The following is a 288,358-nucleotide window of genomic DNA, read 5'->3' on the forward strand; positions in this document are numbered from 1 at the left end:
CCAGATGAAGGTCAAAGGGATGACCCTCTCAGCCATCAGAGAGAGGTTGGGCGTTCACAGTCTGTGATTTCAAGAATATTGAAACTTTACAAGGACACAGATTCATTTAAGTCCCTCAAAAATGGAGGACGTCCACATAAAATAAGTGCACGAGAGGACTGGATTATGTAAAGAGTCTCAATGGGGAATCGTTCAACACTGCAGCTGGAGTTGCTCACCAGTTCAGTGCTGAACAGAGCAAGGATCTGTCTCTGCACAAATCATGTCATTTAAGACTTTTTAGACTGGAAGCCCACTCTGCAGTGACCAAACATCTCATCAGCAGAAAGAATCAAAAGGCTAGACTCACCTATGCTGAGGAGCATGTTGTGTGGACAGAGGAGAACTGGTCCAGAGTGACTTCAGTGATGAGAGTATGTTCAATTTATTTGGGTCTGATGGGAACATTATGCTCGGGCGTAAAACTGGGGAAAGACTGAACGCAAAGTGTGTAAAGAAGTCAGTTAAATTTGGGGGAGAAAGTGTCATGGTTTGTTGGATGTTTTCTGCAGCAGGAGTTGGGCCTCTTGTACAGCTACATGGCAGGATGAATGCAAATGTTTATGGAACCTCCTTAACAACGTGCAATACTTTCACTGCAATTGTCTCCCCATCATTTTCATACAAGACAATGCCCCCATGTCACACTGAAAAACAGGTTAAGTGGTTCCTTGAAGCTAAGAATATTCTCAGCGACAAAGTAATGTCTAAGAAACCCACTACAGTTACTGAACTGTGGAAGAGACTGAAGAAGAATGGACCAAGATCAAACCAGAGCAGGGTGAGAAACTAGTGGTGTCATGTTGGCGCAGATGTGCTGAAGTCATTCAAAGCAACAGCCTCTACACTTCCTATTCACTTTTTAATCTTATAGCCCTAAGAAACAAAATAAAGGTTTATGTTGAAGTTCCTTGGTTATTTAAAAAAAAACATGCTAGTACAGCAGTGGTCTAGCCACCGCGGATATTCTATCAAATTCTGGACAAAAAAAATGGTATAAAAGTATTAATTCTTTGTTCTCTAATTTAGATCTCCAGTTTATTATCATAACATCAATTAGATAATGACAATTGAAATAGCACGGGGGGAAAAGAACCAAGGCAACAAGATAGTCACCATGAAGCCACAGCTGGATGAGCCTGTGGAAGAAAATTTCAAACCTGTCATACATTTGTCCATAACGTTTAAGTTAGTCCCTGTTTCCAGCATTCTGCCATGTAAGATGATGGACGTGAAGTGGGACAATGGCCCATTTTCAAAACTTGGTCTTAATTTTAATCTCAACTACACACCTGTAAAGTTTTGTGACGTTATCTTGGCGCAATTAAAGTGAAATTCTGGCGTAAAATCATCCCAGGGTCTTTTATGGCAAACACACTAATCAAATAAGCCATCGAGACCATTTTTTTTGTGTAACAACTATTAACGGAGAAATCCTGGAAAGTCGCTAACAGCCAAATGCGGCTAATACTGATTAGCTCGGGGCAGCACGGTGAACGCATTACAACGGCTTTTTTAACCACTAATACTGTTCGAAATAACACCAAACCTCTGCAGCAGCATGAGAAGAGTCCCTACACGTAAAACAAAGCACCAATGGGCTCCTTCCCTTTGGATTGCATTTGGTAATCGGAGGGTGTTTGAGTTACCAGAACGGAGGGTGTGTAACTTTTGTACTTTACAGTGAAGCTAGAAAATCAATGTACACAGTTAAATGAATGGCAAGCTATCAAAATGTACTATATCAGGGTTTATTTCTGATGGCAGAGATATAGGAAATGTCAGGAACTAAACAGTTAAAAAAAGTTAATCAGGAAGGTCAGGTCAGGAAATCGTCAAAATCTGAGTGAAAACCTATTTAAGGTGTTGTACTGCCCTTTGCCTACTACATGCGTAGATAGCCTCAACCCTACAATAACCCTGAATGGAAACAATGAATGTCCAAAAACTAGGACAAATCTTGAGAGGGAATAAGGCCAGCTATTTACTCAATAAATATGAATGTAACTTTGCATTTTATATAACATTAAGTTATTAATTTGCCTGAAGCAATATATGGTGCACAATGCCTCACAAATCAAAAGGAGGATTACATTCTTAAGCCGCAGCAAGGTTTGTTGTATATAATAGTGATGTTTGCATTATAAATATGCATGTATGTTAATGTATGTTAAATTATGTAAAACTAACAAAAAATGACAACGTAAATCCCACCAGCATCTTTCTGCCTCCCTTTAGGTCTTGTCTGCAATCCTTCTGCTGCAGCGATCTTTAACAATATGAGTCAACAAACAGAGATGGTTAGGGTTGCTTTCATCAAAATCTCTTATGGCCTCTTTTGCAAATACGAAATATAATAAGTTTATTATGTGCTGCACAACACTGACATATTCAGGATAGTAGTTAAGTTGGAGAGCAGCAGTAAACTCTCTGTTTCCACTAAAGCGTTGTGTCCAAGTCTCTTTTGTTGTTCCAAAGGAGGTCGAATAGGTCGCACCTTTAGGTCTCTTTAAGACCCCCTCTCGAAAAAGCCCAGTCTGCTCTTCCAATCTTCCTCATCTGTGCTCTCACAGTGTCTCTGCACCATCATTGCAGCGAGAGAATGTCTGTGACAGCACTGTAGCACCACTTTCTACCTGTTTACAGTATAGTATAGTTGTGACATCACAACCCTACAGCAGTTCTGACGGTTCGTTTAAAGACACTGTTTCTGAATACGAGCCGTGTGCATTTCTCTGTTGAATAAGTGTTTCGATAGTTTTCACAATATATATATAGCACCTCAACCTGCTTTATAATAAAAAAAAGACAGACATTTTTCTTTGACTATATGGGACCTTTAACTAATTTGCATTTTTTGGTTAAAGTCTAGTATTCTCAGAGCTCAATTTGTTCCTCAAAACAATGTTGAGCATTGATTGTTATTTTTATTAAACATTTATAGCCGATATGGTCTTTAAGTACAGTTTAGAGTGTATACTCAGCCATGAGCCTATGTTGAGTTTAGTTCACCTTATCATTTTTACATTTTTAAATCAGAGATGTACAAGGGAGCATATATTGACCAATGATAAAAATGAAAGATGTGGGGCAGTCGGTGGTGAGTAGTTAGAGCAGTTGCCCCATGTGAAATGGCTGAAGGTCCTCGAGGCAGCGGTCGCAGATTCGACTTCCGTACTTCAGCCCTTTGCTGCATGTCTCCCACTCTCTCGCTCTCACCCCATTTCCTGTCTGTTCTATGTAATAAAGGCTGGTGAAACTGCCAAAAATACCGTAATCTGAATTATTTTTTAAGAGGAAAGATTATTAAAGGTTAGTCGTAAGGGGCAACCACTGGGCCTTTCGCACATCAGGGATTTTGGTGAACTGAATATCAGCTGTATCAGCTTCTGTAGCTGTCCACGTATTGTCCGTTTTGCATCCTAAATTGCAGGCCTTGCATTCTTCTTCCAATAAAAACATGCAGATGATTAAATAAGAGCAACTCTGACTAGAATATATGATTATTTTTGCCCAACAACACGTTTTCTACGTTAATCACATTTGTTTTGTTTTATTCAGAAAAGTAATCCAAACTACAAATAAAAAAATACAAAACAAGCCAGGATGTTGAACGTTTTTTACTTCACCTCAGCCATTGTGGTTGCATTAAAATCAGCAAAAAAAACCAAAACAAAACAAAAAACAAGCAGTTATTTTAACACAAGTCCAAACAGTTACACCAGAGTGAAAAGCCGAATACGATCCTCCATATTAATGATATGTCTTCTGTCTGGCTCATCTTCTGCAACGCTTCACGACTGTATTGAGGGACCAGACATGTATTCCCAACTCATAGAAAATGAGACACACAACACCTGGGAATAAACAAGAAACAATGCATTGCATGTCATCAACAAATAAATATATACAATATATTCATATACTGCATCTGAACATCAAAACTTACAAAAAGCCTTTTCCGCAGCCCAGTGGTCCAAAGAAAAGTTCTGTTGGCAGGCAAACCTTTCTACACACTCCACTTAGACTGGGGCAAGACCAAGGGAAGGATGCAGCCTCATTCTCCACAACTGAAATGATGGGACACATGGAATATAATGTAATTTTGCTGTGAAATATATTATCTATAATCAATGGAAGCATAAAAATGTGCAGAGATATTATATCAAAACTTACCATTAAGCGCCACAACAACCAAGAGCACCAAAACGACCGCACGATAACAAGACATCCTTGCGTCTGATACTGTTGCTCCAAAATGTGGATTTGGCCCGGGTCTTGTTGTATTTTGGACACAGGGGAGGAGTGAAGATAATTTAAAGCAGCATACCGGTCACTGGGTTTTATATTATAGAATTATAAGAACCCTTAAAGAGAACATGCTTTTGTTAATCACATTTAAAAAACATACAGCACAGTGACGAACTCGTGACCAAGTGTTGTCATGGGACGAGAGACAAACATTCCCAAGAAGCTGCTTGTTTTCCAGCTGATTTAAAACCCATGCACATACTTAACTCTCATTGCTTTTTGAGATTGAGGACATAAGCTCAGTGGGCAGCTTTCTCCACGGTAAACATCAGAGAAGGCAGCTTCTCCTAAATTGTCATTAATGAACCTATTTCTGTAGAGAGCATTTCGTAAACAACATTAACATTTAAAAATCCAAGTTCAGCATGTGAAACTTTCCTCGAAAGAATTAATCAAGACTTTTTTTTTTAAACAAATGATTGTAGTAATGGATTTGAATTGTTATTTATATTGGCATTTAAAAATAAAACTCAAGGCCTTGGCACAGTCTTTCTACTTTACATTCTCAGGGGTCAGAAACACAATTACTCTTGTTTACATCATTACGCTGTGTGGTTGATTGTTTTGTTTTGTACCATACGATGTTTTCAGTGTTTCAATTAAGCTTTTGTTCCTCTGTTGCACAAATTACAACCATTTTGTTGTACAGGTGTTGGTGACCCAGAAAGCAGTGTAGACAGGTATCTGGGCATCTGGCAGGAGCAGCTGAGACAAACGGGTCTCAAGTGACAGGTCTAACAAAGCAGGAGTGAAACTAACACAGTGAGAGAAACACTTCAAAGAGGCGTCAGTTTAGTTCTCTATACAGGTATTATCTGTTTTAAAAATCGGGTTAGAGGGGGAGGTTTGACGGGCAGCAAATGTTTGCCCTCGTCTCTGAAGTTGAATTTGGTCTAGTTCCCATCAGTGTGGACGTGTTGACCAAATGAACTGAAATAGACACAGAGCTTTGAAAACTGCACCATTAGAGACATACTAGAGGATAGAAGGCCCAGTCCAACAGAGTACAGGCGCTGGATAAGAGACAAATCTACCATGGTTCAGGGAAAACAGACAGCCTTTCTTTGGAGACCGCAACTTATGACACTTAACGCTGTGTCAATTTCCTACCACTTTACTAAGTTCTGAAACAGTTTAGGTTTGTGTTTTTGACTGACTCACTCAGAGGCTTCCTTTCAGCTACCAGCGCCCTGGATGTTCAACCAAGCAAGGCCCCCATAACGCAAAGACCAGGCCCCCACCTCTGCTCAGTCAGGTCAAGTTTATTTATATAGCACGATTCAACAGCATGGCGATTCAAAATGCTTCACACAGAACATTAAAAACATTGCAGAGAAACACATAAAATGACATTTAAATCACATACAGTATATAATGACGTTCAAATTAAATAAATAAAAGATCAGAGCATTCCTGAAGAGGAATTTTCATCCGTCAGAATACATGTAATAAAAGATCAAGTTATATTACAATCAGTAATGTGGATTATTCCTGCTGCTAGCCAGTAAGTGGGGGACTTTAGAGTCCACAAACTTGAGGGCTGTGACCTTTAGTTAGGGGTTGGATGGGGCCTCCTTTGAGGGACTTAAAATACTATTGATTTTTAGTAACAGTCTCAGTGTTAAGATGCTGGAATATACAATATTTCAGGGAAGAAACACACCAAACTCAACAAATGGATCAGGAATCACAGATACCACCTAAAAGGCCACTTGTGGACATACATGGTTTTATCGAACTGAATCCAGTTTACCACCGTAAAGTAGATGAGCTCTATCTCAATCGAGCCGTATACTATATATCGTATATAGTAGTGTATACCGTTTACACTTTACAATAAACATCAGCCTCAGGTTTAGCTTTAGCTTTCCCTCCCTTTCCAGGACACAGTTCATCCAGTTGAACGTCACCTTAGAACTACCTGTCCCTAACTCGTTCACTTGTACTGTGGAAGAAAAACAAACAGTTGGCAAGACATGACTGTCTAATTATTTATAAAGTTGTCAACACGTCGTTCCAAAGTACAACTTTAAGTTGGTGGATACAAACCAATTTGATTAAATAAACAGAATTAGATAATAATAAAAGGATTTGCATTAGTTGAGAGGTCAACTTCGGAAACAGTTTCATCAGTGTTACATCATTGTTCTCCAAAGGGAAGTCATCACTGTTTTCCTCTCATCCTTTGACTATTATGACTCTTTTCTCAAGGGGCTGCTGTCCAAAGAGGTCTCACCTGACCTGTGGCAAAACAGCAGAGTCTAATTGCTGTCTAGAGGACTGGAAACACAGAGTGGACTAATGACCTCTAATGAGTGTGTTTATCCATTTATGGCTTGCATCATCATTGGGAAAAACAAATACACCTTTAAGGCTTTTGTGGCATATAAAATATTTTATTTGACCAGTAGAGGTCAGACACAAACATTTCAAATGGAGTTTCATGGGAGATTGTAACAATAAGAACAAATTAGAGTTAAAAAACCAATTCACTACAACAAAATAAGACATTTTGGATTTTGATATTCAGGACTGCAAAGTGATACAAAACAACAGCATGCTTTTTATGTTTACTATTAGAATGTAATGCAGCTGACCTTAAAAAGTGCGTAGTGTTGCATACAGTATGCACACAATTGGGATATACTACTTTTAACATAACATTGTGCCTGAAACTTGGCTTGCATACTGCAAAATCTGACCGGATGCAGCAGGACATCCTAGTAGTTCTTGCATACTGCATTTGGCATATGGGTATACTAAATAGTATGGGAGTATGGGTATTGTAACGCAGGGAGAATGATCACTTTTCTGCCCTGCTCAGTCTTGTTTTGGAGGTCTTGTTTCAGCTTGATGGACAGATAGGCAAGACACCAGTTTTGTTTCCTCATGATCTGAATCCTTTATGGCATCAAAGGATGAATTCAGGTTTATTGCCATGCATGGTGCGTTTGTGGGCATAGCAGATGTGCTACCCTTTGACTAAACTATTTGTTTTTTCATTAATCACCTACGTTGCAACTCAAAGCTTTCTGACTTCTCTCTCACATAGGGCATTGCGAAAATATGCTGCATTGATTTTGTGTTATGAGCACTTTGACATGTTTTGTAGAAAAAACAGCGTACTCGCTTGTATGGCTGCTGGGACGGCCCTCTTTGAGTCTGCACCTTGCACTTTTGTTTGCCTCTAGTTTTTCTGGAACCTTCTCCAGCTCTGGTCGGCTTTGGGTACTATTACTGCTACTTTAGGAAAACTTGGGGCACTGTCTGATAGGCTAGTTCAGTTGTTGCGTTTTGTTTCATTGTTGGATTAAACATGGACATTGTTATTTCAACTCTGGTTGCAGCGCAAATCGGGCCCCAAGTATTTGTAAAGTAAAAGTAAAACTCTTCTGGTGATCCCTAAAACTCAGTTTCTAGACTTAATAACAGCCTTGAGTTTCATAGGTATGGATTCCAAATTCCCAAAAATAAAAGTCTCGTAGGAAAACGGATAATCTAATAGTGCACAGGCAATTAATTAATTTTCTTTAAAATAAAACTGAAAGATTTTCGCAAAGGTCATCAAATACAGGGTCATAAAATGGCAACAATCATTGCCATATCAATGAAAGTATTCGTAATGTTGAGATTATGTTGATCATTTAGATTTAATATACTGTTTCCAAAACATACCAATGTTGTTAAATGTGTTTTACAGCTCCAGGTAGATACAAAACAGTGCAAAGGGAACTTGCTGATATGATACATACAAACTGAACTGCAACAGCTATTATAAGTTTTATATATATTAATAATTCATTTTATACCCATTTGAAAAGATGTCTAAATTAATATCCGTCATTTGATTTTTGTTTCAGCAAAAACTCCTGTTATTGATATTGTGAAAGAGTTCCAGAGAAGTTACACACTTTGGTTACCATGGTAACAATAAACACAGTGATGAAAATCATATCATCGGTTTACCTTGAGCAATATTAAAAGGGCACCCGAGCCTTAAGGGGCACACTGTGCATGCTGCGTGGAGGATCACACAGGTAACTGTAGTTTCTCTAAATGCGTTTCTTTACTTTTATAACCATCATTTGACAGATATGTCACTAACTGAACTGATTTATAGCTGAGAAAGATTTGCTTGCCCGGTGACTTAGACTCAAATGTTTCATAAAATCTTGAAGTCTGGTGTAAATTTTAGGAGATATTTCATATCATCTGATCAATAACACTATGTCAAATGCTTTTCCTGGCCATTTTAAAAATTGTATGTCATTGTATATTTGTCTGGTGTAAATTAATCTTTTTCTTTTCAGAATTGAAACATGGACAACAGGACAACACTAACAGTCACAATGACTGCTTATGCTGTTATGGAAAAATACAAACACGGGCTGTTTACTGTATTCCTCCTGCTGTATTTTATTACCATCACTTTGAATTCACTGCTCATTACTGTCATACACCAAAACAAAGAGTTGCATCACCCTATGAATGTGTTCACGTCTATGTTATGCGTTAATGAAATATATGTGAGCACTGCGTTGTTACCTTCAATTATGGTGCTGCTCCTAACAAAGAGCCATGAAATAAGTGTGAAGTGGTGTAAGGCTCAAGTCTACTTCCTACACACATACGGAACTGCCGAGTTTTGTATTTTAGCTGTTATGGGATACGACAGATATGTTGCCATATGTTTCCCACTGCATTATCACAGCATCATATCTAATTCAAAGACGTACAAGCTTGTTGCATTTACAGGTCTATATCCATTGATTGTGTTTGGATGTTTTTACTCACTAACCTTACAACTTAGTGTTTGTAGAAAAGTCATACCAAAATTATACTGCGTCAACATGGAACTGGTCAAAAATGCATGTTCAACTGCATCATACATAAGTATTGTAGGACTTGTAATGATTCTGTTTCTTGTTTTGCCTCAGGTACTGATAATTGTTTTCTCTTATGTACGCATTTTAAGAGTGTGTAGGAAATTATCAAGACAGTCCCAGAGAAATGCTCTTAAAACATGTATCCCACATTTATTATCTTTGCTAAACTATACCATTGGGGCCATGTTTGAAATTATCCAAACAAGATTTGACATGACTCATGTTTCTATGGAGGCACGGATCCTTTTGTCTTTATACTTTATCGTTATTTCACCAATTGCCAACCCAGTGCTGTATGGACTCGGTACTCAAAAAGTGAGGGCTCATATACTGAAACTGTTTGTTAGATACAAGATCCTGCCAAGAAATTCGGCAAAAGCTTGATTGCAGCTGAAATACAAACTAACCAATTTTACATTGTAGTGACATTTTTAATTATTACTGTTTCCGAAACTATAAGGAGGGAAGCATTCTTTCAATACATGAATATAATGAGTGGGGATTAAAAAAAAAAGCGCATTTTAAGCACTTGAGTGTATGATATACTGTATTATGAGATATTGTTGAATTTGATAACATGCATTGCTTTTGTGTTAACTCATATTTATGGTGGTAAACATTTTTTACTGTCAGAAATAAGTGTAAAAGATGTACAGTATATAATATTGCACTCAACAGGATTGCATTTATTTAACAACTCAACAATTATTATAGCCGTTATCAACCCTCCCTGCACTTTTCACTCCTAGAAAGTTTGAAATAATATTGTTGAAAGCTTTTCAGACCTTTAATAAGAGGCAGGAAATTGAAAAACAAGGTGAGGACTATCAGACCTGACACAGAAAGTTGGAATCAAAAATGTATAATTTGTCCTCTTCATTTCACAGGTCATGTCACATTTGACTTGCTTGTAATTTGTTGCGCTTCATTTGTGTGTAAATGTTAATTGTGCACTGTACCTGAAACAATTTATATACATATATACAGTATAAATATATATAGTTTTGTGAGTTTGTTTTATGATCATTAAAGCCAACACATGAATAAATACATGAATATGCATTTCAAGAACAAATGCTTGCAAAAGCTTGGTGTCAAAACTGTAAATCTGTAAATCTTTTACAGCAAAATACATGTTTTTCATTCATGCTGTATTCATATTTTAGTAATGTTGTACCCCATGACACATTGTATAGTTGCATCGTAAAGACTAATTTGCCTGGAAACACCTGTCATCATGCACTGTTAGCAGTGGCGGATTAAGGTAGTCAGGGGCCCCTAGGCTATGGTTTGTTTGGGCCCCCACAATATTAATCATACTTTATCAGAAAAAAACCCTGCTGGAACAGAAGAAGAGTCCGCACCCTTGGTCCCGTTGTTCTCTCAGTCGTTGTGCTTTTTCTTTTCCTTTCTTAAATTTTGCCTCTACTGTCTATTAACAGTGAGTGACGTATCATTTGACAACAAAACTGACCTCATGAACCCGGCCACATGATGGCAGCTGATTGGGTAAATGTGTCCCATATCTATCCAATCAGTGACCTATTTTTTTTATGTTTCTAAGGGCCCCATACCAATAGGAGGCAGGGTTTTTTTCCCCAGTGTAGTTAATTAAAAAAAAAATCTGCCCCTGCCTGTCAGTATCAGGCACAGCTAAGTGGTTGTTGCATGTTTTTCTCTGAACACGCAACAGTCTGCAGTAATCTTTGCAGCAGCTGTCTCAGACGACATGTTATACTAACAACCTGAAGAAGAAGCTCATGTACATTTCCTGACTATCTAACATTATTCACATATAAAATAATTAATGAAGCAATATGGAACTGTGCAAATCCCAAATATAATAGAGGAAAGGGGAAAAAGAAACAAAATCCACCAAATCCAATAAATCAAATATGACATGTGAGATTATATGTTGCGTTAAAAGGATCTACAGCACTGTAATTTGACTCGAGGAGGTTAAATTGTTTATTTTTCCCTGGAATTATACTGATTAGCTGTGTATTGACAAAACCTTTAGCAATGTAAAAAAATCACATTTGGCCTGAGCATGTAGAGTGGGTAAAAGTGAGACAGTGAGTTAGATGAAGATTGACTGTGGACGAGGGGTTGAGCCTTTTTGGGAGGTATTATACATGTATACATATATACAACACACACACACACACACACACACACACACACACAATTACAGTCACATAAGTAAGACAATTAAACAATTAAAATGTTCCACTGATAATCCAAATTAGGACTAACATGCATAATCTAGATATAGTAAAAGCCAGATAAAATGAACTAAAAGTCTACTAATTAATAAAAAATACGTACAAAATATATGCTTTAATTTATTAACCTGTGAAGGAGGCAGCTGTAATCTCTGTGATCAGGGTAGGCCACTCACACACTAAGCCAGTGGATTGAGGCATCATGCCAAAACCTAAATGAATGACACAGTACAGGACACTGCACTAAAATCATAAATTAATAAACTAGCGTTAGTTTTGATGTGTATTCCTAAACACAGTTTTTAATTTACAGATTGCCCTGTACTCTCTTATATAAGATAATACTGCTGTCATTGTTGATGGTCTGTGTTGCGTCTGCTTTTGAAACAAACTATGAAAAAAGCAACAGATTGGCTATCTGAAATCATACAACAGGAAGAGGAATACACACACGCAAACAGTAATCTGGCAAGGCTCATGGGAGTGTAGGTCTTTATATTGTGTCAGTGTACAATGTAATACCAGACCCAATAATAGTTCAACCGAGACTTGGTTTCAGCTAAGTTTATTAAGAGGGCTACACCGCTGATTTAACATACTTTAGTTTTCTTATAGTTTACACCTTAAAGTTCTTTTTCTCCTCATTGACCTTTTGACCTCTTGCACATAACACATATATGAGCAACAGCAAACATATGTATGGTGACACTGATTTTGTTTTAAATTCCAGCCCAGTCACCAGAAAACAATGTTAGCTTTGTACATTTCTGCAGACCACAGAAACATTGTTATGAAATGATTTCACCTCCCTTCAGCATGTTTATGAGACGCTCTAGGCTTTTATCTGACTCCAGTGTAAAACAATCGACATACATATCACGTTGAAGTTCAACGTATCTTGTATTTTCTTTCTTAGTTTGAGTTTTTTTTTTTTTGACTAGATCCTACTTTTGCTTCTGCTTTTGTTTAGTTGAAAATTTGAATATTTATACTGAAAGACAAACTGACCTGTTTTGTTTTATTTGCAGACTTTAGGATTTACTGTGAGTCTTTGTGTTACCCTCCAGCCCCCACCACAGCAACTTGCTGGTTTATCCAATGCGGAAGTGCCAAAAACCGCATGTTTAGGTCATATCTCAGTGGCAACACTGAGGCAGCAAGTGACAGCTAGCCTCTGGCCGTCACTTCACCTCGGAGGCTAGTTGTCAGGATTAGCACGCTAACTCTGTCATCTCGATCTGGAGTGGTCATTAGTGTGATGGTGTTACCATAAGTGACAAGATGGTTTGCTCTTCCATCAACTGTATCAACAGATGGTTTAAGAACACAACATGTTAGATATGTTATGCTAATTAAATTGCTCCACTTGCACTATGACTTGCAGTACAGCCTACTATCAATGCACATACTGTACACTAGATGCTAATCTGGAGCAGCGGGAGGATTCAGGCCATGAGGGTCGGTGTTTACCAGTCTGTGAGCATGGTACTTTGTTGAATATCAGTTTAAGTCATAGATCATAAATGCTGGCTGCCTGCACTTTACTCCCGTAGCCCGTGTGTTTTCCTCTATAGACCAACACGGGAGTGCCTGCACTCGACTCTGCTAGAGACTGACCATCCCATTCCCATTACAAAATTTTTTAAAAAATGACTCCCGTTCCCGGGAAAAAAATCTCAACATTGACTCCCACTGTTTATCTAGTAACGTGTTCTGTTAGCCTAACTCCCTGGTGGTGGTGGTAATGTTGATAATTCAGTATACATCAGCCAGATGGAAGTATCTCCCTACCCCTAAAGTCACATCAATGCCTTTTTTTGGTAAGAGGAAATGAGGAGGAGTCAAAGTCTGACAAGATGGCGGCACCCAGAGGCGAATATGATTGGATCAAGTTGAGAGAAAGGACCTTGACGGAAAGGCTATGGTCTAATCATTCTGGGTCAGTTTTGTCTCTTAATGATTATTCAGTTTATGTTAAGTTAGCATAGTCTGAGTTAAAGGGGAAGTTAAATTAAAATTAAAATTAAGAAATGCAACATGTTATTCCCATGGCCTAGGGATGTTCAATCAAAATTTGTGAACATGAGCTCCTCTCTCTCAAAACCAGAAGCCAGAGTATGTCATCAACTTTAAAGTGTGGAACTGCTACATTGACATTGGATGGGAAACATATTCAGATTGGTGTTAATCTGCCAGATTTATCTGCAGCTCTTCTGGTTACTTTACAACATGGCGAGCGTCTCTAAGATGACTGAAACTCTGAGACAGCAGATTGTCCAGATGAAGGTCAAAGGGATGACCCTCTCAGTCATCAGAGAGAGGTTGGGCATTCACAGTCTGTGGTTTCAAGAATATTGAAACTTTACAAGGACACAGATTCATTTAAGTCCCTTAATTGCAGGCCGTCCACGTAAAACAAGTGCACGAGAGGACTGGATTATAGAAAGTCTCTCAATGGGGAATCGGTTCAACACTGCAGCTGGAGTTGCTCACCAGTTCAGTGCTGAACAGAGCAAGGATCTGTCTCTGCAAACAGTATCTTGTCATTTAAGACTTTTTGGACTGGAAGCCCACTCTGCAGTTACCAAACCTCTCATCATCAGAAAGAATCAAAAGGCTAGACTTACCTTTGCTGAGGAGCATGTTGTGTGGACAGAAGAGAACTGGTCCAGAGTGCACTTTAGTGATGAGAGGACGTTCAGTTTATTTGGGTCTGATGGGAAACATTATGCTCGGTGTAAAACTGGGGAAAGACTGAACCTAAAGTGTGTAAAGAAGTCAGTTAAAATTGGAAGAGGAAGTGTCATGGTTTAGGGGAAGTTTTCTGCAGCAGGAGTTGGGCCTCTTGTACAGCTACATGGCAGGATGAATGCAAATGTTTATGTGAACCTCCTTCAGCAACACTCAATAACTGCACTGCAATTGTCTCCCAATCAGCTGCAATTTTAATGCAAGACAAAGTCCCGTGTCACACCATAAAACAACTTAAGCAGTTCCTTGAAGCTAAGAATATTGAAACAATGAAATGGCCAGCCCAGAGTCCAGATCTAAACCCCATAGAGAATCTCTGGAAATCCTCAGCAACAAAGTGATGGCTAAGAAACCCACTACAGTTACAGAACTGTGGAAGAGACTGAAGAAGAATGGACCAAGATCAAACCAGAGCAGTGTGATTTAATGTGATCTAATTTTGCTCACTATTGTTTTCACAAAATAAAAGTTTTTGGTTGAGATGCCTTGGTTTTTTAAAAAACAACAACAACATGCTAGTACAGCAGTGGTATAGCCACGGGGAATAGTCAACCAAATTCTGAACGATAAAAAATAACAATATTTCAGTATAAATCAAGTATTAATACTTTGTTCGTGTCTTTAACATGTCTATCACTATATGGAATTCTTTATCGCTATTTTGTGAATTAGCGATGGGATCCAAAGTGAAGGAGCTCAGTGGATAAACATCCTCATTAGCGGTCAGGGTTTTACATTACTCCTGGGAAGCAATTAGTAAATGCTTCACTTAGAGAGTGAGACCATACTGTACCTGACCTGTCAACAATACCTGTGAAATAGGCTTTGACCTTGACGCAACTATGATGAAAGTGTAAACACATTGTCAATAGTATTTACTGGTGATTGAAGAGAACTATATAAAAGCAGTGCAGTTCAATAACACAAAGGTGAAGCTTATTTCACCTCAGACTGAGCAACATCGGGCTGTAGGCTATATTTTGGATTCATCAGGTGCTTTTTCAACATGAACAATGTATCTGAAGTGACATCAGTTTATCTCTCTGATTACAATGGAATGGAGGGGATGAAGCCAGTGTATTTCTGCATGTTCTTGATTATATATATAACCATTGTTGCTGAAAATGCACTGTTAATCGCAGTGGTCTATTGGGAAAAATTGCTGCATGAGCCAATGTATTTTTTCCTGTGTAACTTGGCAGTGAATGGCCTGTATGGAAGCACTGCCTTAATACCAGCACTACTGAGCAACCTGCTGTCGCACTCATATGAGATCTCTCTACCATTTTGTCAGACGCAGATCTACGCTGTACACACATATGCCATCACTGAATTCACAATTCTGGCAGCTATGAGTTATGACCGGTACGTAGCCATTTGCTATCCGCTGGTTTATCATACAATCATGTCTCAGAGAGTTGTTAAACTTATTGTTTTAACATGGCTGTACCCCATGCTGGCATTTTCCATTGTTTTGATTTTCACTCTTCGTCTGCGGTTTTGTGAAAAAACCATAGAAAAGGTGTACTGTATGAATTATGCACTGGTGAAACTTGCCTGTACAGATACATCTATTGCTAACATTGTTGGCCTACTATCTGTAGTTCTATACACAGTTCCACAGATTATCATGATCTTTTATTCATATGTACACATCCTGAAGATATGTGTATCGTCATTCAGCAAATCTAAGCTCAAAGCCCTGCGGACTTGCACCCCTCACCTGCTCGCAGTAATTAACTACTCTATTGGGTGCTTTTTGGAAATAGCACAAAGTCGATTCAACATTTCTCACCTGCCTTACCAAACCAGTTTGTTTTTATCGCTGTACTTTTTGATATTCCCACCCATTCTTAATCCGGCAATCTACGGTTTGAGTATTCAAACCATAAGGAAACAATTGTTTAGGCTTTTCATCAGAAAAAGCAGGCAAGTAACAAATAATGTAGCCAATAATAAGGTGCATTCAAAGTGTGTCCAGCATGTTGTTGGTAGGATTGGAAACACATGACATACATAATCACCTGTAACTCCATGATGTTTAATCACATTTGCTCAATTCATTTAAACAAAACCAGATCAGCCAGCTCGGAGAAAAACATTTGAACTCCTGTCATGCCACGTGGGATTCCTGAAGCATTAGCAGGCTGAAGCGCAGTCTTTGTGCACATAATGTACTGAGTTTGTCTGTGATTATACAGGAATACAGGGATGATGGGAAGACATATGTTTCAGGATGCACTACATTTTATTTGCTGAAATAAATATACCACTTGAACTTTAAAACACACCTTTGTCTTTCAGGCTTTGTCCTGTCTGCTCTAATATGACCACTGTTTGTGAATTACTAATGTAATTAATTTGGTTATAGCAATCTAATGTTCTATGTGTTTTTTAAGTGCCACAATGAGCTGAGAACATGAATGAACTTTCAGTAAAAGTAGTCTTTTGTTGTAAAGGAAAGCTTGTAAATGTAATTTTATAGAGCATGTAGATAGTGTTCTGTTTTGTATAATTTGGTATAATTAATAAAGCACAAATATGAAAGTTGCTGCTTGAGAATTTTCTATCATCATTCACTTCTGCTGTTTCGCCTCATGTTGTTGTTTTATTGAAAATATAAATAAGCAGGATTTAAAAAACACATTTGATGAGGGTTTGTTGATGTGAACCAAACTTAAAATTGTGCATCACGTCAAACATGAAAACATTTACTTCAAGGAAAAGAGATACATTTTACTTGTTAATAACTACATGACTGATATAATAGGTTACTTACAGTTGAATTTATAATGTACTCACACAAATATGTATGCGCTTAATCCTGCTTATAAATTCAATAACATTAATATTACTGAATATCATTTGTGGGTTTTATCTGTGGGACCGCTGTTACTCTATTTCCAAAAAGTAGAATCTAAATCCACACTTTCATCTAACGCTAAAAGTCATCTGCGGTCAATTATATACTGTAACTTAAGAAAACATGCAAATAGACAAAACACAAGCAAATTAAGAAAACCTTTTTGATCAATTTGACAACACATGCAGTATTTAGAAAACACGCTGCAAATACCACAACACAACACATTGGGAAAAAGAAATGCAAATAGACTGCAAGACAACGGAAGTGTTTCCAGAGGACACTTATAAGGAACGCACTCATCCGCCTTTTCCCACCTGTATTTAGACCTTTAGACCTTATACGGTTCATAGTTAAGACCAGTCAAGCCCTACTGCCCACCACATACTATGTTTATACAAATATCTATAATAATCTATGATTGACTCCTGAATGGCTCTTAATTATGGATTTTTTTTGCAGGCCTTTATTTTGCCATAACTTTGCAAAAATGAATGGTTTGAAAACCCTTTCATGTTCAGTGTTTTCATGAGAAGCCTTATAATTGCCAAATTTTGTGCATTTATTCTGTTACAAAAGACCAAACATTTTATTGCACATATACACGTATACACTTAGCATAGCTAGCTAATGTAGCTACCAGGAGACGTTGATGTGTTATATTACACATATAACACATCATCACATCACAGCAACTACACGAGGCACTCACTCTCCTCATCGTTGTATTAGACAGACAGACAGACAGACAGAGAGCCGCGATGCTGGCCAATCAAAACAAAGTTCTGCCATGAGGTATGCAGCGAAAGGAAAAAAACCTCATTCGATGTGACCGGCTCTTCTGATTCACTACAAAGCTCTCAGAGCCACATCTTTTGCGCATGACACATCACTACTGAGCGGGCAAAAAGCTGCAAAATCTCCCAGTTTGCATTTTCATAGATAGAATAAAGCTTTTATAAATGTCACAATTGGTTTCAGACAGTTTTAATGCTTTACCTAAAATGTCTAACTCACTACAGTGAGAAGTGCATAAAACAGAGGAGCAGTCGCTCAGCTGTTAAATACCTTAACTTCCCCCTTAACTGCTGACATGGAGACAGCAAACCCACACCAGTGTAGCACCAAAGCACGGTGGAGTCATGGATTAATATGTTTGTTAAACTATCGTATGTGGTGGGCACTATGGCAGGCTAGGCTAAACCATGGTCTGGAGTGTACCTTACTGATGAAAAAAAATGTTGACATGTTATTTTTAGTTATATGTGAGAACTCTGTATTAACTGTTTGGTGTTTGAATGTGAGTATGTGTTGAGGAGTCGGCAGGAGAGTTGGCGACTGCTATGGGAAGAGCTGAGATAACTTACTATGTTTTCTAAATATATCTCCATGACAACCGTAACTGTTCAACTGCATGTTTAAATGACTTCCCTCAGAGCATGTTGAGACACTGACATTCATGTGTACAGTACGTGTCCTCTTCTTGTACAAGAATACATTTCACTTTAACTTGATTCGGGTTCCAAACTGGTACTTGTATGGCAACAGTTACCTTATGGCACTTCAGCAAGTTTACCACTGTTTTTGAGACCTTTCTGCATCTTAAAGGCCCCATATTGTGCTCATTTTCAGGTTCATACTTGTATTTTGTTGCAAATAAGTTATTTTAGATGCAGCACCCAACCCATCTCATATTGTCTGTCTGAATATACCTGTATTCACCCTCTGTCTGAGACACTCTGCCTGTACGCCTCTTTAAGTCCTGAAGAAGAAAAAAATCTGCTGTGATTGATCAGCGTTTCTGGGTCTTCTACACCTGCGCTGTCTGTATCTCTGCACCGTCATTGCAGCCGGGGAATAACTGTAATGGCAATGTAGCAGCTCTTTCTACCTAGTTGTGTTGTGTCATCACAACCATACAGAAGTCCTGGCCGCTCTCTCTTTTTCTTTCTCCCCAACCAGTCAAGACAGAGGTCCAGCCTCCGTAGAGCTGTTCGATGTTATTGCCTGTTTTTGGGTACAAGATAGCTGGATTGACTATGTAATTGTAATTGATAATTACTATTATTATATTAATAGTAATTATTATTATTATTAAAGATAGTGTGACTTGTTGCTGCTCGTAGGGGAATTGCTCAGTGGTCTAGACCTAATCTATATGTGAAGTCTCTTGAGATAACTTTTCTTTTGATTTGGCAATATAAATAAGATTGAATTGAATTATATTTGAAGGCACAGTTTAGAAGTGGATACACTGAAAGGTTTACTGGGTGTTTTAGGGAGTATGGATATTTGTGTAAGCTACATACTGTTTCCTGTGTTGGTCCTGTTCTGTTATTCTTTATGAATTACATAATTTACCATATCCTACAGAAAAAGAGTGCCTGAGGCTTCATATACACTGAGTGCATGTGCATTATATTTGCATATTATAACTATGCTCTGAGTCAGTCTTTGTCGGGCTCTCTGGTAGGAGTAGTGTCCTAAACTTCATCTAAAACGTGATTATGAGAAGAAAAACATTCAACAAGGGGTCTTACTTATGTGTGCCCATGCCATACTTTATTCAATAAAAAAGTAATGTAGCTACAATATGGCACACTTGTGCAATGTCAGTCAATTTTCAATGGCATGGTAATGTGTTTTAGTTATACAAAGCATGCTTGTACATTAAACACTTAATAAATACAGTAATCCGTCTTAACACTTAAAAAAATCAACTTTTTCAGGGGCAAGATCTTAAAAACACAATGTGGTGGAGGAAGGGGTCGACACCAGTATTCTCCAGACCAAACGCACTTAGAAATACAAAACTGTTTTACAAACAATTAGGTAGACAGCATGCATACAAAAATAAACAACTATTCTGATCATTCCTTTGTAATTTACAATACTAGCTCATTATTGCCAAGCATCATATTTTTGTGCTCCTGTTTTGAGGAATAGCTTGTTTTCTATATCTTCTCTCGTCTCTCTTGGAAAAGTACAATGTACATTCACAATCACTGAGGCACAGCACTTGATTTACAATTTGTATAAGTACCCCAAAACATTGTGTAGTCACATTTGTAGTAGTAATGTAATATTATATATATATATATATTTGATATATATATGCTTAACACCCTGTACACTCATAGATAACAAACATACCCTTTAATCATATACACATGCATAACAAAATGTTGTGTACATCCAAAATAGCTTTTAATTGCTCTGTCGGACCTTAATGAGTGGCTGTACACAACTCCAGCATAATGTTCAAAACGACTCAACAGAAGCGAGGGGAGGCGGTCATGCATGTGAGCGATGAGTTACAAAGCTCTCTGACAAGTCTTTGACACGGACACAAAGTGCTTATCTGCCTGTCAAAACCCTGTCATTTTATAAAGGCAAACATCTTTGCGCCTTCAGTAACAGCCCTCATCTTTAAAAGTGGAGAGGGTCACCAAGTCTTTGTGCTCCTGCTCGGTGAGCAAGGTTGAAGGAGCTGTAAAAGGAAAGGAAATGGAGTAGGGACTAAAGGAATTATTAATTTTTTTTTTTTGGTGCCTTCCATCTCCAGCAGGGCACAGGCAAAGAAAAAACCTTTGGGGTTTATCAACACACGGATCCTCACAGTCTACCCTAAAAAGCCCAATGACCGATTTGTGTCTTGAAGAGGCACATTCTGTAAGGAGGTGAAGGTATCAGTTAGTAATTAGCCAATAAAACACATGTATGGAGAAACTCAACTGCTCAAAACATAATACCTTTAGTGAGCTGTGGAGGATCCGAAGGCGATGAAGCTTGTCATTGAGAAGGGGGTCATTGGAGCGGCGGACAAATGAGCGCTTATACTCCAGGCGGCTGGCTGATCTGTGGTCAGCTGACGTGGACAGACTGGTCTGCTCCAGAGCCCGGTACAAATCTCCCAGAGAGTCTGCCTGAATCCTGCAGTCCCGTCCATGGACTGGCAAGAAGGACAAGCAGAGAAAGGTTTTATATTAAACTCATTATTCATAACTTTTTTTTCCTAAAACAGCAAAATACAAGTTAATAGCCTGCATACAGAGAATTCCTCAAAATGATCTCCGTTTGGGGCGGCCGGTGGAACAGTGGTTAGAGCAGCCGCCCCATGTAAAGAGGCTGAAGGTCCTCGAGGCAGCGGCCGCGGGTTCGTCTCCGACCTGCGGCCCTTTGCTGCATGTCTCCCCCCCTCTCTCACCCCATTTCCTGTCTGTCCTCTGATAAAGGCTTGAAAAACTGCCAAAAAAAATCTTTCCAAAAAAAATATGAATATAACTAAATAATTCTGTCAGTGAGTCGCCACCATATGAAACTGTTGCTGTAACTGCAGCCTCCCTCTGTCCACACGTTCACACACAAGTGGCTCGACGAGGGACTCAAAAATATAGCAATAGTTGACAGCAAGGTCAAGTGGATTATTTTTAATAACCAGGACATTTTTCTGGAAAGGAATGTTGTTTTTACTGTAAAAATACTCCATTAAAAGTAAAACTCCTGCATGGAAAATGTTAAGTAAAAGTATATACAGTAAGTATAATCAATCTGTTAAAACATTAGATCATTATTACTTATCCATTAATGTGTAAGCAGCATCTTGTTTTTGGAGTTATTTGAGGTGCAGCTAATATTTAACTACTTCATATAGGGCTGTCTGCCTATTTAAATGAATGTGCTAATTATTATCTGTGTCTGTTAAACTGTATTTCTGTCGTCTTGTTGCACTTCCTGCAGTTTGATTGTGTTGTTTTATTGTCCAGATGTGACATAAACATGCAAAGTCACATGACAGGGAGGGAAGCATGGTAAATACACAACTAGACAACAGAGAGTGTAACAAGATGACAAAGTACATTTTAAAGTTAAATATACACAGACCAGTGTTTTGCCAGGTGAGCAGTCCACACAGACTAACAGGTTGTCAAAATAGAACTGATATCCAGTTCAAAGTTGAACAGACATTGACAAATGTTTTGTCACATGTTTAGTCCACATAGATGCACAGGACATAATTCTTGCACAAATTGAACCCAATATTAAACATGATATTAAAGATATTTTTTAAAAGAACATTTTGTCTGTGTAAGCTCAATTGATGTCTGAAGTATTACAATTTGTCTTTTCTGTAACTGATTTTTGCACTATATGAAAGGAATCAGTGTCCTCTCCTGTTTCCTCAGATAATGTATATTTGGTCTCCTTCACAGGCTCATAGGATGCACATTTCTGCTCATTACGGTTTCTTCTATAGAGGAAAAACAGCTTGTACGTCATTCTACTAAACTACTGTATCCTCTTGTCTCCTGTTTACACACACTGCCCTCTGTTGGCATTATACCAGCACTGCACTAGTTCTCTGGATCTTTTGGTCGTCACTCTAATTTGTGTTTTGGAAGCACGGTGGTACGCTCTGAAGCTTTCGGGCTGTGCTTTGAAATGTATCATGCTTTAGTTGCTGATTTTTTTTCTCTTCTTGTCTTTACACAGCGCTAGAGAGAGTGAACGGCAGAGCAATAGATAAATGAGGACAAGAAGAAAGGACAAGAAGAAAGGACCCTCAGGCGCGCTTCTTTAGAATTCAACATTAACATGGGCTGAAACGATTCTTCCTTGCTTCACCATTCAAACACCGCTGAGAGGCACAATGACATCTCAATCGAGAGAGGGAGAGAGAGAGAGAGAGAGAGAGAGAGAGAGAGAGAGAGAGAGAGAGAAAGAGAGAGAGAAAGAGAGAGGGAGGAAGAGAAAGAGCGAGCATGAGTTTGTGTGAGAAAGAGGACTGCCAAGACAAATCACTATCAACTAAGATACTAAATTTCATCTCACTTATACGACTGCCCTGGAGGTCTTCGATGGACGGCAAATGGGCTGGCTTCAAATCCAATCCAATAAAGCAATAATAGCGAGTATTCAATCTCTGAGATTTGGCTCTGACTGCTTGTTAGCAGCTTTTTAAACAAATAAGTGCACTTGCTCAACACGCCACAGGAGAAAAGACTGATCTGCATGTAACAGAGAGGAGGAGAGGTCCGTAAATTGAAGTTATTTAACACTGTTGTTTATACAAAAGTGGATATTGTTAGACTTGTTTTTTCCACGAAAGACATACTGATCCTGAAATTGTCCATATTTAGAAATATATTTGTAGCAGTAGCTACCACTTAGAGTGGCAGAAGCAAGAAATTTCAATATTTCATTACTTCTCCCCTATACTCTGGCAAAGCGAGATTACTTCTTTAACGTTTCTGCTCACTTGCAAACTAGTGTTCACGCATCAATCGCAGAACTTGGTGTTAGACAGACAGTTCGGTACATGTTTTTCTTTTCCCCTGTAGTGCTATTTATCAATTGTTTTGGTTTGAGTTTCCCAGTGTTGTCTGTTTTCTCTTGAAAATAATGGAAATCTATGACAATCATCTTGTGGCGCTCAAAGAGCCAAAAAAACAAAAAATACATTTGAAAAAACTCAACAGCATTGACGCTTTCCAGAAATCATGATGTGGTATCTCATAATCCGCAGACTGGGTTGTGGGCAGTTTCATGTAGGAACTATTTACTTTCTAACTTTCTAACTACACCCACCAACTGTTCACTGCTCAGAAGTAAGCATACTCATGGACAAGAGGCTTGTGGTGTCCTCTTTGGTTGAGCTGTAGCGTTATCTAGCTCAAGTGAGCAGTATCTAACTATTGGTGTTAGAGAATATATAGAATTTAGAATATATAGAATTTTTATTTATGGGTGAACTGTCCCTTTAACTCAGTTTGGTGGGAAGCCACTAAGTTGTCCAGGACAGTTGTTTTATAATAAATATCAGCCAATTTGTAATCCTATTTATGTGTTTATTTTCCAATCAGAATTTCTATTTGTCAAAATATCTGAAATACTTCACTCTGAGTTACACCCACCAACAAACTAATGGTCATCATTATGTGTGTGATGCAGGTTTGCAACTAATAACTATTTTTGTAATTCATCTGTTTTTTTGCCATTTTGAAAAATGCCCATCACAATTTACCAAAGTGTCTTTTTTTTTTTGTAAGTTAATTTGATTATCAAAATAATTCTCAAATAAAGATTGAATATGGAGAATGAGCAGAACACCGCCATCTAGTGTCTCAAGATCGTAGTCGCAACAACAAAAAATAATTCCAGTACTCGGGTTGCCAGGTTGGTCCGACCCGGTCCAGTAGCCTACAGGAGACCTGAGCCTGTTTCAGCCTGTTTGAACCCATCGCCTCTGGCAAATCTCACCATAAAAACAAGTATTACAGAGGAGTTTGACTGACAGTTACCGTTAGCCGTTACGTTAGCCGTTAAAGATGAAAGTTAGCTTACCGATCAAAGAGAAAAGTAGCCTGACTAAATATATTTTTTTATGGAAAAGCAATACTTTCATTCTGCACCACCTTCTGCCCCGTGGACCTATTATTATTTTTTTAAATATAACTTTTTAATTTCTACCTTTTCAACCTTTAATGTCTAATGGATCAACTAATTGATGAGTGGACTAATTATTTCGTTTCTAGTATGATGCAATATACTGTATTCTCAAACATGGTTATAATCTAAAGGTCTGTGCTTGAGGTTCATGTGAAATCATGTAAAACAGATGCTGTTTGTCTGACCATTGCCTCTGGAACGGTCCAGCTGGTAGTGATGGGGTTCTCTCTGATCCGATGCGGCAGATGCAGCCAGGATAGCATGGAGCCCGCTGTCCCTGGGTAGCGTAAAACTGCGGGGCTTCCCCCCAGCATCTGAATCGATGCTGGACCTGAGGGGTAGAGGCAGGGCTCTGTACTGTTCTTGCAGCAGGCTGCGCTGTGCGGGCAGGGTGGACTGCCTGCGGTACTCCATCGCCAGTTGGTCTCTATCCTCAGATAGCAGGGTCTCTTCCATGGGAAATGTCTGGAGGTAGTGCATTCTGGCATTACTCTCCATCGGGTCTTGCCATGAGTTTCTGTGGCTGCTCGTCTTCTGCCCTGGGGAGATGCCATTATTGCTGCTGCTGATGCCGTCCGGAGGCTCAGAATGGAACTCGTCGTGGGAGGAGCGAGACTGGAACGTGTCAGAGGAGGAGAGGTGTCCACGTTTCGGTTCCAGGTAGGGACTCACCTAAACACAAACAGCAGGTCAAAAAAAGAGAAGCTTGCCACATATTAATCTCCTAAACTACAGGCTGATAAACCCACCGACGATGCTCTGGGATAGGTGTCATAAGGTGGTGGCGGGCTGTCCTGTTTTGGCATCGAGGGCATCTCCATGTCCTCATGATCACTCTCACTCCAGTAATCTGTCATGAACAAACAGACTGTGTCATGTCAAAACAAAGTAGTTACACTCTCACCTCCATCAGAATCTTCAGTAGCATTATGGCTTAGTTACGTTCGTAGCTGAAACAAGTATTACACATGTGCAATTTATGATAGGATTAGCTTCCGAACTGCTGTCTCAGGTCAGAAAAATCGCTCTGCCCATGAGTGCTCTTACAGCTGTAGCTGCAGTGTAGGTGTGATGTAAGTCGTCTGTTGAGGCTGAATATGGAGAATCTAAGATGTGAGAACTGCCTGTTAAGTCTTGAGGTGTTAAGGGTCTATTTTGGCAACTTGTCTTGGAAGGAAGAAACCCCTTTATATTAAAAACAAAAATGTCAAACTTGACCTCAACCACCCACCTTCTCTACGCAGGCTTCTCTAAATAGCATACAGGTTGGTTACATCACTTCCTGTCCATTTATGAAGTGCAAAAGAACACCAGGATATAAATATACAACAAGCACGCCTTCAGCCCCTGATATATTAGCATTTATATTCAGCACAAAGAAGAGATGCTTGAATAAGAAATGAAGTGGAACTGAAACAGGGGAGAGGTGTTAAAAAAATAAAATACATTTATTTAACTCTCGGTTCCTCGTGTTTGCAGCATGCATTAGATGGAGCGGAAGGAGCAGATACACCGGGAAACTGTGATATAGAATAAAACCATTGCCAAGGAAAGACTTGGCAAAAAATAATTATCCATGTGTTCATCATTACTTATTTATAACTCAATCAGGGTGTTTTATGGTGTTGACCAGCGACCTGTTACAGATGGAGAATGCTCTGCAGCACCGTGAAGGGAGTCTGTGACTAATCTCACCTTGGTCCTGGCGAATTTTCTCCTGCTCAGAGTAGCCTGCCACTGCCATACTGAGGCGACTCAGCCACCTGTGGGGGAGAATAACGCTCATGACGCACAGCAGCTTGACATCCAATAAAACAGCTTGTGCTTGTCTATGTGTGTGTGTGTGTGTGTGTGTGTGTGTGTGTGTGTGTGTGTGTGTGTGTGTGTGTGTGTGTGTGTGTGTGTGTGTGTGTGTGTGTGTGTGTCTCCCTGACAAAACTGAATTTTTCAAGGAGAGTGGGCAGTCTGCTAGGGGCCAGCAGGGGTATAAATGTGGTTTTCAGATGTGGGATTGGGGCAGTTTACAGCACGACTATCACAGCCTCATTAACTCACCGGGACATGTCGTCTACATTTTCCGCTGCAAAGTAGAAGGTCTTTATCTTCGGATGGCAAGCCTTGAAAGCGCTGAAAAGGAACCAAGGGTATATTTAATCGTATGTAAGCACAAGGATGGGAACGGATAACGCACATTAACATATAAAAAGAGAAAACTGCAGAGGTAAACAGGCACACAGTCACACACACACACACAGTAATTCAAACTGACACAATAACAGCAAGACTTTGCATCATACGATAAACTGCTCTGCTTATTTTCAGGAGCTGTACCTCAGTGTGGTTCAGTTTCATTAAGTGTGCGTGCAACACAATCCTGCACTCAGAAGCTGAGTGTCATGATTAGGATAGATATACGAAGGTAAGCTGTAATTATGGAAACACAACACCCTTAAAATGATTTTCAAAACCGCTGAATTTGCCTGCACTTAACCCATTTAGTCATCAATAAACCTAGTAAATGTGCTAACAGCTGTTCGTCACAAAGTATATTGTATAAAGTAGCACATTAATTACCTGAACTGTAGTGAACCGTCTACGTGGGATTTGCAAAAACATTCTTTGGTTTCTTTGAAATTGAATCTTTTGTGACACCACCTAAATTAATAATTCCAAAATGTTATTTCCAAATAACCAGAGAAGGAAGTGTTAAACTATGTCATCAAGTAGAAAGTCTGGAGCTGCTCCATAGACAATGAATGGGAGACTGGTTGTGTTCGTTTTATTTTTTTTATTACACAAAAATGAGTTTTTGCTGAAACAGAAAATGTCCCCATATACTCAAAACATTCCCCTGGCTACTCTCAGTGTCATTTATCATATCTATCACAACTCATTATCCGGAGCAGCTCCACACTTTATACTTGATGTCATCCCAAATTTGAATTTTAGCAGTCTAGTTTTTGGATTTGGGAGAGAGTTGTTCATGTTTACTTATATTTGTGGGCTGTCTTAGACCATAGGAATAATGTGTATGCATTTTGAAAATGGGTGTAGTTGCCCTTTAACCATACCAGATTTAATTACTGGTGATGTTTCTTTTTTCCTTCTTCAAAGGTTCTCGTGGAGGTTTTTTTTACCTCAATGGATCTTGAGTGGGTGTGTGTCAGGCGCAACGTTAGACCTGGGCATTCGGGGCTATAGCCCCGGATCTCTTGGAAATAGCCCCGGACCTCTGTACCATCATCAAAAAAAACATAATGATGATGAAAATAGCCCAATATAGTAGACTTGTATGCGGCTGCAGCCACAGATGCAACATTGTAGCAGGGAAAACCACAACAATTGAGCTGAGTGCCTCTGCAGTTGCAGATGATGAAAACAGGATTATGTTTTTAAGAGCGAATCTCTTATGCTGGAAGAAAATGAATTCAACGCATTTGCTTAAGCAAAGCAAGGATACACACAATGTGTTTCTGTGGCTAACACTGAATGTAATTACATAACAGGAAAGAAGTAAACTCAAAAGGACACCTTTAACTCAGGTCATTAGCTGGACCACATAAAAAAAAAGTCTGCATCACTCTTTTATCTGTAACCTCACTGCCCCCAAACTGTGATCTTCACCCTTCTGCTGCTATTTCATATTTTTATTTGTATTCTTAGATTTAAATAAATATCCTATACAAAAGTATAATGAGGCCATAAATGTGTGCATCTGCTGTCCTCCTGTCAGCATACTAAAATGATGCTGGCGCAATGTAAAGTGCATATTGGTTGTGAGTCAGGCGTCCTCTGTAAATTGTCCTTTTTGCATGGTCAGTCCCCTAAATTATTCAATATATATGCCAATGTTTTTTTCTGCCAAGAACCAATTTGCACCGGGTTACCTCTGCACCGATAATACACTTGTAGCATTGAATAATAATATGCAACATGAAGTCTATGCTGTCAGCTGAAATCTGTATCTAGTTTTGTCCAATTTTGAGGCCAAATGTAAAAGCAATGCACATCTAAAGAGGTGGATCCTTGGTGTGAAGATCAGTACTCACTACTTCCTTCTGCATTCAGTGGCCCGATCAATGTTGAACTCTGGGAGGCTGACAAAGCCCTCTGCCTTCTCATCCTGTGACGAGCAAAAGCAGAGTTAAATTAAAGTGCCACAGAATGAATTAAGGCTTAATGCTGCGGATCGCTCGTTATATTTACCTCCTCGTTCATATACCAGTACAGACATGTGTCTTTCAGGATGAACCAGTACTTCTTCCACTTCTGCGAAAAATAGGTTTTAGCATCCTTCTTTTTCCACAGCCAGCCCTCACAGTCCCCCTGACCCAAGTCTCTGCAGGAAATCCGCCGCTTGCTGATTGAAGACATGGGACTTACGGCTGCAGGTGCCAGCAGGGGAGCAGAGCAGACTAAAGGGGGGGAGGGGGGAGTTAGAAAGCACCCCAAGAAACACCTGTTCATGTTTGGGTTTGAGTACATGTGAGCACTCAGGTAAAACAAATACTCTTACCTTTACTCTTTTTCTTTGACCTTGACATCAGAGAGGATCGTTCAAACACCTGCAAAATGAACAAACATGACAACATGGAGAGGACCCCTGTGCTGCTACTGCAAGCACTTCTGCTTCTACCCCAGCTTACAATAATTTAAAAAAAAAAAGAATGTTCACAGATGTTAGGGACTGACATGGTAGAGGGAGGCGGAGTCAGAGCTGGACGTGGACAGGGAGACGTCCATCTGGAGGGCGGGGACGAGCGTGTAATGGGTGGGGCTGCCTCCTCGCTCCGTCTTCCTCCTGTTCTGACTCAGGCTGCGTCCCAGCAGGAAGTCTTCCCCAGGGTTTTTATCTTCGCTCGCAAAACGCAGCAGGGAATTCTCTGCAGGGCACACAACAGAGGCAAACTCAGTGCTACACACACACTTTATGAAATGAATTCATGAAAATAAATCTATCAATCACATACAATAAATACTGTATAGAATAACTATAATAATAATAATGATTATTATTATTATTATTAAAGAAGGACTGCTCACGGAGGAATGTGGTCTCGACCTACAGTATATGTAAAGTGTCTTGAGATAACTTTTGTTATGATTTGGCACTATAAATAAAATTTAATTGAATTGAATACTTAATGCGGTGGACAGCTCCACAGAATTCGTCTGAAATCATAAGATGCTGCTCCATTTTAAAAGTACATACTGTATAACCACATACCACTTGCTACAACAGTTAATGTCACAACACAAATCTTAATGTAATCTACTGCCAGCTGCCTTTAACAATCTGTCTGAGATCAGTGAATGCTGATGTTAGAAAAGACTACAGAGGAAGGCTGTATGACGCAGTAAGCCCTCACAACTTCAAAATACTGTCTCGTGTAGATAAATATAGCACCATCACTTTTTTGTTTTGTTTTTTTGGTAAAAAGCTCAAAGGAGCAACATATCACCACCATCCCCACAGGAAACAAATTCATCACTCAATTTTTTTTGTTGTTTTTTGAGACTGAAATAAAGCATTTCAGTCTCCTCCCACTGCATTTGCCACCTTGCTCGACAGTCAGCAACAAAATCTCAGGATATATCTCTACGGTTGCCAAAGCAACAGCATACTTTTTATATCCAAACTGAGAGAAATGGCAAAGCTGTGAGCGAGAAAGAGAGAGGGATGGGGAGGAAAAAAAAGGGAGCAGTGATAGATTGTGAACACATGGAGGAGATAGAGGCACGAACTGATATCCAGCATGTTATCAGCTTTGACAGGCCAGCTCATCCTTCTACTTTTTGGCTTGGAGATCTGAGAGGGTGAGGATATTATGAGATATCCACCCACTCACCTCAGCTCCTTCTCTGTCTCCCTCCTCTCTCTGCCTCTCTTTCTTTTTTCTCTCTCCCACAGCCTCCCACTCACCTCTCCTGCTCTCTCTCTTCAGCTTGGCCAGGTCTTCGTTGTCTCCCACCCAGTTGTATTCCACCGGCATTGAGATGGGCCTCAGCCTGCCTGGAGCAAGGAGGCGCAGTGAAACGTCAATATTACACAGCTGCCCACGCACGCATTAAACAGCCGCAGACGTCTCAAAAACAACACAAAAAGACGTCACATTTGCTGGGCTTCGAATTCTTATTCTCACGATTACAGCAGCGAGTGTTCAGACGAGGCTGAGGTCTTACCATAGGTGGGAGTGCTCCCCCTGCGGACCGATGACACGTCTTGGTTCTGGTCATACTCATAACAGTACAGTATAGCGTCTTCCTCCACCAAAGGAAATCGATGCCGACATTCCTGGTCCAGGTAGGAGTTTGGTGAATCAGATCCTTCGGCGACATGCACGTCCAATTGAGGATCGTCGCCAGACAGATTTCCTTTGTCATCTCTGTGGTAACGGAGAGGAGTAAGTCATTTTAACATCAGTGAAGATGTGGACTAATATATGAGACAAGAAGAAGCAATGCCAACGTCAGAATGTAAAAACAGCAATGTTTTTTGTATGAAGGATAAGGCTGGCAATATTCTATATAGTTGTTGTTGTCAACAAATCCAATGGAAAAACTAAAACCAACAGTATTTAAGTCCATCTATCAAAACTTTCTCACATGTCCATCTGCTGAGGGGCTGCAGCAATACCCTTAAATCAGACAATATTAAAACTATCAATTGATAAAATTGAATGGTTTCTCATTTCTTACGGGGATATAAGCTTCACGTGTAGTATGCAAGTATCTGTGGCTCTGTTTGTTAATAGATATACATTTTCAAATTCAATAATTCAAATTAAAGTAAAAACCCCACAGAGGTTCTCTCAGGACCCCCACTTGTGACTGACATTAGGCGTCCCTGAGCTTGAGATGTATTGACTCAAAATGAGGTACAGTGTGCCCTGTGATAGACTGGCGTCCTGTCCAGGGTGTACCAGCTGGGATCGGCTCCAGCCCCCACGCGACCCAGATAGGGACAAGCGGTTGAAGATGAATTAATGAATGAATGAGGGGTAATTAAAAGAACATGTCACACAGTAAATTGGTGTGACTCACTGATAAGAGTTTTTGGACAACAATGGAGCTCTATAGCACAGAGGAATAAACTATATGAGGCATAAAATGATCAATTTATTGTTTCTTTGGGTTTTTTGTTTTTTTTAATGGAATTGGCGAAATAATATAACCAGACCTAGAAGTTTTAGTTCACTTTATGGTTAGTGAAAAATATACATGACAACAGGATTAAGAGTCAAACGCCACACTAGCTTAGAGCTAGAGGCTAACATGCTCACGGTGACAGTTATGTTGGGAGTTTATCTGTTCAGCGTAATATGCTAAGCTTAATATCTTAATATCCTATATGAAACATTAAGGAGAGCTTTCAAAGGGTTTTATGTTATCAGTAATGCTTTTCCCTATAGGTCAAATGTCCAGTGTATGTTTCTCTGGCTCAGTTGTTGAAAACACCCACAGCCTTCCAGCAAACTGATGGTATTATATTACTTAAGACCTTTGACATTTAAATCTCCACAGTGGCTCAAAAGATTTTTATCATTCAAACTACATTTAAAACATCCTTCTTTATTTGTTCTTTTGCATTTTAACTGCAAGGATAGCCCTCCCCAATCACTTACAATGTTTATATCAAGAGACAAATGTGGACAATACGGGGTCCCACTTGCTCCACAGCACTACTGGTGGTCAAAAACTCCACAGGGTGCCTTTATGTGGTAAAGCAAGTACTGCTGGTGAGCTATGTGTTAAGTGTATAAGTGTGAGTTCACCTGGGGGTGTACGGTTCTGCTGGAGGAGGGGGGATGTAGAGATCCTGCAGGGCACAGCTACTCCTCCTGGATGGAGTACTTAAAGTGCTGGTAGGCGTGGCAACGCTGCTGCTGGGGCTCTGAGGGAAGATTGGCTGTGAGTGAGTGAATGCGTGTGCATGTGTGAGCATGTGCGAAAGAGAGAGAGACAGGCAGACAGAGAAAGAGAGAGAGAGAGAGAAGAACAGTTACAGGGACTGACATAAAAAATGTGGAGTTCGCAGCAGTCCAGTCAGTCAGTCAGGGACCATTTGCTCGGTTCAGACTTTGCTACTGAGCACCTCAACCGTGAAATGAGCAGTGTACTGTATGTTTCTGATGCTCCAGTTCTAACGAGTGCACACAAGAAGATGGGTCAATGTGCAGTCTAGTCGTCCCTCTCATTCAGGTCAAGGAAAACCTGGTCATAGCCTACATAGTCTGTTAAACTGTAGATAGGCTGTTCCTTGTTTATTCATGATGCCTTCACAACTAAATATGTACCTACGATGTTTTTAATTACATTCTTGCAATGGTGGAATAAGTATTCAGATCTTTTATTGAAGTAAAAGTAAAAACACAAAACTGTAGAAATAATCAGTTATGAGTAAAAGTCATGCATTGAAAATGTTACTTGGTAAAAGTACAAAAGTATGAGCATCAAAGTACACTTAGTAAAAATACTCATGCAAAATAATATATAATATATTTATTATATCTTGTAGTGGTAATCTGAGACTGCAACGTAACTAGTAACTAAATATGTCAGATAAATAATGTAGAAACAATACTTTAGTACTTAAGTAAATGTACTTAGCGACTTTACACCACTGCATTCTTGTCACATTTATCACATCATCAACTTAACATGAATAGTCAGAGAGATGCAATCCGATCAGAAGCTTCCTTTTGCAGTGATAAAACATGGACTTCAAAAAATCACTTGAGAGCTTATGAAATGAGTAAGAACTGACATTCTTTTACCAACAGAATACTAATTTCTCACTGCTACTATGCTAATATGTTGCGTAACTCACAGCTGACTAATATCAGAGATGTAGAACCGGGATATGTGCTCCATCATAAGACTATTATGTGTGTCAGAGCTCCTGCAGGGCTGCCACCGCACAGTGTTCCTCTTAATAACTTAACAGACCACCTTGACATTGTTAATTTAGTCACATCTCACAGTAGATAACATTAGTTTCAATGTCCTTTTTTTCTCTTTCTCTCCTTATAAATGTCAGCAGGAGAGAAAATTAGATTTAGGAGGAAAAGAAAAAGAATGAGGATGTGATGTGAAGGGGGAGGAGGCTGTGGAGGATTGCGCTTCAGGGCCTCGGGGAGAAGCAAACATTTTCTCTGGCCTAAGACTCAAAGAAAGGCTGGGCTACATGAATACACGTCCCTCTCATTTCCACCCATTTTGGCTCAGGCACACAATCCTAATAATGGGGTTGGTTTGGCCGAAGTAGGACAACAGATGCCACTGAGGGCTGAAATGTCAACTTGTGAATGGGTGATGCTAGAACTTCCAACCAATAAAGTGCAAACCCCATAGCAACAATATTTCTCTGAAAATTATACATTTTACCGAGCTAATGTTTGCTTTTGACATCTTCTGTCTGTCCTTTGTACTTTTTTTGGTCATTTCGAGGCTAATCCAGGCTTTTAATGTCTAGTGTCCGCAGTCTGTGCAGTCTTATTTGTACCAGACAGAAGCACAGAGATACACACATACAAGTAAATCTCTACACACAAACAGGCATGCACAAACATATCTGTGGAGGATGAAAGCAATCATCATACTTGCAGAGCCAACGGTTTCCATCTCATGTTCTTGAGCAGCGCAGGGGTGGATGTAAGCGTGCTCTGTGGGCGTTTCTTCAGTGTCAGGGTGACACCTGCAGGGTCCCCACGCAGCAAGTTCACCAAGTTCTTCAGCTGCCAGCCCACCTAGCACACAACAATAGCATGATGAGGGCTTCCTCGACACACAGGCATCCCCCTGATTCAGACTACAGAAATAATAAGCTGATATTTCAATATGAACAGTGAACATCCAGTCCAGTTGCTCTAAAGGTCCCATATTATGTTCATTTTCAGGTCCATACTTAGCAGCACTTTCTACCTTTTTTATATTATAGTTCTGATATCATAACCGTCCAGAAGTCCTGACAGCTTGTTTAAAGGCAGTTTCTGAATACAGGCCGTGTGCATTTCTCGGTGGATTTAGAGTTTTACACTATTTATATAGCACCTAAACCTGCTTTATAATAAAAAAAAGACTGTGTCTGTGTTTGAATGTATCCTTTCACACATGATTTGGCTTTTCTTTATGTGTAACCTACTTCTGTGCTGTTGTGGATGTTAATTTAATAATAGACATAGATCCTGATAGTTGGAAACTGCCGCACAGCCCCTGAGGTTTGTGTTGATGAAGATGTTAAATGCAAAGTTGGATGCCAAAGGGTATCTTGTACACCTCCCATAATATCAATCTGCAGGCACTGTCATGATGCGGTAAGCCCCAGTGCTGTGTTATGAACAGCTGCATGCCTTGTAAATAGTCTTTAACCCAGTTTCAATGACATTTGGCACAAAAAACATCCTGCCCAGAGAAACACAGTCTGTAGCTGAACCAAATATGCCAGGTCCAGTTTGGGGAGGAAATTTCCTCTCTTACTTGGCTGAATGCACTGACTTCCAATACATCTTGCGTTTTCCAAGCAGCCTGAGAAACCGTGCATTTTGCAGGCACTGACCTAGCAATCACTTTGTTCCCTTCCAAGTAATTTTTCACCTTGACAGCCACTATACACAAATTCTTCACACAGAAAGTGCATTAAAGAGACAGACAGGCTGGAATTGACACTTTTATACTCCAAAGCCTGCTTTATTCTATGATAAAAAAGATTGTTTTGCTGTGTCTGGCCAGAGAAAATGTTTATTTAAAGCAGTGAAAGCTATGATTTTTGTTTTTTTCCAACTATCTACTGCTTTGCCTCAGAAAATAAATGTTCTGCTTAAGGGTGTTTAAACATTAACTGTCATGCCATCGGCTTATTCTTTTTGTTTCTAGGAGATTCTCGTAACACTCTCCAGTATTAGAGTTTATTGTCCATTTTTATGTGTCTGAAGCCTTGTCCATTTATTGACCTGCTCCAGAAATTTAATCTATTCTTACTGCCTTGAGTTATTTATGTCTGACATGCTGGCTTTATCATTTTTATAGCCTTTCCATCTTGTGCACAATAGCACCAAATCATTTGCCATTTATTTATATTTTTCTACATGTTTTAGCACTTTCAATTCTGATCACAAGGCAGCTTTTGCCTCCGAGGATGTCTCCTTCATCACAGTCCTTTGGTAACGTCTCCTTCTCATGGAAAAGGATGCTAAAATCCAGTGAACTCTGTCCTGTGTCTTACTGCTAGATTTCTCCCAGATGTTTTATTTATAGATCCCTCAACTGTTTCAAGTATCTCTTCTTTTTATTTTATTTTATTTTTTAAACTTTGATATTTGTTCTACTGATTCTCATAACTGAAGATTTACAGTATGTCCCTTGCTTTACTGTTAAGATGTTATCAGCACTAGGTTTCTTCAGTTATTATGAGAAGAGATGGTGCAAGGAATCCTGGGCCACCACAGACACACGTAGTTACATGCTGCATCACCTTGTTCCTCCAAGATTTTCGTCGTCCTCATGGGATGTTCATGAACCCTCAAAATAAAATTGTTCTTAAAGGAATAAAGGATTTTGTGGGTGTTGTATAATCTAGCACCATTTTAAATCTCCTGTTTAGCAGCGATGTGCTGTTTCTTGGAAATAAGTAATTCAGCATGAAAAAAGTATAAAAAATTGACTAATCAAATTCGACTTAGACCAAAACAATTGACTAAGAGGGTGCTGTTAAGCTACTGCCCTCATCCAAAGCAGTACATAGCTAAGCTTCTGTGCCTGTACTCCTGTCTGCTTCTCTAAACTGGGGGTGTGTCAACCCCCATCTACTGTCGGTAACACACTGACTATGGATTAGTACCTCATACAACCCTACTTCAAAATATCCCAACTATCCCTATGGGCCACACTAAATTAAATGTATTAACGGTGCGCAAGCTGGTTACGGCAGTCATTATGAGTGACAGTGCAGTTTTGGATCAGCGGACACGTCAGCTGAGTTTTGGATTGCCATCAGCCACTTAAGCTGTCAAACTCAATCAGCTGCTGCTCACTTCAGCAACAGCCTCACCCGGACATCTTTCGTTTACCACCACCACCCAAGCATCCACCTGTGAACTACCATTTCCATACCATGTACTAATTATATACAGAAAATATGGCATAATAATCTTCACTTTGCCTGCTTTTCCGGCTAATACACAAAACATGAATAAACATGAATAAACATTAGATGATACAAGACAACTGATGTCAATCAAGCTTCAAATTTGAAACGCTGCTGTCGTTCAACTGGATAAAGCAAAATGCTTCATGAAATGTGCAGTCGTAGTTAATAACATAAATCATGACTCTTGCACTGTGCATGCATAACCTAGTGACTTGTCGGTAATGTGGACCTGTGCCTTTCTTGCTCTGACAGGTTGAATTATCTGGGATACAGTGTGTTTCTTTTGGTTCCCCTTGAAGAGAATGCACCGGCACGACACCTCCCTGCTCTCACTTTTATGGGCAGCCTTTTATACTACACGCTTCACAATGAGATGAAAGCGTTGTTACACCAAAAATCGACTATTTATTTGCAATTATTCTCTGTGAAAGTGGCTGCATTCAGTGGGTGAGTTGACTGACTGAAATGATCCTGACTTGAGCTGTGTAATTACCATACGTCTTGCTGTTGCACACACAAGTAGCAATTATTTTAGACAAAGGGTGCTATATTTAAATTGTGCACCAATGGAAGTTTTTGCTTTAATTTCCACTGAAGTTATACAATGCTGCGTAACAGGCAGGCAGTGTGTGCAGTTTTTTCTCCTAGCAAAAACCACTGCAAGGCCAATTATTTTGGCTGGTTAGTGCTGTGCTCAGGTTGAAGCTGGGCACAGCTGAGAATAATGTGAGTACACCTAAACCCTTGATCAGAAAGAAAAGGATAAACTAAATGTGCCCCGGTGGCCAAGAGATTCGCCATGAATGGCAACATCCTCCATCCAAGGGCTTCTGTTGCATGTCGTTCCCCATCCCTCTATCTTTTGCTTTGATCACACGGTTTGTAAGTCGTCTCTCTCTAACAGGTGAAAATGGTGGGTTTTGTCCACAGTTTGTGAAGGGCCCTAAGCAGGCACCATCTGATCGATTAAGCCGCTTTTGTGAGCACGAGTTCAACAATTTCAACTGACCATCCAACTGACCCTGTGACGGGAAAAGACACATATCCATCCACTCATCGTAAAATAATCACATCCTCAAAAACTACCTACAAGAGGCACTACAGCCAGTCACTTATACAATAACAGGTCCAGAAGAGCTGCAGTGGCTCATTGTGGATGTACTGCAACACAGATACACATACACATATACACAAACTGAGGCAGGTATTTCTACGTGTACTAAAGAAGCATATGAATTAAAGGGATAGTTCAGATTTTTTGAAGTAGGGATGTATAAGGTATTTATCCATAGTCTGTGTATTTCCTACAGTAGATGGAAGTTGGCATGATCCCAGTTGGGAGAAGCAGACGGGGGATCAGGCACAGAGGCTAAACAATTTACTGCTGTGGATGGGGGCAGTAGCCAAATATATTTCCTCCACCTAAAATAGGTCCAAAAATGATATGAGTTTAAGTGCACACTATAATCAGAATAGTTTCAACACTTTACCTTGTTGTCAGACAGCCTTGTAAAAGTATACTTTGGAGAAACTTAAACTTTTCTGAAAATGTCTGTGCTAATGGAGTCTGGTGGCTTTGATAAGAGCAAAGATAGCTGCTTCAGTTCCCCCTGCATAAAGTTAAACATGGCTTTCTGACAGCAAGGTTAAGCAGTGGGAGTATTCTAAATATAGTTTACACCTAAATGGATATTGATTTTTTTTAAGGTGGCTAAAATTAAAATTATCCATTCAAACAGACATGAATGAACAATCTGCAAATGCAAAATGCATATGAAAAATAATTTGTCAAAAAAAAAACACATAACATAAGTGGCCTTACCACTGTCTGATGATTGACCTGAATGACTTCATCGCCAGCATGGATTTTCTTACAGCGGTCAGCCAGAGACTGATGGACAGACAGAGAGGCAGCTTCATTTCACTGTCATGACAGAGCGTACTGTGATACAACCATAAGTGACGCACACCTCACTCTATTACAGTGAATGAGCAGTGAGGCCAAGATCTATCTAGGTGAATGCAAAGTGACTTGTACTTACTCCTTCTGTTGTCCCAGTGATTACATGCAAACCGTCATATGTTGATTTGATATACATGCCCTGTGGGAAGATAGCAGGAATATAAATGATTAGATGACAAAGCAAACTCTAACATGAGGCTCCTGTAACACAATGCATCTTGACTCAGCCACACAGTCGTGCAGAACAGACTGGGGTCATTGCATATTTGCAAATCTCAGCATGTGTTTTAATCTGCTCATAGTGCAAAATGAGTAGGAGTTTGGATTTATCTCAATTGTTTTTTTTAGGAGCAGTGAAAGACGTGAGTGTTTTTAATACTGAGCTCAGATTAGCTTAATCAGACATGTTTAAAATCACTCATGAAAGGTTCTTAATATCACATGGGTGTACTTTTCAAACATACACGGCGCACTCTGCATTAAAGTCATGTGGTGAGCCTCACGTGCTCCTTCAAGCAGATTGAATCAAACATGGAGGATTATTTGTCTGCAAATACGTTTGTCTGTTGCAGAACAGCTAAAAGTCAAAGTTTTCACTAAAAGGGGTCTAAAGGGCATTACAAAGACACACACACACACACACACACCCAAACACACAGATGTGCATGAGTACACATGTACATCCACACACAAACACACAGAAGCAGCATGCCAGTTTTCAAGATGAGTGTAAGAGGTTTATTTTTAGGCCACTTGGCCCACTGTTGTGTTCAGGTTTTACTGAACGGATGAGAGAACTTCCATGCCCCCTGCTAGCATTTGTGTGGGGGTGGGGCCTTTATTGTGGCCTCAAGCAGGGCGCTCGTGCCTGAGTGTAGGTCAATGCGAAGATCGAGTCCGAAGAAGTGTGGATGGTTATACAGTGGCGGCAAAACAGTGTCTTTTCTGCTACTAAACACAGTATCTAGAGTCCCCAAACTAAGTGCATAGACAATCATCCCCTGCATATATTCTGCCTATTTAAGCATTTTGTATTTTGTTGATTTCAACATGAACAACATGTTCTTTTATCAGCTGACTCATATGGCCTCAAGCTCAGCAAAGCCCAGTTTTAGGACCGCTACAGTGAGCTCCATTAGTTACTGGACAGCCCAGCAGCATACAGTCAGTATGTTTTTATTTCATTACTTCTTACTTCTTCTTCTTACTATTTTGAAATGTGAAATGACACCACGACTCCATGTTTAAAGTGCCAATTTCAAAATTCAAAAGCCACTTTTCTTTCCAGGCGATGGTTTCCGTGATCAGCAAGGTCTTTTTATGAACCCAATAAAAGGCTAATTTTACATCGAGCCGAGGGACAACAGCTGAAAATCAGCCTTTTGGCTAATTAGTGGGACATACACAGTCATGTTGATCAATGTGGATTGTCCCTGAGAATAAATTAATAAATAAATAAACAAATAAACCCCAGCAACATTTTTTCAATGTTGTTCGCAGCACAAATCTTTTTATTTACATTCCTGTCACCTACAATGCATTGGGGTTAAGACATCTTACATATCTGTATATTTTAGATATCTTAAAACATGGATAATAAAACCAAAACTATTCGCATGGCTTAATACCAGTAAAGGTAAATGAGCAAGTATATTTTTTATGATTTTGGCCAACTAGCCCTTAAAGTAAATAGCCTGTGTACTTGGTCCCTTCATGGTCCCACCAACAGAAGCAATTAAATAAACTGGGATATAACTGCAGGAAACAAATGAAATCAGGCAAGGTTAGTATTAGTGATTGAGCAACTGAATGAACTATTTTTGCAGTGAGTGAGAAACATGCTGCAAGAAAATTTGCACATGCCATATTTGAATCAGACTGAAGTCAATATGCTGTCATAAGTCATGCTGCTGCGATTTCTGTAATTAGTATTCACCATCATCCAGCACTATTAGTAATTTTGTACTTTACTTTTTTGGTAGCTTTTTCCTGTGTTCATTTCATCAAACCTGGAAAACAATTTAACATCTTGATATTTTACGTATATCAAACCATACGCAAGTGTAATCACAAGTATATTGAAAGCCTGTTTATGTGCAGGTGCCACACATGTAGTTTGGTACAGGCCATAGGAAGGTTATTACAATCAAATTTCTTTGAAGCAATCTTATTAATTGTGTGTCCTTTTCTTGATGTGGAAACTACCTAGTAAGAAATAGTCTTTATCAAGAGAAAAGACAAGGTATTAGTACCTGTTTACTAATATTATTGGCCCATTTATCACACCATTTTAACCTAACCTGCTCCAAAAATATGACAAATAATTGAATCATAATGATTGTTATTCATTGTGAATAAATTCATATCATTAAACAAAAAAGAAATAACTTTAAAGCTTATTTATTTCTTCTTTCTTTTCTCAATCAAGAAATGAAGTGTGTGTAGGTGGGCGTGGCTTCTCCTGCTCCTGAGCGGCTTCTGGCTCACCTGCTTCTCATCACCTCATCAACTGCTGCAGTATACAGTATATCAACCCTGGCTGTTCTCTGTCCTGTCTACAGTGGTAGCTACAATGTCAGGCCTTAGGAGTATTTTTGTTTTCATTTCATTTTTGTCTTTTTGCTTGTTTGTTTTCTTTGTTTGTTCCTGGGTTAGTCTCTTGAGCTCAGATGTATCCCTGTCTGCTGTTCTGGATCATAAGTCTCCTGTCTGCCTCCAGAACACTCTCCCTCTGCCATCCTCTCCATTCTGTAACCAAGTCTGCAATAAACCTTTTTTTTTAATTTACCTGTTTTCAGACTATTGAGCTTATTTATTTCTTAATTTATTCTCAAAACCAGACACAAGTAAACGTTATACAGACACTTATAATGTCAACATAGACAATGCTAAAAAACTTTTTTATATATTATATATAAACTGAAAATGTAAAATAAGGTCAAGCTGCAGGTTATAGAACAGTGAGTTGTGTCGACTCGAGTCGAAGTCACCAAGGCTGTTACAGCTCACTTATTGCACTACAGCCATTTCCTGTTATATCAATATTGCTGGGTAATAGTTTAGGTATTTCTTGCAATATCTAACTATTATTCAAGCACCCTGTAATTTATACAGAGCATACCGGGCATTAAAGTCTGACTGAGGGATAATCTTACCAGTCCTTCAGTGGATTTTATGTTGGCGAGTTGCACAACCTCCAAATGTGCAGCCTGGGACACCATGGGATCGGAGGACAGGGAGATAATGTGGTCGCACACTTCAGATAGAGTTTTACACTGGGGAGAACATATTAGGAATGAGTGAAACCTTAAAGTTTGTACATTATACATTCATTTACAGTGGATCCAGTGTAATAAAGTCAGCAACTCACCACATGCAGGATTTTGTTTTCTGTTTCGTACACAGAGCAGTCCTGGGGAACATTCAGAGAGCACTGTTACCTCAAGAGAATGTGTCAAAATTTAGTTATTATTGGCATTTCTGCTGTAGGTGGATATAAGCAAAAAACCGAGCAGCTTGGCACCTATAACCCCCCACACTCCCACACAGGCATGCACAAACACAAAACAAATGAATCATCATTGCGGAGGCATGTCTCTCTCTCTCTTTAACTCTGCCAGCCTTCCTCTCTCAGCCTTCAACTCTCCCTTTTTCACTCCCACCTTTAATTTTTCCCACTTACATTTTTCTCTTAACTACGTAAAAACGTTATCCTCAATAGAGATTGTCCTAAAACCTATTAAGCACCACTTCTCTCATTATTGACTGATCTTTCAGGTTTGTACAGGGCTTCTTGTGCTTGTCATCGTACACCAAAGGCATAAACTGATCCATTTAATCTGTGATAGGTTTACTAACATTTCATCTGATCTGCAGTATTACTAGTTTTGAAAATATCTGAACATGTATTGCAACTGCAGCTGAATTAGGTTGTGCTTTATATAACACCGTATCTGACAGGTGAGAACACACAGGCTTTTTCTTTTAGATCCAACTTAAATATGTATTTCTTATATGCATATATTTTTTTTTTTATAAAACTAGAACATTTGTGCATAAACATAATGGACCTCTCATTCTCATTTCAGTGATTAGCTGACCTAAAGTATTAAGTTTTTTAAATAAAGACATTTTAACAGTTGCAGAACTTTGTTGTACCTCATGTTTATGTTCTCTTCAGTTTATTTACCTGTTGTACGATTGTAGTGAGCTCAAGACACAGCTGGATCACGTTGTTTCTGGTCACAGAGTAATCTGCCACTGCAGCAAATGGAGACCTGAAAAAAAAGGAACACCTGGAATGAACCATTAGATCATTCTTTCTTTGAGACTACATCATTGGTAAATCTGCGGGAACATTTCCAAACATCACACATCAGCACGCACACACACACACACACACACACATGAACACGCATTAGGTCTCCTTTATTTCTATCCACATTTTTAAATGTTTTTAAAGGATGCAGAGTCGGATTGAGATCTTGATGGATCGATCTTAAATTCAAAAATCACTTTTATATTGATTTCCACATTTTCTTTTCTAACTTCAAAAGTATATAAAAAGTGTAATTTTATCAACAATGATGCATTCAAACATGAAAATGTAGCATTAGATATTGAATTAGAAATAGAATAGATGCTGTGGTTTGTTATGACTGCCTACGAGGGGAGAGTTACAGCACTTTACTTTGTTATTTCTGTTGAATGCTGTCTGCTTTGAACTTCTAAATTCATCAAACACACACACACACACACACACACACACACACACACACACACACACACACACACACACACACACACACACACACACACACACACACACACACACACACACACACACACACACACACACACACACACACACACACACACACACAAACACACACACAGAAACAGATGCAAACGCACATTGGCACAATCCCACAGAGAAGCAAAGGGATAAAGCAACATATAAATAGACTTGCTCAGTGCCTTTTTGGCCACCCTGTCAGAGTCTACTTATATAAGGCATTTACTCATCTTCTCTTGTCAGCTGATTGGTCATGGATACAACATTAAAAAAAACAATAAATAAGACGGTCTCAGTACTTTTTGAAGTCTGTTGTATGTAAAGTAGTCCATCATATCAAATCTAGTACAATCTACAGTTTTTTCTTGGAAGTGCAAGCATAAGTATCTAAGATCAATTTCAGGGCTTTCAATCAAAGAGCCAAATCTGAGATTAAATTAGCCAAAATGCTGCTACCGTAACACCCAACTTCAAAAACTAAAACACTGTGTACCAGTGTGTGTATGTGCATGTGTGTGTATCCAAGTGTTTACACATGCTTTTAACATGATTAAATGTATTATGGGTGCACCTTTTTGCAAATCTCACCTGTCCAGCCACGCCAGAAGGCTTTTGGCTGCAGCGATCAGGTCCACCACGGAGGTAAGAAAGTCGTTGGGCAGCTTGTGGGTGGCTCGGCCATCGTAATGGCCACTGCGCCGCCTGCCTGTGATGAAGTTCTGCAGGTTCTTGGCAGATGCGCTCAGCTTATGAGAAAGAGTCTTCAGATTCTCAGTCTCCAGCCCATAATTCTAGAGGAGAGAGGGAAGTAAACCCACTCAGTTTGACCAGTTTGTCAGTGTTTGTTTGGTGCGTTCCAAGAATTTCTCCATTGTGGAGATTGAAACCTAACGTTGCCAAGAAATTGCTCTGTGAATAAAAAGGCCACCAACAGAGGAGCCCACTGTGTCACTCTGCTGAAGATGCTGCTCTATGACAACCGCAAAGAGGAATGGAACCACTGACCCATCCACCCAGCCCTGCTCCCCTACCTGTCACGTTACATGTTGAGGAATAGCAGAACACTCATTATCCCGTACGACAAACTGCACGTGAAGGCCTGTGTGGGCGTCTGTCACGTCAGAGATTCTTGGGAGGGGAGAGCACAGCAGGAGGGCCACTAATCATTTTCAATACAGCAGTGCCTGAAAGACTTAAAACTAAATCCCAGTTACATAAGGAGCTTTGGGGCTGAAGCAAGGCCCCCTGTGCGGCGATGCAGGATGAGAGGACTTTAGATCCAGATTGCATCTGTGACCTCAGTCCACTAAATCGCCATCCAGTCTCTTGCGCTAACAAGTACCATCTTCATCTCTATTCCACCCGCTTTCCTTCATTCCTACTTCTCATACATCCTTTACCATCTTCTTCTTTTCTATATCCGTTCACCTTTAACACCATTACAGATGTGCATTTTCTTAGAGCTGCAAAGTGGTTATTAATGCTCCGTATTGACATCCATGTACACTTTCTGCAAACTCATGTTTTATTCGCTCTGGCAGGTATGTCTGGTCCATGGTTGTGTTATCAGACCTGAATATGGCACTGCCGCTCAACCTTGCAGACAATTTTTTCCAAAGGCCACTCGCAGTACGTCCTATGTAATTGCAAAACTTTCCTTCAGCCAGAAATATTTTTATGTGTATGCGCCAGGTGAGCACTTCTAATTGGATTGAATAGTCACCATTTCCTGTAGTCTAATACTTAATCCATGGACTGGTCCCCCTCCCTTTCAAACAATTATCTATTTTCCTAAAATGGCGAAGGCATGACCCGCCCTACTCTGTCTTTGACCTCTTACCCTGATATTCTTACCTCATATCTAAACCTAACCAGGCCAACCAATGAAGACAATGAGTACAAATCAATCAGAGGCAGAGTAAGGTGGGTCATAACTTTGCCATCCTAGGAGAAAAGGTTTTGCCTCTAACTGGTCAGATCCTGACTTTCTGTGATATTACATGATGAAGTCATTTTTGGCCCGCACACGCTTAAGTCAGGGTCCCTACAAGTTCCAGCTTCTCCAATTTGAGGATTTGCTGCTTTTCTCTGTCCTCTAACATTGTAAACAAACAATTTAAGTATCATTAAGGTCTGTGAAAATAAAATGTTCCCCTTTTTTCTGACATTTTATCCATCTATTCATCATTGCAAAATAATCTGCAGATAAATTGATAATGAAAGTAATTTTTAGTTGCAGCCCTTAATAGATGACACAGTATTTTTGAACTTTTGTGAGCTAGCAGATGCATAAATCAACTGACTTTGTAAAAGTGGCATTGTTTTGTAAAGGCTCTCGTGTGGAAGAAATAAATAATATTCTTTGACTAAATTGAGTGTGTCAGAAACTAGTGGAAGGGGAACAAAAGGGACCAAGTGGACACTCCGTCATTGTTGCTTTATGTCGTTGTGGTCCTGCTGACCTGGATCACAAGGTAACAGAGGTCTGAGGTTGGTGCAGTGGCGTGAAGTAAAGTGTTCTACAAATATTAGGCTTTGACGCCTTCGCCAGCACATTAGCTCGATCAGCAGAGCAGCAAATCGGTCTTTCGTGCTGATACACACAAAACTTGTGTTAAATCACTTCAAGAGGCTGTAATCCATGTCAGCACTAATGACAGCTGTAAGATTCGCCTGTAGACTTTGTTAACTGATTAACAGACTTCATGGACGATAACTTTATGCAAAATCTGTAGGATTCTTACATTATCCAAAATGTTAATTTTTCAGTACTTAAAAAAAACAACCTTATTTTCAAGCTTGACAAAATCACATTTTTTAGGTTAATCCAGGGAATTTTGAAGTATTTAAAAAGCTGAGGAGGCACCCAATGTGCTAGAGAAACTTCGTCCAACCGAAGTGGTCTGGCTGGGACTCTTTGAGGTGTCAGTACAGAGTAGTGGGAAGACAACGTGGGAAGCTTGGACTCACCAGAGCACAAAGTAAGTCCACAGCCTCCAATATGAGCTCCTGATGGCCGATCCTAGACACTCCCAAATCCTCCAGCTCCTGGTGGGTGATACGCAGCAGCTGGTCCCCCCCTACTTTCTCCCTCTCGAAGGTCTTGATGTACTGCTGCAGGCAGTCGTCCAGACCTGGGGGATTCACACAGGACGACAGGAAAATGTTGAACATGAACATTTTGTTTGTTGGCGGTATCAGACTTTCTTATGAAACCTCTATTTGCATTACGTGTTCCAATAGGGCTTATTAACACTTTTTTGCCAGAATATGTGCTGTAAATCTGTAAAGTGTGAGCACAGGTTGTATTTTGTTGTATTACGTGTGAAAACAGTCCACATCAAGAAAGAAATCTGACAGATTCCTCCTCCTCCTCAACAGTTCTTAGGTACAGTTACAGCATTAAACTAGAAAAAGCTTTCAACTAAAAAAAAAAAAAGGTGGCTTTGTGTATGTGCTAAGCTTGTGTTACTGTTCATCTTTCACTGCTGCAGCAGGTGTGAAGCCTTTCGGTGAAGAAATCGATGAAGTGCAGCAGCCTAAACCAAACTAATTCTGTGCCTCCTGTCTCCAAAGAGTTTCACCTCGTCAATGCAGGTTTAAGACTGTGACTAACATCACACTGTGCGTCAACAGAGTATGTGCAGGGTGTACATATACAAACAGGAACTCAAATGAAAGAATTCAAACTGAAAATACATCACAAAGTAAATTACCATAAAGTTAAATGAATCCTTCTCTCAGACAAAAGTCAACACAAATGCCTGTAGTCTGAACACAGGTGGCATTTATTTAAGAAGTGTTCTATTGGACTGTATTTTCTACAATGCTGTTACAAATAACTCAACATTAGTACATTTTACTCATAATTGAGGTTTCTTGGCTAGATTTTGGTTACAGTTATTATTCACTATCAAATTAATTGTTTGGTCTGTAAAATGTCAGAAATTAGTAAAAAAAAAAAAAAAAAAAAAAGTCCATAATAATTTCATACACCCCAAGGTATGTCTTCAAAGGACTGATTTTATCTGACCAATAGTCGAATAACCCAAAGGTATTTATCTTACTATCATAGAAGCCAAAGAACAACAATATTGATATTTGAGAGGCTGGGAGCTGCACATTTGTGGCACCTTTGCTAACATATTTTCCTAGTCATTTTCTGCTGACTGACCAATCGATAAATTGCCTCATAATTTCAGCTACAACTAATTTATAAACGTAGATATGTCATAGCTGAACGTCACAAGAAAGTGCTTAAATCCTAACTGACTGTCCTTTTACCACCGGACACAGAGAGAGTAGCCTCAGCCTGTTTCCGTCTCCTCAGTGAGAGAGGGACAAAACACACACACACACACACACAGTGACAACCCTTTGCTCATCTCGTCTTCTCATCGCTGCGGACCAATCATATAGGCTACATGTGTCTTAGTGCTGTGCCTTAACCTGATCAAGCATTCAGATCGTGTTCAGCTGGCAGCTAAACGAAGGAGAGGAAACATAGGGAGTTTCATGGTTTTGCATAAAATTTAAAGGCTTAACTAATCAGCCTCTTTACCAAGTTAATTGAGACTCATTATGTCAGTGAAGTATTCCCCATGTTGCCATAGAAACCATGAAGCAGGGTTTTGGCAGGGATTCTCCCTGACCGCAGGACAAAATGAAGAGAGGACATGATGCCTTCCAAAAACTGATGGCGGCATGAGACACCTAGCAAACATAGCTGTCTGCTGAGTTCATTAGCAACAGTTCAAAAAGGATATGGTATTATAAAGCATCATGTAGCACTATTTTGATAGGTATAGGTAAAGGTTATTGCTTTAATGAAATGGAAAAGCTTAGATTACAAAAAGGGAAATTAACATGGAGCCGGACAATATCGTCTTCATCTTCTATTTCCATAGGCTTAAAGGTAATTTCTTATCTCAACAAGGATATATATCACAATATAACATGTATTCTGGTAATTAAGTAATTAGTAAAGCCTATTTTTGTATACTAATGCATGAATTAAATACCTAACAAATGAAAAGTAGGCCTAATGAGTATTTTCTCATTTTATTGAGAACATAATGTTCAAGAATCAGAACGTAAAGCATCAGCCAAATGATGTAGATATTGCCGTAACGCAGTTTTGCCACTGGTTTGAGACATTGCGATAGCAACAATATAGAAAAATATATATGATAGACATTTTAATATAATTTTGACGCTGCGTCTTCTTTCTTTTCTTGCCTTCTTCCATAGGGACTTCATCTCAATATATCACAATATCTGCCTTCGTTTGCAAAATCATGGGTCATGTCATTCAGGTGATGTTAATCAATTAAACTGTGTTGTATGCAAAGTGGTACTATAAAGACAAAACTGCAATTTTCAAAGGATATTCCCTCAGAAATGTCAGATAACATTCAGTGAGAAGCATGAGCTAATGTACTTGTTATTGTCAGTTTAGACCACATGACTTTTTCATGATATCGATTCATAGAAATATGATAAATGATACTATTGAATTATTGCCCAGCCTGAGACTAACATGCTGTTTATGGATGCTGAAGTTTCAAACTGAAATGCCAAATGCAGTTTCTTCTGACTTTACCATCATGGTATAGAAACCCCCTTTAGATGGAGTATACTTCGCTGATTGCACTGAGTAATCTCCGCTACAGTACATCAATTTTCCTGTCCATGTGATATACGGGTCAGATTATGAGGCACGCTGAGGAGAAATTAAAAGCGCCGCACTGACACATCCTGATCTATATTCTAGATAATCCACTGGTAATGTGAGGTAAAAGAGATGGTTAGGCTTGTTAGCGTTGTTAAGATAGCGTTGTTAAAATAGATTTCTGTTAATCTGACTTGTCAGTGACTGTCAGTTGTTGTGTGCCAGAAAGACTGAAAGAGAACAAATACAAAGCTGATATACGACACAAAACATGAATTATGTTAATGCACACTACCGGGAAGAGTGAAGAGATTATACTAAGCCTGCATTAAGTCTGTGCCTCAAAACACACACAATTTATAAAAAACAATAGTCAAAATGTACATATCATATGTGTTTGCACAGCTACCACGCACTTGTTTAAGAACAAATGTTCAGTCAAAGCTGGAATTCTTCTCTCTTTTGTGACAAGTCTCTCCTTTAAAGCTGCTTTGTAGCAGCTGGGAATAGGTCGCCTTGCTCACACAAAACACTACTGAGAGCGGGATTGTGGGAAGGTCACAGGGTGCCCCTATTTGGCCTCCAGTGACATCACGGAGGGGTATGCTAATAATGGAACCTGTGAATGTCCTCAGGAGCTGAGAATGGATGTGAGACAAGAATGAAACCCCCCTCTCCCTCAGTGTCTCTCAGTGCCACTCTGTCCCTCACTTTAAATTACCATTACTGGGCTCTGGGCACAGAATCGTCTCTGCTCCACTTGTCAGATGTGGGACACTGAAGAGCCCTCTCTCATATCCAATCTCTGCTTCTCGCTCCCTACATTTCTCACTTGTGCTTTAGCTTATTTGCAGATCATTTTAGATCTCATTTGAACTGTTGTGGCCGTCCTGTCTTTGCCTTTCTATCACCCTCCTGTGTCTCCTGTGTCCATATAAATCCTCCATTAAACTACAAACTGAGGCAGCACACTCACAATAACACTGTTTTAAAGGCACCATCAGATTCAGGTATTTGTAACACACAACGCATACTAAGAGAGGTCTGATTCTTGCAATCATAATATGTCTGAGCCAGCAGAAAACGGCCTACAGGCTTAGAGTTATGACTAAGAGTGTGTGTGTGTGTGTGTGTGTGTGTGTGTGTGTGTGTGTGTGTGTGTGTGTGTGTGTGTGTGTGTGTGTTGAGGCAGTAAAGATGTACGTGTATGTTTCATCTGGAGCATCTCTAAATGGCTGTGGCCTGACACGTGAGCACGTGGCTCTGCAAAACAACACACATCACTGCAACAATCACTGTACAAACAAACAAATACGAGATTAACACCGCAGCTTACATCTTCAACATATTTGTTAATAACACACTGCCAATTACTTTGTATTGCAAACAGACAACAAAACAGCAAATCTAAAGTTACTGAGTGTGTCCTGACAGTGTCCTGATAAGCGTAAACGGCCCATTTTCCTCTGAGGAACCTCTTATCAATTGAACAACTGTATATGAAGCTTTGCAACTTAAACTTAAGGCCTCCATCATTTGGAGTTCAGTTTAGTCACCTTCTCTCTTGGACTCTGGATCTGAGTGCTTCATTACCACACTAGATCCTTTCTGTGCATGTGTATTTCAATCTTATTGTCTGGATGTTTCCCAAAAATAAATCTATGTTCAGATTAACACTAAAAATGTTCTTAATAAATGTCAGAATAAATGCCTAACTTGAGGTCAGGGCTATTATTGAATACTAATGGATGAGCGTCTTCGGTTTCACTGCACTGAGGTTTTAAAACTATTTACTTGGTAACTGTGACTTCTTAATGACTTCGGGCGTCTGTGGATCATCATTTGGCACACATAGAAGCTCTGATATTGTAGTTAAAACAGTAGTTATTTTACACAGTGCGCATCCAAACCCTGGTCGATAACTTGAAATACAGATTCTGACCCCAGATCCAGTGAGAATGGATAGAATTTGTGCGTAATTACTGGATCTCCGCTACGTTACCCAGCCTCCTGTGAGGCAGCCCCAAGATAACAATAGAGGACACAATAGAGGTTTTAAACCGTTTTGTGCTATTTGAATGTGTAAGGCTCCGGAGAGCATGCTGGTCTGAAAGGAAATGCCCGAAAATTAGATCGATCAAATGATTTAAGGCTGTTTTTTTAGGCTGTTTATTAAAAGCCTTTAGCAGCCGCATGCGTTGAGGCAGAAACCCGAGGCTCAGCAGGTGTTTTGTTCTCTTTTGGCATCTCCTGAATCTGTGTTGAAATGCGTTTTCCTCTCGCAGCGCAACACCGCGTTCATGGCAAAATCGCAGTTTGGTGATATCAGTTTGTGTTTGGCTCCTATCGCGCCTGCAGCCTTACCTTTCATCCAGTCAACCACTTGACTGGAGCTCCACTTGCTCACAGGCTCCATAACCAGTGCCATGGTAGAAGTTTGTCTTGTTCACGCTTGACAAAAGAAAAACACCCCCCAACAAACCCAATCCCGCCCTAATTTTTTTTTTTAATTAGGGTAAAATTAGAAATGAAAAACATAAAAGAAGAGAGATCTCTGAATTCTCCTCTGGTGGGTTTGGGTGTTTACAAACAAAACGAGGTAGGTCCAAAAGGTCCAAAATGTCGCTTTGACCAGGCTGAGTGCAGCCCAGCAGACTTATGCACATTCCTGTGCTGTTTGCTCGCTTGAAAGAGCTCTTTTACTTGTCATTCATGTCAGGCTCAGTGGCGGTAGTGCTGGTGGGTCGCTGCTGACCCCCCCTTCCAAAATACATCCCAGTACTATCCAGAGCAGAGGAGAACAACGCAGAGACTGTCACTTCTTACTGGCGTCTGGGAAGGTTTGGGTTCGCTCTGAGCATCCTCCCTCATACACAGACATGGAGTCACAGCCCTCACCGTGCGAAGTATGGTGTATGGAGGGTGATACGTGCCACAAAGCGGCAGGGGGAGTTTAAATGGGAATTAATGACATCCAGATCATGGCATAGCCTACTGGATTGTGATTAGTGAGTCGAGTGCATGGAAATCTTGGTTGAGTGGCAGCACTTGTTTGCACCGCAGCCCAGGCATGAACATGCAGAAATTGATAGGCTAACCATAAAAAGGCAGTGTTGACTGTTTTTAAAGGGGACATACTGGGACTTAAGTTGGTCTCACATTTTTTTGTTCATTAAGCCCCTGTGATGGTCAAGTTTAAAAAACTCTTAAAACTACACAAAAAAACCATCTTTAAACAGACAAAAACAGCTCATGGTCTACAGCTTTGAAATTATGTATTCATATCACAGCGTGCAGTTTATCCAAGTTCGTGAGTTAGAAAGAAAGAAAGCATGCCTTTATTAGAACCGCAAGGGGAAATTGACTTTTCACTCTTTTGTTGTTTTTAAACACACACACACACACACACACAAACACAGGCCTCAAACATAATATAATATCACATATGCATTAATGGAGAGATGTCAGAGCGAGAGCACTGCCCAGAGCCATTTTTGGGGGTTTGGTGCCTTGCTCAAGGGCCCTTCGGCAGTACCCAGGGGGGTGAAATGGCACATCCCCAGCCACCAATCTGCCCTCCTCTCTTGGTCCGTATAGGGACTTGAACCCGTGACCCTTCGGCTCCCAAGCCAAATCTCCCAAGTTTATAGACTTAGCCACTGGCGCCCCGTTAAAGCCCTTGTGCATAAGAAAGGGTATTGCGATAGTCAGACTTATGAAATCAAAGTTGTCCATAATATTGTGTCTTTTAGGCAACAGTGCTCATGATCCATAACTATCCCCCTCCGTAAAGGAGCCCCAACCAACGAGTAGAGTCTCTAAACTGGCTTCCCACACATGGGTACTGTGAATTGACCAAGCTGGAAGCATGGCAGCCATGAATTTGTTCCAGGTATGTGCTGGTGTTGGTGTATGTTACAAATATTATTTTTTTAATAGATTTTCTGTTTGGACACAAGTAATTGCACTAGTACAGTTTTGTTTTTTGCAATAGACATAAGCACTGATGGAACATTATATATAAAAAAGTCCATTCATTCTCAATAATGCATATATGCAGTGTGAATACAACATGAGCCACTAATTAATCTATTCAACAATGGCCAGGGTGTGAGCTACAGGGTTTAGCTCATATTCATAAGACATGAGCTCCCCTGAAAACAGGACTCTGATATAAATTAATATTATTATTAATAATAATATCTCATATTTTCTAACCCATGTGAGGTTTAATGTGGCCATTAATTATCAGATGTACACACACACACACACAAAGAAAGAAAATTGAGCTCCCCTAAAGCCATAGTAGAGTTCCCGTGATACCAGGCTGAGTTCCCACACTGACTGAATGGCTATCCTGACAATGATTCCTTCCCTTCTCCTCCAGTCCCCCGGGCACTGATCACCCCTCATAGCCTCCACTGTTTCCTCCTGCCGTCTTTGTCGCTGCTCCCTCCATCACACAAAGCGCAGTGTAGCGGTCACTAACGAGACAAGGAAGCTGACATGCGCCTCGCTTTTTTCACGTATTGGTAAACAGCCTCAGGGTCTAAACCTACTGCATGGACACTCATACAACAAATACTACATTTAAACTGAATCTCATGCCATAGGCCTATAGATAAAATTATAAATATCCTAAAGTGAGGAGTACATGCAGAGACCCCAAGTGCCAGCACTGACATTCAACATAATCAATAGGCCTTATCATAAAAAGTAGGCAACAGGGAACCTGAGTGGAGCTTAATAGTGGCTGGACGTTACCTGTAAATAGAAATGAAATAAAGATAAATTATGAAATTCAGCTCTTATAAGCATGAGCTTTATTTTATCTGTTTAACCTTTAAGAATCATATTTTGCAGTAGATGCCAGCTAAAAGGGCATTCCTGCATCACACTGGCCATGCACACAAACACTCACAGTATGCGGTTAGATTTGACACAGTATCATCCCTGTATAACAGCAGTGACTGACATTAAGATACAACGGTTTTCTCGTCAAGGGATGCAATACATATGCAAGGCATAACCTTAAAATACAATGCTAAACCATATTTACAATACCCTCTCCTCAATGTTGAAATTATTTTGACTATATATTTTTTAATTATCATACAGACAACCACCAAAATTATAAAGAAAATTAAAGGGGAACTTCACTGTTTTTACACATCAAAGACTGTTGACAGGTGTAAGGCAGTAGCCTACATGTGAAAAAGGTTCAAGCCTTTTTTGGCACAAGAAGGGGCTCAAGTCATGAATGTTGCCTCAAGTGATGTCTTTTGAGTCAGCGTCGCCTGGAGCTGAAGACTGCGAGTTTGAAAATGGAAAAGATCTGAGGGTGGAGTTATAAAGAAGTGTTTTCCAGACCTCTGATAGGCGGCTCCTTGTCTCTGCGTGAGGATAGTGACTCGAGAATACATCAGCCGCTAGCACAACACCTGGAGCTCCGACTGAACTGTCGGAGGTCGATTTGTTTTGGGTTATGTAATGAACAATGTGTGGAAAAAATGAGGTACCTCTGGTTCAGCTGCAACCATTTTGATCCTGAACTGTTCATTGTGAGTCTAACAATGTGTAATGAGTGCAATGCTAAACCCTTATAAGGTAATCTGTTATTTGGCACCCTCTGTTTTCACACATAATGAGTGTTTATCGTGCTTCAATTTGAAAAGCATTCAAAAAGTAACAAGTTCCATTATTAGGATGGTTATATCAAGTGGTACTAATGTGCAATTTTGAGGTACTTGTCATCTACATGAGTATCTCCATGCTTAGCCTAATACTTAAACTCCACTACATTTCAAAAGAAAAAAATTGTGCCCTTTCCACGCTACATTAATTTGTCTGTGCAGACTAAGATTTTACTCACAAAATGTATGATAAGCTCATAACATATGATTCCTTGTTATATCGATCGAAAGTCATTAAAAAAGAGCTCCCTGTTGTTACAGTAAGGCAGAAGGGGGTCCTCAGAGTAGCGCCATAGGGTCTGCCCAAAATATTGTTTGGTCACTTTTTGAACTTTTTTTTCTCTTCAAAACAGGAAAATATGCATGAACATGAATCCAACATATATTATATTAGCAAAGATAAATCTGCCTATTTGTGAAATTAAGAAACATTTAATTGAACACAACATTAATGAAAGGCTTACTGGCCTTTAGGGAAAGCAGCCACGACTTATTAAGTATTCACTGTACCTTCCACAACTAGGTCTATGTTTAATAAAAAACACTATGTTTAAATAAATTAATATGTATGTTATTATTATTTGAATAGCGTAGTATTGTTTGCATCATAAAAAGGTATGTGTATAGGCTACAGCATGTAGAAGGGGGTCCCCACTGTCTCTCCTTCAGCTAAGGGGTCAGTGGCCTAAAAAACGTGGAAGGCCGCTGCAGTAAGGCACCACTAATAATAAAACAATAGTAAGTGCAGTTACTACAAAAACATTTAAGGTTAAAACATGTCTTTAAAGTTTGTTTATCATCCCAACAAATTTGGCACACTGATGATGGATTATGGTTTACTATTTTGGCATTTAATCATTATTATCCAAATCAATCCTTACCTCCTTTCTTTCAGGCTAAACATTGTGCAGAAATCATGTTATTAGTGATTTCGTAGTTACTGCACTTGGGCTTTGTAGTGCAGTATAATGATATAACATTATGAGAGGATTCTTTGAATATGTTTTTTTTAAACTTTTGTTACTATCTTTTAATGTGTATTTGAATGCAAGGCTTTTACTTGTAATTGACTAAATCACAGCATTTCTACTTAAACGTAAGTAAAAGATCTGGGTACTTATTCTGCCACTGGTGAATTCCTCCTCTGCAACAGCTGCCTCGTGTTTGAACCACAGACTGTATATTATCCTGTATTTTATAGTCTATGATTTGCAATAGTATCAGCTGGATGCTACTCATGATTTTTGAGCAGACTGATGTTGTTCACACTTCCGGCCTGCAGGTGGCACGCTCCGCTTTGAGACGTTTTACTTTCTGCGCAATAGGAGAGAGAGAAGAAGAAACTTTGACTTCCTGAATCCAACTGAAACGCAGTAAGTTGTGTTTTATTCGGGGCCTGATTTAGAAAGTAGCATTGATGTATTTATGTAATCAAGATATTATTATTTTGCGATGTAATAAAAAAAAAAACAGGATACACAGGAAATAAGAAAACCTATAGTACTAGGTACTAAGTGGAGAAGGGGTAGGAATTAATAAGCTAATGCTTCTTTCTACTTTTTTCAAACATACAAAGGGTTTCTAATGACTAGTGCTTCAAGTGTAATTTATTTTTCATATGTTTGAAATAAAGCATTCATTCATTCATTTTATCGCAACACTCACTTGCTCTAGTCCTGGCTCGAGCTCCAGCCTGTTATCGTGCTGTCATTCACACGTTCGAAGTTAGTTAGCTAACGTTAAAGCAGGAAATGTTAAATCATTATAAAAGTCCCGTTGACATTATTTTACTCTATTGACGTGTGGAGAAGGCAGCGGCTTTGAGACAACCTCCATATCACGTGTGGAGAAGAAGTCAAGGCGGAAGAGAGAAGCTTAAAACACCAAAACATGCACAAACAGGCCTCTGCTAGCTAAAGCTGCTAACGTTACCATGGTTTCCACGTCCATCAGCCAGACTTCAGTTTTTAACACATGACAGATATGATGAAGGCATTTAGGAGTCAGAGGCTTACAACCGCTGACTTTTAACTAACTTTTGATTTGAACTTTCCATTACAGCATCTTTAGGTTAATATGAGAAAGAAGAATAACTAAATGTGTATTCTGGGGGGAATAAATCTACATAGGGCCTTTCAGACCTAAAGTTAGATTATTACAGTGGTTCCCAACACCTGCCACAATGGCAAATCAGGCCCTTCTTTCTATACTCCTACTTCCTTCACCCTCGCTCTGACCGCACCCTTCTTTCAACTCATCTTTCATTTGGACTCTTCTTCTTTTTTTCCTTTTTGTGCAATAATTTAATTTAACTGCTCATTTCTGTCATATACAGTCAAACATATTTGATCTTATCCATTTCCTCTACATTTGACTCATCTGATTTCATTTTCTGTGAATTTTATTTTACCTGTATTCATACATCTTCTTCATATATATTTAACTAACAGTTTATTGTTTACTGCTTATTGTTTTTTTTTATATATATATATATATTTATATTATGTATTTATCTAGCTAAAAGTTTATTGGTTATCTTATACTGTATTTTTTTATACATCCTTTGTGTTGTTGTAAGCTGCTGGAAATTCAATTTCCTTGCGGGAGTCATCCCAAAGGGATCAATAAGAGAAGTCTAAGTCTGATGACAACGGTCCGTGGCTGTATCCTCCACGTTTGCAGCGCTATGGCAGTGACAAAATCTGACCCCAGACATATAAGCACGAGCAAAAGACTCAGAACCTCCTCTGTGGTAGTTCTGCTGCAGTAGGTGTCTCCAGGACCACATTTTGCCATGATGACACACACACACACACACACACACACACACACACACACACACACCCTGGTAAATGGTATTGGGGGGTTTCACACTATCACATTATAAAATAATAATGCATCAAGTTTATAACAGCTGTTATAAACCGAAACAAACAGGTAGGAACTAGAAGGGCACTCAAAGTGTAAAATAATTTCTGTATCCGCCCCATGATTCAGATCTGCCTCTGTTCTTCCTCGGCCCACGCTACATCCTTCCACCTAGTTTCATGGAAATCGAGGCGGTAGGTTTTCTGTAATCCAGCTGACAAACAGACAAAGTAATCCCAAAACATAACCGCCTTGGCAGAGGTAACAAACCTACATCTTAGAGTAAGAAGTCACATGACTATAAATCTGTCAAAGGCAAAATTATGTTTATGTTGTGCCTTATTTCATTATTTATTTTTCCTGTATCTACCATAAAGGCTGTGACACTACACTGTGACATAACATTTGTCATTGCCACAATATGATTTAATTTGAATATCATTTTAATTGAATGGATATTTATGATACCTTGCATGCTATTTTCATTTTAGAGGGGTAACACTGTAACATAATGTAGTGTAGGCAACAACCGAAGAAACCTGAAAATCTGTTTTTTTTTTGAGAACTGATATATTGTCTTTGCCCATATTTGTTCTTCTGCACGTACAGACAGGTTACCGTCCTGAGACCATCCATGAAAATGAAAACATCACAAGTACAGTGTGTGCTTGTCACAGTAGTCGTTGGCTAACCCTCTCTGTGACACGATGGACGACAGTGAATTGGAGGAGATAGTCACGCCGTCACGCAGCTCTTCCCCCGGGGAAGCAGTGTCTGGTAGAGGACAGAGTATGTCTGTTGAAGATGACGAGCTCTACTACATCCCTGAGAGAAGACCTTCTCTGGACCTGGGGCCAAGTCCAATGGATACCAGCAACTGGTACTGAGATTTCTTTTACTTACAAGCCTTATGAAACCTCTCTCTCGCTGTAGTGTAGTAACTCTGGGAAATAGTTTTATGGAAAACAGTGCAAAAATAACAATTAGCCTTACCCTGTCAAACTGACAATTATATTATTATCTACAGGGTGTCCCAAAAATGTATACACACTTTAAGTAATTGTTAAGTAGGAGTCTGTTAAAATTTATTTATTTTTCTAAATGTAATAGAATTTATAAACTGACATCCGTGCTGGTCCAGACACTGCTGACAACGCAAAACAATTCCCTTTGTATTTGCATGTACTCACATTCAATGGCTTCTCTCAATTCAGCGACTGTTGCAGGTCTCATAGATCACAGGTCTTAAAAATAAATATTGCTGTATGTTAACGGTTACCTCACCATTTGTCACAGAAAGATAAGAAGCATGTGCCAAGTGTTCACCACAAAACTTACATATGTATTCAGAGACTTAGCAGAGTCAATACAAAGCCAAAAAAAAAAGAAAAAATCATAAAATATGTCCATGCAAGTCCATCAACCTAAATAAGTCCTTGTCCCCAGTTCAAATACCCTAGACTTAGACGGCCTCAGTGCTGCTTGAAAAAGAGTCATTCTGCCATACTCATTTTTCTCAGGCATTATGTGGACCAGGCATTTTCACCAGCTCTGAGCTACAAATCAATGACAAGTGAGGAGAACTCAAGCAACATGGAGGACGAAGATGCATCATCCACTAGGTACAAACAAGACAAAGTACCTAGAGTAAGAGAACTGTTACGACATCTTAGAGACATCGAATATAGTTTAAAACCCTTTTGTCATCCTGATTTTAGGGTCCAGCTGAACAGAGCAGATTCATATTCGAGCGGCTACTCCTTGGACAGTGACGATTGTGAAAAGATAATCCCCAAGTAAGATATGCATCCCTTGAACTTACACATGCTAGTGTGTGATTAGATACTAAACAGACTAAAATATGTTTAAATCTCTTCACTGTGGTGTCGCCAGGGTGAAAAGCAAAGACGATGATGCTGAGTCAGAGCCTTCTAACAGACCTGAGTTAATAAAAGACCCAAATGTGATCAGGCATCCTTCTCTGACAGTGGCATTCACTTTCAAGGTTAGTTTGCTTTTCCCTTTTGTCTTTATACGTTTATCAGAAGTTAAATATCTTCTAGATGCAAGCGACAGCATTGAATTTGATCCCTCCTTTGGAATTAGGCTATTTCTAAAACCCTCGACAAGCTGTCGGAGCGAGACTTCAAGACATTCAAGGCGATGCTGTGGACGCGTTACCCACAGTCTTTCAACACTCCTCCCCAAGGCATGGATATGGTGGATCTTGTGGACCGGTTGCTTGAGTGTTTCAACCTGGAGGTATCTTTGCAAATCACCAAAACCCTTCTTGAGGCAATTGGGCAAAAGAAGATGATTGATTATCTCCAGACTTTGTGCATCAGAAGTAAGTAGGCTGCAATATGTCTTAACATCTTATTACTGTTAAATCCCAATAAAAGAGACCACAAAGAAATTAGACAACCTTGCATAGTTACATGGACATTTTTCTTTTTTCAGATGAAGTACGTCACGATTTAAGCGAGACTCTGAAGAGGACATACACCCAAGTATGCGAGGATTCTGACATGCAGGGAGAAAAGAGGCCCTTTGACGATGTCTTTACTAATCTCTACATGACCTCGACGTGTGATAATGGCCCGAATATTGAACACGAGGTCATGACCATAGAAAAGCTGGACAGCAACCGGGATGAAGGGAAAGTGCTTTCTACTAAGGATATTTTGAGCGCTAAAAGGCTGGAGCGCTCAAACTTAAAGTTTATGCTGATCACAGGAGTGGCAGGGTCAGGGAAGACTATGGCAGCCAGAAGGATAATCCTCGATTGGATTGAAGAGCGGTCCCACCAACACGTGTCCTTCTTGTTTCCCGTGCCCTTCAGAGAACTCTTGAAGTACGAGGGTTCTGAGGTCTCCCTGTTTCAAATAGTACAAACACTCTACCCAGAAACCAAAAAACTGAGGGATGAGGATTATAGATGCGACGACTGCAAAATAATGTTCATCTTTGACGGTCTTGATGAGTACAAAGGGAAATTTGACTTTCACAACACTTCGCTTATTAGCGACCACAAAGATCCCGCCACCCTAAACGTCCTCCTGGTCAACCTCCTCAGAGGGAGGCTGCTCTACCGCGACCTTTTCGTGGTCTTTACTCGAACGCCAGTAAAGCGCTGCATTCCTTATGATACCCACTACGATGAGATAGATCTGCGTGGTTTCCGTGACCCTGAAAGGGAGGAGTACTTTAAGAGGAAATTTACAGACCCAGATCAAGCAGCTCGAGTCATCGCGTATATCAACTCCGCCAAAACCCTTCGTGTCATGTGCCACCTGCCTTTGTTTTGCTCACTGGTGGCTGACGAGTACCAGCGCATATTTAGGGAAAAGGGTTCACGGGCAGAGCTGCCTAGGAGCATCACCTACATGTACACAAAGCTGCTGTTTGTTCTCATACGACAGCGTCGTATAATTAGAGCTCCTGGTCGTAGCCCAGATAAAGAAAGAGAGTTCCTCATGAAACTTGGAAAGCTGGCCTTCAACATGCTGGAAGAAGGCCAGTTCAAGATCATCAAGCACAACTGGAAAGAGCTTGAAATCAGTGATGAGGAGGCAGTGATTAACAGTGGCCTGTGCACACAATACCTGATAAATCCACTCGTCCTTTATCAAGAGAAAGTCATAAGCTTTATCCACCCCACTATGCAGGAGTATCTGGCTGCCCTTTATGTGTTTCTCGCCTTTAGAAACCAGGGAAAGAACATTTTTGAGCCGCATCTGAAAGACAAGTTAAAGGGGATGTTCAAGGGGCAAAAGGCGATGGAGCTGTACAAGTGCGCTGTGGACAGGAGTCTGCTGTGCAACGACGGAAAACTGGACATTTTCCTGCGTTTTCTGCTCGGAATGGCTCTTAAGGCCAACCTGGAACTCCTCCAACCATTCTGCACATCTTCTGTAAAGTGGCCAGCTTTCGTTGAAGATGCTGCTGCCCTCATCAGGAAGAGGATCGGAGAAAATCAGTACCCTGGCAGGAATGTCAACTTGCAGCTCTGCCTGGAGGAGCTGGGTGTGCAAGCGTCAGAGGCAGCGTCCAGTTGATCCGACTCTTTTACACTGATCACCGCGCAGAACAACATTGATACTGAGTAACTGTCAAGGTTGCCAAGGCTAGGACTGTTTAAGACACGGGCCCACCCTGACAGGGAAACACGTTTCTCTCCTGTTCAACCAACGTTACCACTAATGGAGCTTTAAAAACATAATCCCGTCTGAAGTTACACCCATGTATCAAAGATGTTGAAACAGAATAATTTAAGGAAATGCGGATGACATGACTTTGTGGATTTAAAGAAGCTGAAAGATGAGGCCTTATTTTGGGAGTTATTTTTTCCTCTTTTCATACAATCAGATATTTTTGATGGACGTTAATTATTGCTTGTGTTGCCAGCTTGTGATTGATATGACTAAAATCCCTAATAGCTTTATTAATTGTGCTCTGAAAGCAATATCATGAGCAATATGATCATTATGGTATATCATTAGATATTAGATCATTACATAGATCCTTATGGGATAATATGATCACCCAGGGCCATAATTTCAAATGTGTAAAACATAATTATTTTGCATTTTTTAATGATCAATTATTATTGTTTGTAATCAATTTGAAGAGCTGTAGTCCTGTTATTGTTTGCAAAAGCACTTATACTCTAATCACCACCAACATCGACGTGTTGATCTCACTGTTATACAGGCTTTGAAAGTACTGACATATGTTTGTAATAAGTGGCACAATTTTCAATAAATCTCTAGGAACCAACGACAGAGTTCCATCAGACACTTGTTGTCAGACACACTTGACTTTGTGAGGGAACTGATTGATTCGACTTTGTCTCTTTATGGAGTATATTTTCAGATAACACCTTTAAGATGGTTTGTTAGTAAATAAAGACACCAGAATGATGCAAAAACAATCAAACAATATACAATTAACTGTTAGAATATTTAATATATATTCTGCTCTCAGTAGATGGTAACTTTGTGTGGTAGAGTCCTCTAAATTACAGAAATTCAGGGTGCATTCAGTTCCACATAAAACGTGCCTCTGGATGTTGTGTTTCCTTGGATAAAGAGGGTGATTCTGTTAGGAGAGGGTAATAATATACTCCAGGTCCACCGGAATACTTTCCCAGACAATTGGAAGGGGTAGCTTTTTGCGTTTTAACACTACTGCCCTCGCTATTGGGAAGAAATCGAATGCATACGTCCCATTGTGAAACCAAATGCACCCAGAATTCTGTACATTTCTTAATCCAACTTTCCCAACCCCAACAGTATAACACAGGATAATACATTCACAGATAAAGTTGACTTTTGTGAGATAAGAGTAAAACGGCTCACCCCATTCCATCTTTTACTTCAGTTACTGTAAATGTTTTCTCTTTTTTCCTAAATGACAATCACTTCTCCCTGCTGCTGCTAACATTATGTTCTTTTGGGTCATTCCAGCGGCGTTTGCCACGACACAGGTAAAGGTGGATTCGATGTCCTCTTTCGTGACGTTCTTCAGCAGCAAACTCCTCTGTAGGATAGCGCCCTCTTCCAGAGTCGATCTAAAACAAACACGGTCGTTACAGCTTGTTCACAGGTTGACTTCAGGGTGCTATATCAATCATTACTTTGTCCGGCCTTTTAAGAGCAAAACTTAATTTGAAGAAAATACACTCCAGCTTCACTGCTAACAAATTGTGTATTGATAATGGATTTTCTGTTGAGGTTATCTCCATTAAAGTTAAAAGTCATAATACTCACTCCTCTGACTCTACTATCCTGCCGCTGCTGAGCAGGTCTTCGGGGAAGGAGCCATTGACGAGCCAGTAGATGAGTGTCACATCTTCGCAGTTTGCAAAAGCTTCACAGTGAAGGAACAGCTGCTCACCTGTAAATCAGAATACATCCAGACTCACATAAAATAACTATAGCCTCAATAAATGACCACGACCCCTTAAAACAGCTTTGTAATAAAAGTGCCCAATAACAGATTCTGTAAATTGTAAATACCAAAAAAGAAAAACATGTTTTACCTGGATGAGCTTTTATTTTGATGTGATCTGGTCCAATGATCTTTGGCGATAGATACTCAGAAACTGAAGAACAAAACTTGGTTAGCACAAAAAACAGAATTGCATATGAATTCAACTTTGTCATACACAACATACACTGTACCTGGAAATCCATCTGCAAGGAGCAGACACAGAGATCCCAAAGCTGTTGCAGAGATAAAAACAAAACAAAAAAAACTTTCACAACCAATGCCAGAATACAGTGAAAAAGACTGATGCTGGTATCACTGTGTATCATTACCTTTGACAGCGGATGCCAGCTTCATATTGACTCCTCCAGTGAGGGCTCTTTGCTGTTGACTGCCGTTTAGGATTACTATATATACACAAACACAATCCACTTCCCTACGCCCACTCAAACACAATGCATGGACATACGGTACATGGGGATTTCCTCACAAACTTAACCCACGCATGTTTTTGGCAGTTTGTTGACACACACTGGTTACATAAATCGAGCATTCTGACTAATTCACCAGTCAGTCTTGTGATTCCAATTGTCTCAGTTTATGATATTCAGTGGAGCAAAACTTGGCTTCACGTGTTGGAAAAAGAAACCTCAGGGATGCAAAGATAGACATCTACACACAATCTAAACCAAGAAATATTTATTAACAGACTTTAATCAAAACATTTGACAACAAAATCATGATCATGTTAGCCTTGTTGTACACAGCTCCTCTACTGTGCGAGTTGGTAAAGAGGTCCAAGCAATAGAGAGCTGGCGTTATGAGGCGTGTACTGTGACCAGTACCTGCAAAAACCAGCCACCTTCCAGCAACTTTGGACGAGAAAATACCAAATACACTTATAAAGGGACCTCAGATTGAACAGATCACATAAAAATAAGACTGGCAACATCAGCACTCTCACTGAGTTAAAGGATCATTCTACAACGTTTGAACGGTCAATGGTTTTAGTCAAGTTACTAACCGGTAGCATAGCTTTGGTTTGTGCTTCCTCGGTCACTCCGATTTCAGAACAGTTAACCAAAATTGAAATCTAATTTTAAAATCTATATTTTCACACTTACGTCTAGAGGTATTTAACCATGGAGATAGTTTTGAATTTCATTGGCCTTACTGAGATTTAGGCTTCCACCACAATACACCCTGAGGTGAAAGAAATTATGTTAGTGGTGCTCCGCATTAAAAAAAATCAAAAATTAAAAACAGCAACATGTCACTCCAGAGCCTCTTGAATAATCCGCAGAGCAAACTGTCAACAAGTTTCACAGGGACTATTTCTTTGGTAGAAAGAAGTTCCAAAGAAAACATCTGGCACAGCAAAACCAAAACTATCAGTATGGCTAGAAGCAACTAAAGGTGCCATTTCTTTTTTTTTTTGTAATTTAGGTGAACTGGCCCTTTAAGTACAAATAGTTAATTGTGCCAGTGAAAACCGCAGATCTTGGTTGGTAGGCTGACATTCCTCCATTTCAGATCATACAAACTTAGTGGAGTGATATATTTTACGAGGGTTAAAGGTCAAACTAAACATGACTGTGTGGTATCGATGAGTCAGCAGGCTATTTGGAAATCCTGTAACCTCCACTTCCATCTGATCAACTACTGTATGAGGAATCCTCCGTTTATGTACGCATAGCATTTTTTTCCCATGATGGCAGCTCTCGTCACATGACGCCTGACTGGCTGTGCTTAGGAAACTCTCACTTATGTCACTTGAGTTCATGGAATCAATGTCAAACAGCTTTATGAGTGAATACGTTTGTGGCAAAATGACTCCAGAGGAAGTCTGTGGACTATGAAAGCAATTACTGATGTTGATGTCCATTCAGTCTTTATTACCCATGTGAGATAGCCATCAGACAAGAGGATAAAAAACACCATCGCGACCCTTTAACTAAGAATTAACACTTAAGACTTAAATTAGTAAAAAAGCACCTTGTAGTGATATTTAGAACCGTTTTACTGGGCCATAAGATGCACAAACCAATTATGAAGGTGTAACTCGGAGTGAAGCAAATTCTGGGTAATTGACAGAGATATCCAAATTCAGGTTACCAATAAAATTCAAATAAACTGTAAATACAGATATGTGCCTATAAATATATACAAAAAAGTATAGACACTTTTTATTGGTGTTTTAGTTCAATGTTAGGCCCTCAGTCTTTTGAGCCAGTGCATATCTTCTCCTTATGGCGTTTATGTCCATTTACTGACAGTTGAAGGTCACTCCAGACCAAGGATGTAGTTGATGCCTTGCACAAATCCAATAATAACCGGCTGCCAGGCCACCAAGTACCGAAGCCAGTCTAAAAGTTGTCCATACATGACATGTGGCCTCTCCCAGCTAAAAAAGAAAATGGGTTAAGGAAAAAATAACCTTCAACAGCAATCAAAAATGGAAACTATAAAGCCTTAATAACATTTTATGGCACATGGCCAGTGTGTGGTAGTACTGTGAACTTTTAGTTTCTGTAAAGGGCATTATTTATTATATATTTAACACAGTTTTCTGAAGTGTAGAATCTGAGCCACAAAAAGGAACAGGAACTTGTTTTACAACCTATAATTATTTCACACTGTATCTCATTCCAAATAGCCTGAAAAATCCACCTAAACTTTGCTGTGGAAACTCCCCCTCAGTTACAAGAAAGACATCTTTCTCCTGTAACTTGGCATGACTGGGTTTCCTGGACGTTGATTGGATGTCATCTGTGAAAATAACCCAATTTAGGTTAGGATCTATTACTTCCTGCTGTCCTCTACACGGTCCCAGTGTGCACATTACTATGGACGATCTCTAAGCCCAGGGCTCAAGTTCTCATGCACCATGTGAAAGAGCGGTTTTGAATTCATATATTACTTAAAGGGATACCAACTCCTTTTAAACCAGCTCTCTGTCATGGTAGTACGAGCAGTGTGTGAGAATGAACAATGTGTGGTTTCCCTCCATGGCAGCAATCAATGCGTCATCCGTCGGCCCCAATGCTCTGAGCTCTAAGCGCTGTTGCCACAGAAGGAAGCCAAACACTGTCCCATCTGTCACACTTTAATTCAATGCATTGTACACATTTCCTCCTGGACAACTTTAAGAACAAACTGCTTTCTTTGGTTTAACCCCTGTACACCAATTAATTCAGCAATCATTAGGATACTCAAAAACAAACAAAGTGAAATAACACAGTTTAAAAAGGATACGGGTTACTGAACATCCTCTTCAGATCCACCTTTTCTTTGCAGTACGGGCACATCTGCTTCTTTCCGACGATGCACCATCCTCTAATGCAGAACTCGTGGAACCTGGATGTGGAGTTAAGGCTCGGCACGGCAGGATGTGAGCATCAGTTCAAATATTGTCTCAAAATGTCAATACTTTGGAAATCATACTTTTGGCTGCTTATTGTTCAAATATGACAACTTGTTATATTTGTAGCCAGTGTGCATCGACAAGTTTGATTAACATTAATTTGTTCTTAAAAACCATTAGTTTAATACCTTACAGGGAAAGAAATGATTAGCTAAATTGGTTTGGTTCACAGGAACTGAACTAGCAGACAAGGCATTAATGATGCAGTGTTAAACTGCTCTGCTAGGCACTAAAGCATTTCAATACAGGCTGCACTGTGTATGTGACTGTATGTGACTAAGAAACTTGCTTTGAAAGTCAACTCATAATCACTAGAAGCCCTACAATTTTGGTTCATGGAGCTGATCCCAATGTCAATATTTCAGGGATCAAAAAAATACTGAAATCAGTATAAAATATATTGGCCAGTTTTGCTTTGGACAATATTACAGTGTTTGTGTTGATGATCCAAATATATTAATAATAAAATAATAATAATAAATAATTTAATAATAAAAAAATAATATTACTTTCTATCATCTTTTGCAATTGAATAATATTATGGAATTTAACAGCAACAGTAAATATAACATAAGACAATGTTATACTGTATATATAACAATATTATTTTGAACGGTAAACTTAAAATGGGAAGTTCAGTTATTATAAAGAATAACAAACTATCTAGACTAAAAAAAAAGATTTCACAAACTGTGATACAGCTGCCAAACTGCAGCCTGTAATATTGTAATGTCCTGAGAGTTTTTTCTCTTATTGCCAATAAAGTTATGTCAGTGCAAATATCAGCTTGCAGACATATAAAATGGCTGTATAATTATTACTCACAGCATGCAATGTTCTACACTAATCTGTGAACGTTTGCGTGCTATTTACAGTGGAAGATAACAACGGGGGAAGTAATGCAAGTTCAGAAGAACAGACGCCCATAACATCAACAATCTGACATAAAGGTCAGGTCAACTCTGCCAATTCCCTTTTGAGCAGAGAATTGATTTAACAATACAGACTAGACCTTTAACAACTTCTCTCCCACTGATAAAAAGATAGTAGCATTAAACTATGTCTATATCTCACAAGGAAGGATACACATGGTTGCAGGACAGTCTGTACGTGTTCTCAATAATCCCCTCTTCACTGACATCTACGAGGATGGGCTGGCCGCAAACGGCACAGATATTGTCAGAGAGGTGCTTGGTTGGCATGCCAGATGCACTGTAATACTGAAAAGTAAAAAAGAGAGAGAACAGTCAAAATGACATTTTAGCTCACAGTTGCTACTTCCACAGAAAGCCACAGTGGCTGCAGTCTGTCTACTTACACCAACAGTTGAAGCCATGAAGTCTGCACACATTTCTGCAAAGTCCCTTCCCAGGACCCCGTAGTACAGACCGTAGAACAGTAGTGAAACGCCAAAGTCCATTGCATCCTCCGGCTTTATCCTGGACAGAGAATGCACTGTATGAGAATGAAGGCTCAGGTGGTGTTCAACATCACCTTTAATTTAGAAGAGTATTTAATATTTCAAAAACTTTAGAGGTCTGTAGTAGGAATTGAAATGAAGGCCGAATTCAAAGACAGGTGCGGTCCGAGCCACCCACGGGAATTAAACTTCCAGTTTATAATGCCTGGTATATTGTATATGAACATAGAATTTAATTTAATAGATCAGCCCAATTGTCAAAAATACCCGATTCAGCTATTTGAGTCAGTATCGGCCTAGTGTACAGCAACGTTTACATGTTTACACACAGACACATCAACTGAGATTATAAATATAATCAGAAGTCCCTGTTTTGAATTAACAACTGTGAAACATTACACAAATGTAACATTTTAAATGTATTTGGTTTAAAAACTCAATATTGAAGCATAAGTGTAGTAAGTGAAGTTTGAACCAATTACAAAGGTATTGTGGTGCAGCCGCGCTAAACTCTTGTAACCACAATAGATGTTTGTTAACATAAGAGGTTCTTTGTCAAGAACATATTGACTTGGTAAATGGCTAAATAACCTCTAAAACAGCCCTTTGTTCATTCGGAGGCTTTAGTGAGAGGACTACCCTAGGACTTATGCTTGTTTTAAAAATCTGCAAAACGTAACTTCCACTTTCTGTGTGTCAGAAGAAGAAAATGTAAAAACTCATTTCTCTGTAAGGGAAGTGATAACTATGCAAGTGTGTGTGTCATTGCAATGACAATATCTTAAAGTGGCAGTGCATTGATAACATGTATTTATTTTATCACATGATATTTACTTCCCATACAATCAGAGTTTACCTTTATTTTTTTTTAATTATTTTTAGATGTGGTTCTTTACAATGATTTTAATGTTTTATGTAAAGCACTTTGAATGACCTTGCTGTTGAATTTAGCCATACAAATAAACTTGCCTTTCGTAAACACCATGGAGCAGGGAGTGTTATTTGCTCTTTTCTCCTGATAGTCATTCAGATTCTGTAATTCTGGTGGGCGCCTCAATGCATTAAAAACAGCTACAGAGCCAGATTATAAAAGATAGATATTAAAGAACCTATCAATTAGGGATTCTGATGACTGGTGGATGTTACAGGAGCAGTGATGATCAAAGGGGGTATTTAAAAAAGGCAAAACATCAACATCTAGTGGCAGTCGAGTGCTACATGTGGGACCAAGACCATCATACATCCTGGCAAGCTGGAAAAGAAGACTACTCTTGTCAACGACAGCCTGCAGTCTGAAGGATTTTATTTGCAATGGTGCAAGTCGTGTCCCCCGAAATGTTTGGCAATGGTTCATTCAGCACCACTGACATTATATGAAATGAACAATACATACCTGAATATTAGGTTTATACCAAAAAGTGTAAACATGACGACGCTGTATCCAACTATTCCTGTGGCATAGCTGATCTTGTAGAGGAGGAGGAACCACTTATACACCAACCTACAGCCGCCAACGAGAAGGAATACGTCATGGACAGTTCAATCCACATCATTTACAGGACTTGATTAGGTGTAAACGGTGGTTATACCTCGGTGTGGTGCAGGCCAGGGGCTTGCGAGTGGCACGGTAGGAGATGTACGCTGTGATGACAGAGAAGATAAACCACGTGGTCAGGAACCTCCACCAGTGAAGTTTGGTAGTGAAGTAGAGAGGAACTACCCACATCTGAAACAGAGTCACCAGCTGCAAGACAGTAGAGCGATGTTAAAAGATGCATGTATGCCAGGGAGAAAAAGTAAAAGAAAAAGTAACCACCATCAGAAAAAAGGGACGGGTAACATATCAGTCAGTATCACTCTGCTGAGGTGAATCACTGCCTGCAGGTACTGCTGCTAGAGGGAGGAGGGGCTGGTTTGTCTCAGATAGCAGCTAAGTTCACAAGATTTTTAAGTTATGAGGCTAACTAAAATAAACAGAATATATACAGACAGCTTCTGTTTTAGCTTGTCTCTACATAGTGGCCGGGGATGAGACTGATCAGTTTGAATGATCAATTTTCTCTTGTGAACCGGTGTAATGATAATAGGGGGTAAGAAAATATCAATACACTCGAGTATCGCGTTATGTTTTGTGATATTGTATAGATTCCCAAAAATACTTTCCATTTCAAACTAAGCCTCTGAGACCCACGGGGCCACCAGTGATCTCCGCGGCCATTAATATAATTAAGACGCTGTAGTGGGCTCCATTTAAAAGCTACATTGAAGCTAGTGGTACTATATAAAACTAGATAACTAAGAAATCCACTGGTACTAACCATGACATGCTTAATTGGCTGGAAGGTGGCTATACAACGCTCCAAAGTCAGACTCAATTTTGGCATGGGAAAAACTGGCATGGTTGATTGTGTCGTTTAAACCCCGACTGCCACACAGCAGTGTCACTTTCACTCCATTATATGCATATGGTGGTGTGCTCTTTATACTATGACAGTTTTCCTCAAATTAGATTTTAAAAATCCCAATACATCGCCATCCTTACATTATTGTAATAAACTGAGCCGTACCTCCTGCATCATGATACGAAACATATCGCCAGATTCCTGCCAAAACACAGCCTTGATTGATAAAGTATTGGCCTTTTACTCACAAAGATTTTGTTGCACTTATGGTAACAAGTGTAGTTAGAGGCACTCAGCATCGACGCATGAGATGCAAGGTGATAATAAATGACACCACTATGTTTAAACCGATCAAAGAGCCGGTAATGTAGGAGCTTATAAACATTAGAGTCTGTAATAATTTAGCCCAAGCAGGCCTGTTTAATACTAGGTTTTGATACTTATCCCTAAAATCAAACATTTTTATAAACGTGTCATATTTGAATGGTTTGGGATAAGAAGGAAAGTGTCATACTTATCTTTATATAAGGAAACAGGTATTGATACATGAAACAATATACGCTGACATGACAGGAAAAAAAAGAAAACGTTCTCTTATCCCCTCCTCCCCCATCAATGCAAACACACACAAACACCTAGCTCAATTGTATCTGTATCCAAAACACAGTAATTATGTGTCTTCACAAGATGGTATTTCCAAACTTCACACACAGAGCTTCAAACATTGTGCTTGTGTCTTACATTGTAGGACTTTGGATGTCTCTGTTTCCACTGCACGAGGACTAGCTGGGCGACGACAAGGGTGACTATGAGGATCAGCACCATCTCTGCGTGCATGGCCTCATGACCTTTGTGTTTGGCATGCATTTTTGCATGTTCCACCCTGTGGAAAAAGAAAACATGCTCAACTAATGTTACGTTGTTAGGAGCCACACGTTTTTTTTCTCCATAACAATGCAGAAAAGGTGTGCCCTTAAAGGTGTGCTGTATAGATGTGCCTAGGGGTGTCTCCTAATGGCAATGACTGAACTGTTTGAAACATGTGAACTTCAATACGCAGAAATCATGAACTGTTACTGCATTCCAAGACTGGCCTACCTCACGGTTCACAATATTTTTTGCCTTGTTTTTCATTTGTCAGTAGTGGGCGCAAAGAAATCCCTGTGCTATAAGTTCTCGATTAGGATGTTGGAGTTCTTAACCAAAAACTGTGTGTATTAATGAATTAAAATGCTTGCAAGTGTAACTCTCCATCCGAGTTTAAAAAAACACATTTTTTTGTTGTACAGATTAGTGGTCCTTTCATTCAGCGTAAGATATTTCAAAAATATTTTGTATGCAACTTTTAACCCTACTGCCTAAAAATCCTGGGCATTTTCAAAATTGTGGGGGCAAAAAAATAGCAATTAGTGCACAAAGTTGCTATTTTTCTTAATGTGAATTGAGCCCAGATGAAAGTGCATACAGTTATTACTAGCTTGTGCTTACATGAGTAGATAGACAGCACACTGCTTTTTATCAGTGAATTTATATGCAACAGCGCAGCTTGTTTGAATGTGCATTAAGAGAGGGAATCAGAAATAAAAGGAAATTACAATGACAGCTTAATGTAGGGTTAGGATATCTTCCTAAACTGGTTATATACAATATTTATATTATATAATATTTCTTATTACATTTTTTCCCCTCAATCACATTTCTTGGGGCATTTTTGCCCTTTTAATTTCTGACACTGCTTTCTTCCAAGTGCATTTTAGAGAGAAAATTATAGTACATATGTATGTAAAATATCAGCATTATCCGCGTGGCAAATATACAAACCTCCACTTCTCTTCTGGTGAAAGCTTGGACACATCAAACTAAAAAAAAGGAGGAGGACAAAATAATGACAATTACTGACACTATACCAAATAAGCAGCTGAACAAACTGGTATTAAAGGAGCAGAGTCAATGACCTGTATAAACCTCACTCGAACACAGAAACAAAACAAATATCAAAATTAAACAAGAGCGATCTTAGTACAGTCCCTCCCAAGTTGTTGGGCTCGTTTAGCTGCTTTACCATGACTGAAATGAACGACTGGCAGCAGGAACTGCAGCAATGAGCTTCATATCTGCCAAAAAGGCAAATGAATGAAGGATACCAGTGGCTACATTATAACAAGTATTCAGCTACAGTTTCTCAGCCGTGTCATACTGAAATCACACATCCTGCTCAGTACAATACATGTTTGAGTAATCATTTGCTGCTTTTTACATTTAACAAAGGAACATTATTAGGACTAGATACTAGTTTATGCATCCCACATGTAGGCATATATCAAATGCAAACGTCTCTGTGCATTTGTTTAAAGCACAACCACTTTACACAATAGGTGCAAAACAGACCATCAGGACACATTTCCATTCAAACCACATCCACTTAAATAATCAGTGAACCAGACACAAGGATCCAGTGTGTATTTTGTCAGCCTAGTGATGCCAGCCATGCAGCTATGTTGACTCTGTTGCACATTTAGTAACTACGCCAACACATGAGCAACTGTAATAGCTTCTAACGCTCGTTTCAGTTCACTCGGTGGTGTCTCTTGCACAGCGTGAGCTCCTGCTCTGGAATCAGATTGACATCTAACTTAGGTTTCGTTTGACCAAAAGATTGAAATCCAACAGGAAGTTGTTGGTGTGTTTCCTCTGGTTTGACACTGATACACCCCTTGGCCCTTTACACAGAAAATAATAACTCCCACTATTAATACTATTCATGTCATATTAGTATATTTAACTGCCACAACTTGTTAGTCATATACACAATGCTATAGATATCATTTCAATCAATGTTAATGATGTGGTTGCTTGCTTGCTTGTGTCTGTCCATATGTCTGTCAGCAGTGAGATCCCACAGGAAGTTGTTTGTTTGTTTGTTTCCTCTGGTCTGAAACTGACACCTCTTGGCCCTTTGCACAGAAAAGGCAAAAACGTGACCTTTAACCCTATCAGCCACATCAGCTTCATTTGTAAAGCTCGTTTTTGAACGTAGCAGTGAAAATACACGTGTGAAAAGCTATAATAAATGCTAACTTTATTTTTTGCCTTTAAAAAGCGTCTGACCGTCTGTTAACGCGACTTTAGTTTGGCAAGAAGGAAGCAACTGACGTTACAAGATTAGAACGTTAGCCGGCTCGCTAACTAGCTTAGCATAGCGATCCGAGAGTAACGGTAGTTAACGGTAGCTAACAGCTAGAACCGCCGTATAAATTCATCCCCGTCGGTTTCATCCGCCAGAATGACTCTCACCTGGTGCGGTTCATCGTGTTGCTCCAGTCCATGGTCGTGCTCTACACCATCAACCTCCACCTCAAACAGCCCGGCCATCTTCGGAGAGCTGCTTACCGTTCCGGGTCCATTAGCATTAGCAACACATCTAATAGCGTCACATCCGGGCTTGTTTGGCTCTTTCCCCCTTTCAAACTAAAACTCGGAAATAAAGTAGGTCAAATAATGTAGGTCAGATAAAGTGTCTGAAGTCGAGTCATAGATTGCAAGTTGCGCTCACTAGTGTTGGATAGTGAACAGATTCCTCCAAGACAGTATGCTTTTTATATTTAGAAAGAGCTATTTACATAGATTAATGTTTGAAACTTGATTGGGGGGCGAAGAGGAAATAACCAGTCAATTAAAATTAGAGCCTCAACAGCAATATGAAAGAGCAATATGCTACCCATTATCATATCTACTGTGTTTAAACGTGTAGTTTTATGTCATTTTCATTTTCTATTTTTACCTTTCTTCAATGGTGCAACCTGTTTCAACGGTTGTCAGTGCTACTGAAATTGATGGTTGTATCACCCGGTTGTACTTCTGCTTTTAAACCTTCATGGACACATGATGTAGAGTCTTCCCATTATGTTTATATTGCAGAGTATTAATATAATCTAAGCATGTATTAGCAGTTATCATGTAAGGAATAAAGTGCATACCATTCTGTGAGTCACAGTTTAAAACTGTGTGACATTTGTATGAGGTTGTTGGAGATTTGTATATTGCAACAAACAGCATGTATGAAGCAACCGTGTGCTGAAATAAGGCAGCATAATTACATGCTATAAAAAAAAACTTGTTTGAAAAATATCCCGCCACATTCGCCCGGAAACGACAACTGGGAAAATGACTGAAGGTGGGCTGTGATTGGTTTAAAAGTCAGTTGAGGTCTTCTCTGATTGGCTGCGCCGCTGACACAATTCAGTGTATATGGCTTGTGGCTGGTTGGCGCCCTCAGTTTGAGATTCAACTGTGCCGGCCGATTGTCCTAACAGAGTAATAACTTCCTATAACAACTCTGTTACAGGGTCATTTTATTTGTTTGGAAGCTGTGAAGAAAACATCATCGACTGTGGTCTGAGGAAAGCAGCAGCTTTGTCAACAACATGCATGTCATTAAGAGAGGTACAGTAACTGACTTTAACTTCCTTGCTGTCAAATACTGTCGGATAACGTTATGTTTCGGTTCGGGGGAAGTGAAAGTCGACTATTTAAATGTATCTAAAGTGTGATATAAATGCTGATACTCCAGAGAAGTACCGAAGCGTAGTGTTCAGCACAGTTTCAGTCATTATTAAAGTGTGTTTTTGTGTCTTTGTGTGGTGTTTCCGTCGAGACGCCAAACAAAGACTTGGGTTATGAAAGGACAGTTTATTGTTCTTTGTGTGCAGGTTTGTTGCCTGTTTTGTCTTCTTTTATGTAATAATAACGACACAGCTGAAACTTTAAATTGATTATCACGCTTGTTAACCGAATTTTGCTCTCTGGCCTTTGATGTTTTAACCCTTTTTTCAAGTTAATGCGTTGTCAGACGTCCCTCTATAGTGAATGTGTAAGAAGAGGGTTGTTTAAAACACATTAATAACTATAATAAATAGCTTGTTGATTATGGTTATATTTTCCATCTGTGTTAGTGGCGCGCAGTTGCCAGGTTTTGTTATCATAATAACTGGTTAAACAGGTGTTCAGCGCGGGTTTTATCTGAGTTAATAAATTAGAGAATCTCCAATTAACAGTCAATGCACTTCTATTTAAATTTAAATTCAAACTGTAGTTTGAAGACTAATTATGTTCAATTCAATTTTATTTATTGTGCCAAATCATGACAAAAGTTATCTCAAGACACTTCAAACATAGGTCTAGACTACACTCTACTTATTTATGATTTACAGAGACCCAACCATTCCTCCATGAGCAGCAGCAAGTTGCAATATCTACAGTATAACAATTATAATATCTATATACAGTATTTATCAAGCAATCTTGTGCACACAGATTAAACGTAATGTGTTGTTTTTTTGTATTTTAGATGGACGCCAGGAGGGAGTTACTTTTGATAAAATCACATCTCGCATCCAGAAGCTTTGCTACGGACTCAACACCGACTTTGTGGACCCTGTAAGTTCAAACCACCATGAAGTTACTTATCAACATTAAAAAAAAGAAATGTCAAGTAATGGAAATGTGTGACACCGTTGACTCTGACGTAATCCTTTATCCCTGTGCCCGCAGGCTCAGATCACAATGAAGGTGATCCAGGGTCTGTACAGTGGAGTCACTACCGTGGAGCTGGACACTCTGGCAGCAGAAACCGCCGCCACCCTCACCACCAAACATCCTGACTATGCGCTGCTGGCTGCACGCATCGCTGTGTCTAACCTTCACAAAGAGACCAAGAAAGTTTTCAGTAGTGAGTCAAAATTTTAAGTTAGCCTGATTTATTGCAAGATGTGTGATTTTTGTGTATGTAACAAATGTGTTTATGAATATAACTTCACTTAAATAAATAACTCTATTAATGTACTATTCATTCATTTACTTCCGGTAAATGATGATGGTGTTGATGCTGGTGGAGTCTTTACAGTAAACACTGACATGAATGATTGTTAAAGTGTTTAACTTGTCAGCACTGATATCACACTTTCCTTCCTCTTTGCTCGTGCAGATGTGATGGAAGACCTGTACAACTACGTGAACCCGTTAAATAAACGTCACTCTCCGATGATCTCCAAGGAGACGCTTGACATTGTACTTGAAAACAAGGCAGTAAGTGACATTTGATTGTGTATTTTGTCCATGTTTTTGCATTGTGAAGTCACTGTAGTTATTTTTAGCGTTTCTTCTTTTAACATTATATCCTCTATCCTTTGTAGCGCCTCAACTCAGCCATAATTTATGACAGAGACTTCTCTTACAACTTCTTTGGCTTCAAGGTAATTTTTCATTTAATTTAACATTTAACGTCTCAAGCAGATACTTGAATTTTGAATCTGATCTGTCCCCTTTTTTTTTAATAGACTCTTGAGCGGTCATATTTGTTGAAGATTAATGGCAAAGGTGAGAATTGGTTTTCCTGTAGCTTCATGTGAAGTGTGTTTATGGGTGCAGAGACTTTCAAGAAAGTTGTTGTTTGGATATTTGTAATCGCTTAATAATTGCTAATTAATGTCTCCCTGTAGTTGCTGAGAGGCCCCAGCACATGCTAATGAGAGTGGCAGTCGGGATTCATAAAGGAGACATTGATGCAGCCATTGAGACCTACAACCTGTTGTCAGAGAAGTGGTTCACCCATGCTTCACCCACTCTCTTCAACGCTGGCACCAACAGGCCACAGCTGTCTAGGTAATGACTCTGAGCAAAGCTGACCGAATCTCTGACGCTTTCTGCTGACCTTTCCCCAGCCCCCCTAATCTAACTTTGTATTTTTGCAGTTGTTTCTTGCTATCCATGAAGGACGACAGCATCGATGGCATTTATGACACACTGAAGCAGTGTGCCCTCATCTCTAAATCAGCCGGAGGTATTGGATTGGCAGTGAGCTGTATCAGAGCGACGGGCAGCTATATTGCTGGGGTGAGATAAATGCACACCACAGGGATTCAAATCGAGCAGATATAGAGGAGCTTTCATTTTTTGTCATTTTTATTATTACTTACAGCGGTTCTTGTTTTTCAGACTAATGGCAATTCCAATGGGCTGGTTCCAATGCTTCGAGTCTACAACAACACAGCACGCTATGTTGACCAGGGAGGCAACAAGGTAAAGATTTCCAATACGCACTGTAATGGAGTGAGACAATGTTTCTCTAGAGACACCTCTGGTAGTAAGTTTAATCACCGTACTGTCTGTGTTCTCTTGTTCAGAGACCCGGAGCCTTCGCTGTGTACCTGGAGCCGTGGCATTTCGATGTGTTTGACTTCTTAGAGTTGAAGAAGAACACAGGTAAAGAGGAGCAGAGGGCCAGAGACCTGTTCTTCGCCATGTGGATCCCAGATCTGTTTATGAAACGAGTGGAAAGCAATCAGGTGAAGATCGCCCTGACTCATATCTTTTGTAAAAAAGGCGATTCCATGTATTGTTTTTTTTTTTGTCATAAAGCAGATTTAGGTGATGTCTGAATACTGTGAAAGTATCAAAACACTCAATCCACAGAGAAATGCATACAGTCCGTATTCAGAAACTGTCTTTAAACGACCTCTGTATGGTTGTTATGTCACAACTTTACTATATACAGTATAAGCTACATTAATGTTCTGTAACCTACTGTATGTTTTATGATCAGTTTGATCGTTTTAGTCTCCTTCTAAATATTGAACATCACAGGGGTAAAGTCTTATTGTACCTCTCCTGCTCTTGTAGGATTGGTCTCTATTGTGTCCCAGTGAATGTCCTGGTTTAGAGGAGTGCTGGGGAGAGGAGTTTGAGGAGCTCTACACTCGGTAAGACCTGCACACCAAACTCTGTCCTTAACAAATGGCTTGTTTCTCAGTGTTAACCTGTCCCAATGTATCTGGTTTGTCCTCAGTTATGAGAAGGAGGGCAGGGCTAAGCGTGTAGTGAAGGCTCAGCAGGTGTGGCACGCCATCATTGAGTCTCAGACAGAAACCGGTACACCGTACATGCTCTACAAGGACGCCTGCAACAGAAAGAGCAACCAGCAGAATCTGGGCACCATCAAATCCAGCAATCTGTGCACCGAGATCGTAGAGTACACAAGCAAAGATGAGGTGAGGGGCAGGAGGTGTTAATGTCTCTATAATAGTCAAACTAGCCATTACATTATTTTTTCAATGCTCATTTGGTTTCTTTGTTCTTCTCTGACTCAGGTTGCAGTGTGTAACCTGGCATCTATTGCGCTCAACATGTATGTCACCCCAGAAAAGACCTTTGACTTCAAAAAGCTTGCATCTGTCACCAAAGTCATTGTCAAGAACCTGAACAAGATCATTGACATCAACTACTACCCAGTGATTGAGGTATGCTTTCATGTCGAATGTTCTCTGTCAGCCATGCAGCCAGGTCTAATGTGCTCTGTGTTAACAAATGGCTCCTCTGTCCTGCTTTACAGGCTGAAAGGTCTAATATGCGTCACAGGCCGATTGGAATTGGTGTGCAGGGTTTGGCTGATGCCTTCATCCTTATGCGTTATCCATTTGAAAGCCCAGAGGCCCAGTTGCTCAACATTCAGATCTTTGAGACCATCTACTACGCTGCCCTGGAGGCCAGCTGCGAGCTGGCGTCAACGTTAGGCCCTTACGAAACCTACGACGGCTCTCCCGTCAGCAAGGGAGTGAGTAGTTCTTACAATGTCTCAAATCCATCCTGGGATAAAGTTTAGCAGTTTGGGCTCGGATACTGACTAATTTTGTTTTCCAGATCCTTCAGTATGACATGTGGGATAAAACCCCAACAGATCTGTGTGACTGGAAAGCATTGAAGGCGAAAATTGCCAAGTAAGTCTAAGTGAATGTCTTACTTGTTGGTATTTCTCATCTTATTTTTAACTGTCTATGTTGAGGTTGTAGCTCACCCCTGCTTGCCCCTGTGTGTCCTTAGGCATGGTGTGAGGAACAGTCTGCTCTTGGCCCCCATGCCCACAGCTTCCACGGCCCAGATCCTGGGCAACAATGAGTCCATTGAGGCTTACACCAGCAACATCTACACCCGCAGAGTGCTCTCGGGAGAGTTTCAGGTCAGCGCTGAATGCATTTGTGGTTCGCATCTCAAAAGTTGTGTGTCCACAGACCAGTGGTTCCTCATCACATTTTACCCTCAGTCTCGCGCACCCCACCTCTCATGCCTCTGCCACACACTTTGAGAACCACTGCCACAGAGGGAGAGGTTGCTCAGTGTCTTTTCTGCCTCTCCTTTAGATTGTGAACCCTCACCTGCTGAAGGACCTCACAGAGAGAGGACTGTGGAGTGACGAAATGAAGAACCAGCTGATTGCTCAGAACGGGTCCATCCAGGTAAAGAGTCACAACTTTAACTGGTTAGATTATTTTGTATCGTTGCTCTAAATGTTACCATATGAAATGACTTTTGTTGATCAAAAATGTCTGACTTGTCTGCAGGATATTAAAGAGATCCCTGACGACCTGAAGCAGCTGTATAAAACTGTGTGGGAAATCTCCCAGAAGACCGTGATCAAGATGGCGGCAGATCGCGGTGCCTACATTGACCAGAGCCAGTCCCTAAACATTCATATTGCTGAGCCAAACTATGGCAAACTGACCAGCATGCACTTCTATGGTTGGAAGTTGGTGAGTCAAGGATCAAGGAATACAGGCTTGATACATGCTGCTTCATAGAGCCAAGAACCAACATCTTAATGGCTGTCTCTTTTCTTTCCAGGGCCTGAAAACCGGCATGTACTACCTGCGGACGAAGCCTGCTGCCAACCCCATTCAGTTCACCCTCAACAAGGAGAAATTAAAGGAAGCCCAATCAACCAAGAGTGACGAGGAGGAGACCAAAGAGCGCAACATCGCTGCCATGGTGTGTTCCTTAACCAACAAAGACGAGTGCCTGATGTGCGGTTCCTAAACGAAGGCGCGGTTCTCACTTCCCCTTATCCACCAGCTTCCCCATTAAAGATGTATTTTTGGGAACTATCAGTTCTTCTTATTTGTATATGACGTTATAACAAAGATCAACAAATGTCGCCGTCTTCAGTTCACAAATCTTTGCTGTGTTTATTTAATATTTTCTGCATTCTCATCATGAATTGTGTTGTATGCATGTTTGTATAGAAAGAATAGGGTACTATGAATTTATATTTTGTGTTGTTTTTTTTATTATCAATACAGTTTTATATTATGTGTCTTATTAATGAACTTCATGTTTTTTATTTGAGATGGTTAGTAAATAAGGTTGTAAAGAAGTATCAATGTTTTTCAATAGCGCATGTTTCAGAACAATACAATATCTATAACAGAAGGTACTGAAAGTACCAACCCAGGACTGCACAGATGATAAATAAACTATGTTGGTATGTTTTCAGGGACATTTCCGTAGCAGCAGTGTGTGCAGGTTGTTATATTATCCCATCTTGTGTGTGATGGACTTTTTTTCCTCTTTGTCATGTTACCGAAAGATATCGTTATCGAGTACTGTTGTGGTTGTTTTTTTATACTAGCACTGTATTAAAGTTTGAAATTCTGGCATGTAATGACCTGAGTCATGAATTAAACTTGTTATACAATGGTCATTTATAAGTGTCATTATTTATTACCCTATTGTCAAGAATATGTGAAGCTTTCATTAAACACAAGCATATATACTGTATATATACTTAATGTTGTAAATATTTAGACAGGCATCTATTGTGGCAAAGCCTAAATTAACTATATAAAATGGGTAAGTATTCAGCATGCTGTTCTTAATATGTTTTGTTTATGAGGAAATGAGAGGCTGCGATGCTCAAACAATTATGATTGGCTGGTGATATGACATGCCTGTGCACGTAAGTGATGAATTGAATTTCCTGGTGATAAATGGTGTAAGGTTAAATGTTTGTGTTTAATTCTCTGTGGTAAAGCGGGCAAATCAGGACAGCAGAACAGCTGCACACCACCAAAAGTGAAAATGGTGATGGCGTCCATCACGCAACACTGCAACATGCAAAGGTGTTTTTCCATAGAAAGAGTCTGGATGGGCTATGTCTTGGGACAGGTGAAGCTGCAGGTGATGAATTAATGAACTGGTGTGTTCATGCATGCAACCTCATGGGAGCAGTACGTGTTAAGCAAGCTGAGACCTGCACTGTGACACTGTAGCAGGGTGTTGGTCTGCCGCCTACTGAAAAGACAGTCAATAAAATTCAGAGACAAATAAATAAATGTGATTTCAAATGTTTTAATTGTTTTACAGAGAAACTATTGTGCAAAACCTTAACTGAACACAAGGCAACTTTCTTCTGATATTTGACTAAGTGAAACCAGAAGAACTAACCTTTCTATTGAACAGTGAAGTGACGGACACCCAGCACAAAGCAGAAGTACAACTAGTGACACACTTGCCTTAAAGGGGTCGTTCAGTCTTTTTTACTCTACTTTTAATTACTTATACACAATTAGTGTATGACCTACAGTAGATGGGGGATGGTGCACCCTCAGTTTAGAGAAGTAAGCAGGACAGAAGCTAAGCAACTTACCGCTGTGGACGGGGGGCAGCAGCTAAACATATTTTAGCTTTATATAACTTTAAAACACCAAAATATACGCAATAGTACGTTGACTAGCAACTTCCGTCTCTTGCGAGTTAAAATTACTGTTTTTGTCAATGGAGGATGGTTGTTTTGACAAGACCATAGAACAGCTTCAGTTCCCCCCAAGTAGTGATGTGACGCTTGTGAACCAAACAGTTCTTTTGAACGAAATGCTTCTTTTGAACAGCTCATTTGTATGAACGAACGCAGCAGAGTCATACTTGAGAACTGTTCTTTGTATGGTTTTGCTCGCCTAAGTGCTTCATGGTATTTCTGCCCCTCCTGTGGCTGTGAGTGACAATAGCAGCAGGCCGCAAGGTGCAAAGACAGGCGTTACAATGAAAACACACCAAACACACTTTTATTGTCACTTATCTAATATGCATGACAGGCAGGTGTGCATGCACAATGCCTGATTGATTTACAGTTGATCAAAAATGTGTGACACCGTTGGCTCTGACGTGAAAAGCTTATCCCTGTGCCCCAGTCTCAGATCACAATGAATGTGATCCAGGGTCTGTACAGTGGAGTCACCACCATTGATTGATAGTAACCCCTGCAACGATGAGCCATGCAAAAGAGGAAGAGGAAAGGACCAGCGACATGAGAGCCGGCTCACAGCAAAGAGCCATAATTCCCGTCACTACCCTGTGTGAACTTAAACAGGGCTGTCTGACAGTAAGGTAAAGCCATGTTAACATTCTGAATCTGCCTTTTTTTAGGCTGAATGCGTTTAGCTGCTGCCCCCATCCACAGCAGTACATTGCTTAGCTTCTGTGCCTGTCATCCTGCCTGCTTCTTCAAACTGGGGATGTGCTGACCGCTTCCATTGTATGTAATACACCCAAGGTATATTTTGTGTAAGTACCGCATGTTGAATTTAAGGTGTACACTGACTTTTTAGTTAAATCCATTTACCATTTTAACATGTGATACAAGCATTGCCAACAACACAATCTCTGTCTCAGCATGTAGCTATGAGAAAATCTGATTTGTAATAGATCTACATCTGAATGATTTGAATTCTAATGCCTAAACCTACTTTGAATGAACTTTTAAGAACAAAGCTGAGGTTCTTGCTTGTTCCAAGGCTTTCTGTATAAGTAGAACATACAATTGTAATTTTACACAAAGGCTGTGAGCCGAATTAGCCAGAAAGCTACGGGTCTTTGCAAACTGATCGTCTACACTACATAAAACATTTCTGTCACTGAGTTTTTGGGAAATACCCTTGAGAAGAAGCTAGATGAGAGGATTGATATCACTCTTGTGTCTGTAGATTAAATTTAAAGCTAAATCTAGCAGCTAATTAGCTTAGCTCAGCACAATTGGAATGAGAGCGTACCTATGTTCCCCTCTTTTTATGTGACCATGGAACATCGGACCCTTTTTTAAAGAAAGGGTACGATGTTCTCCGTGTTTTACAGAAAAGGTCCCCGGTCTGTTATTTTTTTACACAATCATTGCTGAATTTCACAGCAAATAGGTCCATGTAGACCATAACACTACTCCCTAACCCTGACCCTAACCGTAATCTCTAGCCCTAACAAAATGATAAATTAAATCAGCAAAGGCATAGGCTTAGGCGAACGGGAGCATAGGACACGTTTCAGGATGACCCCACTGGAATCAGCTTAACTGGCTCTGTCCAGCAACAACACAATCCACCTAATAGCACCTCTAAAATTCAATAATAAGCACATTACATATTGTGTGTTAAAACTGTACAAAAGCCAAAGTATAAAAATTTAAGTTTGCGGATTTATGAGCAGTTATATTTCAACATGTGGAACTTTTTCACTCTAAGGCTCAAAAGCCAAATCCTGAAAAAGTCAGGGGGTCATTTAAATGCGACATCTGTAAGGTTAGGGTATCACTAGCGTCCCAATTGATCCCTCCCCTTCTTCGGAGCCAAAGCCTGTGTCCTGAGAGCTGCTGCTACCTGTTGGAGAGGGAATCAATTTCGTGGCTCCAGGTGTTTTTGCGTTGCTCTCCCCGACACTGAACTTCTCTGCTACATTGCGCTCAAACTTTCTACCCTTCACCCACTTTGCCTCCACTTTTTTTTCTTGCAGCTCTATATCTTTGAACTTGTTAATTACCCTTTGTGTGTCCATCTTTTCCCCGTCGTCTGTTTGTAGCTCACCCACCTTCCCCCCTGTGAGTATCTCTCCTTCCCTTCTCTTTTCTGTCTCATCCCGCGTGGCCTCTACTTTTAGCTTTTCTTCTACATGATTAAAACTGGTCCCTTCCACCACCTCCTCTTTTATTTTGTTATTTGCATTTTCATTTTTGTCTGCTTCCACTTGCTCCTTTTTTTCAATGTCCTTCTTATCTCCTATCGCTGTTTTAGCTCTGCCTTCCTCCATTTTTACCACCTCACAGTCTGTTTCCTGCTTCGACCCCTCTGCTCCACATTCTCCCACCTGATTCTGTTTTGCACCTGACTCCTGTTTTGTATCTGATTTGACCTTTTCTTTATCCACCCCTTCCTCTCCATGGTGCACTGTCACTTTAAGTGGTGCATCTGCGTCAACTTTGCTGTTAAAACCTATGAAATTGTTCTTTGCACCAATTATGTATTTCCCCAGAAAGGAGGAGCCATCCTTGGCCACTGTGTCGCTTTTAGTGTGTCCATCATCCATAAGAAGCTCCTGGACCACTTTTATATCACTGTGCATCCTGCAGACCGTTTTAGTCAGCTCAGTGATCCGATTACCGATATCTGAGGGAAGAGAATACGCCAATCACAGCACAGCATGCATTCAGAGCATTAATAAAGCAGCAAACAGCTACTTCAATAAAGATGTAAAGTCAAGCTATAGTGGAGTGATGATGAGCAGAGTAGTTGGGATTTCTCTGTTCTTTGTTTTGACGTTAGTGCATGTGAGGGCCCTGCGTCTTCGTATCAGGCGCCAAGGGCCGTGACAAAACATCAGTAAAAGACGAGGAACAGGCAATCGCAGCCCTATATTTTAGTGTTTTAGGTAGAACTCCTTTAATTTCTACAGGCCCGGGGTTTGAAACACACGCTTTTTCATAGGAAAACAAACATCTTAATACTCTAGAAAGTGGAAACTGCAACTATTTTCTTTAGTTTAGTTTAGTTTTAGCAAAACTTCTTTTGCAGAACCATATCATGTCTAAATTAGTTTTTTTTTAATCCAACCATGTGAAAAATCAAAGTTGTCTTAGGTCAAGTCTCTTTCTTAAAATTAGGTTATTAAAAAAATATGGAGCCAAAAGTGAAAATTTTATTTAAGAAATATTTATTTCATGTAGATTTTTATCAGAAGTCTTATTTGATAACAGCATTTTCCAAAATTAAATTCCTGGCACTTTTATTTTAGTGTCACGTTTCATAATGGCACTTTTTAGTCAATCACATGCCCTGTGCCGTGTGTCTTTTAAGCACACAAGCTTAACAACCGCTACCAAAATGTAGCTGAAATTAAAAAAATCTATAATAACATAAAAATGATAGCCATCATGACAATAAGTTTGGTTCATTTACATATTTTACACATTTTATTCATGTTTATTTCATAATGCCTTTTTATTTATTACTGACTGTATCGCATATATAAATATTACTCCAGATTACTTGCAAAGCATAACATTAGTATCATTTATAATTTTAGAATGAATCTAATATTTCCCTCTCCATGTTGATGTGATTCTCTAAGGAGAACTGTACTGAGGCGTAGCCGTTATTGGTGGAGGGTGAGGGTTAATACTGTGCATTTTTTGTGCATGTTGTTTGTTACCCATGTTAAAAAATTAAACAGTTGACAATTGTTTGTTTTAGATTTGTATCTGATAGCCAGTAGTGAAGAAAGACTAGAAATATGGAACAGAAAAGGGAGGTGACATGCAACAGCCAAGATATTTGAACGCATAACAGTCTGACTGTTAAACCCTGACAGATTTGTGTCGAACTCATCCTTACCTTTCCTCTTGGTCTCCTCAAACTCCCTCCGCGCTGACTCAATGTAGCGTTGCACCAGCGCTCTGATCACCTGCTGCCTGTAAGGTAACTGGCTTTCTTCAGATCCCTTACCATCGGTCTTAAAACACAAAGTTAACATTCAGTGCACAGTCAATATGTGGAAGATTATTTCTTACAAAACACTAATCACACTAAACACCCTCTTACCATAGAGGCTAGAGGAGGAAATTTGTTCTCAGAATTACAAGTGCAGCAGCAGCAGAGTCGTCTAAAGATACCCCTGGAACAGAATTTAAAATGAATAAATAAAGATGGAGTAACCTTAACCTTAACCTGTGCTAAGGGTGTTCTAGAGCTCACCTTAAGATGTAAAAGACAGCTTTGGGTGAGGGGATGATGTTGAAGGGGACAGGCATGGTGAGGCCCTCTCTGAAGTAACTGAGGTACAACTTGGACCGGGCAAATTTCCACTCAACATCTGCATCGTCCTGAAATAAACACATTGAGACATCAGTGCCAGTCTGGTTCCTGCTTTTAAATGCAGTTGTGACTTCAACAAATGTGTCTTTACCTCAATTTTCTGAAAGGAGTTGGTGATCATAGCAATAAGCATGTTGAGCAGGACGATGACAATGACGAGCGTGAAGATGCCGTACAGAATCCTTCCTACAAACTCTGCCAACACAAACTGCGGCATGTCCACGTAGTCCTGGTTGGCCACGCCAAACATGGTCCAGAATAAGAAGTGGAACGTCTCATTAAACCTGCAGCAGTGCACGATAAGACAGTTTTCATACCTTTTTGAAACTAGCAAATTTGGACGTATATACTGTTTATTCTTACTTTCAGCAGCCTGGGGAGAAAAAGTGCACTATGGAGGACTAAACATGACTTAAGTCTGACTAAATACATGTATAAATAAATAAATGCAGGAATAAATTAATAAATACAGAAATAAATACATGCTGAAATAAATGAATGATTAAATAAAATAAATTAATGCATGTATAAATGTTTGAATAAATAAATAAAAGAAACAATACAGGCTTAAGTAAATGAAAAAAGAAATGAATAAATGTATAAATAAAAGAATAAATACATTCTTTACATTTATTTCTACATTTTTTGTTCACCTACCTTAATTTAATTCTGTATCTCTGTGTCCATATGTTAACGAGGTAGGCAGTCCCATTTATTCATGCATTTATTCTTTTATTTCAACATTTATTAATTCTTTATTTCTGTTCAGTTATTTTTAATTCCTGTATTCATTTATACATGTATTTATGCATTTACTTATTGAGACTTATGTCATGTTTAGTCCTCCACAGTGTACTAACAGAAACTCTGGCTTTGTCAGATGAAATGTTCTTCTATAGTTAAAATGTTTGTGGGCGATCCTCACAGATTTCACACTTGTGAAAAGTGTGGAGATCTTGCTGGGAATCCAGGGAGTAAACCGGCAACATTGGGATTAAAGGACAACCGTCTCCTGAGCCACAGCTGCCAAACAAGGGTAAAGTTAAATTCATTTTTCTATGTGGGGAAAAGTCATACTAAAACTCTAGGGCAGAAAAAAAGAAAAGGTATATTTTTAAATTATTTTAAACTTCGTTGGACTTTGTTATTTCTATATCCGTTAACGTTGCATGATTTAACTCTGTGACTCTTGTCTTTTCACATTGGGAGTTTGCTCTGTTTAGCCTTTTGCCTGAACTTGAAGCAGCCATATTTAGCACGCTTTATTAATCTGTGAATGTTGAGGCATAAATAAATAAGTAAGAGACAACATGAATAGGGTGCTGAAAAACGGAAGAAGAGAAAACAGAGAGATGGCGTCTGTGCATCCCTTGCTGGTAAGTCCTTGTTTAATCATGTTGCTAACGTAGCTCGTAGCTAGCGTCAGCAATCTAGGCTAGGTTACCTAGCAATTGGATTTGATGTATAGCTCTAAGCCAAAAAATGCTTCCTGACCATTCTGGGCCCCCAAACGCTTAACAGCGGCCCTGAATGTGTTCACCTGTGGCTCAGGAGGTAGAGTTGTCATCCACTAATCAGAAGGTCGGTGGTTTGATCCCTGGCCCCTGTCAAAGTGTCCGTGGCCACGATACTGAACCACAGAACGTGTGAGCAGGTTGCATGGTGTGACGGAAATTACAATTTACATGTCTTGGTCTTTAAAACACAAGACAAACACATTCTTTCTCATGGATAAAGCATTGAGGCTGCTTTTTGCCTATTCTGGGAAATTAATGACTAATGCATTGACACTAAAACCCCTGTAATATGACATGCTGCAAGTACACACAAGAGAGAGATTATTGTCTTACAACTACAACGAGACATACAGATAACTTTCAGAGAACACAAGAGAACTTTGTTGGGCCTATACATTCTGTTCTGTAACATAAAGTATAAGCAACCGTTATTGTTTGCATGCATGGTGTTTGGAGAAATCTTGTGATGACAAGTCTGAAAGAATGCCTTGTTTTTATCTGAAGACATCATCCAGCTGAGCGCTCGCCTTGTAACCTTATGTGTGTTTTGGTTCCCCCTTAAAAGGAGCCACTCTTTCTGATTCCCAGCCTTGTGCATGACAGAGAGAGTGGACTCTACTGCAGGAAATACTTGACAATAAACCACAGAGAAAAAAGCTGCTCCTGTTTGTTTGATCTTTGACCAGATTCTTTTCCACACTAATGGTAACCTCTGCTACCAGTGTTCATTTTACCTTCACAACAACTGTGCTGAAACAACAGTATCTAGAAAGTGGAAGATGCCATATTCTTACCTGCCAAGATGTGGAGAGATGACATAAGGAACATAGACATTGTTGATGCCACAGAGGAAGGCTGTTCCAATGATCATCAGTATAAACATAAATCTTTGAAAAAAAACACACAAAAAACATTGTCGCTTGCTCTAAATTTCTTTCGATGCATAAATCAATAATGGAGGAGGCCAAATGAAATGTGTTATTACCTCATCATATCGTCAATCATCTTCCCGATGGATATCTGCAGTGTTCCCAGAGACTCGTGGGCTGGCAGGATGTATGCCAACCGTGTGAAGCTCAACATACTGGTCACTGCAAACAGCACCTCTGCGATCAGCTGGGGGTCTTCCTGATGCCAGTCGTCGCGCACTGAAGGACAGTTTCACACAACCAAACCGACCCTGTTCAGTTCAACTATCGAGACCCCAGCGGCTATTTTTGTATAAATCATTTTCTCACCGGTCTGAGTGAAGTAGACACACTCCTCTGTGCCGTTATGATCGTGGCAGAGGAAGTGACCCTTGAGCATGATGAGCACACGTAAGGCAAAGGATGCCAGGTACATGCTGAGCACCATCACGTCCAAGCAGTTCCACCAGTCTAGGAAGTAACTCCGCAGCCCCTCGATCCACACTTCCTTACACTCATACCAGAAGAATCCTACATGAGACAGCGTAGCACAAACCCTGAGGCTTCTATTTGTGCCTTAAAGAAGGGAGTTAGAAAAGAGAAAGGGAAACCTACCGACCACCCACACCATGTGGAAGGAATTGTGCAGGATGTTCTGTTGCCGGGAAGCAAATTTGTCTCGATACATCTCCATTGTTATTGATTCTCCAAGTAACGTGATGAGAAACCACAGGTAGGAGGCTGAGTGGATGAGAAACTTGATCACGGGAATCTTCAGCAGCTTTCCTACCTGGTTAAAACACAAAAGACTTGTCAGGGCACACATTTCATTCATCCTTTGTCCTTAAAATGTGATGTAACCTTTGACTTGGGTGCAATCCAGTAGACGAGGCAGAGAAGGGGCATGGTGAGAAAAATCCCCACAGAGACAAAGAGCTTCCAGGCCGTCCTGCTGCCTCTCCAGCCTGCCAGGTTCCCACACCAGATGGATGACAGCACCTGCTGGCAGATTGGGTGGGCCACAAACTGCACAAACACACACAGAAGGAGACACTTTGTGGATCGTGCTCTTCTTTCACTCGTCTTAGAATCGGCAGGTAGCGTCTGCATCCAGCTACCTGCTTCTGGTTGTAGTTGACAGCGAGCCGCAGACGTGACAGGTTGGGGATACCCTCCTCGAAGGCCTGCTGCTCTAAGGAGTCCTGGCTCTCATCTCCGCAGCTGTTCAGAATGGTGGTCACCTCGCTCTGGTTGCGACACATGCCTAGCAACTCGACAGCAAACTCCTGGCAAAGCTCCTCCAGGCCAAGGTACTGAGGCTGCAGGAAGAGAGGCGCCAAAACAGACTCAAGCAACAAAATGGACAAGCAACGCGAACAATAAGCGCAAGAACCTCACCAGACCTTGAACTCTGGCTCTTTTTGTGAGAGATTGCGGAGCTCTCTGCTGAGACTGAAAGCTCGGAGCATGGCATCATCAGACGTGACGGACAGGTAGGCGCGGCTGGCGATGCCGCGGTAGGTGTTGATACGAGACAAGGAGAACTTCAGCAGGTCATACTGACGGCCGTTACGACACTCCAGGCAGGCACAGGATATCTTATGTGGCCATGGGATGATGTGACCTTTCTGGGTGAGCATGGTGACGATATCATACAGGTCCTTCTGGCAGGCTAAGGTCAGAGGAGTCACACCAGGTGCAAACTGGGAGTTGTCAATAGAGCGGTCAAAGATGGCCTGAGAGAAGGAGCGCACGTCCATCTTGTTGCCTTTCTCCTGGTCCAGGCGGTCCAGCAGGCGCTTCACCACTCTGGGTTGATTAGTGTCCACAGCGACGAGCAGGGCCTCGTGAATCTGCCGAAAGTCAAACTTGACCCCCTGCAGGAGGGTGTCCATGCAGGTCTCGTTGCCCAGGCGGATGGACAAGTTGAGGGCCTCTCTCCACTGGCGATCTTCTGATTCATCCAGCTGGCGGATGATGCCGTCACCGGTCTTCAGCAGCCCACACAGCAGCTCTATTTTTCCCTCCTGAATGGCACCGATGAGCTCCGGAGGGAACCGCATCTTTCTGTTCATGATCTCGCGCCATTGCTCTGGCTGAGGGACAGGACAGACAGGAGGGGACAAAAAGCAGGGTTAATGTCGATTTACACATTTTTATGAAATTAATGTCAGATATTTTTGTGTGTGTGTGTGTGTGTGTGTCGTGGGGGGGTAACTTTATATTTGGCCTCATGAAATTAAGGCATGGATAAAATGTTGAGATTTTGTGAAGAAAAAAAGAATTAAATTACAACACGTGCAAATGAGAGCATAAGTAGAGACACGTTTTAATCAAAGAAAACAATTATCTAATAGAATATTGAACAGTGTTATTTAAATCCAGCTGTTTGGAAGATACCTGGAGCACAGATTTTTGCCTCAATATAACTTTTGAATTTTTTTTTTAAAACACTGATCTACTGAATGACGAACAAAATAAATTCTTCTTACCGTGAGGTTTTCCATTCCTGGTGAAAAAACAGCCCAATTTGAAGCAGCGATTCTAAAGTGAAAACACAATCACATTCTCTGGAGACATAAATTCTGCTTTCCAGCTATTTTGAGCTTCAGAGATGAGAGTGAAAGTTATCAGTAGATTGCACAAGCAGCTCCAATAAGAGAAGAACTGAGCACTTTGGTGTCCTGCGATCATGTGCTACCGGCTGACTACTTGGAATCAGCGCTCACAAACCCAATAACACTCTTCCTTCCCCCATGGGGCAAGGCCAATTAAAACGTAGCCAGTTCAAAGTGTTTCATGCTTGGCCGGGCCCAAACCAAACTGTTTCTATGTTCAAACAGGAGCCAAAGCTATAGTCTCCTCATTGGAAACGGTGCCACGGTACAATTAAGGTAGCTGTTACTGAAGAGGCAGCAGCTGTCACTGTTTCTCCCAGAGGAGCTGGAGGGAGTTCACAGCAGAGGGAAAAACAAGGAGCCACAAACGCCTACTTATATACTTTTTATTTTTGCCTTGAAACCTCTGTACAGTTTTCTTTCACCTTGTTTGGATCTTTTCAATATCTTACAGTTCTCCTGGCTTGGATTAATTTTCTTTCTATATGTTTTTGAGAAGCTTCTCTGATTATGTTTATTGGCTCTTTATCACTTTATCATCAGTCAGATTGTGCTGTATACAGTGGTGGAATGTAACAAAGTACACATTTGAGTTTTTCCACACAAAACTAGTTGATGAATTGGCATAAAATTAATTTAATTTGATAATCTCTTTAAATTTTTCAAGCAAAAATATTTTATGGTTTCCTTTTAATTATTAATATATATATTCTTTTTTAAATAATTGTGTACTAGAGGTTGGAAACAAGGTTTGTGAAGGTTTCCCCCAGGCTCTGGTTTGTGATGGCTCCTCTTACTGTTTTCTGCATTTTTTACAAACCTTCAATACATTTACGGAAAATATAATCAGCAGATTGATCCATAATTTAAAAATGCATTAGTCAATTTTACTACATTTTCAATGCAAGAAACCAGTACTGTAGTCATTTAATGGTGTTGCATTATTACTTTCGAGTAAAGGATCTGAATACTTCCCTCCATCACAGACTGTATGTGTGCGGATTGGTTTGGTGCCAAACCCCTATCCACACCACTCTGTTTATATCTTTACCATAATCTGTGCAATCATCCTCTGTAAGCAGGTTCTTTGAAAATACAAATGTGTGAAATGTATGTCAAATTGTTAGTGATTTACGACTCAACTAAGGAATAATATGTTGCATTCAAGGGATGGTTAAATACATTTTCCACGGAGCAAGTCTGGAACAAATATACATATTTAGTCAACCACAGCAAAAGATGATCATGTGAATCAAGAGTTAATCCAATTACCAGTGCAGTGTTGTGTTTATCAGACATGATACTCATCTGTAATCTTCTGTGGCACAAAGAAGCCTGATTGGCTACTGACTCTTGTGAGCATAATTTTGCACAGCAGAGGAAGTAAAATGGCCGATGTAGACTTTAAGTTCTTTGTCGTGGCTGTAGTTCAAAATATAAAACATAACTGATGCCAATCACAACTCCTAAATCTATATCTATTTTCTGTCAAAATCCTGGCTTTTATTGATTCATAATCACTGCAATGAAATGTTCTGGTTTTACACACATTGAGGAGATGGTGATGGTCTTAACTGTCATTTGTCTGGGCCCGACCGTGAATGATTTTGACGGTTAAGAGTATTTAAGAGTGACAAATTAAGGTTCCTGAAATGGATTCAAAGATAACTTTGGCTCAAACAAGAATCCTGAGAAAGAAAAACTCATCTCATGTTTCTGTTTCATTACCAACACGGAAATTGTATTTTTCTCCAAAAGGGGGCATCATAAGAACAACTCTCCATAAAGTGTGTTAAGTAAAAACAAAGCATAATAATGTGTAATAAAACAGTCTTTTCTTAAAGCAAGAGAAAGTCGCATAATTCAACATCATGATGCTCTTCAGTCCATGAGCGGGTTAATCACTACATACTGGCATCGTCTACTGTTGGCCCCAGAGTCCAGAGGCATGTCAACGCATGTGACATAGTGACATCTATGCAAAGCAAACACAAAATCATGTTTTCAAAAGAAATATTTACTACACTTTCAAGGAACTACTTCAATAAAGTACAACATAAACAGTTTAATTTAAAAACTCTGGTAATTGACATTTCTAGCAATATTTTACCACAGTATACTTTTCTGGAGTGAGGTTCACATATCGAAGCTCTATGTGGTGTGTGTTCATCGGTCATTTCTCTCCTCTTTCTCAGAACCCTCCGGCTCCCAGCTCCAAAAATTAAAATGAACCAAGTGGAGGAAAATGTGACTGAGAACAAAAACATTCCTCTTGTTGCAACACATTAGGAGGTGTTTGCGTTATATGAATGATGTAAAATTAAAAAGGTACTTTAAAACTATACACAAAGAGAAATATTGCTTGTCAATCGAACCATATGAAGCGACGTGAATTTTGGTTGAGTGGAAATTAGATATCATTTTCCTTGATATTCCGTTCTGTTTTATAGTTCTCGCTTTACGGTACAAACTAAACTTTTCCAACGCATTCCAAGTAAGTTCCTGAGAAATATCACTTTAAAAAGTTAAATGGCAGATAATGACTTTTCTTTGAAGATGACATCTAATCCTTTTTGAGAAAAGCGATCATGATTGGAAATCATGTATGTCAACGTTTGAAAAGACTTTGAAAAAGGTCAACATACAAAGTTCCTGATGGTGTAAACTCAACCAATTATTTAACAAGCGTTTATCAACAACGCTATTGACAATCGAGAACATCCATGAGAGTGAAAACAATGATTTCTAATAACACCAATTAATACCACTCTTAAAACCAAACAAACTTAATCAAAAAGTCAAAAATTCAAACGAAAGTCAATGATGTCAAACATTATTCAGTTAAAACAGTCAGTTAAAGCATCAACAAAACAAAAAAAAGAGGAGAAAGTCCTCGATATTCACATATTACTCCTCAAAGTTAAATACAAACTAAAATCCCATAATGTACAGAGAAACTCATGTTTCACTTTGTGTGTGAACAAAAAAAAGTAGTGTTCACATTGTGGTAAACAGTGCAGGTGAGTTCAGTAGGTTTTAGAGTTACTCCTTCCTCGATTCTGCGTCCTCCTTCATCTTCTGCTCCTGCATGCGACTTCGAGTGGAGCCTACATAAAACAAACCCTCAACGTTAGAAGAGCACAAGACAGATAATTGGCAGAAACGATACTTTTGGGCAAATTAAAAAAAAAAAAGCAAAAATAAAACTAATACATAAAGCAGTTTTCACTTACTCATCTCTGCGAGCTTCTGTATCAGCGTAGAGTCTCCTCCAGATTTGCTGCAACATTAAATATATAAAGTGAGCCTATTTGAAATATGTGTATGTATACCATGTCACCTGGGTAGAGCATGCAGGAGGCAGGACATGACACAGCTTACACTTCTTATTGTTCCTTGACTTTGTCTGAAACTTTTGGCATTAATGATGGAAGTTCAACAACAGAATCAACTGAATATTGTTGTCTCTCCATTTACACATTTTCATCTTTGTGTAAATCACCCTTCTTCCCCGTCAGAGGTATGTCTTGTCTCGCTGTTGGCGCTGTATGATAATAGGACATTTGCGTTCTCACATTCAGCCCCGCTGGATAATATCTAGATAATTTCAGGTTTGCCGTGCATATGTGGAAGGAGCTTAACTTTGACGTTCAGTAAATAAATCACGGTGAGAGTATAACTATGGAAAATATAACTCCACTTGTAACCAACCTGCCATCGGCTTCATCTTGCCCGTCCACATCGAACCGTAACCTCTTCAGAGGCTTTGGAGTGGAGCCTAGATCAAGAGTCCTCTTGAAGGAGCGATCGCTGCTGTTGACCATCTGGTTGATCTTCTGGAACCTGTTGAACGGCTGCAGGTGAAAACATAAGAGAAAAAACAGAGTGAGTGAGGGGGGAAAAACCTACTGTAATTGCAGATTATCTTTTAACATGCAACGAAGCAAACCGAAGAGGCTCGTACCCCGAAAGATTCGCCGATCGATACCAGCATTCTGTAAAGGCAAAAAACGCCAAATGAGAAAAAGAATCATCTGCTTATACATTTACGTTTATTCAAACAATCAATTACGCGGCCCAAAGGAGAACAACAATCTGCTATGAACACACAGAACTCACCTGGAGCGAGGAGTCATGATACCGGGGGACATACGTGGGCTTTTCAGAGGGGAGATGTACACGTTGTTGCTCCCAGGCACACGTAGAGGTGAATTAGGGAACTTGTAAGGACTGCGTGGAATTTGTGGGATTGGAGAGAGGGTGGGTGGCTACAGAAACAAAAACAGAAACAATGAGAAGATATTGCAGCCATGCACATTGTTCTGATTGTGCATGTACTAAAGTCAAACTGTAGATGCCACGTGGCGAGGTGTCTCACCCTGGTAGACGCATACTGTAGGATGTTAGTTTTCAGCTTCTGCATGAACACTTGGTTGTAGAAGACAATGATGGAGTCATAGTGGCCCTCAGTGATCAACACGTGCTTGAAGGTCTGAAGCATACAGTGTGGCACAAATAAATGGTAAGTTCACAATAATTCAAATGAAGGTGATGACAGCAAAGAAAAGGGGGATAGTATTTAAAGGCCTCACCTCCTGGCTGGTGTTGGGCATGTTCTTGTACGCTGTGACAATCGTCTTGAAGCGCAGATCAACACTCTTCACTTTGCATATCGCATACATGGCTGACATCATCAACTGAAGAGGAGGGGGAAGAAAGAAAACCAACAAAGACTGGGTGAATTACTGACAGAAAGAAAGACAAAGAGTGGAAGACATACAGTAAGTGAAAGAACGAAAGAAAATGATAAAGAAAGAAAAGAAAGAAAGGTGAAAGCCTGAAACACAGAAAGAGAAAGGGAGAAAGAACAAAAGAAAGAAAGTGATTGAGAGAAAGAACAAAAGACAGACAGAAAGACTTAAACAAAAGAAAAAGAAAGATAGAAAATGAAAGAAAAAGAGAAAAAAGAGTGAAAGAAAGAGAAAAAAAGACAAGAAAGAAAGAAAGAGTAGAAGATTGAGAAAGGAAGAAAGAAAGAAAAACTGACAAAACAAAAGAAAAGAGAGAAAGAATGTGAAAGAAAGAGTGAAAGAAAGAAAGAAAGAAAGAAAGAAAGAAAGACAGAAGATAGAAAGAGAGAGTGAAATATAGGACGAGTGAAGGAAAAAGAGTGAAATAAACAGAGAGAAAGAAAGAAAGAAAGACAGAGAAAAATAGAGTGAAATTAAGAAAAAAAGAGAAATAAAGAAAGGGTGAAAGAAGAAAAGAAAAAGAAAGGGTGAAAGAAAGAGTGTAGTGTAGCTGACCTGGTCGAGGTGGCGCTCTCTCATCAGCTCGTGCTCGTGCTGCAGCGTGTGCTGGAACAGGGTCCATATGATCGGTTCCAGCTCAGGGTGAGAGGACAGCAGGTAGGAGCAGAGGATCTTCAGCCTGGTGTAGGCCAGGCGGTACACTACAGAGAGAGGACACCACACACATCAGATACTGAACAAAACAAGAAACATTAATTATGCTTTTAGACTTTCTCCAAGCTTATGCAGATGTAGTGAATCATGTCAATATTTATCAACACATTTCCCCGCTGGAGAGGTGTATCTTGTCTTATTTCAGTCATTTACAGTTTACTGTGAAGTCAAAGTAAATCCATCATAGAAAAAATACACATCTGTTTTTAGACATAAGTAATCCAGAGAAACCTAATGTTTTGTCTGTAAAAAAATAAATTAAAATAAACTAAACCAAAAGAAAATAAACCATGTGAATGACACGTTACATTTTTTATAGAAGAGGCTGAGAGAGTTGGACTTCGGGAGACGTGGAGTCTGGCCCGCAGGTTGGGTCGGAGGGTGAGAGGATGCTTGAGAGCTGGGCGTGGCTGGAGAGTCTGGAGGCAAGACACGAAGGCCCGGACGCATGGGGGACAGGTATCTGTAAGGACAATGGAGAAACCCATTGGGCCCTGTCACAATCAATGTTTAAGTTAACAAAAACCTGTACATTTCCATTAAAAAGGTACACCCCAAATCACAGATAATGTAAGGGTTTAGACGAACAGGCTCAACGCTACACAAAGGAAGGCTCATGGAATTAAACAGGTATATGACTCAGTGGTTTCACAACAGCCACAACGTTTCAGGGTCTAAGGTCTCTCAGCTGCTGCATACCAGCAACTGAAAGAGAGACAAATAGATTGCGGGATATTGGACTCACAGGTCAGCTGCGGTGTGGTTGTGCTGCAGTGGTTGGCTGAAACTGGCCGGGGTCTCCACCTGCTCTGCTGCTCCGCCCTCGTACTCCTGTATCAGCAGCTCATACAGAGGGGAGTCCTGAGGAGACAAACGTGATCATTTTCATTTAAAAAAGGAGCTGTACTGAAAAAAGTGCTCCACAGTACGTGACATACTGGCGTTTTTTCAGCGGTTGCATGCACTAAACATTAGTGGCCGGACTGCCTATCAAAACAAACTCGAATTACAACACACACAGAAGGAAAGTGACTTCATTCTCTGCTCAGGACACCATTACTCCACTGTATCTTTACATAGCAAATATGTGTTTGCTGCTGGATTAATGTTCTGAATGTCAAATACAGCTCCTTTTGCAAACTCAATGCACTTAAATCACATTGAGAATTACACACACAGCGTCCGGGAATTCAATTCAAAAAATAAAATCTAGACATAAAAGGGGGAAACCCTCAAAAAGTTTAGTTTTTACTATGAACTGCATTTTGTCTGATAAATAATCCAGACACTGTCACTACACTTGCTGCTGTCTGTTCATTAGATAATGTAACCTCTGCTTTCTTATTGACATGAAGAAACCACAGTAGAAAGAAGAATCAGGGATGTTATGATGGAACTTGCTTTGCGTTGCACTGCATTGAACCTTATAGTTGGAGAAATGTAGAATATGCGACGATATCTTAAATATGTGGGTTTGCATGTGGAGTGGAGAAATGTCTCTCCTCTCATGTGTGTATGTTGGTGCCATAACAGAGAGGGTTGTGCTGCATGTGAAGCACTTTTGAGGTTTGCTGGTATCCATGATTATGTGCACATGTGCCAGAAGCTTCTCTGATCAGATGTAAATGGATGGTAAATGGACTTGTACTTATATAGCGCCTTTCTAGTCTTCTGTCTACTCATGGCGCTTTCACAGTGTTTGTCACATTCATCCATTCACACAGACATTCACACTGATGGCAGTGGACAGCTACATACCATCTAATTTAATGTAACCATTCACACCACATTTACACATGCGCAGCACAGGGAGCACTTTGGGGTTCAGTGTCTTGCCCAAGGACACTTCGACATGTGAACCGGGGGAGGTGGGGATTGAACCACCAATCTCTCGAATGGAGGACGACACACTCTTCCCCTGAGCCATTATTATTAAACTATATATTCAAGGAAAATCACCTGAGGCCTCAAGTTATTTCTTTATGCATCATCTGGAAGGATCATCAATAGTACAAGTTTTCTTCATCACTTATTAAATTTGGAGAAAACTGAATAAGTTGCTCAAAAGAGAATACAATCACAAATTAAATGTATTAATTACAACGAGTGTAAGTTATCTTAATAACTTTGTGTTTAGTTTTCCCCAGAGCATAAATTGCAGCATTACCGAAGTATCAGGGCGATCAGGAAAACATCGCTGATTACATTTCACACACATTATTTTCTTTGCAAAAACCCAACTGACAAATTACAACTATGGGCCAACGATACATCTGTTCTTCATTTGTTGTTAACACAAGGACACTCCCTACAGTATCCCGTCTGATTTCAGTGATAGCCACAGAAATCCCCTGTATCTGATATCAAACAACTCAAGGCTTTCATACCGCTGGTGTATGGGAATATCAGTATGTACACACCAAGACAAATCAGCCATGAGATCATACAGGGAAGTGGGTGTGGTTTACTACTCAGTGATTTACACAGTGACAGCAGGTACAGACTTGCCATTAGCACATTCTTCCTGTCACACAAGCCCCACCCGCCTGACGCCACTGACATATTTCAAAAGTACATTTGATATTTGATTGCAACAGCATTCAGTGACGTGTTATGGAGGCCAACACTGCAATATTTTCTATATTCAAGATATAGTAAAAGTCCTGTTCATTGTTAACTCTCAATTCATGTTTGATATGTCTGAAGCTATGGGAGGTTGATCTATACACACCCATAGCTGTCAAGAAGAAACCAGCCCACACAAAATTGTTATTATTCAAATTTCAAAAGTGCAAAAACAAAGCAGCGATGGGAGGACTTTGGTCCCAATGGAGGCTCCTCCCTCGACAGACCAGAGAGTTCTTTCTTTGTATTGGAGCCTGACTTGTAACCTGCTACAAGGTTTCTGATTTACGGTCAGGCAGGAGCAGAGTAAATCCTCTGGGGCGTACAAATAACAATCACCATGCACCCCCTCAGGGCTGCTGCAGGAACAGACAGGAAACAAGAGAAGGGAAGAACTACTCGACTGTTCACGGAGTTGAGGAGAGGCACATGACTCTTCTTTCAAAGGGATAAACATTTCAACTGTGAAAGACAACTGGAAAAGACTGAAAGATTCACTTAAATGAGGATGTGCAGGACCACTTTCACCTACAGACAAAAGGACTTTGGATACTAATACAGGTATTCTGTGGAGCTGCTGTATATTTTCCAGTATTTCATAATAAAACTACAAAGACGGACCATTCTTCAGTATTTCAGGACTGTTTTTCCTACTAAAGTGACATATACATTTTCTCTGGATATCCCTTGGATTAACAAACTGGATTTTGGATTTGTATGTCTACACGACTGAGGAGAACCTTTTTACTATACTGTAAATGTCATCAACCTGCTTTTAAAAATGTATAACAGCGCTATACAAACTTTTAACACCAGTGCACTGAGCGCCACTCAAAATTACATGCATTGCAACAAGAGTGACGACTTTAAGTACCCTCTGTATAGCTCGGTTTTCAGCGTGGTGTTCATAATCGGACTTCTCTTCAACATGGTGGCTGTTTATATTTTTAGCTGTACACTGAAGATGCGGAATGAGACCACGACGTACATGATAAACCTTGTAGTTTCAGACTCTCTCTTTGTCCTGAGCCTGCCTTTTCGGATTTTTTACTTCATTAAGCGCAACTGGCTATTTGGAAGTGTGCTCTGCAAGATCTCTGTGGCCCTGTTCTACACCAACATGTACGGCAGCATCCTCTTCCTCACCTGCATCAGCGTTGACCGTTTCCTGGCAATTGTCCACCCATTCAGGTCCCAAGCAATTCGTACTAAGAGGAATGCCAAACTGGCCTGCTGTACAGTGTGGGTCATGGTTCTTGCTGGAAGTATACCCACTGGGGTCCTTTTGGACACCACTTCAGACAGTAATGATTCCACCACAAACTTCTGCTTTGAAAACTACTCCAAAAAGCAGTGGAAGGATGAGCTGTCCAAGGTGGTGGTGTTTATTGAGACCGTGGGCTTCATCATCCCATTGATGCTCAACGTCTTCTGTTCCATCATGGTCCTGTGGACGCTGAAGAAACCCCAAACCATCAGTCGTGGAGGAAGCCTTAACAAGGCCAAAATCTTGAGGATGATCATTGTGCATCTGCTCATCTTCTGCTTCTGTTTCATTCCCTACAATGTCAATCTCATTTTCTACTCCCTGGTGCGCTCTAATAGGATAAAGGGATGCAACGCAGAGTTTGTGGTCAGAACCATCTACCCCATTGCTCTGTGCATAGCAGTGACCAACTGCTGTTTTGACCCGGTCATTTACTACTTCACCTCAGAGACCATCCAGACCTCCATCAAACGCAAGTCCACAGTATGGCACAACGGTGCCAAGCTATTGGACAGACTACACATGGACAGCACACAAAGCAGTCCAAATACAACACCGAAAAGCCTGACCCTGAGGAATCAGAGGACCAAAGTGTTTGACAATGAGTCTACAGTCTAATGATCACTTTGTTATGGGACATGATTAATGATTCAGTGGCTGCTGATAAAACTTGATTTTAATCGGCGGACGTAGGCGGAAGCAGAGTGGCGTTGTAGATCGTAACAACACAAACACAGTGGTTACTAAGGAGTCGCTCTCCCATCTACTGGACACCACAGAGACTTTAGACTGGGACACTGATCCCTATTCAGCCAATAAAAGGAGTGTAAAAGTTCAAGGACACATTTGAAAATATTAAAGTGTGTTGCAGCATAACAACTGCAGTAATGACTGAATAGGACTTAATAATGTGTATTAGTGGCAATGACAGGTGTTTAAGCCATAGTTATGTACATGGTGCTGCAAATAAGTATCCGCTTTTGCACATAAGACATTGTAAGTGTAGTCTTATTAAATCGGAGCAGATTCTCCTTTATGAAAATTCCGCGTTGGCAATGCTTAACCAGTATTATAACTGTTTTTTTATGTACTGCACTGTGCAGTTTTGGACTCATTATGTCTTTTAAGCACTTTATAGAGCAGTATGTTCTATAACAGCTGCTACCTATTATACTGAATGCAAATAAAAGAGTTATTAAATTAAAATGGTTTGAGTTTGAAATTCACTACTCGTTTTCCAGATGGGGGTGTTGTAAAATAATTCAGATTAGCAGAGTATCAGTTTTTTATATACAACTCTCTTTGGGTGCTACCAAATCATTTGTCTAGACTGATTAGTCATATGTACTAAATACACAGACACAGGTTCTGTGGTTGGCCAGTGCCATGAAAGCATAATGGGTTGATAGGTTTTAAAAAGTAGATTGCAGGTGTGGTCAATATTTGACAGATGCATTGCACCAGCCAACACTGCACTAACATTGCTAAAGGCCATGCTGTGACAAGACATTTTGCAAGTTACTGAAGATTGATAATATCTATAAAGATATCCAACCCAGACTGACTACATGTCTGTTTCCTATAGAGAAACAGTGAGGATGAAACCTCAGCTCACAGTGTAAATGGAATACGCTTCAGCTTGAATATTTTCTTCATTCCTGTAAAAGCTACGTGCTGCAAGACCGAGCTACCGCATTCCTGTTTAGAGACTTTGCCTGAGGGTCTGCACTGACAAGGGAAGACTCATCACCACCGCAGCACTGGATTGTGAAACCTAAGCAGACGAGCGACAACATGCCTCTTGAAGGAGTAGTGCGGATACAAAATAGGGCGCAGTGGTGGTTGCTGCAATCCAGAGACAGATCTGGTGAATAATCCAGAATGTGAACTTAAAATTGCCATCCTAGAGACAAAACAATAATAAAAGTCTTACTTCACAACATATGATACAAATAGGCTTACAATCAAGAAGCAGCTAGACTTTCTCCCCAAGATATATATATATACATACATACATACATACATACATACACACACACACACACACACACTAGTATTTATATAGCACCTCAAACTGCTTTATAATAAAAAAAGATATGGAAATTTGTTATGGACTGAAATCTCCACTGGGTCGCTGTTCCCTCACAGCGCCAGGCCCAAAGCTGACAAAAAATAAACTGCTGTATGATTACAGCGCCTTCTGTGTAGTTAATGATTAACTCCAATTACAAGTGTGGGTTTTTAACAAGCAGCAGTAAACATGACTCCCACCATGAAGGTGATGAAACAAGCTGTGCTGAATTGTAAGGCTGCTCACAGAAATTCAGTTGAATGAGAAAACGAGTTGGTTAAAACCAGATAATGAATCTATCCTCAAGCCAACCTCAGTGATCAGTTCTTTTCTCATGAAATATTTTGACTAAATGAGCTAGAAAACAAACAGACAGTTAGAACAAATGACAGATGTCTGCATAGGTGAGAAGAGAGGGGGAGCCCCTGACCTGTGTGTGAGTGTAGGCGTGAGCAGCTCAGTGCCATATGCACCGTTACAGCATCCTAACAAATGACCCTGCTGCTGAACACCAGCTGTCTGGAAGAATAACTTCATCACGCCATCACTGCATTGATGAGATCCTGATACTGGTGAGTGTTTTCTGTTTCAATATTCTTCTTGGCTGTACTAATTGTGCTTGAGTTTTGCATGCACAGCATATAAAATAGATTCAGACATGCCATTTTTTTATAAAATGAAGACAGCGATTAACTGTATCAACTTATTAAGGTTTGGCAGAAGCGACAAAGATAAGGAAATATATCTTGTCTGTGATATTTGAAAATGTTGTGGGCTTTTACAGTTGAGAAACTAAATAAAAAGGCGTACAAATGAATGTAATGCGATTAGATAAAAAGTCACAAAACTGCTACATGCCTTTCAGGTTTTAAAGATCACATTAACATCAATTCAACAGTTAAGATACTCATCAGTCTTAAGTCAAAAAAGATTGCTTTAGCTGATAAATCATTTTAATGCTTTTTTCCATGCTGAATAATGTTGTCATCACACCTCTAGTAAACAAGATTTAAAGTGGTGTTTTTGCATCATTCTTTGCGGAGAAACCTTTTTCTTTTTACAGATCTGTAAAAAGACTAATCAATTTGTTGACAAAATCGTCAGTCAACTAAGAATGTATTTTATCGAGGACAGCCCTAAGCAACGAAGTCTTAAATTTAATTAGCAAACAGATCAGGGTTTAAAAAGGCTTAATGCCATGTCATAAAAAAGTCGTATTCAATAATGTAACTGAAAATTCTTATAAAAGTTAATTGAGAAACTACCTAAAGTTATAAAGTATAGTGAACACCAATGTGCTTGTAGTCAACATAATTTCACAATTGTATTTTTGAAAGAATGTTCTTAAAGTATCATAATTATATAATTATTTAAATTAGTGGGTGTTTTTTTGTAATTCCTCAGTCAGCGGTATTAAGGGTGCAAAATTAAATTTTTTGTCCACCAAATTTTACCAGCCACTCAATAGATTACCACTATTTTTTTGACTGGTAAGTAAAGCAAATCTACCAGACATTTTCCATTTTGTCTGTATTTGTCTAGTGGATGGTGCTAATTTTGCACCAGCTCAAGGGTCATTATGTGACAGGGGTGTGTGGAGTTGTTTAACAGTCTGAATTCCTGGTAAATTGGTCACAAAAACAGAAAATTATGTAAAATGGCAGAAGAAAAAGGTCCCAAAAATCACGATACCAACCACAGGAAAGATGCATTTGTGAAGAGAGCTTATAATCAGACTGTGCTTGACTGGATATTTTGCTTACTACGACACTACAAACTACAGCATAAAAAGGACCATAAAGTAAAAAGCAACACCTCTGACAATCACATCGAAAGATTAACTTCATGAGCTTCACTAAACGTGAATTTACTGCTGCAGTTTAACATTGTGAGGTGATTCTTTTTTCCCCCACACTGCATGTAATGAAGCCAAATGTTTACTTCTTTTATGAGCGCAGGATGTTGCAGTTAAAACTTTATTGACAGAATGGCTGTCATCTTGCATATCAAATATCAATTCAGCTATGTCAGCTGTAGCAGTGTATTCATGTCTCCTCAGCAAATTTATATTCCATAAAACAGCAGACATTTTGAGTTCATTAAGTTTTTACTTGCACAGGTTTAACTACAGGAGAAGCAACTGAACCTGTTCCTTCCTTCCATCTTATGTTCACTTCAAACGACCCAATTTCCTCCAGATATGAAAGCAACACTGTGATTTAAAGGGTTGGAGAAGTAAAGCATCGTGGGATATGGACCTGTGGAATAGGACTGATATGCCAGCTGAGTCATTCTCACCTCTGTCTAACTGCACTGTGGACACTAGCTACCGTTTCACCTTCTACCAAGTATCCTATGGTGCCATCTTCTTGCTGGGGTTGACCACCAACAGCCTGGCTCTGCGCAGACTGTGTCTATCTCCCTGCACCATGAACAGCACGGCCATTTACATGCTCAGCCTGTCAGCTGCCGACTTGTTTTTTGTAATCTCTCTGCCCCTGAGAATCTACTACTACCACCAAAAGGCCAGAGCCTTGTCCTCCATGACCGGAGACCCCTCCAGTTGGACTCCTGGTGAGACATACTGCCACCTCACTTTCACCCTTAAATACATCAGCCTGTATGGGGGCATCTTCTTCCTGGTGTGCATTGCTGTGGACCGTTACTTTGCTGTAGTGCACCCGCTGGCCTCAGCGCTCCGCAGGCTGCGTGTTGCACAGCTGGTAAGTGGGGGGATCTGGTGCCTGGTGCTGGCGCTCAGTGTGAGTCTGCCTCTCCTGCGATCTGCAGCCGCTCGCCAACGCCAGCCCTGTCTGCTGGACCCGTCCTCGCAACGCCACCGTACCATCATCCTGGTAGCTCTGGGATTAGTCCTAGGCTCATTTCTGCTGCCCGCTGTGCTACTTCTCTGCAGCTACTGCAGAGTGCTAAGTGTGCTTCGCCAGCCAAGACACCGTTCTCGCAGCCAGCGCCGCAGCCGTCAGCACACTCTCACAGTTATTTACTGGGTTCTAGGCATCTTCTTACTGTGCTTCGTTCCCTATCACATCAACCTCCTAGGATACACACTCACACACGTGGGGCTGCTGCCCCACTGTGGCCTGGCCAAGGTGACCATGGCTGTGCACCCTGTGGTGTTGTCACTAGCAAGCTGCAATTGCTGCCTCAACCCACTCATCTACTATTTCTCCAGCAGCCTCGTACACAGGGAGGCGCATGGTGGTGGAGGCAGTGGCAGCCAGTGACACACATCATTTCTTTATCATTATTTATTTTAAGGCATTTTTTAAACTACAGTTACAGCTGCTCGGTAGTCTTATTTTCAAATCTCCATTCAGTTGTTACATTAGATCTACAGAAACATAGCTTTGTCCGGTCCGTGATTCTGTTATTACAGAAACTATAGAGCCCTACCTTAATGCTGTCTGTTGGTTAATATCAAAAAAGAATTGCCACAGGGCCTAACGACTTTTCTCTTATCTTAAGAGCACTAGCCTACTTTATTGAACAAATTCAGGACTTTGTCTATTGGTATACAGTACCCAGTTACTCAAACTGTGTGCACTAATTTAAAAGTAAAACGGAAGAATACTCTGAATGTGTAAATATGTAATTTATTTTTGGCAGGAGTTGCAATGTTGAACTGGTTTTACGTGTGTTTGCTTTAGCACCATGCTAAGAAGCAGCTTATTTTGTTGAGTATGCTCTGTAGTAAAACTTAAATGTGTTTGTGAAACATTGATATGCAATGACATCTTTCATAACTAGTGAATGTTGGATTTGTATGGAACCTGCCTTATTTTACGAAAGTGCTGATCAAAGGTTATGGAATATATGTTGATCTTATGTCATTTATTTTATTCTTGAACTGTAATAAAAAAACGACATTAAAAAACAACTTTTTTCTCAAGGTCCAATAAATGCTGTATACTGTATGATGAATATATTAACATATAACACAATTGTCTGTGCCTCTTCATGTTGTGAATGCATGAGTCTCATAAACATGCTGTGAAATTATTGCTAACAATTTGAAATAGTGATGGGAGATAAAACTGACCGTCCTCCATGCAATCCTCTCCATGATGAGGTTCTCGCAGGTCTCCAGATGTTTGACGATGTCTTTGCTCAGAGTGGGCTCGGCCTTGATGAAACTCTCAATGACTTTGTAGAAATCGAAGGCAGCCAGGTTGACCACATCGAGTATCCAGGGGAAACACACGTCCGTTTCAACTGGGTCAGCACCACCGCCGCCACCACCACCACAACGGTTGTAACCTCCAGACTTAAAACTGCTCTCTTATAACAAGGAGCAAATATATAATTACAACCTATAGCACATCTACAAGAAGTGTAAACGTTAGCCTGTATTATTGATAACCTTAAGATACAACACAGTTATTTCAGAGTTAATGTGACTGCATCCGTTATTAACTTATGAGAAAATTATGGCACAAACCTCCATACGTTGCCATGACCACCTCCAAAGCGCAGGCCAGCAGTGATGTGTGGAATGTGGAGTCATTGAGGAGTTTACTGGAATGGAAATCACATGACTTAGATAAAGGCAAATAATTCTTCACATACAATTAAAACAACAAAAAGCATAGTGAACACACATCACCACTGACTAGCTTTATAATTGTGATATTATAAAAACTGAAAGACATACCTGAAATTTTGTACAGACAGTCGCTTCTCTTCCTACAAGATGGGAGGAAAACAGTTATTACAGACATATATGCAGGGTTAAACATTAATGTGGAAAAGGCCTATACAAATGAACTTATGTAAAATAGGTTTGATCATATATACACACATACATACAGTATGTGCAGTAGATTTTTCATTTGTGGCTTTCTGAGAATTTTTTGCGGGTAAACCTAGAGACTGCTTCAGCTTAATGAGCCTGAGCTTCTTCATTTGATTAAAACAGTCAAAAAATAAATCAAATCCAACAAGTCAAGTACCGATTTCAGCATTGACTCCATGACCTTGTAATACAGTCTGACACCGAGTTTAAATCTCTGAAAGACAAAAGAAATCAAGTCAGACATGAAATAATTTAAGTACAGCCATTGTTGCGCACCGTGTTCTTTAGTGTTTAGAGTTCATACCTGCCAACCGAGTACCACACAGCGTGGGCCGACTGCCTGACCGAACCTTTGGCTGAATGCCTGTCCAAGTGTCTCCAAACGCTTCAGCACATCCTGCGTCGGGTCCACAGTGCAATTCTGATCACAGGAAAAAGGAAATGCGTGAAATTAAAGTAGTAGGATCCGGTTTTGTGGGACATTTTAATCAGGGGCAACACTTCTAGAGACCCACTTTAAAATATGAAGCCAGGTTAGTAGATGGCTGATCCCCACTGGAGGTGAGATCCCCCCTCAACTGCTGAATGGAGGTCATGGCAGCTCTGATGAAACAAAACAAAAATCAGACAGTGCTAAAGGATAGACATAAACTCAATTGACAATTCCCACAATGAAATATGCCCAATTATCTACATAGAGTACAATACATCTTAGAGCCATTTCAAATGTTTGGTTTTCCATTTGTGGATACATATATACACATTCAATTCCTATTAACTATGTTTAATTTTATATTTGGCAAACAATCATTACAACTCCTGGTTTATCTTTAGGGTAAAGACACCAACTGGGATAATTAGGCTACACAAATAAAAAGCTTAAAGAAAGGCCAGTAAGTAGTAGTAAGTTAGTTTGTTAGTAATTGGTTTGGATAAAAAAAAACAGCAGAAAAGGTCAGATTTAGACAACTATGATCATTCACTTCATCAGCTTCTAAATGCACCAGTTGACAGCTGAGCAGGCAACACTGTATATTGACTGTCAGCCGCAAAGGTTTGAAACTGCAGAAATATATATAAACGGTTCTGCTGAAAGCAAACACGAGTACCTAGTCCTTCACCTCTGTTATGATTGGAAATAAGAAAAAAAAAATAAAAGAACAGGTAACTTCTCACCTGATTGGAGTTTGGGGAGGAATGAGTATGGTTTCTTCATCTGGCAGGTTCTTCTTTGGCGTTTTCTCCATCTGGGATCTGAAAACAGGAGCAGAATATTAAACACTTTTCTATACATTGTTAACAGATTAACCAGACCAACATCAAAACACTGAATAGTAAAAAAGGGGGTGAAAGTACATCTCGACTTTAGGCGCAAGAACTGTCTCATCTCCATCAAAAAACAGCCGTCCATCGATGTCTCTGCTCTTGAGGTAGTGCTCTTCATATTGTTGGTTGAGCTCATTCGCCTGTGGTGAAAATTAAAGGTTGAGGTTACTTATGGTAAGATGCCTTCGCTCATACTACTGATCATGCAAGGTTGTTACAGACTGAGCAATGCATCACATACAGACATTGAAGAGTTCCCCATTAAATCTGATATTTTACCGTGATCCAAAAGGGCTAAATTGTGCTAGAAAAGCACTATATTGAGTCTTTCACAGTTTTAAATTATTGCTGCACTATACATAAACAGTTTTTACAGCGCTTTATCTGAGGAGCAGAAAATCGTCACAACCTTGACCTGCTGTATAAGAACAATTTCACTGTTGTAGGAAGACTACTCCTTATAACGCTGGCTATCTTGAGCTCTAACATTGCATTATATTTTATTTGCTTAATGCATGTTTTAGATGTCAAATCCCAATCTAGATCTGCAATCACAAAGATCAAACAACGGAATCAGATACTAGAAATCCCTGCTGAAATGTCATGTAAAATCACAACAATAATATGGCTTTAACCAGAGTTGGTCACATAGATGAAACTCTTGCCTTTTATACTCTTGTTGTCACTGTGAACATCAGCCAACTCATACAAAGCACTGGAGTCTATCTTGAGAAGAACTCAAGCTCAAAAAGATGAACATCTCTGAAAAGGGCAAGGCTCCAACTTGTCTGCAGACACATCTGTGCTGTTAAATTAATATTTTTTCAAAATCTCACTCAGAACCAGGGTCAGATTAATAAGATGAGAAGATTCTTTACACAAGACACTTAAAATAATATGCGCCACCTGCCCGTTACTGGGGTAATGTAGCAGTAAAATAAATATGTCTAGTATCCTTTTTCGGAGGAGTGTGGTGGCGTCAGCAAACAGTAGCATCCTGTCTGTTTTGTTTTCATACCTGGCTCTGCAATATACTACCCTGAGACACTTCAAAGGATTCCCTGCTTAAGTACACATTTTCCTGAAACCATGCATGTGAAACCAAACATGTATGAGCAGTAAAGAGTACAACCAACAGCTGTCAGACACTCTTTCAGTCGCAAACAGGAGGTGATAACTAGTGGAAACAATAAGTAAAGAGCTGACAGTGAAAACAAACAGTAGACCATGTGTCTCTCCCCTCCCTACCTGAGGAAAATCTGGAGATCTTGAAAGATCCAATGAGTCAAGGAAGGTCGAGAAACTGGTCTGGTATACATTCTTCACCTGCAAATATAGTTGGCATAAAAGGGGCAAATGAGACAAAATAGAAACAGAGCATAGGGCGAATAAATGTGTTGGTAAGAACCACACAAAGGGGGGGTGCTCAGACCTCTTCTGCATTGCATTCATTCTCTTTGCACAAGGTTTTGAGAAGCTGCAAATCCATCTCTGGCTCTGGAGGTCGGGATTTGGCTTTGCTCTGGTTGCGGCGGGATGTTCGTGTCGGAGGGCTCTGAACTTTGCTGATAGCCGATTCTGAGAGAAAAAACATTCCAGGGCTTAGAAAATCTCTGGATACTGTGCGTCATGAAAGGGTTTACTGTTTATGGCCCATAGAAAATAATTTTTTCCATTTATCATTGCTGGAAAACATGACAGATAAGCTACTAAATGATAAGATAATCCTTTATTCCCTACAGTGGGTCAATTTATAGTGTTACAGCAGCAAAAGAGAATACTGTTGTGCAAATAACAAAAGCATCAATAATAAATGCAAAATACTATACTATGCATACGCTTTTAAGGAAACAACTTGAATAAATGTGCAGTCATGTTTACATGTCAAAATGTTTCTTCCAGTCTTTTTTTTTTTTTAAATAAATTATTTACGTTACACTTTTCTGACTTTAAGAAGGCAGAAAAGATTATGACAGATGTTGATGTAAATGACACTGGAGCTTACTGTAAAGAGGCTGCAAAAGGTCTGGAGGGCAGCGCTTGATGAATAACTCCAGCGTACAAAGCAGTAACTGGAATGATATGACCAGGTCATCCTCCATCTGCAAGGCCCTTCCTGCAAACAGCAGAGATGCAGCACGTGAGGAGCAGCATCACAATACTTTTGCTTTGGTCTAGGAACAACAGAACTGTAACTGTGAGGCGAAACAGTTTCCAATTCATATGGGCTCTACAGCTAAGCACGAAAGAGGAAGGAAGGATGAAAAGAAGAAGATGGGTCAACATCAGAACTATTCCATCAAGTGTGTGAACAGCTTGATCCTACTCGTTCTTGTTGTTGTAAATGTGTTAAAAGGGTTAACCTGCCTTTGGCCAAAAGAAACATCGTCCAGCAGCTCCGTATGGTCTCCCTTTCCCTTGGAAAAGAGACACTGAACCATTAATCATGAACCTGCATAACATAGTTCATTACAAGCATATTCAATTAACAAACACAACACCTGGTCTTGTCATCAACGTCAAAGATGTTGGGTTGAAATTAGAAGTGAAATGGAGATAATTTTTCACATGACTATAGATATTGATTCCATGTCACTGATTCTAGGTCTTCCAAGTGACCATCTAAAAACAGCAGTCAACAAAAGATTGTATAATTGTAGGAAAAATATTCTCTTGCAGTAGGTCAGTGACAAGATTCCCTCTGTCTGTGGTTGGCGTAAAACAATTTTTGAACAGATCCCTCTAGAATATCTCAGTAACATCATACATTACAGCATAGATCAGTTCTCGGAGCGTGGCGCCCATTTCTGAACTATATCAGACTGGACCTTTTCTCCTCTCTGTTGATAGGACTTGAACGTCCTTCGGGTACTATAAGACTGAACCACCATCTCTTGTATTATGCCACATGTTCGTCTCTCATGTACTAGCTGCTGTGCACCTTTTGTGTTTGTGTTGTTGTGTGTCAAGTTTTTGTAGACACTGTTTTGTTGAATGGAAACAAAAACTGCAATAAAAACAATAAAGAAAAAACTCCCAAAAAAACAAACACAAGACCACAAAGATTACGTTAGTGTGACAAGTACATGTCATAATGTACATATGGTAAAGAAGTATTCAACTTACTGGTCATCAGAAACCAAAGCAAAGATGTTCTTGCATGTTCTGAAACAAAACAGATATTATCATCATTTACAATTACACCCTAAATAGTTCGACATGAATCGAGCACATGTACCGCATTCACGACTCACTTCTCAAACCGCTGGTAGAGAGCCAGCGTCACATCATACTTCTTCTCCAGTCGCGTCAGTGCTGAATTCACCTTGGTGCTTATGGTATCCAGGTTCACATCCAACTTCCTCACCAGATCAACAAATTGTTTAACACTACAAAAAAAATAAAAAAATAAGTTAATTTCCGTAAAAGATCAAATTAATATTTCTTCAAACTGAACATGAAATTAAGGAAAACATTCGTAAAAAACAAACCCAGGGTTCAGATTTACTACAAATCTGAAAAAAATGTTGGATTCTAAAAATCCTCAGCACTGCATCTTAGTTTGGTCACAGCTTTTATTTGGACCATAGTGCAAAAGAGTAACCGTGTGTGATCCTTTTACAGAATGTCTATTCAAATGACTGTTTTGACATGCATTTATGTGTATGAGTATGTGCCAATAACACGCATCATGCATCGCAAGTACTTACTTCAGATTGACGGCTTTCAGAACCTGAGTTAAGGTGAAACAGGCGACATCCATGTCTGTCCCTGATACAAACAGACAAGCCCCCCACACTCTTTTCTGACTTTCCTAAAATGAAATAAAAAAACATCAATGTTTATTACTTATATATAATAATGTGCAGTCAATTTTTACATTAAAATACTCATGGTAAATAACATGAGACTTGTGACAGTGTACATGAGACATATGTTATTATGTGCAGTGCATCTTCATCTGCTCTCCTTACATCAGGGGTGGAAAGGTAAATATTTGGAGAACTGTGATAGAGTAGCACACGTCAGTTACTGTTATTGTATTTAGCTTCTGTTTGAAAGGCAAACACTTTACAGTGCTCATTTTATTAATGTCTGTGTATTATCCTACAATGATGGTGAAATTAATCTCTCAGTGCAGTATTTTCCTTTGACACATGCTCTATTTTATGCACTTTTATATTGTAGGTATTTACTGTACATAATTTGAGTTTCTGTATTGTGTGCTTTTCTCTCTGTTTTTTATGGCATCTCAGGTTTTCTCCAAACTAAGTTTTGCTGTAGTTGTGTGTAAATAAAGTATCTATCTATTTATGTATCTATCTGTACATACAGTGATTTCATCCATGGACTCTTGAACAGTTTTCCACAGCGTCCAGGCACGGTCACACACCAGGTCAGTCACATGAAGGCTTTTACACAGGGTCACAAACTCAGCATCCTTGTCTCTGTGTCTGGAGGATCATGGATGGAGGGGCCATAAATCAACATCATGGGCATCAAAACATGCTTGCACAGATGACAACAACTCCCCTGACTTAAAACCAAAGTCAGGTGTGTATGTGTATGTGTATGTTGTACCAGCGTCATATGTCATTTTACATCTGTGAGAGTTATAATAGGTGTGTGGTGTTGAGAGACATTCAAACTCACTGGTATTAGCTCTAAATACAGGCCTGACTTGGTTTGAAGAAGCTAACGTTAGCTAGCAAGAGTCAAACACAACATTAAGGCTAAACACATTTTACACAGTAACCAGCTCATTTCTGCGGATACACTGCTGAGACCAAAATGAGGCAAAAAGAAAATAAGGTGTCTTACTTTTTAACAGATAAGTCTGGACTCTCCTTCTTGTCTACAGAGACACTTTCAGCACTCTTCAGCTCTTTGCTCTGCGTCGTCACAGAGGCGCGTTTCTTAGGTGGCATCTCGGTGTCTGGTTACCAAGGCAACTATAATAATAATAATAATAAAAAAAAACAGAACTATGTCCTGAAGGCAACAAATTAGTTTTACTGGTTTAAAGCCCACCGCAGAAGACCCGTGGCAACAATACAACAAAACCGAAGTGAACTTCCTGAAACCGTGGTGAGGCGGGGGTTCGTTTTGTTCACCGGCGTCGCAGGTTTCAAACGCCCCCCACAGCCGGTGGTCACAACCCCGAGCATTTAACCGGCTCGCTCGCTTTTTTATGATCGTTTTTCTCTGGTTCAACCCAGCACTAACATTATACAACCGGTTTATATCTGTCTGTTTATCTGAATTTCACTGTGATGTACACCCGACCGCTCTGTCGCGTTCACCGGGTTACAGGACAAACCGCAAACGAACTCACCCAAACTCACGAGATGAAAACGCGGGAAAATATCTACGTAACATCCGCTCATTAGCATTTATCCCGCCACCCAGAGGAGTCACAAAGAGTGCAACACGGCCACTGCACAGTGACCCACTGTAGATAGAAAGTGGGCGACTCATCATTTCAGATGAATAATACAATTACATAGTTATTACAATTTTATGTTAATTCTATAGTCCCCGTGGTCCCATTTCACTCTGTTTACCATGTGCACGTTTCTTTTCCCTTTAAATGTTATTGCGCACTGGAGTTTAGCTGTTTCACTCTTCAAAATAATCAATTTCAGCATTTTAATGCAATGGAATAAATGATCTTTTCCCTCTTTCATATAAGAGAGACAGCCCTTTGTGAAGTTTTAGCATGAGACTAAATGTTCCTACCGTGCGCCCTATGGGGCCCTAATCTTTGGGTTACCAGTGCCCTCTTGTGGTAATAATCACACATTTCAAATGACTGGCATGACACATTATCACACATGATATGCTTTATATCAGGGGTGGGCAATTCTGCACCTGGAGAGCCACTGTCCTGCATGTTTTAGGTTTCTCTCTGCTCCAACACACCTGATTCTAATGATTTGCTCGTTATCAAGCAGCTGATGCTTGTCACAGTTTGATTATTGTTAGACTCAGGTGTGTTAGGGTATGGAGAAACCTAAAACATGCAGGACAGTGGCTCTCCAGGACTGGAATTGCCTTCCCCTGCTCTATATCATGTTTAAAAATAGTGATACTGCTTAAGAGATGCTTTGAGAGAAAGAGCAATGTCCCTCATTATAAATACACACAAATTAAAAGAAAGGCTTTCTAAAATGCAGACATTACATATCTGACAGGTTTCTATTATCAAAAGGACACACAGAGAGCATGCGTCAATATCAAAGAATGCAACTAGTATGCTTAACATTTATCTGGGACAATCTATTATTCTATCTATTCGTGCGAGTTCTGTGTTCAAGACATGTTGTTTTTTTAATTTCTTCATATTTATATTTCCTTTATGGCAAGTTAAATATCATTGGGGTCTACAGTAGAAACTATATTTGTAAAATAATTGTTCAATGACATTTATAAATTAAGCAGTAGCCTATGGGCAACATGCCAAGAAATAACATTTAAACAAGTGATTTGGATTTCTTCTCAAAACAGGCCCTCAGAAAGTTGTGAGAAACGTAAGCACGATCGATACAATGAAAATAATCTCGTCATCAAGGGAATAATACATATGAGCTGAAATTCTCTCTGCAATAAATAGCAGAGGGAAAATCAACAATGGAAAATGTAGATACCCACTGACTTTTTATTTGTTTCTTAAAGATAATAAAGGATAGTTAGTCACATTTAAAAGCCTGTCTGCAGTACTAGAATGTAGTTGTGAATGTAATATGAATGTATTCTGAGCAACAATGTGAAATGATTGCTACATTTTCTGCAGACCCTTGGCGGTCAGATGGACACATGGACTGTACTTAATCGTTAATTTGGCAAGTTCTTTTAAAATGTATTTATGTATTCAAGCCTTCATTTTAAGAAGTAAGATGGACTTAAAGTATTCCTTGTCTCAGTGCAGCATTTATTTTATCAGACAGATGAGTTGTGGTACCTTCAGTGATTACTGAAGGTAATTACAATCACACAATGAAATCTGGTCCCAGCTGCTGTTCAACACTTACAGTGAGAATTCATTGCATTATTTCTGCTAAAATAAATAGGATCAGGTGTTACCCTGCTAGATCATCATCCTCCAAATGTCCTGTAAAGTCCTATCATGCCTTTTAAGATGAAGATGATCCAAACTGTAAAGCTGTAACCATATATTCTACACAATATATATATATAAAAAAAGTTAAAAATACAATTTAAACATACATAACAGTATAAATAACGCAATAATCCACGCTGCCCTGCAGGACAAAGTCTGTTCAGACACAGCCACCAGGACCACGCTGGGGCAAACAACATACATGACAAATGAAAAAATCTGTAAAAATGTAGTTTGCGATCACTGTGCATTCAACACTGTCCTCCGTTTTATCACGCCTGGCTTCCATTCTCCCACGTCATCGCAGTAAAGTCCATGTCTGTGAGTGTGACAGTGAACGGACCCTCCACCCTCTCAGCCTCCATGTCCTCCACTGCTCTCGCTGTACTGTTCAAGTTGTTTACCCTCCAGGAGTTCAGAGGTCGAATCGATTTCTGGAAACGCTACAAAAGGAGAAGAAAGAGACAAACATTAACACAGGCCATTCCATCTACCGATGATGTATGTTTATGCAGGTACAGCTCTGCAGTTAGTGCGATCGGACCTCACAGTGACAGAATGACCATGTGATGATACTGACTTCTTTCAGCGTTCCAGTTTCCTTGCTTATGGCCACAATGGCCCAGATGAGGATCTGTAGACAGCAGGTCGCACCCATGCACACTCCTAGAGCTTTACCCCACCGTGGATACACATAGGACCCGTAATGGAGTGATGTGTTGTACATCTCAATAAAGATGTAGGTCAGGATGAACTACACAGGGAAAGGCATATAGTGAGCAGAGGAATGTGTCATCAAGAACGAGAAAAAAAGCCACGGCAACAGAAGGGTGACTGTGAAACCAACAGAGAAATGCTACAGGCAGGACTCAGATTGAATGTCAGTTTCTCCTCTTGAATTATTCACAACTGCTGTTGTGAAGATTTCAGCAGAGTTGGCTACATTTCAAAGAAGTGATGTTATTTTAGTCCTCGGTAGAACCTTTCCAGCAGTTGGTAATTGATACTTTTGTTCTCCCTCAGTTTACAATAAACTCTTCAGTCATTTAATGGGATATTTTTAACTCGCTGGGAGAGCACAGTGTCTCGGCCCTCATTAAATTACCCTGTGGCTGTAAGTACATTACATTAAAATGTGACATCAAATGGGTATTTCGGTATCAAGTAGCCTTGCTGTAAATGATGATTCTGCTTCGGGTGACAAGGCCGGCAGAAATAATAGAGGGAGTGATGTAACATGGATTGTGCAACTGACGCAAACCTCAAGGCAAGAATATGAGCTTTAGCTCTGCACTGAAATAACATTTCAGCGGGTCGTGAAGGTCTCAGCCTAGTCATAATATGACCTTGAGAAAGATATCAGGATAACACAAGAAGTCAGCTGCATTTGTGGAAGTTTAATAGATTCTGAAAAGCATGTCATCCTGATTTTGGATGACCAATGCTGATGTCAGATTGTACCCGCGTCTGCTAACGACACATATTAATACTGATGTGTTACTCACCAACAGAAGAAACGGAGTGCAGAAAACCCAGCATGCTTTGAAGTAAAGCAGCACTTTGGTGCACCAGGGTGGGCAATGTTGGATCATATCGATAATGTCCTGACAAAACTGGTTCACTCCTAAAAGAAAAGTTCATTAAGAGACACATGTTAGGAACCCTGGAACAACCAAGATATTATCGGCAATACCTATTATAGCATAACCGACCACTGTGTTCAGTGTATTAAAAAAAAAAAAGGGGGGGGGGGTGATATGAAGAAGTTAAACTACTGGGTTTAGGTGCAGTTGTAAAATGAGGCATATGAAGCATTCACAACACAGCAAGTCAAGTTTCTCATCTTTTACGAATTTCTAAACCTCATGTGTCCTTTGAGACTGAAACTCATATGGAGGAATGATGTGGAGTTAGAGGAGTTTGATGTGATGGTTGGGGGTGTGTGGTGGGCTACCATAGAAGAAGGAGATGCCAATGCACATGAAGAGGGTGATGATGATGAGGCCGAAACTAGTCGCAAAGGAATCAATGAGAGTGAACCAGTAAATCCCTCCCTATGAAGAAACAGACAAGCGGGGAAATGTGAGTCTGATGACAGAGGAGACACGTTAGCAGCCACATGTATCTCTCACTGCAGTTAGGCACACTCACATTAGTCACTAACAGGAGACCCATGAGGTAGAAGAAAAAACACAGAGCACCCAAGAACAAGGACTTGTGCAGCGCGTTTGCTCTGAGGTGTGGAAACTCATCCAGCACGGCCGTAGTGATGCCCTCCATGTTGCCAAACTGTGAAGCGGAAGAGCAGAAGGTATCATAACAGAGGCCGATTCATACGTTTTTCTTTCCGCACATATCCCTGTGTGGCGGGTGGCCTTACCAGCGTATCAACTCCCAGCATAAACAGCATGAGGAAGAACATGATGGACCAGAACACAGAGCCTGGCAGCAAAGCAAGGGCCTCTGGGTAAGCGACGAAGGCCAACCCAGGACCTGGAGGCATATATAGTATTAATATAAGTAATTAAGTTACATTCTAGCCAACTGCTTTGTAATAGACATCACTTTACAAAAAGGAATTGTTCCAGTTACAAACCAGATAGTGAGATAGTAAATATTTTTTTTACAGACACAAAAATACACAAAAATTCAAATTGTCATGAATTACCTAATGAATTTTTTTTTTTATTTAAAGTTGGACATAGCTAAGATTCAGATTATGTCCATAATGTTTTATTCAGTAAGTCTAGAAAAAAGAAGATCCACAGGATGACTGAATAAAAAGAGCCCAAAAACTAAGTACCTGTATCTGCCACCTCTCCGACAGGCACTCCCTTCTTCCACGCCATGTGACCCAGGATTGAGAAAATAGCAAATCCTGCAAAGAAGCTGGTACCGCAGTTTCCCCCGACGATAACCAAAGTGTCCCTGAAATTAAAAGAACCACAATGAAGAGACTGAACTCGCCATGACCGTAACAACAACAGAGCAAGTGGGACGGCAGAGCACAAACTCACCTGATGACATTGTTGTCAAACTTATTGTAAGAGGCCATAGACAGCAGCCCTCCGACTCCAATACCTAAGGAGTAGAAGACCTGTGAGGCTGCGTCGTTCCACACCTGCAATGCACCAGACAGAATTATGCCTTACACAATAGAAACATTTAAGGGTTATTTTTGACAAAAAGAAATCCAATGTTTTTACCTTAGAGGACAAAAATGTCTGCATTAAAAACAGCCATACAAGGATATATTGATATTATCAGGGGTTAAAGCAAGAAATGATTTGTGAGCCTGAAAAGTTGTCCAGGAGGAAATGTGTACAACATATTTAATTAAGTAATATACGAGTTTAAAACTGCTCTATAACTGAAATCTGGCATGGTCCCTGAGAACTAACTATTTTCCACTTTCACTGAGTTAAATCTTTTAACCAACTCCAGTCCTGGTCATTATTACCAACCAAATATGAATTCATTTTCAGAATTCTAGCCCTTAAATGCCAGTTTGTTAACATAATTTAACAGTTGGGTTTTTTTTTAAAGAAAAAAGACAAAAAACACTAAATGCCAGGGTTTCTTTTACAGCTGGGATATGCTAATGCTTAGCAACAACATTGCATTGATACAATGCGTCTAAAACTGCAGTGCTCTGTAATACAGCAACAATAACCCCAGTGAGTGTAAACCTGGAAAATAGCAATAATAGATTGAAAGCCTGTTATGTAAGCAGAATGAATGCTTTTATGTTGTAAAGGCAGTGGGATCGCAAATTATGGTTTAAATAAGTTTCAGCAGGGACATTTTTGTCCTTACCTGTCTGAGTGTCTGTATTTTGGCTACACAGTTTATTACAGGAGCTGAGGTTGGAATTCCAACATTCAGGGTAAAAAAATACCCTGGCCAAAATGTATGACACAGGCATTGACACAGCCAAAATAATAATAATAAAAAAAGACTCCTCAGCCTCCTACGTGCCTGTCTACCATCAGAAGTACCTGTGCATTAGCTAATCGGCTCCAGTCTGGTGTGAGGTAGAAAGCAATGCCCTGGAGAGAGCCCTCCAGTGTGGCACCTCTGATGATCAAAACAATGAGCACAAGGTATGGGAAGGTAGCCGTTACATAAACCACCTGAAAACACAGAGAGCACAGACACATTACACACAATATGGCAGCAAAGGGCAGGATTGTGTGTGTGTGTGTGTGTGTGTGTGTGTGTGTGTGTGTGTGTGTGTGTGTGTGTGTGTGTGTGTGTGTGTGTGTGTGTGTGTGTGTGTGTGTGTGTGTGTGTGTGAGCTGAAAATAACGACATTGTGATGATTCACCTTTCCAGAGCTGCGGATGCCCTTGAGTATACACAGGAAGATGATGATCCAGGCAGCCAGGAGGCACAGGGCCAGGGGCCACCGGACAGGGCCCGGATCGTGGAGGCCCTCACTGTGTACTACACCGAGCACACGCTCACTACAGGGCACACAAGCACACACGTAAAGCAGCACGCCTCTTACCATACCTATTGCCACACTTATTACACATTAACTGATGCACAATAAACAAGGCACGGGTATATTTATGACCGTGAAAGCATCTGTCAGAAGAAAAATACTTTAATTATTCTGTTGAGTAAGAAATATTTGTCTTGTATTTCTTGTTTTACATGGCTAAAAATCATAGCAGCTTCGGAAAATGGGGTGCATTACACATATGATCATAATACTTAGTAACACAAATGTTTGAAACTGCTTTATCCATGTCGCATGAAAGGTTAAAAAGTCTTGTGATGGAGCTCTCTGTTGCTGTTGTCACATGTGGTAACGCCTGCATAACATCTTGTCATTTAAAGGTAATGTAGTGATATCTCCAGTGTCTTGGTTTGGATAGACAGCTTTACTGCGGTTTATCATTTTGTTCTCTATAGCAAAAGACAAAGTTGTAACAATCAACATACATATATTTATGAACTTTCATGTGTTACACGTTGTTTTACAGACTTTGATAAAGTATGAGGGGAGAATAGAGATAGACAGGAGATCAGGTATTTATGTCATTATAATCATTATAAGCATTCAAGCGTATGTTATCTGTTCTGACGGTCCTGTGAGTCGCACCCAATTCATAACAGATGCTCTACCCACAAGGCTGTGGTTTCTCTTCTCTTGGTGCTGCTATACTTCTTCTCAATTCAATGAATTGAATTCATCCCCTGCGGGTACAGCTGGAGGCCGTTTAGTTGTATGTAATGCCAGCACCCTAACTCTCATGATATTTACAGAAAACACTTTTTGAAATTCTTCAAATGCTCTTGACTTCACCACACCACAGACTGTGTGGGTTGCAGCTGCCGCAGTAGTGGGCCAATCACATGTTGCATCAACTAGAAGAGCACTCGTCGTGGTTGACTGCGAGCAAAACCATACGAATGTTTTTTTTTTCTAGATTTGAGCAGGAAAAGGATCAAATGCGGGTAGTTTTGATACTCCTTGGTACTGGGTTATTTTGGCCAATACTTTATTGAGTACCATTACACTGTCCTGTCAATGAGGCAATTAAATTAATAGAGAAACGGCCTTTCTGAATGCCTGCCATGCTTTTTTAAAGTAGGTTGTAATGAAGGTGTCAACACACTGACCTAGATATTGTATGTTGCCGCAGTCTGAGCCCTTTGGTTGGTTTACTGTACAGTATGCTGTATATCAATAAAACCTTTGTTTTCCTGCATTACGGTAATATTCACGTCATTTGGATGATGCATGTAATGTTCATTTTGCACTAGAGTTCTTAATAAAATGAGAAAATACTGGGTACTTTTCATTTATCAAGTATTTAATTCATGCCCTGCGATAGACTGGCATACTGTCCAGAGTGTACATTTTACAGTCTAATGAAGTCTACGGGAGGAGATCATTTGTATAATTTGTTACAAAACAGCCTGTTAAATTTTTTTTTTTTTTTTTTTTTACAAATAATTAAGACAAACTTACTTCCAGAATATTTCTGTGGGGCTGAGGCCTTTATCGGTGGAGCTATTGCCAGTGCCATTTCCGCAAAGACCTGCATTGGCTACAGCGTCACAGGACCAGGGCAGAGGGCTCTGGAACGAGCTGCCCAGGTAATAAAACGTCCATGCTATAATGACGTTATAGTACAGACACACCAGAACGGACACACAGAGCATCCCAATGCCAATACCTACAAGAGGAAAACAACAGATATACACTTTTCACTTTCGGCAACATTGCGAGATAGAGCATTTTTGCTGCATTCATGTGGTGTCGGAATCATCCGAACATTAGTTTCATACTGAAAATTAACACTGCATTAACATCCTGTGATAGCGTATGCTTCGCCGGAGATCTGCACTCTCTGAGTGCCCTTCTAGTTTCCTTCTTAAATACTTGCAGGAGCTCCATCTCAAATATCTTATAATTCAGACTGCCGACCTGCTGCTGGACCTTCCAGTTGAAAATAAAAACGACTCTTCTGCTCTATTTTTGGACCTAAAAGAGCTTCAGCAGGTTTTTTCATCAGATGGTTATATAAAGCAACTGAACTGCAGAGCTGTAAGGAATTTTTGAGAATAAGTGAGACGTGGCAAACTGATGTCATTTTCCTTGACTATAGCGTTAGTCTGGACTAACTGGTAAGACAGGCATTTTGATGTCAACTTGAGATCATGCTTACGCATATCAGTAAAGTGTGGTTCAAACTGGAGAGTCAAGATTCCTAGGGAATTAATATATAACTGTGATCTGATATTTCTATGGTATTTAACATTTTCTAATAATAACATTAGTTGACCACCTTGACATAATGTCTCTAAAATGTTGGTGTCACTGACTTACAGTGTTTGTAGGTTTGTAAATAGTAGGATAAAGAGCGTGATACAGACGATCATTACCTTTAAGCAGAGGGCAGCATTTCCACACAGTGATGGGGCCAGCTGCTCCGTACTGGCCTAAACTCAGCTCCATGAGGAAAAGTGGAACACCCGTAACAAAGAGCATAATGAAGTACGGGATGAGGAACACACCTGTGAAGAATAGAAAGAGGCCAGTTTAAGGAAGGACATCCGCTGCAGTGACTTATTTTGTGAATGCTACATGACGACAGCCTGTAGAGGCAGGTTAACTTATACAATCTCTGTCTGGGTGACAGCTTCACAGACCAGTGTTATTCCGCTTTACTGTTAGTCAAGCTCCAACTTGTTTGATTTCAGATGGAGATGCGTTGCGCATTACCCTGGGTTAGGACAGGCAGACCTTGCGTCTGGTGTGTAATCAAGGAAAATTGATAGGATTAGTAAACGTTTTATGCTCTAGCTCCTAGTACATAACGCTGCCATGGAGAGCTGAGAGTGTCGAAAAATAAGCCAGCATGAGTAGGCGGAGAGTGCAGGGCAAAGAGGGCCTCTTGCCCAAATGAGTGTAACAAATTGTTATAGACATACGGTATACCCAGGCATTTAAAGCATTTGAGACTTCAGAGGGCAGAGAACATGCCGGGGGACTGCTCACCTCCTCCGTTGCGGTAACAAAGGTAAGGGAACCGCCACACATTCCCCAGTCCCACGCAGTATCCGATACAGGAGAGCAAGAACTCGTACTTCCCACCCCACTGCTCCCTTGGGATAATCGGAGCAGAAGTGGGTGCAGGACTCGAGGCTCGGGAGTCAAACTGTGGCTCCGGTGCAGGCGAAGCTGTCGAGCTGTGGCCATTTTGAGTGACAGTATGCCCGTTCAAGTGTACTGGATTCTAGACAAAATCAAATCACATTTTAAAGGGTCAGAGGAGAAATACAGTAATAAAGATATCAATGAAAATCTGGAATTTACCATTTCCGTTTGCGATTTCATGACAAGGTCGTTGTTTATATGTGGATTATATACGTAGAATAGTGCAAGAACGATTTGTCAATTATTCAATTAGACAAGCAGTGCAAAATAAATCAATGACAATTCAAATAATTCATTATTTTCAAAATATATTACCATGTAAAAACACCAAATATCATGTCAGATAATCATGCCCTTATGTTAACAGGTGTTACAAACATACACTGGACTTTTTCTTCCTCTTCCTCCCTGCTGCAGACCATCCATCTCTAAACAAGAGAGGAACCATGTTCACTCGCAGCGAGGAAGTCTGATTAAGATAACAACAGGGCTTCTGCTTTTCGTGCTGTCAATGTTATTGTCATGTGTTTATAGATGAAAAATCTAAATCGATTATTCCAGTGACACAAATGTAACAATAGTTCCATGAAAATGATGTTCAAGTGTTTAGTCATGCAGAATGAAATGTCTTTCTGGGATTTCTTGTTTCCCCAAGTTTTACATGCACAAAGAGAATACTTGTTAACATGCAAATGCTTACAGACATCAAAGTAGGACCCAGGAGGTTGAGGTGCTGCACTATGTAGTCGTATTGACAAGACGATTTAACAGTGGAACGTGTTAAACCAATTGCGGTGCCTAGATTAAACGAAGAGGCGGGAATAAGTCATCAAAGAACAGCCTTAAAGCTTTACATCATATGGTAAAAGAGCATTTGTAAAAGAAGCATTACGTCTCTACTAATCTATATTCATTATCAACTCCCCATTATTTTTCTTGATTTGTCAAATTGATCAATAAAATATACTTATAATTGAACTGGAAAAGATCCCCATAGAGATTAAAAACCTCTGGGCAGATGTCCCTGGCAGCACCACAGCCAGGACATACAAGCTTATAAATAAAACACATAACACACGAAATTACTGATTTCACACAATTGAGATGCTGGAACTAGGTAGACCTAATGATTGGTATTAATGCTTGAAAAATGAACAATTAATCGATTATATAAACTGTTGGTGATTACTTTCATCTAATCGATCACTGCAGCTTTAAAAACCTGAATAAATAATTACATTTCGCCTGCTGAGAACTTCATGTAACTGCTAAAAAAAGGACCAACGTGAATTACATAAACAGGGCTATAATATTATATAATTTCTTTATTTTCAGATATGATTTTTTTAAAAGGGGTAGGCATTATCAAGAGCTTCAGCCTACAGTCCTATTGTTGTTGAAAGTCAGTCTGAATTAAACTCCAACAACAAACATAGACAGTGCTAAATGAGAAATGAGAAAACCCTGACTATTGTAGAACAGAAATGAAAATAGAGCTTTTGAAATCTGGTTCATGACACAAAGGTAGGCCCTCACCTCAGCGGAAATGTCATAGTGTGCCCTAACTGCCACGATAATGTTAAACAGTCCAACTAATAAGTGTTTGTTGTGTAAAAACTTGAGAAAACTCTTGGCAAACACATCTGTTGAGTAAGTACACAGGCTTTATCTCTCCTGTCTACAGTGGGACGGTATTTCTCTGCAGACGAGCCTGAGAGGTGAGAGCAATGTGGACGGACAGGTTGGACCGCTTCATTGTACTGTATGTTGTGTAGTAGCGACCAGTTCACCTCTGGGAGCCCCGGAAGATCCCGATAAAACACCGGTAAAGGGGTTCCCACGTTGCTTTGGAGCCTAGCACGAGTGTTAACCCCACACAGAGTGATATGTTCGGTGCGGACCTGCTGCTGGTTAAGAGTCCGAATAACGAACCTCCGCTCCTACCTGCGCTGCGGATGCACTTGCTTCAGCGGGGCTCCCGGGTGCTGCTTTGCCGCTTTCGTCCTGCATTTCCCCCGCTGGCACAGGTGGTGCTTCATTCACTGTTTTTCTTTGTCGCTCTTCAATCCATTTTTTACACACGGGAGAGTCCTCTTAGAAGTGCGCCATGTTGCTGTAGTTTCAGCGGCAGTTGAAGAAGTAGTGCGGTCGGTCGGCGTTAACCGAGTGTGACACGGCAGGAGACATCAGCGATGACGACAGGGAAACAGGCCGGGGGGCGGTGAGGTGAGGCGGGCAGACACCGCCCCCTCACCTGCGCTGCTCTGTGTGGAGGGCAGGGTCGGTTCAAAGATGTTACCCCTCCCCACTTATACTAATGTTTTAAAAATGTACCGTAATAGCTACACTGGATATGTGTTGAAGATATCTGTAATTAAATTATTGGAAGTCAAAAAGAAAATGTCAGATATCCACAACGTCATTCTTTCTAGTATAAATGACGTCATGTTTGCCATTCATGTGTATTGGGCTTTAAATTTAGATATCCACAATAACATTTTAGATATCTGTAGAGCTGAATATTCTGGGGATCTGTTATGCTGTTCTTACTATGATAAACTGCCATTTCAGGTTTCTACAATCCAATTGTTACTTGTAATAATTTCATTTTCAGATAAAATTAAAAAGTATTCCAAATATCCATAATGTAATTTGGACTATCCCAAATACATTCTGACTAGTAAAAATGTCATTACAGATATGTACAACTGCAATTTGCCAACTAGGAATTACATTATCAGATATCCAGAATGTTCATTCTAGATATCTAAAATGTAATTGTGGATATCTAGAATGTAAAGCCCAATACACACGAATGGCAAAAGTGAAGTCATTATTACTGGTAAGAATGAGTGCTGGATATCTGAAATAACAATTGTAGATAGGGATAACGCCATTGTGGATATCTTTAACTATCGCTCTGACTAGTGTAAGAATTTCATTTTGACTGGGAGAAATGTCTAAAATGTGATTACAGATAGGAGTGTGATTCGGTTAAAAGTTAAAAACTTTTGCCATAGCAACTTGATAATTGGCCACACACAAAATGTTTTGAATTCCAAACAAATGTAGCCAAATTATTAATTTTATTGTCAAAAAAATATTAAAGGTCCTATATTATGTAGGTTCATACTAATTAGCCCAGATTTCTTTTTTTTTTAAAATAATTTTGCTCTTCTACATTCAGTATGAGAATATAAACATTTAATATAAACGCCAAATACACCAACTGCACAGTTAATAGCTCTCAACACCAAATGAACATATAGCATTGGCCATATAGAAGAGAAAACAAGTCTCATCTACCAATAACAGAGAGAAATTCCTCCTTGGTGTGCCAAATTTAAAGAGTTGACATATTATATGACTCAATCAAGGCTATACTGTGACTATATGCATTGTTCAGTTTTGATGGTGTGATGTTGAGTGGCTCTTTTTTTTCTTAGTTGCAACTCATGCACTCTTTAATCCACATAAGCTCATGATGCTCCTCTAAATCCATCCAATCTGTTGGGTGTCTATACTTAACAGCTCTACTCAACAAATCTGGGTCAATAGATGGTATGGTGAAGCTACACAGTCGCTGCTTACGCAGAGCAAAATTACCAGAACTGGAACTTTTAAAGAATCACATAGTTGAAGATGAAGATTTAGCCCACTTCTGTCAGACTCAGGTTTAGATAACATCCTCACTGTGGATGGGTGAGATAAATCCTAACTGGACATGAGCTTAAAGAAGTGAGAATATCTGAGGACTTCATCGAGAAAATGGAAATCCAAAACCAACTGAAGGGCGACTGGAGCCGGTACTTTTGCAATTGGCCACCAGTGGAGTTCGATAACAGTTCAAACAATCAGCTCTCCTGCAGTGAGTTAAAAAGCAACTCTGTACGGCTGGAGAGCAATTCGGATCCATACTGCAGCATCTGGGCGGACGCTGAGCGAGCGAGAGTCAAGAGTTGTAACAATCGGTCATTTGCCATGGACGCTAGAATAAGACTAGATAATTTGAAGTCAGGGTGTAATTCACCCTTGCCTTGCTGTGCCACAGATGGGATGTTGTACAACTTTAACTTTCAAAAAGACCCCTGGGACAGTGATGAGTCACAGGAGGAAGAGTCTGCTCTGGACTTGGTAGAGCTCCTCGATGTGGAGGACGATGAGCAGGATGCAGAGAGCTGGTAGGTGCCATTAAACATTTAGGAATCCCCTTTCAGCGGAAGTTTAGGCAACAAAAAAGTATTTCTTACTTTCACAAGGGTGGGACAATGTTGAATGAAAAAAATGATCATGTTACCATACACTTTAAAGGTCCCATATTGTTAAAAGTGAGATCTTTTATTATAAAGAAAGTCGAGGTGCTGTATAGATATTGTGAAAGTATCAAACTGCTCAGTCCACATGCACACAGCTGTATTCAGAAACTGTGACTTTAAACGAGCCATCAGGACTTCTGTACAGTTGTGCTGTCATAACTATAGGTACTATATATAAGCAGATAGTGCTGCTACAGTGCCGTTACAGTATTTTCCCTGCTGCAATGATGGTACAGAGACACATATACAGAAGACCCAGAAACACTGACCAATCAGAGTAAACTGGGCCTTTTCAGGAAAGGGTCTTTAAGAGACAGGCGTTAAAATGGAGCGTTTCAGACAGAGGGAGAATATATATTCAGACAGACAGTATGGGTTAAATAATGTGTGAAAGCATTAAAGCATGTAAACATGTTCTAGTAGAAACCCAAAATACAAGTATTAACCTGAAAATGAGCACAATGCAGCACCTTTCAAGGCATTTAAAGGTGCTATAATGAAGTGGATGCTATTCAGAGGGGCTAACTGCACAGTCTCACTGGTATTTTACATTACAACTTTTCTGAACATAGAGCAGGAGTGAGACATGTTCATAATGTTTGAAGTATTCCTCACAGGTTATACAAGTCCCCCAAAAAGCAGGTGTTTGTGGAGAGAAGTGAGTCCGCTCTCAGATGGTGTCGACAAACCCTGGATAACCCCAGTCCTGAGATGGAGGCGGCATGTCGTTCACTAATTAATAAGCTGGATCAAAGTAAGCAAGCGGCACTGCTTTACTTAGTGTCCTGAAAATACTTTTGATGAGAAAAAAGATTATTTCAATGGTGATCAATTCACGGGTGTTTACCTTGTGCCCACTCTCTGCAGGATCAAGCTGTCATTACAGAGGTCCTACCATTTTCCATTATAATGTGGACTCCTCTACGAACAAACCCTCTGTCAGCAAAACACACAACATCTCTGACCGTTCAGGTAATATAATAATAATTATTAATATTATAAGAATAATAATAGTGAGCGCTGTAGGTTCCTCTCAACTTCATGTAGAAATATTTCATTTTTAAGGTCTAATTCATTTCAGAAGATCACCTTGAAAAAACACTTTGATATCAGGTATCATAGTAGGCATGTGTTATTAATTATTGATTATTGATAGGCTATATATTAATCTGTACAGATAATAGTGAGCTGAGCTTCTCCCAAGACTCCATATCCACCAGCTACAGACTTCAGGACATCACTGATGTCCACATTATGGCTCGTTTACAGGAAGCCAGTGAGTACAGCGGAGTGTTCTTGATGACCTTGTGCACACTGTTCAATGAAGATCGGATTGTAATAACCTCAGTCAATATTTTTCAGGTTTAAGACAGGACTATATTTCCATGCCTGCCAGGAGAAGCCCTGAGTCATCAGTGATGTTTCCTTCTTATTTCAAAACCACTGTTGAAAAAAATGATGACCTCACTCCAGGAAATAGAACTGTGGCTTCATCTTTCTCTTGTTGGCAGCCTGGTCTGAGATCCTCCTCTCGCCGGTCACCAACGTCAGTTGCTAAGCAGGGTTGCCAAAGTCCAAAACTGGCCAGACTTCACCAGCAAGTCACCCAGTTCAAGCTGCTGAAACTTGCTCAGAATCAAGGTACATACTGTAGCTTCACTTAAATTTATGGTCTGACAGATTCAGACATGAATTACAAATATTATGATTATATGAGAAAGAGTGAACCTTCTGTCCTTCAGTAGAAATAAAAATACTTAATCACACGATATTGGATAAAAAACACCTGCAATTAGTGAATATTAGACATATAAATGTCACTGCTATTGATAAAGTTCACTAAGAACTAAAATTCAACCTTAGATTCCCTAGCAGAACATTAACAGTACTTGCAGTTGAAATAGTGTATGTGTGTGTGTGAACTAGATATGACCCTGATATGTTTTGCAGCAACATCCCCAGGCAGGACCAGGTCACCTCTGCAGACCAGCCTCCGCTCCCTCCAGGCCGTTAGGAACAGCCGAAGTTTTGACACCGACGACTGCCAACCTGCTGATCAAAACACTTACACGGCATCAGGTCTAGAAAAGTAGAAACGATAGACTGCATTACTTTACCTTATATGTCACATCTGTCTAAGCAGTCCAATTTGGTGCTAATTGTTTTCCCAGGTGCATCATCTGTCAAAAAGGGGCCAAGCTGCTGGTCTCCAGCACACATGAACCCCAACGGCTCGTCGCACTCAGCGAGAGACTCCTTAGACCGGACATCAGCCGCCAAGAGACTGCTGAGGTCTCAGTCTCTCAGTCCCTGCAGGATCCCTCACCCTGCAAAGGGATACCTTTCTGTACATGGACGTGTGTTTGCTTCACCTGACAGGTCGGCCACAGCAGCTTGGGGCAGAAATGTGCCATCTACTCAAAGGTGAAAGGTGTCACCAGTGAATCCCTGATAGTAATAGAGTGATGAGATAAAACATTAAGAAATTGAATGTCATATATTGTGTGTTAATATATGTGCATGATTACCAGCATAATCATATAAAAAGCTTTAATTGTGAAGGAATTAATGTATTTTAGAATCCTTTATAGCAAGGTCTGTTACTCTGTTGCCATCAGAGGGGCTGGGATTTGAGTCATCTCCCTCTGAAACAGACTGTAGAAAAAAAGAGACGCCAGAATGTGTAGCTGGCAGTGCTGAGAGACAGCTGGCAGAAGCATCCCGGAGGGCTCGATTTGATATTATCAAGACATCCTGTGTGGTGAAGCCAGACAGAGTTGTGTTGCTTGAATAAAAACCAAAGTAAAAAAGATTAATGTATAACGTTAACGTCATAAGAATGTAAACATGTCAGGGGATCTTTGCCTGTTGTGCAGACAAATCCACCCATTTTTGAAATAAGTGCAGTAATCCATTTTCTACTGTACCACCAGTGGTTTTGCAAGTATGCTGCCTTGCCTTCAACATATTGTGATTGGATGAAGAAGTATTGGCACAATGTGAGTTTGTCAGTGCGGGTCATAAAAGCGGAAGTGCAGTAGAACTTTGCTTTTGTTCGTCTGATTGCAGAATAAGCTGTGCAGCGTAGTCGCAACAGGAAGTGTGCAGTTTATCATCATGTAAAAGAAACAAAAGACCGCACGTTACCGAGAAATAGATAGAGCAGTGTTGTTGGGCAGTTTTTTCTTAAAACATACTCAGCATCGTTAACTGCTTTGATTGTAACATGATGTAGACCGTGCATCGCGGTTTCAACTGTTTTTCAAGCTCTTTTAAAAAAAATCTAAACAGGAACACTTGATTCTTCATTTTTTTTGAAGCTTTTAGATGTTTCTATACAGCAAAGGTCTAGTAGATGTTGTAACTTCTCTCAGGGAAGGAACATTTTTCTAATTGTGCTCCAGCATGTCACCTGAAGTCAAATGCTGCAATGTTCAACCTGTCAGTGATTCATAGCGAATCCATCAAGTCAGTTTTTGTTCACCTCTCTTTGATCTCGTCCGCTTTTTGTGGTTGAATGAGATCCATTGACATGCGGCACAAATGACATGTTTACCGAATAAGGTCATTGTGCAGGTGTTTATTATGAATTGGGTAAATAAAAGAGAATAGGTTATACTAGTTCAGATGATGAGACACAAACCAACATAATGTAGTGTATATCTGTCCAGAATGCTTTTGGAACACAGAAATGTAATAGTCTTTATACTGGCAGTACAGGAGTATCCTCTACTGTTTCTGAACATGTTTTTATCGAGTTTTCATTATGATTTCACCCAGTGACTGCAGCTGAGGTGGTCTGACTGGATTCTAGAAGATATTCTCCATGTGACATATAATCGAGGAAAACACCACACAGAAGAAATATCCCCAAACTGTCATTGATTATGCTGATTATAGCCTACACTTCGAAAAAAATGTTTTCTATTAGTTTGTAAGACAGTGATGAAATAATCAGCACAGGAAAAGCTCAGGTGTATCGAATAACTATTAACTGTCCAGGTCAGAAAATTAATCAGTAACTACATTATGACAGATTAATTGAAAAAAGAAAAATTACAAATAATAAAAATAAGCCGCTTGATCAGTACTCTCTGACCAGCCTGCATTAAACCAGAGCTTGAAATGCAGTCATTAATGACATTACTTACACCTGTGCTTTTCCTGTGATGCTGTCAGAAAGTCTGCCATGATTTTCAACCACTGTCCATCAGTGCAATTCAGCATCACAATCTTTCATTTGTCGGGATGTTATGAGCCATGTGATTTGTTATCTTTGTTACCAACACAACAAGCATCTGTTATGATTAGTTTTTATAAAAAAAACTGGGCTCGTGGTGTGCTTCTTATTTTGATTAAAGATGTCAATGTGGAAACTGAACCGTGTGGACCTGATCGACTCTGAACCAAATTACTTTAGACAAGAGACATTTAGTACAGACTAAGCTCAATGAGTGTTCCTGTTATGAATGCCTTGTGTACATTTCAATAAAGACAATGTTTTGTGATCTCTAACTGCAGCTTGATGTCAGTAATATATTGTGGGATGTATTTTTTTTTATAAAGAAAGAGCTGCCCTTTCATCTTCAGTATGTTTATTCTGTTTTAATCAGGAAGTGGGATGGAAAACGCAGAGTTGCTGAACTATTCGTGAGCACAGGATATGAAAGAGTTAAAACGGTACAAAACACCTAAACCCACTTCCATGTCAGGATGAATCATGGTGCATAATATTCATTCAACATATAAAACCTAAAATGAAATGTACAATGTGCTGTGTCCCTTTACCGTGGCTACAACAGAGCCAACAGCAGAGGAGGAAGCTAGAAACATTAAACCATCATTTACAAAATAAGTATGTACAATATAATTGCCTCATTTAGTCCATTTTACATCTGTGGATTAGAAACAATGATTTCTTAACGGAGGAAAGAAAAGAAAGTTTAACTAGATGTCAGAGTCCATGTCGCTGTCTCCCCCTATAGATCTGAACTCTTCGCTCTCATCTTCACTGAGCTGGACCTGGGAGAGCACAGCTGGGCCTCTCCTCCGTGCTTCATCTTCTTCATCTTCCTCCTCCTCTTCGCTGATGCCGTACTCTTCTCCATTTCCCACGTTAATGGGCTGCATCTGACTCCGGCTCTCTGTCTCCTCATAGCTGCCGTAACTGAAAGACAGAAACAGGACGCCGTTAGGGGGAGGGAGATTCGTCCATCTGGCTGAAGTTTGTCTCCGAGGTGAAATGAGGGCCAGAGGCTAGCTGTCATTCAAGAGGCCGTGCCCCTAATTATTCATAAACTTTAACCAATAAAATAAAAACTATCCTGGTACAAAACAATTCACCCCCCTCAGTGTTGTCATGGAGATATGACCTAAATATACAGACAAGGATGTTTTTTGTACCAGGCCTTAAACAGGTTTAATCATGCTTTGAAAATGGCCTGTTTAACAGGGGGGTCAATGAGAAATTGCTCTATTATGACGAACCTGCCCCTAGTAGACACTCGGCGAACTGCCATTTTTGGCACTTGCGTATTGGATCAACCAGGGAGTCGCTGTGGTTGGGGCTGGATTTTAAATTATAATTCTTAAAAACACTTGAGAGATATTCTTAAAAAGAAACCCCTTTTATTTGACTGCAATAGTTTGAATTGAAATTAATATCTGGTATCTGGTCTCCAAAAGGTAATTTTATTAACTTTTCTATTAACTTTGGTTAACGGTTCATGCTCTTAATGTCATATTGAAGCTGTATCAAGTTGCTTTGCGGTGTACCTTTATTGTGAGGCTGTTCTTTGTCAAAGGGGATTTTATGGATCGGTCACAGGTAGTGCAATGTATTCGTCGATGTTGCTGCTTTTTCTGACTGAAATCTTACAAATTCCTACTTGATGTGCACACCACTACAAGTCATTTGATGCAGGTATAAATATATATTACCTGGATAAGAACATTTGAAGAGTTTAAGTTACAGATTGAGGCCTTCACCAATAACACAAAGAAGCAAATATTGTTTTTATCGTCTTCAGTAGATGAAAAAATAAATCTAGTGCCTACTTTCCCGAAGAAAAAAAATCTCCAATGGGTTATAAATTGCTTGTAATTTTTTTTCATCACGCCAGATGTCCTTTTTTTTATGTTTTAGAGAATCATTTAAGCATCTGCATTCTTGCGTACTGGGCCAGTTGTACCTGACATTGCTGTCTTCCATCTGAGGCACATCATGCCCGTCCCCTTCATATGACATCATGCTCTCGTCCTGCTCCATGCCCATGCGAGCCGTGTCTTGAGCTCTCCGTGGAGGTGCAGGTCGGACATCCAACTCTCTGTCAGAGTCGCTGCCGCTCTCCGACAGCTGTATGGCTGGAGGGGCCGCACGAGAATTCAGAAACAATGTTACATACAACACAAAGGCTGCACGAGATACTCATGAAGGACTTATACGTCATTGTCAGTTATCTAGAACATATAGACAGAACATCAAATATATACATTTTATAATGTTTTCACTTATGCCATTAAGCACAATACTGCTGCCATCTTATATTCCACAGTCATGCTTCTTTTTGGTTATTTTCTTTTATAAATTGCTTTATTCTTTAGTATAGCTGTGACCATGTTCTGCTGCCTCCCTGGCACTGCAGGTGGACTTACAGGAGAAAGGGTTGTCGCCTTCCTCTTCGCTTGCATCGTCCTCTACGTCGGACATGAGCAGATCCTGGTACAGCACGCTGGCTTGGGCTGGGCGGTTAGGTAGTCCGTCCTCTTCCTCCTCCTCTTCCTCTTCTTCCTGGTCATGGAGACGTCTGCGAGGCGGCAGCAACATGTCCTCTTCATCGTCTTCATCCTCTAGATCTCCGTCTGCGTCCTCCGCCTTAAAAGACAGGAGAGATAAATTAAGGATAAATAAATAATTCAATCATTCAAAAGTAAGCAAGCTGAAGTGTGACAGTGTATACAAGTCAATAAAAATTACAAATCAAGAACACAAAACAATGAAATAATAGCACAATTAAATTGGTCAGTTTTTTGGGGAACTTTACCTCTAACAAAATTGATGGTGTGGACAGAAATAGATTGTATAATTTAATTAATTTGAATTAATTTAAGTTGTATAAAAATGACTCCATTTGAACACAACCAGGCCATCCAAATACAATAATGAAAATAGGAGAACGCAATGTATATAATGTATGTTTATACTTAAAGTTTGTTAAATGAGAATTTTATTACGCCACGATAATGGCACGAGCTGAAACTAAACTCTATTATTATGTACAGCAGCGGCGACCTCGTCACCAGCTATCAATAAATCTGTCTTTCTTACAGGAGCGGGAGTTTTGGGTTTGCCATCATCTTCCTCCTCAAAGCCTTCAATGTCCACATCTGACTCTTCCTCCCCGGGTCTCCTGCCATGGCGACCCTGAGGGGCAGGATGATAAAAGTCTGATGTTTTGCCAAAAGACGGAGCCAAGAAGCAAATATAACTACACTTATTTTATGCTGTTATGTTATCTGTAATGTTCTGGACCCTGTTTCAGAAAGATGGTTTTAGTGAAAACGCTGGGCTTGTTAACCCAGAGATTAAGTGACTATGGTAACCGAGTTTCTCTCCGTCTCCTCCCTCTTACAGAGGCCGACACGCTGTTTCATTTCCTCGTTGATTCAGTCTGAATCGTAGCGCATTCATTCACAGCGGTCGACTGAATGTCAGAATCAAAACCTGGTTGTATATTAATTTGTTACTCAGATATATATAATGTTATCGTTTTTATGAGGCCGGTTTTTGCTCTCACATTCAAATATTACACAGCATGAAGTCACCAGGTCAGTTCTTATCTTCAAGTTTTTTTTATGAAACAGTTATATTTAAATGTCTATTGCACTTAAGCTCAGTTTAAAATGTAAAAATTAGCATGAAGCTGCAATGAATAATTATCTCTATCACTCATAATGTGATTGGAGAAAATATGTGATTACATGTATATTATATTCCTGAGTGAGCATGGTCGTGGTGCAGAATGTAGTTTTGAAAGTGAGTTACATATAGTCTCACGTGTTTTAACAGCATTTCAGTGACTCTGTTTGAATTGACTACATTTGTTGAAGTAGCTGAAATAAAGCCCCTGAATCCACACACTGTATTTTAAGTACAAATCACTAAACATAATTACTGTATCGGAATGTGAGATTACAAACATGTCTGTCTTTGTTCTATATATATCTTTTTATCTTTAGTTACTGGCCCCTGTGTTTTGACTCCGTCAGATTAAAGGTGAACAAATATATTCAAAATAAAATTTAGGCAACAGCCTAATTCACTATCATTTGATGTTTCTTTGATTTCTTTTTATATCTGAAATTTTTTTTTATCATCATCAATGGGGATTTTATTATTGCACCGTTTTCATTGTCTCCTGTTTTTAATAACTGTTGATTTGTTTCTTGTGTAAAGCACTTTAAGATACATATTATGTTATGAAAGGTGCTATATCAATAAAGATAAGAGTCAGATTCCACCACATTATCATACATTAGGGAAATGTCAGTTTAGTAAATGATGAATAAATGACAACACTGGATAAAACTATCATAATAATTTGACATCTTTATCTTTCCTTTAAAGATAAATGTGCTCAGTATACATGCATTGATATCTTAATGCCCACTGGATTAAAATGAAAGCTCTGCTTTTTATTTACCTGTTTCCACGTGAACCTTAGTATCAGAGCTCCATTAATGATGCCTTTGTATGTTCAGGTTCAAGAGTTTTCCATCTCAGGGGCAACTCAAAGTTCAGGCTCAAAGTTTATTAAACCTGCTTTCTGAAACGGGGCCCTGGTGTGACAGACGACTTTAATATGAGTAGGTGCAACAAATTTTGTAATCAAGTGGGATGCTATGAGGATAGTTTGAGGAGAGGTGGCATGTGGTTAAGAGCCTTATTTCTGTCTCTCTCCATACCTGCCCCCCTCTCTTCCCTGGAGCAACCATTAGAGGTCCCTCAGAGAAAAGGCTGCTGGTTTCTCTGGGCAGACTCCCTGAAGCCCCGCTGTCAAACAGATCAGCAGGCTGGCCGACACCACACAGAACGGCGCACACACAAATGGAGAGACGGGACAAGAGGCGGGAGCGAAGGAGAAAAACAGGGTGGGAGAAAGGAGACACTACGGTGAAGAAACTAGACTGTAGAGTGAAAACATGAATGTCTGGAAAGCAGAGTTAGTGCAGAGAACGAGTGAAGAAAAACAAGGGCTAGGAGAACTACAAGGAGTGGTGAGGAGACTGCTGCATGTATAGACTACCTGAAGTGGCATGTCATAAACAGCTGGATGCCTAAAGTCTATTGTCCATGTAGCGAGACACCCAGGAAACCACCATTTATAAATAAAACCCGGCTGCTCTCCTACCTGCGGTGTGTACGGCCCAGGTGTCATTGGGTCCAAACACTCCAAGTCTGCTGCATCTAGAGCGGCCTCTTTCGCAGTTGAGATGTCCTTCTCCAACTGGGTCAAGTGCTCATCATACTAGAGGCACAAAAACAAGTAATTATTACAACACAGGTTCCTATTTTCCCTGCTCATAAAAAATATATCATCACAGTTTAGATTTACAGCATAAACTCCTTTTCTGTGTTGTATAATTCTACATTCTGCCAATATGGAATTGGTTTTCTTAATCTATTTTCAACAATAGTGAGGTGTGTGAAAAACAGGAGGAATAACTATCCATTAGATGAAGAAGAAACTGGAAAAACTACTGGCCCTATTTTCTTGAAACTTGGTGGAAGAGTGGGCTGCGGAAGAACCCATTAAATTTGCGAAAAATTCAAGTCAAAACGTGAGATGAGTATGCCGTGGCGGTTACTACATAAATATTCATTAACATGACCAAGACTCAACATACCTCTGCCAAAGTTTGCTTGCACACATTGACAATATCCAAGGCTGTCTTGGTGTAAGGACTGTCTGGGCCTGTGAAAGACACACAGAGAGAACAAAAAACATTTTTACTTAACTACAGAACTTTCCTCTAAGGGCGCACTCACACACTGTCCATTCGTATCGTGCCCCGTGCTTGAGGGCGATTGTCCGCCCCTCCCTCCTCCCCCAAGGCCCAGGCCTGTTTGTACTCACATTAGTTGAAATGATCCGGGGCTTCGTTAATGCGTATTGCTTATACGTCATCACCCCTCTGGGATTTAGTTTTGTCCGACTGTTTTTGAACATTTCATCCATTCAGATCTGCAGTAAACACTCCACCTCCGCATCAGAGTACCGCAAACTGTTAACTATTGCCAATCTTTTAAAATGTCTGTCGCGAGGAACAGACGCATATAAACAGAGATCAGGACTTCTGTCGTTGCTCACGCTCATGCTCGTACACGTGTATGCTTTACTAAAGCCCACCTCTCTCAACTGGGCTGCGGCCGGCAAGCGTGCCGTGTCTGGGCGTGGTACAATTGTACTCACACTGGTCAAGCGAACTAGACTTTAGCTGTGAAGCGTGCTTGGGCACAGTACGAATGGACAGTGTGAGTGCATCCTAAGTTAGTCATGCAGTTTTTAAGGGGCACTCACAATTGAGATGATGATCCGTGCCGTGCTTCAGCGTGATTATCCCCCCTCCCTCCACCCCTGCAGCCCAGGCCCGCTTACATTCACATTACTTGAAATGATCCGAGCCTCGGCTCCATTGCTTCTTGCTTATAGACGTCTTCCCTCTTCTGAGTGTTTTTGTTTTCAAACTGCTTTTGAATATTTTTTTCTGACCAAAAAACCTTCGGCGGCATCTTTTGTAATGTCCGGGGAACATTTGTATATAAATAGTCTCAGGACTGCCGTCAGTGCTCGTACACGTGCACATGTTCGTGCTCGTACATGTGCAATCATGCTATACAGAAGCCCACCTCACTCAACCGGGCCTGGGCACGGAACAGTTGTACTCACACTGGTCAAACAAACTAGATTTTACGAGTCATACGACTTGGGCATGGGCCGAATGACAGTGCACCATAAGAGAGACTGACCTAAGAGGTCACGATAACAGCAGTGTTAACATATTTACCGTTGTACTTGATACTGTTGGCGTGGATGAGACTGATATCTGAAAGGAACACATCTCGGTTCTGGTATTTGTGTTTGGAGATGTACTGTTGAAATAAAATACACACAAAGAAAAGCACTTTGTGTTACATTTACTTGTATTGCTGATATTAAAAATATGAAATGAGCATATTTGTTTGAAGGTTGACACCTTGTATGACTCTCACCTTGCGGATGCTCTCCAGATCCATGGGGCTTACAATCACCTTATAATAATCGGGCACAAACTTTTTGTTGACAGGATGGTGAAACGGCCATGACTGTAGTGAAAGGAGGAGTTAAGAGATCATTAATTTATTCTGCGTGTGAACTGATCAGTGCTCTGAAATCGATTAAGGTAAGAAGCAGGGGCCACTCACATCGGGAACCACCATCATTTTCTGGGTCACGATGTTGTCCAGGATAAAGGAGAAGGCCACCTGATCATCATCATCCAGCAAGGGGTTGATGGCTTTCTCCAGCCTCACCAGCCTGTCCTCCTTCTGCACGCACGCACACACACACGCACGCACACACACACACATACACACACACGGTAAATGTGAAAACTCACAAAAAAGGCCGGAGAGATGTGGAAAAACATTTACATTTAAATTAACACTCACCTCTTTCAGTTTAGCATCGCACAGGTCCAGCATGGACTGTGCTACTTGTGTTATTGGATGTTTTGCACCTGGTGGAACAAAAAAGACCCACCTTAACATTTAGATGTGGGTTGAAATTGAAAAAACTGAAACCAGAGAACTTGAGTCAAGAGAGGTGCTTAAACACGTTACTCATAACTTTACCATTGTAGGTGGCGCTGTTTTTGACGATAACTTCCACAGCTTCACGGAACTCCTCCCTTGATGGGTACATCCGCTTCCGTACGTTCTCCCTCAGCGTCTGCAGGTCCATGGGCCGCGTGATGATCTTATAGTAGTCCTTCACAACCTTGGCATTCACTGGTGTGTGGAATGGATACGTCTAGAAGAGACAAGCAAAGTAAAAATGAGACAGGAGTACAGTAAAGGAGCCGAGTGGAAAAAAATGAAATGTTTCTGAATGAGTGTGCGCCTGCAGATCTTACATTGGGGTGATCCCGCATGTCATTGATGATGCTCTCTAGCACAGAAGACAAGGTCACCATGGGGTCTGTGCGTCTGCGGTGGATAGCCTTGTGTGGTTTCTGTGAATGTTATGAAACAAAAAAATAAATAAAACAGCTAAAAGGGACTCAGTTCAAAATGTGTTAGAACAAGCAGTAAAACATTGCTTACGTTGAGGTAGTCACAGTGCACAGCGTTGCCTACGCGCCTCTTCTTCTTTGGTGGGAGCTGTTGCTTGGGGAACTTGAGCACTAAAGACTTTCGCCGCACCTCATCAGCACTGTAGTAGAAAAAAGTGTTAGGAACTGTGAGGGTGTAGAGGCCACAGACCATTCATTTATTAACACTATATCAGAATGACTCTTATGGTCCATGGACCAAAATTTAGAAAAGACCACGGTAGTTTATAACTGGAACATAATCCATTACCTCTCGATGAGCTGTTTGCCCAGCACGATCTTGGTGCCCTCCACTTTGATCAGTTCCTCATTGTCGTTGTGGATGACAGTCTTTTCCAGCTCCTCCTCCTGCTCTTCTGTCATGGCAACAGGGTTAGAAGGCGGTGCGTTGGTCTGATAGTACAGCGGGCAGAACTTGTTTGTCCTCATGTGTCCGATGGCTCCACATGCACCGCACTTTAACTAGGAAAAAGAGGCAAACATTAAGGAAGAGGAAAAACAATCTGCTTGTACTATATGATAGTACAACTGAAAGAACAATACTATAAATTGACGTGACATCTACACCAATGGAAAGCCATTGGTTTGCATTTAGCTGGGTTGCAAAAGAGAGTATAGCAATATATAGTATATAGTAGTGAATGGGCAATCTTACTTTTACCTTGAGGTCTGGTCTCTCTTTGACCTTCTTGGCCTTCTTCTCTGGAGGTCCCTTGATTTTGTCTTTCTCTTGGTTTCTCTTCAGTCTCCTCAGCTGCTCCTGAATACGCCGGCGCTCCTTCCTCATCTCTTCTCTGTGCTGCTCATCGAAGAGGGCAAACTTTCGTCTGCAACCACAAAGTTACACAGTTATGGCTGCTTTGCATTCACTGGTTCAGTTGTGATGATGGCATGGGCCTAGTTGATTGGCATTTCTACAATATAGGCTTGCAGTTTTTTTTAATTATGACATAATTATAACACCAAGCTATATAGATGTGAATATTATTAGCCTGAATAGCCTTAGTCTGATGGGTTATGCCTGTGAAAGCTCACAGTTTGATTAGTGAGACTCACATGAATTCATCATCCTTGGTGGTTCTGATCCTGGTGTAGGCGTCGATGACGGAAGCTTTGCGTACTGTCTCGCAGCGAACATATTCCTTGCCGTCCTCGTCCCTGAATGTGCGATAGATCTTGAGTCGCCGTCCTGTCGCCGAAGAGTTTAGGCTGGTGACGGAGGATGTGTCATCGTCCTTGTGGGAACTGGTGGATAAGGAGCTGGCTATAGAGTGAAGGGTAAAGTATAGCTTACAATAAGAAACATTTTTCAACCGTACGCAGCTAATTGAGGAGTGTCTTCAGCACGCTGTAAAGATCTCTGCCTTTCAGAAACACAGAACTCACACAAGCCTTTGCGCCGCTCTTTGCGTCCCTTGTTGTCGCGATCGCTCTCCTCGCCCATCAGCATCCTCTGCAGCTCCTTCCTCTCCTGCTCCTCCCTCTCGCGAGAAAGCTGGGAGCTGGTCTTCTTGTTCTGCAGCATGTTCTCTATGTTCTTCCCCATCTCCTCAAAGTCACTGTCCTCCGCTGAGCTGCTGTCTGTGTCCGTGGAGAGCACCTCTGTCGACTCTAACACTCTGTGATGGGGGGAGCAACAAGAAAAAGCACTCAAGGTGTGCTCAGAGAGAATCCTGAATAACACATATGACCCTGAATAAGAGTCTCACTTGTTCTGCAGGTCGAAGATCCTCTGGCACTCTTCCTTGTAGCGCTCCTGGTGCTCAGCGACAGAGAAACGAGAGCCTCTGGCAAACTTGCTCATGGGTCCCTCGCCAGACCGCGCCTGCTCTGTGGACATGGTTCTCACCACGTCAATCACCTCCCAACGTGAGAGCTTCTTGATCTAACACACATACAAACATGCAATCACTTAAAGCAGCCTGAAAGATGAGGTGATAAAAAAACTGTTGGAATAATTGTACATAAAGTAATCTCATATTTACTCCAATTATCTTTACATATAATCTAACCTTACTTGGTATGTGTGAACAGCTAATTTGTGTAGAGTTGTTTTACAGGTAGAAGAAATCAGATAAGCATGACTGCTGATGGGTCACCAAAGAGGTATGTATCTGTGCAAAAACAGACACTGCTCAACTGATTAAAGGCAGAACATTTTTTAAGGACGAGCAACATGTGCCCCCTCTCCCTTAGAGTTGTAAACTCATAAAGATAATGAATTGTTTATATGTGACGAGTTGCAGTTGTGTGTCCCCTCACCTTTAGAGCTATAACTCACATTGTAACTAGGAACCACCGAAAGGAAATAAAAAGAAAGGGCTCGGCAGAGTGTGCTTCAGAGCGGTAGGAGATTGTAACTGAACGCATCTCTGTCCGTTCTCCTTGCAAGTAAAACATATAACTCTTGTCTTTCTCTCTTTTGTTATGTTTTGGATGTTTTAGGTTGCTTGAACCTGACAAAAACCCACCCCAAAAGTAAAGCCATATGCCTTTCTTCCATTTTTCACTGGACAGGATGCATAACGATTCCCTCTTGAAATATTATACCTCAGATTAAATCTCAGTCCAGAAAAAAAGTCCTTTGTCTAACTAAACTGAAATATAATATACATCAAATAAGCTGTCGAGACCGTTTTTTTTGTTGATCACCTATTAACAGAGGAATCCCGGAGAGTCGCTACCAGCCAGACATGGATAACACTGAGTAGCTCGGGGCGGAGTGCTGAACCATCCAAAAACTGCTTTTTTTAACCACTATTTAACACTACTCGAGAATTTTACCAAGCCTCTGCAGTAGCATGATAAGAGTTCCTACACATAAAACAAAGCACCATCAATCTAGTTAGCGGCAGGCTTCATCCATATTGAGAGGCAGCTCATACAAGTCTATTACCAAATGCACTGGAGTTCAGTTCAATACTTTCCTCCTTGAACCTCCTGGTTCAAAGCTCCACCCCAAGCTAATCAGTGTTAGCCATGTCTGGCTGCTTGCGGCAGAATTACTCTGTAAATAGGTGATCAACGAAAAAAAAACTGTCTCGATGGCTCATTTTATTTATATTCATGCCGAAAAAGACCATGGTATGCTTATACGGCGGAATTACACTTTGACGAATCTAAACTAAAACTTATCAATCCTGACCTCCAAGTCGAGTTTTTGCAGGTGTTCCAGTTAGAGTGAATAAAAGACGAGAGAGGTCTCTTTAACCACAAGGCTGTACTACACCAGATAAGACCATGTGCTTGCATATCACAGTGGTCTTACCTCTTCTTCAGGAACACCGAACTTGCGCAGTAACTGCTTGGCATTCTTCAGTGAGAGTCTCCTCAGGTCAGCATCTGTTCCTGTCACTGTCTTCTTGGCAGGCTGGGGCTCTTTGTCATCCTGAAGAAAAAAATGCAGGATCAAAGTTTTCACCCTCCATATTTACACAATGCAGAACTTGTGGTTGCAGATGTTTTTGCTTTAGACAGTCAGACCTTCTGTTGAGTGGGCTTGTTGGGCACTTTGACGTAGGAGAAACCCTCTCCGCAGCCAGTGGGATCAGCCACGCCTGTCACTTCCAACAGGCATTTCCCCTTCATGGCAGAGATGAAGGCTCTTGTTGTGTTCCAAGGAGCTGTCCGCACCTAAGATGTGTTACACAGGATTAGTATGGTTTGATCTGAAAAGTATCTTATCTCAAATCAAACGCAGACCTAACTTCATTACGAGAAGCACATACCTCATCGTCAATCTTCATTTGAAAGTCCTCTTCGTTCTCCTCCTCCGGAGCGAAGAAGGATTTCTCACCGTATCCGGCATCCTAAAAGAAGCAAACAAACTTGTAGTAAAGCTGTGCAACAACACCGTTGACTATCTGAAGTTATTTAGAGGGAAATACTGTTACCTTGAGTCTTTGCTCAGCCACCAGCATGCTATAGTAAGCACAGCACTGCTCTGGAGATACCATGGCCCTGATCTCCTCCTCTGTAGGCAATCTGAAGTCGGGCTTCAGCACCCACCAGTTAGAGTCCATTCCTGGCATGAGGAAAAGCTAATGTTAGATATTTTCTCGTATCTGTAACCTTACTCTTGAACACAGAACGCAGTATTGTGAGCAAAATGAATGTCCTTGAGTTTCCATTATAGGTACATGTATGTTAGACTTGTCAAACATGGTAGAAAAATCATGACTTGCTGATGTAAATACTAAGCATTTGTATCCTGTTTCCTTATGCTGTCCTTAAACTACAACTTATCTTTATAGTAAAATCCATAGAAGTTGTTAAAAGCTTTTTCCCTTCTCCCTGCTTTCCTGTCTGTCAATTCAAGGCACACACAGTGCTGAGCTCATGCACAGTATATCTTTATAACCTCAATAGTGCCCTGGTCCAACAAATAATCATCGTCACTAAATGGTGGGCGTGCAGAGTTAGTGAATGATCGTGGTCTACCTGTACGTTTGAAGTCAGCGCAGAGTTTGAGTCGTTTCCTGATGCTGCTCTCTGAGTGTGAGGGAAAAGCTTTCTTTATATCCTCCATGCGGATTCTCCGTGGCCGGTCCTTGCTCTTCCAGAACAAGCGGTAAATGAACACCTGCAGAATACAGATGTGACAGTTGAGCATTTGCAACAACATCGGCTAAAGTTTGAGCTGAGAGTTCAGGCAAATAAACATACCTGCAGGAAGTCTCTGATGTGAGTATTGGCTCGTTTGGAGTTGGGCCCTGGAACCTCAAATAAGGGGCAATGCTGACCAACTACAACTATGTCCACAATCTCTCTAATGTAGTAGCCGTGTCGTGTTCGTAGAACCAAGAAATCGGTCTCTGGCATCTTGTGCAAGTAGATTGGAGCACGGAAGAGGTTGTTTTCAAATGCCTAAAAGAAAAAGACACCATCTCACTGTTTGCCATGATGATAGACCAGTGATGCTTCAGACATTTACCTCATCTGAATACTGAATATTAGACTGTGACGGTGCTGACCTGGAGCAGCTGTCCAGGATGAAGAGAACCCAGGAACGGGGATGTGTGGCAGTAGACCGTCTCTCCATATTTACAGTCGGGTGCTCCAGGATCCTTTCCAGGTTTCTGAAGAATAAAGTTACAACGCCATGATGTATTTTAGCATCTCTATCCAACAAAGTGGAAAACATTAAGTTGAAAGTGATTATCTGACAGAATTAAATACAGAACTATTAAGAAAACTGAAACAAATATGACAATCACAATTGCACATCTATTTGTATACAAGCCTGCATGTCTTGGCTGACAAAATGCAAAGTCACGAGTGGAAAACTAAGACTAAACTCACCCTTTTGTAGTAGTTTTTGATCTTAGTGGCCAAGCCAACTTGCATGATGAGAGGGGGGTATTCTTCGCTGTACTCTGCCAGGATCAGATCTCCATCTTTACCTGTCAGGTCCTGTGGGGTTCGCATGAAGAACATGTCTCCTCCTCCTGACGCCTGGCGCTCCTGCTCTCGCATCTATACAAAAGAATATTAACACATAAACCCAGTTAACCACACTACAAAGGCTATCTGAATGTTCATAGAGTAATAGTGCTTGTTCTTGTGCAGATCTCTACCTTGGCCTTCTTCTTAATGTGTTTGAGCAGCGGCTGGACAGGATGGGGACCTGGCTGAGCCAGAGCTCCAAATGAGTACTTCTTGAGAGTCGGCCGATGAAACTGGCGCAGCTTCATGGGCCCCATGTGCGTTGGGAAGAAGGGCTGCCTCAGCTCCAATGCTGGGATGGAGTGCTGTTAAAGATGCAACATTTACTCCATCAAATTATAAGACTTCTACACTTCTTCTGATTAAGCTTATTTCACAGGTTAGGGCTCTGTGCATGTACTCCTTGGCAGGTTTCCATCATGCTATTTACAGTAAAAATTACACTTCAAAGCATCTCCATGTTGATCATGTCCTGTCAGCTTTAGCTTTATTTTTGTGGGCTGTTGCTTACCTGAATGATGTTGCCACCGAACGTCCCCCTCAGACCCTGCTGTTTAGGATAGTAGAACTCATCATTGGAGAGGTTCCAAGGGTCCTTCACTTCAGGCTGGGACATGTTCTGAGTTGAGAGAAACAATATTTCCCACTGAAAGTAACGTCTTCAAACCTTTTCTATAATTAACTGAATTGTTAGAATACAAGTCTCTTCTGCCCCTTCATTAAAAAGCTTTGTTCTCTCTCATTAAATTCCATATTTTATCATTTTATATTTCAAAGCCTCACATCATCGCTGAAGAAGCAGACCTGACCTGATCTGACATTTCATATAATCAAACACATTCCTTCGGGCTGCCCTGAAGAGGCAGAATACCTGCTGTGGCTCGTCTTTTATCACCCCAGTCTTCCCCAACAGGATGCGGCTCTTCTTGATCGCTGTTTCCTTCTTATTCTCTTTTGACGGGGAGTGGGACGTCATCTCCTCCTTTTCATTAGGGATTTCTAAAAGAGACAACAGTTTGTTGAAATACGCAGACTGTCTGCCTCAGTGTAGTGACAACATTGTATTTTTAGGCCCCAACCACCAAATAATGCAGATGCTGGTACTCTTAGCACATAGTCTAAGACAACTGGCAAAGGTCATACTGTACATTTTAGGTCAAATTTCAATTAAAAATGTCATTTTTGAAATAAGCAAAACCATGATGAATATGTAGCCTAACAAGACGGGAATTGTGAATTTACCTAGGATGATGTTTTCATCGTTGGGATCCAGCGTAAGAACGGGGGGCATGAGCATGCGATCCATCTCCTGGTCATCCCAGATTATGTTATCTTCCCAGCGTCCATACACCAACTCCTCGCTGTCAATGGGGAAAATGGAGAACCAGGGCGAGTCTTCTTCCAGAGAGGCTGCGGAGGAAGAAATACAAAAGGATGACATTACAGAAAATGAGTGGTTAGCCTAAGATAAAGGTCTGGTGAATCTATGACTTTTATTGTGACCTAGGAATAAAAACTCACCATGATTATCGTGACTGTTTTTTTCCCGCTTAGAGCCAGAGATTGAAGAAACTTTGGGCATGGGTGGAGGCGTAGGTGGCACCAACAAGGAATTACTTCTCGTCAGACCTTTAAAATTAAATGCGATTATTCTTTTACACACGTGAAATATTACAACCTCTTGTGTTTTGCAGCTATAGTGTCATTGAAGTTTTATAAACACCACCGAACAAAAAAATGCAAGAGTCACCTCGGTATTTTTCCCCTGGTGTCTTACCCTGTTGTGCGTTGTAAGCATTGGCATTGCGGGTCATGCTAGAGGGCAGCCACCCTGCCAGGCTGGCTCGCTGAGTCTTTGTGCCCTTGTGTTTTACGTCCTCCCCATTCCAAATAATATCGTCCTCCCATTTCAGTTGAGTGACCATCAGGAAGAGCTCATTCTCAAGGTCAGATCTGTCTTTATCTTCATCATGATTAGCATCATCATTGTCTGCGTCCTCCTGCCTCAGAAACTAGAGATATATTACAAACAATGTCAATAACACAATCAGTATAATTCACGTGTTATTTCTACAGCTATCCATGGCTGCATACCTCATGTGCAGTCTCTGTTATTTCTTTAGGTATGTCCTGCTGCTGAGGCTCACTGCTCTCCTCTTCTTTTAGCTTGAAGCCGTAATGGAAGTTGCTTCCATCCTCAGAGACGCCTAGCATGTCGTACCAGAGCTGGGCGGGACCGTATCTCCATTCTGCTACTTTAGGTCGAGACTCTGCCTCCTTGTCCCCATCACCACAAGTTTGTGAGAACTTCGATTCTACTGGAGCCATCATGGTGATCTAGATGGCACAGAAAAAATAGTGCTGGATACAGTGACTTTTTGGCAGACATCTACCAGCTGGGCCCACGATATGCATGTAACAGTGGAAGATTTACCTCATCATCAGACAAACACTGCTCTGGGGGTGGAGGGAGTGCGTACTCGTAAAGCCATCCTGACTTCTTCTCCTGGCTTTGCTCTGTGGGCTCTCCCTCTGGAGGAGGTGTCCCGGGCTGATGGTCTCTGTGTTTTCGCTTCTTCTTCCTGCGGGCACTCCTCCAAACTGATGGCATGTTCTTCCCAGGACCAAACAGCCGTAAGAACCTAAGCACCTGGTAGAACATCAGAGAGACAGTGGGTTTCAGTGCACTGCTTGATTTTAAAATGATGATGACAAAATAAACCTTTAGCATGTGCAGTCAAATAAAACAATATAAAGATGATTTACCCTTCCAGGCCTAAACTCTGGGAAGAGCTCTGTGACACCCGGCAGTGCTTTGGCAGCATCTTTTTGCATAATACCAGCAAGAGGGAGGGTGAGCATATCCGGGGGGCCTCCAGCCCCCAAGCCCTGGCAGGGACGGTCAGTTTCTGACTCAGAGTCTGAGGAGCTGCTGAAGTCCACCTTATCAGCCGTAGAGGATGGCGCAATGATGGAGGGCAGGATGATGCCATCACCCTCTTCGCCAACTGTGAAGAGAGACAGTGACAGATCACAGCAGCAGCAGGGACAATCAAACATCATCTTCAAATAATCGTGATCTAATATACTGGAACTTAAGCTTAATGGCTATTGAGTTTACTATTTGATCAAGTGTAGTATATGTTCTTCAAAGGTAATCTAAAACTGTTAGCATCCCCACTGATTAACTACCCAGGGCAAATTCACTTTGTTACAGTCTCCAGAGTTGTAGCTTTAACCTCTGTGAAAGAGGACAAGCCAAACACAGCCGTTATGATTAAATGTCCTCACCATTTGCACTTGGAGAGGAGGGTTCCTCTTTCTTTGCAGCTGTAGGAAGACTCGGTGGTGGCGGAGGAGGCATAAGCTTAGAATCAATATCCTCGCAGTCAGCATCATAGTCATCCTCATCATCTAAGATTGAGGAATTTGTAAATGTTGAAAAGTGTTTACAATAAAATAATTGTAAATAAATGTATATAAAAGTAAAGAGTCCAGGAATATTTTGTTATCCTTGGCAGGGAGGGAGGAGTATACTGTATATGTATATATATATTATTTTGACTGTGCAAAAATTTTAAATTTGTAAAATTCAACAAACAACAAAAATGTAAGCAAATACTCAATACTAAGTTGATCACCTGTTGTTCTGCTGGGCTGCAAAGACCCCATGGCCTGACGGTATTTCTTCGTCTCATCGTCAGCAACCTCACTGATGTCAGAATAATCAACTGCATCTTCTGTGCTTTTCACCCAACCTGGATGCAAAGGCATGTTGAAAAGGTTACATTTGTTCAAAGTTCCTTTTTTATAGTTAAGAGAGATAAAATACTTTATTGTCCATCTATATTATGTGAGGTACAGTACATAGAGGAACCGGATTTCGTTTCCCTGGTCCCCTTGAACTAATGAACATGAAGTTACTATAAAGTGAGTTAAACTAACCTTCTGCATCCACACTACCAGAGTCTCTGCTATCCTCTTGATCACCGTCCTCATTGGCTGTGATCTCTGTAATGAGTGACCCAAGACCCAGAGTACCCAAACCAGCCAAATGCTTTTTGGACTCCTGGGTAAGAAGAAACAGCAGAGATGCTATGGATGATGATACTACTTAAAAACATATTCTTTAACTTTGGAGCAGAAAATAATCCTTTAAACACCCACATTGTCCAGAACACTGTCATCCTCTAGCTGTCCATCTTCATTGATGTTTCCAAAGAGGAAGCCAGTTAGAGAGAAAGGGCGATCTTGGTCCTCATCACTGTCTGAGTCCGACATACTGAATAGATAACAATTACAATGAGTTGCAACATGAGTGAGAGACATCACTGTGATCTTTGAGCGATGCATTCATACTGAAGATCATCAAGGACTAGCCTACATGCCAAAGGTATTCTTGGCTGTCTGTGTATCAATAACAATACATATATTTATTTTTGTTATTATTATCATTATTATGATGGCAGTTTTTCAGGCCTTTATCATATAGGACAGACAGGAAATGGGGTAAGGGAGAGAAGAGGGGAGACATGCAGCAAAGGGCTGCCGGTCGGAGTCGAACCACTGTTCCACCTGCCCCATTATATACATTTTTACAATTTAAGTTTCAAGAAAACATCATAGCAGGCTTAGTGTAGTTTCCACACTAGTCATCCGATGGAGGGTCATCCACAATAACTGACATTTATTACAAGAAACAAATGTATCTTTGACAGATTTTGACATGTTTTTGTAAACATTTTATTTAACCCTGTGAATGTTCTCATTTGTCCAGGTCATCGATGTCCCCAAAGCAATTTCAGTCAAAACCTTTATTTTACCAGGCAAGAATGGCTTAAGAGCAAATAACCTATTTTTGAGGCCAAAACATGTAACCTATGTGTTCATTTTTATTTTTTTTATTTTTATCTCAAATTAACCTTCAATCCTGACATTTGCATGAGGGACACACTCCCCCCAAATACAGAGAGACGGTGTGACATGTTGAGACATTTGTCAAGCAGAAATACTGCACTATTTTTCCAAGTTGTCCATGAGTTCTGTCTGCACCATGTATTTTATAATTTGTTATATTTTATTCATGGTACAGTAACTCTTTCCAGGGCATGTGTGTTATTATTAATTTTGAAATCTTTATTTCAGATGAAGAACAAGAAGACATCAGCAAAAATATGCGAAAATTTTACATATCAAAAATATAGCTAAACAATCTATAGAGAACAATAAATTAAGAATAAACCGTAGGCTATGTCTCCTAAATATGCAGTTGTGCTGTCAGCTGCACAAACATAAGCTTGAGTTTCTGTGGGTGTGTGCCAATCACACTCTTGTTTTAAAGATGGTGGGATGAAACTGATCTCAATGCAATACCAAAGGGACTGCTTCACTCATAATTTTGAGTTTCAAATTTGTAACAGAAAACCCTGATGTTATCTGCGCTGCAGTAAAGTGTTAAGGCAATGAAGCATTGTCTGTTTTCTTATCTCGATAGCACTGCGATGAAAACAAAACATCGCCAGAGTCATAGATGGACTTACCTTTCGTGGCCTAACTTCAGACGAGGTGAACTTGTGTTTCAGCCAGCTTTTTATCTGTTGAACACCAGCAGCTAACCTGCTAGTTTCAGCCAAACGTCGCAGTAAAGGGACTTAGCCGCGTTAGCTCACGTTTATGTTCGCTACACAAAACAACTCCAGTCCGTGTAGATACTCTCTACATGTGCTTGTATCAGCATTGTGAGGTTAAAAGAAAACAAAACCCCACAAAAACGCATTTAATGCAGTCTTTACACAGCCAGGTTTGGTACAACTTATGTTTTTATTTGTGACTCGGGCACTGCCGCCAGCTCCGGGAGCTAAGCTAGTTAGCCGGCGGAAAGTCCATGTGACCCGGATGGACAGAGTGAGACGTTCAGGCACCTCCCCGCAAGGTGGTAAACGGTGGCATTTACCACAAAGAAGCGGAATCTTCATTATCAGGAAGTTTTTGGCATTATGTGTTAGTATCCGATTAGTATGCATAACATAGCGCCGCTGCCTTTCAAAGGAAATAATACATTGTGCTGCATCGAATCATAAAGTATTGCTCCTAATCACCCCTAAAATACGTTTAAAGTTACATTTCCCTGCTATCATTGATACGGTTGATGCCTCAGCCCTTCCTTTTATAAAACCAGACAATCCTTTGTTAGTCCCACAGTGGGGACATTTTCAGTGCTACAGCAGCAAAAGAGCATAGTGCAAATAACAAAAGCATCAATAACAGATGCAAAATGTAATAATAGCCTTTGTAAACAGTAAAGAAAACAATTAAAATAGCTTAAAGAAAAAGAGGCAAGTGACAGTAAAACACAAAAAAAGATAAATAAACAGTGTCTCAAAAGTGTGTGTGTGTGTGTGTGTGTTCAACAGGAGCAGTGTCGATTGTAAATTGTGACTGCTGCTTTTATGTTTTGTAGCTAGCGATCAACAAAAGTTATCTCAGAACACTTTACAAACTAGGTAAAGACCACACTCTATGACTTATTTATGATAAAAATAGACCCAACAATTCCCCAGAAGAGTACGGTGGCAAGGAAAACCTTCCCTATTACAGGCAGGAACGTCAGACAGACCCAGCTCTGTGGAGGACAGACATCTGTCTGCACCGGTTGGGGAGGAAGAAAAGGAGAGAGAAAGAGAGAAAAGACGGACAGATGGACAGAGAGAGACAAAGACAAACACAAAGACAGAGACAGACACACTTCCAGTAACTATAATAATATCTATAGTAGTTCGAACATGACTTATATGTTATGGCAGCTAATACAGCAGAATAGTAGAAATAAGCACAGCTAAGGTTATAGATTATAATAGTAGCAGGAAGCGTCATGCAGGACCAAGGCAGCAGGCACCACCACGATCAGCAGCTTATGCTGAATTATTCTCGTCTCACTTCTGTTTGCAGGGGCTGAGGGCTCGTATTTTGGAGCCTGGGGAATGCCAGCGTTTGATACAATTTAGACATTGTTACATAATTCTAAATACATGTGCCTATGATAGCGCATTTCAACTGTCAAATCAATCATTACTCTCCAGTTAATTATAGGTTAAGATTTTGCTGTATTTATTCCAAATTAACATGATATACATTCATTCATTCATCTTCAACCGCTCGTCCCTGTCAGGGCACACCCTGGACAGGACGCCAGTACAATATAAATGAAATTACCAATTATTCCCAAGAATTGTACTTTTATTATCGTGCAAAGTAGCTGTCAACTTGTGAGGATCAGATATTAAATATATTATGGTTTGTTTATCTCATCTCATCTTCAACCGCTTATCCGGGGTCGGGTCGCGGGGGCAGCAGCTTTAGCAGGGGACCCCAAACTTCCCTTTCCCGGGCCACATTAACCAGCTCTAACTGGGGGATCCTGAGGCGTTCCCAGGCCAGTGTGGAGATATGATTTCTCCACCTAGTCCTGTGTCTTCCCCGAGGCCTCCTCCCAGCTGGACGTGCCTGGAACACCTCGCTAGGAAGGCGCCCAGGGGGCATCCTTACTAGATGCCTGAACCACTTATATTGTATAAGTTAGAAATCTCAAACACTTGATCCCACCTCTTTAATTGACCCCTCTAGACTAGAATGTGACCATTTAATTAATAGTATTAATTGATAGTAACTGTGAAACCCGACATTGGTGTATATTGTGTGTTTTAAAGTTGTTACCAGACTGTTACAAACCATGCACAGTATAAATCCCCAAATCTGACTTTTATCAGACTGGCACTCTTCAAGCAAGCATCCTAACATTCACATCACAGGATGTATTAGAAATACCAGTAATGTAAAGTAAAGTAGTAAGTTGTGGTAAAACAACAGGTTAATGCACACCCTGTAATTTTACCTCATAGGTGATGTCATCAGTTCAGTCGGGTCTTGGGGACATTGTAGCTGTGATTAAAAAAATGATCGGACTTAGTCGATGGCAAAATGTGGTTGAAAAGTTAGAGTTGATTGTTGTCTATACTGCAGATAATATTTCATATATGAGTACTATTATCAACAGAGACACCACATATCTAAATGGCCAAGAAAAAAAAACACATACAGAAACAGTTTAGCCAGTTTTAATAGTTTTTAAAACACTTGGTTTGGAAAAAAGTACAAAAGTGATCCTGGACGCCACAGTATGAAACCAGCCCAATAATGCAAGGTGATAGGTGTGTTCCTTTAAAAAGCATCTTTTACAGACATGTTAATTTCAACTGGCCTCACCATACACATACTGTACTCACTAAAACAGATACAAGCAATAGTTTAAATACAATTGTCTGACCCCAGTAATACATTTACAAGTGATTTTTAAAAAACTAATTAAAAGGGAGGGAAAAAAGAAGTCCGACCACAATGCCAACCGGTGTCTGGCAGTTAAACCATGCAGTATACAATCGTTCCACTAAAGAGAAACAGCAAAGCACTACAGCTGTCACACAGTGAGAAAGAGGTGTCTCCCTGGCAGACAGCCTTTTAGAGTGTTCATTGGTTGTTTTATGAATTGTTACTGAGCGGGTTCTCTACTGTTGAGCAGCAGCTCAGTGGTCACCCTTCCCATGTTTGCATACATTGTAAAGTTGCACAGGATCTCCATTAAGGAGAACCTGTCTTCCACAATCGTGTAAATTTAGAAAAATATAACTAATTGCTATTGAAGAAAACCCCAAAATGTGGGATATTCTCTGAGTATGTTGTGAGGAAATAAAAAAAGCTAAGAAATACAGTTGAATAAATAAATTGCATGACATCCATAAAAATTTCGTGGATACACTGAGTTGACAGAATGCTATCCACATATGCACACCATGCTTTTTGTTTTGGCCCGGCAGTGTTAAAAACGAGGGCTCCATCCTTCACATCCAAAGTCACATCCCATGAACCAGTGGAAAAGTCGCCATAAAATATCTAAAATATGCTGACATTTAGAGAAAGGTTTCTTTGATTCAACGATGCATGTCCATGTACGACATGGTCTCTGGCATTACTAATTGAGAAGTAAACGATGCTGATGGCAATGAGGAAACACAGGAGGGATACTTTCACAGTGTTACAAGAATGAAGCCGCTCTGTGTTGTTACCCGTTGGCCGGCCTATTGTTAGGGCAACAGCAGTGAGCTTCCTGTCCGGTCAAACTTTTTTCCTTTAGAGAGGGCAGCCACTTGTTTCATCAATTCCCTGTTCTTGCCCTGTGGAAACAAAGGATAAACGGTGTTAGAAATTAGATGCATAGTTCTGAACTTTTTAACAACTTCGTGGAGGCATTTGTGAAATCACAATGCACATTTATAATGTGAATTCATCTGAAATCTTGACGGATTTTAGTGGCAGCAAACACACAAGCGGGCTTTAGGATATTGTGGTTTCATAGCATTTACTTTTACTTACATACAACACTACAAACTAAAGGGGTTTGCCCAATACCTTTGATGAAAAACACCTTTGATGCATTAAACACAGGAAACACGTCAGCCACACTAACAAAACAGCAACCATGATTAAAAAAACAAAAACCCACAAAACACATATCAGAGTTTGACAGGAAATGGCTCAAATGACACATTGTATCCATAACAACCGACTGCAAACATATGCAACATGTGAATCATCCCTGGCACAAGAAACGCATGACATCCAGAGAGGGGTGGGAATCTTAGGTTGACTTACAACTCGATTCCGATTCTTGGGGTCACATTTCAATTCAGAATTGATTTTCGACTCAAAATGATTCTCGGTTCATAACAATTCAAAATTGATTTTTGAATAAGCACATGCTTCAGGATCTACTCCAGTCCTCTGTGAGCTAGTAAAGGCAGTGGCAAAGGTAAATCTATGACCAAATGTAATTTATGCATGCACATTTTTTTTTAGTATATCTCTTCAAAATGTTAGTATTATTCACTTTCTCAGTGACTGCAAAAACAATAATAATACAAAAAAACAGATATTGGTTTGGGAAAGCAGCCTTCAGAATACTTTTGCAGTCATAATAGTAATACATTTTATTTCCATATTTATTTGGTATTTGGGCCTGGTTGTGAAACACTTTATTCTGAAAACTGATAACAAATACATTTTCAAAAAATATATACGATTAGTTGTATTTCACGTGGTGTGTTCATGTAAAGTTAATTAGTAATAAAGTTACTTCCTCCCCTCTCTTCAGGGAATAGTTTTATACTGCAAAGTGAGAAAGAATGACAGTAAAGTGTTAACTAGTCAAGGACACTATGGTATGACCAATTCGTTCGTTCAATTTCTGGGGGGATTTGTAAAACTATATATTTTTGGAATCCTTACACACCGAAGAATCAGAAAATCTTTGACAATTTTCAGAAGTCATTACTGCAGTACATTTGGGTCCTGAAATTGGTGTATTATTACACTAAAAACGCCATAGGCTAATTTGCTATACCCTTCATGTCAGCACCTCTGAGCGATTTCAATGCATGTACAATAAATGTCAGAGCACTACAAATATCGGGGCGGCTGGTTTGACCACGGAGAAGTGAAAGATGGCTCACTTGACCGCAGTGGGCGTACATAGTCAATGACAAAAAGGGCTGGCTCAAGCACTTTGGCAACACTATGAACGGCCACTGAATTTCTTGCTGCTACAATTGGCATTTTATAGAGACAAAACCAAGAGCTAGCGTTAGCAGTGGTCGACTAGCCAGTGGCTTGCTGCAACAGTGTTCTACGAAAGCGGCTGATTTTGAACCTAAGAGGTTTATCCTTTCTAACACTTTTACTGATTACAGATTAGTTGGCAAAATTACAGAGAATGCGGTGTTACAGCCCAACATTGTCCTGTCAAGTGCACAAGAGTTACTCTTGAATTTCAATATACCTCTTTTTGATCAACCCAGAGCTAATTCTAGTGCTGGGCTGGTGCTGGTTCACCGTTGGTTCAACTTGCGAACCCTCTCAGAACCTGTTATGTTTTCCACAGGTTAGAGAGCCCCCAGAGAGCAACGTCATTACAACACTGTATACGTCTGAGGATTCACCAGAAAGGCTAACACTCACTTCAAGCATAACAACTACAACACATTTGTACTGCTTGTCTCGGATACAGTGGGTGGAGATTGCGTTCGAGAAGAAAGGTCATTATCTAACATGTTTTGGTTCTTATTAATACTTAGGGGCGACTGTGGCTCAGTGAAGGAGTGGGTCGTCCTCCATTTGAGAGATCGGCGGTTCAATCCCCACCTCCCCCGGTCCACATGTCAAAGTGTCCTTGGGCAAGACACTGAACCCTGAATTGCTCCCGTGTTGCGCATGGGTGTGTCAATGTGGTGTGAATGGTTAGATTAGATGGTATGTAGCTGTCCACTGCCTTCAGCGTGAATGTTTGTGTGAATGGGTGAGTGTGACAAACATTGTGAAAGCGCCTTGAGTAGTCAGAAGATTAGAAAGGGGCTATATAAGTACAAGTCCATTTACCATTAATGGTGCATGCTTTAGTCATAATGATATTATTACACCTCCTTGGAAACTGCACATCAAAACATTTGGACTCTGTAAACCTCTTCAAACCCCTGACCTCTTTGGATAGTATTAAGTATATATGAAGCATATATTATATAATCAACACACCAAAGAACGACACTAGTTAGCTTGAGGATATTTTACTAGAAGAAAAAACAAAATAAGGGGTTATAGCATTTCTGTGACGTGTTGTGTGTGCATTTGTAGTTTAATACCTGCTGTTGCTCCATAGACTCTTTGTGCGATTTCTCCATTTGGTTCATCTTAACTCTCATGTTGGATTCCTGGTACTGAAAGTCTGCTTTGAGCTCTGTGAGCTAGAGGAGAAATTAGTAATCAACAAATGCAGCCAACAGTTATGCCACTATGACTCATTAGCGCCGGAGGTCAGGCGAGGCTGATAACCTACCTTTCGGTCCTTCTCGAGAATGGTTTGATCCCTTTGCTGCAGAAGTCTCTTCAGTGACATCACTTCCTCTTTCAGCTGGCTGATGAGAATAAAGTTGTCTGTTCCTCCAGAATCCATTGACTGGGTGATGGAACTACTGATGGGAGAAAGGAAAGAGCATGAGGCCAGTACTGAGGTGGGTCGAAGAAAAGGCGTAGGCAGGATTCCTTCAAAAAGGAATGACCATTTTCATATAACCAAAAATGTAAGTAAAGCACCTATGCTTTCCTAAATAATTACAACACTTATTATACCTGTCCCCGTTGGATGGCTTCATCTCCAGTTTTGGTTTCTTCTTTGGAGTCTCCTTCTGGATTGAAGACGATTTATGGCTGCAAAGGAAATCAAAATGTCAATGTACAATTTGGGCCCAAAACATAATGAATACATGATAATCATTAAAGTTTAGCAAAAATGAAAGAGAAACGTTGTACCTCTTATTCCACAGTCCCTGCTCCTGCTCAGGACTCAAGCTCCCACTCAGTCTGTGAAGGATAAGTTAGCTGTCAGGGGGCTATATCCAAGTTTCTACTTTTCAACAGACCTAAATTGCTTCACGATTCTGTGTTAAAAATCAGCAGTGACACAACAGAGGACATACTTGTGATGAGAGCTGCTGTGTCTGTGTTGGTGGTGGTGGTGATGGTGAGTTCTGGAGTGGTGGTCTTTTTCGTTCATGGATGAGGAGTTGGAGGAGCCGAAGCCCTTCCTCTGCTCCTTGGTCTTTTGCAGGACACGGCGGTAGGACAGAGTACAGAGCCAGCACAGCAGTTTCCCATCCACCTGTAAGACATGGAGGAGTAGTTCATAAGACTTGCAATTACATGTTAATTGCCGAATTAGTCTGCATGTGTGTATGGTTTGTACCTTTCTCCTGCCCTCCTCCTTTCGGTCAAAAGCACATTGTTGTTTGCACTGCTCACAGGTCTGTGGAGGTCCATATTTCTTCTCTGAGTTAGTACAACGCTGGCACTTTGTCCCGATAAAAGCCGCAATGATGTTACAGTACTGGCAGGGTTTGGGCTGAGAAAAGGGTAAAAGGAAAATGTTACAAGTGTATTTATACACAATGAACGGTAAACAAATGTAGTGGAGACTGGTTAAACGTGTCACTCACCGTCCCAAACTGTTTGACGTTCTGAGCGCACTTCTTGCAGATTGTATTGGTTTTACTGTAAAAAATTAACATGGGTTTGCATTAAAAACAAATTACATTTATTGCATAGACATTCGCTATTATCAAAAGCATTAATTAATGCTGAAATGCATCACTAGGGCCCATATCTCACCTTTCCTGCTGAAACTCAGATCTGCAGAATGTGCACTTCACTATTGGATGTGCGATGCGACACTCCTACGGAAACAAAGCAAAGATATTTACATGAGTGTAACTGTGCTATTACAAGGAACACCGCATAAACAAGACGGCCTCATAACTAACTGTATGTGGCAAAACAACTTGAGCTTTGTTACGCAACATATCCGGGTAAACTGACACTCCTGAGGATTTGGATGTACATAAGGAGTTATTACGACCAAAACTGCTTTTGTTCTGTCAACCCAAACACAAAAAAACAAACACAATTAACCAGAGCAATTGTTATATAACTTTAGGTGGCATTCTTTCATATAAAAAAAAATAGAGAGCTAACTGTATTGGCAATTTTACATCGGTGAACCCTGTGCAAAGAGAAGTAAAAGGTGGTACAGAAGAAATGGTCTGTTCCTCAGCGTTACACGAGGCTCTCCAAGAGCAACAAGTTGGAAAGTGTGGACACCGATGGCAATTCTAAGAAGTATAATTCATTTGAATACCTCCTGAATTAATGTTTAGCATGTAAATATGTGGCATAAATGCGGTGTGACTCTTTAATAAACAGGATCTAAACAAGATTACAGTCAGTGTGTTGGCGCTCCCAAGGTTTAACACATAAAAGATGTTACATAATCTGAGCCTGCCTGACTTGTCTTAACACCATCACACCGGGGCGGCAGTAACAAACATCCACAGTAACGTAACGCTCGGGGTTGTTGTTGTTGTTGTTGTTATGTCTTGTTTGCAGTCTCGATCACATTCAGATACCTTGCACAGCTGCTGGCCCTGCGACAGCTCCTCGAAGGGGTACCGCTGGTTACACTTCGTACAGGCGTACAGAGCCGACGTTGCCATTCTCGCCCCAACTAATGTCACCGAGCTAGATGAGGTTAGCAGAGTCCAGCTGCAAACTTAACGGATTAACGGCACGATTTCCTTTCCTGACGCTTGCTAACTGAGGACTAAGAGCACGCAAACCGTGTTGGCAGCCAGTGTTATCTCGCGGCAGCTAGCTCGGCTCGGCTCGGTAGCGCAGGGCAACACAGAAATAGCGTCACGTTAGCTGGAGAACAATTAACTCCAAATATGTGCGGTCTTTCTCTGCTCATACGAACATAATAACTTTAGATAGATAGTTAGTTATGCCGCCATATAAGCAACCCGTTAGTATAAATCCGTCTTTTTGTATTAAGTTTCCGTCGTTCTCGCCAAGAAATGTATTTTCCTGTTTTCCTCTTCTTTTTGTATCAACGCCGTCGTCGTCGTCATGTAACCGGAAATGATCGCCTGGCTCCCAGACGAAGAAAGGAAACATATCGCGACACTACATCCGTCCGCGGGATTTCACATTTTGAAATGCGCAGAGCCAATCACGTGTCTGGATTTACTCAACACAGTTCCGTCACCATGTGTAATCATCATTTATACAATCATCATATATACAGTCTATGGTTTCATGTGATACTGAAATGATCCCCCAACTACCCCAATGGTTTGAAAGAGCTGATGGAAGGCTGTAGTAATCTACAGGAGGTTATTAAACTTAGATGCAATCCAATGTATTAGTTACAAATGTACCAATAAACATATTAGAAGATGCTGTTATAGCAAAAGGAAAAGAACCCCTCATGGAAAGACTTACTGGAGCTCCCTCTTCACTGATACAAACTGGAGTAGAGCTTGGCTTGTCCCATTAAAATTTCAATTTCTGACAAAATTAGAGAATTACAACTCAAGCTACTTCATAACATCTATCCTACTAATGAATACATATCTACATTTTCTGACATTGATGACAGCTGTTCCTTCTGTAAAAAGTATCATCCATTTATTGTATAACTCTGCATTTTGTAACACCTATTTGGAAAGATTTGGAACATTTTCTTTTTGCTAAAACAACAGTTAGGTATCACTTTGATGGGGAAATTATTATTTTTGGCTCTTTTGCTCACAATAATTAACTTAACATAATTCATTTCTCTATATTACTCGTTAAATTCCATTTACATAAAGTCAAAATGTCCAAGGCAAACCCTTCATTTCCATTATTTTTAATTGAATTAAAAATGTATTTTGAATCTCTGTCACATGTTGAATACAATAGCTGAAAAATGTTTATCAGCTATTGTATTTTATTCAAATTACATTCAGTGAACTTGTCTGCCATTATAACTTGCCCTGGTTGTGCCTTTGTCATGTTTTGGAATGTCTTTCGCTTTGTTTTTTTGTTCCTTTTTGAATTGTTCATACTATTTGATGATAAATAAAGTTGTTGTTTTAAAAAAAAAAAAAAGAAGAAAGCATCCCCCAATTCCCCAATATTTTTTTCCTTAAATTAAAATATACGTAAAGTAAAATTGGGAGGAGGCCTCGGGGAAGACCCAGGACTAGGTGGAGAGATTATATCTCCACACTGGCCTGGGAACGCCTCGGGGTCCCCCAGTTAGAGCTGGTTAATGTTTTCCGGAAAGGGAAGTTTGGGGTCCCCTGCTAAAGCTGCTGCCCCCGCGACCTGACCCCGGATAAGCAGATGAAGATGAGATGAGATGAGATGAGATAAAGTAAAATTTAGTTTAATTAATTTTTTTCTCTTTCTATTGAAAGTATAATTCTGTTCTGAATGTATTACTAAAAGCACTTCCTTTGCCATCATCATGTAATTTTTATATCAAGGTTTTAATCAAAATCACGACTACAATTAGCACTGGACACTGTTTTTCCACCCTGTTTCCTTTTTTAAGTTTATATTATATCATTATACATCATTTTAAATGGAAACCATTGCTTTTCTTCCAACTCTCAATTTTCAACAAAAGTTTCTGAATGAAATGGCTAATGTTAGAATGAAACTCATCCAAATCAGTGGTTTAGTTAACCACGCTGCAGGAGCGTCAATCAATGTTCCGGGGCCCTAGATTGTCAGGAGCTCCAGAAAATCACAAGCCAAGACACATTTATATCTAAAATGAAAATAAAATATGGCCACAAAGTAAAATAACATTAATAAAAGGACTGAGTGAATGAGGCTGGACCAACTAGATATCATGTACTGTATATGATGCCGGGCTACTCGAGTCCAGACTCTCTGCTGACTCGATGCAGCAGCTACATTACATCTTTCTGTTATTTAAAAAGAAAAGACCTGTTTAACCCGTTGATTTGATATCAGAAGCTGCAGTGGTAACCCCGCTCACTTGACCTCAGCTCCCATGATGGATGGTACTACTGACCTGATCACTTTCACCTCCTGTGTCTTTCCTGTCTCCTGAATCTGTTAACTTATGTAAACCTTATGTTTACGGTCTACACTTTCTCATGATGCTTTTCTCCCTTGTTTATGTTTCCTCTCTTATTCCTTTGTGTGACTCCTTGGAACCAGTTTCTCCTTAATTAACAAAACTCAACCACAAATAGAAATAGAAATAGGTTTCCTGGATCACAATGAAACCTTTAAGGGGTCGATGGATGAAATCGTGTTTCCTCCAAAAAAACGTTTTAATAACATAATAAAAAAGGTTGACTACATAGTATCAGCACTTTTAATGAATGAATGAAACATTTTAATATATTTTGACATCTGTTGTGGCCCGCAATACAACAATTTCTGAAAGCAAGTTTGAAGCGATGAAGTGCACACAGCACGGCAGCCTCACTGCAGTTGTGTGGGGAAATGGTCCTACTTTAATAGCTGTACGTTTTTAAAAGCAGAGTAATGAAATTTAAATGGCAATATAAATTCATTTTTAGTGACGGGCATAAAAAAATAAAGTGAAGGGAATAATAAGCCTTAAAGCCAAACTTATGACTAGTCATCTAAAATTTAGGAAAGGGCGTGAAAGAGCTTGAAAATGACCATGCTAATGTTTTCAGAGCCCTGGCAGTTTAATATAACCCTCCAGCACAGTTACATCTTAAATGTCAGACCGAATTTATGATAAAAGGCACTCTTCTTTTTATATGTTATGGGATCACAAGAGACAATGAAAGCAAATGTCATTGGAGTTCTCCTAGTACTTAAACACTAATAGGTCAAACGTAGAAATCAACTGGCGAGTGTTCACACCGCACTAATGTAACAAACCAAACTGACTCCTTGACGTTGAGTCGGGTTTATTGCAAGTATTCTCATATGCAGTGGAGAGGCTAACTAACACTGTATTTACGGTTTCACTTTGAGAATTAAAAAAACTGCGCCAACTTGTCATTCTCCCAATCAATCGTTCAGAGCAAGGCACAGACAACTAAGAAAAAAACAAACACCCAACGCAAAATTCTTAGTTGTTACACATTCTGCTGCCTATAAAATACACTACCTACTAGCTTTAAAAAAATATGTAAGACATGTTCACAAATTAACATTTTAGTAAGTAAATGACTAATGACTGGGACAAATGCACTTTTGCATAGTCTGTGCAGCGTATTAATATTGCATGGGAACATCTCTAATCAATGCATGACATGAGACAAAAATGTGTTTGTGAGCCATAAATACAAATCTGGACTAAATGATAATAAATAACTAGTTAGAAAAATGAAACTTACAAAACTGAAATCACGCAATGAGAGGAATGCCATTCATGACACATTATGTAATCATAAAAAAAACATGGATGTTTGGTCACAACAATCTAAAAGCATTGCCTTGTGAAGACAATCTGCCAACTTCTTTTAATGCACTCTGTCTATTAGAAGAAGCTTACATTACAGCTCTTTCGCTACATATTTTTATATTTAACAACTCCGGAGCCCTTTAGTCATTTTAGTACTAAAGCTCAAAATCAGTTTTTGCAGTCACAATTGCTTCAGCTCTATTGCTTTCAAATCAATTTCTAAACATCTGCACTGTAAAGGAATGAAGTGTGTTCTAATTTACCAGAGTAATATTTTAGTGTACTTTAAAAAATGATTAACACTGATTGTAGCTAGGTTGATATGCTAAACAGTCCCCTCCATCCTGGAGGAGGAATAGGATATGGCTGTAGTAAAGCAGTCTGAGACAGACACTCTCCTGTTGCGAGAAGACTCTTCATGACCCTGTGAGAGGTACAAATACATGAGACTTTTGGTGGAAGTGCATTAACGCAGTGTTTCACCCAAAAGTCCAGTTTGGCACACAGTTCCTTCATTGTGCCAGGTGTTGCCTACTGATTACTACTGCACGGCACCTTCTCACAGGTAGGATTCAGCTTCTGCGACCGTCGTGTCGGGTCAAAGTTGTGTCAAACAAAGGTCTGCACTGGAGTGATGGAGCGCGTGGGGGAGCCTGCGCGTTCAGAAGAGGAGGCGGAACGATTGGTCACCTCTCGCTGTAACTCGTCCACTCTCTTCTGCAGCTCGGCGCGCTTCGCCAGCAGCTCCTTGTAGCGCTGATGAACAGGTTCCTGGATAAAAAAAAAAAAAAGTAAAGCTCAAGTTCAGCCTATAAATGGAGAATGTATGGCATGCAAACATTTTCCTTTGTAATCCCTAAGTGCAAGTCTTAAACATGAGACGGGTTTCCCCACATACCTGAGGTCTCATGCGAGGGTTCCAGCGGATGTAGTAGCCAACCCAAAGCTCCAGGTGGCGTAAGCTGACTACAGGGAACAGCACATGGTTGGAGTAGTTCACATACAGAGGATTGGTAAACTCCTCCAGCTGGCTGTTTATATAAGACCACAACGATACCGTCCTCTTGGGAATCTCCTGTAAAATAAAAAGGTGTGGTTGTCATGACACTGGATGCGCCACAAACCTCTACTTTAAAACGCTCATCATTTTTTGCAACAGCACCGTCAGAGGAACAAAATGTTCTTACCTCCTTCAACCTCTGCTGTTCACTGTTGCACAAGAATGTCCCAAACAGGCAGCTGTACAGGTGGTCCAGGATGGTTACCAGGAAGTATTCGTTAAACTCAAAGGCTGCAGGGAACTTAAAATAAGAACAGCCTCATGAGTGTTCTTGAAAGACTATGTTGTTCTGAACGCATTTTCCACAGATCAGCACCACTCACTGCTTACCTGGCGAGTCAACTGCCAGACACAGTCAATGAACTGAATAAAAACGGGTGAGCGGTCTGCGTCTGTGTGGTTCTTGTCGCCATGGCCGACACGCTTAAAGAAGAAGAAGAAAGGACAGTGAGTGGAGCAACTTGAAAAGGCCACCGCACCGCACGTTGTTTCTGAACCATCAAGTGTGAAATGTATTTACCAGCTGGAAGCGGTGACCAAAGCTCAGCCACTCTTTCTCAAGCAGCACCTCAAAGCCGCGAATTGTGCGGTAGTAACCGTCCAGCATGAGCATGGCCAAGGAGGTGAGCTGGCCTGTGCGGTCCCAACCGTCGCTGCAGTGCACCACCACTGAGGTTTTCCCAGACTCCACCTTGTCTGCAATCCGCAATGCTCCTGCCAAGATCAACTACAAAACATACGCATGCAGACATACGTACACACATACACAAACAAATTGGTGAAGAGCCCGAAATTAACTCATCTTCCCTTTTTTTTGGTTTTTACCTCATTCTCCTGGTTCACATTCACAGCTGTGCTTCAGTATGCTCACCTTGATGTGCTCGAGCCAATGAGTGGACTCCAGATTGGAGAGCCAGTGGGAGTCCTCAATGTTGGGGTAAACCACATCCTTCAGCTTGCGGAGTGATTCTCTCATCACATGGATATTGTGAATGTCCAAGAACACCAGCTCAGCATTTTGATATGCATCCTCACTTTCGAAACCACCTCCTTTCATCTGAAGAAACAAAAACAAAACACACACAAGTGGAAGACAAGGTGGGTGGTGAGATGGTTCATCCATTTAGCAAGGAGAGCTTCCGTTTCTTTAAATACTATATTAAGATAATTTTACTTTAAAAGGTCCCGTATTATGCTCCCTTTTAGGTTTGTTTATATCCTTTAAAGTTAAAAAACCCACATTATTTTCCTTTAAGTCCCCTCAAGTCTACTCTCTGGTCAGTGGTCCTGGGTCTTCTGCAGCTGCTCTCTTGGCGTTTATGTGACACAACTGTAACGGCACTGTAGCGGCAATTTCTACCTATACATAGTACAGTTGTGCCATCACAACCGTACAGAAGTCCTGATGGCTCGTTTAAAGGCACAGTTTCTGAATACAAGCTGTGCGCATTTCTCTGTGTTTTTTTTTCTTTCACAGTATTTAAACAGCACCTTGACTCGTTTTATAATCCAAAAGACAAGGAAATCTCACTTTTTACAATATGGCACCTTAAAAAAAAGCTCATAAACCTTATTTGCAGCAGCATTGACACTGGGCCTGGCATCAAATATGAAGAGTTTATGAGACTGAGCATTAGCATCCATGATCGCCTGGAGGTATTTCTCATCCTCTTTGCTGCGCTTGCCGTTTACTCCAACCATGGGTTGACTGCAGCGCGTCACTGTAGCCTGGCTCTCTGGATGGATCCATGACAACACCTACACACGGAGTATGAGAGAATAAGACCACAGACAGTCATACGAACCAGCTGCACAGGAGAGGATAGTAAGACTGGTCACTCACTGGTATCCTTCCCTTGGCTCGGAAGGCAGCCACTCTCTTCAGCTCTTCGTCTGGTATGTTGACGGGCACCGCCAGAGTTGACGGGTAGGTGTCACAAACCTCGTAGTGATCGTTTACTTTTGTTATCCTCCAGCTTTCATTGGGTATACCCTTTAAAAAACATGCAAGCAGCCAATGTAATAAGCTTTTTGTAACATTAAGTTAAGCAGTCGGTGTTTTTTTTTTTAAATACCTGTCTTTTGTATTCAGAGACAGCGTCATACACCTTCCACCCGTTTTCAGGGAAGACTTGCCCATATTCAAAGGCAAAGATTTGCTGGGAAGAGTGGGAGAAATTAGTTCATCAATTGGCAGTGGACAGTGCAGAGCTACGGCGTCAGGAACACTGTGGCTGAGAATCACTCACCATCCCGTTAGAAACAGGAAACGCAAATTTCACCAGCACTTCGAAAATGGACTTCCTGAGTGTGTCCTCCATTTGTTTGTGTGCAAATCGTAGATTACGCATATCCTGCAGAAAGGCAGAGCAGCAGGTCACGGTCAAACTCGGGGATCAACACATGGATGTAAATATGATTTCAAGCAAGTAAAGCAACGGTAACAGTACGCTATTGTGGAAATAGAGCTTGTCTGTTGGCTCACTCTTTGTAAATGACTGTGATCTCTGATACTATTGTTTACACAACAGAGATGAGACAAAGTTCATCCTCTTCCTTCGGCTATGGACTGTATAACTGCCAACTACTGTGCTGTCTGTAGGTTCTTGCATTTGTTACCTGTCAATATCTGAATCGGCATATAAAAGCAGTTATTCTAGAACCGTCTCCACAGCACAACTCACCTTGCAAACCAGCCCGTAGGACACATCGCCACGGCTCGATGCACTTCCTATCTTTTCCACGCGACTCACCACCCCAAGGGGCAGGTCCAGCACAAACGCCGGCTCCTATAGAAACCAACAACACATTAACAAAAAACATAATGATTCTTCGAAAATAGTTATAGTGCTTTTTAAAAATTCCCAAAGCATACCCTGTCCATGCATTTGAAGAAAAGTCTGTAGTTGGTAACGGTCACTGTTCCCCTCAGGGCTCCAATGAAAGGACAGAAGTAGGTGACATCTAGGGCTACAGAATTACACAATTAAAATAAACCAAGTACAACAAAAATATTACATATTGTTTTAATGTGGAAAAGAGCTAATTTCCCATTAATGCATGCAAGCAAAGAGATAACGTACCCATATCTTGCACAGTTTCATTTGGAACTAACTGTGGTTCTTCTTTGTCTGAATCTCTAAGCACCTGCTGGGGAAATCAAATACAAAGCTGAAAGTGGAGCAGTCGCTCAACCTGAACCTGTGAAACTTGCTTACGTCATTATTATAAGTATCATTATTATAAGTATCATTATTATTATTATTATTTAAAGAGCTGTGTAGTATTTGATTCACAAGATGACATACCTTGGAAGCAGTTTTGGGCTTAACCTGAACAGAAAAGAGGAGAGTCAGGCTTCAGTCATTATCATTCATTAATGAAGAAGCGGGATGTCTGTGAACTATGTGCAGGCTACTAACCCTGATCTCTGGGGAGAGTTCTGCAGAGGTGGCCACAGAGTCAGAGGACATCGCAGAGGTTGGCTTGGCCTGGGCAGACCGGTCAGAGCGAGAGGTGGAAGTACTGGTGAGAGATAACATGACAAATCAGCACAGCCATTTCTTATTGCATTGTGCCGAAAATATTTGATTAAATCATTTTTAAAGAGTAGCTAGTACAACATTAAAGGTCCTATATTGTAGATATCGTTTTTCATTATAAAGCAGGTATAGGTATAAATACAGTAAACGTAGAGACACCGAGAGTGCAGATGTAAGTTAGAAGAAGCCCGGAAACGTTCACCAATCAGAGCAGAGTGATTTTTCAAAAGGGGGGCTTCAATGTGTTATACACAAAATACAGGAAAAAAAAACAGAGGGCTGGGATCGCCTGAGCTCTCACAGACTGTTCCCCGATATGTAAAATATCAGTGTTTCTCTGATCAGGACGCTATTACTCCATTTTATCGTTACATAACAAATATTTGTATGTGGCTATATTAATGCTCTGAATGTTAGAGTGCAGCTCCGTTCAAGAGCCAGGTGCTAAATAGGAGCAGACAGAGGATGAATACAGGCAGTCTATGTTCAGACAGAGACCAAATGTATAAGTATTAGAAAATAATGGGTTTTTTTTAAACATTAAAGCATGTAAAGATGTTCTAAAATAGTATGAAACTGAAAATGTGTATAATATGGGACCTTTAAGAAGTAACTAGAAGGCATCAACTTGGACTCTAGGAAAGTGAACATTATTTTCCAGGGATGTAACAATACACTGAACTACACAAATCAATTCATGATACAATTTTCAATTGTTTTAAACAAAATGTCAACGAAGACAAATAAAGAGTAAAAAGATCCCTTTATTTAAATCTACAAAATGGATTTTCTCTTAAGGGCTGCCACTAAGGACTTTATTTATATTGATTAATCTATCAACTTTAATCCAAACTATACATTTTCCTCCAAAAGAATCATATTGATTGTTTAATTTAGGCTTTGTTCATAATTTGACACACTTTATTTCACTGTATAACACAACAAAAGCAAAATGAAGACAAATGTTAACAAATTAAAATGTAAAACAGCAAGTTCAAACTGGCAACAACCACATGATAAAAAAAGACAGACTAAAATAAACAAGACCCATATTTTGAAATCATTTTGAAATCATTTTTAGCCCAAACGCTTAATGTTTGATTTATATCTTTATATAATATTATAACATAACTCTGGTGTTTCAGCTGTTGGTCAGAATATGCAGTGTGCAGATCTATATTTCCATATGACGGTGAGTGAATGTGTCTTCGACCCTTGGGATTAAAAGGAATAATAGCCCATAATAACAACGATGGTGCCTTCACTGACTGTCAACATCACAGAAGTTCGTTAACCACTTAACATCATTTTGTGCCTCAACAGTCCCGTCGCAAGAGTTACCAAAAGTGCATTAGGATTAGACATGTTCACTTAGGTCTCACGTTATAACACATAACATATAAAGCCGTGTGTAACTTGAAAAACTTTGAGCTAGCCAAAGCGATGGTGCTGTGGTGAGTTTAGCTACCTGGACAATGAATCAACACTTGGCTGTCGGGAGGAGGAGCGCTTGGAGCCCAGACTGTCGATGCTCCCGCTCTTCTCCATGTTCTCCTGCTCCAAATGTCGGGGTAAGTGGCGGTGTGGAGCCCGAGGACGCGATGGAGACCCGTCTTTCCACCGGAGAATGTCGTTAAAGCCCCTCAGAGAGTTCAGTAAATCCGCACCAACAAAAGGAAGCTGCCATGTTTTCCCAGCAGCCTCCCAGATCCCAATCCGTCACAAGGAAGCGGCTGCCGTAGACGGCGCCCCCTGCTGTGACAACACGGACCCGCCGCTGCCTTCACGGCTCTTTGAGATGCACTGTACCCTTGGGTCTGCTGTAACACACATTTGGTGGATTATATTGCAAAATTAATATTAATTATATAATATTTTCTGGGCTCCCTCTCATTTTCGAATATGTGAATTGATTTGTTTTTGCTTAAATCATATTTGTGGGTTTCTTTTGTCTGCTTCCAAGTGGTACAATAATTTTGCTTTGTTATTTTTGTTTTAATTGTATGTACATATTCAAAATCAATCAAACTATTTGGAGGGAAACATCATACTTACACCGTAAATTGCTTTGTACTTTTTTACACATCCCCCACTTCTTGTGACCCATAAACGCCACATCACATTGTTTCTGTTATATTCATCTACTTTCAGCCGCAGGAATAATAATAAAAAAAGACTTCAGCTGCAGCAATATAGCTTAATGTTGCTTCAGTGGGCACTTAAACTGTTTATCTTATTGCATTCAGATATTTCGGTCAAATGTGGGCATTGAAACATTTCAATGTCAACCGAGATAATTTCAATAAAGAACAGAATTTAAGTGAATAATTATAAATCATATTCATGTTGGAACACCGTCATCCTGTTTACACCATCAGGTTACGCTGTTAAGTGCATGAGCACAATGGCTACATGTCTATCTACTGTTTAGGGGTAGATGAAGTAAATACATTATTCATAAAGGCAATGTTTTGAACTTGTTCACTATCTTCTGAAAACTTAAAAATGCATATTGTTGAATCGAACAATATATTATTTGTAATCAGGGGCAATAAGGATTTTAATGATTGTGATTATAGGTTGCAGTAAACTCAAACTGGATTTCGTACATCACTAAATCATCAATCTTTTACAGTAATTAAAAAAAAATGAACAGGAAGGGCATGTACATATCCTACCGACACAAAGCACAAAAATACAAATTGATTTTAGCATTTGAATGTTCCTTCTCTATCCGCAACAGTCTGTATTTTGAGGTTTGCTTCAAGACTAAAAGCAGACAACCTCAAACCAAAACTCACGCCTCAGTTGACGTTAAAGAAAATAGAAATTATGCTAGTAACTTTGTGGATATGTAGAATTATTTGCATTCTATAAAAACACTCAAAAGTATGATTCTGAAGTTTCTGATTAATATCCTGATCAGTTTCAAGACCTTTCATTTTCAAAAACTAAAAATAATAAATTCACTCCCCAAATCAGTTATTAAGCTATGAAGATATTCTTTACAATGACATCCATTTCCCACAAATAAGTTCCTATTAGCCATTTTAAACACAGTCTTTAAATCTTTGTTTATTGAAATTATTATTAAAAAAACAAAACATAGAAAGACTCACACGTTGAATCACCAGCTCATTTATATACAACATTTTACGTGCTGAGTGTACAAGTACTAATGCATTTGAATACAAAATGTATGTGAATGCCTTCTATCATTCTTGGAACAGAGGGGAAAAGGAGGGCAGAAACCAAAGAGATGAGATTTAAAAAAAAAAAAGGAAAACAACTGAACAGACACCAAGTCTTTTACTTTACATATTTCTCCATAAATTTCTTGTGGAACTCGGAGCGTAGCGTGTCATTGATGAAGCGTTTCTCTTTCCGTGCCTCGTCGACTCCTTTGGCGCAATTCTTGAACACAACGTCATCGTCCCATCTGGAGAGATATTAAACAGACTGTAATTTTCTTCAAATACAGCGCTCATATTGTGTGTACATGTGTGTGTTTATGAGCTACCTTCTCTTGACTCTGAATGTATTCTGAGTCTGGGTCATCTGCTGCTGTTGCTGCTGCTGCCCTGCCAAATTGATCAGTGGATTGCCACTCAAGATATTCTCCATGCGAATCCTCTCCTCCTCTGCCTTTTGCTCCCGCTCCTAAGATGAGAAGAGAAACATAGTCATTAATACAAAGTAGGTGCATTATCTCATGTCGAATGTAATCCACAGGGTTCCTACACGTTTTACGTTCCATAATTCCAGACTTTTCCAGACTCAAATTTACAGAGTTCTCAGAGGATTTGTTGGTCAATATTAAACACGTGTTAGATGCTTTATGTCAATAAATGGTTTTAAAATCATAGTATGTTAAATTTGACTATGTATGCCATTATGTTGCAAAGTAATTATAAGACATTTTTATCTGCCTATTGTAGCTCATATAAGTAAATCAACTCCAAACTGAGACAAGTTCAATGCACAGCATTTGCAACCCCTACAAACTGCAACAGTAGGGCTGTAAAATTAACAGGGGAACTACAAAGAAAACACAAGTCGTTGCTTAGTTGGCTAATAGATGGATTATCTTTTTTTTCTTTAAATGTAGACGACATGTATGGTAAATTTTCAGTAAATAAGAATCGCAGTCGCACGGCGAACGGTAACCATGGTAATCTGACACCATTCTACAGCCAGCTTGGTCAGTTTCATATCATCTACAGGTTGGCTATGTTGTGTTAGTAAGCTTGTTTTGTATATATTCATATATTTTATTTTATAAAGTGAGAGATAATAGTCTGGAAACAACACAAACGTTTTACGTACCATTTTTCCTTTTTCCATACTTATTCAGATCTGGAAATTACTCATTAAATTCCATACTTTTCCGTACTGCGTAGGAACCCTGAATTCATGCTGTCATACAAGTTCAAACGCGTCAGTCTGAAATGATACTTTACTTTGCGTTCTTGCTCTTCAGCCCGCTCCTTCTTGATCTTCTCCAGTTCTGCCAGAAGAGCTGCAGTGTCGTCTTCCTCACTGTCCTCGTCAGAGTCTTCGTCCTCATCATCCTATGAACAACCAAGCATCATAGGTGAGGGAGCAGAACGAGTGCTAATCACCATTAAGTGTCCAGTAAGTCTGTGCAGTGCAAACGCTTACGTCGGTGAGAGGGTCGTCAGCATCAAGGTTAGCAGCTGGGATCTGATCCAGTCTGGGCCTCTTTGAAGACGAGGATGATGAAGATGATGATGTAGTGTGCTCTGGAGAATAAGCGGTTTAAATATTTGTTTTACTTAGGTATGCAATTAAAATACAATGAGGGACAGAAATATACACTAAAATACATTTTTTATAAAAAAAAAAAGTCTAATATCTGCAGAAAGAACAACCTCTAGGTCCCCTTTCTCTGGTCTTTTCACGTGCAGCTACACGCTCCCTCTCCTCCAGCTCCCTGCGGAAGTCACGGGCACGCACCTCCTCTGGGGCATCCTGGGTAGGTTGCCTGAGGATGGGAGAACATTTGGTAAATATATATATTTATATATCATGTTTTTCTCTCAGCATGAATCCATCTTCAGGATGAGCAGAAAGAAGTATGAACAATTTATAAAGTATCATACTTGACCCAAAACTCAGTTCCATGTGTGATATACGGACCTGTATTTAATCTTGGTGTGACCCGGAAGATCTCGGCTGGAATACTGCTTGGACAGGGCACTCAAATCTCCTCCACCTTCTCCTTTACCCCTCCCTCCTCTCGCCGGCTCAAATGTCGGTCTTGCAGCTGTAGTCATCTTTGCTGGCTCTGCTGTAGCATCACATGAAAGGAGAACAAAAATGAGCTGAAAACCAAATGATGTTCAGAACAGACCTGAGAACACGTAACACAGAGCGGTGAACTAAAAACTGGAAGCTCCTGACACAAATATCATGCCAAATTGTCAAAAACGAGACAACAGTGAGTGTGGAAACTGTCAACTACCTAAAAATCAACCATGCACTAATTATCTACCAAGTGTACAGTCTCTTATACACTACAGATTGTATTGAGGTTTGTTAATGTTGTGTAAAGCATCAACATTCATGATTCTATCACAACCGTTGAGAGACACTAAAGACACTAAGAGATGATTATTATTATTACTCTAAAAGAAATATGCCAGACAATTTTGACAGTGCCTGTGTTTCTGATTTGTACTCCATGGTCCAGATACTGCACTTTATCTGTAAATCATTTTGCAGATTGTAAATCGTTGTTCTCTTTTAACTTATTGTTTTAACTTATTAGAAACTGTGACTTTATCATGTAATGCTGCTATGACGTGTGCTGCGGCCAGGTCGCCCTTGTGAAAGAGATCCTGATCCCAATGGGTTTATACTGGATGAATAAAGGTTAGATAAAAATAAAAGTTCTGCAATATGGCATGTTGGTCATTAATTTCCCCTTTGTGGGAATGTCTTGTCATATTAAGCGTATGTGCTCCTTCAAACATTAAATGAGAGCACATCCAATAAGCAGCTAAGCAACATATCACACGTCAATATGCGTTTCGGCGGATCAGATCATAAAGTAAACATCTAGGTTATTGTCTTTGTGAGACATATAGCCTCTATTCTTGGGTAAATAAACGGTTGCAGAACACAGGCTAGCCAGTTAGCCACTACAGCTAATAAGTTGCCAGCATGCTAGTCAACGCCGTTAAGGAAGAAAACAATCACATTTAAAACTGCGTACAGTCAAACACGAGTTATTTCAGAAAGCTAGTTTCACTTAAATACATCTTAAATTAAATTGCGGGCCTTTTATAGATACATTTAATAACACTTACGGAGCTGCTACCACACCACAGGAAAAAGACCCGAGACAACCTCTGACGTCACTTCCCTTCCCTTACAAGAAGATGCATTCAAATACACTCGGAATTTATTAAACCCTCATAAATCTACGTACCAAATGTATCTCGTTTATTAAAGTCGAATTAATACTTAAAAATGCATTGCTGTGATCAGGAAATAGAATTATTACAAATCAAACAATATACAGTTTCTACATTTAATCATATACTCTTTTTTTGTAAGTACAACAAAATCTGCAATGTCGTAGTGAGAAAGGAAGGGGGCAGATTGTCTCTATGATGCATCAAAACTCAACTTGCCGTTTATTTGAAGTGATTTGGATGCCTTGAAAGTCAGATATCATTTTTGACTGCATCTTTATTTGTATGTATTCATTTTTATCCATTTAATTTTCAATAGAAATCCTCCACACCAGACTGTTCAGCAAACAAACAGAATCAGAAATACTTTTATAATCCCAGGGGTCAATTATTGTCGTTGCAAAGTCCAGCTATACAAACAACATATTTAACAACAACAATATTATACAGACAACAAACAGACAAACAAAAGAAACATTATCACAATAAACATGTTCAAGATACAAATTTCATAAATAATCACAGCTCAGCTTTAGAATTATACTTTATATTATTTGTTGACCAGAAATTATCCAATCAAAAGCGCCTGCACTACATTCTCTGGAGGCTTGAGAATAAATCTAAGGAGTTCCTTCTTAAATAATTCCAGTGGAAGTGGATGACGGCTCGTTTGTAATGTTGTATATTCTGAGCACATTATGTGCATTGCAACCCTAATTGCCAGATTTCCAAGACTGTGGTTACATTTCTACGTACTGTGCAGGCTATACTGTAAAGTACAGATGAAGTATGAGTAACACAGTGAGGTGGAGAAAGGCCAAAACAGACGTAATAGGCACAGATTGTGGAATCCTTTTTTAAGTTTTGACAGGCCACTCCAAACATCTTAAGATCAAGTCTCAAAATATTGAATCCTTATGGCCAGTTTTCAAAACTAAAAAAAAAGTTGAATTCACACTGTCGTACTTGCACAAATGGTTTTAAAAAATAGATAGCAACATTTCGGTACAAGACCTCCATCAGGCAATGTTTTCCAAACTAGCCATTACTGAGTGCAAACAGCTAAACCAAAATAATAACAAGGTTGTGCCATAAACTTCAACATCAACTTTGTTATCCCCTGAGGGAAGATTCCTGATGAAACCTATAGTTAAACATGAGATGCATAAATCAGAACATTCCAAGTACATTCCCAAAGAAAAAAGACTAAGCACACACACTAATGTTTACATTTATATTCTGCTGTGTAGTCACATACTTGTAAACTTGCTCAGATTTCGTAGTATAGAAATACTTTTTGTTTTATGGTTTACAGAAAGTTTTAATTCCCTCTCTTTACTTTGTCCCCTTTTCATAAATGTAATGCATTTTAATGATACATGCAGTTAAGTTCATAATGTACCGTCCTGTTTCTTTACGCCTTTTTCATTGAGCACGTCACATGCAGTGTCCCCTTTCCCATGTCATGCCATGTCAGATCTGTATGTACAGTATGTCACACCTGTACATCACTTTGACGATCTCTGTCTGTAGTTTGTTTTGATTACCTGCTGTAGTGCATGCTGTCACTAGGTATTCTGAGAGGTAAACCAACAGAGGGGGTTCTGCTGGATTCCTCAGATACTGTCTGAAAGGTCCTGTTTTATGTTGTCATTTGCAAATGAAAACAAAACCCCAAGTGGAGACACAAACAAACTATCTACAGTGTGACTGTAATATCCTGCCAACTGTACTGTGACCTGTTTGTAAGACACACACAAATGATTAAAAGGAAAATAAGAATTTTCTCACTTACCTCTGTATTAAGCCATGCAGATCATTTGGGCTGCGGGTTTAGATAAATCGGTCTAACACAAATGTTTGAGGTTAAGTTAGTCCGTGTGCCAAATTAGGTTTCATGTGAAAAATGTAATATATTTGCATGGCTGCTATTGAAAGGCTCTGGTAAGACAGCTGACTGTGTCTGGGACCCTACACGCGAGCTTAATTTCACATATCTTCATCCTGTCTTATGATTGTTCTTGTCTTTTTACTGTTTTGTGAATAACATATCTGACTAACTGACTCAATTCAAAGTAGGTCATCTCTTGATTGCTAGCGTTCCCCCAACTGGAACCATATATATATTTCTTTCAGGCTGAGAAGAAAACAACACTCAAAAGTTTCTTAGGAAAAAAAGTTTCTAGGAATGGTTTATTTCTGGCCACATTTATAATGTACATAATATAAAAGGATAGATTCAGTAAAGAAGCAGGAAGAATAATGTATGAAAAAGCTAGTTTTTCATTTGTTTTCAGGAGAGAGTGATTGTGAAAACTCTGCAATGTAACATTTCACACTTGTGGAGAAACTACACCTCCCTGCCACATATGATTGTAATAATATGCAACCCACCCACCCACTTGATCAACCTGTACAGCAGCATCCAGGCGTGGCACTTCAACTGGAATCTGAAATGACAGGGGGGTGGGCACTCAGGTTTAAATGTTTCTGCCTGTATACCTGTGAGAGACAGACACCAAGAGGAGGCTCGACACCACTCTGCTCTGACAGCGCAGACCTGAACAGGTGAGAGCACAATATAGTGTGAGAATGGAGAATTCACACTGCTTCTGATTTCATATTCACTAGCTATGCGGGGTAACGGGTCATTACAAAGTCAGGATTGCTTTCATTTTCTATACGCATAATGGATTAGACTTGGTTAATTCGTGCAGGCTACGAGCTTGAAGCATTAGGCGCAGGTCAAAATGTGAAGAGGAGCTCAAAGAGAATACAGACGTGATGCACAGTGTGACAGGACATCTCGCTTTAAACACAGGGCGATATAGCTCTTGAGCGAAAGAGCAAATAGTGACTCTAATGTGGAAGAAAACTACCTCATAACTCTGTCAGGATGACATTTTTCAAAAGGTTTCATCTTAACATAAAATGATGTGAGCATTGAGCACTGATTCTGATGTTTACCTGTGCTCCAATTTCACATTCAGCAGTGCAGATGTTCTGAATGGCTAGTACTGTAACAAATAACATACCTCAACGTCATTTTTACATCCTGAGTGAGTGGTTTTCTCTGCAGAATGCAGTATAACGGGTTGTGTATGAGTTGCCGGGTCATTAAACAGTCTGACGTCTGTGGTGAGAAAAAGACAGGCAGGGAGCAGATACAGTATATCAGTTTTATGAACAGTTATTCATGTTTAATGTGAATGGAAACTTAAAAAAAAAATAACCTGGAATAAACATGAACTTTTTCATCTTTAAATAATGTCATCATCAGGCTGAACGTCTGAGAAAATATCAGCATCATGTCAAAGGGTAAGTCACACCTGAGTCCTTTTTTTAAGATTAAAAAATGGTAAGTATGCTTATTACCAGCACTGACAAAGAGTGTGTGTTTGTGTGTTACAGATAACAAACACAAGGTGTTCCAAACCACCAGAGTGCGGAGGTCGCTGAAGAATGACGGCTGCTGGATCAACAAAGCAGAACAGGACATGGACGAGCGAGACATATCGAGGTATACAGCAAAGTGTTAAGTGTTACAAATTTGAATCTGATGCTACTAGGTTTAGCTTTTTCTAGTTGTCCTACGTCACAAGCGCTGACTTTTTGAGAGAGAAAACAAGGTTGTCTTCTGTGTTGCAGGACAGACCCCGCTGTGGAGACCAGACCCTCTCCGGTCAGACAGAACTCATACGTCTTGTCCACGGCTAGGAAATTTGAGTGAGTACCGTAGAAATGTTTGAGAACAGAGCTGAAGACTCTGCTGTACTGAACACAATTACAATAATATAAGCAGTAAAACCACTTGTTTTATAACTGTCAAGTCATCCAAACAAATACAGTACCAAGGTTTGGACAGCAGATGTTGCCATTCAGACAATAGCAAATGCTTCTGAACAGTAAATCATTATCAACACAGGTGCCGCTTCATTTCCCTCATCACCCATAAATGTACATTATCTGATAATGTAAAAGTTCAATTCCATTTCTCAGTTAATTAACAAGCTTCTTATGATAATAATCCTATTTTGGGGTTGAAAAATACTGTAAGGCAATAAAGAAATATTTCTATTGTGTTGCTGGGACACATTTAGATGCAAATAATGTGGTGGCAGTTGTGCAGGTCAAACTGAAATTCTCCTTTGACTCTGTTGTGTCAGTGAATAAAAAATGGATAAAGGCTCCAGGCACAAATCACCATCTGTGATATTAACATACATAAACATTAACTTAGCCTTGGGCCGCTCTGCTGCATCCATAAAGACCTGCAGTGCGCGGCAGGCTAACGTGTGCTTCAGAGAGCAGCATTGATCGGTATACAATTCTTACCTGAGTATTTCCCCTCAAGGCACACATGAACAAACAGTTGCATCAGCACCTGCATGTTTGCCATTCAATAAATGGTCCTTTTGGCTTTATAATGAACATTATAGAAATACAAATCCCCCAATTGGAGCTGGACAAATATTTTACCAGCCCTGCATATTTAGTGATCATGCGTGTTAAATATTAATCTCAACTGTGTTGCTGAGCATAAAAAGTCAGATCACAGTATTCAATAATTATAATAATAGTCATATACTAAAATGAACTGTGAAGATGATCTGAAACATTGATTATATGGTAATCATAACCACTAATACATACAGTCGTGTTCTGCGCCTGTGTATTAATGTCAGCTGTAACTATTGCATGGATATTCCATCACCTGACTGGAATACACACGCACACACACGCGCACACACACACACACACACACACACACACACACACACACACACACACACACACACACACACACACACACACACACACACACACACACACACACACACACACACACACACACACACACACACACACACACACACACACACACACACACACACACACACACACACACACACACACACACACACACACACACACACACTTTTAAAGCTTATGGACACATTTGTAACACAAAAATATTTCAAAAATACATTTATTTAGTTTTTTTCTCCCTGAGAACATACTGTAGTGTCCATTCTTCAGTGTGAACTTCTGTAATTTCTTCTTTATTCAATTAATGCTGTGTTTTACACAGTTACCGCCACTGAAAAACACATACCGGCCACTAATCTGGACCATAACACATCTTGCCAGACCTCGATATCAAACTAGAAGTGAAATCAGTAGATCTCCGCCGAGGGTTCTCCCTCTCCCCCCACCAAAACAAAGAAGAGTTGACTCTCACTCAATTTTAAGCCCATGCTCATGACTGTTTTCTCAGTCACAAGCCAAACATTCTGACCATACAGCTTCTATCCCCCACTGGTTATAGTGTCATTTGTGTTATGGTAAAATAGCATGGCCTGAATTTGAACTTGGATCGCTGCGGTAAGGACTCAGCCTGTATATAGGAGGCAAACACTCTGCCAGGCCAGCTATCAGGGCGCCGTGCCTGCCCAGCTATGTAGTTCAAACACTTGTTGGTCACTTTCGGCCCGTAATGGCCAGCAGAGTGAGGAGTCAGTGGTCAATGATGTTAAGAATAAATCCATATAACAGGGTTTTCAAACTTTGTGATGCCCCATAACCACAATAGGTGCTTGAGCATACAGTCATAAATGTGTACAAGAAATATTAAAATATATACAAAAGGATGATAGGAGGACAGACAGACAGCTGAACACACGATCTCCTTTAAGGGGTACGCCAGGAGGAGATAACATTTTCACAATGTACTGGTTCCTCTTTTTAGGGAGAGTCTCAAACAACACTTGACAATGTGGCTGCATCTTTATATCTAAACACTTTAAGAACAATAAGGTGAAACTGTTCTTGTGCTTTAATGTTAGCTGAATACACACTGAACTTCTCACTCTACATACTACTCACTACTTGATGGCCATTAATCACAAGACCAAATGACAGAGCCTGAGTTTGCTATACAGCAGGAGTTCTTTTAGCAGCGTTTGCTTCTGCCCTGTTTTATTTGAATGATTTTTAGATGCCTGAAAGTATCCATTATTTTACAAGAAATAAAAGCAATAATTATTAAAATCTTAGAGAAATATCATTTTGTGTATTAGAAATACATCTTTTCTTTCTTATTCCATTATAAACCTTTCGACTCCTACCTCCCGCTGTTGTGCAGCATTCAAACATTTTTATTCAATTACAAAATCTGAACACAATGTTGACAAGTATCACCACACGCCTTTCTTCTGGAGAGCTGACAAACAGAGTGCTCTGCAGGGAGGCTGGTGCACAATACTCCTGCTGGAGTGTAAACCCACTGAGTATTTAAAAAGACAGAACTCGTCAGAACAAATTGTTGAGTTATACAGTCACTCTCTTTCTTAGTCTTGGGGGATTAGGAGTTAGGAGGAGGCTCCAGCAGCTATGAGGTCTCCTACAGTGTGCACCCCCTGTGCTGATGTGGCCAAAGAGGATTCAGTTGCTGGGTCGATGCCGTGGGATGACATTAAATGACCCTCGCTGACGGCAAAGTGGTTCAGCGGGTAGATGCCGCATTTCCTAAAGCCGTCCTTCACAATCCTGACACCCTCCTCCTCCTTCACCACCTGATACATCCCTTTAAAAACGCCTGAGAACTCCTTCTTGCTGACCGCAAAGTGAGTATCAGTGGCACAACCATCACCTATTAACGCCGAGAAACGCTGCTTGAGGAGAACAAAGAGACCTGCGTCGAGTGGCTGCAGGATGTGAGAGCAATGAGGCGGGAGGCACAGGAGGATGACCTCCTCTTTGCGAGCCGCTTCAACCACGTCAAGGTTCACGGGAGACTTGTGGCCGTCGAAAATCAGTAGCAGCGGACGCTCCTTCGGTGCGTGCGGGAGAAAGTGTTTGAGGAACCATTTCTTGAAAAGGTCAGAGTTGATACACCCAGAGTCTGACCATCCATAGAGGGCATTTGGAGGCCCGTGAGTCTTGTAACATACTCCCCCAGGGTAAGCCTTTGAATAGATAAGAAATGGGGGAATGTCCTCTCCAGCTGCGCTAAAGCACGCCAGGATGGAGATGTGGTCCCTCGAGCCCGGCGTTGGCTTGTAGCCCAGACTGGCAGATTTAGGGAGGATCACCCTCTTCCTACCCAGCTGAAAGCCCGTCTCATTGCAGTTGAAGATTTGATAAGGCTTGTCTCTGAGCTCATGGGCGTCCGTGACAGTGCTCAGTAAATGAAAAAACTGATCCACTGCTTCCTTTCTTACACTTACCGTCCTCCCGCGGACAACATTGTCTGCAGGCTGAATTGTGATATTCTTTTCTTGCCGTTTTCTGAAATTGAGCCACCAGGTCTGGCCGAGCTTAGAAAAAGCCACCCTCCGATGCTGCCGCTTGTAAATGGATGACGCAAAGGAGACCAGCTGTTGTTTCGTCAGTGGGAATCCATGCTTGGACATGTACAAAGAGAACTCCACCAACAGCTCCTCGTCCGCAGATGTTATAAGCTGAGCTGGCCCGCTGCGACTCCCTGGTGTCACCCGTCCACTCACTCTGTCCCCCAGTGAAGATTTAGGGACTCCAAACTCTTTGGCTGCCTGTCTCACCGTACACCTTCCAGACTTTACCTCAATCAGCGCATGTTCCATGGCCTCCTCCGTCCATTTCTTCTTCTTCTTCCGCCCGATTTTGTCAAGATGATTTCTCGACGGCATTTTTTTTCTAGGATGGCACAGGAGATGCAGGCACATTAGTGACACATTAAACAAATATGATACACACACACACACAAGTGTGTTATGGAAGGACAAAACGCAATATATAGAATATTTATTCCATATCACCTAACTGAACTAAAGCCTGTTCAGAGACACCTTCAGTGCTTTTAATGCTCCCTTGCCTACACTTTAAGTGAAACTTAATGTGGGATACTGTTCCTCAGCAGTTCTCTATAGTAAGTGCAGCATCACTTACAGTTCACCCTCTTTTTGATAAACTTCTGTTTTTGTCCATACAGAATACACAAACCAGCTCTAGATAAAACACAAGTTAAACCAGTTTTACATCCTGTTTATTTGGGAAAACGGAAAAAGAAACCTGCTCTCTCCAGACCAAATAAGTCAAGGTGTAGATGTAAAATAATTAAATGCTGACTAGTCAAATTTTAATTTGATAACATTAGTGGATGAAGACGTTTTAGGATCATGAGCCAAATCTGTTTTCATGAATAGTTTCAAATCTTACACAGGGCCTAAAACAACATTTATGCTCTCCAACTGTTATCTCCTGCAGGGATATAAGTGGTAAAGGAACACCAGCAGACAAATGTGGTCTGAATCCGATATGAACACGTCTCCCTCGTGTGTTTGGAAGCCGGCTTATTTATCTAAACGTTACGTATTAAATGTGCCACAGCCAAAGCACCTTTAATGTGAAGAGAAAATGTTTAATATACCAACTGACTTACTCTTTTTTATTGGGGACAGAAGACGATTCGCCCTGTCAGTTGTGTCGTCGCGTACCGTAACGTTAATGTTTGGAAACTAGCATAATTAGCTATAACGTTACAATAGTGTGAAGCGTGGTGGTTTCAGAGACAGAATGGCACTTAAAAATACAAAGCAAGTGGCAATGTTTAGTCTACAGTCGTCGCTATATGCCTGACGGTTCCGGAAAGTTTAAATTAGACCGGCGTGTTTTACCAGGACTCCACATTCTCCTGCCGAGCATGAAACTGTTAGCATCACAAGCCAGGAGGAAGCGAGGCTAATGAAAAGAGGCTGGGGCACCAAAACAAGAGTGAGCTTTGGGGTATTACACATACGCAGTAGCTTCTGGTCTGGTCCGGGAGGCTCAATAGCTGGCGCACCATCATATAAAAATTAAAAGGCTAATGTTTATTAAGAGTTGTGACCTTGTCAGTAACCACACTTGACTTGTCTAGCACTGATTTTCCCTCCAACAGCGCAGCTTCAGTTCCATTGCGCATGTGTCATACCCCAAAGCACAGACATTTGTTTTGTGTGTCCTTGCCTTCTGCCATTAGCATTGAGAGAAAGCCGGAAAAAAGCCAGAAGTTACGTGATGGTGTTTACAAAAATAAAAGCATTGAATGTCCTGTTACAAGAATAAGTCTCCAACTTTTTTTTTTTTTTTTTTCACTCAGCCATCCATCTTAACAGTGTGATTTAATTTTTATTTGAAAGAACAAAAATTTACGAATGTTTCCAGTGGATTAGGTCTCCAACTTTTCAGATATTCAGATTAAATCGGTAAATTGCATCACATTTCAGCTCTGTGAAACCATAGATGAAAAACAGACTAAAATAAGGCAAACGTTTTCACTAAAGTATCATTCTATTTTTTATATATCACTCCAATATGGTTGTTATTTTTTCTTTTGGTTGACTTTGGATATTTTCAGTGTAACACCATTTTACCCAATTAGATATGGCCTAGAGCCATGATATCAAAGTATTTGTGTACTTTTGCACGACAGATTAAGATAAATATTCATCTTTTCACAGTTGTAAACATAAACATTCCAAATGTGTCCCAGTTTATTTCATGTACAGTGTATGTGGACGACACCAAGTGACAGGAAGTTTACAAGGACCTAAGTTGTTGCCTAGCAATGGAATTCCATTGAAAAGGTCTATTGCCATTGCCGAGGACATGTCTATGACACTTAATTTAAATGATTAGTTGCTGTCACTTAACACTGAATGAAAAGGTTCACATGCTGTATTTGCAATTAAGATGGAAAGATGTACAGATGGACTGAGGCCTTGCAATCTATCAACACTTGCATCATCATCAAGATGTTTTGCTCCTGCAAACATAATTGACCCAATCCAATTGTGTGTGCCGCCCTCATCTATTACCAGCAATGTCAATAGATGAGAGACATAAGCTGGAATCAAATTGACTCATGCGAGGAACTGGATCAAATTCCTTGATCAAGAAAGCAGCTCCACCCCGTCAATTCAGTGCAACGTGTTTGGTGACATTTACATCATTAATAAACATTGTGTTGACATTTAAGGCTCTATTTGTCGGTTTTGCTCCATCAATCTTTGTAGCTGCAGCTCATAAGCTGGTGTCCGTGTGATTTGTTGTACTCCTCTTCCAGGTCAGCCTTTTTGTGTGTAGGTTAATAACCTATATTCATATTCTGAAACTGCCATTACTCCTACACCTCATCATCCCTTGCTAATAAGGTTTTATATGTTGACATTATATTTAGTCAAAGAAAAGTGTAAAATATTTTACATCTACTTATCCCTATCCACAAATTACTTTTAACCATTTTCAGTATGAAGAATGTGAATTTGATGGCATTTTTGAGCTAAAGTAGTTTAAAGCTGAGAAAAACCTTCATCGCTTGTGAAGCATTAATCAGCAAGGTATCGCTTGTCACTGTTTTGTTGTCTTCAAAGTTTTGAATCGCACCAAGGTTCTTTTGAAGATCTGTTTCTTATTCTTACCCTGTAGATCAGTCATTTCTCCACTGAGCTCTCCTCTCCAGAAGACACAGTTCTTTTCATCTAAAGGGTATGTATGAACAGTTTCCAGGTTTGCATTATTAATCTCAGTGAAGTCTGGAAATTTAAACCAAAAACACTGAATGTTAGTGCCAGATGAATATATTTTGAAGTTTATTTTCTTCCTGCTCTATGTTTTAGCGACTCAGCTAATCAGGTAGATGGAGAAGTTATTCCTCCCCGAAAAGATGCTCAGCCTGAGGGGTCAATAGTGGAGACCACAGACGATGCAAAGTTAGTACATGAGAGCATTTCTCCCCTGACTGAGACTACTGCTGAGTATAGGGATTTTTGTCCATATGTCTTTTTTGCATAGTTGGGAATAAGTAACTCCCTCTGTTACAGGCCCGAAGCACCCACAGATGAACTTATCCAAAATAGTGATGCACAACCAGAAAAAACAGTTAACACGTCTGCAGAAAACAAGGAAGAATATGCTCCAGTTTACCGGTCACATTCGGTAAACAATGACGGGGCTGCTGAGGTCTCTGCGGAGGCTCGTGTTGAAGAACCTATCCAAAATGGTGAAGCACAACCAGCAAAGTCAGTTGACACCACGTCTGCAGAAAACAAGGAAGAACATGCTCCAGTTTACCGGTCACATTCGGTAAACAATGACGGGGCTGCGGAGGTCTCTGCGGAGGCTCTTGTTGAAGAACCTATCCAAAATGGTGAAGCAAAACCAGCAAAGTCAGTTGACACCACATCTGCAGAAAACAAGGAAGAATATGCTCCAGTTTACCGGTCACATTCGGTAAACAATGACGGGGCTGCGGAGGTCTCTGCAGAGGTTCGTGTTGAAGAACATATTGAAAATGGTAAAGAACAACCAGTTTCTTCAGCAAATGAAAATCCAGATCCTCTCTCTCTCCTGTGGGGTGATCTGATTGCTCCAGTTGCCAACACGTCTGCAGAAAACAAGGAAGAACATGCTCCAGTTTACCGGCCACATTCGGTAAACAATGACGGGGCTGCGGAGGTCTCTGCGGAGGCTCGTGTTGAAGAACCTATCCAAAATGGTGAAGCACAACCAGCAAAGTCAGTTGACACCACACCTGCAGAAAACAAGGAAGAACATGCTCCAGGTTACCGGTCACATTCGGTAAACAATGACGGGGCTGCTGAGGTCTCTTCAGAGGTTCGTATTGAAGAAAAAATCGAAAATGGTGAAGCACGACCAGTTCCTTCAGCAATCGACAATACAGATCCTCTCTCTCTCCTGTGGGGCGATCTGATTGCTCCAGTTGCCAACATAACTGCGGAAAACAAGGGAGAACATGCTGATACAACAGTTGACCAGTCAAGCTCAGAACACAAGGAGGCCAAGGTCTCAGCAGATAGTCACGTGGAGGACCCTGTCGTAGAAACCTCTGCTGTGGCTGGCTCAGAGAAGAGTAAAGACACCGCGGACGTCCCTACCAAGCCTGCAGTCAAACCGAAACCTCTAGAGGAACCTTCAACCAAAACAGAGCCAGCAAATGCGACTCATTTGGAGGATGCAGGAGTGGAACCTGCTCAACCTGCAGAGGGTAGTTGTGAGAAATGTCCTCCAGAACAGGCTGCACAAGAAGCTATAGCTGAGGTTGCGGCAAAGTTGTCGCCTGACAAACCTGACGTGGTTGATGCAATGCCACAAGAGGCTGTTCTCCAAGTCAGTGTGGAACCAGTCCCTGACTTAGTAACAGAAGCTGTATCTGAATTGCCCACTCTACCTGCTGCTGAAACGGCAACAAAGGGAAGTTGTGAGAAAGGTCCTGCAGAACTGAGTGCTGGGGAAACAATTGAAGCTGCACATGAGGCTGCTGTGGAGTCATCCCCTGAGACCCCTGCCGTGACTGGTGCAGCAGAAGAAGAGGCCGCTGTCCAGGTCAGTATTGAAGCAGTCCCCGACATAGTAACAGATACGGTGTCAAGATTGCCTACTCAACCTGCCGCTGAAATTGCACTCCAATCTCTGGAGTGTGAAGTTGATCCTGCTGCCTCAGCAGAGCCAGGCAACTGTGACAACACTGTTGTCGAGCAAAGTGTTGCATCAGATCATGTGGAGGAGCTGAACATCGAGGATGCTCTTGAACCTGTAACAGTTCCAGATGCTGTTCAGGATAAGTTCTCTGACAGGCCAATTGAACTGTCAGAAGCGTTAGATGTGCGGCCACCGACAGCTGAAGCTTCCCCTGAGGCTCCAAAAGATCCAGAACCATCCCACACAGAGGAGACCAAGGCCAACCAACACTCAGATAATACCAACATGTGAGTAGGCTCTTATAAAAAGGAACCACCTCACGTGTGTTGTTTTTCATGATATTCACGTTAATAATGCAATAAAATGCATCTTATAGTTTGCTAATGACTATTTTTTTTGTAGGTCTGACATGTCTCAAAAGTCCAAGGAGGAGCAGCAGTCCACTCAAACGCAGACCAGGTAGTCTCACAGTTTAAAATTTCGAGCATTATTAAAGTTATGCAAAGTAACAACAAAGTGTAAGTCCTGTGCAGATTTTTCTGCACTTACATACATCATATAAACCATCGAGACAGTTTTTTTCATGTATAAACTATTAACTGAGAAATTCCGGAGAGCTGCCAACAGCCGGGCGTGGCTAACACTGATTTGCTCTGGGCATTACGGTGAAGACATTAAAACGTCTTTTTTAATCACTAATACTGCTCAAACATCAAACCTCTACAGTAGCATAAGTATCAAATAAAATCTAGCACCAATGGGCTCCTTCCTTTTGGATTGCATTTGGTATTCGACTTGAATGGACTTTACTATGAGAGGAGCTGGTACCGTGGCCAGTTGGCCACTCTTTTAATAAACTCCAGGTTCACTATCTACATTGTTGTTGCTGTGTTTTATGTGCAGGGACTCTTATCATGCTACTGCAGAGGTTCGGTGTTATTTTGAACAGTATTAGTGGTTAAAAAAGCCACTTTGATACCTCTACCGTATTCCCGAGCTAATCAGTGTTCAGCCACGTCCGGCTGTTAGCGACTCTACCGGATTTCTCCGTTAATAGTTGTTACACCATTTTGCTCATTTGATGTAAGTGCCGAAAAAGACCATGGGAGGATTTTGCACCGGAACTACACTTTAAACACACTGCTATCGTATAGATGCAAAGTTCACAAACAAAGGTTAACATTGGTGATAATTTTTTCTCTCTGCAGGAAGACCAAAATTTGCTCCTTCTGTGACGGAATAATTGAAGGAAATATCAAGATCCACCTCAGTGACCCTTTGATAACCTGCCACCCTGACTGTCTTAAGGTTTGTTCCGTCATTCAGGAAACATACAGTATATTGAATGACAGGCTCTTGTCCTTGCGTAGTGCTAATACTGAGTATGTTTTTTGCAGTGCGGTGTGTGTGCTACAGCCCTGGGAGATTTGCTGACCGCCATGTTCTTGCATAACCAAGGGGTCCAATGTAGTGGCTGCTTTGAAAAAGTTCTCAAGATCTGAAGGCCAACTGGTACAAATATGTCGTCAGAGAAGACTCATACTGTGATCGATGTGATAAATGTGATCAATGTAATGCAAAGGGTTGGCAGCATATTATTTTTGGTTGTAACTGCCAAACAGTAGATGCTTATGTGACATAAAACTGATATTTTTATTGCGACATACTGTATATGGTAATAAAATCACAAATAAATGCTTCAGATTTAAAAGGTTTAATCAGCTTTAATCAAAAAACCCCAGCTCAGTAAGTAGCAGGGCTACACATAAAACATGAGTCACATGGAGGCACATTATTAAAGCATCGCCTCAGTAACATAAAAACAGCTTATTTTAAGCAGTAACCCAAAAAGCATCCAGAAAAATGGATGCATGTCTTTGTTTCCCTCCTACACAGGGGCATTTAAACAAAGCAGAAATGCATAATGAGTGAATGCAAAGTACATGTATTGTAAGTGAAAGCACAAATGGGAGATGGAAGGGTACATCTGCCTATGCAACTTTGGTACATTCAGTCTCCTTTTCTTTAGTTCACACAATATTGCTGCAGATGGTGATAATGAGGCAGTGGTGAAATCAAATTCAGAACCAATGTATGCATCAATAGACACCGAACTGAGCGAGTGCAGTTATGTTTTGCGAGGCGAGCTGTCATTGCTCTTAATTATTCATGAAATGTCCTACGTGACAATCTGTCAACAGCATCAGCACCAATGAAGCTCAGCGAAAAGAAAAAAATGTGAGAAGCAACTTGTAAGAGGAAAATGAACAACAAAGCCAAGAGAATCATCTGAGAGGAGGATTTGAGGTGGAGGTTGGAGCTGGGTGTGAATTATGGTCATCTCTCTGTCTGTTGTTCATACAGTGATGAGAAACATTTGTCTGTTATTGGACAAAGAAAAACTAACTAGCAGGTGATCCAGGTTTGGAAGATTGCTGATGAATGGAAATCTAGTGTTGACTGTCCATCACAGCCAGAGGACAGGCTTGACCGGGATGGAGGTGTTGTAATTAGCGGACCCCTTTCCTGCCCAGGAACCGCAACACTGCGTAGTTGTAGGTGGTGGCAGCCAGATACAGAAACTGCAAAGGGAGAGATGGAGGTGGGAAGAATATAAAGAAACAAAGATGAAAAAATTAATTTAGATTTGAACAGAACTTGTGTTAACAGCATGGGCAAGCACACTGCGAAGGTTTAAAATCATCCCAAATTACAAAAAAAAACAAACAAACGTATTTTCTTATTTTCCTCGATTGGTATGTAGCCATGCGGGTAGTTTTTTTTTTTTTTAGGGTTTGAGGAATGAATTTAATAATAGTCTGCCAGTCAAATACCAATCCCTGAACCAAGCGGCTTCCTCTCTGACATTAGATAAGCCTATGGGGGCAATGCCAGCAGAGATCCTGGCCAAGACTTACTCTTCCGAGCGACGTTGATTGTTTACGCTCCTATTAGCAACTTGAGATGCGACAATGGCGTTGGAATATTCAATAACAGGAAGCAGATGGAAAGCTACATCGTTGTCAGGCAATAGCCAATGGGTTATATGACGGCTGATGTGTTCCACCTCTTTTGCTCTTCACATGAACCGTTCACCTACATGCAGCCAAAGCCCGCTCAGACGTTGTTGGTCAATACTACCAGACTGCCTCCGTTCAAATCCTATCCCGTTGCCTACAGATTCTGCTTTCACATGCAGAATCTGTTTCCAGAGATAAGTCCCATTCCAAACACAGTGACTGGAATTTTGTTTGTGGCGTGCACACAGACTTTGACAGGTGCACCTGTCACTCTGGGTAATCCACATATTCCGCTTTGAGCATCCTTTTTCTGAACTTTTGCTTTCGTAGTTAGTAGTTCCATTGAAAACTGTTCATAGTGAGGTCTGGGAAGAGATGATTGCATTTTTCAATGCTTTGAGCGCCTCAAAATAATTTTCTCCAACTTCCATTGTATTGGGTGGCAGCAATAATCTAAAAGACAAATATCTTAAAACCTAACTACGTACAGCTAAATGTTTCTTTTGGGAATTTTGGTGAACTGACGTCTATATGTGATTCAAGTGGGACTTTTAACAAAAGCAATCTTAAAGAACCAGGGGGTTGAAGGGGGCTAACTACATTTATAATTAGGAGGGTCTCCTTTTTAAAGCTATAGGGAAGATATCAGTATCATATGAAACAAGATGACATGAGGGTTATTTCTGGCATGGCATCAAGCTATATGAATAAAAATGTTTCTATGGGTATCCACAAGTTTCCCCTTCACAGACATGTCCACTTTACGCTCATCCCATGCATTTTGCCACAAAACCATGCAGTCTTTTGCATGCAGTATAAATGTGTTATTGTCACCTCTTCTAAAATGGTGTATTTGAATATTTCTGCATACTCAGGTCCCTAAACAGTGTTGTAAATGCATAAATTGGGTATGTCTGGATTCTGGAAAGCAGACTCTCTTGTGGATTCTGTCAGTTAAAACGTGAGCTCACTGTATAAATTGACCTCTAGCATAATCACAGCCTCATGAAACTGTACAACCACAAATTAGAGACCTGGGGCATTCAGAATATGCATGGCTAATATTGGCTTATATTGACACTGAGCAATTTCCAAAAGTGCTTGGTAGTGTGTTTGGTAATCACCAAAAAAATACAATTCTTGAAGAGATTGTCAAATGTTATTACTAAATCACAGCATTCAGTGTTTTATGTTGCTATGTCTTAATATGGTATATGCTAAAGTGGTGAAACATTGCTGCAACAACTTAAGAGAGAAAGACACACACACTGCTCCTTTAAATTCATGCAAATTGCCAAAAACAATTGCTCACCAGTGCTAAGAGAGTGACTCCAGCTCCAGCAAATGCAGCTATGTACAGGTCATAGGTAACGTAGAACTGTAAGACATATCAAACACACGGGTTAGTTCAGTATATACTCAGAAAACTGAACCAATGCCTTATATGTTTGTTTCATTCCATCATGTGAAAATGTTGGCTTTCACGGCCATCCATTAATAATTTGATTTTAGTAAATCTAACATTGACTTAACGTAAGGAAGATGACATGAAATACTGAACTGTGTGAAACAGAATATTGGATTCAGCTACTCACTTCGCTGGTTTTGCAAATAGATGCCAAGGTCATTCCACAAGCCTTTCCTGGCATTGCATTCCAAGGGAGCAGACCTTTAATAAAGACGTGACGTTAGAATCTCTTACCGTTGCTGAGTCACCATGAGTTATGACTGTATTTAAGTTCCTCCTTGCGTACGGCTCATTGGGGAGACAGTGGGGAAGAAATCAACATAAAGGTGCAGTTTTCTTACTATTCGTAACATATTCAATTATTTGCATCCACTCCCCGATGGTTAATTCATTGCTTCCACAGAGACATTAACATTCTCATCAGGTGGCCAGTCATTATAAAAACAACGCACCATACTGCCTGGCATCCATGCAAATCCAGCCGTGCTGATTAATGCTTGGGGTTGTTTCAGCCAGGATGTTGATGTCGTGGCAGGTCTGCTCCATGTTGAACAAGAAGAAGACTGGGATAGCGGTGAAGGCAAACACCGCCAGCCAGATGAAAGCCAAGATGTACGTCACTATGATAAACTGTTGAAATAAAAAGTGTAGCGAGTCAGGTCACAGAGAAGTGGCATACAGGTAGCTCAGGTTTCAAGGTATGATGAATGTGGTGTCATTAAATTCATGATTCTGTATAGAAATATTTTCATTGAGCGGAAGAGCTAAAATAAACAAGCATTCAGCATCTTAACGGTGAGCTGACATCATATTTCCCCTCCCTCTATACTTCCCCCCCGTCCCTCCTCCATGCTCTCACCGTCAGGCTGAGGCAGCGGCCACATTGGGTGCTCCTGAATTCACCGAAGGTCTGCTTGACAGCGCTCGTGGTGTAGAAACCCTCAGCCAGCAGCAGGATACCATAGAGGAAGAAAAATGATGCCAGGCCATAGATCACGAACTGGAAGTATTTGATACTGGGATAGTCACAGAGAGAAGTCAGATCAAACTGGAAAATTAAACCATTCTCAAAAGGTCAAAGGTCACAATTTTAGAGAAATAAGTGTCACTCACAAAGAGGCCATGACCGCAAAGTCTTGAGCATTGCGGGCGAAGTAAGTCTCAACGAGGACTTCGGTCTGGGACAGCGCTTCGTGCCCACAGCCACAAAATAATGCCATGCCGGCATAGCACAGCAGAGTGGCCACCAGTGACGGGTAGGGCACTGCCCCAATGCACCGGATACAGCAATCATAACAACCTGAGGGGGCATAATATATCAGCACACAGGCGGCACACACCGCACATATAACCACACAACACATCTACGCCACGGTGGGGAACTCTTTTACCCGGTTGGGGGAGCTATGAAAAAGGCCTTGCTCTGTCTGCAAATCCATGAGCATACACCAAAGCCCCACCAACAGGCAAGAAAGCAACAGAAAAAAAAATTAGTGACAAACAAGAGTTCAAGCAGCGGTTCCCAATAAAAGCGTCCAAACAAAAGCAGCCACCACTGACTTCACGAAAATCTCATGCACTTCTTCAAGTGTAAGCTGCGCTGTTGAAGCAGGTAGCAAACATCCCCAGTGTTAATAAATGCAATGGCAGAAATGGGATAGAGGAAAGCACCTAAGGCTTTGCAAAGCCAAGGCTGCCTGACCGGAAACATTTGCTGCTTCTGATCCTTTACTCCACAACCAGAGCGATCCCAGTGCCAACCTGTGATGTACAGTGCTGCCTAAGCTATTGCCACAGTAAAAGAAGTCTCTGCGCTGACTTCATCTGTATGTGAAAAGCTCCTCCGCTGGTACGGACACCTCACAGCTCAGCCCCTACTAACTCTGGTCCTGCCCTCTTTTCTCCAGCGGTCACGGGCGTCACCGGGCAAGTGAGAGATGGTGGTGAAACACTGGCTTCAGGGGGCCTAAAGAAAAAGCTTTTCTTTGTGGCTGCATATACAATATCTATTGTCTTCACCCCGATCAGGAAAGAACAAAGGGCAGCGATGTCAAACAAACAATGACCGTAGTGCCACAGTACACACACACGCACACACACACACACACAGTATTATGTGGTGCAGAGGGGGTCACCAGGACTGTCTCTACACCACTGGCAATGTCACTAGGCCGTCCTCCCTCCACAGCTGGCTGAGACTGGTACGATGGCACCGAGTGTCAATGGCGGCGGGGGCCGGGTTCAATTGTGCAGAGAGTGGGTAGAAGCATAATGAACGAGAGAGGCAATTTGAATATCTTCACAACAACAACAAAAACAACAACAACAACAACAACAACAACAACAACAACGGCACTTGAAATTAGAGATTTGTTGCTACACATTTTGAAATCCTTAGGTGCCTAAAGTATATCAAAGCGATAAAACATCCTGGTAATTTAAAGTCACTCTACTGTCCCACTTTTTGGAGAAAATTGTTTGGATTTAAGGGGAATTTCTGCACCATTACCAAACACATCACAATAAAACACATTGAAACACACGTGCAAACATTAGCCTGAGATAAAAAATAATAATAATCCAGCCCCTCTCATGCCACTGTCACAAATTATTGGATTTTATTTGGAAGAAACATAGGCTGTGAGTTCAACAAACTGCTACCAAAGTATAAATAGTAACAGCAGGAAGACTGCAAGAGTCAAAAAAATAAATAAATTGACAGTGCCTGCAGACACCCACGCTTCAGCTGTGCCCTGCTACAACAGTGATTAAGAGATACAGGCCATCATAGCCTCTATTCGAATTTAGTTTAGCAAAGGCATCAGTGCATTAACAGTAGACGCCTGATAATCAATCAACTCAAAAGCTGTTCAAAAATGTATGAGGGCACACAAGTTGTTTGAACTGCTTAACAGAGGTTTTTGGATCTACAGCTCTCATGGAAATTTGCTCATTTCTACCCGTGACACATGTGGGAGTATGTGACCTCTTTCACATGAGTGACCTGGCATGGCCTTGGCATGATGAGAGTCAATGCCCATCTCTGTCAGCCACTCTGATTCCAGTCTTGTTTTTGGCTAAAAAGGGGTTAGAGGAGGTAATGAGGGGTTCTTTCTTTACTGAAAAGCAAGTAATCCTGGCTGAGCCCATGTGCTGCTGCCTTCTCAGTCTTCTGAAATCATCATAGTGTGTTAAACATCATATCATATATTAAGAACAAGGATGAATCAGCCATGAATAAATGATACATCTGTGGATATCAGAGCACTTTTGATGAATGAAAACACAATAATATGCAGCAATCTTGCCCACAGTGCACAGGGGGCAACATGATGTCTAAAGACAGAAAGGGTATATTAAAGGCAACATTAGTAAGTTATTGAAATCCACATTTCCAAATCCCATTAATAATAGATGATAAGAGTTATTAAAGATTCTGTGCACTCACCCATGTCCAGAAAGAAGTGCAGGGGTTTATTGAAGTTTTGCTGGGTGGCTTTGTGACTGTGATATGAGGATATGAGAAGTTATTCCCCGCCACTCCTATATGAATCTGACTCGCGCTTTTGTCTCATCAACAATAGATAGACCACATCTCCCAGAGTCACATCTTAAAGTCACAAAGTCCCATTTCAGCTGCCAGTCATTATTTATAGGGCCATGGGTTCAGAAGTGGGGACAGAGAGTGGGTTATAGATTCTATTATGAGTTTTTGCCTTGGTATTTGGTGATATTTAGTGTATTTGAGCTGTTTGGATCTTTAAATTACACTCAAATTTGTGGTAATATGTGGTGTAATTTAGTAAAGAATGCACGTTTTTACATTTTATACAGTATAACAGCCACAACGATTAAAGATTAAATCATGGAATTATTTATATTGCAAAGGACAAAGATATAGTTTTCTTTAACTCCATATGCACGATGCAAATTAACTAACACAACTATAAATTATCTTTATGTGTTTTCACCTCGGAGGTGTTGAATCATTGTGCACGTTGATTTGTGGGGTGCATTTCATTAACTTTCAATAGTTCACCCGTTCATCGTCGACTTGCATGTGTTGTCTGTCTGCACACACACATGCTAGACGTCAGCGAGATACAATAAACAGGTCTGAGGATCGTCAGAGCATGATGGTCTCACACACACAAAGACACACACACAGACTCACACGGAGATAAGAGGTACGCAAAGAATAAAGAGGGAAATAAATCGAAACGCCAGTGGCTGACATCGATAAGGTTGACTAACAAGGGTGACATTGACGGTCGGGTCCAGCTGCTGCCCTCCTTCCCTCCCTCCCTCATGTTTGACCCAGTTGATGTCAAAGCTGGGTTCAGTACAAAGGAGCCAGTGTGGAGCAGGAGAAAACACCATGCTATCTTTCTTTTTTTCATCCTATTTTGGCTACCCAATTTAAGCCCATGACAAACTGGATATAACTCAATGTTATAAAAAGACATAATGCTCCCTTGAATATATTACAATATTTCATTTAAATGGAATGGTATTGATATTTGTAAGATACTGGTAATAATAATAATAATCTGAATCATCAGAATTTGGAAAAAAAATCCTTTTCCTACTCTTTCCCGTCAACCTGGAAACTACTGCAGCAGGGACTGAGGTTTCCAGCATGGTTCCTCTGGAGGATTTGAAACTAATTTTACAAAATCTGAGAGATCGTCTGTGGGGATCTGCCCCTGTTTTACTAGATAGTTTTAAACTACTGCACTTGTCACTTTTATGGACTGCGTTCTGTTTTCTCTTTGTGTGAATGTCTGCTCTATGTAACTGTGTGTTGTTTTTGCTATTGTATGTTAATCAGGTCTCTCTTGAGAATGAGACTCCATGTCTCAACAAGATTATCTGTATAAATAAAGGTTAAGTAAATATAATAATAAATAATCGGACTGATCTGTTGTTGAACATAAATTCTCACCTCTTAAGATGGCGTGTTCACAAAGTAATAGCCTTGTAGATTGGTAAATCGCTTGGTTTGAGTAGTGTGGCCTTTTGTCTCTTAAAACCCAGAGCAATAACACATCAAGTAATTAGTATGTGGAAAGGATTAATGACATCAGAAAGGGATAGAGTGGAGTGGAATGAAGCCTTTGAAAATCTCTGCGAAAAACCATGTGTGATAGAGAGAAGGAGCGTTAATTAACCCCGGCGTTGTGTGGCAGAGTGTACAACGGCTGTCAGCTTTACTTTCGAGGTGTGAATTAGCAATAATGTTGACAATCAAAGGATGGGATTAGGTAGGAGGACCAGTTTTAGAGCTCTTGCTGGCTCGGTTGACAAGAAGAGAGCAATTCATCCGTTTATGAATACTCCACAAAAGCTAATGCAGATGGTGGTCGGAGCTGAGAGCAGCTCAGACGATGAATTATTGGGTAATACTTAATAACGCCGCCTAACAGTTATTAGTTTATGCATGAACTGATTTTGAACGACCGCATTACTCTCCAAGCTTTTAAGTAAATGCTATTAGGATGCATATATCAATGTATGTTTTGCATAATCACACAGAAAATTGCACCTATATCATGATCAGCACCATGGACAGAAATGACTACATTGGGAGTGTGCTATATATCAGTGTATGTGACTGGGAATGCAGTATGTGATGTGGCGCAGTGCTCTGTCTTTGAGTCGTGGTTTGCTGTGTGACAGATGCCCTCACCAATATTTACGCGCTGGAAGTGGAGCTATGCATGTGTATATACAGGGGGGAGGAGGGGGGCCCAGTAAAAATATTTGCACCACCTTCTATTCCAATTATGGAAATGAATGTGTATGATCTTGTGACAAAACGAACAAACAGGAATCAAACAAACAAACTTGGAGGACAACAGCAACAACACGTCAGGCACAGTCAGAAGTGAATTCAGTGGCGATGACCTCCCGCGGTGAGAGCCTGAATTATTTGTTTTACCGCATGATGAAGCAGAGGGAGGACTGAGCTGTTCTCCAACAGGGTGTTTATTTGCCTGCGTGTTTGATTGTCTTTCATGATAATCTCAGACGCTGCTGGCTGCGTGTTTGAAGCCTGGGGGACCTACAACCAGGCGCTGTGTTCAGGCCCGGAGTGGCTAATCGGGAGGACCGGGACAATTCCCGGTGGGCCGGTCTGACTTTTGGGCCGCGAGGGCCGGTGTTCAATTATTATTTTTATTTATTTTGTGCCGGTGTTCAGTCATGGCACTGAGTGGAGTGGGGATCACGTGTATGCTGTTACCGCTGTCGCTGGTCATATCAGGGAGCTGGCGGTCTGTTAGATCATGCCAATGAAACTGGGACGCGGACGCAGGTTAAGGGCGCGCCCACCGACAAGACACAGACGCGGACGCAGCCTGATGTAACGTACGTGTCGTGCACTAGTCCGCACACTTCAGTGGTGTTTGCCTAGCTCCAACCACAGATGTACAAGGAAAATAATAAACCAAAATGGAAAATAAAAAGAGCAAGGGTGGCGCAGAAAAAGCGAGGATTAAAAAGAGAAAAGCTCTGGAGACTGATGCAGCCAAATGTGCAAAAATCGGCAACTCTCCTCTCACACTCGGTGACAGCGCCTGGCAGCGCGCAAATTCTCGGTGACAGCGTCTTATAACGATCATATAATAGTATAATATAATTTTATATATAATATCACGGCCAAAAGCTCTGTGCGCCTCCGGATGGCCGTAGCACGAGGAGCTCTCGTAGGGATTGGGCTTCGCGGGGTTTGTTTACCGGCGTTGCTGTGTGGAACCGGTCTTCCGCGTTCCACACAAGACCGGATTTTTCTTTATTACTGGAAAAAAATAATACAAAATAACTCGGTGTTGGCCTCAACCACTGGTAATACCGCATACCGCGGCAACCCTGAATGTTACTAATAATTGGCATAATAATTTCTTATAGCCTGTCTAACCTAACGTTACATAATTTAAATAATATTATGATGCAACGCCACATAACTGGCCACAAACTTTAGGGGATTTGTAGCCCTTCAGATACAAGATGCATCACCAAGCACCAGCCATCAGCCCACAGGTCCAGAGTGTGCAGGTAGGATTGCTCATTAAGTGAATATTGAGGTGGTTCAGGATCATCTGGTAAGGATGAACCCTGGGCGCCTCCCTAGGGAGGTGTTCCAGGCACGTCCAGCTGGGAGGAGGCCTCTGGGAAGACCCAGGACCAGGTGGAGAGATTAGATCTCCACACTGGCCTGGGAACACCTCAGGATCCCCCAGTTAGAGCTGGTTTATGTGGCCCGGGAAAGGGAAGTTTGGGGTCCCCTGCTAAAGCTGCTGCCCCTGAGACCTGATCCAGGATAAGCGGATGAAGATGAGATGAGATGAGATGAGATAATGAAGAGCATGGGTAAGACCTAGCCTGGTCCTACCAGACTCGTACTTCATTTCATTTGCACAGAGAGTCTGGACCTACTCAATTGATAGACTTTAACTAACTTGGCAGGCAGGTGTCTGTTGAAATTTAAAACTATTGGATCTGCCCAGTGCCACTCTGGATCTGCCATAACCAATCGCTAACGTTTGGCCGGGAATCACGTTGCGCGCAGGCTGTAAACAAACACTGCATGAAGATGTAAACGAGAGCTGATTGGACCCAGATTGCAATTGATGATGATAGAGGATTCAGCACTACAATAATGAAACTGACTTGAATTTTTGACTTGAAAAAGGGGAGATTTGTGACGAGATTTATGAACATTTTTATGATTTAGAGTCAGAGGCAGAGCCAGGAGCCAGTGGTGAGGAAGAATCAGGTGAGCTAGTGTGTGAACAAGCAAGCATCAGTTCCAATAAAACCACTTTCTTTGCCCCACTGATAGTAGTGGCCCGTTATACTTTTGATCATTAGTAATAGTAAGAATTACAGTAGGAATTACAAGGCTTTAGAGAACAGTGCGCTATTGTTTGCTTAACATGTAAAGTTATAATTACATTATTTTAATATAATAGGTCGTGATCTAAAGTGGGCCGGTCTGAGGTATGAAACTCCAGGGCTGAAAATGAGTACCACTCCGGCCCTGGCTGTGTTCCAACATTTTTCAAAGATTTATTCTAAAACTGCAGGAGAAGCAAAGCGACAGCAGTTAGAGGCACAAGTGGAACATTAAGGAAAGATGGAAATAGAGGACTGTGGTGTTGCTGAAGGCATATAAACACTAGAGACCACCTTGCGATCATTCCAACCGCGACGGAAAATCGAGCCAGAGGCTTAAAGTGGCCCCTTCCCTTCTTCCCTACTTCCAGCATCCTTGCTCGGACGGCATAGCTCTTCAAACTCATATTGATTCCATTGAAACCAGTAAAGTTATGTGACTGCATCTTGCACGGTTGTGATGCGAACGCCAAATCGGGCCAAGAAAGTGCGAGGGGGGGTTCCTACCTTCCTAAACCAAACCTAAACTCCTAAAAAACCTATTCCTGAGAAAGACCGACAGAGATGGGCAATAAAGATTCATGAATAAAATCTGAATTGATGCAACTGAACCAGAGATATAGTCCTTTTTTATGTCATAGATTCTTCTTTTTCCCTCAAAACCTCGTGCCTACATTACCCACAATGCCACTTGACTGCAGACAGTTCGATCAGAAATTTGGGTGCGCTAGTGGCGGCTAACATACCCACAAGCCCCTTCACTGAAAAAAAAGTAAATTTCAAGTAAATTTTACTGCTGAATATCAAGTACAAGTCACTCAACAATTTCAAGTTTAATGTACTCGCCTCTAAGCCTAACATTTGTGAAGAAATTGAGTAAATGTTACTTATCTCTGTTCAACTTATAAGGTATATTTATCTAAATAAATTAAGTAAAGTCTAAAACATTTTTCATAGAAAGGAAATTGTTTTTTAAGTAGATTTTTCTGTCGCAGTGGAATGTTTTTTAGTAATTATATATATGATTCTGATAGCTGATATCAAGACCAACACAGTGATATATCATACTTGGTGTTTCTGATGCATCATTGGTGAGAAAAAGGCAATTTTACTGATAAAATACATCCCGCAATGCATCATGGGCGTTACCGGTTAGGCTTTTTCTGCCGTACCTTCGTAACGGAAGGTCGTAGAGAGATGGAAGTTGATTTCTTGAATATGTTTTCAAGTCCTCGACCTTTCTGGTCAGAGTTACCACAAATATGAGAAAGAGAGGTTACACTTATAAGAAATTACTCATCCATGATCAAAAGATTTTCAGAGTGAAATTGAATTGGTATTTTAAAGTTAATGTGCAGTGACTATAAATCATTTATATTGTATTTGTAAATATATAATATAATGTACTCTTCCTGTACAGTGAATTAATAACATGAATAAATGAATGTGTAAATATTAAAATGTTTACTTAAAATATTCTAGTTCCCACTGAATTTAAATTTAACTATGTATAAATTACTTAGATTGATTGCCTCAAGTAAATGGGTGGGTGAATGGGGGGGGGGGGGGGGCGCTACAGAGGTCTGGTCTTGTAGACTTCAACTCCGATTTGTAAGATTTGTTTTTTATCAGCTCCCTCTGGAGCCACAAACCGCTTGATGCAACATTTCTCACATATGCAGTAGTACTCTCTGTGGCCTGTAAACAGATTTTCATGTTTAATTTTCATGCATTAACATACACGAGAGGCACAAACTAGGGGTAATTTAACCTCAGCTCTATAGTGCCTTTCCCACTGGACAAATCTCACTAACATCTGGCTTTAGTCTTAAGTGAGAAATGGTTACGATTGGCATTCATTCCCAGAACAAAATACTCTGCAGTAGTCATGGGTATTTATCGGCTCCAGCTCTGATCTGGAAACATGACACCTGGGTGGACACGTTGATTTTCACTTCTGTGACTCTTTGTCATCTCAGCCACAAATTACACCCATCTCCACCCAAGCAGCACTTGAACATTGTCAGCACAGAGTTGAGAGGGACTGAATAATTAACAGATGTAGAAAAGAAGTAACCACAGTAATATTGTCAGTGATCTCCAGATTGCTTTCTATTGTTTACTAACCCTGTTTTCTGGGGCCAAATGCGACACACCAGAAAAAAAACAGGCTCATCTACAATTATTTACAATCTGGTCATGGGAAATGAAAAACAAACTGCATATACATGCTAATTTTGGTGGAGAAAGGATATAGGTTAACCCTGACCCAGGAACTGTGTAGGTTTAGACTACATGAGTAAACTCTGTAGACTTAGAAGGACAGATTATTATCCCAACTTTTGACAAGACTCATCTTTAGTTCCAAAAATCTTTTAATAGTTGTCTCATTTAGATTAAACAACATTGTAATAGGTTCAAAGAAATCAAATCTCAAAGCTTAATGTCCATCATGTCTATTCGGTAAAGAGTGACCCCTGGATATATCTTGCCACGGGGTCCAAACCACTTGGAGTAGAAGCAATATACTGTAAGTTTCATGAAACGTCTTTTTAAATGGGGAATAATTGAGTTGGTATACATACAATTACAATGTAATTACAGTTATCTTTCTGAAGACCTTACAGTATTCATAAACAAACAACAACTAAAATGTTGGTCTAAGTTTATTCTGTACAAAGAAGCCAAGCCAAAAGAACCATGAGTTGGTTGGAGTAGGAAAACACATTTTAAGCAATTTTCTTTTTATAGTAAAGCAGAAGTTATATTCCTACAATGTATTAAGCAAAATTGTAGACACGTGAAACTAAAATATAGCAAGGATACTCAAAAAGACTACAATAGATTACACAACACTACATATGCAAAACTTAATGGTTAATTTCAAACAATGCCTAATTTACATTTTTGTAGCGCACCTCTCAGCACGCACCCACACCCACCCACGCATGCGCGCGCACACACTCACACACACACACACACACAGACAGACAGACACACAGACAGACAGACACACAGACAGACAGACACACACACACACACACACACACACACACACACACACACACACACACACACAAACACACACACACATTGGAGTGCTATACTTTGCACTCCCAGATATTTTGGATAAACTGGACATTTTTACCACAAGTGTGATCAGTACTTGAGTTCCACAGTAATTCCTTATGTGAGCAGGTTACAAGGCATTTTAAAGTAATTACAGTAAAAATACATTTTCATAATAAGCAATGAACCATGAGAAATATGTATAAAATAGCTTGATAATAATAATAATAACAACCGTAATCATAATAATCATAACAATAATACTGATTTTCAGCTTTTCCCAGATCTCATCTCTGTCCACCATGAGTTGTAATGTCACTTCGTTCCACAAGATCAAAAGAGATATTACGGAGTAAGAAAAAGCTTCCCATACAAATCCAACTGTATAAACATTATACTAAGTTCTTGCTAGGTAAAGTTCCAAAAAAGCCAAAGTGGAAAATGAAATGCACTTTTTCTTTTTCTCTGCCTTTGAAAATGATTATTATAAAATGACTCTGCAGTTAGACTTCCTATTATGAGGGGGCAAAGGCAGGATGTTGGCGGTAGTACACCTTTTCGAAAAGACAGAACAAACATATTCAATCCTATTTTACCTACACATCCTAAATACAGCTTTACATTTCCATGTTTTATGGATGTCGTGGTTCTCCTCTCGGTCTCCTCTCGTCTCCTGCCGGGCTATACCCGAGTGGTAGAGTGGGTGCTGGGCAGGCCTGCAGAGCTGTAACCAGCGGGGAAGGTGCTGTATGGACTCATGTTGGACAGGCCCATCAGGGAGTTGGGGATCATGGTGATGTTGTTGGGGGTCATCAGAGGGATGTCGTCAGGGGAGCGGCGCTGGCTCAGCGTGTAGTCCAAGCTAGGCGAGACGTGAAGAGGATTGTGAAGGGCTTCACACTGGTTCCTCTGCTGGGACAGGGTCTCGTCTATAGTGTTGGTGTGGCTCACGTTGTTGCCTTTGCTGTCACGCTGGGGACTAGGCTGCTGGGACGTGTCCTGCCGACTGCGCTTGTCCTTGCGGTAGTAAAGGGCTGCGAAGGCCAGAACATTGAGAAAGAGCAGTGAGGCTCCGACAGCGATGGTGACACTGAGCTCTGTGGAGTAATCTCTCGGGTTTGGCATGATGAGAGGGCCCATCTCCCTCCCATCGCCGTTGTTGTGGGCGGTGGATACAGGAGGCCTTCCGGTGCTGCCGGACCTCTTGCCATTAGACTGGGTGGGATCCAGCGGGGTGACCTTGGTGGTGGTGGAGGAGTAATGGAACATGTCGTGGAGGTTGTAGAGATGGGGGACCAGGTGTTTCCAGAAGGCCACCTTGGTGGCGCGGTAGTGGTCACGAATACGAGGCTTCAGGCCAATGTGCAAGTACAGTTGGTCATAGGGGTCATACTTTGACCAGGCCACCTCCTCAAAGCGGTTGGCCTTGGTGTGGATGAACTTGGTGTCCTGTGGCACTGGTTTGTTAGGATCTCTGCAGACACATGATAGACAGAACACATGAGTCAGAAGAAATAAATGTGATGGAAGAAAGCTAAATGGTGGTGTAAGGGCTGGGTGATAATTCAGTATTAAGCTTTCTCACCGCCGCACAGTGACTCGCCAACTCGCCACCTCCAGTCATTTCAATAAGGGCAGGTGACCTAAGGGAAGCGGTTTTGACCAAGGCGGCAGTGGTATGAAGTGATTGCCGCCCATGTGAACGTGCCCAGATTTTGCTGCTTTAAAAAAACCATTGCTTTGTTGGGAAATGCCCTTGAAGGTTAGTGATTGACAGGGCGGTTGTGGAAGATCAAGTTCATTGTTCAGAAACCATAATCATGTCATCATATTTGCAATGATATGATCTTGTCAAGATATCGTTCTTGAAACAGTCCTGTCCAAATGAATGTTTCAGAACAAGGTGTAAATAAAAAACAGCATGAAAGAACATGTCATTGCTTTTTTGTTTTACACAGTTATTTGCTCTGAATAGTAGTTTTATTATTTCACATATGATTTTGCTTACATTTTCATACCATGTTGTACTATATTGTTATCAGAAAATGGAAATTAGTTCAACCACGTTGCTCAGCCCTAGGTAGTATAAATGCAATTCTTAACGCAAATGGAAACAAAAGGCCTTTTTGTTTAAATTGTAAAAAAGAAAAAGATGAGGCACTTCATCGACATAATCCAACCCAATGTAATATCACCAACTTTCCTCAAGGGCACAGCGTTCCCTCATTCCTACTCGCTAAAACAGCAGCCTACAGTGACCTGTGCAGCGCTTCCTCCTACTGCTAGTGTCACAATCCACAAAGACTCATTGCAGCTGTGCATTCAATATGTAGAAAGAACAGCGGGGCAACAACAGTGCAGTCCTCCACCACAGTACAACTCACTTAGGTGTCTCTTATCTTCAAAGATGCACAGCAAATCTGTGCCTCTGTATGACAAATTGTAAAACAAGCTGTCAGAAGCTGCAGAGCTGCACTCTGTTGCACTTTCAACAGCATGTTTTCCAGTGCTGAGTCACTGTATCAGGTCAACTGGTGAAAACTGGAAAACTTTATTAAGATTAAAAGCGTCTCCTGTTTGTCTCAATATTGTGTATCCCAAGTAAACATGGATACGCAGTATATGCATGATATTGCTGTACTTATTTTTTGTGCCGGCCCTACTTAAAATCCCAACTCACAGTAAAGTTAGCAAAGGTTTATGGAGCACTTCTTAACTGCCTCCTCAAATTTTCCCTTCAACATAATCTTTTTAAAAAAAAATGACTGATTACTTTAAACATTTATGTGAATTAAGCTGTAAATTTTAAGATCCATCACCTTCAGGAAGTATGCCCAAAGCTATCTGTGTAAAGAGAGGTTATATTGAAGCCTCTTAAAAAGACAAAGCTTCAATTAGACGCTTCTCATTTAAGCATCGCCAACATTTTTTTTTTAGCATTTTGCGGATAAACACAATTAAATATGTAGTTAAAAGCGGTGAGGGTGAGGTTGAATGCATTTGAGCAATGAGGTGCAGACCTAACTTATAGGTATAAGTGTGCATTAATGATAATTTAAAGATTTATGTTAAGGAATTCATATTAATGGATAAAAAGGGGCCCTCGTTCCATGTGAGAGTTCTTGAGAACTAACAAAAGAGAAAAGAAGATAAGGCTGGAAGACATGGCAGTGGGAGTTCAGGCTACACTTAATTAGGAGGCACTACTTAATTCTAAATCCTACAGTCCTTTAATCAGTGTGATAAAGGACGGGTGAATGTAGCAGAAGTTAGAGGTTGAACATCTCAACACAAATAAAGTCTGCAGTCAATTATGTCATACCACAGGCCAAGAGAGGAGTGTAAAATGGGATACTGAATGTGCTGCGACTTTATGTAAATTAGCCATATTAATGTTAACATTTGCTTTGATTTATTTTCTGTTACTCACCCACTCTTGGCGAAGTTGGTCCAGTAAGTCATCACCACAGCGCTGAGCATGATGTCGTTCCTGGAGAAGTTACAGGGGAACAGGTCAGTCGGGCCCACCATGGGGATGCCAAAGACATAAGGCACCTCATCTCCGTGCGCTGAGTCTGACCACACTGGCTTCATGAGGCTCTGGCAGTGGTGGTAGAAGGCGTAGAAGTACGTAGGCGAGCCGTAGCGGGCGTGTAGGTCGGCCGTCACCACTGAGGGCTCCACCCATTGGTGGTCCGTGAAGAGGGCCACCAGGGTCTTCCTCCTGGTCTCCGGGTTGTCCTTGTCAGCCCAGTCTGTGTACATGAATTTAATTGTCTCCCTCAGTGTGTCCTTCCCTTCTGGGTAGCCATACAAACTGTCCACAAAGTCTGACACCGCAAAGTCAAAGTCGCTGCCAGACACGCCATCCTCCAGATCCATCACATTCTCCACAAAGCGCAGCCCTTCTCCCTGATTAACACCAAGCATTATGTCATAGTTAAGGAACTCGCCCTGCTCCATCAGGATCTCCGGGTCATCGGGGATAACGTCTCCGTCGATGACAGGGCCGAAAGCGACGCGGTATCGGGCAGGCTGGATGTCTTGCTCCACCAGCTCCCTTGCACTCTTTTTCTGCAGGCAGGAGACCATGTCCACGGTGTCCAGCACGTTGCAGCCGACCCTCTCAGCCAGCATGCGAGTGTATTTCACTGGTTGGTAGTTGACAGCCCAGCTGGACAGGGCTGAACCACTTTGGATGATGGCTCTGTGGAACAAACCTTGGGACACAAAATTCAGAAAACAAAAAGACACAGAGGACAACAGAAGCGCAGAGAACAGTTGTTAGTATCAGTATTCTGTTTCAGTACCAGCCTTAAGAGCATTGTGAACTGCTCACAAATCAAATGCATCCCCATACAATGGCTCGTACGATATCTTATAAAATGTTATGCACACTTTCTAGGCAACACTACTTCTTTAGGTTAGGTGTAGGAAAACGTAACGACGCACAAAAGCAAGGTAAAAACAAGTCAATGTCGACTTTTGATTTCACACTGGACACGAACATACTGTGAAAGTCCTATGTTTGTTTGTAGAAAATATCTAAACAGAAATTAAATAGCGCATTACTGTGACAGTGAATGAGAACAGCCTGAGCACACGATTCACGTTACACTAATTGCTATTCACAATTAAACCCAAGGTTTGTTGACACATAACATTTAGGTAGATAAAAGCAAACAAGCCCCCATGTGATGTACTCTGAATACTAGCCAGGGAGATAAAGCGTCTGAGTGAAATAGAGTGAAAAGGCCAGATTGAGCCTTGCTGATGAGAAGCTGCTCAGTAAAGCAGCTGGTTGGAGAAATGAGCTGCTAATAGGATGCTGGTGCATTCTATTGTTATTATAATATTTCTAAAAATGACAAAATACTTGATTTTCTTTGTTGATCCTCTTATTTGTTTGGTGTGGTGTCATTCTGCGGATGACAGTGAATACAAGTCAAAAATTAATGAGCAATTTGCAGCATAGCCTCAGTGCGTAGCTACTCCTGCATCAGTTATTCAGACGTGCATACTGTTATTCCTGTGTATCTAACAAGCTGCATAGCATATAGACTTCTGATGCCAACTGTGTGTCGTAGGGACTGTGCGGGAAGCTGAATATGCAGTAACCCTGATCCTTCGATGTTGATACAGTAAACACGATGCTCTGTCGAATTGTTTGCATGCGGTGCATCACCTCTGTCTCTTGGGATTTTGTATCTACCACCTAAAACTGACAAGTGATGTGTATCAAGTCAAAAAATACTGTGCTGAGGTTAAGGCATAGCAGTCGCTGGAAAAAGAGTGCAGGGACAGTGTCACTTTCTCCTTCCTTTGCTGTCATTTATTTCAACATTTTTTTTTTAGTGCAGCAGCTAGCCAGTCTACTTCAAAGACAGCCGGGGGTCTTTGTGCATTCACTGCAGCCGAGCTGGGGCCTGAAATACAAACCTCACAAAGGACAGTGTCGCAGCCTCCCTGGCATTGACGCAAACACACAATTTGTGATTGTGTTCAACATCAATGGGAGGGCCGGGGCAATACGGCTAAGATAAGAGGTTAAATTCCCTGTGGGCCACCCATATTGAAACACGAACCTTTGATTCTTGCAAGGAGCTTTGGATAAGTGTTTACCAAATGGCATGATATTCAGTGAAAAGAAAAGTAGGTTAAAACCTTTTTTATTTCTTCTCTGTGGATCAGTTTCCTGTGGGTATTGTATACTCTATATCAGGGGTCTTCAACATCTTACGGGCAAACAACCCCTTAGCTAAAAGAGGGACAGAACAGGGACCCCTTAATACAAACTGTATATTGTATAAAATGTAGTTGCATATTAAACTGGGCCTACAATAACGGGTTTTCAAATATTAGTCAATTGGAATGGTGCAAACTGAAAGACACAGGTGAACGTGATGGCATGGTGAAAACTTTGTAATGCCAGTAGGCTTCTTTAAGAGCTTCACATTTTAAGAGGCAAAGCTTTTAGGCTGATTAGACTGAGTAGAGGGGAACAAAAGCAATCTTACTTAACGGATACCCCCTTTACCCGACTCCCATATCATAACACTTCATCTCCCTGACAGACCATTTAGAGCGGGACTTGAAACACAGAACTAAATTCCAAAATGATTAAAAATTATTGTTCAAATATTGACATCTTCAAGGTAAGAAATTAATATGATTACAATATGACGTTTGTGGATTTTGACATTGCTTTTAAGTTATTGCATTAATTACTACTTAAACTTTGGCTTATATCTGAGCACATCTGTATTAATCATCATGGAGAGAGCTTTTTCTTACCCTCTGAGTGGTGGGACAGAGTAAGTAGGCTGACGCATGAAGCGCCGATTCCAGATCCAAACACTGTGATGCGACCCGGGTCTCCTCCAAAGTAACCGATGTTCTTACTGATCCAACGGAGAGCTTGAATCTGGTCCAGAAGTCCATAGTTTCCTTTTGCTGCCTGGTCACCAGTACTGAGGAAGCCTGAAGCATACAGAGAGACATCTACAGAGATCTACAGTGCATGTCACAGCTTTGATCTAAAGTTGTAGCCCAGCAGGGCAGCTGATTGAGCTGACACCATTTCCCCTGAGGCGCAAATATGCCTTTGCTCTCTGTAACAGTGTCTGGACTACTTTAGTCAACCCCTCGTAATAGTTTCCAAGCAGCAAATGATCAGGGCTTTGCTCATCAAATCTAAATTCTTTCCTTGCATGTGATTTAATTAAATCCACTGTGCATAAATAAATAAACAAATCTTGTGTCTGTTTCTCTAGATGAATTTCATAAAATCCCACAGAGGTCACTGGTGCTCTTACAATAGATCCAACTACGTATTCCCTTGTCTAGTCTCATCCAAACGAGGTTCTGTTTTGAATGTTAAACACAGGGGAAACTCTTGACCTTGTTAAGGCTTGTGAATGCTGCATCCCTCCATACTGTATGATGAATATTTTTTCTTTCAGGAATGGCAAAGGCTGACGATCTTGTCCAGATAAGATAAATACATCTTAAAGATGATAAATTGTGTTTTCAAAATGGGTTTAAAACAGTACAGTGTGTGCAACAAGGACACATCATGATAGGTATTTGCATCACTTTTCCTCTGAGGATGACATTTGTATGCAAAATCAAGCCATACCATTCTACCAAGATATCAGTTATATACTTTCTTATACTGTTTTGCATTTTTGTCTCATGTCTCCTCTTCTTTGTATAGGTTGTAACAGCTACACGAGTGGAAAAATTAATGGACATTACTGTCCCATATTAAAACTAAAGTTGGAAACTTTAATAAAAAATAAGTTTGGTCATAGTTGCTGTAAATGTCACGATATCCTGACTGCACTACATAAGGCAGATAATCTGTGAAAAATCCTATTTTTTAGCCTCCTCCTATCGCTACTAATGGCATCTGCAAGACTCCACTGCAACTGTAGGAAAACAACCAATCAGAGCCGAGGAGTCTCTGACGCAGTGTGAATGACTACTCATGACCGTGACCGATCTGTGAAACAAGTCAACATTCTGTTATTTAATTGCATATTTCTCACTGCAAATGTTTTCAGAAACGTATTTTAGTGTACTGTTTAGCTGCAATAAGAGAATCCTGAGTCATATTTGATCAGTTCACAAGCAGTCATTAACACTGCGTTAGAGACTCCTCTGCTCAGATTGGTGGTTTTCCTTCAGGGGTTGTGGCATCTTACGGATGCCAGTAGGAGCACTAGGAGGAGGTAGAGGGACATGCTTTTTTCACATATTTTATCAGTTTCAGCAAATATGACAGAAAAGTTACCAACTACGGCTTTAAACAGGCTACATTTGCACTGGAAATATTTAATCTTGCCCTGCTACTGCTTGTTTTATCTTAATTTTTTTTATGTAACTGTCTGTTAATGTCTTGTGCTCTCACGTATGGCTTGTATCACTCTGTGGTTCCTTCTATCATCTCACATTAAAATAAAAAAAAATAATTAAAAAGCAGGATACCTTTGAAACACCATTCAAAGTTACCACACAGAGACAGTGTTATCACCTAATATTCCAATTCTGTAGTTGAGCGTGACGACAACAACATTCCCATAACTGGCCAGCACGCTGCCATCCATCATGTTCCCAGTGCCCTCCATATAGGAGCCTCCATGGATGTAGACCATCACAGGCCGAGCTTCAGAGTCTCTTATATCTGCAATGTCAACACACACACACACACACACACATGCTGAGCACACAACTTGCAGATGCAACAGTGATGAAATGGAGCATTAATGGAGCACACTATTATTATTACTTTTAACAACTGTTCAACATGAGGTATGAGTAAAGACAGCTTAGAAAAGGTGCTTCGAAGCAGAGGCAGGCTTGTGGTTTGGAAGCTGTAATGACATTTAGAAAATGCATGGTAAGTGCACTCTGACAAGGGGTGTATGAATAAAAGGGTCAAATATAATTAAAAGCAGTTCAGTGTTGCTCTGTACCATATCTGAAATGCTCTAGATTAGAGGTAGAAAGAGAAGAAAATTTGATTGGACTTGTGGGTTGATGCCAGTTGAGAAGAAAATTCTGTAATGACAGAATTTTACAGTTCATCATATACTGCAATAGGCATGCACAAACACAACAACATGTTTTATTTGTGTACACTTGGACTGAAAAGTACCACATTACTCCAAGCTTGTTATCGACTAGTACAAGCTAGAGTGCTGTTTTTTCAATAAAAATAGAATATCTTTGTTTTGTGTTTGGACACCAATTAGTTATACTGACCAACTAGTGTCCTTAAAGAGGGACAGATAAGTATATGATGCAATCTGTGTAAATCAATGTACACGGCAGCAGAGATGTAGCTCTCACTGAAAGGACTGCTACAGAGCTCAATTCAAGACACAAGTTGCAGCAACAGCAAACTTACAGTATGTGATCAAAAATTCAGACTGCAACATTTTTCTTATTCCACTCAAAAACAAAAGAACCCCCGCTTCCTCGAGAAAGTAAAAACTAAGAATTAAGATGAGCTTCCTCCACCAAACTCAAGCTAAAAGAATCCATGCATCAAGACTATGAGCTCTTAAAAAATACCTTCAGATATATGAGTCTCAGCATGTGAGAAAGCCGCCCCCTTTTTCTTGTGTTGGTTCCCTGGGATTCACATGAGGAAAAAGAAGTAGAAAATTCAAAATGGGTTCCTCTTTATTTGATATACGGCCCAAGTAAAACTGACAGAATCAGGAGAAAAAAAGATCCATAAATTAAAGGCAAAAAGAAGATTATCCCATTTATAAACAGCTTGTTGCAGTTTTACCTGTGATTGCTTTCTGACAAAATGTAGATGATGTTATGAAAGATCTTTAGAAATTTACGCCACAATAACATTATGAGTCAGAGTCAAGACAAAAAATAATCAGTGTTTGTTATTGTGTTTTCATCCAGTAAACAACGTCTCGTTCCTTGTTGGATATTTGTAAGAAATGGCACAGTACGTATACGCACACACTGATACCTTTGTATGGTTTGTCTGTCGTTATATTGATCCAGCTGCCTCGGCTTTGACTGGAATAATACATCCTTCTTGGTTCATTATTATCTCTCTGTACAATCATAGTTTCACAAACTGTCATGTTGATTCTTCAGGTACACCACCGCAGGATAGCTACTGGAGATATGAGGTATAGGGTTTATTGATGAATGTTTAATAAACCATAACCCGAGGTGGCAACAAGGCACAAAAATAAATGAATTGTGGAAATTTCAATAACGCACTTTTTAGTTTGACATGGCAAAAAGACTACAGCAGATACGTAATAATGGCAACAGCAAAGGTTTTCACATTAGTGAAACGAATAATAAAGTCACAAAATGCCCTAGGTGCATCTTAAATAAACAATGCCATAGTCTAAAGAAATAAAAAATGTATGTTAGTATGTTATTTCCTTTGAAATATGACTGCAAGTGTAAGATTTAAACCTGTGAGGAGGTCTTAAGCAGCACTCAGACCAGGAGCTTTTTACAACGTGGGCTGCACCATTTTGGACAGCTGCCTCTCAAGCATTATCTGTTGCTACGCTAGCACAGAAAAGGCATGTTACTTACAAAAGCTGAACATCTCGTCCAACTTTGAATACTGAATGTTCTGCGTTATACTGAATGCTTGTGAGGGACGCCATATATTCTCAGAAAACATGTTTGACTGGTGTACCCCTAGATTAGAGAAATCTGTTTGTCAGAGATGATACAGCGTTGGTGTGGTGTTACATTGTTCGACTAAACACACAAAATGCTCCCTTGTTGCTCATTCATTTCACAGTTCTTTAGATACAAAAACATAAGAGGAATTCAGCAAGCGATAGACATGTTGACTCCTGAACCTCACTAATTGGCCCCCAACAGACACACTGTCTGAACAAAGCAGCGATTCAGTAAAATATGAATAAATTGTAGATTTTAACAAACATGGAGAGCTGGCACTACCGGCTTTAGTAAATCTCCTGGTAACACTTTACTCTTTACCTTCTACTAGTGAATTTGGGGTAGGTCAATCTCCCTCTTATTCGCTAGTAGGAGGTTCCACTTTTACAGGCATTCCAGTGCACTTTGCCTATTTAGAGGTCCGAAACTTCGGAATTTCCATGGCACTGGAACGCAGTATTTCCCTCTCACCGCACCTGTTGGGGGAGGAGGGAGCACAGAGGTCAGGCAGGGAAGAGGGTGGGACTTTGGAGGGAATCGCTGTGAGACATGCAAGAAAGGTAAGAATTGCTTTAATGAGTAACTCCTAATCAAATTTTATAGAGTAGCTAATGATTCCTTAATTATTAATTATAATAATTAATTGAGAAATGAGTGAGAAACAAATTAGGAACTGGCTATCGCAAATAATGACCAGGAGAGCCTTTATTAATGAATCATTAAAGTTGTAATCCGTAAGATTTTCATCTAGTTAATTGTCTTTTAAGTTACTATCTATCGAAGAGTAAGTTAAAACAATGGTGATCATATCACTACTAACCCAATAACGAAAGCATTTGTACTTGCCTTTTTGCCCAGAAATACCATAATTGTCTGTAGCAACATTCCCTCCCTATATTCAAATGCGCTGCGTTGGTTTGCCCAGCTGGAGCACTTCATTGTCGGTTATGCTGTGTTCACTTGTCCTTGGAAATCGGGGACTTCCAACTTCTGACAAGTAAAAGTGCAATGAAAGGCAACCTTCAAGTCTGAATCCTAGTCGGTCTCACTCCTGTCTCGCCTGCAATTACGTCTTAATGCCAAAGCGGTCGCAAGAAACAACCATCTCAATTCTCACGGATTACAACTACACGTTATGATTAGTTCATGAATATATAATTCTGAGTATTTAATAAGTAGTTCCTCAATACTTCAGCAGTCAGTTCCTCATTTGTCCCCTGGTAACTACTCAACATTTTGTAAAGTGTTACCTCTCCTAAGTCATTCTTCCTTGTTACCTTTGATGCTCAGCGGTGACAGCCTGGCTCATCATTTAATTGCAATGCTGAAAATGATTGCTCAGTTTAGATGCAACCAATACTCTGAACATCACCTTACCACAGTGATATTTCCCTAGATGTCTATTAGTGGGAAAACAAGCACATGACCCGGTACATGTTAGTTGTGCCTCTCTGTGTGTATCTACACATTCAGTGGTATCAGGGTATCTTCAGTCGCCACATCTACCAATAAACAGAGTGGATAAATTCCTGCTTATCGATGTGTTCATGATTGCTATTTCAAATGGAATATGATTGCAACAAGTGACACAATAAGGACATTGCTTTGGATGGTAAATCAGCCCTTGGTTGCAGCAATGACATGAGCAGTGGCCGCACTTAATGCTTTAAGGTGATAACAGGGAGACATTGATAATAATGATCAATAGATATGGATCGTTATAGCAATCCGTTTTACCATACCAACTCACCTTCCTCTGTCGGAGCGTAGATGTTTAGATATAAACAGTCCTCGCTCTGATCCTGAATGTATGTGGCTACTGTGTCCAGGTTATAGGTGAACCATATGGGCATCATGATCTCTGGCACTGTGTTGTGGATGTTCTGAGGGCACACAGGCATGAAGTGGGTAGCATTCTTGATACCTGACCAAGAAGAGGGCTGGTCGGGCGGCATGAAGCGCTTCTCCCCCACGGGCGGAGCAGCATAGGGGACGCCCAGATACTGATCGACGGGCCTGAGCACCTCACTGGGCACAGGAACCCTGAGGCCTCGCAGTTTCCCAAACTGGGTGGTCACTGTTGGGTAGAATTTCTGGCTTGTTGCCTTGGTGAACGACCAGCAGGAACATAATATCCACCAAAGAAGCGCACAGTGGGTGATGGTTACAGTCCCTTGATGATGTAGCAGGTGTGCAGGCAACAGATGGTCTCTAAATGTAGCCAGCCACATGGTCTGGTCGGGGCAGGACAGTGCCCTTGCACAGCACAAATGCACGCTGTAGTGTCCGTTCACTCCCAATGCACTGACCTGCTTAAACAGACATCACTCACTGTGACTTTGACTGCGATGATAATCAAATCCAAATACAGCTCAGACAGGTATGGGCCGCACCCACTTCCGCTTTTCATTGCAGTGCACACAAATCTGAAAACAAGATGAGACAAGGAAACATAAAAACTGTGAAAATATTCCTAAATATCCGTATAATTGAGTACGTTTTGATAAAATGATTATCTTCTTCTTGTATCTTGGGGCGCTAAATACATATTCTTATATAAGCTTAATATCAGCATGCCACATCCACTGCAACACGTCGATGCTAATAACCTTTTGGGACGAATTGCTGTCTTTAAAAAGACATGTACAAATCACTGAATACTGATCTCTGTGTGTCCGTGGGGGTGGAAATGGAGAGAATCTGAAAAACCCATCTGCTGTGATGTTGGAGTAATGTTGCAGAAAACATCTCGAGATAAAAGGTGTTAAGCATGTAAAAGCTATAACATGACCGGCAAAGAAAGGCAACTCTTTAATATACACTTAAGATGGATAAACGGGGAAGGAATATCTGACTTGTGATGTTTCAGTGTTATATATATTCAAAAAAACACCAAATATCTCACATCATGAACATGGAAAGTTTGTATCTTTTATGTGTCTCACATCTAAGCAGCACTGTCAGCCACTCACCTGAAGATACATAAGTGTCCCAGAACAAACATGTCTGATGCATACACTGCATTATACACAGTCTATGGTCTGATGGGACCGCGCTAGCACCGACCTCTCCTCATCAAGCAGAGTAATTGCAGGTTAACTGAAAGATTTGAGGAGGGCCTATAAGCAGCCAAAGCCTGTTTGTGTTCAATATAAGAGTAAAATGATTACCACTTCTTTTTGAGTTTCTCTACTGAAATCCATTTTTTCTCACTTTCAACACTCACTGTTAGTCTTTTTTTTTTTTTTTAATAGAGGGTTACTCTTTAGTTTGAACCCATGAATGAACTGCTGTTCAAATTTTTCTTATTTCTAAGTAGGGCCCGACCGATGGGATTTTTGTGACTGATACTGTACGGATTTTAGAGGGGAAGAATTCACCGATCATCAATAAGGCGGCCGATAAACAGGATACAGGAAATTCTTGAGCTGGAATGATAATAATGAAAATAGACCTTTCTCTTTACTCTCTAAGACCCTTTCCTTAAACAAATAACTTAAAAGAATATTTAACATTATGTACATGTTTACATATTATACATACAATGTATTAGCACATTGTCAACAAATCCAAGATTGAACACTAAGAAAATAACAAATAAATACAAATGAAATAAATAGCTTAATAAACATCAGTGATGTATGTTCAGTATCAGTCAACTGCTTTCCATTTCAGTATGTAATGACACAATTTCTAAATCACAAGCATTGTTTTCTGCACAAGTTTTTATATCAGCGCATATCGGACAAGATACTTGATACCGACATGTCTGTGATAGGCCAACAAATCGATCCATTGAAAATGAAAAATTCCCTGATCTTAGATCTGTCAGTTATTAATATTGGACTGCTTTATGCAAAGATACAAACATTTCCTTTGCCTAAGCTGTTTTCTAACAGTCACCAGAGCTTCTGTTTCATGATAGTTTGTCTAGTTAGTGGTTCACCAGTGTGCACGCTTCAGTGAACAGGGGAATACACATTCATCCCTAATCACATGCATACTGTATTCAAATAAGGCATCAGATATAAGCTGACCCATGGAGTACTACAGAGAGCAAATAGTGTTCTGGTATTCCAATTAACTACTTTGTTGTCCAATATGCATCGCGCCTTACTCCTTATGGTCTAGGAGTAAGCATAATGTGCTCGACAACAGGTTCTCAATGTCTCGAAATGAGCAAAGTGAAAACAAGCTTGTTAACCTAATCAAATCTATTGACGAGTACTGCCTGGAGCATTGGGAAAGACTGCCTCTAAACAGCTCTCTGTCAGTCTGATGAACCTATCTATTAAGACAGGGGACAATTTCTTCCTCCTAATATGAGAAACTAATTGTGGCGCATTGACTTTTCTCTCTCCCTGCAACATTTTTGCTCCACTATGGGAACATACACACAAATAAAATCAGCTCATTGTCACTTTCACAGGTGTTACACATTTCCTGCTAAGGACACCATACCAGTTTGCCAATTTTGCAAAGAATGAGACATCAGAGTAATATCACAGCGGTTCATGTGAGAAATATTGTACAACTCTGCCCTAGGCCAGCTTTGTCTGTATTAATTAACACTAATGAATGATACCCAAAGCCAGAAAAGGACAAGACTTGTTCAATCCCATATCTGTTATGTGACAATGATGTAGGGCTCCCAAGACATTAAAGAGGAAAAATCTTTTTTTTGTAGATTGGAGCACATTTCCTGGTTTGGAACTGACACTGATAATAAATCATTTAGAGGTAAAAATCCTCCCTGCTGTAAAGATTGTTATCAATTGTCAAAATAGCTGTTAGGGGCAGTACATTACGCATCACCATTCAGACCTAGTTAGCTATCTGTAGGCTACCTTAGGTAGCAGCTCTGTCACTGCTGGGACTGCTGTAGTTCAAAGAGATATAATGAATTTGTAGAATGAGCGGCATTTCCTTTGAAATGACACAATCATTCATGGTATTAGTATCAATGGAGGAGCTTTTTGGTTTCTGGTTTCTAATTTAAACCAGTGGAACAAGGCTAAGGTATACACAATAAAGCCTACTTTGATTTCGTTTGACTGGTTGTGCTGCAGATTGAACAAGCAGCTAAATATTCCCTACAACTGCTGCAGAGCTTCTTTTTACAACTTGTGGTCTGCTATGGGACAGATGTGGATAAAAGCTTTATAGCTTACACCAAATGGGCTATGTAGTAAAATTGAGCCATCACTCAGTCGAGTTTCATACACTGCAAGTTTTTGGGGTGATTTAGACTGGCAACACGCCCAGCAACAGGAAAGAAAAGAAACATCGGTGAAATGTCTTGCCAATTAAATACTTCAAATACCTCACAAACTGAGTGATAAGTTAAAAAATCCAAATGTTTTTACAACCATGACATATTATTCTAATAGACTACTCTGCACCAGGTGTTTGTGCATCCCAAGAGGTGGTTTGGGTCAAAGACTTCCTGGAACCAAAATCCTTTCATTCGACTGACTTGATCCCAGTTACAGACCTATTAGAATGATTGCTATAATCATGTTTCTCTCCCACCATTACTATCTCTGCACCTACATCATCGACAGGCACACAATTCAACACCAATTCACCACTAATAAAAATCTCTGGGACAACATCTTATCGATTAGGTTCTGGTAGCCCGGGGGCCCTTAACATGAAAGCATTTGAGAAAGAGCCTATAGTATATGTCAGACAACAGTTATTGGGCTCCCAGTGCCCTTGTAATTCGACTGGTGTGTGGATCAAAACGGTTCTAGTGGATTCCCCAAATCCCCCTAATTTAGCAGTGCAATAAAGAGGAGCAGGGATTGACGCAGTGGAGACTACCTTGTGGAGAACATGCAGGTATAGCACTCAACAAAATGATCAGTGCTTTACAAATGAATGGATCCTCCAGACCAACAGAGAAAACCAAGCCACAGCCCAGATAGCATCGACAAACTGCTGTAGTGTGTGTGCGTGTGTGTGTGCGTGCAGCCTCACGTTGTGGCTGGGAAGCTTATTTAATCCAGGTCTAGGATGGTAAAATATTGGATAAAATAGGGGGGAAATAGCGAGCAAGCACATTCTCAAGCATAGCTTTATCGCTGAGCAATAGCTTTAAATCAAACATGTATCTTAGATGTCAGTGATCAATGTGAACAAAGATGTGTCCCGCGTAGAGAGAGAGAGAAAAATAATCATTAGGTTAACTCACCTGCTTTTACAGAAGCTGATACGCGCTCCATCTCGAGATTTCCTCCATACCATCCATGCCCGTCAGTTTCGCTGTAAAAGACAACGGTGCCGTGTGTGGAATATTTCCCCCGGTTTCGGTATCAAACCCACGGATCTTTACTCTTATCTCCTGCTTTGCACAGTCTGTGTGCTTTGCGCATATACGACGCCAAGGTCAGAAGCGCCAACGGTTTTAATGGAGCGCCCACCATAGAGATCTCTCTACGGCGCCCACTGCCAGCGCGTTACTAGGCAACCACCGGGATACGCCAGTGCATTAAATTCACCCTCCAACAACCGACAAAATCCCAATTTAGAAACCATTAAGTAACCACCGTAACAGCTCTCACGGACCCACACGCGCTTTGTGCTCGGGCTAAAACCCATCTACCTTGACCAGATAAACAAGTGAGGCTATTCAAGGAGTGCGCAGACCGGCATGGAGAGGAGAGGATGTGCCTTTGGAATACATTAATTTGCATTTCATTGGCGTAAGGCTTTTAGCAAATTGTGACAACTATGGCAAAACGCGAAAAAAAAAAAGGTAAACAATACAATAAACAAGTGTTTGCCCCCACAGGTCTTTTATTATGTTTCAAATGAGATCCCTAATCACCTCAAAACACTATGAATTTACTAATTGTCTTCCAGCAGAATGCAGCTGAATCAGATGCCTCTCAGCCCAAGGACAGAGAACTTCCAAGGGAAAGAGAAAGAACAGTTTTTAAGGCAATGAAATGCTGCAAATCAATCAGTGTGCTCCAGCCCCTTTCTTTTCCCTTGAAACGCCCGTTCTTTCATCATTATGGGCATTATTGTATCTTTTAAAAAGCATACCGAAGAGCCTTGCAATTGCAGCTCTGAAACATTGGGCCCATACAACCAGCAGATTGGATGGACCTTGGCGTGAGAGTCTTCCCCTTTTCACAGCTTTGAGGTTAAAATTATGAAAAGAAGTGGCAGGAAATTAGTCAGGAAAGTCAAAGTTGCTCATCTCTACTTATCATAGAAGCTGAAAATCATTGTTTCTTACCTCCTCCCTATATTTTTTTTTATTTGGGGATTTAAGTTCATTCTTCTGTTGCAATGTTAAGTCCAACTTGAAATCCCAAATATCAACATCACACTAAAATCTGCACCAATCATACACTAAAAATCGCCTATACAGTACGAGGTGTATGAGGTGAAATCCAGACAGTCCCTGACAGAGCAAACATTTTTCTCACATATGCTTTTTGTATAATGCCCAGTGGCGATAGCTGTGATGCTGTGATTTATACATGATGTCTGTTTCAAGCTGGGTTAGCAGAGCAAGGAAAGCTTTTACAGAGAGGCCCACATGTAATGTCTATTGATGCTCATACAGGGAACAATCTGTTTGACACACAAAGTGGTTTTTCTAAAACATGGATGCATATGTAAATTCATGGAGATTTATATACTCATTCAAGCAAGTTTTTCTCATATGATAATGCATCCCAGTCACTTGTGGTTATATCATGGTCTTATACGACTACCAATGCTTAAAAAAACAAAAACAATAAACAATACATTTTTAATAAGGGCTTTTTTTCTGTGTGTGTGTGCTGGGCTTAGCAATATTACCCTTGTGGCATGTGAGGAGTTCAACAAGGAAGACATTTTAATTAAAGAGAAAATTTACAGTCCAGATATTTGCAGTCATGGACAGTTTCTTCACATGAACTCCATAAGTGTGGGCTGAGTCAGCTTGATTAGGGACAAAGATGAAGCTGTTTCCGTGTCCATGGGTGTGCCAGGATATCCATTGTCCTTAAGTGAGAATAAGAGAAAATATTTTCATTCTCTATAATAATAAAGAAGAATCACATCTAGACCTGACATGGGCCGAGGACTGTCAAGGGGACTGTTGTCATGGGAATGGTATTGTGAATGTCCACGGCCCATGCTTTGCCTGACTGGGCCCCGTGGCTGCCTGCAGGCCACCCAACACTCACCTATGAGCTCCTCTGCAGGCCTTGATTGAGGAGGGGATTTTTGGGCTGGACATTTGGAGGAATTTGGTAAGGCCATTGAACTTTCAGTCGTCAGTCCTTAAAGCACACCTTGATTAGATGACAATTCTCCCAATCCTGGACTATGATGACTTAATCTGCAGGTCAGCCTCCAGAAATCTCCTCAATAAACTATGAGAAATAGCCCTCTTCCATACAAACATTGGCTTTGTCACAGTTTCCCTCTTCTTCAACACTCACCTACAGAGTCTGTAATCTCTAATCAACTGGCCATCACTCAATACTAGGTGACAGATCCACTGGTATCAGTTCATCTACGGAATCACTGGCAAAACACCTCCATATCTCCACTCACTACTCAATATCTCCTACAGTAACTGCAATTTTACAAATTCATTACTACGGTCATTTCTTTAGACACAGTACATAAGTAGATCTCGCTTTGTCTAATGTTGTTTTTACTGCACTGGCTGTATTCATGTCTTATATTGACTTGCCTTAAGGCTTCTTGGTCAGGTCATCATTGTAATTGAGAACTAAAAGTAAAAAAAGAAATAAAATAAAAGTAAAACAACTACAGAGGGGACCAGTCCCAGCCTGGTCAGATGTGACATGAACTGATGAAACCTCTTGGATGAGAGGTGGAACGTCTTCCTAGACAAATAAATAAGAGAGGGGGTCACAGCAGCCACAATGGCAAATCGTGCAAACCCATTTTCAAACTTGACAATCATTTTGATCTCAACTACACACCTTTAATGATTTGTGACCATATCTTACACGGTTGGGACGCTATCGGCAACAAAATCTGTGAACAGACGGACAGACAGACATATAAACACCTGGCAACATACTCATAACCGCCTCTGTGGTTGTTCTTACTACTGTTGGTGTCTCCAGAGCCACATTTTGTCATGATGACACACAGGCTCACAAGGTGTAAACAATACCAGCGTCGCTGTCGCGGCTGGTAGAGGTTGAAGAAAAATGGCCAGATGGGTCAGGAAGCAATGCTGATCTGACAATGTAATGGTGGAAGGAAAACTTTGAGGAACTTGTAAATACGGATGGGAATTGATAAGATTTGATTGATAGCAATGCACATGTATCGATTCTGCTTGTCAGTCATATTCTTTATCATTTCTATTATTGATTGTCGGTGTGGAAAATAGTAAGCCTACACGCAACTGTTTTATTATCGCTGATTCTGAACACAGTGCAGATTAAATGAGAGAATGTTTGTAGAGCTCTCTCTTTTGGTTAGGTATTCAGGTTTTTCAAAGAAAAACTCTGCTATTCCTGCCCATGGCTCTAATGTTACTATAACGTTATTCTTTGGACCGTTTCTTCCTCTCCGCCATTAGTACTTCTCTTTGCAAGTTTCCAGCAGCGTAGGGATATGAGTTTGAAGTTATTGTTTTGCAATCTGCAGCTGTCAGAAAAAAACATGCCTGCGTTGATAAAATGAATTGATTGACTTGGAGGCATATGATTCCCAGTTCTCAAATTGATCCAGTTCTTGATTCCCATCCCTACTCATGAGATGAATTCAACTGATACAGAATAGATTGAACAAGATTGCTGTTACATGTAGCCAAAATAACCTTCTCTCGCAGCCTGTATGGACTCATCCTCGGATCTGGGTGAGAAGAAACTCGAGAGGGGCTAGGAATAGAAACGCTTCTGTCTCAAATTGAACAGAATCAGTTGAGCAGTCAGAATGCCTCCCCGGCACATCCAACCTTGGGGAGACCCTGGGGCTGACCTGGAGCACAATAAAGAGATTACATATCACATATGACCTAGGAAATCATTGGGGTCCCCCTTTTTATACAAGACAGGGTTGAGGAGAAAGATGTTTGTGCCATATTACGTTGGAGACAAACCTGTCACAATCTGCTGTCTGCCTTTGTCGCAGTGCCTTTGTTAGCTTTCATATGTGTGTTTCAAGCACTGTGGGCAGCGAATGTCCACCTTGATTAGCTCTCAAGTATCCTTCAAAGAAACAGAGCTGCATCTTAATTCAGCTCGTTTTCTGAAAAGGGTCAGTATTGCCTATGTTTTCTGGATTCCCAGTGGCTGCTTTGTTCTTCAGGACCTGCATGCAGTGTCTGTCGGGTGCTGAGAGGATATAGTACTAAAACGCCCAAATAATGCACAGCACTACGACTGTTCTCCTCCAAAAACCACTTCATATGTTATGGATATTTTACAAGGTCCACAGTCTTTCAAGCTGTACTGGCATCAGCTGTCTGTTTTGGCTATGTACCAGTTTTTTTTTAATACATCCTTTGCTGTTTCTTGAGGTCTTTATATAGCCACCTCCTCTATCCTTTAATTATTTTATGTTATTGTATTGTAAGGTTGTATTGATACATGTGATCATGTACTTAAATGAATCAAACTAAGATGCTTCGTTGTTCATTGAATACACCATAAATAGATTGGATTAGATTATATTAAACTTTGATGAACCCCAGGGGGAAAGTAGGTCATGGCAGCTGTAGAGAAGATAATATACTTTAGGTAAGAGCAAACAGAAATGGCTGCTGAAGATACTGGAGAAAAATAACACAAGGTTATAGTGATTATTATAATCTTCATCGAATTTACTGCCAATCATATAACAAGCAATAGATGCAGTCCTTCATTCCAAGGTGAGCTAATGTTTACATTTTATAGATTTACAGCACAAACGCAGTGTGTGCAAAATGTGCATCACTGCAGATGGTGCAATGTAATCACACAGAAATCTGTCAAAATGTGCAAATCTACATTATTCATATACTGATACTTTTACAGATAGAGGTAACATATTTATAGATGCACCTCATACCACACATTCAATTACACACCCAAAGCACCAGTAACCATTCAAAGCTGCACTTATTTGCTGTCCCAACGGCATGCTGTTCTCTCTTTTCTGCAGGCCTGGAAATCTAATGCAGAAACGGTCTAGTTGTCAGAAACCCCTGGGATTTCTTGAGGTGAGGGAGTCCCAGGCATAATAATCTCTCTCAATATCTCAATGATATCTGGACAAATGTGCCTCATGGAACCACCTTCAGAAGAATAAAGTTGTACATTCCACATTACTAATTTGGATATAAATATGTTTCATTATTCCCATTGACCTGCTACCATAGAATAACATGCCAATCAAACTCCCACCTCTGTGTAACAAAGACTCTGTGTCAATGGACTTTTGTTGTCCTGATTTGCTTCTATCAGATAAGCTAGTACCCAGGTTCCGTACTGGACCACCTCCATCCACCCCTGACAAACTGAGGGCCAATGCAGGGTTCTTCTTCTTCTTCTTCTTCTTTGCGGTTTTACGGCAGCCGGCATCCAAAAGTTGCATTGCTCCCACCTATGGGACTAGCACCTTAGTGCTCTGTATTCTACTATACAGCCCAGTGTCTTTTAAGAATCTGAAAAAACAGATTCACATCCCCTCCTGCTTGAGCCCACTTCCAAAATACTTTAAAGAGAAACTTCATTTAATCCAATTTTTTGCAATTGTCTTAGAAGGTCTTGTCTTTGGCGATCATGATTTCTGCAAGACATCAAAACATGTTGTACTGTCTCAGGTTCCAGACAGGAACAGAAGCCACTCTGGTGTTTCCCTAGAATAAACAAAGTGCTGTTCAGATACGTGTGACCAATTCTCAATCTAGAAATAATAACCTCTTCCTTACGTCTTAACCCCCCTCTTTTGCAGATGTTAACTGAACCAGTTACCCTACTTGATGATGCGAATAGGTGCCTTCCTTTGTTTTCTTGCTCCCAGAGCTGCTGCCATTTTAAGGTTTCCTGCCAAACTATACTTTTACCCTCTGCCTTTGATAAATTTATGTTGACCCAGTTAAACATATTTCCTCCAATGCCTAACATATGCATTTTGATTAAAAGGCCCTCTACCCATAGCATATCATATGCTTTTTCCACTTCTAAAAATACTGCCACAACAGTCTCTTTCTTTACCTGTGCTTTTCTGATTTCGTCCTCAAGACATATGACTGAATCAATAGTACTTCTCCCCTTTCTAAAACCACTCTGACAACTAGTCATCACCCCCCTCTCTTCGATAAAGTGCATTATCCTTCCATTCACCAACCTTTCCATTAAGCTACCTAAGTGAGAAGTTAGAGCTATTGGCCTATAATTAGCTGGATTACTAGCATCTTTTCCTGGTTTTCTTATTGGAACAATAACTGCCTCCTTCCATCCTGGAGGGATCTTTCCTTCTTCCCATACTTTATTAAATAAATGTAAAACCTTCTGAATTCCTGTTTCACTTAAATGTCCTAACATGCTATAACATATTTCATCTTTGCCAGGAGCAGAGTTCTTACACCTACCCAAAGCATTTCTTAACTCTCTCATTGTGAATGGAACATTATATTCATCCTCTGTTTTGTCTTTTGAATAATCTCAGTATATAGACTCCTTGTTTCTTCCTCTGATAAATTACTTGAACTATGTACCTTACTCAGTGTGTTCACCATCAATGCAGGGTTCTTGCAGTGGAGGCGAGATGTAAAGGCAGCCCGAAGGTGAACACCCTGCAAGACATAGCTCAGGAAAAATAAAATACCTACATCTCGTTGACTCGTTCCTTCCTTCCACTTTCCCGTGATGCACTGCGCGGTTGTTGAGGGAGTTATGTTCGATGAAACATGCCATTTATATTAACTTTATAAACATGCATAATTGTCAGGCTGCTTTAGGAAGTTGCAGTTTAACAGATACGCCAACCGAAAAGTTGGCTAGTTAGCTCAAATAGCCCAGGCCAAGAGCTCCTCCGCTTACCGTTGTAACCCGTAACTAAGGCAACCACGACTGACGTGACTCGCGGGAGAATAAAGGCGAAAAGAGCAAGCAAACAACCCCGGACTGTTTTCATGTTTACGCTACTTTATGACCTCCAGTGATAGCTTATGCGTTGAACATGGATAGACATAACGTGGGCAATGAAAGACTCATAGTACCCACTGACTTTACCTCACCAGCACTTCCGAGTAAGTTTCTTGTTCTAGCCACATTTTGGGTTTATATTGTGTCCTAACTTCAAGCAAATGTTCAAGGTAATGCTAACTTAGCTAACGTTAGACCAACAATGTTACCCCGCTAACTTAACACTCAAAACTAAGTTAGTCTACATTTGTCAGCTTAAACGTTAACATATTATTACAAGTAAGTTATTGTATTTAGGGGACGGGAGTTGTCATGGGTATCGTGGTAACTTTCTTGAAAGTCCAGTAGTAATGTAATTATTGGATTGTTACTGTGAATCATTTATTAATTCATTAATTTATCGTTTATTTGAGAAGGATATATACAGTGTATATAGACAAACAGAGAACAGCTAGCCAATGCAAGTATCATAATGCCTATAGTGGATGCTAATTTGCACCACACGTCCCTAGAACAGCTTTTGTGAATGAATAGATTAAAACAAATGAGGTAAAAAGAAGGTAAACAGTACAATAAAGCACAAGGTAAAAAAAAGATGAGGTTAAAACAGTGAGGTAAAAAGAAGGTAAACTGAGTGCAGCGTGAAACAAAAAAGCACAAGGTAAAAAGAAGATCAACCAAGTACAAAAAGACACAATAAAACACATTGAGTAGTAACATACAGTAGCTACAGACAACTAGACATGAGTACAAGTTTGTTGCTGAATAACCAGGATTTGGTAACTCTCTTTAAAACTCTCCTTGCAGTAAATTTTAAGTGATCAGGTAGCAAGTTCCAGGACTTTGCTCCTTTCACAGAAAAAGCTGTCTGAGCAAAATATGTTTTGCAGAATGAAACTTTACAGTTGCCACTTGAAGCTCCTCTGATGGATCCGCTGCAGCTCTGTAGTCCCTTAATGTATTTGCAGAGAGGCCGAGGAGCAAGTCCATATAAACATTTAAACACAAGCTTTACATAGTGGAAATCAATAAAGTTTGATATAACATTGGCAGACGACTAACGTTAAAAGAAAGTGAGCCTAGTTAAGGCATGCACACAGATAAACATTTTTTTAATTTTATGTAGGGAATATTCAGGAGGACCTGGTACCCCCATCGCATTTCGCATCAAGCGTCCAGTCTGCTGGAGCGCTCAGAGGCATTCAAATCACAGGGCCACCACCACCCATCTCCTGGATAAACCCAGGCATAACTTCAGTACCTTCAGTACTATCAGGGGATCCCAGTCCTACCAATCCATGGCTCGCCATCACTCAGGCCCAACAGGAAATCTTGGAACTGAGGAAGGAGAATCAGAGGATCATAATGTTACAAGGAGATGGCATAAGAGGAAGGATGCCTGTGGATCCCCCCTCCGACCATAGGGCAAGGTATCCCACAGTTTGTTTTATATTTCAGAAATACCATTATTGTCTGTCAGTTACGTGGCATATTGGGTACATGAATAGCTCCTCTTCCTCAAACTCAGATTTGCAGAGAGAAATGAGCAGTGGTCTAGATGGGAGTCAGAGTGGCGTCTGGAGGCAGAGAAACACAAGGCTGAAGCAGAGAGGTTGAAGGGGCAGATGGAGGCACTTAAGGAGACTGCAGGGAGACACAGAGAAGAGATGAGAGACAGAGACACTACCCTGAACAGGTAGATATGCACATGTTATGCAATTTAGTTATTTTACTTTTTATTTGTAACTAAACATTTCAGAGATAAATGATGAATCATTTTGAACAAACCTAACACAGAACAACCTCTGTACAACAGACAGACACATGAGTTGGAAGCAATGCATGAAGAGCTACTTAAGGCTAAGGCTGAACTCAGCCAAATCCGAATGGAGCTTACTCACAGCTGTGCACAGAAGGAGAAAATAAGCTCACAGGTAATGCTATTTACTAACAAAACATTTCATTTCAACATTGATGTTGTGGACCAAGATCTCCTGAGAGTTACTGACATCTTGTAACTCATTTTCTCAGTTTGTAGTTTGATACCTTTAAGATATTGTTGTTGTCTTAATAATAGCTTACAGTCACCTAACATTTTTGATTTAGCAAGTTTCACTATGATTAGTATGAAGATTCTTAACATCTTTGTTTCTTGCAGCTTGAAAGACTAAAGAGAGAGTCTGGTGAGGAAATTACAAAGCTGAGGAGGGATTTAACAAGGAGCAAAGAGGAAGCCCAGGAGGTCGCTCTGAAGGCAGAAATGGACAGGTTACATTCTGAAGAGGAGGCCAAACAGCAGACCCTTAGACTGTCAAAGCAATTGGAGGAAATGCAGAAAAAGCAGGAGGTGGAGGTGTGTGGCAAATATCTGCAAGGAAATTTTAACCATCATAAACTTAGTACATACTTATTTCAGTAATTTCAGTGAAATCATGATAACATGTCAGTAAGATTTCACATCATTATTTGTGTCTGAAAGCACTTTCAGCTGCAACAGTTAAATACTTCCCACTACGACGAGGTGGGTGCAGCAAGAAAAACAAACTGTGAGCTACAGGACAGACTTCAATCGATGGCTTCAGAAGTACTGCAGCTAAAAAGCACTCTGATGGAGGTATCTACTGAGAAAGATGGGCTGAAAGAACATTTAAGGTGCCACATTAAATCTAAAGACTAGAGAGAGCTAAACATTTAAAGTACTTTGTAATAAGATTCACTGACTTTTTTGGGGGGTGTTGTTGTTTATTTTTCAGCCAAATGGGACAAGCTTTTGAGACACAATCGACAACGCTGCACAGCCTCAGAAATTACATCGGTCAGCTTGCCCCAGAGAAAGGAGAGAAGGAACAATTAAATGAAGCTGTTGAGGTGAAGACAGTTTATACAGTATTGATTGCAATCTGCCTGCTGTAAAGTAATTGCATGGGGGAAAAAAATGTAATATCTTTTTCTTTTTAGCAGGTTAAAGAAAGAATTGTCGGTCAAATGAGTGTTAAATTTACGAGTTAACATGTATAACAATTCATCCCATTCTGTATACTTTTAAAAAACGGAAAATATGTCCATTTTATAGCGACTGAACAAAGAGAAAGCAGCTCTTCAGATGACCACAGAGCTTCTGACAGTCAGGTTTAAATCTGTGAGTGAGATACTCACCCTCCAAGAAGAGAAAATAGTAAAGAAGGTGAGTGTGACATAGTAATGCATGATACGAGCGAATGCTGATAACACATGGGCCCTCATTTATCAAACGAACGTACGGCAGAAAAACGTGCGTACGACCATTTCCTGGCAAACTCCGGCATTTATTAATTTGGACGCGAGCGGGAGCTACGATCAAATCTCACGTCTGGTCTGAGGTCGTGTACGCACATTTCAGCCTGTTTATTTGAGGTGCAGCACAGCAAAATCTGGCTAAAAATAATTTACAAACCTCAGCTGTCATTAAGCATAAGCAGTCACATATTAAGAACAGATCAAAACGGATTCTTAAAACGAATAAAAAAAATTTAAATTGTGGTTGGAGCAATTGATTGTAGGCCTACTCATGTGCGTCTGAAGGCACCATCCATCAATCATTACGCATTCATCAATCGCAGAAACTACCACTCGATAAATGTACAGGTGATTTGTGATGCCAAGCTGTCGCTTTTAAACGTGGTGGCCAGGGGGGGACACACGATTCTTTTATATTTCAAAACAGCTCCGCTCCAGCCCCCCGCGACCCCGACAGGGACAAGCGGTTGAAGATGAATGAATGAAAAGGAAAGCGCACTGCAGAGCCAAAGTCATCTCCTCGGTTAGTGGCTACCCTCGATAAATTGCATTAAAGCAAACAAGGTATCAGATGATTAACATCTTGGAATGGTTCTTCGAGACGACAAAGGTTATCCTCTAACGGAATACCTAATAACCCCGCTGGCGAACCCCGCTACAGAGCAGGAGCGCAGGTTCAGCAGTGCACACACACGCACACACGGGTCACAGTGGAGCGCTGCTTCGGGTTGACTGCCTCCGTTATTCTTTTCCATACAGCTTTTTTATGTGCCCCTTTTATTCCACTCTTAATACTGCCAAAAAGCACATCTTTATTTTGCTCTATGTCGGATGTCAGGATGCCGATCTCTGTGTCGGAAAAGTTTCTTTTCTTCCCTGTCTTCCTTATCTCTTTGTTTGACCTCAGTGGGCGAGGCCTCCGAACCAGGAATATTTAAGGGCGTAATATGTTAATGACGATCGAATTCATTCGTACGCTGAGATTGGTCCGATACGAATGTTTCATAAATCACACGTGAGTCCTGTCCCACGACCAATTCTGCGCTCAGATCTGCGCCCGTTTTTCACGCAAGATTGATAAATGAGGGCCATGGTGAGGTGGCTTGCAGGCTTCCTATGGAGATCCAACAGCTATCTATCATTGTGTATTGTTGTCTTTAGGCTGTATCTCAAAATATGAAGTATGGATGCATTTCATGGACTATGAAGATGCTCCCGCAAACTATTTTCCATAGCTGACCACAGGGTTTAGGATTGATGAAGGAGCTGCACTTGACATGATTGCAAAGCCCTGCAAGAGTAATTCAGTTGGTTGAACATTTCACCTGAGGTGTTCTATCCAAATGTTTTGTAAATACAATATGACAGTATCTTTTTGACTTCTTGTTTTATTTTTGGAGTGCAGTTGTGGTTAGTTTGGAATAATTGTCAACTTGAAGGTTGTTTGAGATGGGTAGTCGTCCTGATTACTCTGCTCAAGTTCGGGGCCTTCCACATACTTCTGTGTGTGAATCAGTCCAAAACAGTGCCATAAGATATCCACCAAAGTTAGCTATAGTCGGTGACATTGGTTGGGAACCATGTGAGGCTTTCTGGAAGATATGTATAGCACATTTATAGAATTGGGAGTCTGAGATGTGAACTGTTGGATTAAAGCCTGCCACTGGCTGCCTATTTGGCCACGACGATTGTGATTGGTTGAAAGAAATACGAACCAGCCAGAATGTTTTTTTGCTCTGTACCAGAATGTTAACTTGTGCAGCCAAACTGTGGAGACAAATGCAAAACTATGGAATCAGTTAATAGATATGGCTGAAAGCAGGCTGACAACAAAGATATTTATATCTACAAACAAATGACTGGTTCTTTGTCAGCAGATGTGTGCACATTATTCTCTTAACTATGGGTTTGGTGGGGCATTCCCCAATTTCGAAATGCTCAACATTTGTATGTTCAGAGGAAATGTGTTGACTCGGTATAAGGAGAAATGGGCTGATGATTTGTGGACTAAACCAAAACTGTAAATTTAGGATGATAAAATATGGACATTGCACTTAGAATTATGTTGTTTATAATTTCTAAAAAGCAAATATGCAAATATGTGCCCAGCTGAGATATTTTTTTGGTATTTTACCACTTACTGTTGAAACTGGACAGGATGTCCGCCTGGAAGAAGAAAACTTTGACTGATAAATAAAATGTCAACTTGTTTTCTTTTGCCCCTTTTATTGGAAACTGTGCAATACTTTTTTTTAGTAAGATAAAAACAGATTTATTTTATAATTATGGGTGATGGACAAGATTGAGTTGTTTTGGTTTTTTTTTACATATGAAACATTTAGCTGGTAGGTACTTGGAGAAAACAGGTGATATGAGGGAAAAATCCCTTTATCAGATAAACTGTATTTTTGTAACAATTCTTTCAGTGTACATGCAGTCTTTCATTTGAAACCTATTATTTCAAATATTTTATTTGAAAGAATATAGTAGGACTTTCTAACATAGATATTTATTGTTGATTATTTTTCTTTTGTGTATATACTGTGTGTGTGTGTATATATATATATATATATATATATATATATATATATATATATATATATATATATATATTACCGGAAGATGTATGTTTTGTACAGTGATGGTGTTTTGTAATCCCATGTGGGAAGAGCCAGATGTTTGACATAAGACATAATAAGATAAGTTAAATAAGATATTATCTTTTTGATCCCACACTGGGCAAATTCATGTGTTACATAGAATAGGCTACAGCTATATTACCATTGAAAAGAATAAAATATACACGCCCTTTAACTGTATTGTACAGATGTGTACATGCAGTGTGTTTGCACAGAAAGGACACGACACTCAAATTAAACTAAACTAACTAATTAGCTTGCTAATTAACTAACTATTCTTTAGATGTAGGAGGGGGTTAGACAGCCACTGCGTAGTGACGCATTTGAGAGCAGAGACTTTAGAAAACTCTTCTCTGATGGTTTGTGAATATAGTATGAAAGGAAAAGGCAGTCATTGTTTAGGAAAGCTATGGAAAACATCAAGGCTAATTTGTATGCATTAATTGTGTGTGTGTGTGTGTGTGTGTGTGTGTGTGTGTGTGTGTGTGTGTGTGTGTGTGTGTGTGTGTGTGTGTGTGTGTGTGTGTGTGTGTGTGTGTGTGTGTGTGTGTGTGTGTGTGTGTGTGTGTGTGTGTGTGTGTGTGTGTGTGTGTGTGTGTGTGTGTGTGTGTGTGTGTGTGTGTGTGTGTGTGTGTGTGTGTGTGTGTGTGTGTGTGTGTGTGTGTGTGTGTGTGTGTGTGTGTGTCTCAATAGACCTCAACAGACCCACTTGTGAAGAATGGATCTGAAGGCTTAGAAGTGCTTCAGCTCTGGAGAGACAAAGTGTTCAAGTTATGTGTCCAGCTTCGCTCAAAGGACATTGAACTAAGAGGAGAGAAGGATGAACTTCTGTCAAAAGTATGAAAACCATCATCTATTAATATACCACAGTACAAGTCTCTCCACTGTGTGTTAAACTGTATTTTAAGTGTGGTGCTGTACTGCTGTGTTTTAGGTGAGATTTATAGAGCAGCAGCTCCAGCAGGAGCAGCACCGGGCTACTGTGCTCCAACACAGTCTAGATGACAGGATAGCTGAGCTGGAGCTGGAGAGAGTGGAAAAAGAGGTTAGTACCAGAGCAAGTGATGCTATTTACGCAGCTGTCTGAAAGTTTGATGATGCACAATAGATTTGGGCCTGCTTAGAAAAGTGATAAACACTTTTTACCACAGCAGAGGATGCTGACTATATTAAAACTTTGCTAGGTTCCAAGAGCAGTTGAGGTTTTAAGAACAGCAGCTGAGCCAAAGACATTCAAAACTGAGTATCATAGTCGTGTACGATACTGTATTTTAATCTGTAATAATCAATAATAGATGTGTGATTTTCTTCCCAGGCACTGAAAGACGACTTGGCCCAGGAGCGAAAGGAAAACTCACAGCTAAAATCACAGAGCCAGAAAGAAGAGGCAGAACTGAAAATCCTGACAGAGGCAGTGCATAGGTAAACACGTTTATCTGAATGAAAAAAATAAAATAATAGAAGGAACAAAAAAAAAAGCAATTGCTTTTGCCATTGTTCAAAGTTTGATTACGGTTAATGCTGTATTTTACACATTTTGGCGTACCTCACAGATTCAGTCTGGCATTTGAAAGCAAAGTGGCAGGAGTGGACGCAGCTCAAGCAAGACTCAACATTTTGACCCAGAGGCTAACTTTTGCTAAAAGACGCGTGGAGACAATCCAAGGTGCAGTGATACTGGAGTGATGAATTGCATACTTCTGGTAAAGAAAGTATGTCACAAGGTTTTTGTTTTTCAGGTTTGATCATGAGGAGGGTGGCTCTCCAGAAAGTACAGCAGGCCAGTAAACAGACAGAACCAGCTGCTGACAGGTATTTGATTTTTACACGATGAATGCATCTAGACAGACATGATAAATGCTGAATGCATGATAAATAATTTAGTGTGTGTGTGTGTGTGTGTGTGTGTGTGTGTGTGTGTGTGTGTGTGTGTGTGTGTGTGTGTGTGTGTGTGTGTGTGTGTGTGTGTGTGTGTGTGTGTGTGTGTGTGTGTGTGTGTGTGTGTGTGTGTGTGTGTGTGTGTGTGTGTGTGTGTGTGTGTGTGTGTGTGTGTGTGTGTGTGTGTGTGTGTGTGTGTGTGTGTGTGTGTGTGTGTGTGTGTGTGTATTTTTCAAAAATATTTTTGAATATGTGTGCTTTGGAAGAGGTCTTTACAATGGGGGTGTTTCATTAGTCTGTAACTACCGACCAGCTATATGTTTTAATGAATTGATCACAATAATTTACTATGTAATGGCAAAAATGATGCCAAATGCACAATGTGGATAATCCAGAGCCTAAAGTAATGTCTTAAAAGTGCTTACATATTTTGATTAACAGCCCCCAAACCCAAAGAACTCAAATTTAGATGTGGGATGAAGAATGTCAAGCATCTTTTTGCATTTTTTAAGATGTAAACAACAGATGTTTTAGTACTTTTACTTGTTAAGTGATTGAAATGAGAAGAAAACCCAAAGAACTCAAATTTAGATGTGGGATGAAGAATGTCAAGCATCTTTTTGCATTTTTTAAGATGTAAACAACAGATGTTTTAGTACTTTTACTTGTTAAGTGATTGAAATGAATCATTACTGGTCAGATATGGAGTGCTTTAATTATGAGACTATTCATTTTATTTCAAAACCTTTCAGCACTAATTAAAATAATTAACACAAAATATTATTATACGTTTAATGTTTATATTGTCGAAATAAAGGCACATTGCGTTACAAAACATGCACAAAAAACAAGAAGTGGTCAAACATGAAAATATTTGTTTTCATCCTTGTTAGGTTGGAAATGGGGTAGGGTATTATGTTTGAAATCAATAAAGTGATATTAATGCTGATATAATAATATGCGTGTTTCTGATATCAGGCACGATATCAAATTATGACATTTGAATGCAAAGCCTTTTTTGCCACCTTTGTTGTACAGCCTGCTGTTGCTTTTCCACCTCTCTGCTTGACTTTCTGCTCTTTTATTTGCTCTTCCATCTTGTCTGTGTTTCCCTGCAGCATCGCAAACCTCCAGACAGAGCTTAGTTTGGTGTGTGAAGAGAGAGACAAGCTCACACAGGAGCTCAAAAGAACCCCGGAGCTCATCGTGAAAGCTCTGGCTGATCTAAAAGAACAGTGTGAGCATCTTTACCACAAAACCTTTATTATATTACATTATCTGTTTATTTATTTGATGTCCATGTTTTGTCAACGTATGTGTCTCAGTTTACCTTCGTACATCCTCCTCAGATGAAAGCAAACTGAGGCTGCAGCAGCAGCAGGCGCTGGAGCAGAACTGGGAGGAGATTCGGCAGGCTGTGGCTGGCAGAGAGGAGGCCGAGCAGAGCCTGCAGCAGATTCAGGCCCAGCTGGAGGAGACCAAGGTCAACCTGGAGAAACTCCGCTCCGAGCTGCTCAGCCAGCAGGAGCTCAGCAAACGTGGTGAGGCAGCGGCTACCTTGAGCCCCATGACTGTTTTTCAGCCCTGACTTATCAAGAGAAAGCTCACCGAAAGGAGAAAGCTCACTGAGAAATGCCCTTCGTCAACGCCTCCACATATCCACACCTGGCCACTCCGGTCTACTCTGTAGCTTCACTGGAGCAGTTAGGGATTAAGTGACATGCTCAAGAGCACCTTGACTGTAGTCGATCAGGGAGAATTTCCATACTACGTTTTTCCCCCAGTAGGTTCAAGGATTAAACCTGGCCACTTGGGAAACTTCTTAGGTTTAAACCTGCATTTAGGGACAGGGACACAATTTTTTGAAATCTTTCTTAAAACAATATTCAGGCAGCTTATATGTAAATTGAAACCGGGTTTGCTTTCTGTAATATGGATTTTGTCCTCATCACTGACATTGAAAGTGCTTTAAGGGAGGGATATTCTAATGACCAGATTAAACAACAACCAAAACCTGTTTCAATGTTAATTTGGGAACCTAACTTTTGTTTTGAGACAGACATGAAAAATTGTAAAAAAAAAAAGTTGTAAACACAGCTGGCATATTGTCACGTTTTACGTTTGTTCACGTTTTACCATGTTCACACACATCCAGCAGTAGCAACATTAGCATTCACCGGTTGTTGGGTTTGTGTTTACCTAATTAATGTTAGTCCAATATTCTCTCTACCTTTAGCGATGTCTTACTCTACACCTACTCCTGAGGGAAATACTTGTCTCTTTAACTTATAAACTCTCCACCATGTTCACCAGCTAATTTTGTCTGTCTGTCGTTTGGTGCCGGATATGTACCATACAGTCAGTGAAACAAAACAGTAAAGTTGTGGGCCAAAAAACCCCCAAAATCAATGACCTGAAAGTAGAGGGGATCTGTAGATTCAGGCGATCATTTTCTCTGTGGGTTTGTTATTATGATTAACTCCTTTCATATACATGACAATGTAAAAATATTTATTATATGTGCTTTAATTGATGCAAACATCAAAACACACTGTTGGGTTTGATTTCCTTTAAATTCCAAGTCTTAACTTGCTTCACTGTATATACCTGTGTCTTTATTTAAAGAAAAGATGAACATTTTTGTCACAAGCTAGGTCTTGATGTCTGTGAAAATCTGCAGATGCAATAAAATCCAGTTTATTCCCAGAAGTACGTACAAATACAGCATAAGACTTTGTTAATCAGTATGAGAGACTGTATTGAGCAATGGTGCATTTGTTTTTCCTTTTCAGCCCTGCAGGAAAGAGTGTCTGAGATTGAGGACTGCTGTGCTGAGAAGCTGAGAGAGATGGAGGTTCAAGTCAATACTGCCAGGAGAGAGCACACCAAAGCAGGTAGCAGGATTAGCACCATGCCACCTCAGCCCACAGCAGCCAAACAAACAGGGATGAAGTCATATCTGTAATGCGGACTGCAATCTAATATGATTGGAATTGTTTGCACAGTGTATAGGGGCATTTCCCCTGTGGCTTTTGATCCGCCTGTTTTGTCTCTGGCAGTTATGACTTTGCGACAGTTTGAGAAAGAGGCAGCAAGGAAACAGGATGAGATGAGAGAAATCCAACAACACACAGTGAGGGAAGTCCAGAATAAACAACTGAAGGAGACAGTGAAAGAAAAACTACTGCTGGTAAGACTTTTTTTAAAAAGCAGTTGTGGAACATGTTGTCTCTTCATTTCTGCTGATGACCTCCTATGACCTGAATCTGTTGCAGGCCACTGTTGCTGAGAGAGGGCTGACAAGTGAGTATAGAAGAGGTCCCACAACAGCTCTACAAAACTCTGCTGCTACCAGAGAACATGGAGAAAAACCCTTAGGGAGTAGTTGCTCTGTGGGGACAAAAGTCCAAGTACCTGCAGACGGTAAGTAGTGTCCTAACTGCTAATGCATCAGACCCCTCTAACATTTACACAGAAATGACTGATCTAACCAATGGCCTGTCTGTTTCCTGTCAGGGAGACTCATGTCTGTTTTGGAGGCGCTCCATTCTCTCAGTGCTGCTGTGGTAAACAGCTCTGAAGACTCTGCGGAGGATGAGGGACAGAACGACAGCGTGGGACTATCCACAGGCAGTCTGCACAGCTGATACCTGATGATGACTCACTGGAGCCAATGAACGCACCTTTCATTTGTACAAAAGGTGGGAAAACCTAGTCAGTGGAAATGATTAGTTTGAGCCAAACATCAGATGTGCATGCATGTCATGTTGCTACTGGGTCTATAAGAAGGATGATAGCTATCTAGTGTAGACCCAGTACGCTTGAAGTTTCTAAAATTATTTCAATGTGTTTACTGGGTCTGACCCCAGGATTACTTTTAATTACAGGGAATACTGGAAATACATTGATGGAGTATTTACCTCAAAAACCAAAGTGAAATCAAGAATTTTAGATAGTACAGACTATGTGCCATGCTTTCATTGATTTTACTTATGATATTTACTTTTAAAATGTACTACATATAGAATAATATAATGTATGTTTATGACAAATACTGGACAGACTGTTGTCTTCAACAAATACAAATATGTGACTAGATCTTTCAGTTTCAGTAAGCTTTTTATCAGATGGCAAATAAAAAAAAATATATATAACTGTACTCATCCTGTTCTGAAGTCTATTCTGTTGACTTTGTTCCTAGAAGTTTAGGAGTAATTGTTTGTTCTACAGAAATGTGTCTCTTACTTTTCGGTGTGAGTTAATAAAGTATTTCATATTGCATTTCTCTGGCTTATTTTGAGAAGTATCAATGAAGGATTGATATGAATCCTAATTCACTACTCATTGCTAATTTACAGTAGCAAGGTCAAACCCCATATACAGAAGAGCAACTAAGATATCTGCTTTAAAGTAAGTTAGATCTTTCAATAAAATAAGATTTTAGCATTTATATGTTAAATTAAAAATATAAAATAAAATAAAATTTATATTTAGCTGAGATTGTGGACTTTTGTTATGATGATGCAGGTTTTAATGTGATTGCTGCATCTGCCCTGTTACTCTATATATTACATGGGGACAGTTGGGAAGACCTGTATGCTTTCATGTTGAAAATAATCAATAGTTTCTATTTGAGGTTGCTTTATAGAGGTCAATTTTATAATGACTCTGCAATCATAGGATGGATGATGATAAACATTGTGATGAACCAGATAATTGTGCTATTTGTCATGTTGTCATAAGTGCTAATAAATTTTGCAATAGTTCAAAGTTTCAAGCCTCTAGGTAAAAATCTCTCACTGAGAACCGAGGTAGAGTAGAGAGAAAATAGAGTAGGGCAGTGTAGACTTTATTATTATTTTCAAACCCCATCAAAAATAATTTGCAGGGACACATTCATTGCTGAAGAGGTGATTCATCACGGCAAACAGAGGATAAACGCATCAAATTCGATTTTTTTTAAAAATAATATTGTATTTCAGCAGAGCACAGTTGCTTATATCTGCTGCTTAAGAGTTTACAACAGCACAATGCCATTTGAATTGTATTGTGGGGGGGGGGGGTTGATTAGTCAAAATTTACATGCATCATGATAGAATGTTATATGTTATTATTCCCTCTTTGACCACCTGTGTTGTGTGATGTATTTTAGATCACATCATGCATTTAACATCATATATTCAAGTGAGAAGCAGTGTCATCAGTATACTGTGATATTGATAATTGTGAGCCATAACAGCAAATGTTCAAGTTGCCCTACTGCGAAAGAAAAATAATTATGTAAAGCGAATCATGTGTCCTCATGTGCAGTTTAAAACCAGCAGGGGGCGATGTTGTCAAAGGTGAGAGTAGCACATACAGTGATGTCCAGCACTGCTTTTGGCTATACTTTGTAAAGTGCAGTTTTTCATTGGGATATTATTAAAGAGGGTGAAGAGCAATATGCTTTCTATAGGTAATACAAGTTGTTCTTACTAGATGTTGATTAATAGATGAGCGAGTAAGGGTTGCTATGCGCACATGTAGTGAAAAGGAATCTTCTCTCTGCATAATTGGTTCGAACTTAATTCTTGATCAGTCTGAACAGGAAACCTGTCTAAAACCCTTTCATTTCAGGCTGTGCTTCTCCACAAACATGACAACAGGATTCTGGTGAAAACTTTCAGGACGATGCAAAACTCCCATGAGCCCTGCAGAAATGAATGTTAAAGCCCCTGAACACCCACAAAGGTGTTTTCAGTTAACTGGTTGATTAGACCTATTCCCAGGACTTCCTAAGTGTGTCTACTGTGATTGATTGACATCTTCCTGAGTCTCCTGTTAGCTTTGTTTCACCTGTTAAGGCGGGACAAAGTACACCTTTATCATTCTTATTGGTAGAATGATAAAGGTGGTTATGACTTCATAAATTTCCATCAAATTTTCATCAAAGCCCGCCAACCTTCAACCCGAGCAGAGGTCTAATCAGCCAGAATAACTGAAAACACCTGTGTGGTTGTTCAGGGGCTTTAAGATATGCATTTGATTTGTATGAATAAATAATTGCATGCCCTGTGATTGACTGGTGTCCTGTCCAGGGTGTACCCCGCCTTACGCCCGATGTCAGCTGGGATCGTCTCCAGCCCCCCCGCGACCCCAATATGGACAAGTGGCTGAAGATGGATGGATGAATTATTGCATTCATACATCTTAACTGCCTCAGCAGTATGGAGAGAACTTCACAGCAGCAAGTGAACACAGTGGTTAACCTGATGAATCATTTGGTAAAGCTTTGCAATCCAGACAAGGCATGAAAAAAAACTAGATGATAAAGCCAATCATTAAGCCCCTGACAGACTTTTATTAACAATTCAGAATTAATGGCATGTTAAAATGAGTGGTTCAGACAAACAAAAGGCCATACAACTGTATTTTTATATACCTGACTCCAAGCAGTGCTTTGTCTTTTTATCAATAAATTGCAAAGTATTGTTGTGTGATTGTGTATGAACCCTCTTCCTACTGGTTCTGAGGCTGATGCTGTTCTGTCAGAGTGCAGCGTGTCAAATCCGAACATCTGCTGTCATCAGCCAAGCCTGTCATCAAGTGTTTGCGTCAAGGCTCAGTTCTAGACTTCTTTTTCTGGTAAAACGAAAACTGCCCAAACCTGCAGGTCCTTTCCACTGTTTGGATGCTGTGGAAAGAATGTTTCCCTTTGTTGAATTTTATTGGTTTATTTTCAAGAATTGATTAATGGCCTTATTATTGCTGAACTTTGTATCAAATATTTATGAGACAATACGTAGACCAATATTTCACAAATAACTTGGGATTGGAAAGAGAGTGCTGCGTTGTCCGCCATACTGAGAAATGTGTGCTGAAGTTTAGGTGCAAAACTTCTCCACGGTCCAGTTGACCAACGTCCTATTGCTCGATTATGTTAGTGAGGCACAAATACACAGCTTGTCGCTTTACACTTAGCTGTCAGGTTTTCTAATTTTGCTCCTCACTCTGAAACTTCTGCATTGGTAACTGGCCAAAGTCACTTCACTTCTGAAGCCTTATGGGAACTTAATCCTCCGCCTGCGAAACGTTCTGTTACACTTGTGTCCCTGAGGTGGAGTCCTCTTGGGGCCAGTCCTCATTCAAGTTGGCTACAGCCAGTGACAGGAATTTGCTACAAAAACTCCTAAAACTGGTCAGTTTTTACCTCTGTATATGCTCTCAATGACATTGCAACCGTTCCTCAAACGTGACATTTAGAACATCCATGTAATCTTCTTTGTTGTCTGCTGCCCTTAATATTTATTAATTTGGACGATCAAATTTGCACTCTGGAACATGGAACTCCTGAACAGTTTTTTTTTTTTTTTTAGATTAAAGGATTACAAGATACAAAAAAACATCAGATCCTCAGTCCACATCTTTGCAAAGCTCTTGCAGGCCGTAGGTCAGGGCAAACGTGAAGCAGCGCGTGAGATTGATGTGATCCAGTAAGTCAGGGGTGTCGACCACCAGTGTTGCATCATCAGTGCCTGGTGGATGGTTGTGCACTGCTGTGGCAGGCCATGCTACAGGGTAGAGCAGCAGCCAAAGAGGAGCAATGCAAGGAAAGGCAGCCCAGTAACCCTATTTATAGATACAGGCAATGTGGGGCATTGTTTGGACTGTTACATTAGACTAAAGTGTGCATTACACTATTTTCCTGTAGTAGATGTTAGTGAGACAGAATTTATTATTCTTTTTTTGTGTGTAATATCAGTGATACTGTATTAACTTCTGAGCACTGACAAAAAAATAGGTGGTAAAAGTACTCTTGTTCTGAGCAAGAACATCAACTATTAAGATTTATGGTAGAAGAAAACGCATAGCCGTGCACTATATATTAACAGAAGGCCGATTGAAGCCAGACCTCTTTTACAGAAAACCTTAGGAAGCAATATCCAACATATAGTTTTTTCTCTAAGCAGCAACAATAAACGTGTCGTCATCCATGCATATTAAGGTCTCCACATGTGCCAATCAGTCACCTTGTTTGCGGCTGTAATTGCAGTTTCCCTGCATGAATGATCAGTGCAGTTTGGAATACATTTTTGCTCAGGTGGATTATGATCTGTGACTTGTTTGGAGGAGAGTTGTTGTTGCACATATCTGTGGGTGAAACTGTAAGCTAATGAATTGAACATCTGCCAAGAGTAGCACCATTATAGTTTTCTCAAAGGTCCCCTATTTCAATACTATATAAAGGTCACAAGGGCCGTTATAGTCAGAGAGAGGTGCGGATGATCCGAAAACAAGGACCAGTCAGAGCAGACTTGGACATTCTTAAAGAAACAGGCACAATGGAAGGTGAATACAGGTATATTTAGACAGTTTGAGAGAAATAATGTCTAATTAAAGCATGTAAACATGTTCTACTAGAAACCAAAAATACATGAACAAACCTGAAAATGTGCATAATATAGAACTTTTAAACAATTACTTGCCAAGTGTCAGTCCAGGCCTGGATCTGCTAAAAATACGATTTGAGTTGGTGTGAAAGTCAAATGTGTTCTTGACAAATGTGAGAATAATTCGACATGCTACAGTTGTTTGAATAAACCATAAGAGCGCTCATTTGCTTGTTCACACCTTGTACCTTAAAATTGTAGCTGTAGCTCCCTTGTGGACCTGCAGCCCACCTGTTTTAAAACATCTTAGATTGTCATATAATAAAAAATAGAGAAGTTATTTGTATCTGTGTAGGTTGCAACCAGTATCATAGTTTGCCCCTCATTCACAAGGCATCAGTAGCCATAATAATTAGTAATAATCAGTGTCACAGATGCCTCCTGTTCACCACAGTGTTAGTATTTGATGAGCTTATACATCACGGTGCATTAAATATGCATTTAGAAAACACGTCAGACGTCCCCTGTTGTTGTGTTTGGAGCATTGAGAATGTTGGCAGTAAACCTTGCAGTCAAAAAGTGCTTTGCTGTTGGATAAGATTACAAGCGATTTAGACTGGGATCAGCTTCTACTGGCAACACTTGCATAAGCAAAATAAAAAAAAGAAACTGCAGCACTCTCGGGCAATATTTACGATTTGTTTTCTTATTGTAATATTTGACATACACGTTAAACTATCAGATGAAAGATGACACGGAGTGTGTGTGCAGTGGAGTTTAGCCCATAGTTTTAGAGGTAATGTTGAGACCATGAATGGAAAGTCAGTGAAAGGGCAGAAAGTCTAATGTTGATTCTGTTCTTTAAAACATGTGTTGTTGAGATCTTAGGCAGAAAAAGTAAAAAAACAGAACATCGATAATTAAAATTGCCAGGCTAATTTGTTTTGTTCTGTAAGCGCTTTGCCTGTGGGGTATTCAGTTAAAGACGTGGGGATGTTTAATCAAATTCCATTAATATTCTGTTCTGCTGCACCTTTGTTCCCTCTGGTTACTAGCATGCTGTTAAAATAAGACTTCCTAATTACCAGATTTTTTCATTTCCATTTCTTCATTTTCCCCATTTCCCAGCAACCTGCTCTACAAAGTATAATTTGATAAAGTTGCAGCTCTGTTTCAGAGGATCGGCATTTGACAGTTTAATTACATACTTAATAAAGTAATGGACAAGTGGACTTTTCCCTCAGTGGAATAGACTCGTTTCAGTTATTTTCACAGTTTTTCATCATGCCGAGAAGAAAAGAAATGACGGGAAGCAATTCTACCATCTGCAAACATTAAATACTTTTCCGTTTTTGACTTAAAGAAGTAATCCTAATGATTACAAAGCACTGTGATTCAGTCCTTTACATAAAACATTGCCTTGAGCTTCTCTTCTTTCAATAGATATGCTAATATTAGATATTAGGGACTATACAATAAAAGATAGACTCATCTAAATTTCTACTAACACATTGTCTTTATGAGATTATGTCAGTGAAAAGCTGTTCACAGCGTATGCAGCTTTTGGGGTTAAAAGCTGACTACAGATAACTCTCAGTGGCCCATTGGAGACCCGCTCATATACGTCATAACAGGTAACGTTAAACTGTCCTATGAAGGTATTACACGGCTTTATTGAATATTCAATTGTGTTTGCTCAATTACAGCATTCTACGGTCTGTTATTTCTATATTTCTACAGGCTGCTGTTTTGGATGCACTACTGCGGATGAGTCCGCAGTAAGAAGTCTGGTAAATATAACGTCTGCTGTGGCAAAAAAAAACAACCCAAACCCCCCAAAAAACATAGCTTTCTGTTGAAATCCATACTTTGTGCTAAATCACTGATTTCTTTAGTAAGTACACTGGAGATCTGGACACTGGCACTTCCTCCTGTGAATTTAACTGACTTCTTTAGACACTTTGGATTCAGTCTTTCCCCAGTCAGACGCCAAACATTATGTTTTCCATCAGACCCAAATAAATTTGACTTTAGCAATGTCATGTCATGGTTTGGGGGATGTTTTCTGCAGCAGGAGTTTGGCCACAGCTACATGTCAGGGTGAATGCAAATGTTTATGTGAACCTCCTTTGGCAACATGCAATACCTCCACTGCTTGTAATTTTCATGCAAGACAAAGTCCCCCGGTCACACTGCAAAACAGGTTAAGCAGTTCCTTGAAGCTAAGAATATTGAAGCAATGAAATGGCCAGCCCAGAGTCAAGATTTAAACCCCATAGAGAATCTCTGGAAAATCCCCTGGAACAAAGTAATGTCTAAGAAACCCTCTACAGTTACTGAACTGTGGAAGAGACTGAAGAAGAATGGACCAAGATCAAACCAGAGCAGTGTGAGAAACTAGTGATGTCCTGTGGGCGCAGATGTGCTGAAGTCATTCAAAGCAAGGGCCTCTACACTTTCTATTACTTTTTAATCTTATAGCCCTAAAAAACATTGTTGAAATCTTCTCTTCTGACACAATCATTACTGTTCTCAAATTTTTCTCACTGTTTTTTTTTTCACAAAATAAAGGTTTTGTTCAAGTGCCTTGGTTATTTAAAAAAAAAAAACATGCTAGGACAGGAGTGGTATAGCTATAGCAGATATTCTATCAAATTCTGAACAATAAAAAATAATAAATCAAGCATTCATAATTTGTTCTCTGATTTTGATCTCCAGTGTATAAGCGGGATAATGTTGAGCGAGCGGGTCTTTATTGCGAATGACACCCCTTTAGGGTGATTCAATAGCCTCTGCTTCATGTCCAGGGTCCATTCGCTCTACATCATCCCTTACATGCAGTAGGATCTTTTAGGGAGCGAGGCATATACTTGTGATTGTCCTGCCATGTATTAGTATCTGTAAACACTGAGTGACTTTAAGTGAATAACGATTTAAAGTTTGAAGCAAATTTTTTCAGTACAGATGCAAATCTATGACGTCATACTCTCCAAGCATCGATGTCATCGCTGTCCCAACAGTTTTGGAGAGCAGATGAAAAGCTTGTGTTGTCACAATTAGAGCTTAAATATTTAGTCAATAGTTCAATTTTGGTAATGAAATAGTCATTTCAGTCAGTTTTTTAAAGCAAAAATGACGAATATTTGATGATTTTCTTAGTCATACATGAATGTAAAGTAGAGACTTTTCAGTTTTGGACTGTTATTTGGACAAAATAAGATATGTCCCCTTGGGCTGTATTAAATTACAACTGGCAACCTTCTGGCATTTTATAGAGAAAACAAAATAAATGATAATTTGAGGAAAGTAATCAGCAGAATAATCAATGATGAAAATAATCATTAATTTACAGTTACAGTTAAAAGATCCCTACTGAATGGGAGATCATGTCCATTAGTGGAATAAATGGACTAGCTAATGGGCCCTCCGTGGTTCATCACAGTATTGCCCTTTATTGAAAAGTAATACAGAAGTACAGTATTTTTTCAGATACGTGTTCCGTTCTGAACGCCACATGAGCTTTGTGTGAAGTTGTAAGTGTGTATCATCTTGGTGCATTTGAACTTTGGGATTTTGCTCCATTATTCATCGCGGATTTGCTCTTGTATCTAAGTGAAGATGGATGGGGAGTGACTGTGATCAGCGGAAGTATCTCTAAAGTCATCCCGGGTCTTCAGTGAACATCTTATCAGAGCTTTAGCTACTTTGTTCAGGGCTTTTCTCTTCCCTGCTCAGGCCTTTGTTACAACCTGTATAGATTATTGTGATGAACTTTCTACTTGCGTCACACATTTACCCTTAAATCATCTTCAGTTTGTTGGAAATTCTGCCGCCATGCTTCAGGCAAAGTCTCCTTACTAAAAGCCTCTTACACTCTCTCCCCCAGGTCAGATTGGTTTTAAAATCCTGTTAATTATGTAGAATTACTTTGATGGCAGAGATCCATGATGTATTTTCCTAAATGTACAGTATATACAGTATATACTGTATATACTGTATATATATATATATATATGTATATACATATATATGTATTGACAGTTTGAATTCATTTTTAATGCTTAAGAATGCACCAAAGTGAAATGTGGGTTAATAACTTTATGAAGGCAAATCCACGTAATTTACTGTATTGAACTTGTCACTAATTCACTGAGCAGTAGTGCACACAGCTTGGTAATTATTTTTGCGGTAAATTTACCAGGTGGCATATGCACACTTTAGTTTCTTCGTCGAGCCCTGAAACAGTAATCGACATTGTGTGTCCAGTATTTAGCAAATTATGCTGCCCGTGCAAATACTATAAAGACTGGGCCAACATTTGTTCCATTTGCTAAATCGCTTATTGGTTTGCAGGATTAAAATGATGAACACACAGAATAGATATGCCCTGAATGTGTTCATTTGTAGTTATTTCAAAGATATTAATTTAAATAAATGTCTGTTGAGTCTATCACCAAAGGAGGTAACACTGATGGAAGTATTTATTTATATATTTGCAGTTGTACATATAGATGTCAGTGATATTAGTTAGTTCTGTAAGAAATGCTGCTACATTTTTAACACTGTTATCACTTATCGCTCCTTATCACTTATTTACTTTGTACTAATCTTATTTCAATTTGCTGCTAAACTGCACGGTGCGTATTGTTGTATATTGTATATACCTACGTTTAACCACAATGTCCGTTGCACTCTGTCACACTTAGTTATTGTTTGATTTATTTTATGTTAGCTTTATTGTGATTTGTTAGCTTATTGTTACTCTGATCCTTTCCCACCTTTGTATTGAAACTGTTGCACAATAATTTCCCTCGGGATGAATAAAGCTTCTTGAATCTTGAATCTTGAATTCTGGGAAAAAATGCTGTATTACAGTTTTTCTCCACTATATATACACAAAAAAGGGACTTTGTACACAATTCTGAAAACTTGAAGCTCATGCATCAACAACAGGTCGAAGCTTTTGTGGTGCTGAGCTCCTAGCGTTTTTTGGCTCGAAGTTCAACTCAGAGTGGAAAGAGCCCTTTGTCATTGACCTCAGTAGGAAATGTAAGTTTTGCTCTCACTCCGAGGATTATTAATCGCAACACTCGCTCTTTATTCCAGAGAGATGTCACCAATATCCCTAATGTTGTTCCCTATTGGTTCAATTTTATTAATAACCTTAATTTGGGAAATATCTGTAACCTTCCTTACAAATACCTCCTTACCAATAAAGTAAGAGAGGTCTCTTTCAAAATCATAGATAGGTGTTACCCTGCTAAGCAATACCTTCTTAGGTTTAAGCTTGACATACTGTATGTGTTAACTGTCCTTTCTGTTGAATATGTCCAGAAACAATGGTGCATCTGTTCTGAACATGTCTCTACACCACAACCACCTTTTGGAAACATCTGTCCCGTTACATTACTGATAAACTTGTCTCTGATATTTTGTTGTTCTGGAAGGATGTACTGTTTGGCTTCCATTACAACAAAAGTAAAAAAAAAAAAACAGAAAGAAATATACCCAATTAACCTGTTGATCATTTTAGGAAAATATTATATTCACAAAGCCAAATGTAGTGACTCAAAACCCTCTTTTATTGCTTTTGGTAAGGAAACTGAACAGTACAAAACTACCTTTGACTCAAGAAAAACAAGAAAGCTGCTAAAACCATTCAGATATTCAATCTATTTATTTGAAACTCTCCGTGGCTATGCTCTTGAATATTATATACATACATATATATATATATAAATATATATAGTAATGACTGTTTGTTGTTATTGTTTTGTATCAAAATAATTCAATAAAGATAAAAAATATATATACTGTAAATAAACAAAAAAAAACTTGGCTTCCGCGAATGAAATGAGCCCTAGCGCTTTTTTCTCTTGGATCCTTCTGCTGGAATATGGACCAGACACCTGTAATTGTGCATTTTATATGTAAATTCAGGTTACACAAATTGCAAATATCCTTCACCAACAGGTTGTTTACTTTGCCTCGACGCTCTGTTATTACATCATAGGCTTCGTTGATCTGATTGGTTGATTTGGCCTGTCTATCACCAACATTGGTGGTGATAAACAGATGATTTATCCAATCAGCAACCAGTATTTCCGCCTCTTTGAAAAAGATCTCCCACCTTGGTTCCCAGATGGATATGCAGAGCAAATGTGAATTATGCGAATCAATCCATCTGGCAGAGTCAGGTTAGCTAAAATTCATACCCTCAAAAAAGTGGTCTGGGATTGCCTCCACGTGGCTCTCACAAACTGTTCCCACATACGTTAAATACAGACGTTTTCTTCATATAGTTCATTGATTTAAGTAGCATCTATCAAAACGAAGCACAAAGAAACTCAGATTGCGACACAGACAGAGAGTGACTTAATTCTCTGCTCATTACTCCACTTTATCTTTACATAGCAAATATTTGTTTGCTGCTCTAGTCGTGTCCTGAATGACAAGGTCAGCTCCTTTAATTATGTTCAGTTTCTATCTTTCACGAGGTTCTGTAGTTATCACCTGTAGGTAAAACACAGAGACATCTTCTGCTGTGGACACGCTGTAATGAATTGATTACTCTAAGCTGTCAGTGTCATGGTAGGACACACCTGCACCCTGCTCTTGTCCACTTGGCTGCTCCAGAGAATTACTGCGTTCCTTCCGCCCACAGCAGCCTCTGTACTCAACACTGCAACACTGTCTTATACTAATGAACTCACTGGCTCTGTACACAAATTATCACTATCTTTTTTTGTATCTGCTAGCATTTCCTAAGCGGTTTGTTTCTGCTCATAAACTTTAGTTTTTGGCTGAAACTTGCTGTAAACCTCTATATTATGGCATCAGCAGTGCCTCTAACGGTGAGAAAGAAAACATATCATAAATGAGATTTTAACAGCGAAGATCAGACAGAACATTTACAAATGAAGAGCAAAAATAATGCCCGCCTGCCTTTTGAGATGTTTGCTGAGAGGCTGGGAGCACTCTCTGCAGCTGAAACTCTATGTTGAGCCATAAATATAGGCAATTTATCGGAAGCCTTCAGAGAATGAAACATGAAAGGTTTTATTGTGGCGTTTTATAGCACTAGTAAGCATTCTCTTTTTTTCTCCTGACCTTTCTGGGGATCTTCAGAATAAGAATTGCAGCTCTGATCTTGGGTACTGTAACACAAATGCAATATCATCACTTAATCTAAAGAATTTTACAGGCATTACTAGTATTGTTAAATTATGCGTAAAACCTCACTTGGGAGCCACTTTCCCAAGCGGCCAAGCATGTTACATACTGTCAATGGTTTTAGTTTTGGCTCTGGGTCGTGTGTTATTAATCCCCCTTAATCCACTGCACACTATTCCCTTAGGTCTTCTCTCTGTGTATGATATTGGCTGAGTGAAAGTTGTGGTATTAAAGCAAAGTCTGCTGCAGTCTAAACTGCTGAGCATTCAGGAGAGCCACACGTTATCACACTTTATTAGATTGTATTCACTACCTCTTGATCCCCGACCAGGAATAAATAATGGCTCTACTTACACAGTCCACTGTTTGGTTTTGAAGACGCTGTTTACAACTGGATTTCTCCTCTTTAATAATCCCGTGTCAAGCCTCATCTACGTTATCTGCTCGAGGAAAATGAGGCCACACATGCATCAAAGCATTCGGCTGTGCACTTTTCAATTCTCCCAGCAGGCTTTTGGCCCTAATGTCATCTTAAATTTGAAATGCAGAGCAGCACACGTGGCTGAGAAGTTCCACATCCAATTTCACAGGTCCCAGCTTTGAGTAATGACAAAGAGACTTTTTACTAAATAAACAGCCGGAGTCCCAATACCTGAAACATTTATTATATAAGTCAATGAACTGTTAAACAAAAGGAATAAAAAACAACAACATCTAAAATGAATACATACCTAGATCTGACTTTTACCTGATAAATGCTTCAGGAATAATGACCGGCTTTTATTAAATGTAGTCATGCAGACACTTGCATAGTGCAAATAAAGATAGACAGATTTTCATTTTAATGCTAGCATCTGTTTGACAAATTTTCACACTGATGACTAAAGAATGATTATAACTGAGAAAGATCAGTTGCCTTTTTGATGACTTAATTACTGTGGATGTCGGTTGTGTCTGATTGTAACTGTGTGCTCTATGTTAACAGCGCTATGTGTAACGCTGTCTGTATTTAGGCCACTCTGCTCCCTCCGGCTTACAACTTGTGTGCATAACTCTGTGGGTTATAACAAGCAATCGCTATATATAAAACAAGGTTAAGTCCACGGCATGATAGATTGGTATTGACAAGTGATTGTGATCTTTACTCTGTGATGTCTTTGCTTGGCTGTATGTGTCACACTAGACACAATATGTTTAAAAACCAAACTGCACTCACTTAAAACAGTGCTTGGGTTTGTGGTTTATCATCACATTGCTCACGTAGCCTCTTGGATCAATGCCAGCAACAACACCATGCTATTAATTGTGCCCACCATATGGTCGACACTTCATAAATGCCAGTTTTACTTAAACTTCATCTGAAGTTCTGGAAAGACCTGCTGACATTTGCACTAAATTGAATCTTGCTAAAGAGGTTGTGTATCAGACAGAGAGTTAGAGACTCCCTAAGCAGATCTCATTTGCCACGGTGGGAAAGTGGGAAGCATGCCCAAGGTGTGCTGAGGAGGCAGAGTGATGGTGATCTGAATGCTCTCCTACAGACTTCTAACGCTTATTTAAATGTTGTCAGATATTTGCTCGAGACCTTCTCACTGAAGGAAACTGCGTTATTTTGACACTCACTGTCTTCTTTTGATCCCGGAGATCAGAGGCTGACACACTGACATAAATTGTACCATCCAAACCAACTCATTAGGAGGCAGATAGGAAGGTATAATTTGTGCCCTTAGCTGTGATATAATCAAAACATACCCCGACCTGCTATCATTGCTTTTTAAAAAAACATCCCGTCATCAAGTATGGGAATATGAAAGTTAAAAACACATTCCAGTTAAAATAGATTTTTAATATTCAATAAATAATAATGTTCACGATAAAATAGGCCATCCTTGGCTGGCCGAATGAAACCGAAGATTACATTTGCAGCTAGCATACACCAGAGTCACACAATAACACAAACAAACAGACTGATCGAGGCAGCGTTAGAGCAGCAACTTGCATGTTCTGTGAGGTAAAATTTGGTTAAAGAGTCTGGTGGCTTTGATGAGAGCATAGATTACTGCTTCAGTTGGAACGGGCTGTCTAAAGACAAGGTAATTTTTTTTTCTCAGGCTTGGCGTGATGCTGACTGTGAAAAGGAATTAGCCGTTATAGTCCTTGTATGTGGTTGTTATATCATGGCTATGAATCTGATTTCTTGATTTCACCTATATAAATGACAAATATATCATATTCTATTTTAAAGTTATCATTCGTAAGATTACAGATACCTAGCGGCCTCTTTGGCAGTAAGATGTAACTACCTGGAGGCTGGTTTTTCGGAGCCCTCCATCTCGTCACGTTTGTGGTCGCTATGCTTATGATTATTTGCCCTTCTTCACTTCCATTCGTTTTTTGGTTCTTTTTCTTTGGACTGGAAGTTGAACAGTCTTGTCTCTCCGTCTGTTTATCCTCAACTGTGAGTCAGCAGTGATTAAATGGACCTGCTCCGGTCAGACACATTAGAGCGAATCTCACTCAGATGTTGGGAGTTCACATTTCCAATTATGATACGCGCTTCAGCGACAAGCTCCACTTGGGAAAGACCAACCGCTGCTGACTGTAAAAAGTGTCACTAATAAAGTGCTGCATTTGAAATTTTGTACGGGAGTGTCGCCACAGGCACTGTATATGTTTCTCAGCAAAGCAGCAAATACAAATGTTTTCATTAGGGGGTCATGTGATCAATCACTATTGTTTTAACTCACACTTTGATAGATATTAGCTTAAAAGACAATTAAATAGATTCAAATCGTACGTATTATAGCTTTAACACGTTTAGTGAGAAAAAACTACTGCCGCAAAGTTTCTCTTTTCTCTTTTGACTGTATGAAATTATTAGTGCGGGGAGATGGGTTCACAAAGGGGGAGGGTGCTGTTATTTTTTTTGGCTGAAGGTTGGCTTGTAAGGAGGGTGTTTTTATTCATCAAAGTTAAAGATGTACTCCGTAAGAGTTTCATCTATTTAATCGTCTTTTAAGTTCCTATCTATCAAATAGTGAGTTAAAACAATGGGGACGGATCATATGACCCACTAATGAAAGCACTTCTACTTGCCTTTTTGCCAAAGATTCAATCTATGTGTCTGTGGCGACATTCGTGGGCTAAGTGTAAATAGGCCACCGTGTTAGTGACGCTGCTAGCAGCTGTTAATCTGCTCGCCCTGATTGTCACTAACAGTTATGCTGCGTTGTAATCTGAAATCAGGAATTCAAATTTCTGAGTCAGGCTTGTAGTGAGGGCAGAAGTGTAATAGGAACATGTGTGTGTACGGATTTAAAAGGGTAACATATAGGGGACGGACTGGAAGTAGAGAGGTGAATGTGTTTCAATAAAGTTTACAAAAGAGGTTCAACCCCCTTCACCACACCAATAATTGTTCTTCAGTCCCTTATCTGGTCCAGTGAAGGATCACTTGCACTCACATGCATGCAAAAAGAACAAATGACAGAAAGGCTCGGACTGCAAAACAAACAGGGAGAGTGACTTCATTCTCTGCTCAGGACGCTATCTTTACATAACAAATATTTGTTTACTGCTATATTAATGTTCTGAATGTCAAGTGCAGCCTCTTAAAGTGAACTGAAACTAATTGGATCATTCTTCAAGTGGCAGGGAACTCATATCAAGGACACGCAAACAGTGGTGTATATCTGGGAAAAAGGTCACTGTACCATCCAGACATTGTTTTCGTTCATGGAATTGAACTTAATTATAGTTCATCTCGCTGTGTCCCGTGAAAGATTAGAGTTGTATGCCAAGCATTAAATCACATCCAGATCAATAAGCACAGCCTCTGTAGCTGTTCTGCTGCGCTGGTTTTGCAGCAGTCTAAATAGGAAGCTGTAATGATTTCTACCACTCCAGCACACATATGATGTATATACCCACATACAGCCCTGTTCCAACAAATCACACTTTGTAAGCATAATTGATATTTTATTGCTCAGCTAATCTAATGGAATGTAAGAGTGTAACAGTGAGTAAGCAATGCTGAAGTGACTATAACGATTTAACCTGTTTTAAAAAAGATAAATGATTAAAGAGAATTAACTTCAGGCAGAAGAGTGGTCGTCCTTAAGAAATATAGTTCAATACCCTTATTTAAATCACATTCCCGTACTACTGCACCTTGCACTACAGAAAGTACTTTAAATTACATATTACAGTATAATAAAAAACACTATGAATTGCCAAAGACTGCAAATCAGCTATTAAACTAAGTCTTGTGGTTTGATTTGGTAAAATGCTGCAGACATTATAGTCTACTAATTTGGACAGAAGTAAATAGAACAAATTACAAATACAAATTAGAAGCGTTAAAAGAAAAAAAAGAAGGGAAAAAAAAAAGTAAGTTTATGGAGCTTACACCAAATCAGGCAGAGCTGCTCTCGTAGAAATGCATCATCCTCTCCATTACTGGAGTTAGAGATTCACTGACATCGTTAAGTCTTAAGGCCACAGATGTCCTGACAATTAACCCTATTGGTGATAGAGCTGACTGCGTGGCACGGTGTCAGGGCAGTGATAGTGATCGTCAGTCGTCTGTGATCTGCAATCTTCTCATGTCTGATTTGCCAGGTGGAGCATAACTTCCTCCTCGTGTTGATGGCGTAATACTTGGTTGGACCATATTAAATCACCGTTCAAGTCTCTCACCTCAGGTTGTTATTGCTCTTGCTCTCTGCTGTTTCTCTGAGATTCATCCAGCTTTAAGGATATCATGTTTTTTTTCTTCTATGCAAAACCTTCTTTAGACAGATGACAATATGACACGGTGACCCCACCCTCTGGAACTCTCGCCTGGCAGAGATATGTAATGTCACATCCTTGGAAATTTTCTTTTTTTTGCGATTGTGAACGCAAACATACCATAACCCGAACAACCAACAGACATTCTCAAAAAACTCCTGAGAAACCATGTGTTCACACAGCAGACGGGCTCTGTCCATCTATTATCTATCACTATTCCATTTATTTAGTTTAGATTTGTTCAATCGTGTTTGCTCTGTTTGTGTGTTAGTTAGCCACTAGCCACAGTTAGTCACATGTTCTGCCTTCATGTAAAGTGTCCTTGGGCCCTTGAAAGGTGGTATAAAATACCCCCTATTATTATTATTATCAAAGATGCAAACCATGAAAACCATTTGCTCTGCACCGATCTATTTGATTCACTGATTTAACCTATTTAAACCTATCCCTATCTCAATGACAAATTCAATACGTAGATTATTAGAAAAATGTGTATCAGAGAATACAAATTGTATACCACCGTGAAACACGGCATCATGGATCTGTAAAGAGTGTAACAAAGGTAAGTCCATTAGGATTTTAATATATAGCATTTGTGAGGCCACTTGGCAACCAGTGATTAAAAAGTGATAAATCAGTGCATTAGCTCCCACATGTACAGTCTCTGCACTCAAACACCTGCAGGGGACAGCCTAAGATTATGCTGCTATAGTGTGCAGGACTGCTGCTGCAAGAGTGCAGCCATACACATCTGATCACAACAGGGAGGGAGGCACAGACAGACAGACAGACAGACAGACAGATAGATAGACAGACAGACAGATAGATACAAATACATGTCAGCAGTAAACTATTGGTCCAAGATGCTGGTGTGTGCTGCTCTGCCTTTGCACCACACACACCAAAACCAGCAGAGGCTCCACCGCCTCACACACCAACTCTGCAGTGACGTGAGGACGAGGACGAGAGGCTGCTCTTATTATAATTCAACGTCAGACCAAGTTTGATATCCCCCCCCCCTCCCCTCTCTCTCTCTCTCTCTCTCTCTCTCTCTCTCTCTCTCTCTCTCTCTCTCTCTCTCCCTCTCTTTCTCTCTCCCTCTCTGGCCCATTTCACTGGTCCTTATCCACACTAAGGAGATCCGCTTTTTCCTCTCCTCCTCCGCCACCACAACCACCACCATCTTTGAGATAAAACACTGGCTTTTGGTTTCCAGCAGCAGCAGCAGCAGCAGCAGAGGGGCTGGCGCTGCAGTTGCGCTGGCACACGTTCAACGTGGGTGCACACCACAGTCAGTGAGAGAGAGAGAGAGAGAGAGAGAGAGAGAGAGAGAGAGAGAGAGAGAGAGAGAGAGAGAGAGAGAGAGAGAGAGAGAGAGAGAGAGAGAGAGAGAGAGAGACCCGCCGCATCTTGTGGATTTCTTTTTGCGTACAAGCCCCCATGTACATGGTTCTCCCTGCTTTCCCTCTGTCACATCCAGACCAGGAGTTATTTTTTTTACTTCTCGGAGAAAAATGTGGCGTCGCACAATAGCGACAGTCCTTGTTTTAGTGTATTTCTGGGGGGACTCGCTGGCAGGGTTTCCAAACCAAATCAACATCGGTAAGTTCAACGGGATACTCAGACTACATACACACGCCTTTGTTCACATATAGTCTTAAATAGGACACGTCTCCGCAAGTCGCACTTGATGAGGTTATTTGCATAATTCATGACCAAGTTCACTTCTCGTACAGCCAGAAGGATCCTGCGCGTCTTCTCCGTAGGCGGTTTGGTAAAAATAGAGTTGATCCAAATTGTGAAAACGTTTCAATATCTGCAGTGCATTATTATTATAGGCAGTACACATGCATTTCTTGGCGCGTCCTTTCTCAAAATGAACTGATCCATCATCTGCCTAATAATGAGTAATTGTGCGGTGCATCTCCCCCCGCTCTCTAAATAAGTAATACAGAGTTAAAGGTGCATTCTTCATGCATGTTGGGGATTCATCAGAGCGCTGCTATATGTGACATTGTCTTTCCTGCAGGTGGGTTGTTCATGCGCTCTACAGTGCAGGAGCACAGCGCCTTCAGGTTCGCTGTCCAGCTGTATAACACCAACCAGAATGTGACGGAGAAGCCCTTCAACCTCAATTACAATGTTGACAACCTGGAGTCCTCCAACAGCTTTTCGGTCACACACGCCTGTGAGTATAGTTACACATTGTAATAAACTTATGTTCTCTCCATAATAACAATAACACGAAAACTTTATGCTTGTCACTGTTTTTGGTTTAAAAAAAAAAACAACCTACAGAAAGAAAAACAAAAAACGTGATGCAATTATTATTTCCAAATTGTTCCCAGAAGGTATGATGCAGGTTGGAGTCTAACATCCACGCCCCGTAATTGTCTCATTGGCAGGCCAGTAGGACAATTACATACACGTTTGAATAAATTGGACTGATGTAACACCTTTAAAAAAACACATGCCAAATGTCTGGCCTAATATACAAACTCCTCAGCCATGCCATCCAAAACTCACCAGCTGGATGACGGAGCATGATGGCCTGTAATTGGCCAAATACAGTGATTTTGTAAATTGAGTAATTCAGCAATTCCAGAGTTGCTGGTGAGCGGCACTTAGATGGCTGTACTAGAAACTGGGGACAACAAACAGTGAATTAAGGTGTTGGCTGATCCTATCTTTATTTTTCCTCATGCTGTCTGTCTGAATATACCTGTATTCACCCTCTGTCTGAAACACTCTGTTTTAGTGCCTGTTTCTTTAAGACACCCTCTAGAAAAAGCCCAGTCTTCTCTGATTGGTCGGCTTTCTGGGGTCTTCCTCTCTGTACCAACATTGCAGCTGGGGAATGACTGTTTAAAGACACAGTTTCTGAATACAGGCTGTGTGCATATCTCTGTGGATTGAGCTTTTTGATACTTGCACAGTATTTATATAGAATCTCAACCTGCTTTATGATTAAAAAAGATGTGGAAATCTAAGTTTTTACAATATGGGACCTTTAAACAATCCCCTCTCTCAAATTAAAACCACTTGTCAAATGCACATTAGTAGCCATCATTTCGCGGCTGCACACCTGTCCATGTGTTTGAGTCCAATTTGTCAATCCATGTAATACTAATTTTAAATATCACATTAGGTTATACCAACAGCACAGTGGCGTAAATTCTCCTTGCTACACCTTGGATACCCCACTGTATCAACTGTAACATACCATAATCCATGCAGTCATCTCTACAAACATGATAGATTTGAGAGGAAGGGCTGTGGAGTGTGAGATGGCTTCATAATTGGTCTACCAGTCATTTCTCTGCCATGTATGGCACCAACCTCTGCCTGGAGAATTAATTTGTTATCCCTCTTCCCACCAACTGCAATTCACACTCCATGCTTGAGCATCAGCTGTGGCTTTCCAGGCTATGTCAGTTGCTGTAGAGACGACTGTGTTACCTAATGAAGTGAGAAAAAGGCCAAAAAAGAAGGGAAAATTTAACACAATTGTACCTTGTACATCTAGGGCTCGGCTACGATGAAAATGCAAAATGCTGTTGATGTGATGCAGTTTGTGAGTCTTGCAGGGAGGAAGCAGCAGCTTTTCACATTCACTCCTTGACGCAGTTTTGAACACAACTTTACACCGCTGGCTGCCGAGTGATTACACTGTGGCGACTGTGGGGTCAGGGAAGGGCTTTTCAGCAGTTGTCACAGAGGAAGAAATGAATATTACATGCTTGGCTCGTCAGGATCAGGTGTAAAGCACAAACTTCTACCTGGGCCGTTTTTTCATTTCACTGAGGCCAAAAGCATGCAATCAGGTGAAATTATACATCCAGCAAAAACATTTCTTGTGACGTGTCAATGAGTTGTTTTCCATCCAGTATTCTTTAACCTGTGGGTTTGTCCTATATATTCATTCAACAGGAAAATGCTTCTAATGCCACATTTATTTATTTATTATCGTCATCTCATCTTCCAGCAAGTTGTTCAATACTAAAAGGATGTGTTCCTGCCACACTGTGGAGCTCCGCAGAGTTTAACACGGGAAATAGAGGCATGTTAAATTAAAAAAGCAATTACAGAATAATTTTGGATGGTGCAGATATTAAAGATTCGGACCAAGCCAGGATGCCTTTTGAGTGAACCTGAATCCATTGTTTTTGAAAGAGGCTTACAGTTTTTCCTTCCTAAAGGATAAGAATAAAACCAAGATAATCAGTAGGATTACTTTCAGCGAGATAAGCCGATGCAAGATAAACTAGATGCTTCCCAGTTGAAAAGACCAGTAAGCAGCTCATTATGCAGACCAGCAAGGCCAGCTTGTGACTAAGACATTGCTTGGAAATGCACCAAACTCTTATTTTAGTAGTCCACATTACATAATGCCCTGCTTGCCTGGCAGGTGTCGATGTAGCAAATGAATGTGATGATTATGATTTGACACATTTCTATTCTGGCGAGTCAGGTTAATCATTGCTGTGCTTTCCCACTGATCACATTGGTAATTCTGATACTGTAAGATTAGCAAGTGTTAAGATGACTGAGATTTTTAATCTGCTTATTGCTTGTGATCTTTGGGATTGTGTACAAAACCTTTGTATATTGCATAATTGAGAGGAATTCTGTTTTTTTGCTCAGAGCTCATTTATTGTGTTTGTTGTATGGATCCTGAGTGGAATAAAGCCTGACAACACTGCTGTCCTCCAGCTGGGTCAGTATATAACGATTGTTACAAAACCCTGATGGCAAATGACTGTGTTATTGGCAGCGTGGATCAATAGGTGGAAGGTTATAGTCCAGCAGTAACGTGTTTGTGTGTGGCTCCAGTTTGTTCTCCAGTATGGGAAAATCAATTCTCACCAAGCTTTCATTTTCTCTATCTCAGTCCCTCTCTACTGATATATGGCTGTTCTCCAACTTCCGCTGGACAGAGACACTCAATCTTCAGTTTGATGCTTGCATAGCAGCTATGAACGTCTTAAAAAAAAACAACCTATAAACTGCCAATGATGCATCGCAGCAAACTATTTGCAGCCGTTGTGGCTTGATTTAATTGATTTTGACAAAGAGAACTTCACTGTGCCATTGTGTTTATTATCTCACCAATTTGTGGCTGGCTGGAGTAAATCTGCAGGATGTATTGATGTGACACCTTGCCCCAGGCCGGGACAGATGTGTGTGCATAAATGTAGAAATGGGAAGGTTATATCCATTAAGACTGAGGTCAGGTCAGGACGAGACATCGGAGACAGAGCCGGCTGAACAATGAGGTGGGAGATTACGGTGATGATAGTTTTTGGATATGGTGACAGGGCAGACAGCAGGAACAGATGCTGTATTTCATATCTTTATTTCCAAAGCGGTTACTCAATGTGTACTTAAGTGTCACACTAATTTCTGTGAGTGTAAAATGCTTGTAAATTAATTTAAATGTCTGAATCTAGCACATTTTTGTGTCCATATTTAATTACAGTAGATATTGCCATTCTATGTGATAGAAAATAGATAGATAAATAGCCACATCATGCAATTAAAAAAAACCTTCCTTATCCACTATAAAGTGGCAGCAACATCTGCTCAGACCAGATTTTTTCCAGAATTCTAACTTTTAATTTGATTAAACGTCAATGTGACAGTGTTTTTTTTATGAGTGTTTATTATAGCCACCTATCCTCCCTCTGCTGTGACTCAACCAGGGTGATGCTGCTCAGACAGAGGCTAATGTTAGAGCACTTCACTGTGTAGGCAATGGACAGTCCTACTAATGCAGCATAGACCAGTTTATGTAGCCAGATCTCCTCCTCCTCCCCCTCCTCCTCTTCTTCTACTTCTTATTCTTCTGCATTTTAAAGATTGTGGTGAATACATTAACTCATAAGATTTGTCCTAATAAGGACATTTTAGTTTTTGCAGTGATTATATGCAAATTTAATATGCTTACGACACTGATGATCTGAGCTAAAACCATCATTACTCAACATTAATTTTTGCCTCGTTATCTGAAACAGTGCAGTCAGGGGACAGAGGAGCAGCAGCAGCAGCAGCAGCACATTTAAAATTCTAATTCGTAATTTAACCAACTTAAAGAAAATGTGTTTTTAGTAAAAACATAAAGGGAAAGGATCAAGTCATGTTTTTCATAGTTGGCTGTATACTGGATTATAAACTCTAATAAAAGAAAAATACAAAATGTAATTATTCGTTTATTAATAAATTAATAAAACGATCAGAAGCTCTAAGGTTTCTGGAAGTCGGATGATTAGAGCTTTTGAAAATACTGTAATATCTAAAAGTAAATGTCAATTTGGTCCTGCTTTTCACAATTTCTGCTGTCGTTAGTGTAGTAAAACAAACATGCTGGAACAATAAAAACAACAGACTTGGATCCATCATAACCGTGAGAACTCATTTAAACCGACAAGTCGTGAATGATGCATGGGACAAGGTTGTCAAATTGTTTGGCCTGAGAGGTGAATTCTGCATGATAGTTTCTATCTTAAGCTGCTCTTTGGTCAGAGCAATACATGCGCACACAACACATTATTATTTAAATGGTTTCTATAGTAGCATCAAAATCAACAAGGTCACTGATAATCAGAGCAATAAAACATTGTGCACACCTAAATTAAATTATTAAAACCTGTGCACCATGAAAAACATATTCACCATCTCTGCATATAAATATTTGGACAAACAGACATCTTGTTTCTGTGTGCACCATATGAACAGAAAGAGGCACTTATCCAAAACCATGTCTTTTTATCATGACGCACCGATAAAAATATTACTGCTACTGCAGCCAGAGCCCTGTCACTTCGGATGACCTGCCCCAAGTTGACAAGTGCTCATCCTCAGATTTGTCATAGCGTTCTCATTTCGGAGCGTAATAAAAACATATACGCTTTCAGAATGTCTTTAGAATAATTGAATCTAACGAAAGCGTCATTTCACTTGCAGGCAATGCCCTTTACTAACCGATACTTTCACTGACATGAACACATACCCTTAGTTTAATAAGAGGGTGTATTGCTGTAGGGGAACACAACACTCATGGGTCATCATGCAGCACAGATGCTTCCTTTAAACAAGGGAGCAGTGCTGCTAAAGAAATTGCCCCAACTACAACAGAGGCTTCTAAATATCAGTTGACTGAAGACATCACTGCAAAAAAGCTACATGCATAGGTCCAAACAGGCTCACAGCTCACAGCTATTATAAGAAAGAATCTTATTTCTCAAACTGAGCTGCTCAATCCCGGCTCGTCGTCATGTTTTAAAATGGCGGAACTGTACTGAATAGGTTCGGGGGCAAGCCACTGGAGATGTGCAGTTATGTTTTTCATCCTGTGCATCAGAATGTGCGTACATGTCAGCGCTGTAACCGAGCGACGGTGATCACTACTGACAAGCTACAGTGATGCTGCAGCACTTTGTTGCAGTCTTACACAATGTCCTTCAGGGAGGCATGCCTCTGAAAGCCCTGCTGCTTTTGACTAAATGTTACCTGAGATGATCCAAGGACAACAAGCTGGGAAGTACACGGAATAACAAGAAGGGAAACCAAAGATGCCGTTAGGGCAGTGAATAATTAAGAAGGGGTCGCTTTCACAGATTTGGACAAGTTGAATCAGCCTCAACTGTTGAATGAGAAGAAGCAAAACCCCTTCATGTCCTGAAAAAATTCAAACCTCATTAGTTTATCATTCATTTTTTATAGACATGCAGATCACAAAAATCTTCAGAATACAGAATCCTACATATGCATACAGTATAATACCAAAAGTAGGGAGTTGAAAAGGTTAAGAGTTTTATAATTTATATTAATTAATAAAATGAAATAATTTCATGGACTAGAATGAAGAATTTGGATGTTATAATGTGTTAATTGAAACTAATTTGCTTACAGTCATTACATTTTCAGAATGACTCATTTTTCTTGATATGTTCTTGATGTGAATCCATTTGTTCCTGTGTCTTCTGCAGCATAACAACATTTTTAAATAGAGTGTGTTGAATTCCTCTGTCTCTTGTAATAGTGCTTCTTGGATGATGTTTTGCAGTATATGCAAAGCATGTGTAGGTGGAGTGTTAGCAGCGCTTTTTCTGTGGTGCAGTGAATATTAAAGCGTATTCTTCCATGCAAGACTTCAGTAGCCACAGGCCATGTCTGTGTATCGCTGCTGAAGATTTCCTTCTGTCATATTCTTTTAGCATGTGGGCTGAATCCAGTTGTATTTCTCAGATTAGGGCTAATCCACCAGTGTTGCCCCGATCTTTGCGTATGAGTATCTGCTGGGGGTAACCCGCTGTAAGCAGATGTGTGCTTTTACAAAGCTGTAATCTGTAGAGAAGAGGGAATTCCAGCCAACATGCAACCACACCGCCTGAGGAGAAACACCTACTCAGGCTTTAGTCCCTATATGCCCTCTGCTTTCTCTGTGGTTGGTCAACTGGGATGAATTGCACAACAATGCAGACTGTAATGCGGATACAAATATGAACCGCTTAAATGTCATAACACAGAGATCATTTAAACCTGATGTACTTCGCCTCCGGTCAGATTTTCATCTCAAAACACAACATTTACTGGGATTTTATCGTGAAATTGAACTGGCGTATCTGAACGTGCCTTTCAGTATAATGAGTGCAGCTTGAGACGCTGGGAAGAGTCACTACGCAAATGCTCATGTGCAGTTTCAGAAACCTGCATGAGCATTTGGTTTCTTTTTTAATTTTTATTAGCAATGTTCTGTGAATGTCAGTCCGTTGGTCCACAACTATTGGATGAATTGACATGAAATTTTGTACGCACATTCCTACTGCCCAGAGGATGAGTCATAATGGGTGTGTTGATCCCCTGATGGTTTCCTCTAGGGCCACCTGCAGGTTTCAATTTCGGGGGTTTGACTCAAATATCCTAACGACTGGTGGAAAGATTGTCATGAAATTGGATTGGAAAACTAATGAATTTCCCATCAGCCTCAGCTGCACTCCCATACCGTAAAAAAGTGAGGTACCATGTCTTTTTTGATTTTGAAGCAGATGGAGGTGCTGCATAAATACTCTGAAAGCATCAGAACGCTCAATCCACAGAGAAATGTGGAAATTCAAAAACTATGCCTTTAAAAGAGCCGTTAGGACTTCTGTAAGGTTGTGATGTCACAACTATACTATATAAAAGAAAAAAGTGCTGTTACAGTGCTGTTACAGTCATTCTTCTGCTGCAATGGCGGTGCAGATGTTCAAAACCTGGAGAAAATGAGCAGAGTGGGTGTTTTTGGGAGTGGGTCTTAAAGAGACTGATAGTCCGCTAAGCTAAGATGGTAAACGTAGTAAAGTAAGTAAACACATTTATTATTATTTTCATGTTACGTATCACAATGAATGCAATCTGAAAATTCATTTGCAAAACCCTTTTTAAAATCAATTAATTTGCAGTACAACAAAATTATGTTCTAAAGTGCATTGTGAATTACGTTTTATGTCAGTGAAGTTTCCATTTTAATTTTGACAATTGTGATGAATTTTCAAACACGGAAATTAAAATAGGTTGACAATGTAGGTTGAAATCTATGTTTGGGGTTGTCCATCATAATTTACGTATATAAACTAGCTCAAAAAGTTTTGAAGGAGGAAGATGTCCAAAAGTATTGGAACAGATCGTTTGAATCACAGTGTTATTAAAGGTCAAACACTGTAATGGATTCATGTGGAAGTCATTGGTGGATTTTTGGCATTTGGCACAGAACAGAGATCTAATTATATGCTTTGGAAACAGACATCAACCATGGTTGTGTAGGGAGGTGTGCAGTTAATTACTTGTTTAGAGAGAGTTTGGGGCTGCGGTGACCTTAAATATATGTTTTCAATGTTGACCTTTTATTTGACATGCTAATTCAAAACCTCAGCTGCTTTATTCCTGCAATCAGTACCAAGGTAAATCGAATACTGACTTTTAACCTTTTCATGTCTTTCTGCAGAGACATTGCACATAAACGAAGTGCACTTTATTTTTTTTATATTCCTGTGCCCAACAATTGCACTGGAAAGTGACCCATAGGGCTTTAATTGGATAAAATCAGAAAATATTATTATCATAGTAACAAATTATTTCCCTGCATCATGATCTGTAAAAAAATAAATCCTTTCCCCCCTCTCACAGCCCAAAGACATGCAGATCACAAAAATCTAGAGAATACAGATTCCTATATATGAAAAACTACAATACCAAAAGTGGGTAATAATATGTTTTCAACCAACCTCTTCAGTGTTATTGCCCGCTGTCTAGTGCATGCTGGGAGGGCTTGAGCCCATTCATGTCTCTGTTAAAGCAGAAAATTGGTTCTTAGTGAACTCTGTGAACTCTGATTGGGACGTAGTGTTGCACTGCTAAAAACATATGGTCTGGTTGCACGAGTTAACATTCCTGTATAGGGGAGAAATGCTCTGTGTCGTTTGAATTTCTTTAAACCAATCTCAATCGTGATGAGCCCCAGTTGCAGTGCTGATTACTAAAATAGACAGCGGAAATAGCAGAAGAGGAGGAGTCAGATTAATGGTGACATGATTACAGCTGTGATAATGTTTGGAAACACCTGCGGCCCACTGGAATGTGTCTTTGCTCAGGTGGCAGACACAGAGTCCTGAGATATTTCTACAACATCCCTGTACATCCTGTCCAGCTGAAACACTAAACAGCTGCTGGCAGAATGTGAAGGGTGTATGTTACCTAGAATAACATGGGCGGCATGTTGGCTGTGTGTTCTCACCCTGCAAATCATCATTCAGAATATGTCACAGCTTAGCTGCTCCGCTCGGCTCCACGAGGAAACACTGAATCAGTGTCTGTCAGGCAGCGCATTTACAAGATTTGCTGGCATCCTCCGTCCAGCATAGTAGAGCTGTTTCATTTGAAGATCCCCTGTAAAACACAAGTGGAATAGGACCATGATTACTTTTTAGTTTTTGTGACTGAACATTTTCTATCCTTTTTGATATAACCTGCAACTATTAATACAGTATGTCAATTTTGTTGTTTTGGCAGAAATAAGCCATAAGTAGTCCAATGAACTGTTAGAGATGATTTATGTGTCATGATGGGAAAATGGATTACAGTTCATAGATATGTGTCCATGAAATGTAAGCAGAAGTGGGAGCAGAATCTGAATGACTTGTTGAATCCCAGGTTTTAATCTAGGCAGCCCGTAAAAACTAACTCTTATCTTTACAGTGGGTTGGTATGCACTCCATATACCCAAATGTATGTGTACAAGCTCATCAAGTGAAATATCACAGCAATTGTTGAATAGATGAACTCTTCATCTATCGCTAGTATTTTCAGTTTGTCCAATACTCATTTACGTTTATAACTTTGTTTAGTGCTAATACCCAATATTAGTATTCATGCTATATGCTTAACTAAGATGGTGATCATTGTGAGCAGTAAACCTGCTTAGCATCAGCACGTTAGCACTGTCACTGTGATGGGAGCGTATGTGTTCCCCGGGTCCTATGTTACCTGCTTTGTATGTGAACGCTTTTCAAAGAAAGGGTCCTATGTTCCCTGGCCTGTTATTTTTTTCCACAATCAGTGCCGAATTCCACTGCAATTAGGCCGAAGTAGACCCTAACCCTACCCCCTTACCCTGACCCTAACCCTAACAAAATGCTTAATCAAATCATGAACATAGGGATGACCCCCTTCAGACCTGCTAGCACGACTGTAGGTGTTGTTAATGCTTCATGCTATTATAGCTATGTTTAAATGTGCAAGTGATTCAACTGTTTTTGAGGGCAATGGCAGTGAAGAGGCCTTACATGATATAGTTAGTATAGTGTATACATGTATGGAGTATTTACTTTGTAAGGCTTTGAATGGATGTGAATGGCTTTCATGCTTTAAGGCAGAACTCCTTCTTTAGTTGGTACATTCAGTGTTTCTCCTTGACCCCATCCTTTATAATTTGGTAGTTGTGCCGTGTCCTCTGCCTTCCTCTCTTATTGAACATGTGACCGTGGGACAGGACAGGTATTCCCATGTGACTGAGACCAACCAAGCCTCCTTCTCCCTCAGGAAAACAATCTGAAGTTCTGCTGCTCTGTTGTCCTCCAGTATCGCTGTAGGCACTGACAGTAGTAGAAAAATAACTTCCCACCAGGCAGCAGCAAACGCATAAACAGCTTATTTGTTATCGTCACAAAAAGTCATCGTCCTCACTTTATCAGAGTGCAATATCAATTCCCTCAAACCCCAAGGCTCTCTCCAGCGACTTAGTTCAGGAAAACTCACCTCTACATCTCAGCGTGAGTCCTCCTCTATCCTTTTCCGCATTCTCACTTTCCTACATGCATAATGTTCAATTTCCTCACTGGTGTGATGTTCCTTTTTCAGGCGAGGACAGCAGCTCCTTTCTATTCCCCTACAGCAACAGAGCTTTAAGAATTCACTTTGTAGGCTCGGCTCTGCTGTGCACATACACCACAGGTTCTTCCCAACATCAAAAAAAAAAAAGATTCTGCAGCTGTCTGCGGCAGAGATCCTCAAAAATGCAAAGCCCAAGTTTCAGGTAGACGTAAGACAGTGTTGGTGATACTGGAGCCGCTGCGTCTTACCTGTCAAGTTTGGCGAGATGGCGAGAGCTGAAGAGAAGCAGAGAAATTCATGAGGGAGAAAAGGAGAGAGCAACAGCAATGACAGGGAGGTGTGGGTGTTTGTTAGCGAATGGAGGATACAAGATGGTGCTTGATTGAAAGTAAAGATAGGTGGATTTTTCCAGTTGGATATTAATCATGCATAGGAAGCATGTGTTAGTATTCTGAACAGAAACGCACAGAGCCCGCAGTGCAAAAAAATAAATCCACATCCCTTCTGTCATAAAGTAAATGATGCATATCTTCATTGCTGACAGTGATCAGGGGAATTTACCGTAGTTGAGTAGTGTTTACTGCTTTATGAGCCCAGATATATTATTTCATTATTCCTTTAGCAGAACAGGCTGCCTATTTAACCTTGACAAACAAAAAGCTATTGTTCCCATTTTGACAATAGAATTGTATGATATTAGATGAGCTGAGTGTTAATTTTATTGCTGCCCTCTATTCTTGTTGGATAACACAAGCTGAATATTGTCTGTTGCAGAAGACATTTGTGAATCTGTAATTTTGAGGAGGATCTGTGTTGTGTTGAATAATGTAATCCGCTGAAAGAGCTGTGAAGCATGCTGAATTCAAAACTGAATAGAAGATCATCCACTCTGACATTTTTCTGTTTATGAAGAGGGGGGTAAATTTAGCTGTTTACAAAAGGCCCATCGTGTCCTCCTGAAAAATTGTCTGTCAAATATAAAACACCGGTGCAGCCGCCCTTGAAGATTTTTATCCTGTATTACAGCATCATCTTCTACCAGTAACACCAAACAGGTGCAGTTCTTCTGCATTATTCTTGTGGATGCCTGTGTTTGTTTAGTTTACCAGTTTCACCCTGGCCTTTCAACACAGCAGATCTGATGTGTGTGCTGAGTAAAGTTAAAGGCTGAGAAAATGGGGGGAAGGAGGAATAATGAACAGCAACACTGATGCTGAGTTCGAAATGACATACTTTTTGTTTTTATTTTAGTATGTACTGCAGCTGCCCTTATATAGTACGTACAGGTACGCTAACCGGACCTCTGTAGCCCGCTCCTCATCTCTGCTACAGGCTAGCAGCACAAGGCCACATTAGCCGCTATTAGCATAACACCCACATTTCAGTCGGTGGTTAAATTGCATTGTGGGTAATGTGATCACCAGATTTTAACAAAATCTGTTATAAAAAAAAAAAGAAAAGTCTGATTCTCAATTTCAATGTGTTTTGTGCCCTTCCTATACCCTGGCAATCCAGACGCACCGCTAGCAAATTTCTATTTGCTCTGTAGATGCTTCTGGGCACGAACCGTTTGATATCAGAAATCACCAATCAAATCGATCAAATCGTACTACACTATCTGTTGTGGGCGGGCGTAACCGGATGATGACAGTTTTTCGCCGTCAAAGTCATGTTAAAAAACAAATACTGCATTTTGGTCGTGGTTCAGCACACAATTCACAATAACGAAATTATGAAGGATGGGGTCAAAGAGAAACACTGAATGTACCAACTATAGAAGGAGTTCTGCCATAAGCATGAAGGTCATTCACATCCATTCAAAGCCTTACACAGTAAATACTCCATACATGAACCATGCTAACTATATAATGTAAGGCCTCTTCATTGTCATTGCCCTTCAAAAACAGTTGAATCACTTGCACATTTCAACACATGATAGCATGGAGTATTAACAACACCTACAGTCATGCTAGCAGGTCTGAAGGAGGTCATCCCTATGTTCCCCGGGTCCTATATTCCCCGGTCGCATAAGCCTCTGCCTTTGCTGATTTAATTCAGAATTTTGTTGGTGTTAGGGCTTACGGTTAGTGTCAGGGATAGGGTCAGGGTTGGGGGGTAGTGTTAGGGTCTACATAGGCCTATATGCCGTGGAATTTGGCACTGATAGTCACATACAAAGGGGGAAACATAGGACCCGGGGAACATGGGTACGATCCCATTCAACATCGATTGTTCACTTCCCCTCGGGGGAATCCCTGGGGCTATCTTAAGTGTTGTATAAATGGTCGGAAAAACTGAAGTGAACTTGGTGAGATCAACCCACGGAGGGCTGAGTGATTGAGTGAACGACGATGTGCACTCCAGAGCCGGATATCACCCACAATGCATCGCAGTTATGCAATTGGTGCAAGAGAATACATCCGTGGATAGGTGACAGTAATGGACAGAAAACCCTGCAATTGCTCACCTCTAAAGAAGAACAATATGCATAAATAATGCAACTTTTTATTATTATTAAAAAGCTTCACTTTCTGATGTGCTCTACATTTTCAGTTTTTCTTTAAACAATATCTTATTATAAGTCTGTATTCTTACATGTGTGGGCTGTTCGCCTATTTAGCAGATAGTTTCTAATTTTTTACTAAAAATGTCTCATTGAAATGAGTCTAAAGGTATATCTGATTATATGTAAGAAGCAGTACAGCGCTAAACCTACAACTGGTGGTGGATCCATGATAGTTTGGGCTGAAGTGAACGAGGGCAGGTGCGTTTCATTTCATTCCCTGCTACTCTCCCCGTACAATTTCCTTCAGCTCTCCAAGTGGCCTCCGTGTGATGCGTGCTGTTATGTAGTACCAAGGGCTAAGGGGAATGTGATGGAGGGCGTGTTGAAAAACTATTGAAACGCAATAACCCTCTACCATTGACTCGTTGCTGTTGTTTTAGATACGTCACCGTGTTCATTGCTCTGATTGTCAGTCGTAAGACTATCCAGTTGCGTGCATTGGTATTTTGAAATGCATGCGTTGGGGCCGTAAGGTCTATCGCTCATTGCCAGACCCTACATCATTCTAGATGTGGGTCTAGATTTCCAGGCATAATCAAACATAATCAAACATTTATCAGAGGTACTGAGAAGCTTCAGTGGACAGTGTTGGAATCTGAAATGAGCAGAGGCTCAGAAAAACCAGATCAGCTCTACTGGTTTGACCAACATGTGCTTGTTTTAGTTAATACTAACATTTAGACAAGGGTCATATCCCAGCTTTAGTGCTGCTTGGTGTTGTTAAAAACATTTATTATGTACAAATAAATAAAATAGTTAACGTCTTGTAAGACCAAGTGTCTGATGCAATGAGCATTTATGGTCGGAGCTCATTTCCATATGCCCGCAGATGGCGGCAGATAGGGCTTGTTATAAATCTTTTATACTGCAGCACAGCTCGCAATTGCACATTTGCATGCTCATGTTTCAGTGTATTAGTCCATTAAGAGCTGTGGCCAATGCACTGATCTCCCTATTATTTCTAGTTGATTACCCAAGCAGTTGCATTTAGACCAAGGAGAAGTGAAGGGCACCGGGCAGCAGAGCATGGCCATGGGGAGCAGATATCCCACATGGCGCCCATTTATTCGGATTGCGGCTCCTTCACTTTGAAGATTAATGTCATCATGAAACCGCCCCCCCCATACACACACACACACACACACACACATCTCGACCTGGCATTGAAATTTTTACCCCTGCATTGGCCGTTAATCGACTCAGCTATTTTAACTTTCAACAAGTCGTGAAATTTTGCCCGTACTTTGAAAGGCCGGTTTGTACTCTTGGCATCCTTCCTAACTGAAGGAATAACTGATCATAAATTACTTTGTTTTGACTGTGTGCTTGTCCCTGCCTTGAACCTTCTCTCTGTCCCTGTCACCAGTCTGCTCCCAGTTCTCCCGAGGAGTCTACGCCATCCTCGGCTTCTACGACAGGAAGTCCATGAACACGTTGACCTCCTTCTGCGGGGCGCTGCACACCTCCTTCATTACTCCCAGCTTCCCCATCGACGCTGACGTGCAGTTTGTCATCCAGATGAGGCCTAGTTTGCGGGGAGCTGTTCTCAGTCTGCTGGATCATTACAAGTGGGAGAAGTTTGTCTACCTTTACGACACTGACAGAGGTAAGACTGTAAAGTTAAAACGCACTCACTACAAGCTTTCAGGAGGAGATGGTTGAGTAGCACAGAACATCTTTAGCTAGAGAAAGTGGAAAAAGTCAAGACATGCTCATGCAGAAGTGTTATTATACAGTGTATATGATCTGTCTTTAATATGTAAATCCTTCATCACAAATCCTCATTCTATGAAGGTCTGATACATTTTAATCTATGCCAGTAATGATCCTAAATTGCTTCACTATGTCGCTGAATGCTGCTCTCAGAGGCAGTCATTTGCTGCTCGTTACCGAGGAATGAGTCATTCACAGGTGCTGCTGATCCGTGCCGTAGTACGACTCCAGCCGCCTGAGCCTCTAATCCTCAGCACTCTCTGATTATCATTTAGCTCTAATTGGATTATATAAAGACTGAACACAACATGCTGTAACTTCTGCATGTGCTTCATGGCCTCCCGTCCCCCTCATGTAGGCCAACTATTTACAGACTTGGGTCTTTGCCGTCCTCCGAGGGTCAGCATCTGGATAGCCTCAGTTGAAAAAGAGCTCAACAATCTGTCTTCGTAGATTTGGACCACAGGCTTGCCATAGACTGTTTTTTAGCAACAAACATATGATGTGATTCCATTTGTGTTTTTACCTCCTGTTACTTGTATTTAAAATCACTCTTTAGATATAGAGATTTTCTGGGTGCACTCTCTGCTGGTAAATGTGCCAAACTTCAGAACTGTGCATTCCAAGTATTTTTAAACTGACATAGAGGGAGCATTTCTAGGACAAGTGCACTCCTTTTTTTTCACATTCCCCAACTTCACTTTATACATCTCCCGTTCAGTTGGTTGCCTAATCTAATAGCCAAAATACATGGGGAATGAACATAAGATGTCACATAGACAGGGCGCAGAAGCTACACAGACAGCTGTGGTTGCTGCCAGCATCACTGTGTGTATATTGAGTAGTAATGCAGCTGCTTATGCAGGGTTTGGAGGCCTAGGCTATATGATTTGGTACTGAATGAATTAACTGGATAATTTTAACTACAGGATCATGGATACACATTGATTTGATTGATTTATTTAATAGGGAAATATGAAAACACCCACAAGGTTTCTGTGCTGCATCATATTATATATATATTATATGAGTTATGTATCTTAATCATTTTAAAACAAATTGCACTTGGTTTGTTTTACACAGTTTTATGTAGTTTTTACCTATTGAAGGGTTGTACATAGAGAGAGAAAATATATTGAAAAAATGAAAACAGAATTAAGCTGTTGTGTGCAGCTTCTGTGGTCCATACAACAGCTTCAGTAGGATATAATGGACATGCTCTGCTGTGGGGGCTCTGCTACGGGCCCTCTGCTGCGGGCACTGCGGCAGTTGCCTAGTCATAAAACTGATTCTCACAGAGCCATCTTGTGCTTTTTTAAATCAATTTGAAATCTGCAAAAACATTTATAAACCCTAAAAACAAACAAAGGCAACAGCAACACTACTGTCATCGTGATCTCAAATTGGAAGGGGACCTCTGCTTCATTTGCTTGCCAGTGTGTCTCTGTGTTTTGGTGGCAGATTGTAGAAGCTGATAATTGGTTGGCTGACAAAATGATTAAGCAGTTTATAGTCTCTCTTGGGCACAATCAACCTTCTCGGGAACCGCTTCCTGATGTGACTCTTCGAGCACTCAACTTTTCTGTCCTTTCTCACCTGCTGTGTCAAGGCTGACGGGCCGCCATCTGTAATACTTTACCCATTTCCACCATGTGACACAGTGTAAACACTGTAGTTTAGAATGGATTCCCACATGCTGCACAGCTTGTATTTGCTGAGAGGCTAGTTAGCCATCCTATTTTGGCTGCCAGTCCCAGCCCACTCCTCCTCGTCAAGGCTTTGGAGCAATAGCCAACCCTCATCCAAATGTCAGTTTAATCTTCATTATAGGAGAGAGGGCTTCATTTAAGGCCAGAGAGGGACTTGCAGGGGGCTCTCGAGAGACACTTGTGTCAGTGACTGTTGATAGTTTGTGGGACAATGTGACAGTAATAGGCTGTCGAGGCATTTATACGTGTAATGCCTGTCCCTTAATAAGACACTGGCCACATCTGAACAGAGCTTTTTATCAGAACAAAAGCAAAGGCATCTTAAAGTCAGCTTGAAATTGGAAGAATCTTTTAAATGAAACAGTCGATCCCTTGCTGTATATCTTAAGGAAAGTGGACTCTGTCTTCCTTTTCATCACACACCATAAGAGGGATTTTTCTTATCATAGCCTGAAGGCATAACTACCATCAAAACGGAATGTGTATGATAGGATTTTGACTGTAATAGAAAATAATGTGCCAACCACTTAATGGATCCATGCATTATCGCACATTTATTTCAAATTGGAATAGTACCACCATCAAATACTATAGTTTCAGCTTCTCTCTCATGTTGGAGATGCCTTGCACTGAGGACAGTATTGTTTTGATCTAAACTGCTTTAACTGACGTATTCGTAACGCTGATCAAATAAGGAGTCGTGTTTGTTTTCCTGCAGCTGATTCGTACACAAGGAGAGTCTGTTACTGTTTCATGCAGCCAACCTCATCATAATAATTCTTCTCATCAGAAGAAATAATTGTTTGACAAACATAACTGATACTAAAGGTCAAGCTGAAGAAACCACACGGATCCAAGAAAAGCACAACAAAGACACCCTCACACACATGGGTCATTAAAGACATGTCTATCTGCAGCAGTGCATCCTGGATGTGGTTATGAAATGTCCTCATTAAACAGACTAATGGCTGCTGGCAGAAAAGACCTCTTGAACCGAGGAACATCTGGGCATTACCAGCTGGCCCCTGAGAGCAGGAACAAAACCAGGTTTTGTCATATTTACATAATTTACTACAGATTGCATATACTGCTTAAAGGGGACACATTATGTTCATATTCAGGTTCAAACTTGAATTTTGGGATTCTACTAGAACATGTTTACATGATTTAATGTTGAAAAATGATTTCTTATTTTCATTTTTCTCATACTGTCCGTCTGAATATACCTGTATTCACCTTCTGTCTAAAATGCTGTTTTAGCGCCTGTCTCTTTTAGGCAACCTCCCGAATAAAAGCCCAGTCTGCTCTGATTGGTCAGTGTTTCCGGGTCTTACACATCTTCGCTCTCATCGATCTGCACCATTATTGCAGCCGGTGAATGACTGTGACAGCATTGTAGCGACACATTCTACCTATATTTAGTATAGTTGTGACATCACAACAATACAAAAGTCCTGACGGTTCGTTTAATGGCCCCGTTTCTGAATATGAGCTTAGGGCATCTCTCTGTAGCTTTGATACGTTCACAGTTTTTATATAGCACTTTAACCTGCTTTATAATTTAAAAAAAAGGAACATGGAAATCTCACTTTTTACATGGGACCACAGTATAGACACTTTTTTGTTTTGGTAATTCTAATACTGCAGCTCCTTATTTAAATATCCAGAAACCACCAAGGGCGAGTATTAAAATCACTGTCTATGTGCCTTGACGGGTTCTTTCAATAACCTCTTCAGGCTGGCTCCAAGATAACAAAGATTATACTGATGTCAAGACTGTTGTTGTGAAACATTAAATAACAAAAAAAAAAGTCTCAACAGATAAAATCACTTCTTCTAATGTGTGTCTTGAGGGTAATTTAGAGAGTTGTCATTTCATTAAAAACATTGAGAGAAGTACTGTATGTTTCCATTTGATACATAAGGAGTTGTCTTTGCCATGATGTCCTCTACAATAGATATTCTGATTCACGCAGTAATGGAGTATTATTATATATCAGTTTGCTGACGTTGTTGCAGTGTTAAAGTCCAATTGCTACAGTATTACATTTTTTTAGCATTTAATATCAGTACTCAGATCCTTTATTAGTAATACAATTTAAAGATATGCTAATTAAAAGTCCTGAATTGAAAATGTACCTGAAGTATACAAGACCACATTATCATTAAATAAAATCAAACATGTGCTATTTGGAAATCTTTAAATACACAAGTACAAGCTATTATGGAGAAGATTATTTTAGAAAGACTTATTTTAGAGTGTGACATCAGACCACAGAATCTCTTGGAAACTGTATCTGCATTACTGTGTGGAGGTTTGGAGACACATCATTATGCATATTACAAAAAAGAGCCATAAGGATCGTAAACGGTGCTGGATATTGAGTTTTGGTTTCTGTCACATTAGTGACACATTACTATATGAGCATGGTGCTTCTTCTCCTATTTGAACAAGAATTTTTAATGTACGTGAGACATATTCACCATGATTATTGGTAAAGGCTGTGTCTTTTACATGTTTATTTTATTTTTATTTTTAAATGTTTGAAATAAATCAAAATAAATTCAAATATGAAAGTAGGATATTCATTACAAAATAATGCCTCTGTGTTTTTATTATTATGAGACATAGATTATGCATAAAGGTGTATGCAGCTGCACATTCTAATTTTACAGCAAATATCAGCTATTTCATTTCATTTCGTGAGGTAGTTTAAAGCAAAACTGTGAAACTTTTAAAAGACAAAACCACACACTGCTGTTACAACCTATACTTGGTCTCGTATGACCATAAGCGTACGGTGGCTATAGCTATATTTAGATGGATATGTTTTAGTATTTACAATTATCCCACAATTGTCAAAGTATTCATCTAAAGCTACACAGACTGAAGAACATGTACTTCAAAAGTCTATTTAAGTACAGTACTTGGGCAAATGTACTTGTGTGAGATCCCACTATGTAATCTAATCCTAACTGTCTAATGAAGTCCTCCCGATTCATGAGCTCCACATAATGGAAACTAGAGCTTCATGTCTTTTTGTTGCCATTAAAATGAAGGACTACAATCGAACTACCTTGACTGCAGCTTTTCCTGCATCCCCCCTGCCCCTCTGAGAAACAGGGACGGTTAGGATGGCGAAGAATTTGCATTCGGTGTGTAATCACACTGCCCTGCTGCTGGATGTCTGGTTGGTTTCGTCCCTGCAAGGAAACGTCTGATTAATTGCACTCTGCTAAAGAGCTTCTCTCAGCAGTCAGGCACACAGGCTCATTAAGCGAGAGTGGGAGAGAGCGAATGGCACAAAGCAGCTGTTCCACACCACGAACACCTGACTGCACCTTCACTTCAAGATGGACATATATCAATAGGCCTTGACCCGACCACCCCCCCACCCCCCCCTTTGGGTAAATACTGCTTTCCTCCCAGGCCCTGATATTGGGCCTGAGGCAGAGATTCATCAACCAAGCTCCTTTATTTCAAGAGAGCCGTTATCCTCCCTGTTCAAGGACTCTATTATGCCTCATAGAGAACACAGAGTGAGCAAAGGAGAGCGTAGCTTGGATACACATTCAACAGAATAGCCAAGTAGTGACTGAAAGGTACTTTTCTTAGAAATGGGTTTCAAAGGATTCTGAAAAACATAGAAATGCAGATAAGGCTGACACGGATAAAGATTCTCCAAGGTGAGACAGGACTGTGTCATATTTAATAACACTTCAACATGGAACAGTGCCTTTTTCCTGTTGTTTTCTAAAGGAAAGCATGTTTATTTGGCTCTGTGTTTTTGAGAATCATCTCTGTCTTGGTGTTGAATGAATTTATGATTCTCTGTGGTAATCAGATTTCTTTATCAGATTGCCTTTAGATTACAGCTAGGAATGGAGTGTGTTTGGAAAGGCAGTGTAGATGCTGCGAGCGTATGTGTGTGTGCAGTGATGTCATTGGTGAAAACCTCAAAGAGCGGTGTGTATTCAGTGAGAAGATACAGCTGAGGCGTTAGCTGTAGTGTTTGCTCATGATGCAAACCTCCTCTGTTATCAAGCGCTCTCTCCGCTCTGCCAGACGCCCAAAATGGCACCAATTGATCCTTGCACATCCACGCATGCAGAGGCAATGCAGCTTGAAAACAACTTCCAAAAAATATGTATGCTGCAGACCGCAGTATCCAGCACATTGTATCAATAAAATAATCTATGTGAATTATAATTGCAGAATAACAATTTCTCAGCATGGACAATTTCAATTTACAGACTCCAAAGAGTTAAATGAACACACAGTCACATTAAGACTCATCTTGCCCATTGAACAGATCAGCTGACAGGCTTGCATTGCAGAGAATGTAACACACTACCGTAGCTACAGCAACCGTCAGAAAGACATTACATAACTTAAAGCAGTTGCATCACTTTGTAAATCTTTGTTCTTTGCTTGAAAAGGGGAGTTACTACGCTTGGCCTCATTAAAGTCAGTCTACATTCTGGGCAGCTCCACGTAACCGTCTTGATACTTTATGTGAATAAAGTAATTCTCGCACCAAACTAGGATGCAGGCATTGACAAACTGGTAAGAGTAGATGGATAAAGGAACATTTGTATCAATATTGCTCTTTGTCCTTTCACATAACTTATAACGTAACATAAAAGGGCACTCTTCTGAATGCAGAAATGGTTTCAGGACCACGGACAGTTCCTACATCGCTCATTGCTTTCTATGGCTTAAGTCCTGTAAGCTATATCTCATTTACTTCTTAACAGTCCTTCATATATTCTTCTATCCATACTGGATTTAGTGGTTTTGGGTGACTAATTAAACGATAAACTTGAATAAATAAGCAGTGAAACATAATAAATCCAGATGCTTCCATACAGGGCGCTGAATGCACAATTTGAGTATGGAAATGTGAATTGTGTGCTGTTGCCTTCCCAGCCTCCAGATTTCAACCCAAATTAAACTATTAAATTATCCATGGGAGATTTTGGAACAGGCTGTTAAACAGCGCTCTTCATCCACCGCCATCAAAACATCAATAAGGCAAAACTTTTTGGCAGAATAGCGTTCATCCCTCCAATAATAGAGTATATCAAGAGACTCGTGGGTGATATAGAAAAAATCCACTATCTCGATATATGTCAATATATTACAGGCTGCCAGGCTTTTACCCTAACCTCACTTAATTATGTTTGTTATGGGAGCATTCAATTTAACTTGAGACCCGAGGCATCTTGAAAACTTGTGCATAGCAGTTTGAAGCTTGGTCAATCATATTTGGCATTTCTGTTAAAGCAGTTCTTATTCTTGCATGTCTTCCCCCTGCCTGACCTCTGACGCTCCCTCCTCCCCTGGCACGTGCGGTGAGAGAGAAATGCTGCGTTTAAGTGCCATGGGAAGTCTGAAGTTTCCGACCTCCAACTATGCACTGGAATGCCTGTCAAAGTGGAATCTCCTACTATTGAATTAGAGGGATGTAGACCTACCCCAAATTCACTAGTAGGAGGTTCTTTGACAGGCATTCCAGTGCACTTTTCCTAGTTGGCGGTTCGAAACTTCGACCTTCCCATGGCACTGGAACGCAGCACGAGCAGGGCAAGTAGAATGAAGCGACAGATGACAGGCAGGAAGCTCAGCAACTCAATTCATTTGTACTGAATAAAATGATTTAATGATTTAAATCATTAATTATCTGTAAGGTGTGATTTCACCTGTCCTGCACGTATTGTAAATTTCTATTTGCTCCTATCTGATCAAGGAGGACGCAGGGGCGAGCAGTTCAAGAGCAAGAGGTTTACACCAACTAAAGTGAAGATTTTCTGTGGCAGCTCAGCATTGTAGTCTCAGCTGCTCACATGGAAAGAAATAATCAAATCGTCAAATGAATAGAAAAGGAAATGAAGCTGTTCGGAGACGAAGAGTGAGCGAAGGAAAAGAGGAGTCAGCAAAGCCTAGATGCCTCCCTCCGTCAGAAAAACGGCACATGGCACATGGGGCCAAGCACTGTCAGACATGCTGTCAGATGCACAGAATGTGTTTTACTCCATGCGTTTGGAGCCCCCTCCCCTGCTTTTTCTGAAAGATGCAGCTTGTCATATCTAATCTGATAACCTTACCACTTTACATGGCCATATAGGAAAGGGGAGCAGCTCTGTTCATGTCTCGACTCTTGTCTATGTGTTGCTCAAATGTCCCTCGTCTATTTCAGGACACTTGCTTTCACGATAACACAAGGCCATTACAACAGTACTCTTTCTGCATTATGAAAGAGATTGATGTGTGCTTCCCTTTTTGGCTCAAGCCATTTTTATTTGCTTAGGAGGGAGATGGGAGGGGAACTGAAAAAAAACCCCCAGGCAGTTAGTGCAGCTCTCACTGATGGGCACGTCTGCTCCAATTCTTTTGTATTTGGTTCAAATACAAATATCTGTGCTTCATCTTTAAAGGTCACATATTATAAAAAGTTAGATTCTCATTGTTTTTTTCTTTTTTATTATACATGTAAAGCGGGTCGAGGTGCTATATAGATGCTGTGACAGAATCAGAACTCTCAATCAACAGAGAAATGCACACAGCCCGTATTCAGAAATTGTGTCTTTAAACAAACAATAATATGTAAAGGTAGAAAGTGCTGCTACACTTATCCCCCTGCAGCAAAGACGGTGCATAGACACAGGTGCAGAAGACCAGGATAAACTGACCAATCAGGGCAGACTGGGCCTTTTCTTTTAAAGAGAGATGCGCTAAAATGGAGCGTTTTGGACAGAGGGTCAATACATACATACATGTCACCGATAATAATTATCACATATTTACTGTCTTGCAGAGTATCGTATCATTCCTATTAAAGCATGTGAACATGTAGAAACCTAAAATTAGCTTTATATGGGAACTTTAAGTGCAGCAAATGTGAATAACATTTGCATAAAGGATGAAAGGAAACAAGGAGAAATGTGCAACATTCTGTTATAAACTTTGCAGCTGTCATTAGATAAGATATAAACAGTTTGATTAGCTCTGATCAGGGATTTGGCAGGAGTGAGTAGCGCGGGGGTGCAGGGCTCTTTGCAGTTCAGCTAATTTGGAACAGCGAGCTGTTATCCGCATTGGTCTGCATCGAGAGTAGGCGTTATTAGGCTAATTGTACTCAAAAGTGTCCTTTTACTGTTATTTGGCAGCTGTGACACTTTTTTTATTTCAACTACTCTGTAGGCAGTACCCACTGAAAACACTCTTCTATGTGGAGTCATATAAGCTTTGAGGTTTTTGGAGGTTTCTCTGAAGTAGGTTCAATAGCTTTGCGTGAGTCCCCTTTGGTGTCGCACTCAGCTTTCGGCATCCACATGACAACGGTGCAGTTCAGATGCCTGTAAGAGAATTTTGAAGAGGTCACCTTCTCCAGGGAGGGGGGAGGGACGACTGAGTCACAGTTGAGACTGCACACCACGCTAAGCCATCATGTGAGCCGCTGCAGACAAGAAGAAACACACGACCAGGTGCCAGCAGAGCCTGGTCCGTCTCTTTCTTCCAACTCTGTCTGTCAAAGAGGAAATAAATCTCTTGCTCAATGGTTTATTTTTCATTTGATCAAACATTTTTCCTTTAGGATTTAAAAATATAGGCTTTAGCAAATGTTTTACGTATTTTTCAAGTCAAGTAAACAAAGAGAAAAATATGCCATTTCTTACAGTAACACTGTAACCCCTCTATAAAACCAATCCTCTGAGCTGCAAAGAAAACCATATGAGCGGAGTACACACTGATCCCCTGAGCAGTGCTGTGTGGGCCAATAAGCTCACATATTCAGGACAACTCTTCTATTTGTTGCTCACTCTAACAATCGCCGTCATCTTTAGGCATTTATTCAGGTGCATTTTGTGGACAAACTTTGAATAATATCATAATATCAGCACTGTGCTTTTAGCATGGTAGCTTGAAAGCAATATGTTTTTGAGACTTCATATATTTGTGTGTCCCTACCAAACCTCTGCAGTAGCACGATAAGAGTCCCTACACATAAAAGAAAGAACCAACATTGTAGTTAGAGAAGAGTTTATTAAAAGAGTGTTTTGAAAGACTTACCAACTGGCCCCGGTACCTGCTCCTCTCATAGTAAAGTCCATTTAAGTCATTTACCAAATGCAATCCAAAAGGAAGGAGCCCATTGGCGCTTCGTTTTATGTGTAGGGACTCTTGTCGGAGTTTGGTGTTATTTTGAGCAGTATTAGTGGTTAAAAAAGCCGTTTTAATGCCTTCACTGTACTGCCCCAAGCTAATCAGTGTTAGCCACGTCTGGCTGACTCTGCCGGATTTTTCTGTTGATAGTTCATACACAAAAAAAACTGTCTCGATGGCTTATTTTATATATATAAGTGCCGAAAAACACCATGGGATGATTTTGTGTCGAAATTACACTTGAAGTACAGAGATAAAAACACCAAAGTATGGTTTACATTTTGTACCACCTTGTCATTTACAAGTGCCTTAATCATTTCAAGTGTTAATTGTAAAAATAAATGTTATTTTTTTGGCCACCTCATGTTACACATTACACCGGCAGTTTGCCCTTCTGCCTGATTGACGTCGCTCCTGATACTGCGAATGTCACGCTCACTCCTGTGATATTAAAACATTTTAACCCGTTGTCACGATGTCGCAGGTCCGGTTCACGTCAGCACTTATCTCCCCAGGAGAACAACTGGCATCTTTTCTTTCTTTTTGAGAAGCACCCACTAAAAACTGATTTCAGTTGATGAAAGAACAAGCTGTCCAGTTGAGTACTGGTGCAGAATGAATCGTAGAGGAAACAGATGTTGCAACCACTCAAAGCCTTTTTTCTTCTCTTTTGTTCTTTGCCTACAGGTATACTGTATGAGTATGTGTGTCTCTCCATGTGCTTCTGACTTCAAATTGCTTGCATCATTTTTATTAAATGTCAAGAAACATTAGATTTCAACAACTCAAAAATATTTAAATATCTCTTTGTTTATCAAAGTTATTATTGACTGTCAATATTTACAACCTGACTACTTATTTATTTAAAGTCGAGATAAAACAAAAAATGCTTTTTTTTTAGATCACATCCCTAGTCGTATTGTGCACCTATTTGATAATATAGGCCAAAAAATACACAAATATTTTCACATCAAAATACAATCATGTTTTTCTGTAAAACAAAATATGACACATGCTTAAGTAAACTGGTAACTGTAACGCAATTTAAACCAATCACATCATATCATCCACCTGGCAATCAATCTGAAACTTTTAGCAACACAGAGCTAAGATCAAGATTCATTACCGTAAACGCTACATGCAGATGAATGGTGTTGGACTACGATGGACTTTTGCCGTTGGGGGAGTTGGGGGAGTTGGAAGAGCTGGCGGCATGGAGGGAGATCGGGCGCTGTTCATCTACATGTACTGCCCGTGCTGCACTCACACAGAGGCAGTTTATCTTTCATATCTCTCTTGTCCTCTTCCCGATATGTGAAGTGTGTGTGGAGCCAACAGTCTACAGCTCTGGAGCTCTGCATTGGCTCGTTTAAAGACACAGTTTCTGAATATGGGCTGCATGCTTTTCTCTGTGGATTGAGCGTTTTGATATTTTCACAGTATTTATACAGCGCCTCGACCTGCTTTATAGTTATAAAAAAGACATGAAAATCAAATTTTCTAAAATATGGGTCCTTTAAGCAAACGGTTGCCTATTTGCACATCCAATAGAAACACAGCAACATTAGCATTCATTTAGAGTCGTGTTTTTGGACACTTGACAAATGTGCGTCCATGCCTGATAACTGAAATTTAGCACCGCCGCGCAGCACCTAAGTGATTCATGTTTTGCCTGACATCAAGGCTGTCTTTGCAAAACATTTTACTTGTGAGAAAAGGAAATTGTTTTTCCCCCTGCTATATATAGCCTTGTGACAATATGCTCCTGATTTTGAATATGAATTATTTTTCTGGATGGTGCTGAATAATTGAGTCTGTAAAATGTCCTTGATGGTTGTCCTGCCTGCTGGCTGTTGTAATAAGGTACCATCTGTTTACAAAGTCAACCAAAATTCTTCGAGCTGAAGACTTTGTAATTTGTGCACCGACTGATGAATCACACCAGTGTTAATATTTACTAAGAGACCTTGGATGTCCTTTGACGTTCATATTTCACGTTTGTGGTCATTAAAGTTTCAGTGCACTGATTCCTTCAGTTTAGGATTTTAAAAATTGCAAACTTTTATTTCCACATTAATTGTAAGCATACTGAATAGCGACAAGCTCATTCAAAACTTTGAAATACAAAATATCAAGCGTATTTTAGTGACAGGAAAGGAATGGAAATAAAACTTTGTAAATCCTCTTAAATCCTTTTTCTTAAGCAGCTACTAACACGTTTCAAAGTGCCATGCAGCCAAGCTTATAGTGTTCAGTACTATGTGTCAGAATACTTGGAGGTGAGGTGACACTTTTTTTTTTCATATCCCCTCTGTCACCAGAGATACACTGTGCTGGATTCTTATTTTGATATCGTCAAGCTGATAAAAACAAAAAAAAAAAAACATGTTTCTGCCCTATAGTCTGCGTGATGAAGAGCCGGATCCAGTCTGGGGTCAGCTGCAGCTTCTTATCTATGATCAGATACTTTACACTGCACGTAGACGGGACAGTTGCACTAACGCGGCTTTTGAATTCCTTAACCTCCCAGAGTGTCAGACATGTGGACATACATCTCCTCTGCCTCTTTAGACTCCTGAGTGGCTGGTGTGGTGGCGCCCAGCGAGAGCCACTTGTCTTTAAAGGCCATATCTGATCTGAGTGCTGTCTGCCGAGCGCTTCACTGTGAAGGTCACCAGCAGGGGAATGGAGGGCGGACATGTCAGCTGAGTCGCTGTGCTCTGAATACTTAGAGGCTCTATTGGGAACATGTCAGCTCACATGTCCATCAGTGTCGGGCGGTCACTAGTGAACGGTTGAGCCGGTAGAGAAAAGCCGCTTCTTTTTGCTGTGAATGGATTCTTTATTAAAAAACAATTCTGAGTAAAGATTTACGTCAGTCAGAATATGTCAGCACTACCTCTTTTTACTCTGGGTAATTTGCACATGAAGCCCTCCTAGTGGCTCCAAAAGTGGGCCCACAATTACTATGTATTATAGGCGTTACCATAAGTAACTCTTCAGTTGTATACAAAATCAAATTCAACTAATTTCATGAATCCTACACCTTGGGGAATGGGCAGTATCCACAATGTATACCTCTTTAGAGATTAATACAGGTGCTAGGGAGTATTACTGCATATGTAAAATAAGTTTTATTGTGCTGAGGTTTGTGTTCTGACAACTTTTACACGCCCCATCAGTTCCTGGTTCGAATCCCGGCTGGGACCCTTCTGTGTGGAGTTTGCATGTTCTCCCCGTGTCTGCGTGGGTTTTCTCCGGGTTCTCCGGCTTCTTCCCACAGTCCAAAGACATGCACGTGTTAGGTTAATTGGTGACTCTAACTTGCTCGTGGGTGTGAATGGTTGTCTGTCTCTATGTGCCCTGCGATAGACTGCCGTCCGGTTCGGGGTGTTCCCCGCCTCACGCCTGATGTCAGCTGGGATTGGCTCCAGCCCCCCGCGACCCCGACAGGGACAAGCGGTTGAAGATGAATGAATGAATGAAAAAGTCTGGGGAACTGTGAAAAATTGGATACATTGCCTCAAGTGATGTCACTAGAGTCAGCGTCGGTTAGGGCTGAAGACCACAAGACTGAAAATGAACACTCGTCTGCATCTGGATTTGAACATTTTTCAGTGCATACTCATTCAAAAGGATGCACTTTAATTCAATGATAAAGATGCCTATAATTTAGTTAAGTTAGACCATTTGTATATCCGTTTCTTCAATTCATAAAGAAAACTTTGTTTTGTCGCATGCCTGCATGGTGAATGAAGAATCAACAAATGGAGAAGAATTTTGATGCGTTGCAGTCATATTTCTTCACGTTTAACAAACTATAAAACCTCAGTTTACAAACTCTCACACAACTTGTGTGGTCTGAACCAAGTCTCGTTACCAGTCGTGTGTTCATTACTTTCCACACATGCATTTTCGCTAAAACCCTACTATGTACACTTCCGTTACTTGAGAAGCTTGCACAGGTGCATTGCTCATCTGTGTGAAAGTGTTGTAAATAGTAAGGGTTTATCTACAAAAACATGCAACAAAAACAGCTGGACACTACTTTACTGAACCGTTCATTCTCAGTGTATATGCACAGGATGCTTCAGGGTTCCACATCACAGTTGAATACCGGATCACGATCGGCTTCCAAACTAGCTGTGGTGTCTCAAAGTCATGCTTGCTCATACATGTCTACATGCATCATTCAGCACAGTGAAGGCCAAACATCCGAGCGAAGTAAAACGTAAGAGAAACACTCTTTTGAGTGAAAGACCACTTTAAAATTCAAGTCTAATAGCACTAAAATTTCAATTATTCAGGAAATGAGGAACTCTAATATTAAAATGGCATGTCCGACAGTCTAAGGTCCTTGCTGAGGTTTTATAATACCCATACCTTTACAAATAATGCATGGATAACTGTGTAACCCAGCCAAACCCTGTCTAAAGTATTAATGAGCATAGACTTCTGTGCATAACCTAATAAAGCATACATGCAGGAGGTGATGTAACAGCTTTAGCAGCCATGATAGTTAAGAGCAGTCTGGTCTGTGCTGCAGGGAGGTAGTGCATCCCTTGATTGTGATACAGAGTGAGAACCAGTTTCCATTTAGCCCTTGTAATGCCTGCCTCAAGTGTAGAGGCGCTGTAGCTGACTTATATTTACATAAATACATTTTACAGCGGCTTATTCAGCACTCATGATAATATTCCTTATTTTATGGAATCAGCAGATTTACCCCTGCTCTGAGAGAAAAAGGGTAACGCAGCATGTGGTGCTTTGCTCTGCTTTGCTCATTTAGTCCAGTCAGCTGTAGTGTGTTGTATTTTCTCTCTGTCCGTTAGTTATGGCCCTATACAGCACGTAATGAGCTCCCACCACCGTGCTTTGTCACCATCACTCAATATATTATATGCATTGCTCTTCAGATAATGGAAATATGCAAATTCCCGATGTAGTTGTCATTATCTGTCTTGGGAGCTGTTTTTTATTCTGCTGTTTTTGTGTTATTAATTTTTTTTGTGCTTGATAGGGTGTTACCTTTTCAAAGGCGGTTGTCGTTGTTTTTTAATGGCTGCAATTCACCCGACTTGTTTACTCACCGCCTCAGTAGACAATAAACTGGACTTGTATTGAGCTGCATTCATTTCAAGTAAAGTCATTTAGATTCTAGAGGGGCTTGAAATTGACATTTGATATCAGTTTATTTTTAACTTTAACTTACAAAGCTTTATTTCAGAAAAACAAACATTTTACTCTCAGGATTTGAAGATATTGCAAAAATAGAAACCCCTGCTGTGCAAGATACAGTATGACAAACTTAAACATGTCCCTGAACAATCAATTATACAGATTTCACTTAACTCAAATAACATTCAACCTAAACATAGCTGGTTTAAAGCCGGCTGTTTCAGCACAGAGAGACTGATCACACGGTTTCACGCCTGTGGCAGTGACCTATTCTCTGTCAATCAATCAAACACTGTGTAATCTTACACCTATTATGCACAAGAAGAAACACAATATAAATGCAAATACATAACCTATTTGTATGAATACACCTCATCTATTTATGACTAATGCTAAACATTAGTTTAAAATGTTAAACTGTTATGATGTAAAATTGCCTGTTACACTGGCAGGAGCAACATTATGATACTCTTTAAACTGTAGACACAGAAGCGTATGTTTATTAATGTTATAATAATTTACGGAATTACGATGGATAACATAAGTAGTTAATAAAAGAGCCTCGACTGTAAAGTCCAATGTTTATTAACCTTTTAGAAAAGTAACAGAACAGAATTTCAGGACATTTTTAAAAACCCAAGATCAGACTTTATTATCCCATATGGCTGTAAGCATTTATGGGTAGCTCGGAGGATAATGTGTGTGTGTGTGTGTGTGTGTGTGTGTGTGTGTGTGTGTGTGTGTGTGTGTGTGTGTGTGTGTGTGTGTGCGTGTGTGTGCGTGTGTGTGCGTGTGTGTGCGTGTGTGTGCGTGTGTGTGTGTGTGTGTGTGTGCGTGTGTGTGCGTGTGGGTGTGCGTGTGGGTGTGTGTGTGTGTGGTTGTGTGTGTGGTTGTGTGTGTGAGTGAGCACAGTCACTGTGTCACTGTGTTTGTCCTCACATAACAGATGTTTTGTTGAATCGGCTCCATGAAAGCTTCAAATAGCTCAGCGGGAGGTTCTGGCTTACAATCCGAGTAATGAGACAGTTCACCTTCATTTTCTTTTAACTGCAAAACGGCATATCCAAATGTACCAATGCCGATTTCACTCTAAATTCAGACAAATGGATAAAAATCTCAGTAAAAACAAAATGTTATGAACACACTGTACAATTGAAGCGGCTTAAAATGACCCCGACATGTTGTTTCGGAAAGGAACTCGACAGGTTTGTGGTTGTTTTTCATTTATCAGCCAAAACTCTTGTTTGCTTTTCCCCCCAAAATGTAACAAAAATAAAATAAAGAAGCTGCAAATGACTTTCCTCAAGTAAACTATTTCAAACAAATATAACAAAAAGCTTTCTGGGTTCTTTCCTGTTTAGCTAGATTCTCTGATGTCTCTCTTTTCGGATGACTTAGAAACCGCCTTTGTGGCCCATCATGACTGCTGACCATGTCTCCTTAACACACTTAGTGAACTATCAGTGGAACCATCCAAATTCCTGCAGGTGTGTCGTGGCTTTTCAGTGTCGCTGCTCAGCCGGGTAACTGTTAGCTCAGCTTCTTCCTTTCATATACCTCATCTACTGATTCACACAGTGGGGCTCTTTTGCCGATTGTGCTCTCTGAACTGCTTCTTTAGCAGTCCATTTCACCACATTTGCTGGAGTATGTGCTACACGTCTTTTTGTTATGTCATTGCCCCCCTTACTTTTGTTAACTCTAGCCTTAAATTTGCAAGTTTGAATTCCTCAGTGAGGCAGGAAAGAGATAAGTGAGGTGACCTCCTGTGACACACTGCTAAGGCAGCATGGGACAGAGCCGTTTCCCAGTTGATAGTTAATTATGCTCTGTAACCTCTCTATCTTTCTTACGGGCCGCAGCTTTAACTTAATCTGTCGTGGGTGTATCGACCTCTCTGTGGACTCGTCTTTATTCCTGAATCTGCCGTCGCCATTTTCTCATTCATAAACTTTTGCCATACTTC

At 40.3% G+C, this 288,358-nt stretch overlaps 21 protein-coding genes across 27 annotated transcripts in view; 9 read left to right on the top strand and 12 right to left on the bottom strand.

The window, feature by feature from the left end:
- Positions 1-8,669: 8,669 nt before the first annotated feature.
- LOC310956921 (olfactory receptor 52K2-like) lies at positions 8,670-9,620 on the top strand (the record flags this gene model as incomplete). The annotated part of the gene is made up of 1 exon (XM_083927299.1): positions 8,670-9,620. One exon carries the CDS (start codon positions 8,670-8,672, stop codon positions 9,618-9,620), a length of 951 nt encoding a protein of 316 aa, XP_083783425.1.
- A 5,598-nt stretch (positions 9,621-15,218) lies between these two features.
- LOC310956922 (olfactory receptor 52Z1P-like) lies at positions 15,219-16,223 on the top strand (the record flags this gene model as incomplete). Its single annotated transcript, XM_083927300.1, has 1 exon — positions 15,219-16,223. The coding sequence occupies one exon, from the start codon at positions 15,219-15,221 to the stop codon at positions 16,221-16,223; it is 1,005 nt and encodes a 334-aa protein (XP_083783426.1).
- Positions 16,224-20,697: 4,474 nt separating this feature from the next.
- On the bottom strand, positions 20,698-51,529 carry LOC310957154 (connector enhancer of kinase suppressor of ras 2-like; the record flags this gene model as incomplete). The annotated part of the gene is made up of 22 exons (XM_083927603.1): positions 20,698-20,745; positions 20,828-21,027; positions 24,710-25,196; positions 25,274-25,374; positions 26,220-26,287; positions 26,580-26,651; positions 28,574-28,647; positions 28,731-28,909; positions 29,041-29,089; positions 29,217-29,407; positions 30,448-30,537; positions 30,708-30,910; positions 32,300-32,433; positions 34,127-34,273; positions 38,495-38,563; positions 38,715-38,774; positions 41,791-41,910; positions 42,006-42,047; positions 42,825-42,930; positions 44,019-44,221; positions 46,401-46,564; positions 51,466-51,529. 22 exons carry the CDS (start codon positions 51,527-51,529, stop codon positions 20,698-20,700), a joined length of 2,871 nt encoding a protein of 956 aa, XP_083783729.1.
- A 6,269-nt stretch (positions 51,530-57,798) lies between these two features.
- nlrc3l1 (NLR family, CARD domain containing 3-like 1) lies at positions 57,799-62,365 on the top strand. Its single transcript, XM_083927394.1, has 7 exons — positions 57,799-57,856; positions 58,272-58,542; positions 59,183-59,284; positions 59,381-59,458; positions 59,556-59,667; positions 59,769-60,009; positions 60,123-62,365. The coding sequence occupies exons 2-7, from the start codon at positions 58,370-58,372 to the stop codon at positions 61,718-61,720; spliced, it is 2,304 nt and encodes a 767-aa protein (XP_083783520.1). The 5' UTR covers positions 57,799-57,856; positions 58,272-58,369; the 3' UTR covers positions 61,721-62,365.
- A 313-nt stretch (positions 62,366-62,678) lies between these two features.
- Positions 62,679-64,020, bottom strand: LOC310956690 (interleukin-1 receptor accessory protein-like). The gene is made up of 5 exons (XM_083927020.1): positions 63,986-64,020; positions 63,848-63,889; positions 63,706-63,768; positions 63,434-63,560; positions 62,679-63,234 (listed from the first exon to the last, which is right to left on the bottom strand). Exons 1-5 carry the CDS (start codon positions 64,008-64,010, stop codon positions 63,045-63,047), a joined length of 447 nt encoding a protein of 148 aa, XP_083783146.1. The 5' UTR covers positions 64,011-64,020; the 3' UTR covers positions 62,679-63,044.
- A 317-nt stretch (positions 64,021-64,337) lies between these two features.
- rnf121 (ring finger protein 121) lies at positions 64,338-74,324 on the bottom strand. Its single transcript, XM_083926519.1, has 9 exons — positions 74,194-74,324; positions 72,721-72,758; positions 71,641-71,782; positions 70,087-70,241; positions 69,891-69,998; positions 68,396-68,516; positions 68,164-68,297; positions 66,909-67,010; positions 64,338-66,057 (listed from the first exon to the last, which is right to left on the bottom strand). Exons 1-9 carry the CDS (start codon positions 74,269-74,271, stop codon positions 65,937-65,939), a joined length of 999 nt encoding a protein of 332 aa, XP_083782645.1. The 5' UTR covers positions 74,272-74,324; the 3' UTR covers positions 64,338-65,936.
- Positions 74,325-75,222: 898 nt separating this feature from the next.
- Positions 75,223-81,387, top strand: LOC310957159 (ribonucleoside-diphosphate reductase large subunit-like). The gene is made up of 19 exons (XM_083927609.1): positions 75,223-75,342; positions 76,247-76,335; positions 76,450-76,627; positions 76,883-76,983; positions 77,091-77,150; positions 77,235-77,274; positions 77,397-77,559; positions 77,649-77,790; positions 77,893-77,976; positions 78,081-78,242; positions 78,577-78,656; positions 78,743-78,944; positions 79,044-79,193; positions 79,286-79,507; positions 79,594-79,670; positions 79,774-79,909; positions 80,091-80,186; positions 80,292-80,480; positions 80,572-81,387. Exons 1-19 carry the CDS (start codon positions 75,324-75,326, stop codon positions 80,761-80,763), a joined length of 2,382 nt encoding a protein of 793 aa, XP_083783735.1. The 5' UTR covers positions 75,223-75,323; the 3' UTR covers positions 80,764-81,387.
- Positions 81,388-84,291: 2,904 nt separating this feature from the next.
- LOC310956923 (short transient receptor potential channel 2-like) lies at positions 84,292-91,787 on the bottom strand (the record flags this gene model as incomplete). Its single annotated transcript, XM_083927301.1, has 13 exons — positions 84,292-85,151; positions 86,376-86,493; positions 86,583-86,655; positions 86,736-86,863; positions 86,947-87,139; positions 89,167-89,259; positions 89,358-89,520; positions 89,611-89,811; positions 89,896-90,070; positions 90,142-90,306; positions 90,399-90,599; positions 90,684-91,376; positions 91,773-91,787. The coding sequence occupies 13 exons, from the start codon at positions 91,785-91,787 to the stop codon at positions 84,292-84,294; spliced, it is 3,078 nt and encodes a 1,025-aa protein (XP_083783427.1).
- Positions 91,788-93,815: 2,028 nt separating this feature from the next.
- rb1 (retinoblastoma 1) lies at positions 93,816-114,516 on the bottom strand. The gene is made up of 27 exons (XM_083926620.1): positions 114,287-114,516; positions 113,799-113,919; positions 113,176-113,279; positions 112,720-112,854; positions 112,592-112,630; positions 111,829-111,882; positions 111,471-111,577; positions 110,898-111,043; positions 110,714-110,791; positions 109,496-109,605; positions 109,316-109,393; positions 108,655-108,742; positions 108,444-108,560; positions 108,297-108,353; positions 107,999-108,030; positions 107,786-107,862; positions 107,387-107,625; positions 98,109-98,224; positions 97,672-97,826; positions 97,205-97,350; positions 96,491-96,595; positions 96,277-96,390; positions 96,018-96,166; positions 95,863-95,893; positions 95,610-95,752; positions 95,132-95,178; positions 93,816-95,005 (listed from the first exon to the last, which is right to left on the bottom strand). The coding sequence occupies exons 1-27, from the start codon at positions 114,391-114,393 to the stop codon at positions 94,941-94,943; spliced, it is 2,760 nt and encodes a 919-aa protein (XP_083782746.1). The 5' UTR covers positions 114,394-114,516; the 3' UTR covers positions 93,816-94,940.
- Positions 100,313-102,449, top strand: LOC310956417 (lysophosphatidic acid receptor 6-like). Its single transcript, XM_083926621.1, has one exon. It carries the CDS (start codon positions 100,770-100,772, stop codon positions 101,871-101,873), a length of 1,104 nt encoding a protein of 367 aa, XP_083782747.1. The 5' UTR covers positions 100,313-100,769; the 3' UTR covers positions 101,874-102,449.
- LOC310956418 (lysophosphatidic acid receptor 6) lies at positions 105,579-106,571 on the top strand (the record flags this gene model as incomplete). The annotated part of the gene is made up of 1 exon (XM_083926622.1): positions 105,579-106,571. The coding sequence occupies one exon, from the start codon at positions 105,579-105,581 to the stop codon at positions 106,569-106,571; it is 993 nt and encodes a 330-aa protein (XP_083782748.1).
- A 1,859-nt stretch (positions 114,517-116,375) lies between the features above and the next one.
- On the bottom strand, positions 116,376-126,404 carry slc6a7 (solute carrier family 6 member 7). The gene is made up of 14 exons (XM_083926525.1): positions 126,205-126,404; positions 124,102-124,339; positions 123,486-123,617; positions 122,569-122,776; positions 120,913-121,051; positions 120,584-120,718; positions 119,603-119,706; positions 119,389-119,513; positions 118,966-119,078; positions 118,737-118,874; positions 118,540-118,639; positions 118,091-118,209; positions 117,166-117,339; positions 116,376-117,028 (listed from the first exon to the last, which is right to left on the bottom strand). Exons 1-14 carry the CDS (start codon positions 126,268-126,270, stop codon positions 116,858-116,860), a joined length of 1,962 nt encoding a protein of 653 aa, XP_083782651.1. The 5' UTR covers positions 126,271-126,404; the 3' UTR covers positions 116,376-116,857.
- A 1,624-nt stretch (positions 126,405-128,028) lies between these two features.
- LOC310956924 (SLAIN motif-containing protein-like) lies at positions 128,029-131,004 on the top strand (the record flags this gene model as incomplete). The annotated part of the gene is made up of 7 exons (XM_083927302.1): positions 128,029-128,441; positions 129,194-129,330; positions 129,444-129,548; positions 129,754-129,852; positions 129,939-130,217; positions 130,527-130,655; positions 130,748-131,004. 7 exons carry the CDS (start codon positions 128,029-128,031, stop codon positions 131,002-131,004), a joined length of 1,419 nt encoding a protein of 472 aa, XP_083783428.1.
- Positions 131,005-132,334: 1,330 nt separating this feature from the next.
- On the bottom strand, positions 132,335-152,235 carry taf1 (TAF1 RNA polymerase II, TATA box binding protein (TBP)-associated factor). Of its 2 annotated transcripts, XM_083926590.1 has the most exons (40): positions 151,934-152,235; positions 150,561-150,675; positions 150,339-150,462; positions 150,035-150,151; positions 149,685-149,807; positions 149,160-149,401; positions 148,828-149,043; positions 148,488-148,730; positions 148,171-148,405; positions 147,915-148,022; positions 147,636-147,803; positions 147,265-147,392; positions 146,905-147,012; positions 146,525-146,698; positions 146,250-146,423; positions 145,922-146,026; positions 145,614-145,814; positions 145,389-145,530; positions 144,842-144,972; positions 144,677-144,757; positions 144,432-144,581; positions 144,217-144,336; positions 142,658-142,833; positions 142,335-142,567; positions 142,005-142,212; positions 141,604-141,775; positions 141,199-141,410; positions 140,941-141,049; positions 140,751-140,849; positions 140,470-140,647; positions 140,287-140,354; positions 140,041-140,163; positions 139,849-139,941; positions 139,644-139,728; positions 138,483-138,550; positions 137,987-138,103; positions 135,904-135,999; positions 135,231-135,450; positions 134,768-134,939; positions 132,335-133,743 (listed from the first exon to the last, which is right to left on the bottom strand). In XM_083926590.1, the coding sequence occupies exons 2-40, from the start codon at positions 150,672-150,674 to the stop codon at positions 133,524-133,526; spliced, it is 5,853 nt and encodes a 1,950-aa protein (XP_083782716.1). In that variant the 5' UTR covers position 150,675; positions 151,934-152,235; the 3' UTR covers positions 132,335-133,523. The 2 variants fall into 2 exon arrangements, with proteins under 2 accessions (XP_083782716.1, XP_083782717.1); XM_083926591.1 differs by lacking the exon at positions 135,904-135,999.
- Positions 152,236-154,421: 2,186 nt separating this feature from the next.
- Positions 154,422-160,947, bottom strand: fam76b (family with sequence similarity 76 member B). Its single transcript, XM_083927515.1, has 10 exons — positions 160,454-160,947; positions 159,660-159,724; positions 159,488-159,542; positions 159,238-159,393; positions 158,972-159,153; positions 158,805-158,855; positions 158,625-158,702; positions 158,332-158,467; positions 158,138-158,239; positions 154,422-155,620 (listed from the first exon to the last, which is right to left on the bottom strand). Exons 1-10 carry the CDS (start codon positions 160,538-160,540, stop codon positions 155,531-155,533), a joined length of 1,002 nt encoding a protein of 333 aa, XP_083783641.1. The 5' UTR covers positions 160,541-160,947; the 3' UTR covers positions 154,422-155,530.
- A 2,891-nt stretch (positions 160,948-163,838) lies between these two features.
- mtmr2 (myotubularin related protein 2) lies at positions 163,839-170,531 on the bottom strand. 2 transcript variants are annotated; one of them, XM_083927606.1, is made up of 16 exons: positions 170,366-170,531; positions 168,778-168,880; positions 168,664-168,687; positions 168,439-168,502; positions 168,231-168,325; positions 168,040-168,144; positions 167,605-167,709; positions 167,431-167,514; positions 167,199-167,348; positions 166,925-167,113; positions 166,227-166,412; positions 165,876-166,082; positions 165,686-165,778; positions 165,483-165,596; positions 165,194-165,370; positions 163,839-165,066 (listed from the first exon to the last, which is right to left on the bottom strand). In XM_083927606.1, exons 1-16 carry the CDS (start codon positions 170,443-170,445, stop codon positions 164,905-164,907), a joined length of 1,938 nt encoding a protein of 645 aa, XP_083783732.1. In that variant the 5' UTR covers positions 170,446-170,531; the 3' UTR covers positions 163,839-164,904. The 2 variants fall into 2 exon arrangements, with proteins under 2 accessions (XP_083783732.1, XP_083783731.1); XM_083927605.1 differs by having other exon boundaries at positions 168,439-168,505.
- Positions 170,532-171,945: 1,414 nt separating this feature from the next.
- On the bottom strand, positions 171,946-175,288 carry cwc15 (CWC15 spliceosome associated protein homolog). Of its 2 annotated transcripts, none has more exons than XM_083927116.1 (7): positions 175,230-175,288; positions 174,058-174,208; positions 173,790-173,902; positions 173,560-173,660; positions 173,358-173,468; positions 172,418-172,557; positions 171,946-172,336 (listed from the first exon to the last, which is right to left on the bottom strand). In XM_083927116.1, the coding sequence occupies exons 2-7, from the start codon at positions 174,192-174,194 to the stop codon at positions 172,207-172,209; spliced, it is 732 nt and encodes a 243-aa protein (XP_083783242.1). In that variant the 5' UTR covers positions 174,195-174,208; positions 175,230-175,288; the 3' UTR covers positions 171,946-172,206. The 2 variants fall into 2 exon arrangements, with proteins under 2 accessions (XP_083783242.1, XP_083783243.1); XM_083927117.1 differs by having other exon boundaries at positions 174,058-174,205; positions 175,230-175,281.
- A 14,215-nt stretch (positions 175,289-189,503) lies between these two features.
- plp1b (proteolipid protein 1b) lies at positions 189,504-195,834 on the bottom strand. Of its 2 annotated transcripts, none has more exons than XM_083926937.1 (7): positions 195,736-195,834; positions 193,401-193,587; positions 193,147-193,303; positions 192,740-192,917; positions 192,415-192,488; positions 192,132-192,197; positions 189,504-190,381 (listed from the first exon to the last, which is right to left on the bottom strand). In XM_083926937.1, exons 1-7 carry the CDS (start codon positions 195,737-195,739, stop codon positions 190,310-190,312), a joined length of 738 nt encoding a protein of 245 aa, XP_083783063.1. In that variant the 5' UTR covers positions 195,740-195,834; the 3' UTR covers positions 189,504-190,309. The 2 variants fall into 2 exon arrangements, with proteins under 2 accessions (XP_083783063.1, XP_083783062.1); XM_083926936.1 differs by lacking the exon at positions 195,736-195,834 and adding an exon at positions 193,959-195,655.
- Positions 195,835-203,933: 8,099 nt separating this feature from the next.
- Positions 203,934-215,668, bottom strand: LOC310957052 (neuroligin-3-like; the record flags this gene model as incomplete). 3 transcript variants are annotated; one of them, XM_083927466.1, is made up of 6 exons in its annotated part: positions 203,934-204,726; positions 206,683-207,472; positions 209,547-209,732; positions 211,288-211,437; positions 212,331-212,390; positions 215,188-215,668. In XM_083927466.1, the coding sequence occupies 6 exons, from the start codon at positions 215,666-215,668 to the stop codon at positions 203,934-203,936; spliced, it is 2,460 nt and encodes an 819-aa protein (XP_083783592.1). The 3 variants fall into 3 exon arrangements, with proteins under 3 accessions (XP_083783592.1, XP_083783594.1, XP_083783593.1); XM_083927468.1 differs by lacking the exon at positions 212,331-212,390; XM_083927467.1 differs by lacking the exon at positions 212,331-212,390 and having other exon boundaries at positions 211,288-211,473.
- Positions 215,669-226,513: 10,845 nt separating this feature from the next.
- On the top strand, positions 226,514-238,186 carry cchcr1 (coiled-coil alpha-helical rod protein 1). Its single transcript, XM_083927463.1, has 19 exons — positions 226,514-226,668; positions 227,691-227,994; positions 228,093-228,260; positions 228,381-228,498; positions 228,723-228,917; positions 229,044-229,216; positions 229,318-229,432; positions 229,638-229,748; positions 233,173-233,316; positions 233,414-233,524; positions 233,795-233,901; positions 234,033-234,145; positions 234,219-234,291; positions 235,476-235,594; positions 235,707-235,898; positions 237,150-237,251; positions 237,417-237,547; positions 237,633-237,780; positions 237,874-238,186. The coding sequence occupies exons 1-19, from the start codon at positions 226,599-226,601 to the stop codon at positions 238,002-238,004; spliced, it is 2,625 nt and encodes an 874-aa protein (XP_083783589.1). The 5' UTR covers positions 226,514-226,598; the 3' UTR covers positions 238,005-238,186.
- Positions 238,187-256,176: 17,990 nt separating this feature from the next.
- Positions 256,177-288,358, top strand: part of gria3a (glutamate receptor, ionotropic, AMPA 3a) — a 71,926-nt gene continuing 39,744 nt past the window's right edge. The window contains exons 1-3 of the mRNA XM_083927465.1: positions 256,177-256,292; positions 256,720-256,878; positions 270,992-271,231. Of these exons, the coding sequence (XP_083783591.1) occupies positions 256,205-256,292; positions 256,720-256,878; positions 270,992-271,231 (487 nt within the window). The 5' untranslated portion in view covers positions 256,177-256,204. The remainder of the gene's footprint in view (positions 256,293-256,719; positions 256,879-270,991; positions 271,232-288,358) is intronic.

Source organism: Echiichthys vipera (assembly GCF_963691815.1).
Source record: "Echiichthys vipera genome assembly, chromosome: 14".
In the NCBI taxonomy this organism is placed as follows: domain Eukaryota; kingdom Metazoa; phylum Chordata; class Actinopteri; order Perciformes; family Trachinidae; genus Echiichthys; species Echiichthys vipera.

Coding starts and splice junctions, on each gene's coding strand:
- nlrc3l1 (XM_083927394.1), top strand. CDS start 58,370: ATGGACGACAGTGAATTGGAGGAGATAGTCACGCCGTCACGCAGCTCT. Junction 59,285..59,380: donor GAAGATGCATCATCCACTAG/GTACAAACAAGA, acceptor TCCTGATTTTAG/GGTCCAGCTGAACAGAGCAG. Junction 59,459..59,555: donor TGTGAAAAGATAATCCCCAA/GTAAGATATGCA, acceptor TGGTGTCGCCAG/GGTGAAAAGCAAAGACGATG.
- LOC310956690 (XM_083927020.1), bottom strand. CDS start 64,010: ATGAAGCTGGCATCCGCTGTCAAAG. Junction 63,890..63,985: donor GCTGGCATCCGCTGTCAAAG/GTAATGATACAC, acceptor TCTCTGCAACAG/CTTTGGGATCTCTGTGTCTG. Junction 63,235..63,433: donor AGGATAGTAGAGTCAGAGGA/GTGAGTATTATG, acceptor TGTTTGTTTTAG/ATCGACTCTGGAAGAGGGCG.
- rnf121 (XM_083926519.1), bottom strand. CDS start 74,271: ATGGCCGGGCTGTTTGAGGTGGAGGTTGATGGTGTAGAGCACGACCAT. Junction 72,759..74,193: donor AACACGATGAACCGCACCAG/GTGAGAGTCATT, acceptor CCTTTTTTTTAG/TTTGATGTGTCCAAGCTTTC. Junction 68,298..68,395: donor TCATGGCTTCAACTGTTGGT/GTAAGTAGACAG, acceptor TTTACTTTTCAG/TATTACAGTGCATCTGGCAT.
- LOC310957159 (XM_083927609.1), top strand. Junction 77,151..77,234: donor ACAACTTCTTTGGCTTCAAG/GTAATTTTTCAT, acceptor TTTTTTTAATAG/ACTCTTGAGCGGTCATATTT. Junction 79,194..79,285: donor ACTACTACCCAGTGATTGAG/GTATGCTTTCAT, acceptor CCTGCTTTACAG/GCTGAAAGGTCTAATATGCG.
- LOC310956417 (XM_083926621.1), top strand. CDS start 100,770: ATGTATAACAGCGCTATACAAACTTTTAACACCAGTGCACTGAGCGCC.
- rb1 (XM_083926620.1), bottom strand. CDS start 114,393: ATGCCACCTAAGAAACGCGCCTCTGTGACGACGCAGAGCAAAGAGCTG. Junction 96,596..97,204: donor GAGAGCGCCACCTCGACCAG/GTCAGCTACACT, acceptor CCTCCTCTTCAG/TTGATGATGTCAGCCATGTA. Junction 95,894..96,017: donor ATCATGACTCCTCGCTCCAG/GTGAGTTCTGTG, acceptor TTGCCTTTACAG/AATGCTGGTATCGATCGGCG.
- slc6a7 (XM_083926525.1), bottom strand. CDS start 126,270: ATGCAGGACGAAAGCGGCAAAGCAGCACCCGGGAGCCCCGCTGAAGCA. Junction 119,079..119,388: donor CGGAGAGGTGGCAGATACAG/GTACTTAGTTTT, acceptor ATATGCCTCCAG/GTCCTGGGTTGGCCTTCGTC. Junction 118,210..118,539: donor TGGCATCTCCTTCTTCTATG/GTAGCCCACCAC, acceptor CTTTTCTTTTAG/GAGTGAACCAGTTTTGTCAG.
- taf1 (XM_083926590.1), bottom strand. CDS start 150,674: ATGTCGGACTCAGACAGTGATGAGGACCAAGATCGCCCTTTCTCTCTA. Junction 149,402..149,684: donor CTCCTCTCCAAGTGCAAATG/GTGAGGACATTT, acceptor CTCTCTTCACAG/TTGGCGAAGAGGGTGATGGC. Junction 146,699..146,904: donor TCGGTGGCAACATCATTCAG/GTAAGCAACAGC, acceptor CATCTTTAACAG/CACTCCATCCCAGCATTGGA.
- fam76b (XM_083927515.1), bottom strand. CDS start 160,540: ATGGCAACGTCGGCTCTGTACGCCTGTACGAAGTGTAACCAGCGGTAC. Junction 159,154..159,237: donor AGGAGGAGGGCAGGAGAAAG/GTACAAACCATA, acceptor CATGTCTTACAG/GTGGATGGGAAACTGCTGTG. Junction 155,621..158,137: donor AGTCTATGGAGCAACAGCAG/GTATTAAACTAC, acceptor TTGTTTCCACAG/GGCAAGAACAGGGAATTGAT.
- mtmr2 (XM_083927605.1), bottom strand. CDS start 170,445: ATGGAGAAGAGCGGGAGCATCGACAGTCTGGGCTCCAAGCGCTCCTCC. Junction 168,881..170,365: donor AGTGTTGATTCATTGTCCAG/GTAGCTAAACTC, acceptor ATCTCTCACCAG/TACTTCCACCTCTCGCTCTG. Junction 168,688..168,777: donor AACTCTCCCCAGAGATCAGG/GTTAGTAGCCTG, acceptor TTTTCTGTTCAG/GTTAAGCCCAAAACTGCTTC.
- cwc15 (XM_083927116.1), bottom strand. CDS start 174,194: ATGACTACAGCTGCAAGACCGACATTTGAGCCGGCGAGAGGAGGGAGG. Junction 173,661..173,789: donor CAGAGAAAGGGGACCTAGAG/GTTGTTCTTTCT, acceptor CTTATTCTCCAG/AGCACACTACATCATCATCT. Junction 172,337..172,417: donor ACATTCAGAGTCAAGAGAAG/GTAGCTCATAAA, acceptor ATATCTCTCCAG/ATGGGACGATGACGTTGTGT.
- plp1b (XM_083926936.1), bottom strand. CDS start 193,998: ATGTTTCCGGTCAGGCAGCCTTGGCTTTGCAAAGCCTTAG. Junction 193,588..193,958: donor TTGGCTTTGCAAAGCCTTAG/GTGCTTTCCTCT, acceptor ATGCCCCCTCAG/GTTGTTATGATTGCTGTATC. Junction 193,304..193,400: donor TTTGCGGTCATGGCCTCTTT/GTGAGTGACACT, acceptor TGACTATCCCAG/TATCAAATACTTCCAGTTCG.
- cchcr1 (XM_083927463.1), top strand. CDS start 226,599: ATGGATAGACATAACGTGGGCAATGAAAGACTCATAGTACCCACTGAC. Junction 234,292..235,475: donor ACAGAACCAGCTGCTGACAG/GTATTTGATTTT, acceptor GTTTCCCTGCAG/CATCGCAAACCTCCAGACAG. Junction 235,595..235,706: donor GGCTGATCTAAAAGAACAGT/GTGAGCATCTTT, acceptor CATCCTCCTCAG/ATGAAAGCAAACTGAGGCTG.